The following is a 288,358-nucleotide window of genomic DNA, read 5'->3' on the forward strand; positions in this document are numbered from 1 at the left end:
GTCTAGTTATAAGGAGTCTTCGCGAATATGCTTAACGGACAAGTTTTTAAATATCGGGAAGATTAGGAGGATGGGAATTGCAAGTCCACCTCTTCACGGGGCTTTCACTTTTTTATCCTCAAAAAAAGTGCAAAAAAGAAGGAGAAATTAGGGTACATAAATATTTGACCATTATTACAGTATAAAACAAGAAAGAGATCATGTAAACATCTACTATTTAATTTTTGCTACATGCATTTATAGAGTATTGTTAAATAGAATAAGGAGAATTTTTTATTTTGTATCTTACTATGTAAATAGATTAAGAGCCAGATTGAAGTCTTATTAAGTCCCATGCATACCAAGAACTACTTATCTGTACTGGCCTCTGTTCCACAAATGAGTTAGTGTAAACTTTAATCATAGAATTATTAAATAATAGAATTGTCAATAGCGAATGTTCATATATCTCAAATTTAAATAAATTTATATTGTAGTTCTTGAAATGTAACAGGTAATATTTTTAAGAAGTGCTACTCTTTTGTTTCATTAATTGTGAGGCTTGAACTTATTGTTTAAACGTTAAATAAGATCAAGGTCTTTCTTCGATCTTTATAACCACGCCAAGCACCCATACTTAATTAACTTTATAACCTTTATTGTACTTTATTTTGCTGTATAAATATTTTCTACTTTAAAATAATAATTCGTACGGCAACCTTTTTATTACAAGTCTGGGTTTAATAAATATTTGATAATGGTGCCCTTATCCAAGTGGTAGAAGGCGATGCTTCCATTATGCAATGGCTAGGTTCGGTTCTCAAGAGCACAAAAACGGTCCTCTTTTTATGATGCAACGGAAGAACCAAACATTAAAAATGTCAACGATGATAATTAAGTTGATTCATGTGACTTAGTGTGTTCAGCCACAAAGGGACTAGCATCTAGTGTATAAACGCACCAAGGCCTAAAATCAGGATCCCACTGCATGTGGTGACTTAACGATACATAGAAGTATGTGTTATGTACAGCCTAGCTGAACCCATAGCTATTTCACTCTAAAGTGGGATCCTAGAGTTAACTAAAAAGACTAGACGAAGTAGGGCAATAAAAGGTTTATTAGTTCTTATCCTAATATTCTAAAGCACAGTGGCCGCAACTAGTGTACGTTTCGAATAAAAGCAGCCCAATAAAAATGCTAAGATATTGCTGTGGGCTAAGGAGCCGTATATGCGATTTTGATAATTAAAAAGACCTTTGATTTAATACATTATTGTCTCTCCTCGGACTATCTAATTTATGCCGTTAAGTATATCCTCTGTGAAATTGCTCTCGACGAGATTTGATGCATATATTTAAAATGTTCTCTTTGTCTAAAATCCATGTATACGGCGTAACATCCTGCACTGATGCCTTTTATGATAAATTATAGTGAGTAAGAATCTAACTAAATCTGTTTGATAAGGATAACACCCAAATACCTATGATCCCTACGCCTTACTTGCAAAGAAAAAAAATTAACAAATATTTATACTAACAAAGATCAAATTTTAAGTCTACTTAAAATTGTTTTGATCTTTTACTTATATTGATAAAAATGCAACGTTTTTGAAGCTTTGGTATAATTAAAAGGAATGCCTATTTGTAATTATATTTTTGATTCTATAAAATTAAGGACAAAGAAAATTAAATTTGTTTAAACTTCAACATATTGATTATTTACTTTTTCCCCTTAGACATACCCATTGAATAATACCCACTTAATAAAAGGATTTTGTTAAAAATTTGCCAAAAATTTAAATTACTGAAAATGAGTTTTATTATTTATTTGTTTATATGTTTTAAAGAGTCGCACTCAGACAGGAGAAGTTTAAAATATGAATGTATGATTTTTACAAAAAGAAAATACCATATGAATAGATGTAAATTTAGGGACGACTTTGTAATAAAATTCATAAAATAAATTTTAAACAAGTTTATTTTTACACACTTGATTTTTTTATATCAGATTATTGTTCTCAAATTCAATTGTTTTTCTCTTGTATCTTTCAATTAGATAATCTAGCGACTTAAAGAATATATACAAAAAATACGTAGAATCCTACGTTGTTTCTATTTAGATATATTATCCGACATCTTTGACTAAAGAGTAATATTATTTATTTGTCAAACACATCAATGAACTTTCTAAAAAATAATTTTTTTTAGCCCCTGCTTTTCGATTGGAAAAGGACAAAATAAAATAATTGCTATAAAAATTACAAACGACGACTATTAACCATAGTACTGGTTAATAAATACCAAATGTTCATAAAGACACCTAATTGACCGCTCTTTATTATGAAGGAAGCCAATTACTTACAAATGGAAATGGCATTCGAAAAAAGTAAGAAGGTTTGAAGCCATAGAAACAAGATAAATCTAAACATGTGGGAGTCCACTAAATGTTGTAATGAAGCATTATTGGTCAACCCCAAGAACATTATTTCTCTAACGTTCTTGGGAAATGCTTCTTGCAACAGGACAATTTAGAATTGACAAAAGAGATAGTAGATAAAATTAGATCCATGGACCCGAAACAAAGATGTGCCACTATTTTAGAAAGGCATATTTTTTTAGAGAGAGGTCGTAACGTAGAAGCCTACGATGATTTTTTATCGTATTTATATGCATCATCGTATTATTTATTCTTCTTGTACAGTCTAGGATAAATTTACGATCTATAAAAATTTTGAATGGGGCGGGAGTGGTTTACCCCAATCCTATCTGCCGACTTGGAACTCCCAAAAGTACTCGAAATTATGTACTGAATTTGGATCTGTTACAAAAAGGAGAGTAAATTTACAGATGCGCTTGGAGTTTTCAAATTTTTAGGACCATTAGTAAAGTTTGATTTTTATAAAGATGATGTTAACCTTCAGATTGCGCATATCTATGAGATCACAGAGAACACAGAAATGTGTTCAAAGATCTCAAATAAATTTATGATTCATAGCAAGCAAAATAATTCTTTATTCTAGATTATACAACTAGCTCAATCTTAAAGAAAAAATCCCGAAGCAATATAATTTATTTATTAAGCTATTAAGGTGGTTTTTTATCTAATTTGCCTCAACTGCCGCGTACTCTATCTGGTCGCACCACCTTCTAGCTCCTCTACTATGTACTTATTCCAGATCCTCCTTCCCGAGTCCTGCCGGTTTCAAAGGAGATGCTCTCTGTTGCCTTCTTTATAAATCTCATTTGGATGTAAGCTTCTGTACTATTTGATGGGCTGATAACGCTAATATAATTGCTATGGTATTTTGTCACAATTTCGGCTTATGTTATGACGTATGGTAAATAAACTGACGCAATAAAAAATATTTAAAATGTAATAACGACCAGTTGCCATCTAACTCTCCTTTAAGATTGTTTTGAAGAATTGGAGTGTTGCAATTGTGATCTTATAACGAAGTTTTTGATCCATATATAATTTACATTGTAGTAAGAGTTATGGCTAAAGAAGTTTTGTATGAAGAAGCGCGTAATATTTATTTGCTCTGTTTTGACACCGATCCCGCCTTGTATATATCTTACAATTTGACAGAGTGTCTGAAGAATTTTGGAATACAAACAACTATGACAAGCATAGAAACTGTTTCAACTGGAGCAAATTAAAAAGCTAATTTTGAAAGGCTCTTAATAAAAAAAATGTAGATTATATGATTTCCAAATTGATCCGTTTTTAATGGTAAAAATTCTAAAGGTGCGGTTAGGCAGTAGTATAATGTGATGCTCCAATTCAAAATTGTCTTTGTTTGAATCCCCGGGGGCACCGAAATTGATTCTCTTTTCTATGATGCAGTTGAAACAACTCAGACGCCTTTAATATTTAGGAATATCATTAAATTGATTCAATGAAACTTGTATGTGCCCAGCAAAGAGATAATTAATATATAGAGTAGAAACGCATCTCAGGGCCAGAAACATTATCACCCTCGTTGACTAAGTATTACATAAAAGTGCATGATTGATACGAGCTATTTGGACTTATGGCCAATACACTCAAGAGTAAAAATCTAGAGCTACTAAGAAATTAGACGAAATGAGGCAATCGAAGCTCTAATAGTTTCTATTCTAATGTTCTGTAACGCGATGGCCGTATCTAGTGTACGTTTTGGATCAAAGCAGCACAATTAAAATGTTGAGCTAGTGATGTAGTGGTGTAAGTAGTCGCAAGTGTGATTTGGATGAATGAAAAGACCTTTGATTTAGTACAATGATGTCTCCTCTCGGGTTCATAAACTCATGGCCTTAAGAATATCCGCTGTGAAATCACTTTCGACGTTATTTAAGGTATATTTTAAAATATTCTCTTGTTCCGTAGTCCATGAATACGGCGTGGCATCCTACACCGATAACTTTTTTGGTAAATTATAGTGAGTAAAAATCTCACTAAATCTGTTGAGATAAGGATCACACTTAAATACTTATGATCCCTACGCCTTACTTGCAAAGAAAAAAAATTAACAAAAATTTTTACGAACAAAGATCGGATTTTAATTCTACATAAAAACTTTTTTAATTATTTACTTATTTTGAATAAAATCAAACTGTATGAAGCATTGGTTAAATATAAGAAGAAGAACATCTGTTCGTAATTATATTTGTGACTCTGGATATTTAAGGACAAAAAAAATAATATTTGTTTAAACTTCAACATATTGATTATTTACCTTTTCTCCTTAGACATACCCTTTGAATATAAAACCCTCTTAATAAAAGGAATTTGTTAAAAATTTGTCAAAAATTTACATTACTGAGAATGAGTTTTATGTTTATTAGTTCATATGTTTTAAAAAGATATACTCTGACAGGAAGAGTTTAAAAAATTAATGTATGTTAGTCTCTTTATTCATGAGAGTTTTAAACCCAACATCACCTACTCGAGACGGTTAGTCCTATTACCATAATTCCTTTAAGATCATAATGTCTCTTTTTAAGAATCCCATCCTTAAATTTTACTAAATAAGAATCTTCCCCACAATTTTCAAGAATAACGCCTTTTCTGTCGAATCTAGTACTTATTTGATTGGTAACATTGCCAAGATTTTCTCTCTTCGCAATTCTTACAGCCTGGTCACTGAAAACTTTTATCTCGCCCTTTTGATAGGTTTTTGGCATAGTCCATCATCCGAGTTTTCACACTTTACCTCTAAATGTTTATTGCTTTCGTTACAGCCTCCAAGGGGGTACACTTAAGTCCGCTATGATACGTGCTATTGTACATCACCGTTGTCTTATTCACTGTAGCTTCAGTGTCATCCATACGCCGATTAAATACGCTTTCCTGTATCGTTCTTATCGCCTTTTCGATACGGCCGTTGTTTCTATGAACTTCCATGCTAAGTTTCCTATGCTCAATCTATTTTCTGAAACACCACTTCCCAAAGTCTTCTCCTACAAACTCTTTGGGGTTATCGCTTATAATCATTTCACGAGTTATCTCCCTCTTTAAACCAATCCTGTAGAGCACTAATAATCATCTTTGTACTTTTATCTTTTATAACACTAGCATACAAATATCAAGTACAATAGTCAATTCCTATCAAAACCAATTTTCGAGGGTCAACAACCTTCATGATATCAATTGCAAATTTCTCGCCTTTATAACTCGATATAACATAATCAACACCGCCCTTATTCTTCCTATTGCCTATCTGACACATCACGCATGCTCTTATTTCACAAATTGCTTGATCTTTTATTCCCGGCCGAAAACAATGTTTCTTTAGTTCATAATATGTTCCTTTTACCCCTCTATGGTATAACCCATCATGTATGTCCTTTGTAATTTTTGATCTCTCTTCTAATTTTGGGATTTCCCTTTGTAATCCTCTATCAAATTCCCAAACTCTTTATTATCTGTTGAAAGTATAACATGTCAAATGTCATACAATTATTTATCAAATGACATTCGACACAAGATATTTGACATGTGACATTTGGACTATAAATTCAGTAAATAAATAACCCCATGTTTTCTAATTACAATTTTGCGTACAACATTATCTCTGATCACTGTGTGTTTTTCAATTTTTCATTTCATTTGTGCAGTAACTTTTTTCTTTAGTAAAAATTCAGGGTCAAGGATACATTAGACACCCCCTTTTTAAGCGCTTCGAATTTTTTTTCGAACCACAAAATTGAAGTGCAAAAAAAAGGAGCAAGAAAATGACAAAAATTTCTTATTACTTTAAACATTAAAAATACAAAATATTAATTTCAACCGACTTAAAATTAAATTTATAACCCAGATATGTTTGACAAAATAATTTCTTACGATAATTTTGAAGGTTTGTAAAGATATTCTTCTTCTAAAAGTAAACATATTGAGAAATAGATTTACATCTTTTTCAGTCCGATATCTTGCAGGAATCGCTCTTTTTATACCAGCCCATGTTCCTTCAATTGTGTTAGTATGAACACTATTCTCTGGATTTATAAAACTAAGGGAATGGTTTACGGTATGGCGTTCGTATATGCCTAAGTGATTTTAATTCATATACCCTCTCCAATAATCAGTATATAAAATACTTCCGGGATGTACATATTCTTTTATGAATCTTTCGAGAGTCACGGCTTTTCTATTTCTAACTTTAAGTAAGACTAAACCTCGTTCTGTCGTCCTTTCCACCATCCCAAGAACCCATACGCCGTCAACTTTGTGGCCTTCGTTGTATTTTCTCTTTCCAAATTTAGATTCATCAATCTCTACAATTATACCTAGCCCTCGTGTTTTTTTGTTACCAGGTATATGCTTACTAAAGTTTTTGATACATCTATAATTTGTTTTTCGATTAATACTTTGATTTTTTTAATTGTTTTTCGATTAAAACTATGAATTTTTTTAATTGTTTTTATGGCCGTATTTTCAACAAAAAGAAATATGACCTGACATATTATCAGCCATGGCAATTTAGATCCATGAAAAGGTTTCTTTTTTGTTGTACATCTCATTTGATTTTGTATTTCTATACCTTTGTGTACATTCCCACTAAAAGTATACAAAACCTTGAATTTAAAGTAGATTTTAAAATTTTCTCAACGTCCTTGTAGATTTTTTCATCTTTATGAGGGAAAAAAATAAAAATTATCATAAAATAAATGAATTTAAATTTAGTTTAAATCCTTAAGTATACACTTTTTATTTTTAGATCTTGGTTTAAAATTTAATTTTAGGCCGTCTATATTATTATTTTGTATTTTTAATGTTTAAAGAGGCAAGAAATTTTGTCCCTTTCTTGTCCTCTTTTTTTTGCACTTCAATTTTGGAGTTCGAAAAAAAAATCGAAGCGCTTCAAAGGGGGGGGGGGTATAATGTACCCACCTCCAAAGATTTTTTTTTATCATCTTGATATTGTCTACTTAAAGCGCCCGCATCAGCCATTAATTCACCTTTTACATATTGCACGTTGAAGCCTTACTCCTGTATTCTTATAATCCACCGATTCACCTTGTTATAAATATTGAAGGGGTTGTTTCTGATTTCTTCCAAGGCTTTATGGTCCGTCAAAACTCAAATTTCTTTCCTCTCAACTCGTAAAAAACCTTTTCTATGCACAATAAAACCGCTAACATCTTCTTTTCAGTTATAGCATATCTTCTCCTTGTTGGTGTAATTTTTTTTTGAGGCCCATTGTATAGGCATCCACATCCATTCTTTATTTTTCTGTAAGGACTACCCCCAGGCCCGTATCCGACGCATCTGTACGTAACCTAAATTCTTTACTATAGTCTGGTATCTTTGGTGGCTGTAAATTGCTTAACTCTTGTTTTACTAAAATCATTTCTCTCATTATGTCGGTCCACTTCCATTTTCTGCTAGTTTTTAAAGCCTCAAATAGGTTTAATGTTATTGTCGCAAAATTCTTAATAAATTCTCTAAACCAGCCGGCTACCCCCCAAAATATCCGCAATTCTCTCACTCACTCCGGCCACTTATATTCTAACGCTTTATTTCTCGTCATTTCTGAAGGCTTTTTTTTACTACCATCGATTGACACTCACAATAAATTAACTTCTCCTTTCTTATATGTATATCTTTAGGATTAACCTTGAGACGTGCGTTTAACTTTTCAACACACCCAAAAATAACTCGTCGTGTCGCTCGCCATCTTTAGCGTGAATAACTATATTGTCTAAATATACCTCCACGCCCTTTCTTCTAAAATTCTCAAAAATCCCATCCATTGTTTTCTGCATTATCTATGGTGCGTTCTTAAATCCCATCACAATGCTGTTCCACTCGTACACATTCCCATCAAATTCAAACGCTGTTTTATATCTGTGTTTCTCTTCAATTGCTATGTGGTAGAACCAATCTTTAAGATCAATCACATTAAATACCGAGAATCTTTAAGGTGCTGAATAATGTCTCTTATTGTGGGTAACATATAAGGGTCTTTTTCAACCAATCAATTAACCCCATAAGATTCCTCACAATTCGTATCCCGCCACTATTAGGCTTCTCAATCGCTCGTATCGGACTTTTCCAATCAGAATAATAATTCCTTATCACTACTCTGCTTTAAAAATTTGGAAAGTTTCTTTCGTCTCTTCTTTTGCACTCCGAGAAAATATTTGGCCTCTTCTCACGACCTTAGCAACTTAGGTATCCTTCTAAAACATTTTACTTCAGTGAGACGCTATCTTTTCCTCTGATAAGTTTATTACATCTGCAAACTGATCTGCAATTTCCTCTGATTGTAAGCTATTTTGTCTCTTTTAATATTATAATCAAAAATTTTTACACTCCTAAACCACAGACATATTTGTCTTGCTTCCATAATTAAGTCCTTCCTACTATTATCAGTAGAATTGCTAATCATATCTTACCTCTCCGAGCCTCTCCTTGTATTTTCTCTTCCACCCACTGATGGTATTTATAATTTATAATCGTTTTCCTCCATAAATTATTCTTGTATGACACGTTATTATCATAAATACCAATACGGAAAATTTTATTCACATCTTCTTCTTTATGTTTTTATATACGCATCACACAGCCTCTAGCTATATGTCCTACTTTTCCACATACGAAACATATCTTCTTTTCTTTTACATTGATATTGTTTTCCTGGAGTTGCTACTCTTCTTACCAGTTTCCATTTGATCTCATTTCTTAAGTTTTCTTTAATACCTTTGACTAACTCTTCCAATTCTTTCTTCCTCAATTTTTCTTTTTCTTCTTTTTCTTCTTTCTCTTTTTTCTCTTCTTAATTTTTAACCAACTTACCGATTTCCTCAATTATTTCACTCCAACTATTTAAATTTACTAAATTTTCTTCTATGGCAAATCCTGCAGTTCGACACTTCCTTGTCCTAATGCCTGTTTTGAAGATACTTCTTATACCTCTTCCATTATTCTCGTCATTGCTCCTATTCTTTTCGCCTCTTTATACAAGTTTCTGGCCACTTGACCACGGTTCTCACTTGTTACCCCCTTTTCTCTTGTGTTCGCCATAAAAGTCTTTTTATATATAAAGGTTTTAACCCCAACAAATAATAAATAAAAACTATATAAATTATATTCATATATAATATCAAAATTGATTTAGTCTTTTTTGCTAGACACAGAGAGTTGTTAAATACAATTTTTAATCATCCTATGATTTCGTTTTATATTTTTGAAAATATGTGCGGTTAATTTAGATTCTCCAATGTTCTGCTTTTTTTGCACATCATTTTCGGGTATAAAAATAAAATGAACGATTTCTGTGGCATAGTTTGGCATCTCAACTTCGAAAGATCATTATACAATGATCAGGAAAATGCAATACTTTATAAGAATTAACAATTTTCATCCTCAAAGTAAATTTATAAAATTGAAAAGAAAATTAATTTTGAACATACAATTTTTAACTGCCAATAAGGCGCTATAAATATGTTACATTTTTAATTTATAAATTTTCCCTTTTTGGAAATGGACCATTCGACCGGCCTATTCCAAAAATAAACTATTTATTTATTCTCAACCCTTACCCTCAAAACATCACGAGTAACAGACACGAAACAATCAATACCCTTAGGACTCAAGACCAAGGTGGTCTTACGGCCAGATACCCGGCACAATATTAGAAAGGAAGATATTCACAAAATAAATATAGAAACATATGGGTATATACAGTTTTGTTCGGCCTGAGCTAGCTCCTCTGAACCGAATATTCACTTATAGACCTATTTATTTGTTGAATAAAAATTTAGCATATAAATCGTTTTTTATTTATTAATGTCTATCCAAAAAAACGAAGATGAAAAATTGAGGTATCTCACAAGTAATTCATTTTTTTTGTTCTTTGTTTGTTTGATCTGAACGAATTGTTTACAAACAAACAAAGAAAACTATAAATATAAATTTTGCCCTTACCCAGACCAAAAGAAATACAGACTAACGATGAATATGAGAAAACAAAGAAAAAACATTGTAAATATTAAAAATTAGTTTAAACGACCACGACAACATGCTGGAGCATTTTTACCAGCATGGAAACGTCAAAAATTTGAGAAGCTTTTGGGGGTCTGTTAAATATTCTACAAGAGAAACTGTTTGCGTAGAAGTGTTTATTCTACAAATATCCAAATTCCTGTAAGATAAACACTTCTACGCAAACATTTTATCTTCATAAACTATTAAACAACATCGCATCGATACTAAATTTAAGCACTTGTTCGATTGATGACTGGTTTGTAAATGAGTGAAAGTTGAGTTTACGACAAGCTACAACGAATAAATTATTCGTAATAATCACGGCAAAAGAGCTACTGAAAATATACAATGATGCATTGTATATTATATTTACAATAAGGCGGAAGATTTTTGCTGCTATACACACTTCCTGTATCCGATCTGAAATCTTCCATGAGCTTTTAACAATTATAAAAAAATCAAATCCTTAGTTTGTTCTTACTCTATAATCCTTTATATTGCATAACACAAATATACCCTTTAATTGTCAATATAAAAATTAAAAGAGCGTTTTTATATTTGTTTATATTCAATAGAAGTGTTATATAATGCAAAAACTATCTTTTTAAAAGTTTTTTAGAATAAAGGCACGCCTTCTTACAAAACGGGGACCTTTTTAGAATGTTCGTATCAGGCCATTTATATCTTAGTATTTTGTATTTACTAGATACATTATTTAATCTTAATATATAGGAAACCTTAAGATAACTTCCTTTGGAAAAAAATTCGCATAGTAATTCTTGTAAATAAACTCTTCAGACATATAAAATTTAGTATCCCCAATTCTTATAAAGTTTGAAACTAAATTCTTCAATGTTCTCATTTTTTTATCTGCATCATATTTGCACGAGGATATTCTTAAAAATTACCTTTGGTATAAGTTAGTATCCGCTAAATTTAGGCACACTCAAGTCCCATGTAGTATCTTTTTTTGTTTTTTGGCAGTCTCTGTTGACGGATCCTTAAATTATTTTTGTTGATTTTCGCATAACTCGAGAATGTATCTCCGAGTAAATGACATTGTATTTAATTATTGTATTTATATTTAAGTTATAGACATACGGACGATAAAATGAACAAGATGGCCTTAATTATGGAGCGTAGTTGTTCTTATGCTCCAAGTGAATTGTTGTTGAATAGTCTGCTCATGATATCGTCAAAGTTTAGCTTGAAAATCATTAATTTTATAATTAATGAAATATCACGCCATATGGACAATTACCAAAAAAAGAAACACTATATAGAAAAAAAAAGAAGTGGTATTTATAATACGATATCATTAAACATATGTGTTATTTTTTTCTAGCGGTTATTTCTACTTTGCAGTTTTTGTAATATAACTTAATCAAAAAAAATTGTTCAATGTTCAAATTTAAATTTTAACCCCAAATGTCGGGTTTAGATTCTCTGCAGATATTTGACAGTCTTTCAGCTAACTTAACTTTAGCACAGATATTTTAGAATTTACTATTCTTGTACCTTTGTTGTTGGACAATTCAAATCCAGTTTTCGACTTGGCTTGTATCAGTTACCTTTGTCAAACTGTTTTGTCTTTGGATTAATTAAGTCAATCACTTTCTCTTGCAGGACCTATTTGTACGCATAAAAAAATCCGTTACACATCTTTCATTGTATTTCTGGCACATATGCCGTTTTTAAATTCATTTTCGAACTGCTGTATAAAACCTTCTTCTTATATATTCTATCTAGAAAGTGAAATACATAATAACCACTTTGACACAACTTTCATGTCCTTTTATAGTTTTTTCGAATATATCTTCTTCCATTGGTATGAAGCTAAATTACGTTATCAAATGTCATAAATCTAGATGATATCTTTTTACATGCTTTATAACTGACTTATTCCCTCTGATTCTACGTTAATTAATGCCATTTCTTAATGTATGTGTGCAAAATTTACTTGAAACACACTTTTGATCTTATATCATAATGGAGGTAATAAACCTTAATTATTCTTCTTGTATATAATATCTACTAAATACAGATTACAATTTGTCTATTCTTATTTTCTGTATTCAACTTCGAAAAAAAAACTTTTGTTTCTTTAAATAACAAGCCAAGAGAAGAAGAAGATTATGTAATTACAAGATAAAACTATTCTCGCAGAGAAAATCTAAGACCCTCTCCATCAGAAAGATAAATTTAATTAAAGTATGGCTACTTGGTATGATATGAATTTATTTTCCATTATAGGGTTAAAAAATATAAAAATATAAAACATCCCCCCAAGACGGTTAGTCTCCTACGTCATCATCAACCCTAAGCAGATTTTTTATGTCATAATGCCCATTCTTTACTAATCGTCCATTCATTAATTTCAATATATAAGAATTCCCTGTTCAAACAATCCTAATCGTCCCAATATCCAAAAACCTGCCCTTTTTATACTTATTGCACCTTTTAAATTTTCACTCTTTGCAACTTGCACTCTTCGTCCTTCACGAACTTTTCTCTATATATTTTTTTATATCGCTTGCTATAATCATCTTCTGATTCATTTCTAAGCATTACATTGCCCGTATTATCTTTAACTGCCATAAATGGCGTGCATCTTAGACCTTCATGGTAACTATTATTATATATCTTGAGCGACTTATAACCCTTTATTCAGAGATATTTCTGGGATTAATTTCTCAAACCGATTCTCTCAACGTACCAATGGCTCTTCAACTCTTACATTACTTCTATGTGATTCAATACTGATCTTCCTGTGGGTTATATCCAACTTTCTGAATAACTCTTTAAATTCCTTATTTGCAAATTCTCTTCCCTTGTCAGATATGATTTCTTCTGGTCTTTTCCCATTACTACACAAATATTCTATAAATCCAGTTATCGAGGTAGCACGCTTATCTTTCAACACGCAACCCCACGCGACTTTCGTATAGTAATCAATTTACATCGGTACAAATTTATTTTAAATTTCTATAATCAATTAGATCTATTGCCATCTTTTCTAGGTATCTACTTGTTGCAATAAAATCTCACCCCCTAATTTTTTCGATTATATTTTTGGCACTCATCACATTCTTTTGTCATAATCTTTATATCTTCTTTATTTTTCGTCCAATAGTAGTTAAATTTTATAGCATAATAGACACTTCCTAGTCCTCTGTGGGCCTGTTATTAGTGGGACCTCTTCATTAACTCTACCTATAAACTAATAAAAGGATTTCCGCCCTACGACCAGAATCAAATTCCAGTACTCTTTGTCCCCGACCTTCTCAACGTGCTTTAATCATTTTCCCGCTATCTGTTTCTCTGGTCTATGTCTAATCATTTCTCTCTTCGGTTCATTTTTCTCATGGATTCTGCTCAATGCATCACAACATGCATCTGATCGAGTTGCCTGTATTCAATCTCAAAATCGAACTCTTGAATCGTCTTTATCCACCTGTTAATCTCATTATTATTAAAACATGGCTTTCTAATTACTTCTGCTAAAGCCTTATGAACAGTTTTAACCTTAAACCTTCTTCCTCTTAATTCATACTCATGCTTCATTTTGCTCCAATATACAGTATATATCTCTTTCTTGCTAATTCCGTATCTAGATTTAGTCAGGTTAAATTTCTTTGATGCCCATTGTACAGGCACTCATTTTTCTTGCATACATACAGCTCCCATACCAATATTACTCGCATCCGTTTTTTATAAAAATTCTTTCTCGTAATTAAAAATCCTCAATTTTCTCTTTTTCTTGAGCACTTTTTGCATATTCTCAAATTCAATATCCAACTCCTCAGTCCAATGTTAACTTTTGTTTTTCCCTCTTCGGCAATTTGTCATGTGAATCGATTGCTCTGCGTAGTTCTTTATAAATTCTGTGAACTAACCACTTAATCCTAAAAAATCTTCTTACGTCCGTTTCATTTTGCGGCTTCGGGAACTCTAATGCTTCATTCTTTTTTATCTTAAATGGCATCATATCCTATCCATTCAATGTTACTCCCAATAATTTAGCTTCTGATTGACAATGCTATATCTTCTTCGAGTTTAATCTCATGTTATGTTCTTCTAACAGCCTCATTGTCGCTAAGAACAATCTGTCGTGTTCTTTTCTGGTTTTGGCGTGAATCACAATATCATCCATGTAAACTTCTATACCTCTTTGCAAATATTTTCCGTAAATCTTATTCATAATCTTTTGCATGATCTGTGGCAAATTTTCAAACCCCATGACCATGCCGTTCCACTCGTTTACTTTCTTATTAACTCAAACGCGGTCTTGTGCTTATCAGCTTTTTCTATCTCAACACCCATAAAGGCTTCTTTAAGGTCAATGACGCTCATAATCTGTATGACTTGCGTAAACCTAATGATATCCCTGATGTTGCATAGCTCATATGATCCTTCTCTACTAAATCGTTCAGTGCGATAAGATTACCGAATAAACATATGCTTCCATCCAGCTTAACTAAAGCGTTTATCGAATTCCTCCATTTAGAAGTTGATCTTTTAATCACATTTCTTTATTCTAAATTCTCAATAAGTTTCAGTAATTCGGTTTTATTCGCTTTGGAAATCATCTGTCGCTTCCTAACAACTTTTTTTCCTACTTCAATTTTAATTTTACATTTCTCTATTCTACAATACTTGATTCTTCCCTTGTTTTTCATCAATAACGTTGTAAATTTCTTCTTAAAATCTTCTAAAGTTAGCCCCTTCCTGCTGTCGTCTCAGAATTTCTCTTCTTGATCTCTTTTACTTTTCTTGATCGTTCCCATAGGGATACTACTATCTTTCTGTTTCTTTTGCCTATTACCAGCCCACGTATTCCTGTAATATCTTCCATCGCAGCTGCTACTATCCTCTTGATATATCTTCTCCCATTCTTGTTTATTCCTCTCCTCTCTGTATCTATAATAACATCTATTACTTTTATGTCCTAACCTTTCACAAATAAAACATCTCACATACCGTCTCCTACGCTCTATCTTCCCTGTAGATATTTCGTTTGTCAACTTCTTTGTGACCTCTTCAATCATTCTAAATTTTTCTTCTCCTTTCTTATTTTTTTATTAGTTTATTAACCTCTTTTTGTATTTCTTCAATAATTAAGGACCAGCTATTTTCCTATTTAATTCTTTCTACAATAAAGTTCTTTACTTCTTCCAAACCCATTTCAAAAATTCTTGCCTTCATAAAGACACATATACTCCATCAAGCTCTAGCTTATAAACTTTTCTCTTACTTTCTTGTAACATTTTCCTGGCCTTTTGACCACAGCTCATACTTGTTAACTCACTATTTGGCATCACACCCATGTATTTATTTTCCACAATTGGGGGTTCAGAAATATGAGAATATATAACAATGGATACTACCACATATTCTATAATTAACCAATGAAATCTTAAACGCGGATGCTACGCTAGAAAGATCAATGATGGGCAACTATTATTGATTAGATATATCACCATTGCTTCATTGGTTAATTTATACTACAAATAAAGAAAATCCATCAACGACATCCGAACACTAATAAACGCTCTTTCTTCTGTAATTCTGATAAGATAAACTTTTGGAAAACAAAAAATAATCTTTTCCTTCAAACTATAAAAATCGGGTTTCACGGCTTTCCAAACCAAAGCATCATTGAATGCTTCCTTGCTCCTAGGTAAAGACGCCAACTAGCGATTAAGAATCTACATATCGGCGAGACTGAGAAAAAAACACAAATTTGACATACCTGCTAATCGCACTTAAGTATGCATAAATTAAAGTCATGTATTATTAAGTATTATTACATTGGATATGTTGTAATAACTTACTACTATTTAATGATTATCTAAGTTTAGAGGCCAGCGCTGAACATATATATTGACAAGTATCCCGAATCCGGCTGGCGAAAAATATACGATGACAAGGCGCCATAGTAGTGAACCCCAATCGGGCCGCAAAAGTAGAGGTCTAGATAAAAAGGTTTAAGAAACTAGATCATAGAGGTTGTTAATATATTCATAAGAAAAGACAAAGAATAATTCTGATATTAAAAACTAGTGTATGCACACCCGTTCTGAGAACGGGTTGTTTGTGTTTGCATGGGTACATGTTTTAATTTTATCACATTAAATTTATTCTTTAAAAAAATGGCATAGTTTCTGTACGCTCACGGCGCATTTTATCATCTTTTATCTTGTTTTTGTTGAAAAAAAATGGCATAGTGCTTGTACGCTCACGGCGCATTTCTTAATCTCTTGGCTCTTATGGGCCAATTAGTTCACGTAGAACTACATTTTTGACATTGCCCCTGTTTTCCCCCAACTTGACTCTCAAGTTTTCACTCTTCTTCACTCTTGACAAAGCTACGTATAATTGACCATGAGAAAATACATCCTCAGGCAAATACACTCCCACTTTGTCAAAAGACTGTCCCTGTGCTTTATGTATTGTCATCGCATATGACAATACCACAGGAAACTGTCTTCTTTTAAGTACAAACGGAAGAAGAGTGTCACTTGGCATCATGTCTATCTTTGGTATAACAGCAAGGGTGCCGCTTCCCCTTCCTGTTATTATTTCACCTAAGATGTAATTATCTTTAAGACCTTTTATCTTCAATCTGGTCCCATTTAATAATCCATTCTTAGGATCAATATTGCGTAACAACATCACTATTGCCCCTATCTTCAATACTAACTTATGTGGAGGAAGTCCTGATGGCTGTTGCATGTTCAAGAACTCAAGAGGAAATCTCAGTTGTTCTTCGATATCCTCTGATTCTATAGCATCAGAACTCACATATACCCTCGAAGATCCATTAAGTAGGTTTAACACTTTGGCATTCAATTCATTTGCATGTTCATTTTTGCTCGTTAAGATAATCTTATCAAACAAAGAATCATCACCTGCTTCAATTTTGATTGTTCCAAAAATGCTATCGACTATGTCCCCTTCTTCAAGATATTCTTTGGGTATCTCCACACATCCTTTACTATCTCTAGTACGCCCCTCACCTATATCTAACAACCACTTATTAAACTCCAATTGATTATAAGATCTCATGTTCGTTTCAAGCTTTAGTACACAGACATGTACCCAAAGTCTTGAACTAATTAATGAGTTCTCGATGATATCATTTGGAGTACCCTTCATTACAATGGTTGATGTCTGTCTAAAGTCACCACCCAACAATAGAGTTTTCCCTCCAAAGATATCATCATTGTCACAGAGTCTTTTAAGCACCTCATCTATTGCGTTCAATGCATGTTTTGACATCATTGAAACTTCATCTATTAGCAATAAAGAGGCCTTTATTATTTTCTCTGCTTCAGGAGTATTTCTTTTTAATCTAGATACGCTGGTCTCTGTCAAAGGAACAGGAAGTTTCATACAGCTATGCATTGTTCTTCCTTTCTTTAGCAGATCTGCAGCAATACCTGTGGTTGCCATTTGAATTGAAGATTTCCCATTCTTACTTAGATACTCAATCAGGACATTGTATAAATACGTCTTCCCCGATCCAGCTGGTCCATCTAAAAAGAATAAATTGCCCTTTTTATCAATATTATCTGTTATTTTATCAAAAGCATCCCTCTGCTTTGCATTTAGAGAGGAGATCATCTGATCTAGATCTTTTCCATTATCAGAGATAGTTTTTGCCTTCACGATATAGTTAATCGGCTCATCTAAACCCAGAGCATTTAGACTCCATCCATGAGCATTGACAATATCTTTTAATCTACTTAATATTTCGTCTCTACTATTCTGATCTAGATCTTCAGACATATCTTCAAGAAACTTCTAAAAGAGCTCTTTGGTATTTTTTGGCTTATTAAAAGCACAAATATATCCAAACAATGCTCTTATTATTGATGGGGACTCGGTTGCCACTGCCTCATCCAAAGCCCTTTCCCATTCTTTATCATCTTGAAGAAGTCCTCTCTCTTCCACTGCTTCTGCAAAATAACTGTAAACTACACCATTTACAGTTCTCAAATCCTCATATGATTTAGCCCCCTTTACATTGATCAATAGGACTCTGAGGCTAAATCTTTCCTTCTCTATTGGAGATACAGAATAAAGTCTAGTAATTATCTTACTATACTTATTCTTTCTCCTAATCCATTCTCCCTTTTTATATGTATAGTGATAGGGTATCTCACTATACGAAAATTGACGTGCCCCTTCATCAACTTCATTTAATTTGAAGTAGGCTAAAAGAGGAGTCTGTCTAAGATCAGACAATCTAACAGCTTCCTCTTCTCTGCCTTCTTCGAAAGTGATCAATTGTTCTTGTGGAAGATGCACAGGAAGTCTATGGATCTTATGAGATCTTCCATGCATCTTGTATTCCATTAATCTCCAGGTAGCCTCTGGTGCTGAGACATATCTGGAATTCACAAAATGATCAATTTCATTGTTGTCGGTTATTCTCATTTCTGCACAATCAAATCCCTTGTAAATATACTTGAAAATATACTTTACTGAAATGATAGAAGTACAAACTTCTACATTGATATGACAGTTGTATTTTTCAAGCAAATAAGCATTATAGGGGACCACGTTAGCATTAGTAACAATGTTTCCCCTTACATTGTACTCGGTCCCTCTTATTCTTCGGTATTCAGGATATCCGTCATTATTTATCTTTGTTTCAAAGTTATATTCTTTGGGATATTCTTTCGTGCAGACACCATTTTCCATGCATGGACTTGTCAAGTAACTTAGTCCACATGGTCCATGAATCATATGTTTTGTTACACAGTTGTGTAACATCTCATTTTCCATGGGAGATGGTATTTCTGCACTCACATACTTATCTATTCTTTCTTCATCCCGAATCTTATCCTTTAACATTATCAATATGTGAGCATGAGGAAGTCCACGTTTTTGAAACTCAATAGAATAGACATGAGCCACAACTTCCCCAAATACTCTTCCTGACAAAATCTCCTCCATCATGCTTTTTAATTTCAAGTTAAAGACCTTTGCTACCAAATCAGGCCTATCAACTGCTGTCTGTCCCTCAAATAGATTCTCCTTTATCTCCTTCCAATTTGGATTGCAAGTCATAGTAATGAAAAGATCGGGCTTTCCGAAATTTCTTACAATTGACATTGCATCATGGTATCTCTCTCTCATATTTCTTGGAGATCCTTGGAAACTTGATGGTAAGATCACGGGCTTGGCAGAACTTTCTGACCCATTATTTACATAATCTACCAAACCTTTGTAAAGATCTACCCTCAACTTCTTTTGATTTAATTTTATGAAGTTTAAATTATTTGCTTCTACTTGTAGATATGAATCTACAATCCATTGTTGAAACAACTTTCCTCCATAAAGCAAAGGGTTGAATCTATCTTTTCTTATGGATATCTGTGCTACTTTGTATTGTAACAAAGATATCTTCTGTGCCTCTCCTAGATAAGACTCCAGCCTCAAATTTGCATTCCATCCAGCTTCGCCATGTGGATAGAACAAAGTATATGTCATTGGATCTAAATGTGGACTTAAAATATCCAAGTGTAAATTATCAGAATTAAAACCCTTGCTATATACTTTAATGTCCCTCTCAAATGGGGGTTCTCCATTTGGATCAGTGAAAATCATTGCGATTTCACTTGTAGAGGGAGCATTATATCTTCTCTGATCTCTATCTAAATTCTTATTAAAGACCATAGAAATGTCTTTAACTTCTTTCCCCACTTCCTTTTGCTCCTTTATTATTTCAGACATATTTTTATACGCATTGGAATATGGATTGGCTGATCTTATAAATCCATCTAATTTGCTCATGATATATATATCACAATTTCTATTAGATGGATTCGTCATTCTTTGTGAGTTTGCCATATCACTATCCACTACATATAATTGGGCATATTTCTTTGGTGTATTAGATTCCATATTATTTACATTATAAGTGTTATGATACACTTGTCCATGTATTTTGAATACATATGGACCATTAGACACAGTTTCTATTTGAGCACCAAGAGAAGCAAAAGAAAGAGCAGCATTGTAAGATCTAATATTTTCTTTGAAGTTCTTTCCATCTTTATCTTTTCCAATGAATAAATTCTTAATCTCATTTGGGAAGTTTCTAGTTCTTTGTAATTTGACTTTCCCAAAATGACAGCAGCTTTTGTATAATCCATTACTGCTTGCTTCTCCAGCAAAATGTAATGCACCACAAAAGGCACATTCTTCTTTCAGATCTCCACAATAATGTTCGGCGTGGTTTCTGCTAGTAATTCTGCAAGCTAGATCTAGTTTTTCTGTCAAAGTTTGCATTGTTGTGTTATCTGTTAATCTAGCTGTTTTTTCTGTGCTGTTTGTTGGATTAAGAATTGTTTTGTTTTCGCCAGAGAAACTGAATATGAAATTCCTTTTTTTTGTTTCTCTGACATTTGTTTTTTTATTTTTTGTGTTATGTACAGAGGCATTGGCCCCATAGAAAATAACATTGTCATTTTCAGTATTACTACATATCTCCTGAGAGATAGTGATAGTTGCTTTTGGTTGTTCACTAAAATCGCAATTTGTTTGATTTTTCGTAAACATAATGGGGGTAAAGAAAAAAAAAAGTATTTATAGTTTTTAAAATTAAAATTCCATTTTGGGAAAGAAGAAAACAAAAATGAGAAAATGATTTTTTATAAATAGCTTTGATATTAGTCTAAATATTAATTAATTGAGTTTGTTATTCAGTTGATAAATTTCTAATGTTTGTAAATCAACTTTATTATGTTTGTTTCTTGTTTTGATTTTTGAATTTCCATTTCTGGTAGGAAGAATTAAAAAGGAGCAAATGTGATTTTTAGAAGTTAAGTATTATTATTGAATCAACATAGCAGTGGTAAAGTTAATTCAGTAACAAATTTTAATCCAATTGAGTTAATTTCACACATTAGTAACAAATTTTTTCTACATTTTGTTTCATATTGTTTTTGTTTTCTTTTTCTAAAAGGAAGAAATTATAAAGGAGAAAATCATATTTCTAATAATTTCAAAAATGATTTATATACAAAATATAAATAATGTATCTGGTCTAAAATTGTCTATAAAATACAGTGAAAGCATTTAATTTTGTTTTAAAACAAAAATTTTACCATTTTAAATTTTCTCTTTTTTTGAGTTTTAGGGGTAAAAAATTAAATAAAATTCTTTTATATATATGATTTATTTTATTCGCTTATCTTTTATAGTATTTTTCTTTGTACAACATCTCACCTATAATGCATAAAAAAGAAAACAAGTCAATTTAACATCTTAGAAGATGATTTTCAAAAAAAATTTAACAACAAGATACCGGACATTATAAATGTAAGTATGTTTTAAAAATTCTGTCAATTAAACAAAATATAAAGAACCATTGTAGTTCTAAAGAATTTTTATTCTATTTCCTAATGTCTTTAATACTAAAATTTATGGTACATGATCGTTTTGAACCCGCTTTGAAAATTTAAAGGACCCCTTTCAAAAAATGGCAAAAGCAATGTTTGTTGAGACAAATGAACTTTTTAGTAATGAAATGAATTTAAACTTGGAAATAAAATGAGTTTTTTTGGAAACATTCGATGCTGAATCATCGTGCGCCTTGGTCGTTCCTGAAACTATTAGAAATATCTATAGCCTTAGGTAATACAAGATTATGTATGGCCTGTTTCGATTATGATCACTAATCAATGGGTAATATATGAGGCAACATTAGACAAGTAAAGGTATGGAGCACAGAACTCTGAATTACTCCATCAACTATGTAAATCCTAGCGATCCTAAGAAACAATACCAAATTATTTAGTTGTTTTAGCTCAATTTTAAAAGAACAAGTCATTCTATGCATGGAATAAACCAGAACGAACACTATGAGTACCTTTACATATCCCTGGCCATTCAAATCATTCAAAATCAACGAATAAATCGGTAAGTCTTTTTTTATAATTTTTTTATTATAACCTTTTTTGAAATTTTAAAAGCGGGTTAAAACGGGCATGTACCAAATTTATTAGTGATTTTTGTAGTTTTGCTTATTTATACTGGAAATTATTGTTTGTAAAATAATTTCGGGACTGCAAACCCATGCCTTTACACACTCTTTTTTTCTGTAAAGTCTTTTTAGAATCCGGGGCTGTGTATTTCCCATACAAAAATAATCTACAGACTTTCCGCTGTTGTTAACTGAACCTGTTTGTTATTCCAAGGGGAATTGCTTATTGTAAATAGCATCACAAATGAACCTTCATGCAAAAATATTTTGCCTATAAGTAGTTTATTTGCACCGAGCTATATGTATAGATGATGTGAGATGTAGATATATGTTCTGTTGTTGCTCGTCAATACTTTTCCTTTTTTATTCTTTAATAAATTATCTTGGGTATAATGAATATTTATTAATTGTACACTTTATAACTCAACTCCAAGATATCTTAAAGAAATAGCAGATAAAAAAAATATAATGAGTAAATATTGTTAATAAAGAATATTTGTGTGAAGATAAAATGAGTAATAAGCAAAAGAATAACACATACTTTTCTCTCCAGAAACGCTGATTACTTTGAACAAGTTCTCTTGCCTAATCGACAAATGTACTCTTTAATTTTTTTGTATTTGTTTCTTAAGACATTTTCACTCCAAACCAGGGGTGTCCGGAGAATTCACCGACCATCAATTCACCGACATCAATTCACCGAAAATCAATTCACCGACAACAAATTCACCGACAACAAATTCACCGACCAACAAATTCACCGACAACAAATTCACCGACAACAAATTCACCGAAAAATTGAAATATGTATTTTTTATGAGTATATTTATGATATACATATTTAATTTAAATTTTTTTTTTGTATGGATCATAAATATTGTGCAATATAGCATTTGAATATTACTATATTTATATAACTAAATAAATTAAAAAATAGGAAAAGTATCAAAATGATCATAAACATAAAAAACTAATTAAAAATAATAGAAAACATAAAAATCTAATAATTTATTATTAAAATGTCAGATTATGGGCAATGGCACGAATATATTCTATAATATTTTCTCGATTAAAATTGGACACTATATTTAGAAGTCTCGTTCTACAATCGCGATATTTTTTTTTAGACGTAGGAGCATTAAAACCAGACAAAAATTGTTCTATTCGAACTTCATTTTGAGATTGTTCCTTTTTTAAGCAATTGATAAACTTCCAAATATTCAGGTGAGTACCACCAGCTTGCGACTCGAACCCACGATGCCAACCTTCGACCGAGTTGTTAGTCCTCGGTAGACCATCTATTGTTCTGGAGTACATATTCCATATCTCTGATGCAAATTTCGGGGCTCGACGCTGTCTTCGGTTTGGGCGGCCAATCCAAGTATCTTCAAAATAATCTAAGACGGGCAGAGCTTCGATGGGCAGTATTCTGTAAGACAATTCTTCAAAAACTTCAACAACAAAATTGGAAGGTACAAATGCTATGGCGGCCAGCGATCTTATTTGCAGTGCAAATTCTGGATCTGTATTGTACAGTAGTTTGAGTCCATGATTTTGAACGGCTCGAAAAATGCACTGTGAGAAATGAAAAAAGCATCCTTTTACACTTGCACCAGGAAACTGTACTGAAATAGCATTCATCATGGCTTTTTCAAAATCTACAGTTATGGATTGCGGATTTAATGATAGTTCCAACTCTTTTAAAGTGCAAAGAAATTTAGAATACGTTTGCTCTAATTTATTTGGCAATAAAGCGAAGACCAAGGGAATAGAAGCACTTTGTTTTAGCCCGTGAATTGTGTACAGTTGATGAAATAATAATGGTACGGTTTTAAAGGTGCCATCTGCGTACCAGTGTTGACTATCTGCCAAAAGCCGTAAATTGTGAGTCGTCGAAAAAATTAAAATTCTTTTTTTATCTGGTCCAGAATCATATAGCAAAAAGGGTTCCCCTCTTGTCGTTTCTTTGAATTCGTCTGTGAATGTAATTTCTTGCCGCGAATTTAAGGAGTGCGGGGCTAGTTTCTGCAATTTGTCGAATTTACCGAACGCTACGCTTCATATTGTCAATCGATGGCAATTTTGGAGCTGCAGCATGGCTGCATAGAGATAAACAATCTGATATAATAGATTGTGGCGCTTCTCTAGAGCTTTTTGCCAAGGCTAGAACATTAGCATATATTTTATCGGCTTCGACTTTAGCAGCATCTCCCGAATGGTTGTGTTCGCCAAACACTTTAATTTCCCCATTAGACATTGTAATCACTCTACACTTGCACTTGTACTTTTGATAGTATTCACATTTCCAATATATTTTGGATAGTTCCCAAACATCTTTTTTTTTAAAGAAAAGATGACCTTCTAAAATTAATTTTTTCTTCCCCTTTTCTGAGAGTAAATATTCGATCTGCATTATTGAAATTAGGGGTTTAGAATTAAAAAGTTAAAATATTTAAAAAGAGTTGTGCCATTTTAAGTAAAGTATAGATCTTTCTTCGCAAACCTGCGCCTTACCAATTGTGCCTAGGATACCTTCATTGCACTTTGGTATCGAATTGGATGAGACTTTATTACAATATGTCTAGATAGAACATTACACCCCAATGCAATGTAAAAACATTAATGTTACAAGTATACTAGTACATTTTATGTCATAATTTTGAGGAATTGTTGTCGCGTTGTTTCATAATCTTTCTTTTCAGATTAATTTTTAATGAACATTTTGATACTTTTTCTATTTTTTAATTTATTTAGTGATATAAATATAGTAATATTCAAATGCTATATTGCACAATATTTATGATCCATACAAAAAAAAAATTAAATTAAATATGTATATCATAAATATACCCATAAAAAATACATATTTCAATTTTTCGGTGAATTTGTTGTCGGTGAATTGCTGTCGGTGAATTTGTTGTCGGTGAATTTGTTGTCGGTGAATTGATTTTCGGTGAATTGATGTCGGTGAATTGATGTCGGTGAATTGATGGTCGGTGAATTTTCCTAGAACCCAAACCAGGTAAGTTTATTTATATATATCTATTGGGGTTATAGATTAGACATCTCCCTGCATACAAACTTTTGTCAAATAGTCTTGCTGCCCATTTTTTTTTAAGCAATATGTCCCAAAAGCGCCGCGATTGTATTTATTTTTTATTTTATATTGTTCATATTAAGGTTCAAGCAAGCTTTTACATGTTGCACACAATTTATATTTAATTAGTGGTTTGTATATTTATTTTATAATCACCTTATCATTTATTGAATACATGGCCTTATTGGCAATATGGTCCCATCCTATTCACATAGATATTATAAATTATGATTTTAGAAGTGGAATTATCTGTTTTTTGTTAAATTATCTTTATTAGTACTATTTGCATCATTTTTTCTTTTATTTAATTTTTTTTAATCTATCATTATTTTCTTTTGCATTTAATTTATACAGCAATTAGAGATGCTATGTTTATCATTTATTTTAACATAGGGAATTATAGAGAATGTAAATAGTTTTCGGTGCTTTTGATTTATATTTATTATTCTTAGATTTTTCTCAGTAGCATATTGTGTATTATGAGACTTTATACTATGTATCGAACACCATTTACTTTTTCTAAGATGCCTGCTCATATTTCTCTATTTCTTGATCATCATATTATGAAGTCCTCATAGATATGCGCTAAAGCTTTTTACATTATAATACCTTAAATTTTTATGAAAAAAAACAAGTTCTGTCGTATAGTAATATACCATCTAATCTTTTAAGTTTTATCAAAGTATAGTTTCTTGGCCATCTACTAAAACACTCGTATTATTTTTAATCCGACTCTTTCTTATTATAAACAAGCATCACATCATAGATTTTTTAATAGAATCTCTTCATAATAGTCAATAATTCATGACAAATCGACCTGCTTTATTTTTCTAATTTTAATACAAGTAATCTGAACTCTAGGTTAAAATATAAAATTCTCTTAATTTCCTTTCTCATGGTTTATAGTTGGTGCTTGTAAACGCATTTTCAAAACTTCTATCTACATTTTCAGAACGGTTAAAATTCACTTCTGTTCATCATTAACTCATTGTCAAATAACAATGCTTAAAATCGCAATCTCTATGTACATTTCTAATTTTTTTTATTTTTTCTTCAATTATTATTGATGTTCTAAATTTTTTAACCAAAACAAATATGGATATAAATAGTCTCCATTTGTTAGTCCACTAATATATCTAAATTTCTGTAGATCATATAAATGACTATTAGCGCTTAATGAGCTCATTCTATGATAGTAAGAGAAAAAAGTTTTCTACGAAATATCAACCAAAAAAATTGTTCTTATATAAGAAACAAATAGCAAGACTATTTTTTCGTTTAAGTCAATTTATTTTTCTTGTGATATCATCTGCATTTTATTATGTAACATTTTGTTGTAGACTAGATAGATTTCCACAATATGTCGATTTTCTCATTCTTTAAAAATGAATTTTCTTAAAGTGAGGAGTTCGACAAAAAGGGACAAGATCAGAGGATCGTTCGAGAAAGGAGATAAAGAAGTTTAAGATAATTTTATATTCTGTAATATGATTGACCCCAATTTATGATAAATAAAGACATGGCGAACACAAGAAACAAAAAGTCAGCTAGTGAGGACGGTGGTCAGGTGATCAGAACGATATGGAATGAGTTTAGTATTATTATGTTTGGATTGAGATTGAAGAAACAGAAAGAGATCGAATTGAAAGATATTTATAGTTTGAGTATAGAGATTTTGAGAAATTTTATGGTAGAATATGTGAGGAAGGAGGACGGAATTGAGAAAATTGAGAAAATTTTAGAAGAGATGTATAGAGTAGAGGAAGAGCAGAGAGGAGAGATTGAACAGCAGAGGCGTTGGGCTGTGAGAAGAAGAGTTATAAGATGTTATGAGTGTCGGAGAATGGGACATAAGAGTGATAGATGTTATTACAATTATAAAGTAACAGAAAATAAAAAGGAGTACAATGCAGTCTACGAAGATGATAGTAGTGTTAGTGAGCGGGGGGGGGATATAGGACGACAGCAGACGCGAAGAGGCAAAAGAAGCCTAAAAGTAGAGAACTTTCAAAAAGAAAAAATGAAGTTAGGCAGCTGGAAGCGTTTTGGACTTGAAGAACTGAAGACAAAATATAGGAAAGTGTTTAGTTCAGGAGACGAGGTTATAAATATTGTACGATTGAGAAATGTAAGATAAAAACACAAGAGGGTGCTAAAGTAGTGGAGAAAGGGCAGTGTATACCTCAAGCATTAATGGAGAATACTGAAAATTTTATTAAAAGACTGGAAAAGAGGAAGGTAATAAGAAGGTCGAATTCGGAATGGAGAAATCCAAAAAGAACATTAAGAAAGCCAGATGGCGGAATAAGGTTAGTGAGTAATTTGATGGCCTTGAATGATTTGGTTGAAAAGGATCCTTATGAGTTAGTAAATATAAGAGACATAATTAGGAATACACATGGTTAAACTTTTTTTTTCTTGCAAGTAAAAGGTAGGAGAAACCTTACATGGGGACCAGAGGGATTTGGGTGTGATTCTCATCCAACTGGTACTGTGAGATTCTTACTCACTAAAACTCCCTCCATACAACTTGCCGGTGCAGCAAGCTCTGCCGTATTCATTGGACTTTGGCTCCGGGAGAACACTTTCCATCTATACCTCAAATCGCGTCCAGAGTGACCTCACAGCGGATATACTTAACGGGCATGGTTATCTATAACCCGAGGAGAGACATCATCGTACTGACTCAAAGGACCAAACAATCATCCGTATTGCACACACGGCTCCTTACACGACCACATCACCAGCCCGGCGTTTTTATTGGGCTGCGTTGACCACCAGTCTCCCACTAGTTTCGGCACCGTGTTACAAAATCATGTAGGATAGGGACCACGAGACCTTCTATTGCCCTACTTCGTCTAGTCTCTTAGTTGGCTCCAGGATCCCACTCTAGAGTGCACCAGCCATGGGCTCCAACTAGGCCGTACCCATTAGATACTTTTATGTATCATTAAGTCACCAAAGAGTGATACTGCTTTTTGGCCTTGAGGTGCGTTTCTACACTAGATGCTAATCCCCTTGTGGCTGGACACACACAAGTTTCATTGAATCAACTTAATGATTATCGTGGACATTTTCATCATCTGAGTTGTTCCAACTGCATCATAGAAAGTAGAAACAATTTTGGTGCCCCTGGGAATCGAACCCAGCCATTGCTCAATGGAAGCATTGCATTCAACCACTGTGCTAAGGGCACCTTAATTTTAATCCACTTCTTTTTCTATAATAGTGTTTTAAGTGGGACCGTAAATTTTCAATCTGATTTGTATGTCCTCCCTCGTTGTTTACAAACCCTATGCTATGATTTACTAACTCATGCTCAGATCCAAAATTGGCCACTGCTTTGGAGTATGATGTGTATCCAACAGTAACAATAATAGTTCCAGGAAGTAAATGTTTTTTAAACGCTTCTAGTAAAGTTTCATGCTTTCTGTTAGGAATTAATGAAACAAAAAAATTAGTTCCATCACCTTCTACAACTCCTCCAAGTATCCACTGTATATTAGGAGTATCGTCGTGTAGAGATGACGGAATTTCAATCACTAAGCCATTGCATATTGCAGTTTCATCGACTTGTACCCTTGTGTTTTCTCCCCCTATCTGTTCTATATCGGAAGGAGTCTCGCTTATAATGTCAATTAGAATGTTTTAAAATTCAATGTACGTGGACTCGGCTATTTTACAAAAATTGATAGCTTGATAATTTGAGTAAGAAAAGATCCAACAATATAAACACCTCAGAATCTTTTTGAATTCGATAGTCAATTTATTAAATTTTGTGCTTTTTTCAAACTACATTTTCTTTTGCACTTTTTTATTTTACATCTGTACCCCTTCCCATCAATAAAGGAAGAAACACTAGCAATTGACATGTTATCATGACATGATTTTGAGACACATGGAATGGTAGGCTTTATTATTCCCAATTCTACCAAAAGGGCAATTGCGAGATCATTATCTTGGAATATAGGATTCCAAGGATCGAGTTCTCCTACCTTTTCCAGTATTCTTCCTAACATGAAGGATAAGAAAAATGTGAAAGAAAAGTGAAAAAAATACCATTGCTTTGAAAATCGCCCCCCCCCCCTAGAAAAAAAATATGCAAGAAAGTACAAAATCGAGAGGTTTTTTAATTTTAAAGAAATAAATTTTTTTTCTATGCGCGTTTTACTAGGGGGCGATTTTCCTAGTAGCGCCAAAACGACAATTATAGAAGTAATGTCCAAAGATAATAAGACAACATGGAAGAAATTGGGGCCAAGCACTTATAACAAAGTGGATAAGAGTGTTATCATTAAAGAAAAACTTATAAAGCCTCCATTGAAATGTACGATTTAATTAGTAAAGCTACTTGGATAATTGGTGCAGTTGAAGAAAAAACCAGAAATCTAGTTCATAAAGTTTTATCCTAAATAAAAAAAAGAAACTTTCTTTGACTTTTCTCAAAAAATATTAATCCTAAGTCTGTAGTAAAAGCTGATGGGCACAGATCTTACCCATACGCTGTTGCTGGGATTGGTGGAGTACATGAAATTCTAATCATGAGGAAGAAGTTATTATTGCTGATGGATACTACATTAATTCAATAGAGTTGAGAGTTTAATTGAAAACGGACATATAAACTAGGAAAGGAATGCCGTATCCAATGCCAGGGTATATGGAAGAATATGTTTGGAGGGGGAGAAATATTAGACGCATGATTCTAAGGCTTATAAAGAAGCTTTTTGACTCTATTAAAGCTATTATATCAAAGATAATAATCAAAAAAAAATTTAAAAGGATTCCAAACCCCCCACCCCCGGGAATAGGCCCTAAAGCCGTATAGAAAGTAAACTAGTATTAAATTATATAGTTTTTATGCATTTTCTGTTTAAAAGCATTTTAATGTGCCTCGTAGAACTTTATTCTGCAATATTTATTCTCTTTTTTATCAATACTTATTTGTTGTGGTGCACAATCTATAGTTTTCAAATCTCAAAAGCAAAAAAAAATATTTTTTAAGTTTTCAGTTAAATTGTATATACATATAAAATGTATTAAGTTATTTAGATTTAAATGTTTTCGTAGCAAATATACAAACAAAAATAATTTTTGATTATGTTGTTTATTGAATAAGACATTTAACATCGCTTGCGTCAAACCTTTACGTAATCTTCTGTTTCTGCTTAATAAATTATATTATAACTTAATTCTTCCTTTTAATTGCGTTATTTTTTATTTTGTAAGGTTATATAATACACGTAAAGATTATTAGGAGCTTTGGGCCACTGTGGTAAAAAGGGGCATTTAAGCAAATTTGTCATTTTTTCATCAATGATGAAACGTCTAGAGATAAGGCATATGAATAATTTTACAACAGCGATCGTGAAGAAGACTTTAAAGTGTTCAATATGCGATGCCGAAGCAAGAAAACCACAAAAAATAAGCTTCATTTCTATAAGTGTTTGGATAGCTTGTTTAATCAAAGTGCCATTCAAAAGATATGTGTTTGATTAAAAAAACAAGTGTTTTTTAAATTTTGTTAGTAATAAAACTATGGTCTGTAAAGTTAAACACCTCGCCATAAAAAAATCTCGTTTTGTTTATAAATAACAGACGTATGAGGGTGAATTGGGCCCTTAAATAGAAGTACTAACACAGGGGTCGGCAACCTTTTGAAATAAAGTATGAAATGTGCAATTTCAAAATCTTTAAACGAAAAACGGGCCCAAGCTCAAAAAATATTTAAGAAAATTAAAAAAAATGCTCTGGAAATCTTTTTAAAAAAAAAACAATTCGTAGCGAATAATACGATTATGATTTTTTTCAGTATTTTTTTGAAGATAGGCATCTTTAACAAGTAATAATTTTTTATATTAAAACGAAAATTATAATTGAATTTTTTTTTACAAGAGTTTTCTTAAGTGATTAAAAGAATCGAAAAAAAATAAATTTAATGGTTTTATATAGATTTAATAGTTATTGTTTTGACAAGAATGCGAAGCAAATTTCTTATTAATTACTCTGAAAAGAGGTTTAATTTGTTTTCGATTAATTCTCTAAAAAATATCAAAAAATATATCGTGTAGAGAAATACTAAGAAACAATACTTTTTAACGAGAAACTTGATTTTGCATGTCATCTGCAATTTGGTCATAATTTATGATATAAGATGAATTGGCAGCTCTTAAACAGTTTTCTTAAATTTTATCCGTAAGTTGTTGATGATTTGATTTTAAATACGTCATATTCGAAAAATGAGCTTCACAATTATTTGGTTCTAATATGAAAATATTTTGAGTGCACATTTTCTTAAAATAGGATAACTATTATCTGAAACCAACCAAAAGTCCTGTCTAAATAATGAGATTTTAGAAAAATATCATTCTTCAAATTAATAATTTCGATTTTTACGTCGTCCATGTTAAATATATGAAAAAACTTAGAAATTTTTACTGGTAAATCAAAATCAAAAACATTAAAAGGATTAACAAAAAATGGAATTATTTCCTCTAATGATCGAAAATCATAAAATCTTTTAGAAAACTCAATCAGTAATAAATCTATTGCGCCTATGTACGATGTAGGATCGAATCAAAAATACATAAATTAGTTTTTTATTATTAACTTAGTATTTTGAAAATGAGATAAGGATTTCTTCATTGAATGTATTTTAAAAAGTTCAACTTATTTGCAAAAGAATTAATTAAGCTTATCATATCTGCAATATTAGAATTCTTTTGTTGTAATTTTAAATTTAGTTTTTTAAATTTCATTGTGATATCCGCTAAAAATCCAAAATCTAATAACCCACTTTTGTTTTCTAATTCTATATAAGTTTCATTTCTCATTGCAATAAATTCCTTTATTTGAAGTAAAAGCTTAATAAAGAGTTCAAGAACTTTGCCTCGACTAAGCCTTTTCACCTTTGTATGAAGAACTAAATCTTTAAAATTCTTTTTTTCAATTTAAAGCAAAACAGCCTATGTGAGTTGCTTTGGCTCTTATCGAATTTATAATTCTAGTAACAATTAATAAAATATGATTAAATTTAACACTTTTTGGAAATAATATTTGTTGATGAATTATACAGTGATATGAAATAAACTTTGGAAACAAAGAATCTTTTCTACATAAACCAATAAATCCGTTTTCTTTTCCGACCATTGCTCGTGCACCATCGTAGTTATAAAAGAAAGTTTTTGAAGTGGTATATTTTTATCGACAATAAATTTTTTAAACAAAGAAAAAATGTCTTTTTGTTGTAAGAGCAGTTATAGGTAGAATTTTCAAGAATTTCTCTTTAGTTAAAAAGTCATCAAACACCGTTTTTTAGAAACAATTAGTTGTGCTGTGTCAAATACATCGGTAGATTTATCAAGCTGAAAAGGGAAATACATGCAATTTCTTAAGTCTTTATCTAATTATGATTCTAAATTATTAGCAATTAATTTTATTCTTCTTGATGCAGTTCTAGCTGATACTGCAACATATTAATAGCTTTTAAAATTTTTGTCTTGTTACCATAATCTTAAAAAAAGAATCCACCGCTGTTATCATGGCCTCTTTTATAATTTCTGCATCAGTAAAGGGGGTTTTTCTTAACCAACAGATGCGCAACTTTTATTGAAGCTACAGTGGCCGTCTTCGAAAGCTCTTTTGGCTTTGTAAAATATCTCTGCTGTTTTAATTGCTGATTTTAAAGTATCAACTTACTTTTTCGCAGTTCGGACTTCAGTGGGTATTCAATATTTATACTTTCATGCAAACCATTAAAGTTCGTTCTAAATTATTTTTTTTGCAAATTGCAATGCTTTTGTTGCACAAAAAACAAACACACCTATCTTGAAATTCTATAAAGAATAAATCTTCTTCCCATGGATTATTGAATTAATAATTTCTTTTTTTTTTGAAGGTTCCATAAAGGGGCAAAAAATTTTATTGAATGTTGCGTTAGCATATTTTATGGCCTAATTATTGTCAAAATGAATTTTAAAGGATTTTTTAATTGGAATAAATAATTTTATTGTTATATCATCATATGTAAGAAAATTTTTGTTGAAAGGTCTTTTTGCGAAACGGAAAGTACATCAGCTCCTTTTAATGTACACGCAATATTTAGCATTAAAAATGTAATTGACCAAATTTTTTTTAATAAAATAGAATATTAAATTTTTAAAGTTTTTTCTCAATGTGAAAAATAAATTCGGACGCACAAATTATTGAATAGGGCGCACCCGCGCCGACCCCTGGTCACGAGATTCTCGGCTTCTTCTTGTTCGAATTTCCTTTTGTCTAGACTCAAGGGTAATTTCGTTCACATACAACTTTAGGTACCGTTAGTGTATTTAGTGTTCCACTGTTGTTCTCGTTCCTTTGTGCTTAGATTCTCGTGTCTTATAATGGTCTATGAGCTTAGTAGTAAAGTTTGCTTCACTTTAGGGTTCTCATCAAAAGTTGATAGTTTAGTTCGCCTCGTGCTCAACGAAAAGTGGAGTTAATAATTTATTTTATATATCTATTGTCTGGCTTTATGATCTATTTTGACCCTGTGTATTATCATAAAGTCGCGGCATAAGAATAATGCTATCATTCAGTGTTGGTATTACAAGCAATGTTATCTTGAATCGTTACCCACTGTTATTGCTTTTCGCTTCCAATGAATCGTTTATTACAGTACTGTAAATTGCAGTTCAGAGTGTGAATCCTTTAACCTTACTTAGTTCCTCTCTGCTAACTAAGTTTTCAACAAAAAATGAGATAGATGCACCTGAATCATAAAGTTTCTGACTACGTCGCCAAAAAGATCCTTCGACCGTAGTGAAATTTGTGTATCTCAATATAGGTTCTGCTTCAACTAATGACACATTCTATCCTTCTTGTTTCTTGCAGTCCTTAAATAAGTGCTCACCTCTGAACTTGTAGCATACTAGCTTTCTTGGACTCTCATTCGTCCTTGTGGTATCTGTTCTTAAAGTCCTCATTTCATTTGGCCTACTTTGTTCAATTCACTGCTTTAAACTTTTGGATAAGTTTATGACTTCCCTCATAAATCTTTAAAAAAACGTCCCATGACGTTGCCTCTTCCATCTTTTCATTGAGTGATGGTAAAAAGGTCTATCCAGTTCCCTAATGATTCCCGACATGCTGATCATTGCTTTCTTGTTTAGCTTTACTAGGATATAAATGAAGTCATCAATCCTCAAATCTTTGGGTCCGGGGTATAGTTTCTTGTAAAGCATTCTAGTATGGTTGGTTCCTTCCTGGAACTCTTCTTTCCCATACTTTCTTCCAAATATTTGTTTTTAATTTCATGGATTCTTTAACCTCGTCTTCAATCATTCTTCATACCTTCGGAGAGCTGATTCCCCTAGGTATCCCTATGTACAATTCAGTAATTTTATATCACTTCATTCTCCATCGAGGTATTTGAATTGAATAATTCGAATCCATGCATTCTTGCTTTGGGTTGCAATAAATTTCACCATATGTTAGTCGATCTTCCTAACTTTTCTATTAGATGGCCCAATTCGTTAATTTCTAATAGTTGTGCCACTGTTACCTGAAGGAGAGCTGGTTATTTAAGAAGGCATTAAATTTAAACTTGGGCTATATTTTATTAGAATATTTATTCTAGTAAAGATCATTTAAATAGTTTTAGTTTTGGATCTGTAACAAGTATGTTTCAAATAATTATCTTTGTTTCAGAATATAGTTTGATATATTTGTATAATTTCTATCCCCCATTATGATAAATAAAGACATGGGGGCGATACCGAATCGTCAATTTACAAGTGTGGACTGTGGTCTGAAGGCCAAAAAGCTATTAAAGGAAGTTAGAAGAATCATGTATAGGTTAGAGATGGAGGAAGTAGAATCCAGTTTGTGGAAACAGAGAATATTTATGGAAGGAAGTGAAGAAATAAAAAATTTCATGGTAGAAAGAATTAGTAAAGAGGACAAATATTATAAAATAATTGAGAAATTAGAGGAGGAAATATGTAGAGAAGAAAGAACTAAAAAAAAAGAAGAAGAAAATAGGAGAGAACTTATGGAGGTCATAGCCGAGAATGTTAGAGAAACTGTGAGAAAAGAAATTCAAGAGAAAGATTTAGTTTTAAGGAGTACAGTACAAGAAATAAGAAATAATAGGAATTGTTTTAATTGTGGTAAATTTGGCCATATGGCTAGGAACTGCTATGTAGGAAGGAACAATAATCAGGAAAATAATAAAAAGTTTAATAAGTACTAAAATTTAGACGAAAACCAAAGTTGTAGTAGCAGTAATGATAATAAATGATATAAACCAAGTGGAAAGACAAAATGAGTTAAGTTAAAGGAATGTAGTAATAGTGATAGAAGACAGAAAGAATATATGTTTGCAATAAAGAGACGAAAAGAAGATTACTCAAGAGGGAATTTACGTTGGAAGATCTAAAAGCGAAATATGAAGAAGTTTTTAAACAAGGAGATGAGGTTATAAGTTATTGTACATTAGAGAAGTGTAAGAAAGATACTCCAGAGGGTAAGAAGATAGTCAGAAAGGGACAGACGATCCCACAGGCTTTTATAAAACAGAAAGAAGAATATAATCATGATTTAGAAAATAGAAAGATTATAAGAAGATCGTCATCTTAATTAACAAAACTCAATAAGAGCGATACTTAACCCCAAGGTATAGTAAGAGTAGTTAGTAACTTTATAAATTGAATGATTTAGTCGAGAAAGACCCGTATGAGCTAACGAATATGAGAGAAATAATAATAGCTACGCAAGGGTCGATAATATTTACTGTTGTTGATTGCAAAGAAGCATTTTACCATTTTGAAATCGAAGAAAAAGATAAACATAAGACGGCGTTTGAATTTAATAAAAAAGTTTACGAATGGAATAGTATGGTAATGGGATACAAAAATTCCCCACAGATACTACAGCGAACGATTAATAAGATTTTTGAGGATTTGCGAGGAAATGGTGTGGAGGTATTCATGGACGATATAGTAATACATGCTAACAATTAACGTAAACACGATATACTAGTTTTAGAGGTTTTAGAAAGAATTAGGAGATTAAATGAAATTAAATAGTGGGAAAATACAGTTTAGACAAGCAGAAGTAAAACTATTAGTGTGACGCGGAATGGAACAGACATGACGGCCGACGAAATAAAAAAAATGATGCCTTGGAGTATCCAGATCCCAAAACTTTGACGGAATTGAGGAGATTCTAGGATTGACTGGATGGTTCAGACCATTTATGAAAGATTATGCCGGGTTGACGTTGAAAATGACAGATAGTTTGATGAAAAATGGCAATTTATGGAAATTAACGGAAGAGATGAAAGCGGAATTCACTGAAATGAAAAATGTGTTACGAAATATGGGAAGATTAAGATTGCCGGACTATAATAAGGAGTTCATACTAAGAACAGACGCTAGCAATTTGAAATTGAGTGCGGTGTTACTTCAGAAGAATGAGAATGGAGAATGGGTTGCTATACAATGGGCATCTAAAAAGTTAACACCGACAGAAGTAAGATATGGTACATCAGAAAAGGAAATGCTTGCGATATATTGGGCCATTGATAAATTTAAATACGAGTTAAGAGGTAGGAAATTCAAGATATAAACGGATCACAAAGCACTGGTGGAGATAAGAAATAAACCGTTTTTTAATAATAACAGAATAAATCGCTTAATCGAGAAGATACAGGAATATGATTTTATCGTGGAATATAAAAAACCTGATGAGATGATGGTAGCAGATGCGTTGAGTCGAATAAATATGGAAGAGGATATTAAATAAATGAAAAATAAAGAGCGAACAATCAAGCAAACAGAAGGTAAATGGAAAGCAATATTGGCAATTTGACTCAGGACGTAAAGTTGAAATACCACCTGAGAATATAAGGAGACAATTAATCCAAGAATATCATGAAAAAGTAGGCCACAGATGCATGACAAGTGTTTATTATGCAATGAGAGAAGAATACTATTGGCCAGGAGTAAAAAAAGAAATAAACGAGGTTATAAAACAGTGTCAGAATTGTCAGATATATAACAGGAAAAATATGGGTGGTTGTGAATTTGTAGATACGTCGAGATACTTAGAGAAGGTTGCATTAGATTTGATAGACTTTAGAAATGAGAAGAAATATGTTTTAGTTGCTATCGATTATTTTACACGAAGAGTATGGGGAGTAGTTGTAAATAACAAGTCAAGTAATAATGTTGTTGGATTTTTAAAAAAATTATGTGAGCAAGGGAGGAAATCGGAAGAAATTATTACAGATAACGGCAAAGAGTTTATTAACGTGGAATTTAGAAAATTTTGTAGAGATCTGGATATAATACACCGACAAGTAAGTATAGAAGCGCATATAAGTAACGGAAGAGTAGGGCGTGTCATAGGAACTTTGAGAGAAAATATTTTAAAGTCGGATGCGAAAACCTTTGAATGTAAGTTGTATAAAAGTATCGAGATATATAATCAGAGCTATCATACAGGAATAAAATGTACACCAATAGAAGCGACTGAAGATAAAATTGGTGACGTAATGCTTGAAAATAGCCACATAAGGAAATATTGTAATAGGTTTAGAAAAAGGAAAAATTGAAAAATTTAGTAAAAGTCAATTGGTAAGAATAGCTAAACGAGAAAATTTGGCAGGTTTTAATAAGTATGAAAAACGAAAGATTTTTTGATACAGGGAATATTGTTGAAAAGTGTGGAAAAGATTCTTATATTGTAAAACTTAGTAATGGTAGGCTTGTGAAGAAGAGACATTATGACCCGAAGAGTATGCTTGGGGTAGATGTGAAAATTGGATGAGACTAACCGTCTTGAGGGGGGATGTGATATATTTGTATAATTTCTATCCCCCATTATGATAAATAAAGACATATAATTTAAGTTGGATTATTGGCGTAGACAACAAAGCCGGTAACAGAGTTTATGTTTTTTTCGTTATTTTTAATATATAAATCAGAAGTTATGTGACATTTACATGCGTCATAAAAAATTATTCAAAAGAGCCGAAAGATAAAAATACTTTTTTTACTATAGTCTCGTTTCAATTCACATTTATTATTATTTAGTAGCAATTAGGAGTTTGTTTTAAATATAAAGGGAATTCATGAATAAATATTAATGGTAAATAAAGTAAACAATGATCATAGAATTCTTTTATTATAGATGATACTAAAAGTATTTTGGTATTGAATGTTTCTGTTACAGGATGATAATCTAGTTACTGAGATTATCCTGTAATTACTTTATTGTAGATACTTACCCAAAGTATCTACTGTAAAATATTTACTATAAATAATAAATAAATATTTTACCCATCTAAAAATATTATGAAAAGGAAGGAGAAACTTTATTTAACAAATGGCGACAACGAAGATGATAAGGAACCAGTAGAGAAACAAAAGACAAGGAATACAGTGGAGATGTTAGAAAAACAATTAGCTGCAATGAAGATCAACATCAGGGGTACATACAACTTCAGAAAATTTGATGGTAAAAGGACGGAAGCAGAAGAGTTCTTACTACAATTTAAACCATTTAGAGAATCTTGGACTGAAGAAGAATATTTTGGTTTTGTAGAAACTAATCTCACTGGAAAAGCCCGACTCTGGTTTGAAGGCTCAAGATATAATGTGTTTGAAAGTGTAGTCGAGTTTGAACAACATTTCTTAGAATACTTCAGTCCCGAAGAAGTTTCTGGCAACAGTAAATTGTTGAATATACTATTACATAAGAAGCTGAGAGAATGTAATAACGAGATATTATGGTTAGAAATTTACTCGATACACAAAAACATTACTATACCACTAAAAGATGTTATTAATACGGTAGTTATGAATATACCAGTTGGGAATGCAAATCGATACAGGGATTGTAAGAGTTGGATGGCAGTTTTGAAATTGGCAGTTAAGATAGATTCTGAGAATGAGAGTAAAGAACAATCTAAGATGCAAATTAGCAAGAATAAATCGGAAGATGCGAGAAGTAGTTTTCAAAAGAAATTGATTAGCTGTTATAATTGCAAAGGTCAACATTATAGAAGTAATTGTCCAGAACTATTAAAGAACAAATCGAACAATAAAATACAAACCAATACGGGTAACAGAAATGATTATAAGAAGTGTTCAGATAAGAAACTGATGACATTAACATGTAGTAGTAAAGCAGCCAATGTCCCTAGATTTTTGGTGAAAATTGGCGGAGGAAAAGTACCAGCACTACTAGACTATGGAGCTGACATTAATTATATTAGTTACGACCTGGTGAAGATGTTAAATATCCCAATAGATATGGAAAATAGAATTTCGGTCAATTTAGCAACTAGAAAAGATAGCTCGGTTGGCATGTTAAAAGCGTTATTGCGTGATAAAAATAATCAGCACGCATACGAAACAGAATTTGCGGTAATGGAAGATCTTAATGAAAATATACTCATCGGTAGCATAACAAGTAGACATTTAGGCATTAAAGTTCATTGGGAAGAAAATGAAATTGAAATCTTTAATGATGGAACAAGGCTCAAATTGGAAACAGAAGAGTACAGTTTAAAATCAGTAATAAGCGAGGAAATACCCATGGAAATAGAGGCATTAGAATGCAAGTTTGGTGAACATGAAGAAGTCAATAAAAATATTAAGTACTTACTGTATAAATATATGAAAGAATCCGATAATAAGAAAGCCCTACCTTTTAGACATGATATTAAACTTAAAGATCAAAGTAAAACTATATGTTGTAAACCATATAGAAGAAATCCGCAACAGAATCTCATAATTAAAAATAAAATAGATGAGATGTTACAGAATGGATTGATACGAGAGAGCACGAGTAATTATGTTTCCCCTGTAGTGCTTGCACCTAAAAAAGACGGTGGTATGAGAATGTGTATTGACTATAGAAAGTTGAATGAAAACACAATCAGTACGCCATACCCGATCCCTCACATGGATGAAGCAATAGATGCTATCCAAGGGACAGATATGTACTCTACTTTAGATTTGGAGATGGGTTACCATCAGATCGAAATGAACCCAAGAGATATTCATAAAACTGCATTTATTGTAAAGCAAGGTGTATATGAATGGACTAAGATGCCATTTGGCTTAGTCAATGCCCCTTTTACGTTTCAGAAGATTATGAATTGGATATTTAAAGATATACTTTGGAGGAAAGTAGTTGTATACCTTGATGATATTTTAATATTCTCAAGAGGGAAAGACAAACATGTCGACGATGTGAGAGAAGTCCTGGAAATTTTGTCAAAATTTGGACTCAGACTTAACATGAAGAAATGTGCATTCGCAGTGAGTAAAATTGATTTTTTAGGACACACTGTAGAGAATGGAGAACTTAAAATTAAATCGGACCAATTGGATAAGGTTAACACCCTAGAAAATCCAAAGAACGTCAGCGACTTAAGAAAACTTTTAGGATTTATAGTATATTTTAAACGATTTATACCATCATATACCATGAAGGCTATGCCGTTATTAAAAAGGTTAAAGAAAGGTAATTTTATATTTGGAGACGAAGAAGAAAAGGCTTTAGAGCTCCTGAAACAAGAAATATTAAATGCCAAACCTTTACTTTTACCAGATATGAATAAGACATTTTATTTATATACGGATGCCTCAGACATTGGAATTGCGGGAGTACTTACACAATTTACAGATACGGGAAAAGAAATGCCTATAACCTGGATAAGTAGAACGCTAAATAGCGCCGAAATTAATTACACTACAACTGAGAAAGAGTGTTTAGCTATTGTATGGTCTATTGAAAAACTTAAAGTATATTTGTTTAACAATTTTATCATCAGGACAGATCATAGTTCCTTAATATGGTTAATGAAACAGAAAACACCTATAGGAAGATTGGCAAGATGGATAATGAAACTGCAAAACTATAAATATGAAATCGAACATATAAAAGGTTCAGATAACGTTTTGGCTGATGTACTTTCACGTGGTGTATTAGAAAATAGCCAATTAAGAAAGTGTCAAACAGTGGTTAAAAATGAAGAAAGAATAAATGTTGAAGAAGACAATGAAACAATAATAAAACTGATACAGAGAGCACACTTAGAGCTTGGCCATGGAGGTATAGATTCTACTATAATGTACATCAGAAATATTGCGAGTGTACCAAATATAAGAAACAGAGTAGTTGAATACATTCGTAACTGTGAAACTTGTAGAAGATTTAGAGACAAGACGTTGCAAAATAATATTAGACGTGTGGAAATAAAAAGTTCGTTCTATATGATTGGGTTGGATATAGTTGGTCCTTTACCCCCAACAGACGGTGGAAATAAATTTATTCTGGTAGGAACAGACTACCTAACTAAATGGGCAGAAGTGAGAGCTTTAAAAAGAAAAGATGCGGAATCTGTAGCGAAATTTATTTATGAAGAATTTTTATTGAGACATGGACCTCCGGAAGTAATCTTGACTGATCAAGGACTTGAGTTTAACAATAAAATCATAAAGAAACTGTGTTTAATGATAAATACTAGAAAGTCGTTTACAAGCGCCTACCATCCAAGATGTAATGGACAAACGGAGAGACTAAACCGTACACTTATTGCAAGGTTGGCTAAGATATGCAATGGAAGATGGTCAGAGTGGGATATGTTCCTACCAATCGCGCTATACGCATATAGGATAACACCACTAATAAAATTCAAGAGTAGTCCTTTTAGATTGTTATATGGGAGAGAGCCTAAGGATATAACTACGGAGAAAGAAGATGGTGGAGCAGCATTTATAGAAGAAAACGATACACTTAAGAAGATCGATTTGTTACGGAAAAAGTTACACGAAAAGGTTATAGAAGATAGAAATAGAGACATACAACGCGCGAATGATAGAGTTAAAGGCAAAAATATTCAAGTAGGAGATGCGGTTATGAAGAAAAAGGAATCATTTGAAAAACTGAATAAGCTTGATGATAAATGGACAGGACCTTATCTGGTAAGAAGAAAGTTTGACTCTGGTGGTTTCGAGATCGAGGACATGTATGGAAAACTATTTCGGTATAATGAAAAAGACTTACAACTAATTGAGAATTCAGATCCCACGGATTGGGAGAGTTTAAAGAAAGGGAGTATGTTACAGGATGATAATCTAGTTACTGAGATTATCCTGTAATTACTTTATTGTAGATACTTACCCAAAGTATCTACTGTAAAATATTTACTATAAATAATAAATAAATATTTTACCCATCTAAAAATATTATGAAAAGGAAGGAGAAACTTTATTTAACAGTTTCTAAAATAAGATATAAAATAATATTGATTTTAATGATAATATTTCATTTTTTAATTTTGATATTAAAAACAAAATATATAATTGAACTATATTTAATCAAGTTTGTTGATATTTTTATATTTTTATATTTTTATTACCCCAATTTTTAAGATGAGTAAGGAAGTGGAGGAGAAGAATCTCATAAATAAAATGGTGGAGAATATGAAAACAAAGCCAGTTGAAACTACCATCAAAAAGGAAAATTTGATGAGTGAATGTAGAAGGTTAGAAAATATGACCTTCTTCAGAGAAATGTGCGATGAGAGGAAAATCGAATATTTGATTGGAAGAGCTGACTACTTTATAGTAGATTGGCACCATGAGTTGATGGACACTAAAAGGAGGTGTTCGTTGGATTACGAAAAATGGAAAGAGTTGGCTAGAACCGAATTTGAAAAGAAAAGGCTTACTATAGGGGAGTTATATCGCATGGTACAACAAGATGAAGAAACTATACCAACGTTTATAGAAAGAGTTAGAGATTCAGCCAGAGAGTACAAACTTGCAAAAAAGGAAATCATTGATATAATTACAGCTGGACTTAAAACAGGAATGGGCGATGTAAAAAGATTTTTATTGGCAAATAGTGATATTACAGATGAAAATCTAGAGACAATCAAGAAATTGGAAAGTGAGTGTACAGCTGAATTACACCGAATTAATGATTTAAAATTGATGATTGAAAAAATTGATACTCTTAAATTTCAGGGCAAGAAAACAGTTAAATGTTACAACTGTAATAGCTTAGGCCATTATGCTAGAGATTGTCGAAAGCCAAAGAGAAGTGAAAATCTTAGGAGAAACATTAATGAAATTACTGAAGAACTTAGAGATTTATTAAATAAAGAAAATTCAGTTTACATTTGTGGAGAGAAGGTTCCAGTATTGTTTGATACAGGTGCAAATTATAATTTTATAAGTAGTGCTAGTGTAGCAAGATTCAACCTTTTAACACATAATAACACAAGGAAATTAAGATTTTGGACATGTTTGGAAGAATCATTTGTGATAAAAAGACATGTTATATTAAATTATACATATAAAGGACATTTATATAGATCAAAGTTTTATATATTGCCAAAAGTACGAACTGAAAAAATCCTATTTGGTAGAGAAACATTAATTAGACTTAATAATATTGAGAAACTGAGTTATACATGTGAAATCAAAACACCTGAAGGCTCAAAAGTGATCGAAAAGATATATAATTTACCAAAGAAATTGGAAGCAGGAATTGAAATTGCTATTAATAAATTATTAGAAAAGGGATATATACAAAACTCAAAATCAACGTGGGTTAGTAATTTGAGACCCGTGATAAAGCCAGATGGCACTGTAAGGGTTACAACCAATTTAATAGCACTTAATAGGTTGGTAGAACAGGATAATTATTCTTTACCAAGAATAGATGAAATCCTTTGTAATTTAAGAGACATGACAGTATTTTCTAAATTGGATTTGAAGGATGGATTTTTTCAAATTCCATTGGCACCGAAAGATAGATATAAAACGGCATTCAGATATAAACATAAATTATATGAGTGGAAAGTAATGCCACAGGGGTTTAAGAATGCTCCAGCAATATTTCAACGAAAAATGGATAAAGTTTTGAGAGATGAAATTGGTAAAAGTTGTTTCTGCTACGTAGATGATATTCTAATATTTGGAAAAACTGCAAAAGAGCATGACGAATCATATAATAGAATTCGAAAACTTTTACTAGAAAATGGTCTCAAAATCAATGAGGAAAAGTGTGTATTTAGACAATCCGAAGTTCTATTCCTGGGATACAAAATTAAACACAACATCATTATTCCGCTCATAGATAAGATGCAAGCTATTGAGGATTTAAAACCACCTAAGGACAAAAAACAGATTCAAGAATTTTTAGGTGCCATAAACTATTATAGAAAATTCATTAAAAACTGTTCAATTGTATGTGGTCCTTTGTATGAATTATTGAAAAATAAGAAAGAATTCAAATGGACGAATATAGAAGAGAACGCTTTTAAAGAAGTTAAAAGAATTTTTATTAATACGGTAGGACTATTTCAGCCAGATTGGTCAAAAGAATTTAAACTAGAGACCGACGCTTCAAATGAAGGTATAGCTGCAATACTCTCGCAAAATTTTGATGGAGATGAAAAACCAATTGCATTTGCATCGAGAAGGTTATTAGAACATGAGATTAAATATAGTATCAGCGAAAAGGAATGTCTGGCCATGTTATGGGCAATGGAACACTTTCGATATTTTTTATACGGTACACATTTTGAAATTATCACAGATCATAAAGCGTTAGAAGCATTAAATAAGGGTCAAATTAAGTCTCTGAGAATACAAAGATGGCTAGATAGAATGTCATTGTTTAATTTTAGAATTAGATATAGACGAGGTAAAGAAATTCCTCACGTGGATTGCCTAAGTCGAAATTCTGGATTGGCAACAAACGACAAGAGATTAAATTTACACGAAGGATCGATAAATCAATGTGAAGAAATGGACGAAAAGAAAATGCTTCAGATGATTCGCGAAATTCATAATGAGTTACTTCACCGTGGGATACAATCAGTAAAATATGAGATGTATAAAAGAGGTATTAATATAAAAAATTCACAAAAATTGATTAGAAAAATTATAGATTCGTGTGAAACATGCAACGAGTACAATTCTAAAAAATCTAAACAACACATATTTGTTACCTCGTATGCAAAGGGAGAAAAAATTGCTATAGATATAATAGGTCCAATAAACACACAATACATTATAACTGGGATTGATTATTTTACGAGAAAAGGATTTGCTAAAGTGATAAATAAGAGAAAAGATGAAAATGTAGTTAACTTTCTAAAAGAAATAAGTTCATCTATGCCTTTGAAGACATTGATCCTGGATCAATCGAAAGAAAATCTCAGTAGTAAGGTAAAAATGTTTTGCCAAGCAAATAAAATAGAATTACATTATACCACACCTTTCCATCACCAGTCAAATGGGCGTGTAGAAAGGTTTAATCGTACTTTACAAGATTTAATTTATAAAAATAAAAAGGAAAAATTACTTACTGAAAAGGTTAACAGAGGAATAGAGATATACAATAATAGCTATCATTCGGCTACGAGGATGACGCCAAATGAAGCTTTCTCGTTAGAAAATACGGATGAATTAAAAAATGTACAAATTAAGAATATTGTTGCATATAATACAGCCCAAATGAGGAAACCAAAAGAAATTAAATTAAATATGGGCGATATAGTAATTATCAAAGAAGAAGGAATAATAAAGAAGGGACAACCTAGATTTAAATTAAGGGGTAAAATTCATAAATGTTTAGAGGGTAATACGTACATGATAGACACCGGTAAAAGAAAGTTTAAAAGGCATATATCTCAACTCAAACTTGTCATTGATGACCCCATCCTTTAAGCGGAGGGATGTTGATATTTTTATATTTTTATATTTTTATTACCCCAATTTTTAAGATGAGTAAGGAAGTGGAGGAGAAGAATCTCATAAATAAAAAAGTTTATTGGTAAAATAACTACATAAAAATGCTTTTTGTCTGATTTGCATGTAAAAAATAAACGAAATACAATTTTTTTTTCTTTGCAAGTAAAGATAGGGAGATACCTTACATAAACACCAGTATATGTTGTTGTCTGATATTTAACTAACTGTTACTGTGAAATCTTATTCACAAAATCTCCCTCCTTATAACTTGTTAAGGTTAAACTTCGCCCGTAAATGTTGACTAAAGCCATAGAATAATTTTCCATCTATACCCCAATTTGTATCCGGATTGACCTCATAAGAAAAATATTTATGGGAATTGTTTTAATACCCCGAAAAGCGACATCATTATATAAGTTCAAAGGCCTACAATTATTTTCTATCGCATTCATAACAACTTTAACAAACGGAGCTGTCGTTTTTATTGGACTACGTTGGGCGCTATTCTGCTGGCAGTTTAGATATCGTGTTACAGAATTCTGTAAAGTAGTGTCACAGGAATTTTTTATTTTTCTACTTAGTCCAGTCTCTCAATAAGATCTGGGTTCATACGCCGAGTGTATCAGTCATAAGCTTGAACTAGACCGCTTTAAACTGTTTTTTTATTTATAATAATCATCTCAAAGAAATTTTTGCCTTTAAATACATCTTTACACTCGATAAGAATCCCAGCATGGCAGAACTATCACAAATATATTAAATTAACTATATTTAATTGGCAACATAAAAGCATCGAATTATTTTTATTCGCATCATAGAAAGTAGAAACTTTTCTACACCTCTGGGATTCTTCCTAGAAAAGGCAAAAGGGACCTCTGCCTTTGGACAAAATTCGCAAGCTCATGTATAACTAAATAAACCCAGAAGAGCTACCTTTGAAAAAAAACAAATTAATGATGTAAATTATTTTATTGTTAATTAATTGGCTACGTTAGACATGAGCGTAAATTGTTAAGTCTTCGTTAACATAATCGCCCTTTCTTGGTATTGAGTCCCAAGGGTAAGGTTTGTTGTGTCTTTTTATAGAGATCATGGTCTTCTCCGTTTTACGTTCCGAAAAAAAAATGGGCAGCAAAAGCTAATTATAAAATCAATAAAAACTTCCTTTATCTCATTCTTACTTACATTATCTAAAATTTTTTAAAAATAATTTTTTCGAGCCAAGATTCCATTTTCACAGGGGGTTTCCGTGCTGTTTAGTCATTTCTGGTTTCAACCCAGACGAAAATTTTTAATGTTATTAGTATAAAATCTTTCTTCATTAGTAAATCTTTTTGAATGATTATCAATAATGTGTTCAAGATTTAGATTCGTTGCCACATTAGGAGAACTAGGAAGGCTTTCAGAAATAAGAACCGATCAGGGTAGGACTATATCTCCTATTATCCTTGTTAAAGTATTTATTTTTCGATCTAAAACTAGTACAAATAAAAAACTTTTCTATTTACAGCTCTATCGACCCCAAAATTCATACAGTATCTTTTGCTCCATCATCAGTTCTTGATGGAACTCTAATAGTTTTCTATTCTACACAGTACAGTTTCAATAGCTTGAACTTTAACAAGCGAACCGCCAATTTTGCAATCGGTTTCCAATTTCTCCTTATATTTTCCCCTTAATTTAAGCTTCATTTTTAAAATAATGTCATTTGACACACCCGTTAAACTAATAATTAATAATAGTTGCTGTTAAAAAAATCAAGAACACAACAAAAAGATAAGTTTTAAATGATGCCATGATGCAAGGTAAAATTTTATTCTTTGCCCATCATTCTTGTATCGACAACTATAAATTTATCTTTCATTTCCTTTTTCCATAAACATCACAAGCTTTGCTACAACATGATCACAAGAACCACATCATCTAGTTAAATTGAAGATTTCAGTCTCTTTCATTTAGTCTTTACGCGGGCAAGACAGAAAAACATAGGATGTCTAAAATTATAAAAATTTCATTTTGTCTTTTTGGGTTCTTTTTAAAAAAAATAAAATCCATAAATTATTGCTTTTCATTGTTTTGTTGTCCCTTTTTTGAGACCGTCCCGTGAAACGGAGAAGCGTCGAATGAAGAGCTGTTAATATTTTCATATGAGTTGTTTATCGTCGATGTCGTGATCAGTACAGGGGCCACAAAATATAATACAATTGTCGCAAGATGATTGGCCAATTAAAATATATAATTTCATGCTGTAAAGAGGGACGGAAAATATTAATAAAAGGTTTAAAGACATGGCGACAACGACCAACAACATTAACTTTCTCGCAGGGAACCAGATGGGGGTATAAATTTCTGGAACAGAGATATTGTATCTTGGGTGAAGTGGCAGAATGGTCTAAAAAAGATTTAAAGAGTGCTTTTTTATGAAAGATGAAAGGAACGGCTTTGTCTTGGGCTTCACAAGTTTTAAGAGGAAAAATGTGGCCCTATTGGAATACAATAACTGATTTCTATATTGAAAAAAAGGGTTGGATCTAATAAAAATAATGATATATCACTTAGTAGACTTTTGGAAAATCCACGCCCGAGACCAGGGAGGACTATTCAAAGATGTTGTATGAAGCAACAATTATATTTGAAAGACACTTAATTAACTTTACAGCTTTATGCCAGATGTTAATAAACAAATCGTTTATATAAATTAAAGGATACTTTTAGGCAACTTCTAATGTGGAAACTTGGGAAGATTTCATTCAGAGAGCTGAAGAAATGGCATGGATACCATATCCAAATAAAATTCTATTTAGGGTCAAAGTAAGACAGATAAAACTATAAAAAATAACAAAAATTTTGGCAGAAGGCCATACAACTATATAAATTTTAACATAAACCCAAATAACAAGAGAAATTACGGCAGAAGGCCAAATAACCGCAAATATTGCATGTTACATGATGAAGGATCTCTTTTTACAAAAGAATGTTTTAGACTCACTAAAATGTTAGAAAATGAACGTAAAAGAATCCCGATAAAGAAAGTTAATATTAATTGGAAACAAATTGAAAAGGATAATTACGATTTGGACAATAAAGACAGTTAGAAACTTGTTTAAGAACATATACCGAAGTAACCCATTTTTCTCGAAGGTGTTCTATATAATAATTAAAGGAAAGTTCTTTTAGACAAGGAAGCAGACGTCTCGATAAGAGACCATAAAGACATACCATCACATTTAAATAAACAGCATATTAAATTACTCGGAAGCCGTTAAAGGACGGGAAATCAACCCTTAAACTTAATAAGCCAAATAAAAAACTGTATTGTCAAGATAAATGGTAGAGATATTACGTTTTCTCCTCTTATAATAAAAAATACAAAATATATAATTATAGAATCAGAGGTTATCAAAAAACACAGAATTAATTATTGAATTAATCAGAACATTTAAATTAGAACATAGAAAACAAGTCTTACCCGTTATAGAGGAGAATGAGGCTCTTATTAAGGAAGAATATAAGGATTTATTTAAAACAAGGATAAGCGAATTTAATCTTTATGCTGCAGGAAAACACACATTGCAAACAAATAATAATAAAAGAAACTGTCAGAGAAATGGCAGGATCCTTATTGCACTAAAGGAGTTAATAGAAACTGAAATAAATAATTTGTTAAAGTTGGGAATTATTTGCGATAGTAAAAGCCCATGGCGTAACAAGAAATGGTCCCGAAGCCAGATAAAACTTGGAGTATGTAGATAGATTATAGAGGATTAAATGCAATCACCATTAAGGATTCATATATGTCTCCAAGGATCGACGAGATCTTTGGCCGTGTTGCAGTGGCATCGATTTTCACTGTGTTAGACGCTACGTGTGGATACCGACAATTGCTCGTGGAAGAAGAAGATAAAATGAAGACAGCGTTCTTATTTAAAGGAAGACTTTATGAATACAATAGAATTCCCTTCGGACTATGCAATGCTCCTGCCACCTTTCAAAGAGCCATGGACAATATTTTTAGAATGGAAAACAGAAAATTTGAAATACCATACCTAGATGAAATAATTTAAACTCTAGAACGAAAGTGGAACACAACTTACACGTAAAAATAGTATTAGGAAAAATAAAAGCTTCAGATTATTATTTTACTTAAAAAAATGTAAATTCTACAGGAATGAAATCAAAATACAAGGAAATTATATTCGGAATGGATGCATTAAAGTAGACCCAGATAAAATCAGTTACATTCGAATGTACTCAATTCCACCATCTATTAAAAAGAGCTCAGAGGTTCTTGAGAACAATTAATTTGTGTAAGGACTTAGTGAAGGAGATTTAATCGCTTACTAGTCCATTATATGACATACCTAGGGGAAGAGACAAAACTCGAGTAAAAAAATCTCACTTACTGAAGATAAATTGGCTGCTTTTAATAGAACTAAACGCCAAATGGAAAAAAAAACTTGACAACTCAACAGAATTTTAAAAGGATTTTTATACTTATGACAGATGTCTCAGAATCGGGTATTGGAGCAGTGTTACTTCAAGAGAATGATTATGGAGAAGTTTAAATGATGTCACATTTTAAAAGATTGAACATTTGTCAAAAAAATAATTCAATGACGGATAAAGAATTATTTTTGTTAAGGTTATTGACCACTTTAGACATTACTTATTAGAAAAAAAGTTTATACTTAAAACAAACTAGAAAGCTCTCATATACACAATGAGCACAAAAGACCTTTCTAGTAGACTACTCAGGTGGTCCTTAAAACTCGCAGAATACAACTTGAATTGATACATATAAAAGAGGAAAACAACATTGCTGATGGATTTAATAGGGTTTATAAGAGTGAAGAAATAAATACATTAACGCCAAAGAACTGGACAACAAAGATAAAGAGGACATAATAACAGAATACCATAGGATTTCCGGACATGGGTCAGGTAACACAATGAAGTTTACGATTTCCCAAAACTTTAATTGGAAAGGAATGTATAAGAATGTAGAAATTTTTGCTCAAAATGTAGTATCTGTCTAAGAGCAGGTGGATTGGAGGTTAAAACAAAAAATAAAATAATCTGCACAGATAAGCCAAACGAATTGTAGGAAATTAAGCAAATTGGCAGAATGTATGAAATCTCGGGTTCAAAATATGTTTTTGTAGCGATAGAATATTACACGAAATGAATAGAAACAAAAATAATTAAGAATAAAACAGGGCACGAAATATACAAAGCTATCGAAGAACTAATTTAAAAAAACATATAATTTCAGATAGAATTTAGACGGACATTGGGTTCGAGTTCAACAATAAAAAAGTGCTATCACTCCAAAATAAATACAATATCAAGTGGAAATTTGGGTCCCCATACCATCACCAAACAACAGGAGCAGTGGAATGAGTAAGCAGACTCTAAAAACGTAATAAGACGGTTATCTTGCTTTGGAGAATTAGATTGGAACCATTTTTAAAGGAAGCAACACTAGCGGTTAATTTGTATTCAACCGCGCAATAGGAACATTTCCATACATAGTGAAACATGAACACAAACTAATGACAGAATTAGATAAGAGATTAAATATCAAGCTGCAAATGTATTCAAAACAATATCTCTTAGAAAAGGAAGAAAAAAATTTAATTGAATATAAAAAAAAGCATATTCAAGGGGCATAAAGACGTAAAACCAAAATTTGATATCGGGGAACGCGTGATCATTTTTAGAGATATTTCAGGCAAAGATAAATTAAGCTCCAAATGGACACATGGCCATAAGATATCTGAAATAATCAGCAAATATGCATATATGGTAAAAAGAACCGATAACAACGGAGAATTAAGGGTAAATAAATGTCATATAAAACGGGATACATCTCAAATTAGTTGAGGGGATGTCGTGGCCAGTACAGGGGCCACAAAATATGGTCAGTTGTTGCAAGATAATTAGTCAATTAAAATATATAATTTCATGCTAGAAAGAGGGGATGGAAAATATTAATAAACAATTTAACGACAGATAGGATACGGCGGAGTTTGATACCACCAAGTTACATGATGGAAGTTTTAGTGAGTAATGATCATATAGTATCAAATGAAAAGGGAACATTCCTGTCTCTGGTCCTTAGTAAGGAATCTCGCTACCTTTTACTTGCAAATAAAAAATGTATTAAAGTTGTTACAGTCATTATAGTGTATAATTTTCGTTCTTTTAGTCATACGATGGCAGGATAGAGTAAAACAGGTCTCAAACATAGAACTTTTTTTTGTAGTACAAAATGCAAACATTTTCGTCAGATTTATCTTACTTATTAAGCCGATTAGTTGATAGTAATTTCTTATGATGAATAAATACCAATTATAAATAGTTTTATTAGGGAAGAAGTGCTAAACCATTATAAATTATTACTATACTATGTAAAAAACATATGAATACACATAAGAGATATAACAGACTAAAAAGTTGTTTTATTTAGCATTGAGTTAATGAATTATAAATATTAAACAACTATTTTATAATATAATCGTCAGTGCAGTGCATAATGTCTCTATAAAACAAACTACCGTTACAAAACTACATATATAAAGTTCATAGAGATTATTAAATTTAATTACGTTTACTTATGAATTTTGAAGAAATAAAAATAGAGACGATTGATTATGATTATAAGATATGTAATGTTTAAAAACAATGCTAAACATGAAGATTTAAAACTATTTTGATGGTCTAATCGGTGTACTGAACTCAGATATCTTCTATTCTAATAGCTCATAATTTTAATCAAAAGTGTCAAAAACATCGAGGGTTGAAAAAGTTGACGTTGACATTTGTGTATATGTGTGACAATAAAGAGTTTATGCCATCTAAAGTACATCATTATTACATAATTATACAACTCTACCAAACATTATTTACTTTTTATTAGAATTGAACAGCTGTTACTTTTTTTGAAGAAATTGTTTATGTCACTGTGACGAGTTTGATGGGAACGTTGTTTGCCAAATTTACTATATATGACCCATGCCAAACAAAAAGTACAGATAAATATTAATACACAAGCTAAGAGGTAAATCGATATTTGTATATGAAGAATCAAACACAAGATTTTTTTTTTGATCTTGTTTGTATAAATATTTTTTTTTACTCCTCCCCCTAAATAATTACCATGGTTTGAAGTTATTTTAAATTTGTTATGAATTTCGTGGTCCGATACAAGTTGTACTTTCGCGAAATTCCCACCATTTTTACCTTAAAAAAGATGGGGATTTCATGTAGATGTATGAACATGGGTTTAATATCATATTTTAGTGGTGTGTAAAATTATGAAAAATGGTTTTTTTCATTGATAAACAGTACATTTGCCCATTTGTATAAATGCAGCAAATATTTGCAATCTATTTCGTTGCAGCAATTTTCTTTTCTGCTCCTAAATTGAAATTTTTCCCCCTTTGAAACCACCACTAATTGAATTGATATTTAGTTCAAGAAGCGCGCTCAAGTCTTCTACTAAATTCAATGATGGGCGTTGAACACTCTGAATGTGCCATAGAGCACATACTGCTTAGCAGATGTATAGCCTCCTTATTGTTTTTTTTTGTTTCTTTTTCTGTTAGTTTGCTCTTCTGTGGTAGTGATTCTACCCGCTTTCGCTATTTATTTAATTTATATTCACCTTCCGTACAAAAATAAAATTCGTTTTTTATACAAAATTTATTACACTCAAAAAATTCATATTTTCTTTTTTACTAATTTTAATAGTTCACGATAACTACATTATTTAATTAAACATACAATTCCAACCTTTGTAGATTAACTTCTTCCACAATATAACCTTGAGCTATAGACAGAATATGCTAAATTATAGTGTGTTTTAGATTACTATTGTTATAAAAGAATTTTACGCTATAGATATTCATTTAAGTACCTAAACAGTACTTGGAGTTTTTATCTGCATACAAAACTTGTTTTATTTGTTTGAGACGAAGCAATGATTTGCATATTTATTTTTACCATCTTTAAAAAAATATTATTAATAATTCACTTTTAATATTTATAAATTCTTTGAGAGTCTATTACATGGATTTCAGAAGTAACTCCGGAAACTGTCAGAAGAGATTGTAAGCGTATCTTGGGAAAATTCATTAGTAAGTAGATATTATATGATATCCGAATAATGTTTTTTTAATATAATAAAAAAACATCATATTTCTCTCTTAAATTTTTCAAGTAAGGAATTATTAAAACCAAAATAACTTATTGTAATGATGTTTCTTGTTTATATGTTATATATTTTGGCCAACCATACAACAAACATATGGGGGTTTCAGAACACATAGCCTAATTAATCCATTTCCTTTAACTATGATATCCGGTTGGAGGTAGCGGAATTTTACAAGAAGAATCTATGATATGAAAATTCACATTATTTATAATGATCAAATCTATGTCACGAAACACAAGAGGACTTATATCTTTGTAATTATACATGAAGGCATGGCCAGGCTGCATGCTCGGGGCTAAAATAAGCTATAAGGTACTTGAGTTATTGAAAAATACCAGCTAAATAAGAAGTGAACAAGGAATTAAGGTAAAAAATTATGCAGAGATAGCAAGAAAAGATTATACATATTATAAAAAAGTATTTGGAACTTAATATCAGAGCCATTTGATAAATATGCGATGATTAAAGTCTACAGAATGATACTAATAATATATAGTATTTTATAAAAATAGTAATCAAATAATTAAATTTCAGTAAATCATTTAAAGTATATGCATGAGCATCGAATCCTAATAGATCACATCTTTATACTTTAGTTATTGATGATGTTAAAAACGAGAATAAAATACTTTATTTGGATATAATATTAAAAACTTACTTACTAATTACTTTTCACAAGATACGCTTACATTCTCTTGGACAGTTTTCGAAGTCTCTTCTAGAATCTACACAATGGACTCTCAAATACTCCTTCCTGTTCAGTATCAAGCCCATGTATTATTGACATTGTTAGGCTTTCTAAAGTCATTTTAAGGACTCTTGTCTGTATATATGCTTCCGTTATTGGTTCTAATCGGAGCTCTTTGATATGCGAGCGGTGGAAATTAGTTACTATTTCATCCTAAGTCATCACATAAGTAAAAATTTCCGGCTTTTATTTATAGAGAAAGGCAACATGATTAGCAAGCATTATTTATGTTTCTTTTCTGCTTCTACCGCATGAAGGTTGTTAAAGCTTGTGATTTCAACTTCAACAACGAGTAATTCTTTCGTCAACTTGTCCACAGTTAGTATTTCGGACTTTTTATACTATATTTTGATACTTGAATGTATCCTACTGTCAACTCATATCTCAACATACTATTAGATACACATTACGGGACCGAATGATTTTTGATTCTTTTAGCATAAAAATATCCGCACGTCTTACATAACTGCAGGTGTATGCATCGCAATACCTCATTGTGCCGTCTTATGTGATCATGTGAAAGCATCCGATCACATTGGGCTGCCATATGATCTACTGTATTTGAAAATTTATGACAATGTGGGCATTTTATCTGTTTTTCTAAGAATATGTTTCGGCCCTGGAATGCGCATAAATTGCCTTCCTCTCTTGGACTTATATTTCCTTTTTGTAAGCCTCATAGCAGTCTGCTTTATTTCAATATGAACCGTCTCGCGGTCTAAATGGCTTTAGCTGGTTTGTTTGGGATTTATATCAATAAAAGAGTATAGGTTTACGCCTCAAAAATGTGCGAAGAATACTATTAGAATAGTATTTTCAGTTCTTCGAATAATTTCAGGACCACTTTCATCTGCCCCTTTACAATTAGTTTAGATATTTGCATCATAGACCGTCATGATACGCGTGTGTGGTCTTCCACTACATCTGATTTTTTTTTGTATTAGTTTTTGAAAACTCAAAGTTGTTTAGTATCACAAAAATCTTCACCCCTCCCCTCTTTGAAAGTCATCTTCATATTTGCGCAGTTACATCTCTAGCGATTTATTTATCTCCCTTGTAATTTTAATAATGTTTCCGTCGTCGTAGTCCTAAAAGTTGGACTCGGGTCTTCTTCGGTTAATAGGTTAGATGTATGCTAAGATCGAGATGGATTTTAAATGCCCCGATGTTTATACAGTATATTAAATAAACATACCATCTTGTGTCATTAGATAAAAACTATTATTCCCGCTATTTATGTATAAGTTCTAGTTCATTTTCAAGAAGATATGTTCTCAAGACTTTAATTATCATAGAAGCTTGAATCTGATGGACTATACCCCATATACTATTAATATTTATTTTTGATTCTTGTCATTTCAAGAACAACAGCTTTCCTAAGTCGTTTTTTTAATTGAAATACATCCTTTCTACTTTCTATAATAAATTTAGACGAAATAAAAATGAAAAATATTAACAAAAATTTTAATTATTTTTTTAAAAACGTTTTGATCTTTTCCATTACTTTACCAGGTGTAAACCCAGCTTCATCAAATACATCTGTATATTTACCACTCCATCCAAACCTATCTAGTCCAATTTGATAATCACTATATTTATTCCATCCGAAAGTAGTCAAAGCTTCAATGCTAATTTTTGGTATTTCCTCAATTAAAATGCTTTTTTTATATTCAGTAGGTTGCATTTCGAATATTTCCCAAGAAAAAAATGAAATTACTGATATATTAAAATCCTTGAACTCATTAACAATTTTTATACAGAGTTCTATTTCTGATCCAGTTCCCATTAAAATGAAATCAGGAGAATCATGTTTTATAAGATAATATGCTCCAAGTTGACATTTGTCTTTACAAGAATATTCAATAAATGGAAGTTTCTGACGACTTAAAACCACTGCTTTTGGACCATTAAGTTTTAAACAAGCAGATAAAGCACCTCTACATTCTTTAATATCACATGGGCGCATGACGATTAAATTTGGAGTAGCTCTCATAGTAGCCAATACTTCTATTGGTTGATGTGTTGGTCCATCTTCGCCCAACCCGATTGAGTCATGTGTTAAAACATAGATATTATTTAATTTATCCAGCGACGCGAGTCTTACTGAAGGATATCCATAAGTAACAAAGTTTAAAAACGTGCTGAAAACTGGTATAAAATAGCCATGTCCTGATATACCATTCATAATACCAAACATCGCATGTTCTCTTATACCAAAATTTATATAATTACCTGTTCTGTTTTCACAAGTAAAATCTGTACCATCTTCAAATTTATTCAAACACGACCCGACCAAATCAGCACTGCCACAAATAAATTTTGATTTGCATTTTAATTTGTTCAACATCATTGAAAATGTTTTACGAGTAGCCAATGTCCCATTGTCAAATATATCATCTACAAATAGAGAGTTTAAATCAAATTCATTTACATCAATTTTGATTTCCATTTGTTTCGATTTTTCAATTTTATTTTGTTTAATTTCGCGCCAATCGTTGACAAGTTCGTCTGAGATATAAAAATCTTCTAGAGGTATTTCATATTTTTGTTTTAAAAGTTTCACTCCTTCTTCGCCTATTGGACTACCGTGTACTTTCGCTTTTCCTTCAAGAATACTGTCTCTGCCTATTTTAGTATGTAAAATTATCATTTTAATTTTTTCAGTTTTTACATCTAAAGCTTTTTTTATTTCTTCAATGTTTTCTCCATCAACTTCTAATACTTCGTAATTTAGACTTTCGAATCTCATAACGACATTCTCATTCATTGATAAAGATGTTGGACCATCAATTGTTATTTGATTAAAATCGTATATAAAAGTTATATTGTTTAAATTTAGATTAGCCGCTATAGAAAATGATTCCTGAGAGATGCCTTCCATATAGCATCCATCTCCGAAGATACAATACACTTTATTATCAAGATTTAATTTTTTTAAGGATATCGCGAATCCTACAGAATTTGCGAGGCCTTGTCCTAGTGGGCCTGTGGTGGTTTCTATGCCTCGAGATTTTCGTTCTGGATGTCCTGGCGTATAACTATTTACTTGCCTAAAATTTTTTAGATCATCGATGTTATTAAATCCTAGCAGATAGTTCATCACATATTGTAAACCACACGCATGTCCATTTGACAATATAAATATATCTCGGCCGACCCAGGTATCATCTAAAGGATTAATGTTTAGGTAATCTTTAAAAAGTGTGTACACAAAAGGTGCCAATCCAAGTGGAGCACCGGGATGGCCACTATTAGCTTTTTGAACCATTTCGACTACAAGAGTTCTAACATTGTTGATTTTTTTATTCATATAAGTGGGGTATTTTTTCGTATATAAACAAAATAACGTTTTATTAATTAACTAATCATATTGCAATATCAAATGTTTTATAATTTGTTTTAGATGTTTTCTGTAAAAAAATATATAACTTGAGTGTTTTAAGTAAGTATTATGGAAATATTCCAAATTTTTAATGTTATTATAGAATTATGAGGTTGATTTAATATTAATTTTTTTTACTTGAAGTTTGAAATTTAAAATTTATGACATTCTCTTCAAAAACTTTTAATCTCCTAATTGAAGTTTGAGAATTAAAATTTATGACATTCTCATCAAAAAGTTTTGATCTCCCAATTTTGTATCAACACCATAAAATTACAAAATCTGTCGAAAAGACATATTTTTGACAGTAAAATGTCGACTTTTATACTGTAAGAGATTTTATAAATATTATGGCATGTCAAAAGTGTCATTCTATTGTTGAATATTTTTTTGACATCTTGATGACACAATGAAAATTATGAACAATGTTTGTAAAAATGAGGCAAAAAACCAAATTTTGCTATATGCTTAAAGATGGTTAGTTTATCTTTGTTTAAATTACAGTATTAGTACTAATCAAAGAACAATAAACAATCAAATACTGTTTAATGTCGAGATTGTGCCTTTACGGGCATATTAAAAGTCTAAGAAACCTCAATTTGAATCTTTTTTTGCAAAATATAATGCATTTTTTGCTGAATAATTAATAATATATAATAAAAAAAGCCGATTTTAAAGGTAAGAAAGTCGTGTAATTGTTGACGATGTAGACATAGAAGACAATAACATATATGATCATTTTTTATGAAATATTATTATTTACTTTCTTACCATAAAAGGAAACAAAGGAATATCTACGAGGAAATTAAAGTCTTTTATGATACCGCATGCGAATATCTATATGTTTATGAGTATCTATTGATTTAATTAAGTAAAATAAAATAACAAAAAGTGATTCGTGTGTTTGCGTAGCAGATTGCCACGCAAATTCAAGGCGTTTTAAAATAAAAAAAGCTAGTATATTAGTCCAGAAGCAGACAAAAAATATTTTTATATTTCTTTTTTGTTTTCCAGACAAAGAATGAAAAAGTTGACATGCCAAAAAAATATTCATTCGTCTTACTTCACCAAGTAATATTATAAAATATATGTAGAAAGTATATGCTATTTTTTTCACCAACTATTCCCCAAGATAGATGTCTGTTTTTTAATTGTTTAATGCTGTACCAAGTCATTCCTTCCTTTTTAATATTCTTTTTTTAATAATTTTTCCGTTGCTCGCCATATACATTTTTCACTTGAGCCTTTAAAATAGGATATTGTGCTCACAATACAATTGATAAGTTAAATTAGTAAATTTTAAATAATTTCTTGTTTAATATTGTAATCTATCTTATATTCCTACTTTAAACATTAATTTTCTCTCATATTAAAGAATAAATTTAATTTAATAACAATAAATTGATATTCATATGTTTTTTATATTTGTGGCTTTTCTTTAAAAAGGTTTTATTTTTTTTGGGAAAAATATAGCTTCGTTGGTTTTTTTTCATTAATTGTTTGAAATTGATTTTTGAGGGTGTTTAAAAATGAAAACGACTTTCTTTAATCGACGCATACTCCGGCCCAACATAAGTTCTTACATTCGATGGCACTTATAGCTTTTGTGGAGAATATTTCGAATCATTTTGAATTGTTGTTTTGTAAATGGCTTACATTAAAAATATTCAATAAAATTTTGTCCTGCTTATCTCCTTGGATTCAAACAAAGTTTTTTTTGTTAGGGATTTTTTCAACAACAATTATCTCAATAATATATCATAACATTCTGTAAAAGCTATCATACTTATTAACTAGAGATTATAATTTTATGTACTTTGTGCAATCAAACAAATTTCGTTGTACTAAACATTTATTAAAACATATTTTTTTTAACAACACAACTGATTAAATTTGCTCTATTGTTACAGATACTTTTACTGATGCCATTAATAATTATCTCTTTACCCCTTATGAGGCTATCTTTCAAATTTTTATTAAAATTTTTTCAAATGAAATAGATTTGAATTAAATTTTATCAATAATCAAATTATAGTTCAAGAAATGGTGGCTCTTATACGGGCGTATATTTAAAATATTGTTGCCAAAATATAAGCACAAAAAAATTGGAATATTTTTTATTGTTTTTAATAGTTTAAATTCTATAAGTTTAACGTGCCTACAAAAAGAATGTATAATAGGTCTTCAAATTTATGCCTTGAACTTTGCAATTTTTAAAATGTAAAGCACTCAAGTTTTAAATATTATTCTATTATAAATACGAAGAATCCGTCATGTAACTAACTTAGTGTATAAAATTCTTGAAATTTCAATATCAAATTGTCATGTCAAATTTTCATTATAACAAATTTATATTGTATTTATAGATAATAAAAAAGTATCTTTAGAAAATTTATAGATTTTAACATAAAAAATAAAATATCTCTTTTCCGCTTTTTGTTTATTGAATTGGAGGGAAAATTAATGATAAAAATATTTATTAATTATTATTATAATTTGGTGATATATCAACTTTTTTTTTTGCTATAAATATTTTTTCATCAATTAACCCATGGTAGATTTTTACACTGGCAGTGTTTTATCCGGTAAAAGTAAGCTATTATCTGATTTTCTAAATATTCTAAATGAAAAACAATTTTGGTTATTACAAAGAGATATTCCAAATCACAAAGGTGAATTCAAAATTCATTCAAGAGTTCCCGGAACTCAAGAATTTACACCTAATTTGATAGTGACTAAAAATACTAATTTATTTGAGAAATTTGAAGAGCTTGAAAACAAATCAGAAATCAAATTAGTGTGCTGCGATGAAATACAGTTTTTTACAGAAAACCATGTCGACCAACTAATAGAAATACAAGAAAAGTATGGAGTTGTGGTTAAATGTTTCGGGATTTCTGAGACTCACGATAATAAGACGTGGGATACGATTAAATATCTTAAGACTAAAGTTAATTACACTTGTAGAATTCAATCGGGATGTCATTATTGTGATAAACCAGCTGTCACCAATATTAGAGCAGATTTAAATTCAGAAACACAACTTATAGATTCGATAAATGATGGAGAATCAGAAAAATATTATGGATGTTGTCTAGAATGTCATAATAAGAAGTATAAAAATATTTAATAAATTTTATAAGTTTGATTTTAGACAGCTTAATTGTTTGACATTTTGTTATAATTAATTTTTTCAATGTTTAAACGTCAAAGAACAATTTAGTTAGGCTATAAATTTAATGGTAGGTAGAGATGGTCGTGTGTGTAGCTTTTTATGTATTTGTATACACTTATAGGCTGTAAAAGCGTATAAGAAAATAATTGCGCAATCAATACGAATTAAATGTCTATACATGATTTTCTATGATACACTAATGTTACAAATATTGAACAACGTCAAAGAATCAGGATTTAATTATACAAAACAATAAAAAATTTTAAAACGATTAGTAATTTATGAAATAAAAGTAAGTAAACATTCATATATTTTTTAAAAAACAAACATTGAAAATTTTTACTTAATTTTATTAAAAATTGATGTGACATAATGGGTCTAAATTAAGATCATTAATCAAAATCTGAACTTATTCCTTATTTTTTCACAATAGAAAACTTTATTAAATATAAAATGCTTATAATCATTTAATCACTAGAGTATTTCCATATGTTTTATAGATCCACATTAACAAAATAAAATAAAAAATTTTTTTTTTTTTTTGATATTTTTTACATTTTTTTAATAAGCTCAACACGTCTCTTTAAACAAGGATGCGTAAAGTACATGAAATTAAATAATAAAGACGAATCAAAATTCGCCTTATTTTCTACTGTGAATTTTATAAGAGCGCTTATAAGATGTTTTCTATCAAAGTTTTTCACACTAAATAGGTCTGCCTTACTTTCATCAATAAATGAATAAATATTATTAATCATATTTATAAATGGACTAATCGAAATGCAAAGAATTACATACAAACATATAATATTCTTAATTTCTATATCTCTATCCTCATCTATATTAGATGTATTATCTTGCTTTAATAAACTTCTATTCTTATAAATCATAAAGAATTCGATTACATACATAAATATATCTAAAGCTTTAGAAATTAACATCCTGCTCAATAAACTTTTGTTTACTACATGACCTATTTCATGATACAACACGCTTGTAAATTCGTCATCTGTAAATATTTCCCATATATTACCAAATATAAATATAGATACATTTTTCATAGCTTCGATAACTCCTACATTGTAAACATCAGATTCTATATTGAATGTAACAACTTCATAACCATTTTTTATCAAGTATCGCATTATTTCTTTCGGCAACTTATCATTTTCAATAATTTGTGATTTACTTTTTTTATGAGCTAAAAACTTGTATAAAGCAGCTGCGATAGTAGAAATAGCAGACCAAAAAAATATTTTAGTATATTTGTGTCTATTATATAATTTATATAGAATTTTATACATGAGATAAGGAGCTATTACATATAAAATGGGATTGAATGTATCAAGATTAATAGATATTAAATACAAATATACTGATAATAAAGCTCTATTAGATTTGATAAATCGTGATATTCTTTCCCATCTATCATTATATGATGACTGTACACTTTCATTAAGATTTTGCAAATCTAATATAACTGAATCTTCAGATATATTTGGATCTTTAACGTGTTCATCTTTAGATTTTAAGTTTACAATAAACATAATCAAATAAAACGACAATAGTTTTAGCATTTTACAAATGACAAATTTAATGTATTGTAGCTTATTATATGATAAATCATAAGGTATAAGATACTTAGGTATAGATGTGAAAAATATACGAACGAGTTCATATGAGACTATAGAAAAATGAATGGTCAGGCAAGAATATACGAAATATTTTAAAAGCTTATTCATTTGTTTATATTGTCTATTATTTTTTATTGGATTTGTTTGTTTATAAACAAAATTATATATGAAAAAAAATAAAATGCAGGAAATATAATTTGATTATTATTGTTGAGATGCATACTTTGCTGGATATTATGTAATGATTCTTTATTTTGTCCATATATGGTCTAAAGTTTCTACACATACCACGCGATTTGTGTTGTTTGTAAATGATTTTTTGATATTGACAGATTTGTATTGCTTTTATATTTTTTTTGCTCTATATGACTTTTAATCTCATTTTTTTTCTTGATCTCTCTTTTTTTAGTTATTATTTGTTTTTTATCAATTATTGTTAAAATTCTCTATTTATTATATATATATACTTTTCACAAAATGTAAAAAAATAAATGTTTCCATATGCTTATTTTCATACTTCGTATAGTTAAAAAAATCTAATTTTATTTTTTTACTTTGATTTTGTCTTAATATTCTTCTACTATTGTTTATATAAGGCATTTTTATGATATTAGATTTGTTTGTTGCTCATATTAAATTTTTTTAGTACTTTTTTTTAACATTGTAAGGTTTTTTTATTTTACTCCAAGAATATGTTGCAATCTCATATTTACATGTCAGAAAATTCTCAGTCCGCTTATAATTATTTTTTTTAACAATGATGTTTTTTTTTATCACGTGAATACAATAAACATTTTCTATGGGTTCTTGAATATATGGCAGTATCAAGACCATTTTTATGCAGTGCGATTTATTCATTTTAAATTTCTTATCTGTTTTTATTTAGTTTTAAGCTTCAATATATATTTTTTATATTACTTTTTATAGTTTGCAAATTTAATTCTAGTATAAATGTATTAGTCGCAATAAAAAATTTGTTTTTTATAAGATATATTGTAGTTCGACACTATATTCTTTTATAGGTCGAATTTAGTAAAGCGTTATTTTTTAAATTTTTATTGTACAAGCTAATTAAACATGTTTACTTTATTAATAATTGTAATTAAGATTCCGTAGGTATATTTTTTTATATGATCTTATATTAGTCCCAGTGTAATGATTTATTTTTCTAGTAAATATTAAACACAAAATGTATAAAATATTAATTATATTTCCTTAAGCTTTATTAAATACAGGTCTTAGTTAATATTTAAGTCTTTTTTGTATTTATAACTTTCTTATTATATGTATTTTAACTTTCTTATGTTTTATATATTTATCTCATATAAAATATACTTTCTAGTATTATGACTCTTTATCTTGAAATATCTCCATGAAGTTATATCCACTATAAAATTCCCCTGGTATTCCCAGTTCCATTTTATATTTCATCTTATCATCATATTCTTTTATACTCATATTATAGTTCCATTTCTCTACTGTATAAATATACCCTTCTTCTTTTATATATTTAATATTCCCTTTATTTATATTTATTTCTTCTGTTACTTTTATTATTAGTGGATCTTGTATTTTATATTTCTCTACTAGTGAGTTTATAATACTTTCTATATTTGTATTTATTATTATTCCTAGTATTTTATTAGAGATGAAGTCTACTGAGTGGACTTGTACATCTGAAGAGAATTGGGGGAGAAAACACATGGAGATGACGTCAGTGTCTTTTATAAGGAGAGTGAAAGAAATAGTATTTATATCTGTACATCTCTTGAATATCTTAATAAGATTACGGGGGATTTTTATATACTCATCTGGAATAATGTTATTATTATCTTCATTATTATATGTATACTTTGTTTGTTTCTCAATAGTACTTACTTCTTTATTATATTTCTTATTACATATTTCTTCTTCTGTATTATCTTTATTATTATATTTCTTATTTGTACATATTTCACTTAGATCTCTAGTACATATTTCTTCTTTAATAGTATATTTCTTTTGTAGTAGGTAGTCACTCATTATTAAATATTTCTCTTCCCATGTATTTCTTCTATATCTTATTTCTTCTCTATTATCACTAAACCCGAATATTATATCTCTTATATCTGTACTCAGTAGTGTATATTTATTTATACATTTCTCATTACAGTATTTATTAATTATGAAATCTTTACATTCTTTTTCTATTTTGATCCATTCTTGGTCTGACAAGATTGTATCAAATGAGATGTCTTGAGATATTTCAGGGGCCTGGATTAGTAAGACGAGTCTACAGAATTTAGTGAAGGAATTTACCCCGAACCAGTTTTTATATAAATTTATAATAAATGAATCAACTATATTATAATCTTGATTATTATTCTTAAATCTCTTACTATCATTATTATAATTCTTATTTTTCTTTTGTATAAGTCGCTCTAAATTGAGTCTGTTCTCATATATTTTTATATTTATCTCTTTATATTCTATCATATGACTTTCTACCCCATCATATAAATCTCTTCTTACCAGTAAATTACTCTTCTTAAGTATCTTACTCAATTCTAATACTATCTCCCCCGCTTTATATTTCTTATCTCTGTTTTTATTCCCTTCTATCTTTTTTATATACAAGTTCCCTGTCTCCGGGTCTAATATCAAGAGTGTATTCTTATTGTATAAGATCTTATCTTCTACTATGAGAGACGAGTGATACATTTCCTTAGAAGAGACTACTGTCTCTATTTCTGGAGTGTAGAGGTCTAAAGCGCTTCTTATTCTTTCTCTTAAGATATGTAGACTTGTATTATTCTTAAGAATAATATTAAGAATATCTTTAAGATATTTAATATAATCACAATAATCTAGTCTATTTGAATTATCTAATTTTTTGGAGTTATCTAGTCTATTTATATTATCTAATCTACAATCTAGTATATTTGAATTATATAAGCCTACTGTATTATAACATAAATCAAATACAATCATAATACCATCTTTATCATCTATACTTGTCAATTTCTCATAATACTTAACTTTCGCATATTTATATGTGTCATGTTTATTATAATTCCCCCATCTTAATTCGACATCTATCCACATCTTCTTTTTCTTATTAAAATTCCCTATTAGTTCATTTCCTTTACATTCACAATATTTACTCATCATTCTCATTATATCTTCCATTATACTTTGTTTGATTTTATCCCATAAATTATTCCTGAATATTTGTATAAATGATATCTTTAATGTTGGTAATTTCCCATACATATTTATCTTAGTCTTGTCTATTTGACTTTCATAACCTACATACACTTCACTAGTGTTTATAGTGGGAGACCACCATAAAATGAATCTTCTGTTTGGGATTTTTGATAGACCAGATTTTTGAGCTTTAGTCATTTTTAGATTTGGAGATTTTTCATGCCAAAATAATTTTGAGAATTCTTTTAAACCGACCGCATAAAATAGAGTATGATATTTTATATTATTTGTCGTGTATGAATTAATATTATTTGTTGAGGATGACAAGGACGTCTCTATTTTATTCGTGCATGATGAATTATTCGTCAAGGTTGAATTTGTCGAGATTGAATTCGTAGTGTATGAATTATTCAAGCATGAATTATTTAAATTTGTCGAGATTAAATTTCCCATACCCCCGTAATAAATAAGTAGATTATTATTATACTCTTCTAAATTATAAAGTTTCCCATCATGTACCAAATTTGTATAAATAAATGGGTCATATTTCGGACTTATATATTTTCTGAATTCTGCTTGTAATCTGAAGTCTCTGTCGAAATATGAAGATTTATCTTTTTGAAGTAAAGTAGACATTCTTGGGAGACCTTTTTCAGGGTGAATTTTCTGAGATTTATAGAAGTCTCTCCATACGAGATCTGATTCCTTAAATTCGTCCTTCCATGATTTTATATAAGATCTAATATCGAATTCATTTGTGTTTAATTTATTTATGTTCATGCTTGAATTTGATTCTTTTGAATTATTTATGTTCATGCTTGAATTTGTATTTGATTTATTTAATACATTTAAATTTAATACATCTTTCTTTTCATCTTTATTATGACATATAGAGTACATGTTCAGTCCCCCATATTCCTTAGGAGCATAAAAGATTATCTCTGGAAATCTCACTGGCATTTTACTATTTATTCCTTTTTTAATTTGATCTTGTATTTTATACTCATATTTCTTTATTTCTTCTATATCTTCTTCTCTTATATATTCCCTGTATCTTGTTATAAATCCCAGTAGAGTATTATTCCACTTATTTATTGTTTTTATAAATGTACTCTGAGTACTGAGTCTTATTATTTGATTTATTCTACTTTTAAATATTTCAAGAGTTCTTTCCGTGAGTGAGTATTCTATATTATATTTATGCATATTATGCATATTATACATATGTTCTTTTTTATTTTTATTATGCATTTGTTCTTGTTTATTTATGCAGACTTGTACTCCCGCATACTCAAATTTAATATTCCCAAAATTACTCTCTATATTATTACTCTCTATATTATTACTCTCTATATTATTACTCTCAAATTTAATATTCCCAATATTAATCTTCTCTATGTTTATTTGTCCTATACTCCTTGGTAATCTTCTTCTTATATTGTCTTCTTCTTCTTCTTTATTATTCTTCATTATATAAAATCTGTTCATGTTTCTTATTAATATTCCTTTTCTTCCAAATACTACTAAGTCTATTACTAAAGTATAGAATTTATAAATAAATGCACTAAATTGAAATCCCTTAAGAAATCCCAAGTGATTTATAAAGGACATGTCTTTATAGAAGATCTTTATATTATTCCTACTTATCATGTAGTCTACTAGAGAAGGATCAATGAAGATCTTCAATAGTCTAGAGAGGAGATTATTATCAATATTCATCATGAGATCTGAGTAAGATCCGACTATTAAATATTTATTATTATAAATATTCTTATTATCTTGTATGGATTTGTCTTGTATTGATTTAGGCAAATTTGATAAATTTGATTCATGCAAATCTAAATTATTCAAATTTGTTTTATGCAAATTTGTTTCATGCAAATTTGATTCATGCAAATCTAAATTAGATAAATTTGATTCATGCAAATCTAAATTAGATAAATTTGATAATGTAATTTCTTGGAGATCTCGCATCTCTAGATTATTCCCAGGCTTGATATATTCAGGCCATATCTTCTCACTCTCATAAAATAAATATGTACTCAAATATTGATCACTAAGTCTCTCTATATAATTCACTTTATAATTACAAATATACTCCCCATAATTATAAACTATTTTGCATTCTACATCTCTAAACTTCCTCTGAGTCAGAAGATTCTTCTGTATCTGGAAAATATAATAACTGGGATTTAAGAGTACTTTATTATAGAAATCTCTCTCTTCTTCATTAGCAGTCATATTTAGAATATTAATACTTATATTTAGTAAGTTTATATTTGTATCAGGAAAGGGTATCTTTTTTTTATTCTTGAAATATTTATAGGTTTCTTTGAATAACCTGCGGCTTCTAAAGAAGACAAAGATAAATTTAAAAGATAAGATTTCTGACGAAATATTTCTTCCTTAAAAAATAAGCGAGTTAATTTCCCCAAAAATTTAGAAAGAACTTTCTTACTTAATTTCTTACTTGTATTCTTACTTAAGTTAGAATAATTAATGACTTGATTAATGTACCAATGACTTTTTATATTTACATATTTCTTAATAAATATATTTAACTTACTATCAAATTCTATACTATTATAGATAATATATTCTTGATTAGATTTCCATGATCTCCAGGATTCATTAAAATGTCGTAATATCATCTTTATTTGTCCTCTACTATATTCCCCTTCTAATTCATCTATCATCTTCTCTTTTATCTCTATATCAAATTCACTCTCTTTCCTCTGCTTAGTAATCTTCTTCTCTCTGTATTCCCTGCCATTTATTATTCTATCTGTCAGATTACTAATATACTTCTTTAATAAAGAATTATACCCTCTAGTCATGAAGACATACCTTCTCCAGAGATCTGGCCAACATGAGGAGAGACCTTCTACATCTTTATTGATTTTTATTTGTTTCATTATTTTGTATTTATATCTATAAATACCAGTGTAGATACCAACTCTACTAAATAAATCCCACATATTTAAACATAATTTGACATCTACACTATTTATATTATGTAAGTTTATTTTATCTATGTTACTACCTCTTTCTACATCTTGAAGATGTAAATCACTTATAAATTTAAGAAGTTTTAATAATTCTCTTGTTAAATGGAAAGAAGTCCCCAATCGGGACTTCTTTCTTTGTTTCGTATTCATATTCCCTGTATTTTTAAGATTAAAATTCTTATCTAAAAATATAAAAGGCAATTTCTTCCTTTTTAATATCTCTGATAAAATACTGTGTCCTTGATTTAAAATAATCAAGGAAATCTCAGGCCAGGACATTTGTGTAGTCTGGAAAAAACGAGTGTTTTTTAAATGTCTCAAAATATTTGAACATCTTTTGGATTTTCTGGGACTTTTTAAATTTAATTTGGTATTTTTTAATAAGTGGAATGTAGTGGAAGTAGGTGGTAAATGAAGGGGGATGTCATAATAATTAAACTTCTTAGAATTCTTATTTTCCAAATCTTTATTCAATATATCAGAATAATACTCTTTTATAGAATCATCTTCTATAGTAGATGATTCTATAATATTAGATTTATCATCTACTATAATATTAGATTTATTAGATTTATCATCTACTATAATATTAGATTTATTATGTTTTATAGAATTAATAAATTCATTAATATCATAATTAATAAATTCATTTATATCATAATTATTAAATTCAATACTATCATTATTATTTTCTTCTCCATATACTGGATATTGATACTCAGGATTATCTTTCTTAAACTCTTCTACTTTTTTACTTATCTCATCCCATCTTCTCATATATTCATACTTGGTCATCTTAGGCTTACTAAGTACAAAACTTATACTCCCATTTATATGGTAAAGAACTTTATACTTCTTATTATATTCCCAGGGCATGGGAATAGATCTAAGTAAAGTGTGTATAGATAAAGGGAGATATTTAAAACAGCCTGGGGAAATATTAAGAGGGGATTTCATGAGGGATCTTAAGTGTTCAACAGGCATATCAAACTTCTTCATAATAAAATAATGGGGCAAAAAAAAACATGAGATAAAAATTCAAGAATAAATTCAAATATTAAATGTATTTTGGTATTCACAGTGGAAATGTCACGACTCTAAGTCCACGCGGGAAAAGAAACTTGTGTAATATTAGAAAGAGGGTAGATTATCACAATAAACTCAGTATGCGATAAATATGATCATATAGTACTCAAATTTATAAATTACACTCATTATTTATCACATATTTATAAACGCCCAGATGATGTGCTAGTTCTTTATGTATCAACATATTACAATTTGTCATATGTAACTACGGGGATCATCAGAATCACAAATATAAATTTTCCATAATAAAATCTAGATTGCTTTTATTCTACTTTTATTTCCCGACAAAATGCACAATTTAAGAATATTTTAGATTTACAATCTTCTAATAAGAAGTCTAACTTAGAGACCTTTTTGATCTTTGGGTGTGTATAACATTAAATCAACTCTAAATATTGTTAATACACTTCTGTTTATTATTAAATAATTTTGAATTTTGAGCAAGAGGTAGGGGGGAACAGTGAGATTAAGATATAAGTTCATTCTAACTGGTACTGTGAGATTCTTACACACTGAAACACCCTTATATAACTTGTCTGTCCATACAGTTCAGCTGTATCCATTGGATTTTGGCTCCTAAGAACACTTTATACCCCAGATCAAGTCCAGGGGGACTCTGACGGATATATATATAACAGGCATGGTTCATCGTATTGACTCAAAGATCCCTTCAGTACTTTTCGTACACAGACGTAATGCCTTGCCGGAAATTTCACTGGACTTTGTTGGCCACCATGTCACAGAATCTTGTAATAGGGTCCTAAGATCTTCTAAATTGGTTTCAAGATCTTCTATTAGGGTCCCATGATCTTCTAATAGGACCCCAAGATCTTCTAATAGGGTCCCAAGATCTTTCAATAGAGTCTTAAAATCTTTCAATAGAGTCTTAAAATCTTCTAATAGAGTCCCAAGATCTTCTAATAGGACCCCAAGATCTTCTATTGTCCTACTTCGTCTAGTCTCTTAGTCAGCTCTAACTAGCCGTGTCCATTAGATACTTTTATGTATCATTTAAGTCACCATGAGGTAGATATTCTTTTTTGGCCTTGAGTGCGTTTCTACACTAGTTATGACTAAATGTTTTTTATTTAATGATTATCGTGGACATTTTCATCATCTGTGTTGTTCAATCTACATCATAGAAAGTAGAAACAATTTTGGGGACTCTAAGATTCAGATCCAGGCATTGCATTCTACCACTCGGCTAGGCCCCCTTCAATGTTTATGCTCTTTTATTTTTACTTTGTTTATGCTCCATTTTTACTTTCTTTGTTTATGCTCCATTTTGTTTTATTTTATTTTATTTTGTTTTGTTTTTAAATATCCCCAATGATTTCTCTTACTACAACTGAAAAACTTCTCATTGCCACTGCTTACGATTTATACGGCGAATCAAACAATTCACAAATTTCTAAATTCCTAAAACACAATAATATTTTCTTCGAAAATATTCCAGATCTTTACCACATAATAAAAAAAGAATCTTTTCAAAATGGTTACTCATCCCCAAGAGATTATTGTCAAGATTTAAGATCTCAAAAAGCAATTTGCGAATATGAAAAATATAAAAATTTAATCTACGCCGTCTTAGAAAACAAAATAAATTTATCAAATTTCAATATCCCAGAATTTGAAATTATAAATCTCGGTCAAGAAACTTCTTTATTCAAAAAGTATATTAAAGAATCTTTAGATACAAATTTCCTTACTGATTCTTTATTAAACCAAGAAATAAAAATTAATGATGTCCCACAAATAGAACCCAAAAATATAAATAAAAATATAAAAATTAAAATAGATTCACCTAAGAATATTAAAGATAAAAAGAGATTTTATATAAGAATGGATGAAGAAGAAAAGATTATTGATGATTATTTTGATTATCTTGATGTTAAAAATTTAGAAGGTACAAAATTAGAAATTAATAAAATTAATAAGAATTTATTATTAGAAAATCATCCACTTATAAATAAAATTAGAGAAAAAAAAGATAAAATTAATAAAGTTAAGATATTTACAGATGAGAATATTAAAAGAGAGAAGATTGAAGAGATACAAAGTCCTTTTGATAATTTGATGTATAAAATTCAGAATACAAAGAAGTTAGAGAAAGATAAGACGAATTGGAAAAATGAATTAAAAATCATTTTAGATCATTTTAGTCCCATTTTTGGGAGAAATGGGAATTTTATTCCCATTTATGAGAATTTAGAGTTTTCTAATCTTCAGCAGACGATAATGGCAGTTATGTTGATAATTCAAGATACAATGATACTAGAGGAAGATGAGGAGAGACTAGAAATGTGTAGTGAATATAAAAAGAAACTTGGATCATATGCTGATTATTACAAGAAATAAAACTTAAATAAGTCATTGTACTATATATTATTTGTATTATAGATTTGGAAATTTGTATTTGTATTATATGTTTGTATTGTATTATGTATTATAAATTTGTAGATTTACTTAAACATACTTTTACATACTTTTACTTATCTACTTTTTACATACTTTAACATACTTTTTTATCTACTTTTTATCTACTTATTAGTGCTTCTTTTTCTTTACCCCCTTTTTATGTCACATAGGATAGATATAGAATGTAACTCAGAAGTGGGTGCCTACTTGTCTCTCACTAATAATTACTGTCTAGTAGGAGAACTTAGATCTAAAAACACTCTAAAATATTTACTAGAAAACTTAGACATGCCTGTAGTGGAGACAAAGATAAATGGTATCCCCATGGTGGGCTCAATGACTAGAGGTAATAAAAATGGCCTCTTAGTCCCAAGTACCACTTCAGACCAGGAATTGTACCACATTCGTAATTCTCTCCCAGAAAATGTACTAGTAAAAAGAATAAATGAGAGACTTAATGCCTTAGGGAATGTAGTCCTCTGTAATGACAATATTTGTATAATCCACGCCGATGTAGACAGAGAAACAGAAGAAGAAATCCAAGACATTTTGAAAGTACAAGTCTACAGGCAGAATATCGGGAATGAGTCACTAGTAGGGAAATATGCAGCACTGAATAATCAAGGTATGCTTGTCCACCCAGACACATTTGAAGAGAGCATGAAAGAACTTACAGAATTATTGGAGGTGAATGTCATCGCCGGCACCGTCAACTCGGGAATCTCTCGGATTGGAGGGGGACTTGTGGTGAATGACTGGACCTGCTTCGCAGGAAGAAAGACGAGTAATATAGAAATGTCAGTGATAGAAAGTGTATTCGAATTGGGAGAAGATATAGATTTAGAAGGAAAAAAGAAATTTATTATTGATGAGATAATACAATAAACTAATAAAAAGAAATATTATTTTTATAAACAAATTTATAGTGCATTTATTATAAGCTAGAATATGTAAAATATATTGTAAATGGAACCTAAACAAATATATTAAGCATAATAATTTATTGTTATAAAAAAATATATTAAGATGGATACACAATTAACTTATTAAAATAAGTCATAATACGAAAATAAGTGTAATTATCATGAAAATGTGCATTTCTTTTGGACTTATTGACAAACTGCAAATAATATTTAAAAAGGTTTATTGTGGCGGGAGTTAAGTAATAAAATAACCAACTGTAGATATTTTATAATAGTACTAGAAAAATAGATTTACTGGGATATTAAAGATCTTTAGTGCTATCAAATAAGAAAATAGTAGCAAGAGTAAACACTGAAATAAAAAGAGAAAACAAAGATGCGCAAGAATAAATTTAAAAGATAAAATATTAATTGAATTATTCGTGAGCATTTAATCAACTATGTAGAGAGCACATATTTGGAACTTAGAAGTCTCGATTTTAATATCCAACCTGATTACTTAGCTACCAAATAAATTTACAGCTTGAACTTTAAAATTCATTGTCAAATCTCGAAATGGGATACACATAGATTGAAATGTACTGTTATCTGCAAGACTTTAAATGAGTCTAAAAACAGAAAAGTAGAGCGAATATGATATGCCCAACAAATAATACTTGAAAATGGAATCATTTTATATCTAAGAGATAACTCATAAAAATCATAAAGCACAGCATAAAAAAAGACATTGGACTGTTGGAAGTCGGGGGAAATATTATAGTGTGCATGGAAGTATTATAAACCTAATTGATTCAATGATACATTTAGAAGATCCAAAGAAATTCATTGATTATTATTATAGTATACTGCTACATACATTTTGACGAAATATAATTTTTCCCCCCTACAAGCAAGCGATAAACTTAAGAGGAACTCAGAAATAATTTGCATGTGATTTTTATCAACTGATACTGTGAAATTCTTACTTACTAAAACACTCAGAATAACTTGCAGGTACTGCAAGCTCAGTCGTATCCATTGGACACTAATATGGGGAAAATTTCAGTTTAATCTCGAATCGCGCCAAAAAACACAGGTATATATATATATAGAGAGAACAGAAATAGTTTTAAATATAGAAGAGATACATTATCGTACTGACTCAAAGGTCCAACGACCATCTGCATCCCCAAGCGCATTCTCTTTGCCGAAATTTAATCGAAACATTGAACATTAGTCTCCCACAAATTTAACACGTGCTACCAAATCAGCAAGGTCAACCCCCTTGAGACCATCTATTGTTCTACTTCGTCGGCCATTAGATCGACCTTATGATGCTCCGGCCATGGTCTTTAACTAGCCCAACACAGCAAATATTTAATGTATCGACAAGATAACCCAGGGCTAATCACGTTTCGGCCTTAAAGATGTGTATAAACTAGTTTGTGAATTCCATGTTTGTTTGACACATACAAGTTTCATTGAATAAACTTATTTTTTATTGGTGTTATTGTTCATCTGAGTTGTTCAAGTATAAATAGAAACTTTTAGAGCCCTGGATTTGAACTCGGCCACGAACAACGAACAAGCTCTGTCTTCGGCCGCATAGTCTACGGGAAATGTTTTCATTTGGAATTGCATTAAAAGACTATGAACCATGTAGATATTAAGTCGAAACGAATGTGTAATGTTTGATTATATAAAAGACACAATAAAATTTTAAATGTAATTAACCTCTTATTATGCCTATTTATGATATTACGAGTCAAAAGAACATGTGAAATTGAGAATTTCAACAAATATTCAATAAATCTTAATAAGACTATAATTTTTGTGCTTGATAGAATAAAAGAAATATACAATAGTAGAAGTTAAATAAACCTAAGTTGATTTCTTACAGTCGAGAATCAAAAGATTGATCTTATTTTTACCTTGTAGATGTAACACAATTCCGGACATAATATTTCTTTGTGTGATGATATGGAGCAATATAATGACTCACATAACTGCAAGTAAATTAGAGATGACATTATTCATTTAAGCATAGCCAGTTTTTTTACCAAAGATGTCTCTAAAGTCCAATTTATAAAACAGAGGAAGAATATACGAATAGGAAGAACATAAATTTAAATGGACAATTCCACGGGGGTCAACATTATAAGTGATAATACAATTAAAATCGACAAAATAAATGACTCTGCTATAAAAAGACACAAACTAATTATTTTATCGCCAAAACATAAAGTTACAACATGTTTTTTTTAAAATGACAAGTGTTCACTACGAATTTGTGTAAAATAACATTCTCTTTTATTTATTTAAGGCTTTATTCCTTTCTTGGGCGCAAACATCATCTTTACTGCTTTTATCTTCGCCAATCCTACTAATATATACACCACTGGTATTATAAGCATAACATAAAGCCCTCTTATAATCCGCTGAGCTTCTCTAATATTATTCTCTTGTATAGTCTTAAGCCTCAAATACAAATCATAAAGTCGACTCAGTCTCCCTTCAATCTCATTAAACAGTGTCTTCAAAGCTTTGACATCTTTATCTTCATTACCAAGTACTTTATTATAAGTTGACTGTAAACTGACAAGACTGTCTTCATCTCCAAGATTGTAGATTACTAGAGTGTAAAGACCTTTATCAGTGTAAGTTTTCCTAAATTCCTTGTCTAAAATAGAGAGAGAATTTATATCATGGCCTAAAAGACGAGAGTCTTTTTTCATGTCAAATCTTATCTCATTTTTGGGATTTAGATTTGTTAAAGAGACAGTTAAATCACTGTGATCGTCTGTTAAAAGATAATCGATTTGGGTTTCTTTGTCTTTTTGGACATTTAGAAGTACTTTAGAAGAAATCGAAAATATAAAAAGAAGAAGATGCATTTTGAGGGGGAAAAATTAAAAGAAAAAAATCAACATAGAAAAGTAGCATCAGAAAAAAAACAAGTCTGGGATTAATCGGCATACAAATATGGTGTGTTTATAATTTGAAGAAACAAGACAAAGGTAAAATGATTGCTCTTCAAAACACGAGACTTAAAATGATTTTGGAAAGTAGAAATGGAAATACAAGATTTATTTACAGAAGTAGAGTTAAGTGTATGAACAAAAGGAAGCAAAGCTGCATATCAACTTATATGTATATAATACTGAATTATTTGTGCTAAATTTAAACTTTAGATATATAAAAATGAAAACATGTTTACATAGTTTAAGCTTGTAAAAATTGGACAATTAATCGAGATCTCTATTTAATATAGACAAGAATAATTAACATAATCATGATGAAATATAACAGTATAGAGACAAAATCAATTGATTGTATCATAAACATACGTAAACTTTGAGCGTTAAATACACTTCATAAATCGCAAGGCAAATCTGCCTATGTAGAAAATATTAGAAATTTGACGAACTAGCTACGTGAAAGAAAGCTTATCACTGATTATAATGCGCCCTGAAAGTGATTAACATCTTTAGAGGATGTCTACATTGTATTTTGAACCCGAAAATGAATTGCAAAAAAAGAGGAGCAAATCCTGTTGGTTATGAATATAAATACATTCTTTATAAACTGGACTAAATTATTAAGCTTTTTTTTCAATATTAGAATGTATTATGTGTACTATTGTTATATAGTGCCTTGTATTCCTTTTCTAAAAATATTTATTATTAGAAGGAGATTTATAAGCAAAAACCTTCTTCAAAATTAGACCAAACATTTCAAATAAAAAACAGGAAAAAAGAGCGAAAATATGCTTAATGTGCAAAACACTTGTGAAATTTTATTTAAAAACAGAATTTGCACATAAATTTTTTGTTTGTTCTTTTGCTATCATAAGCGCTTAGTAAGTTTCATCTCCTCTTTATAGGGTTAGAAGAAGTGAAAACCTTCCCGGTGGAGTAATTCGAACCTTTTACAACATCCTTATAAAATTTTATTTCATGATATTGTAAAAATATTTCGTCCATCAATTAAAAAACAATACTAAATTTGCATCTAAATTTACATGTATAGGAAAATGTGATCCATTACATATTTAACATGTACGTCATCATAAATTATTGAAAATAAAAGATAAATCGCAAATTTAATCTTTTTTAGGTTGCTTAAGTTTTAAATTATAATACAATTTAATTTAGATACTAATTAAATAATACATTACAATCGAAAGGTGGACATTTCGAATTTAAAAAATAATTCTTATGTGTGTATAATCCAATTATAATATGCTTCTTTTTGTTTCTTAAATTCAAGAATTCCTCGACCACTCAATTTTATTTTAAACGACGACAAAATTTTTAGTGTACAAAAATGATTTTTTTACTAATCTATATAATTTTTAATCATAAATAATTATCTTTTTGATAAATTGATTACGTGTCGTTATTTTTTTAATTATGCGTGTTGTATTTATTAGATATTTGACGAGATCTGGTAAACTATTATAGTGACATCAAATTTATAAGTCGTAGATTTTTTATTTATTTAGGAAGTAATTTATTCAATTGATTATATTTATGATGAAGAATAACATTTTAAACGATTTAAATCATATATATAAAAGAATTTTATTTAATTTTTTACCCCTCTTTTTTGTGATTTTGAAATTTCTAACGATACATTTTGAGCCTTTTACGTTAATATAATATCATATATAGATTTAATGTTTTAATTTGATAATTGTAAGTGCATATATTATATATTAATGCATTTCCATTTTAATTCTTTGTTTTGTAAAACTCAGTTCCAAAATATCGTCAGAATCGTTTTTTAGAATTTATTTAACCCTTCTAGGAAAAATTCACAAAAATATTAACCAATAATGATTTTGAAGATAAGTGTCAAATTTTGAACGTAAAAACATAATAAAGTTATCAAATTAAATTTTATAGAATAATTTGATTTGAATTCTGTATTCAAGTTTTGTATTGGAAATAATTTTAATGTTGTTGAAAATTGCATTTCCCCTTTCTTTTCAAACCAAATATGGAAACTTAAAAAAAAAATTAAAGGAGGTATTACCATAAACAAAACATTCAAATCCCGTTTTCAAAACGGGAAAGCATACGCTAGTACATAATAAAACTATATCATCAATGACATCTCCAATGAATTGCAATGGTAATTTGAACGTCTTTTACATTGAATATTCGTTGTATGTATAATATGCTAAATATTATAAGAAAGGGGTTTTATTTAAATATATCAGTCAAAAATACATATTAAAAGCGTCTTTATATTGTTTGCAAAATTTTCATATTGTAATTCTAAATCAATTTCCCGTCATTTTATTGTTGCATTCGATAGATTTCTCGTAATAAAACTATTTTACAATCTCTTTAATAGATTAGTTTTATATTAATTGTGTGGTCAATTTCCACTTTACATCCCTTCATATATAAATACCAATTTTTAAAAAAATATCCCTTTTCTGGAAAATCAAAACGTAAACAAAAAGGATGAGAGATTAAATAATTTATAAAGTAGAAAAAAATAGTTTAATAAGTTCTAATTTGACCATATTATATGTAAAACATAATAAAAAATTAAAATGATGATTATTTTGTTTAAATTAGTAATACTAGATGTCTAAATGCATATTTTACCTTGGGGAGGTATGGCAAGCTGCGGATGCCGTAACATTTACGTTGAACTAGTTAGATTCAAAACTGAAAAGTGGGTCAGACGTGTATTCTCTTAGAAATATGCTGAACGCAGGTCACAGACAGTAATTTTTGTGGTTCTAATCCTAATGGATACTTATTCTCCTACAAGCAAAGCCTTTATGGTATGATGATGCGTATCACAAGTTATTGGCTGTTAAAGTTTTTATTTGTTAGGCGGTTATTCTTTAATAACAATATTAGTTTTTTAGTTTTTTCTGTCTAAATGCATAAAAATATTTTTATTTTCTTATGTCATTATAATTATATTCTAATGCCAATAATGATATTTTCTTTATTTTTATATTTTATAAAAACAGATTTTAGGTTTGGTTTTATTATTTTTTTTACTATCTATAAAAAATTAGATATTTGGAGAAATATTTGTTTTTATAGACGATGAAGAAGTTAAATTCATATTTGTGTTCTTTAAATTATTCGTATGTATTTTATATCAACGAAAGGTGAAACTTAAAAATTTGCCCACTATATGAATAATTTCATTTTTTAATATTGATATATGTTTTTATTTATAGCATTATAATCACGCATGTTAAATCTTTTATCTATATTCAGTATAATTACAGCTCCTTATACAATAAATGTATAAAAAGCACGGATTTAATCGAGTAGATAGTAGATTTAAGAAATAATAAAACAGAATTTATTTATTTTGGTTAATGTTGTTTTATCATTTTTTTTAGATTCTTCTTCTTCTAGTTCTAATCGCTTTGAATTTTAAAAATCGGGGGATGTTAGGTTTAAAAATTTTTATTTATATATGTTTAGGTGTAAAGTCGAAATTCTCCAATTGTGTATCGTTTCTTTTGTTAACGCTTTGTCTTGTCTCTTATTATCCTCTTTTTTATACTTTTCTCTAATGGAAATTCAATTTTTATCAGTACTTTTTTAAAAATTCAATTTTTAATCAGTATTTTTTTGAAAATTAATTTTTAATCAGTACTTTTTTGAAAATTAATTTTTAATTAATACTTTTATAAAAATTCAATTTTTAATCAATATTTTTTTAAAAAATTCAAATTTTTAAGGCAATAAGCAAATTTACATGTTGTAGAAGTATTTATATAACAATTATACATAAAATTTATAATAAATTATGGCAGCTCATTTCGATTTCTACAAAAAAAAAAATAAATACATCTCTTAGAATCGTGAGATATTTGAAAATACAACTTATTATTTTATTTTTTTTACAATATTTTTTAATTAAATTTTCATTAAAATGCAAATTTTTAAACCCTAATTATGAGTTCGATACTTTATTATTTGCAAGTACTGTCATTTTTGCTTACTACAATAAAAGCGAGTGATGAAAATTTCTCGATGGATAAAGAAAACAATCATAATATACCAAAAAACATCATACAAATTTTGAAAATTAATTTCAGGAGATCCCACTAGACTGTGTTTTTGAATTTGGTAATATGTTATTAGAATATTTAAACGAACATGTAAGACCTAAAGAAATCCTAAATCAATTATATGTGGTTACATTGTCAGAAGAAGAAAGACAGCTAATGGAAAGAAACTCATATTATAAAAATTGCAAATATTTAGGAACCGAAAAAAATAGAATGGTATGTGTCGTAGCCGATCAAATGCTGACCAATCATATTCTTACAAATGGACTGATTTGATTGGCTACAAAAAGTATTTAAAAACATTTCCGAAAGAGGGGATGGAAAATCCAAATAAAACATTTGACATGGCGACAACGACAAACAATGTCGGATGCTTCACAGGAGAAGCAGGTGAGGATGTAAATGTCTGGCTGAGAGACATAATGTTGGTAGGGGAAGTTTCGAAATGGACCAATGATCAATTCAAAACGGCATTGGTGAGCAAGCTCAGGGGGAAAGCATTATCATGGGCTTCCCAGACATTAGGCGGGAAAATGGAGACAGTCAGCTTAGAGGAAATACTTCATTTAATAAAGAAAAGATTTGGATCGTATAAGAACAACGATATAACACTAAGCAGGTTCCTCTCAATAATGGTCCCGGAAACGAGAGAAGATTACTCGCAGATGCTACAGGAAGCTACTGTAATATATGAGAGATCTCTTATAAATTTGGACGCTTTGTGCCAAATGGTAATTAATAAATCACCAATGGAGATAAAAGCTCTGTATACCAGACCGCAACTATGGTCCAGACGTGGCAAGGATTTATACAAAAGGCGGAGGAGATATCGTGGATTTTATATCCCGATAAGATGTTAGCTAGGACTAAGCTACACGACAACGCGGGCAGAGGGCCCCACACTAATTTTTACAAAGAAAAAGGATTTAAAAGAAACATAACCCATGAAAAACTACCGCGGCATACTAATAAACGGTGCACACTCCACGGGGAATGTAACCATTCCACAAGAGACTGCAAAGCACTTACCATAATACTCAATAGAGAAAGAAACAACTTGAAGAGAAAAAATATAAATGCCGTTGAAGAATACGAAAGTGACGAGAAAGATCATGACAATAAAGAAATTGAATTCTATTTACATCATATACAAAATAGTTTTAACCCATTTTTTGTGGAAAGCCGTCTCTTTAATAAAAATACGAAAGTACTACTAGACACTGGGGCCGATGTTTCGGTCATAAATTACAATGATATTCCACAAGAAGAACGTAATAAGATTATTAGATATAATGGCGTAGTAAAAGGTATAGGAAATGAAATATTAAAAATAGAAGGCTATTTAAAAGACTGTATAATCGAAATCAATGGAAAAGGTGTGATCTTCTCACCCTTAATAATCAAAGACATAAAATATGTTATAATAGGAGCAAATGTAATATGCGACAATAAAAAACTGATTTTAGATATTCTAAATGCACCAAAATATAGAATCAACCAAATGTCGAATTCCGCATGTGATTTAGAAGAGAACAAAATTTTGAAAGAGTACGAGGACGTCTTCAAAACAGAAATAAGCGACTATAACCTCTGCACTGCAGGTAGTCATCGTATACAGACGAACAGTACGAAGATAATTTGCCAAAGGAACGGAAGAATACCAGTATCACAAGAAGAAGCCGTAAATGAAGAAATCAACAAACTCCTAGAATTTGGAATTTTAAGGGAAAGCAGAAGTCCCTGGTGTAGCAGAATACTGATGGTACCGAAGCCTGACAAAACATGGAGAATGTGCGTAGACTATAGAGGTCTGAATAGCATAACAGTAAAGGACGCATACATGACACCTAGAATCGACGAGATTTTTGACAGTCTATCAACTGCAACTATTTTTACAATACTGGACGCGACTAGTGGATTCCATCAAATTCCTTTACAAGAAGAAGACAAGGAAAAGACAGCATTTTCGTATAGGGGGAAATTATACGAATTTAATCGTATGCCGTTCGGACTATGTAACGCCCCAGCAACATTTCAAAGGGCAATGGACAATATATTCAGGAAAGAAAACCATAATTTTGTGATCCCATACTTAGACGATATTATAATATATTCAAGGAACAAGGAAGAACATAAGAAACATGTGAGAATAGTATTGGGAAAAATAAGAGCGGCAAATCTATCGCTTAATAAGAAAAAGTGTAAATTCTTTAGATCGGAAATAAAGATCTTGGGGAACGTCATTGGAAACGGAATCATAAAGGTAGACGAAACGCGCATTAAGGATATACAAGCGTACCCAATTCCTACCACCATAAAGGAATTAAGGAGTTTTCTAGGAATGGCCAACTATTGCAGGGATTTTGTGACAAAGATGGCAGAAATTACGGGACCCTTGTATGATGTACTTAAGGGCGAAAAACAGACATCTGGTAAAAAAAATTAAACTTACTGACAAACAGCTGGATACGTTTAAAACCGTTAAAAAAGTACTAAGCCAAAATACAATACGTACACAGCCAAATTTTAAAGCTCCATTCATTCTGGTTACTGACGCATCTGAAACGGGAATAGGAGCAGTGCTGCTGCAAAAGAACAAAACTGGAGCTGAAAAAATGATAGCCGCCTTTAGCAAAAGACTAGATAATTGTCAGAAGAATTATTCAGTTACCGATAAAGAACTTCTTGGCTTGGTTAAAGGAATAGAACATTTTAGACATTACCTTTTGGGAAGCAAATTTACGCTCAGAACAGACCACAAAGCCTTAATCTATCTATGGACAGTGAAGGATCCAACTAGTAGGATTCTCAGATGGGCACTCAAATTGGCGGAATACGACTTCGAATTGGAGTATATAAAAGGAGAGCATAACATTGCTGATGGCTTTAGTAGATTTCACCAAGAGTGTGAAACATGTAACATTGATTTACATCAGTTATCGAATAATAATATCAACGACATACTAGAGGAGTACCATAAAATATCAGGGCATGGGACATCAAATACCATGAAATTTATGATTTCACAGGCACATAAGTGGAAAACAATGCACCAAGACATTTCGAAATTCGTAAGCAATTGCAAAACATGTCTTCGTTCGGGATATCAACGCGTGAAGACAAAGAACAAAGTAATACTTTCAGAAAGACCCAATCAGCTGTGGGAATTTGATCTGCTTGGAAAACTTTCGGACAACAGCGGAAGCGGATACATATTTGTAGCGATCGATCACTACTCTAAATGGATAGAAACCAAGATCTTACGAAGCAAAAAGAGCTGTGAAATATATAAGGCGATCGAAGAATTAATCATTAGTAAGCATGGGATACCCGAAAGAATCTTGACAGACAACGGCTTAGAGTTTGACAACAGCGTGGTACAAGCATTAGGTTCAAAGTATAATATATCATGGGAATTTTGTTCGCCATACCATCACCAGACTACAGGCGCGGTTGAGAGGGTCATACAAACATTGACGAACAAAATTAGAAAATTAGCAAACTATGGCGAAATTGGCTGGAGGAAAGTTGTCAAAGAAGCTACATTGGCAGTAAATCTATCGTTTAACCGATCAATAGGAACATCGCCGTACATTCTAAAATACGGTCAGCAAATAACAACAGCCATAGATGAGAGAATAGGAGTTACCCCTAAGACCTATACGAAGCAAGAACTTTTACGGAAGAGGGACTTAAACTTTAAAAAATACAGCAAATACATCGTTAAAGGGAAAAAAGATATAAAGCAAAAGTTTAAAATAGGAGAAGATGTTTTAGTTTACAGAGATTACCCAGGAAGTGGAAAGTTAGAAGCTAAATGGTCACCTGGTTATATTATTGTCAAAATTTTAAGTGAAGACGCATTTCTGGTAAAAAGGAAAAATTCAGCAGGCGAATTGAGAGTTAACATAAGTCATATTAAGAAGGACACGTCGAAGACTGATTGAGGGGGTGTCGTAGCCGATCAAATGCTGACCAATCATATTCTTACAAATGGACAGATTTGATTGGCTACAAAAAGTATTTAAAAACATTTCCGAAAGAGGGGATGGAAAATCCAAATAAAACATTTGACAGTATGTACCGAAGAAACCTTCCAAGGAAATCATGTTGCTCTTATTTTTTGCAAGTCTACTAATGTTACTGATAGTTTAGTTTCGATGAATTACTGCTTCAAAGATATGATTTACAACAACGCGTATGTACACGAACTTTTTAAAAATTATTCGAGTGAAGATATAGCTATAAAAGACGATGCACGTCGAAAGCTCCAAAAGCATGCAAAAGATCTAGGGGAATGTCTTCTATCCCGATATAAAAGTATTGTATCTGATGACTTGAAAGTGGACGCTGTAAGCTGTTATAAAAATGCAATAGATTATGATGCAAGTGTTATGAAGAATGGGTCAGACAATGAAAAGATAGATCTCATATTTCAAAATAGAGATACTAAATCAGAAATCAATTATCCTTCATCAACTGAAAAATATACTTGGGTTTCGAACTTTTCTATTAATAATACAAAATGGATGTTTGCTGGTCTTGTTTTCTTTATATTTTTAGCTGTTTTCTTTTATTACTTTATTAAAAAAATGACGAAAAAATCCCAAGTTAAAAATTTTAGTAATAAATTTCATAATAGTAAAACGAAAAAATCAGAAAATTTAACTGAGATTTTACTGAAGAAGGAGAATAAACATTAATTTTTACTATTCATTTTTTTTTATTGTTTGATCTATAAAAACGAAAATTACAAATTTTGATACTATAATTGTATGTCGAAAAATAAAACAAAAAAAAATCAAAAAGCTTAATTATTTAAATCTGTTTTTTGCTTTAAAATTTGTTAAAGATAATTGTAAGTAAAGGGTTACATTTATCAAATATATATTCTCAACATTGCCGCGCTAAATAAAGAATTGGGCGATGAAATTATCTTTACAACTTCCTACGCCTACTACTTGGCTTACAAAAGAAAAGTGAATTTTTATAATATTTGACCATAGGTTGCGCTTCACTCTATCGCGTCTTACAATCCCTTCTATTACTGGTCTTGCGGTACTTTCTTTCCCTGTTATAATACATAAAGTCTATGGGCATATGATTATTTTTTACACATGTCTTCCCAACAATGAAATCGAATTTTTTCCGCCTATCTCATTCTTCGACTACAACACAGTTTTTTTTTGATTTTCTTCTCTTTTTAAATCTCTCTGGATTTTTAAACAGTGGTGGTTGTGCTGTCTTGCTACGATAGCTTTAATATGAATAGAGGGATTACCACTACACTCAATCTCGACAACTCTTATGCCAGATCTTATTACAGTCAATACTGTTTTCCATAGCTCTTCATAGCTACTTTATGTCTTCACCTATCCAGGTCCCTCGACTGATGCAAGCCATCACCTTCTCTTCTGTTAGACAACCAACCATCCCCATTCTAACCTAAACTGCATTTTTTTTACGTCTAATGCCTCGACGGAACTTACAACCTCTTCTTTTGTTTTTGTTTGGATTCAATAATTTTATTCTCTACCATGTTAAAGATAATTGTAAGTTAAGAGTTAAATTTATTAAATATATATTCTCAGCAAAATTCATTAATACAGGCTTTTAAAATTTATTTCAATGCAATCAATTTAATTTCTAAAAATTTTAAAAATGTTAATTCAATATTTTCGATAATTCAAAAATGTTATAATTGTTTATATATTATAGCTGTAAGAAAAAATACATAGAGACTCGAATAAATTTAAAAATAAATTTAATGTAAAAAATTATATATTAATATATGTCTGTACCATACAACCCATCTATTACGTTCGAAAAAAAACAAATCATTTAGATTGAAGACTGATCATTATTGCAATCGAAAGGAAACAATAGAGATTGTTTTAAAGCTATTTTTAATAGCTTGAAATACTATTAAGACGTCAAGTATTCAATAAAAATTATGTTATGATTATTATGGTTTAATATTAATACATTTAAATTTTTTCTAGAAATGTGTACCATATTCTAAATAAAGCACGATAAAAAATTTATCTTTTTTTTGTAATTCGTAATTTAGGCATGTATGTTTTTTAGAATTTTCTGTGTGTCCAAAAGGAATTGGTCGTTATATTTCCCCCGGTCTTAAAATTATGAATACTTTTATACCATTATATTGTCCGTGTAAATGTTTTCATTATACCTCGTACACACATTATTATACTAAAACGTATCTTTTTAAAGCTTTAATTTTTTTTATTAGATTAAAAAGTAATTATAAGTGGATCTCATAATTGTGTAATTAATACATAGTTAATTACAAAAGCCAAATTAGTTACAGACAAGCCTCATTTTTCATATTGTAAAAATACGCGGAATCGTCCCAAATGATAAAAAGTGAAAATAATATACGTCTATGTGATTCATGAAATTTGTTGCGTTTTGTCCGAGAAGATTTATATCTGATATAGTTTGTAAACTGTATTTATAAAACATGTTTTTTTTCACATTATTGTTATAATTAGTGTCCAGAAAATAACGTAAACAAAAAACGAATAATGAGAGAGGAACTTAAATGGATAGATGGAACAAAAAATAAGCCAAAAACAATTTATGCGACTGTTGGATGATAATAAAATTATAGAATACTCATTATAATTAAATTATTATACGGCCTATCGTTTTTTTTTGATATATTTTTATGTTTCTTCCAGTTTGATATTCTGTATCATCTTCTATAACAAAATCAGAAGATGAGATTAATGCATATAAAATAGAAATATGAAATCTTTAAGTAATCTAAAACTTCTTGGTGATCTTTCTCTGAAGTTTTACAAGTTAAATGCTATAGAAGGGCACATGCTTACCAGGAAGTGGTTTTCATAGGTCCCACATCTAGAAACGCACATAAGGTCAATGATATGGATTTGCTAAGATGTTCTATGGTGTACAAAAACACCAATTTAGCATGAAAGAACGAATTTGTTTCCTCTTCTTCGATGAATACTTTAGGCAAAAAAGACATACGGAGTAGAATGATGTCTGTTAACACAATACTACAAGGACATGTGTTATTTGAAAGCAACTTGCGATAAGAAGGAAGGTAAGTAGCAAATAAAATACAGGCCTAGCAAGCGAGACTGTAAAAATGTATTTAAATCACCTAATAACAGTGAGACGCTCATTGACAAAAATGTTCCCAATGAGCGCATTGTGATTGTAATTTGATATCAGTTGTGAATCTTCTTATATAGAGAGTTGAAATGTTTTTGAATTTTTTTTGCTTTGGCAAAAGTACTATATACCTGTCCAAATTTCTGCACGTGCAAGTTTAATGTAAAACATCACTGAGAAAATTTCAAACGAAAAATATGATGTAATCATACTATAAATTTTTCAGCTGCGCTCTGTGGATTCTGTTTTACTCTTACCTTCAAGAAGAAAATCAGAATTCTTAAGTATTTTGGAATAGTAAAACTTGTAAGAACCAAATCTTCATAATAAAAATTCATTATTATATACATTCTATTTCTATAATTTTTTATATGCTAGATATATATATATCATATCATCATCATTCATATATATAAAAGAATTTTATTTAATTTTTTACCCCTCTTTTTTGTGACTTTGAAATTTCTAAATGATACATTTTGCCCCTTTTACGTTAAAATAATATCAAATATAGATTAGATGTTTTAATTTGATAATTATAAGTGCGTATACTATATGTTAATACTTTTTTATTCTATTTATTATTTTTTGAAAACTCAGTTCCAAAATATCATCAGAATCGTTTTTTAGAATTTATTTAACCCTTCTACGAAAAATTGTAAAAATATTTAACCAATAATTATTATGAATGTAAGTGTCAAAATTTGAACTTAGAACTTCCCAAAATTATCTCATTGAGATTATTAAATGTTTTAAAACAACATTACTTCTTATATGTTGCTAAAAAGTATTTTTAAAAATCATGTCTAATCTGTCAAATTCAATCATCCTTAAATGGAAACTGTACAAAATTTAAGGATGAAAGACATATTATCAAACTAAATATTTAAATCCCGTTTTCAAAACGGGAAAGCATACGCTAGTATATATATATATATATATAGTTTCTATAAAATTCACCGAAAAACAATTCACAGAAAAATAAAATTTTTTTTTTGAGAGGATATTCATTATTAAAAATTCAATTGCTATATTATACAATATATATGATTCATACATATTAAAGTTTTTATTATATTTATATATTTTAAATACCTAATGAATAACACACATTTTTATTTTTCGATGAATTGAGGGATCGGAGAATTCACCGGACACCTTACAGGTTAGATGGATTACTTTATTAAGGGTTAGTGGGGCTGGAGATTGTAGAAAGCCAACGGAAATTATCGTATTAAAGCTTGTATTTATAAAAGACCGGATAATTTTAGTGAGCTACGTAGATTTTTTAAGTCGACAGGATGGTTCAATGAATTTATAGGAAATTATGCTATGTGTAAAAAAGCGCATACGGGCTGAAAAAAAAGAGATAAAATGAGTGTAAATTTAATTTATTGAGGGACGAATTGAGAGATATAAAAATGTAAAAACTCCCGATTATAAAATTTATTTTAATTGAGAACTATTGCCACAGACACAATATGGAGCAATATTAGCACAAAAAATAGGGAAATGGTTTCTTAATCAGTAAATTTTCAAAAAGTTGACTCCAGCAAAACGAAAATACTGTATTGTTAAAAAGAAATGTAAGCAGCGTTTGGAGGTATAAAAAGTTTGTATACGAATTAAGAGGTAGAAAATTTGAACTACAGACAGATCATAAAGCTGTAGAAGCAATGAGATTTAAAGATTGCTTCAATAACAATAGAATAAAACGTTGGATCGTGAAAAAAACAGAGTTCGATCTTACAGTTAAATGAAAGAGAAGAAACGAAGGCAGATGTAGAGGCTTTAAGCAGACAATTTCAAGATGACGGTAATTTATATAATTAAAAAGAGATTTTTAGAAAAAGAACTAAGGTAATAAGTAAAACATACACAAGAAGTAAATGAAAAATGTTATGGGAGTTTTCATATAGACAAACTGCGATAGCTCAGATAGCTCAGATAGATAAAAGTTAATTAATGACAAACATATGGAAATCAATCATCAAGGAATGATAGATGCTTTATTTGAGTTGAAAAAAAATGGTATTTGTTGGGTATGAAGGAAAATACAATTAAAATATAAGAGAGAATGTGAAACGTCAGACGTTTAACAGAAAGAACAGAGGCTATGTGGAATTTATCGCTACTCCACGAACAGGAGATAATTTTGGTAAAATATAATGGAAATGGGAGATCCAAAATGCAATGTTCTTGCAGACATCAATTTAATTCGAAATATGCGATAGACCAGTATTGAATAAAAGACATAATATTAATGTTAAAAGACGATGAAAAACTGGTTCAAAGAAGAATGTGTATCAGAAAGGATAATTAATGTCAACGCAAAATCATTTTTTTGCAAAGAATTTCAAAGATCATTAAAGTATATAAGACGTATCATAAAGTAAGTGTTAAAAGTCATGGTAGTAATGGAAGAATAGAATGATTAATTAGACTTGTGCGAGAAACTATACTTAACCTAATTACGATATCTTTAAAGAGAAATTAAGCGCAATCGATGTATATCCTAGAACGTACCACAGTGGAATAAAATGTAACTGAAATGAACCAAGGAGTGAAATTTCTAGCTACGGAAAATTAAGAATCTAAAATGAGAAAGATGGTGAGTATTCAAGGAAGTTTAAGTAACATTTAGGAAAATTTAAGCTGAGTTATAAGGTTTTTGTAGTGTGAGAAAAATTTAGCAAGATGAATGAAAGATAAAAAAAAAGATACGTAAATGAGGAAGTAAATATAGAAAAATGCGTAATCGTTTGTATTTAATAAGGTACTATAATGTTACGAAAAAAGAAGAGACTATGTGATATAAAGGACTGTGTAAGGCGTAAGAAAGATTTAATGTAAATGTTAAGGAGAGTATCCATCTTGAGGAGGGGATGTAGGATTTATTTTATAGCAAAAAATTGTTAGCATTATATAACTGAAAAATTTGCATATATAAAAAATCGAATTAATCATTATTTTATAGTTTATTAGAAAATTATTTTTTATAAAAATTTTGTGTACAATTAATGTATATATTTATCTGATATTTATAATTTCAACAGAGCTTAGTAAGTAAGTGCTAGAGCTGAATTTTTTTTGATTGGATTTCTAGGGTTCATAAAAAAATTCCGTACTTATGGCCAAAATATATAAATTGTATTTATTTATCATAATGAGGGTAAAAATTATCAAAATATATAACATCCCCCCTCCAAGACGGTTAGTCTCACTTTATCCTTAACCCAAGCAGACTTTTTAGATCATAGTGCCTTTTCTTTACATATCTTCCATTTACTAACTTAACTATATAAGAATCATTGCCACATCTCTCTATAACTTTCCCACTCTCTAAAAACCTACCTTTCGAATATTTATCCGCACCTTTCAAGTTTTCCTTCTTAGCTACTCTCACGTACTCACCTACTTTAAATTTTTCCCTTTTCCCCCTGTTAAACAGTTTTCCATATTTCCCTTGTGGGCTATTTTCAATCATTACATGTCCAGTTTTATCCTCTGTCGCTTCTATTGGTGTACATTTTAGTGCCGTGTGGTAACTCATATTATATTTTTCAATGCTTCCCATGACCTTCTCTGCAAATGTACCTTCTTTAGTCTTCAGAATGCTCTCTCGCAGCGTACCTATAACCCTCTCGACTCTGCCATTACTCCTGTGTGATTCGACACTTACTTTCCTATGTTTAATTTCTAGTCTGTTACACAACTCTCTAAACCCCTCATTGATAAATTCTCGCCCATTATCCGTTATAATCTCTTCGGGCTTTTTTCCTTGTTCACACAACTTACTTAAAAATTCTGTCACATTCTTTCCAGTCTTGTTCTCCATTACCGTGCCCCATACTCTTCGAGTGTAATAATCTATCGCAACCAATACGTATTTACCTGCGTCTCTAAAATCAATGAGATCCAAAGCAACCTTTTCTAAATAACGTGTAGTATCTACAAACTCACATCCACCGAGTCTTTTTCTATTATATATTTGACATTGTACACACTTTCGAATTGTCTCATTTATGTCTTTCTTTATTCCGGGCCAATAAAATCTTTCCCGCATCGCGTAATATACACTTGTCATACATCTATGTCCAACTTTTTCGTGGTATTCCTGCATCAAACTTTCCCTTGACTCTTCTGGTGGTATCTCGACTTTCCGTCCTGAATCAAATCTCCAATATTTTTTCCCTTCTGCGTCATCGACGTGCGCTTTCCATTTGCCCTCTATCTGCTTGGCGGTCCTTTCTCTGATTTTCTTTTTCCTTTCATCGTCTTCCATATGTATCCTGCTTAACGCGTCAGCCACCACCATTTCTTCTGGTTTCTTATATTCTATGGTGAAGTCAAATTCCTGGATCTTTTCAATCCATCTATTTATTCTATTGTTATTAAAACACGGTTTATTTCTAATCTCAACCAAGGCTTTATGGTCCGTCTCGATTTTAAACTTCCTACCGCGCAACTCGTATTCAAATCTTTTTATCCCCCAAAATACCGCGTACATTTCTTTCTCCGATATAGTATATCTGGTCTCTGTAGGTGTTAACTTTTTTGAACTCCATTGGATTGCTACCCATTCATCTTTATCGTTCTTCTGAAGTAACACGGCTCCTATCCCTACATTGCTCGCGTCCGTTCTCAATATAAATTCCTTCCTATAATCAGGCAATCTAAGTTTCCCCATCGCTCTCAAAACTTCTTTCAGCTCTAAAAACTCTCTATTCATTTCAACCGTCCATTCCCACTTCTTATCTTTACCTCTCAAGCTATCTGTCAGATGAATAGTTAATCCCGCGTAATTCTTTATAAAGTTCCTAAACCATCCTGTCATTCCTAGGAATCTTCGTGTTTCACTTACACTTGTCGGCTGCGGGAATTCTAACGCCTCGTTCTTCTTTATTTCATTCGCTTCAATATCTGTACCATTCAATGTGACTCCTAAGAGCTTAACTAACTGTTGGCTAAACTGTATCTTCTCAATATTCAATCTCATTTTATGTCTTTTTAATCTTTCCAATGCTTCCATAACTAGCTTGTCATGCCTTTTTTTAGTTCTAGCGTGTATAACGATGTCGTCCATATATACCTCCACTCCTTCTCCTTGTAAATCTTCAAATATTTGGTTCATTATTCGTTGTAATATCTGCGGGGAATTTTTATATCCCATTACCATACTGTTCCATTCATATACCTTTCTGTTAAATTCAAAGGCCGTTTTGTGCTTATCCTCTTCTTCAATCTCTACGTGGTAAAAGCCTTCCTTCAGATCTATAACGGTAAACCATTTAGACCCCTGTGTGGCTCTAACGATGTCCCTAATATTTGACAACTCATACGGATCTTTTTCAACTAAGTCATTTAAACTCATTAGATTACTTACAAGCCTTACTCCTCCGTTAGGTTTTACTATAGCTCTAATTGGGTTCCTCCACTCGGATGTTGACCTTCTTATAATCTTTCTTTCTTCCAAACTTTTTATATATTTTTCAGTTTTTTCCATCAACGCCTGTGGGATAGTTTGTCCTCTTTTAACTACTTTTTTCCCTGGTGGCGTCTCAATTTTACATTTCTCTATCTTACAGTGTACGATCTCTTCCTGCTGCAAGTCAAAAATTTCTCTAAACTTCGCTTTTATATCTTCAATGACAAGGCCCTCTTCTATTCTATCCTCTCTCATTCCTCTCCTTTTTGAATTTTGTTTACGTTTTGCTTCTCCGCATTTCCTATATTCTTGTGCGCTAAGTTCTGTGGTTGTAGATCCACTCTCTTCATGAACCCTTAAATACTTGTTAAAATGTTTATTTTTATTATCTTCTTCTTTCCTCTTCCTTACGAAGCAATCTCTTGCCATGTGCCCAAATCTACCACAGTAAAAACAATCTCTACTTCTTACTCTCGTAGTTTCTTCCCTTATTTTTCCTAATGCTCCTCTATTTACCAGCTCCTCTCGAACTGTTCCTCTAACCGACTCTGCAATTATTTCCATCATCTTACTTTTGTCTTCTTCTTCATTCTTTTTTAATTCGTCCTTTCTAACCTCCTTTTCCATTTCTTCAATAATTAAGGACCAACTATCTTTTTTTTAATTCTTTCTACCATAAAGTTCTTTACTTCTTCCGAACCCATTTCATAAATTCTTGCCTTCCATAGAGACTCATCTACTCCATCCAACTCTAGCTTATAAACTATTCTTTTAATTTCTTGTAACATTATTCTGGCCTCTTGACCACAGCCATCACTTGTTGACTCTCGATTTGGTATCGCCCCCATGTAATTATTTATCATAATGGGGGTAAAAATTATCAAAATATATAACATAAATATTAAATTGTATAAATTTTTTTAATAAGCTTTGACCCTAGTAATGCCATATTATGATTTAAACATATGCTTAAATATTTTAAATTTATGCCAACCTAATCTCATCATCGTTACCATAAATGAATTTAACCATTTATAAAATACAATACATATGTTATTATTTTATCTATGTATTAAATTAAAAGATAACATATCTAATATAAATACTAAAATTATAATTTATTACGCTGAACACATTATAACTAATTCCAAGAAAGTTATCAATAGACGTTTTTATATAACCGTTTATATCTTTATTTATGTGTTTAGGCTGGTCTATAATTTTTCAACTAATGTCCTTTGACAAATAATTTTATGCAAATGGCCTAAAAATATAATCTGTGACGTAAAAATCATGCCATTTTTTCTTAGTAGCCCATACTTTATATCACAATATATATTTTATTTTTGATATATTCAATGGAATAAGTTCTTGAAATTATATATTGTGATTTTTTAAATTTTAGATTTCTTAAATCGTAATAATTATGACACTTTTTCAGAATGTAATTTTTTAAAAAAATTTTAAACTGGCGTGCTGCATAGGGATGCAGCATTTCAGAAGGAATAATTTAGAAAAACATATGTTTTGCCACCTGTCTCTGGCAGGCCTTTTGCGCTTTGGAAGTAACCTGTTTATTTGGTTGCTCCTTGTATGGCATTGTGTGGTTAAAAATAAAGTATTTAAAAATAAGCAGTAGGATGAAATATTTGGAAATTGTAATGTACATCCGATAAGAAATAGAGATGATCATTTGGTCATAATATCACATTTTATATGCCTATAAAACACAGAATTTAGCATTGTGAAATTTTTATATACGTTAAATGTGGACTGTTCCACATTAAAATAAATAATATACAATATTTTTGCATGGAGCTATGGCAGTCTGGTGGCCAAAAATCCCTTAAAAGGAATTTTTAAAAAAATCACCCCAAAAATGAAAAGCCAAGAGGAAAAACTTTTTGAAATTTTTAAAATATATTGAAAAAACAAGCAAATCATGTATAAAATGTGGTCCTATAAGTAAAAAATATTATGAAAATGTTATTTTTCGATGTACTTGGTCTAAATGTAGAAGTAAATGGTCTTTATTAAAAAACACTCCATTCTACAATAACAAGCTTGGAATTAATACTATGTTATTAATTATTAAATCATGGTCTGTTAATGTAAAGTATAAAGCTATTGCGGAATTTCTTGGAATTAGCATTAAAAGTGTAAGAAAAATCATTTCTTTAACAGTAAATTCCATCGAAAATTCTGTTTACGTTGAAACAGGTATAATAGGAGGACCTGGGATTGTTGTGGAAATAGATGAAAGTAAGTTTGGTAAATTAAAATACCATAGAGGCCATGGGTAGAAGGAGTTTGGATTTTCGGAATGGTAGAAAGAACACCTCAAAGGAAAATTGTGTTTGTTCCTGTTGATAATAGAAGAGCAACTACACTAGAAGAACTTTTAAAAAAAATATGTTCACCCAGAATCTATCATACATAGTGATTGCTTCTCTTCATATTCTAGCTTGTTCAATTTTCAACAACATAAGACGGTTAATCATTCAAAAGAATTTGTTAATAAAAATAAATATGCCATACTAATACTATCGAAGGTAATTGGAGCGCTGTTAAAAGTGAAACTTCCATAAGGCATAGAACAAAAAAATTAATAAAGAGTTCTTTGTTAAGATTTATGCTTAGAAGAAATTTTGAAGGGAATTTGTTTGATAAAATTATCGAAATGATTTTTAAGTTTTTATTTTTTTCATCTTAACTTTTCATTTTTGGCCACCAGATTGCCCTTTAACCATTTTTGCATTGTAAACTAGGATAATAAATGCGTTTTATAAAAATTAATAAAGAATTTCCATATCCTGTGCTTCCTCTGCGTTTAACATGTACAAAATAATATACGAACAATTAGAGCCAAGCTCAATATTTTTATACATTTTAAACATTTAATAGTTGTCTTTTTTGATGGACCAAAAGCGACTAACCCACATATTTTGTGTGTATCATGAAATATTTTTGATCTTTGTCAAGAAGCTACAAACATACTATAAGGTAAAATATATAAGAAGACAAAAAGCTTAAATATTATACATGAAGAAAGTTTAGCAATACGATTTGAACAAATGTTTTAAATTTTAACCTCTGAGGATATAATTCTAAAAAAATTTTGTTTCTTTTTTCTGTGCATCTAACTTAGGCGCAAAAAATATGAAAGTTTCGGGTTTAGAATATTGCACCACTGTATTAAAACTAAAATGAGGATTTGAGGTTTTAAAACGGTACTTTATAGCAACTAAAATGTAGAATGCCTTAAATTTACATAAATTTTAGATTTGATAATTTGGCGAATGATTTTGAAGCTTTATGTATATGTAAAATTTTATATTACGTTTTGTAAATATTTTCTTAAAATATTATAAAAAATAATATATTCGGGCTTCGACTAATAAGTCGATTAATATTAAATTTGATTAGAGCGTAATATCTGCCTGTAAATATTAATATGTAGCGAGTTTTGTTTTTCTGTATTTTAAAGCGTTAAAAAACTTTTTTATATATTGATATATTAAATATGTTTATACAAGTGGAGCATTTATTTCTTTGCAGTTGATAGATAATTAAATTATGAGCCTAATTATCGTTTTGGCGAAACGGCCTGAGCCAAGAACTCTTTATTTTTTTATGTATTGATTATGGGCACAGACCGTAAAGTGAAAAATTGTTTTTTACGAACCAAATCCCCAAGTGTCAAAATTTTAAAGATTTTTAAATTTCATTTGAATATACATTTCTTGAGCTATGAACTTTTTTGTTTTTTTAATGTTTTTTTTCCAAAAATATTTAACCCTTATAGTAAGTCTGGAGCCGCTTGAAAGTAGGTCAAAAATCTTCCCTGACCCACACGAGGTAATATGTTGGCTAGTGGATTTTAATTTACTAAAACAACCATGGAATGTACGAATTATCCTGGTATAATGGTATTAAGTTGGGATGATTCATACATAGGCTGCCATCGGTTTCGGTGCAGGGAAGGACGGGATATGGAACATCAATGATAGTTTTTGATAAAACTTTATTTTAATGCCCCTAATACCTATACATTATTATTTGTATATTCTGTATTTATTCATTGGAAATCACTCTACACCAAACCTATACAAAAATTTCGCGTGTCAGCTCTCAGTGTCTTCAGAGCTAAAAAAAAAATATACGAAGCACTGAAAAAGTAAAACATCAAGCACCAAAAATTATAAGGGGTTGAAAAAGTGGCACAGCCCGATGAGGGTTATAGTAAAGGGGGAATTTGCCAAATTACCATCAGAAAGATATGACACAGTCAAAAATTGTACGTGGTTGGATATAGACGAGCGAACGTTAGAATTGAGAATAGAGATAGTACCTAGCGGTACTATCAAGATGATGACTCATTTTTTTAAAAAAAACATAAAAAGCGAAACGATTTGAATAACTGATGGGCATAAATATTATTCCGCAGCAGTAGAATCTATCAACGGGAATCATTGCGTTGAAGCCCATGATGACAGCTTTAATATCGATGCGTGAGAGAACACAAATTTATTAGAAAGTGCGAATTTAGATTTTTGGAGCAATAAATTGAGAAGAAGGTGCGCAATATATAAAAATATCAAGAGTTGCAGAAAATTTTTTAAGAAAATATGCTTTTATTATTATTCTCATTTTTTCGTTTCTCTCTGATGGGGTCCCTTAGAGAGACATTAGTCCGGGCTCGGACCGTTGCGTCATCTTTGCAACATTAAGTTTTAATACTTGCAATTATAATTTTTTTTTAAAAAAATACATGAAAAATTGTTCATAATGATAAGTATTATTAGACGGCGATACTCATTTTTTATCTTATGCTACTGAGTACTAGAGAAAAACTAATATGTATGATTATACAAGTATATATACGTATAAAGTCGCTACAAAAGAATTATAAATACCAAACGAGAAGCTTTTGATGCCTTTAGTAAACTATGTTTCTATTTAATATGAGAAAAAAAAAATTTGGGCCATGACTAGATCCAATATTGTTTTACCTGTAAATCTCATATATGAACAATAAATGTTTTTTAATGTATAATTTTATTATATATTAAATCTTTTATCAATAATACATGTATAATCAATTTTAAGCCTATCACATATCCTATCATGTGGTTTCACTATGTCTTTAACTTTATCTTTAGGAGGTATAACAAAGTAAAGATTACGAACTTTCGTATTTAAGAAATTAAGAGTTACGGTGATTCGATCTGGTGACACGACATTAGGATTAAAAACTTTAATCACGTCAGATTTATAATCCAAATCATCCAGATCTGGAAATAAAGAACAAATATGTCCATCGCCACCAATACCTAGGAGACATAGATCAATGGGCTCCAATAAATTAGTATAATGTGCCACAGGATCGTCAACTACAACATCAATTTTATTAATGTTATTAGTCTTCAAATGAGAGAGGAATGGTTTTGAGCCAATGTAGTTTGAATGAGTTATTTGACATCTCTCGTCAGCATAGAATATTTTCCATTTTGAGGAATCGAGAGTGGAAATTTTATTATTGTCCAGGATTGATAAGAGTGATCCTCCGGCTATCATTAAATTTAAAGGTTGTTTGTCACAATTTTGAAGAAGATTGAAAATTTCCAATTTAAAATCCTGCGTCAAACAATATTTCATTTTAGGGTAAGAAAAAACAAACTAATTTAGTTTTCAAAAAAACATAACTTGTTATGTTTTTTTATATATTTCAAGTAACAGACAAGGCATCAAATTAGGATAGTCGATATAAAAAAATTTTGTACATTAAAATATTTTTTGTTAAATATAATTAAGATTATTTTTTTTGATCCTATATTTCTTTTTTTTTTGTTTTATTTGTTGTAATTTTTGCTCGATTTTTTTACCCCCAAATGTCCAAAGATAATTCTCAAAAGAAAGAATACAGCATCGACTGCACTCACCCCGCCTCTGATAATTTACTGAGTCCTTCAGATTTACAAAGCCACTTAGAGGAAAAAATCAAAACTTACACTGGCAAGAAAGAGAAGTTATTAGAAGTATCAGTCAATGATACAACAGTAGTAGTGAAAGTTAATGAAGATATTATTAATAAACAAGGACTTAAGAATGTCATAAGAAGATTTTTACATGCCAAGAGATTATCTGCGTTTATAAAAGTTTATGGGGATAAAAAGAATGGATTTGAGTTCAGATACATGAATGTAGCAGAATAAAAATAAATTATTTATTTTAAATTATGTACACTTATTTTAAACAATTTATATGTTTATTTACAGATTAATACTTGTAATTATATTTGCAATATCCCCTTTGAAGCTATGCAGGGACTAAAAGCAGAATTTAATAATCAACAAGTTTTCTTAGAAATAAAACACAGAAAACTAGAAATAAAAAATGCAGAATTGAAAATTCCATTGACCGAAATAGTTTCTCTTAAAACAAAAAACGAAGAAGAATCATTTTTCTTAATGATTGTTACAAAGTTAACTGACAATCCAAAAATTATTCTTAAATTTGCAAATTACAATGTCAGAGATTTATGTAAGTCATTAATCCTGTCTTCTATAAACGATTCAGGAATTTATAAAGAAATTGACTACGACACTAGTAAATTCATTACTTCCTTGTCTGCGCCACTTCTTACTATCTTCAGTGATATGAACTGCACTGTTTCGCAGTTCTACAACCACTTTATGCAGAGTAATTTTTACGACGTGCGAAACAAACCAACATTCTTGGACAGACTTATAACTGAGAAACTAAGAGAAGACTTCTTAGATAATTCTAATAATCCTAGTCTTACTAGAATTAATAACTACTCATTATTAATGATTAATGAGGACACAGTGTCTAAACCACTTACTTATACGACGAAAGAAATTGCTTTTGAACCAATCTACGACGTACAACAAGACACTGTAGAAGAAGACGACACACTTGATTTGGAAATAGAAGACAGTGTCAGTGAAATAAAAATAGATAAAAAAGAACTCAAAAAAATAATAGAAATTAGTAAAAAAATATACAGAGGGGAAGAAATAGACTCAGAGTGTAAAGAATTTATAGATAAATATAGAGATAATAAATACTTAAAAAGATTAATAATAAAAATAGAAGAAATAAAAATATGTTGATAATTATAAAATATTTTAAGAAAACCAAAATAAAATTATTGTTTTATACGCACATATCAGGCTTAAATAAAAAAAATTTATTGTGTCATTTTTAATCATTAAATAAGATTTATTTAAATAAATTTAAATTTAGCATAAAAAAATATTTAAGAAAAAAAAATCCATATTCACAAAAAATAGAATACTAAAGATGCAGCATATGAATAATATGGCATTTCTTAAATTCAAAATCACATGGATTAAAAATGAACATGAACTTGTTTTGTAAATATTCTAAAATAAAAATGCTTTAATGCATCATGATACAGATTTTAAGACAAGAACTTTTTTGAACTCCTTAAGTGAAGGTTATAAAATTTCACAGCAAAATGTTTTTTGAAAAAGAAACAATCATAGAATACTTAAAGGCTTTAACTTATAAAGAAATATGTCAAATGAAACTATTTGTAATATGAACTTTGTAATTTCACTTTCAAAAGACATATGCTATTGTTTTACAATTAGAGGCATAAAGGAAGAAATATTAAAAATGATCATCTTTAGTGAGTCACAATCCACATAATAATATAACTTATAGTGATGAATTGCTGTGCACTTAAAAGGTCGACCATATAGTTATATAATGTGTGAATCTTATAAACACGGATGTATTTCTTCTTATAACTATATTTAAAAGAATATAAACATTTTTTGCTAAAAATAAAGAGAAAAGAAGAATTATTCAAAAGGTAAGATCGAAATATTGCACTTATTATCACAAGAATATGATGTGCCAAGAACAACGTGTTTGATGGGGGACATGTGTAGCAATATAAAATAACTTGTTAAGAAAATTGTGCTTAAGATAACAGCCATGCAATGGCAAGCTAATTGGGGGAATGTGTAATGAAAGAAACTACAATAAGAATAGTATTACCTTGTATCGCCCCTTAGTCCTGTTGCGACTTTGAAAATATCTATGAAGTTGAAAACATAATATTGAGGATACTAATAATTTAGGCCCGTACAATATATAGTAGAAAATCATTTATGATATTTAATTAAAAAATAAAGGAACAGCGGAAGTCTATGTTAAAATATTTGTTGTGGATCGACGATTCAAAGATAATTTTGGTAACAAAATTCCCCTTCACTTAAAATTATCTTTTACAGTATTCCATTATGAATTGTAATTTGAAATATAATATTCAAAAATATTATACTCTGCGGGGAGGTATCAAAAAAATAAAATTTTTGCTAGTTAAATGTTTTTTAGTTGCTTTACACTTGTGTGTTTGAATTAAATCCCATAACATTACTGTTTCACAAAATTTTTACCCCTAAATGCTTAACAGACTAAGAAAGAAAAAAGAATATTTACTAAAGAAAGAAAATGAATCAAGACAAAAAGAAATAGAAAATAAAAAATCAAGACTGAAATCACATCTCAATGATACAGAAAGGCTTAGTCATGATCTGAAAAAGGATGGTAAAGATTTACTTGACGAAATTATTTACGAAAACGACGAAGAAGAGACAATTCCATACCCTAAAATTTTAGTCACTACAAGTAAAAATCCAAGCAGCAAATTGCTCGAATTTACAAAACACATTTCATTGATTTTCAATGGAATCTTTCAAATGAGGGGTCAAAGTACCAAGGAAGAAATAAGTGATATGATGTTTAAATCTGGGTTTACTTCTTTAATAATGATTCATGAAAACAAAGGTACACCTTCGTCATTAATTATATCTAATTTCCCATATGGAAATACATTTAAATTTAGTATAAGTAATTACACTATATGCCGAACTATAAACTTGGGGGAATATTGTCATTTGGTGTGCGATAAACTAAATGAAAATTTAAAAGATTTATTTTCAAAAATGCTTCCGCGTTATCCAACTAGTAGAAGAATATTGGCTTTGAGTAATGTTAATGATAAAATAGGATTTAGACATTATCTTATAAACAAAGGGAAAAGAGTGGAATTGAAATTAGATTTGGGATGTGACCTTAGACTATACGAAATACGGAAAGGAACATTTGAACAAGATGGAGAATTTGAATGGATTTATAAACCATTTATTAATTCGGAGAAAAGTAATATTTATAATAAAACTGAAATAGAAACAGAAGAAAATTGAAATATTATCAAGTGATAAAAAACAAATTAATAACTAAAAATAAGAGAGATTTGGAAAAGACTAGATTATAGAAAAGAATAAAAGTCTAATGGAGCAAAAAAATTACTTAATCTTAAAAAATATAAAAGCAATACGAATCTGTCAATACCAAAAAATCAAAATATTATTTTATAAACAAAATATTATTGCGGAGTGGTAGAAACTTTTGACCATATATGGACAAAATAAAGGATCTTTACATAATATCCAGCAAAGTATGCATTTCAACAATAATAATCAAATATTGGTAAAATTACATTTTTATACAAATAAACTACATTTTATGTTTTTTTCAGATATAATTTTGTTTATAAACAAACAAATTTAATAAATAATAATAGACAATATAAACAAATGAATAAGCTTTTAAAATATTTTGTATATTCTTGCCTGACCATTCATTTTTCTATAGTCTCATATGAACTCGTTCGTATATTTTTCACATCTATACCTAAGTATCTTCTACCTTATGATTTATCATATAATAAGCTACAATACATTAAATTTGTCATTTGTAAAATGCTAAAACTATTGTCGTTTTATTTGATTATGTTTATTGTAAACTTAAAATCTAAAGATGAACACGTTAAAGATCCAAATATATCTGAAGATTCAGTTATATTAGATTTGCAAAATCTTAATGAAAGTGTACAGTCATCATATAATGATAGATGGGAAAGAACATCACGATTTATCAAATCTAATAGAGCTTTATTATCAGTATATTTGTATTTAATATCTATTGATCTTGATACATTCAATCCCATTTTATATGTAATAGCTCCTTATCTCATGTATAAAATTCTATATAAATTATATAGTAGACACAAATATACTAAAATATTTTTTTGGTCTGCTATTTCTACTATCGCAGCTGCTTTATACAAGTTTTTAGCTCATAAAAAAAGTAAATCACAAATTATTGAAAATGATAAGTTGCCGAAAGAAATAATGCGATACTTGATAAAAAATGGTTATGAAGTTGTTACATTCAATATAGAATCTGATGTTTACAATGTAGGAGTTATCGAGGCTATGAATAATGTATCTATATTTATATTTGGTAATATATGGGAAATATTTACAGATGACGAATTTACAAGCGTGTTGTATCATGAAATAGGTCATGTAGTAAACAAAAGTTTATTGAGCAGGATGTTAATTTCCAAAGCTTTAGATATATTTATGTATGTAATCGAATTCTTTATGATTTATAAGAATAGAAGTTTATTAAAGCAAGATAATACATCTAATACAGACGAGGATAGAGATATAGAAATTAAGAATATTATATGTTTGTATGTAATTCTTTGCATTTCGATTAGTCCATTTATAAATATGATTAATAATATTTATTCATTTATTGATGAAAGTGAGGCAGACCTATTTAGTGTGAAAAACTTTGATAGAAAACATCTTATAAGCGCTCTTATAAAATTTACAGTGGAAAATAAGGCGAATTTTGATTCGTCTTTATTATTTAATTTCATGTACTTTACGCATCCTTGTTTAAAAAGACGTGTTGAGCTTATTAATGAAATGTAAAAAATATCAAATTAAAAAATAAATGAACTTCATAAATAAAATTAAAATTTTGTATAGTAAATTAAGGAAGCTCTATGAAAGTCTAAGAAAACATCCATTGAATTTGTTAAAAATATTTTTTCTTATATTCAAATATTTAAAATAAAGAATGATGATTTAGTTAGAATATTGAGAAATAATCTAATTTAGACGCATCGTGTTACATTAATTTTTAATCAAATTAAGTAAAAATTTTCAATTCCGTTTTTTTAAGAAAAAATATTGAAATACTTCTTACGTTTAATTTTCTGAGGTCTCAAATTTTTTATAATTTGATATTTTATAATTTCTTAAGTTTTTTTTCATTGCTTATATATTATAATTAAAGAATAATTTTTATTGTCAATCTATAATTTGCACTATTTTAAACATAAAACTGTAGAAATTACGTAATTGTTTCGGTACACGTTTTTTTATTTCATGTATTTTTTATTTAGCTAAAAAAATTCAGATGTTTATTATACTATAGTTATTCATGTATTTGCGATTTAATTTGGCATGTATTGTCATCTATTTCGTAACACGTTAAGAATGCTTATTGTAGTAAAAAAAGAGTTTTAACAGATTTTTTATTGATATGAATAATAAATTTATTTATTATTTTTTATAGAGCGTATCATGGCATTCAAGACAACTTCCATAATACTTTTCTGATTCGCCATCATTTACCGTGTCTATTAGTTGTGTTTTTTGATTTAAATCGGCTCTAATATTGGTTTCGGCAGGTTTACTACAATAATGGCACTTCGATTGAATTCTTATTGTAGAGTGTAGCTTATCATTAAGATATTTTATTGTATCCCATGTATTGTTATCATGAGTTTCTGAAATTCCGCAAACATATATCTTCACTCCATACTCTTGGTTTATTTTAGTCAGTTGGTCAATATGTTTTCTTGTAAAAAACTGAATTTCATCACAAAATACTGCTTTTATCTTGTTTTTATGTTCGAGTTTTTTAAATTTCTCAAACAAATTCATATCTTCAGTTACTATCTCATCTGGATTTACTTCTTCAGTAAAACGAGCTCTCGATTGGATTTTAAATTCTCCATTGTGATTTGGAAAATCTCTTTGCAATATCCAACGGGCATCTGGGTCTACTAAGGATATTATCTCTAACAAAAGCATAGTTTTCCCAGATAACACACTACCAGTGATAAACTTCAACATGGGGTAATCTAATATAAAATATTTATAGTACCGAAAAAAATTGCAAATTACAAAATCATGTATAAACTCTAATTATTGACTATAATATTTCATATTAATTTCCCTCCAAAAATTGAAAAAATTTGACGTTTGTTTTTTTTGTAAAAATACTTATAATATTTCAATTTTATAAATAATCGTATATTTAAATAGTCCTATTATATTGCCTTTGTAAAAAATAAGAAAATGACATGTAAAATATAAGATTATTTTGATGAAACATCAAGACGATTATTGTTTAAGGCATTATTCGTAACAAGAAAAAATTGATGCTGAGAATGTAAATGTTATTTGAATCCATCTTTATTGTTATTAATTAGTATTGTCTGCTATTATATAATGAGAATTTGCACTGTTGACAATATTTTAGCAAAATTTGATTTATAGTCTTAAAAGATTTATAATCAGTACATATTTTTATTTACTTGCGTTGATGATTCTAGTCATTTTAAATAAACATTTGAATGCAGAATTTTTAGTAATAATTCACAAATTAAAATTAAGTAAGTAAAAATATTCACAAATAGATTACATAGCTAGAAAAGCACAAACCGACGAAAAGAGAAATTTAATATAGGCAAATATATAGCTATAAATCATCGTCATAACGAAATTTAATATTGAAAAAATTAGTTTAATTTTAAATATTTATTACCCTTTTTTTGTCGGCATAAAAAATTTTATTTCACTTGTTGCGACGAAAAAAAGAATTAATGCATATTGCTCATACTTTCTGATTATTAAATGTTTTGAGAGTTTGTGGTCTTTTTTTTGTATTTTTGTTATGTTTTTTTTAGATATGATCATCTGTCGCTGATAAAAATTTTAATTACAAAAATTTATATATTGAGTCATGTAACTCAACTTTCTCAAAATTGCTTCATTCAATTGTAAAAGAATTATTTGAGTTTATCAAAAATGGAGAACTTGAATATGGCTTGTCAATATAATGGGTATAAGCAAAACATTGTAAAATATGTTTATATAATTAGAAAATACAATATACATGCATAAAACAACATTGATTGCTAAAAAAGATCTAATATGCACGTCGTAAAAAATAATTAAATCTATGTTCAATAATTCTGCTTTACTACATATAGGCAATTTTATGCTAAAAAAATTGTTAATCATATTTAAAAATACTATTCGAAAAGAATTAGATAAATGCAATACAATATAATATTCGAATGAAAAAAAAGTAAAAGAATTTTTTATGTTTTTGTATAGAACGCTTTAATCGTAGTTGTTAAAATAAAAAGTATTTTAACACTGTTTAAATTTTTTCTTTCACTTAAGTAATCATTAATCTAAATTTTATAAGTTTTTATGAGAAAATGTATATGTGCAATATGATTTTGTCTTAGTAATTATAAGCACTGGGCAATTTTTTGCAGATTTTCGTTACTATTAAATAATGTAGTTTTAAATTTGATATCGTATTTATTAACATGCTAAAATCAAAAGCAATTTCTAAATTTGTTTAATTGTTTTAATTTACAATTAATGCATTATTTATGCACATAATTACTTTTGGAAAAAATTATTGACTATTTAAAATATGCAACATCAAAAATTTTACATGATCTTATATTAAACAATAAATCAATATTATACATTAACAAAATAATTCAGAATAAAATCAAAATAAATTCACATACAGATAACATTAAAACAAATTATAAAACATTTTTTTTTTGCAACATGATAATCTATTAATAAAATGATATTTTGTTTATATATGAAAAAAAAACATCAGGAATGTAAGAAATTTTGTAGTGGAAATGGTACAAAAAGATAAAAGCGGCAATTCTGGACATCCACATAGATTTAAACCTTTTCTATGTTACTTTATACATATTATCTGAGCAAAATCCTCTAAATACTATCTGGATCGGCCGCAATATATTTATATTATTAAATAAACATTTGAGTGGTTTGCAATATGTAATGAATTACCTGCTAGGTTATTATAATACTAAAAAAATATTAGCCAAGCAAATAGGTAAACGGTTGACATCCAAAACAGAAATCTTGCGACATAAAAACTATGACAGGTTAATTGGGACAAGGGGCCGAAAATTTGTAGGATTTTACATATCCTTAAAAAACTTCGAATGATAATGAGTATTATTTCCAGGGAGATGGCTGTTTTATTGAAGATATTTCTCAAAAATCGGGGGAGGGTTGGCTTTATATTTACTTTAAAAACATCACTTTTATTTAAAATTAATTAAATTAACATTGACGGTTAAAATCTTAATCTTTTAGCAAGAATCTCGTTTTAGAATTCGAAAGTCTAAATTACAAAATCTGGAAGTTGACGGAAAAAAACATTGAGAAATAAAAAAAGCTTTAAATGTAAAAACTGAAAAAAAATTATAATGATGATTTTATGTACGTAAATATGCAATTATAGTATTCTTGGAGGAAAGGGCGAAAGTACACGTTAGTCCAATAAGTGAAATAGGAGTGCAACCTTTAAAACAAAACTATGAAATACCTCTAGATGATTTTTATGTTTCAGATAAACTTTTAAAGAATGGCTAGACATTTACAAGTTAAAAGTAAAAAATTAAAATTAATGTAAATAATTTTAAACAAGAGAAGTTTATTGTTGATGACTTATTTGACAATAGGATATTAGCTACTCGTAAAACATTTTCAATATAATTGAAAATTTTTTTATGTATATCAAAATTTATTTGTGGTAGGGCTGATTTGGTCGTGTGTGTTATTAAAGATTTTAAGATGCCTAGATTTTTTTTGCTAAAGAAGAACAGGCGATTATATTAATTTTGGTAAGAGAACGTCGATGTTGGTATTATGAATAGTATATCAGGATGTGCATATTACATACCGATTTCAAACACATTTTTAACTTTTTATTTATAGAACTCCTTCAGTAAGGTTTGCATCATTGGACAAATTGAAAAAAATGTATATTTCTACACATGATTCAAGCGGACTTGCGAAGATGGACCGACATATCAATAATAGAAGTATTTGTTGCAAGAGCTACTCCAAGAAATATCGCCATGCTCGAATGTTATATAAAAAATAAAATTTTTTATCTTTCTGTTAAAAACTTAATAATCCGAAAGCAGTGATTTTAAGTTGTCAGAAACTTCCATTAATTGTTTATTCTTGTAAGGATAAATGCCAACATGGAGCACATTATCTTATAAAACATGATTTTCCTGGTTTCATTTTATGTGAACTGAATCAGAAATAAAATCTGCATAAAAATAGTGTATGAGTTCAAGGATTTGAATACGTCAGTAATTTTTTTTCTTTTAGTTTATATTTAAATGCGACACACAGAATATAAAAAAGCATTTTAATCGAGGAAATACGAAAGATTAGTATTGAATCTTTGATGTTATACTTATAGGGATTATCAAATTGGTCTATATAGGTTAGGATGAAGTTGGTTTCTGAGGCATTACCCGGGAGTTGGCCATTCCTCGGATAACATTCTATGATGCTTCTCCCGGCGCCAGAGTCTTGTTATAACTAACGAGGATTTATTTAAATTGTCTACTTATGCATCAGTTTCCCTCCTCTGAAGATATAGCGAATGATACTGAAGTTTGGTAGACTCCATGCATTTTCGTGTATAAAATAAAAGAAAATATTAAAGAAAAATAACCTCACGAAAATTCATTTGAATGGGAAATAAAATAATATTACAGTTCAAAATAGTTAGGTATTGAGTAGATCAACACGTTTTTATAAAAAGGATTTTGTAAATATTTTTAATTTTTTTTACTGCGCTTAACATCATTTTTATCGTCATATTTTTCAGAATTTTTAATCAAGAACTTTGACTTCACAGTGACAGATTTTTTTGGTTTACTTCTATTTTCTAAATTTTTAATTCTGTTCATTAATTTGTTCTTTGAATCGAGACCAAATGATCCTGATTGGTTATTCGGCGAGGCATCTAATTTGGCACATAATGAAATTTTAGCAGCGAGTGAACGAGCAACTTTTCCTTTGTATTCTGGTGCTACTTGACCAAGTATAGAAGATTCAAAAATTAAGCCATATTTAGGTGTGTTTGATTTATTTCTTAAAGATTGAAATAAACTCTTTTCAGCTCCTAAGAGTTGCACAGTGGAAGAAGGATATTTAGCTAAAGTATCCAAAGATCCAGCTTTACTTAACAATCTTGCGCCCATAAATTCTCCTATTAGATTAGTTAAATTTGGAGCAACTACTACCATTTTCTCTTTAATGTAATTTGATAAATTTGTACGATATTCAAAATTTTTTATTACACTTGCGCAATCATTTATAATGTTAATTAAATCTTCATCTGATAAATCTGTACCCATTGAATTTTTTGCTAATTTAAAAATTTTTTCGGCCTGTTCACCTGTTACATTTTTTAATTTTTCAAGTGTACAAGTGTTTCTGTTTTTAATTTCCGAAACTACCTTGAGATATTGATAATTATCATCTATTATTAATGATAATTCGGGAAAATGAGATCCATACCATTCCCTTAGTCTCATACAATGAAGATTTATATCTTTATCAATATCTATTAAAAGATTTATAGATTGGATTATCATTGCATCAAGCTTATCAGTATTGTAAGATATTTTATCCAATGCTAATTTGTGTGATAAGAAAAGTGTTTTAATTTTATTTTCATCGTCAACAAATTTATCAAGTTCGTTTTTAATTTGTTTAAAATCTCCTTCTTTATCAAATTGTACAGAAATTCCGCATTTCTCACTTAAAAGTGATTGTAATTTGTTGTCTCGGACACATAAAACTTCATCCAACTTTGCAAATTCAGAACTTATAAAAATTTCCAAATTTTTTGGTAATTTATTTTTATTTAGTAAAGTATATGTTTCAAGCAGTTCATCATTATTTTTAAAGTCGTATGAATTAATTTTCTTAACTTTTGAGTCCTGCTTTTTAAATAGTGTGAAACCAGTTGCATTTTCAAATAGATAAATCATTTTAACGGTAAAAAAATAAAATTTATTAAAAACGGATTTATCTTTAACGGTAAAAAAATTATTTTTTTAAACTAAAGTTAGATTTTGCGTTTTTAAAAAAGAATTTATTTGCTTACGTACAGTTGGTAATAAAAAAGTTTTTATTAAAAATTCATACACCCATTAGATTCTGCTATATCTTCAGGAGGTATATCAATTTTTTCTATAATAATTCTATTTTTTGAAAATTTAATTCCATATTTAAATGTGTCAATTTGATTTTCGCGAATTTTATTAACCAATGATATTTTTTCAAAATGAAGAATGGCTTTATAATTTGGTAAATAACCAGTAAAAATATTTGAATCTAAAGATAAAACGACATCAAAAAATTGATTAAAATTAATATTGGGATAAAAAAATGTGGGAATCGATACCATACAAATATGATTATTTTCTCTAATAAATTTTCTGATTTCATAAAGATTTTTTTCAATATTTTCGCAATCATAGGATGGCGAAAAAAGTGAATATAACGATATTCTAAAATTTTTCGTATTTTTTAATTTTGAAATTATATTTGAAAGTGTAGTATCTTTTTTTAACAGACGTTCGTGCTTGGCTTCTAGATAATTTGTCAATGAATATTCGCATTCTTCATTCTTTCGACGTAAATCCTTGTATCTCCAAGCAATGTACATTTTACTTAATTGTTCTGTGCATTCCAAATTGTCAATTCTATCATAAATTTCCGGTAAGCCATCTTTATTAACGGTTAATAGATTTTTTTCATTTTCATGTACACCTTCCGACATAAAGATGTTTAATAAGAAGTTATGCATATAAGAGTATTCATCTTCTTTTATTAAAATAAAAATGCCGTTATCGAGAGTATTTATAAAAGTGTCAAATATCGGAATTCCCGTTTTCCGTTTTTTTAAATTTTGATTTCTTATAAACGAGCTCATGAAAGGGCCAAGTAATGTGTGGAATATTAATAACAGAATGTTGTGATGAAGACACTATTCAAATGGTGTTTAATAGAGGAGGAGATATACAAAAATCTATTAAATATTCAAATTTATATTTATATTCTTCAGTGTTGGCCATAAGATCTTACGTTGAACAACCCGTAAAAACAAATGATTTCATTTTTTTGTATAACGGCGAAATTTATAACAATCTGGAAAGTGACACGATTTTTTTAAAAAATATTATCAGTGAAGTTATAAAAGATTTGGGAATAAAGAGCTATGACAACGATTTAGCTGAAATAAAGGATCCATCTGAAACATTACAAAAAATCTATTCTAAAATTAATTTTTACCAAAACGAATTGGCTCTAGCCATTGTATTCAAAAATGTTTTATTGTTTTTTAAAGATGACGTCGGAAAGAAAAGTCTTGGTCTGTGTAAAGACAAATTTCAATTGTCCTCTGTAAATTATGATATAGAACTTAATTCTGCTTTTTTATATTCATATGATATAAATTCTAAGGCATTATCAAGTTATAAGAAAAAACTAGTCTCGATCAAATATCTTCTCGAAACATGTGATTATGTGGCAAAATATTTGTTAGATCCGTCTTTTGTTTTCGAAACTATTCTTGGTTTTGATGAAATGACAAAAGAAACAGATATAAAAAAATTTGACATTAAATTTAAAAGTGCTTTTAAGACGAGATTAACTACTAATAATCTCGTAGTTTTTTTCAGTGGTGGAGTTGACAGTGTATTAGTTGCTCTTTATCTTCATTTAGTTAGCAAAAAAGATCAAGAAATTTATTTAATTAATACTGGATTTGCTAACTCACACGATAGAAAAACGGGAGTTTCTGCATTTAATGAACTAAAAAGAGTTTTTCCTAATAGGATTTGGCATTTTATAAAAGTAGACTTAAACATTGAAGATATTTTCAAAATTAAACAGTCGATTTACAAATTAATTTATCCAAAAACAAGTAAAATGGATTTAAACATAGGCATTATATTGCATTTTACGTCATTGGAGGCAAAGAAATATTCTAAAGTTTGTTATCTTGGAAGTGGAGCAGATGAATTATTCTGTGGATATAATAAATATAAAAAAGAAGGCTTTAGACATAGAATGTTATTTGATACTTTAACCTTGTCCTATCATAACTTATTAAGAGATGATAGAATTATATCTAATAATAATATTGAACTGAGACTTCCTATATTAGATACTGAAATAATAAACGAATCTTTTTTGTTGGATGAAAATTTTTTATATGATGGTAAACAAAATAAAATTATGATCAGAGAACTGTTAAAACTCCATGGATTGGAATCGGTGTGTTTTGTATCAAAGAAAGCCATGCAATACGGCACAGGACTTAATAAATATGAAGATAAATTTTCTAATTAAATAAAAAATCTGGATAAAAATTGTTAATATATTGTAACCTACGTAATTATTTGTCTAGTTTTATTATCTAATTTTTTAGAAAAGTACTGATACATTCAGCCCAACATGAATTCACTACAAGAACTTTATGTTTATAATTGTTGATTATAATAAGACATTCCTGATAAAGAAATTAAGATATTTTCATTGAAAGTACTCTTTAATAAATTTTTATTTTGCAATTGTCGTAATCTTTCCCCATGAAGACCGAGATTAAACAATGAATGCTTTATTTGTACCTCTTCTAATTTTTTTTGTTTGCACTTTATTTAAAAAAAAAAAATTTTAAGATGATAAAATACGTTTTTTATAATAAACCTTTTATAAAGACATAAATATAGTTTTGATGGGTTTAGCTCTATTAAAATCGTTGGGCGTGATCTTTCATTGTAATTAGTTTTGATAAGGTAGTGATAATAATATTAACCGTATTTTGTTTAGAAAATATAAAAGATTTATTGAGTTAATTTTCAATTATGTTTAGATATTCATAGCACAGCTTTCCCCGGTATCGCTCATGGGATTCAGCTCTTCACAGACTTTGGTTTCTGTGGAATTATTAATGTTTTCCAACTTCACTTTAGCAGCTTCATTCCCCTTTGCCGACACCATTTCTTTAACAGTCGCCATATTCGCTAGTGCGCTTACAGCTCTAGCCACTTCTTCTTCTCCTGCATCCTCCTGGTCGTATCCTCGTCGTCGTTCCAAAGAGATGGACTCTAGAGTCTTCTTCATCACAATAGACTGGATATATGCTTCCAGGTAGGGTTGGATTTCTAGCTCCCTGATGTACTTTCTGTGATATTTGGTCACCACTCCATCCCATGTCATTACATAAGGAACTATTCTTGTCCGGGATTTATGTATTAGTCCCAGTTCATTTGCAAGAAGGTCATATTTTCTTAGTTTTTCATTCTCAACTATAGTAAGTCGATCCTGGTTGGTTATACCAACTTCAACTATTAAAATTTCTTTCTTCTTCTTGTCAAACACAAGAATATCAGGCTTATTATGGGTTACCTTTATATTAGTGGATATTCTCGTATCTACTCTTATTTCTGCACGATCATTTTCCATGATCTCTTGTACTGAGTGTCCACGTATTTTCTTTGTCTTCTTAAACCCATATTTAATACATAGTAAGAGATGAATGCATCTAACTACCTCGTTGTGTCTTTTCATATAATCAAAACCCAACATTCGATCACACTTGGTAGCTAAATGATCCACGGTCTTCCTATGAGATCCACAATGGGGACATTGTCCCTCTTGTCCACAGAAGATATTTCTATCCTGTAGGAAGCAGTAAATTGCTTCGGATCTAGCCTGATTGTTTCCTTTAACCAGCCAGGTAGAAGAGTCCCTAATGCTTACTAAATCATTGTCCCTAGCTTTAAACAACTTTCCATGGTTTGTCCTTATGTTAATTTTGTTGTAAAGCGCTTCTTTTTGGGATTCTATTAGCATTGCTTAGAAAATAAAAATTGATTTATAATATTTACGAATTTGATAAGAGATTACAAAATTTTTTAGTTAAATCTTTAACATTTTTTTACTTGTATTTTTTTAAGTTAATTTATGTTATGGGGATTTTTCTGGGAAAGATCTAAATAAATTCTTAAAATCGATTTTGTCAATATTATAGAATTCTGTTTTACGAGAATATATGTGGCTCATATTTTTAAAGTGCCTAAAAATTAAATTTTAACCCTTCAATGGTAAGAATGAATGAACCCCCTTACTGCCTTAAAGAGTAACTTCGTTTTAAAGTTAGCAAAACATGAAAAACGATCTAATGTCGAAAAAGCGAATATAGTTGATTTACATCGTAAAAACTTTGCATCCATCGAAGAAAACAGCACAATCAATCTGCTAGGTCTACTCAACAATTAGGCCATTGCAAAATACTTTCAAGGCAGATCGTGTTATTAATAATAATCGAGATTGTAAAAATGGTTTGACTTTGAAGAAATTTATAACGAGTTAAATACACGAATAATGCAAATTTAACTATATCTTTAATATCAAAAAAACACAAAAAAAGACTCTATTTTATTCCAGTTAAACGTAATTCAACAGGCAAAATAGACAAAAGGAGTATATACGCCTCCAAAATTAGTAGGTAAATTTAAAAACCTGGTTTTCATTTCAAAATTGTGGATGTCCTCACACTGCACAAAGTTGTTGATACTTAGAAAAACAACTATAGCCTCTAAGAATGAGAGTAAATTGTGGCCAAAATATTTGCTTCACATATGCAACAATTATAATAAATGGATTGTTTTGTTTGTGCATAAAAGTGGACGTAAAACTCCGTGAGTTTATGAGCTTTATAACGAATAGGTTGTCTATGCTCTTCTGGAATAATCCTACATGGGGTTATCATGGACGATGTTACTTACATTGTTCACGAAAATTTTTACAAAAATTAAATTATAATAATATCAATCAATAATTTTTGCCACCTTATTCTTCACAGTTAAATCCCATCGAATAATTTTTTGATATTCAAGACAAAGGTTGATCTTTTAATTTACAGATTTCATAATTGAAACAAGTCTTAAGAATGTTAGAAGTTATATTTTAGTCATGTGTGTCCTGAGGTTTCTAGAAATATGATAGACTGCCTAGAAAAAGCAAGAGCAAAAAGCACTTTGCTTAATAAATTTTTTTATTTAAATGATATGGCCCTATAGAAATTCATAAGGAGGCTTGGCCCAGTGGTCGAAGGTAAAGCTATCAGTGAGCATGACTGAATTCAAGCACTAAGGCTATAAAAATAAATTTACCATCTATGATGCATTTAGAACAATTCAGATGATAAAAATGACTAGACAATAATTGAGTTGATTATGAAACTTGTGTATGTCTATCCGTAGTGGTATTGGCATCTAGCGTAGGACTTCATTTATAAGCACAAACAATAAAGTCCTTGTGATGACTTTTCGATGCATAAAATTTTAACATATTGATGTTACAGTGAAAAAATACTCTGTGGCATGATACTTCAGCTACTAAAAGACTAGAAGAAGTAGAGAAATAAAGGGCCACGTAGCTCCTGTCCTACAGGATTCTGTAACACGGTGACTAAAACTCGAGAAAGACCCTGTCAACGCAGTCTAATAAAATGCCGAGCATGTAAGGAGCCTTGTGTGGGACACAGATGATAATGGAATATTTAATTTCAGATGATGTCTTTCTCAAGTTATTAAAACAATGCTTATTAAGTACATCCGCTATGAGGTCACTCTGGATGTGCTTTGAGGTTAAATAGGAAAATGTCTTCCTGATGCTAAAGTCCAATGGATATGGCGATCTTGTTGCTCGGAGAAGTTATAAATAAGAAAGTTTTAGTGCCTAAGAAGCACAAGTATCAGTTGGATAAGTTTTACGATCCCGAGTCCCCTATGTTTTGTTCTTACCACCTTTTACTTGCAAAGAAAAAAATGAAAAAGAACATGGCACTCTAATGATTCAGCCCCCGTAATAAATATAATCTGCCGTAACATGATGTATACACACTTATAATTATCAAATTGTTTGACATTTTTACTGTTGGGGTCATTTTTAAAATTTCTACTTCGAGCACGTCGCCCAATTTTTTTTCCGAACAAAAAAAGCATGTCATTAGTAACAAATTCGATCTATTCTTTTTGTTTTGTCCTTTATGGTTTTTTGCTTAACGACATCTGCAAAGCAAACAATTGCTGTTATTAGTTATAAAATAAACATATAATCACCTAAGTAGTTACATTAAATTTTTAGAAGATCAAAACGACCAAATGTGTAATTTAAAGTGGGCGGCGCTGGCTGATTAGGAAAATTCACTTGCCCATATAAGTAACATGGCAGTCAACGTGTTGATGTTCACCTCTTTCGAATTTTATTTTAAAATTTAGAAAAAACTTTTAAAATGAATCTATAAATCTCATCAGCCGTTTTGGGAATTTGTTCATTCTTGATAATTATTATTCATACTTTCAAACTATTTTTTAATTTTCACCTCTAAACAGAAGAAACATGAACAAAAGACGTATTAAAAAAACCAAAAAAATATTACAAAGTAGCGAAGAATATGTTAAACTCATATTTATTTATTATACCATGAAATTAACTTAATACATATTTTTATTATTTTATAAATGGAATTTTTTTACTTAGAAAAAACAACTAAATAAGTGTAATAATTTAATTTTGTAATTATTACATAAAACATAAAGCTATTATAACTTTTATTATATAATTAACTTATAAATATAGATAAAAGTTATTATAAATTGCGGGCTTTCGAAAATCAAAAAATATAAATTAAAAGTCTAACTTAGGAATAAAAAAATTTAATTCAAAAGATGAAAGCACATTTTTATTCTGTTGGAAATGAATTAATTGCAAATTTTCTTAAAGTAAAAATTTTACTTAAAATCTTAATTTTATTTAAAAATTATAGTCTATATTTACAAGGGTTAAAAATTTTATCAACTAGTTTCTTTTTTTAGAAGAGCTTAAGTTGACAATAATTATTTAACTAATGAAATTTCCCCCATATGATTTTTTTTAAAATTTTGATAATGTTAATAAAATTGAGTTGCGCGTCAAATTCACAATTTTTAACAAAAGATGTTATTCTAAATAAAATAGATTATTCAGATTATAAAATATTTAACCATAATGATGCATATTGCAAAGTGACATTATCATATAATGGGGCGTATTGTATTTTTTCTGCAATAATAGGAGAAATAACGGGTTATTTTGAGATTCCGTTAAGTAATGAAAATGATGAGACCAAAGACGGTTACAGGAATCTAGAAACCATTGCAAGTGATATCGAGAAAAAAATGTTTGAAATTGATATCAATATTAATAATTATTGCATTCTGCTAATTTATAAACAAAATGATATAGAGAACTTTAGTATTATGAATGATATCATACACTATATAAAAAAAATTAATTCTGAAAAAAAAATAAAAACTGAAATTTATTACGATTTCATACTTGAAGATGATTGTATAATGAAAAGAACCATTATCGATAGGAATAATATTAGAAGCAAAAATAATAAAACGGGTAGATTTGAAATTTCAATGGTCAGTTACAAAATAAAAAAGGATTCACTAAATTTTACGATTGAGATTTTTCAGAATGATATAAGTTATTTTTTTGAAGTACAAAAAAAGAATTTATCATTTATTGTTCCAAAACCCTTGATAAATATTATTACGATGATGAAAAGAAAATAGAACTATTTGATTATATACCTAAATTGATGACAGTACTTGAAACTAATAAAAGTAACCACTATGCGACAATTGAAACGAAGATCGTTGGAATTAACAAGATCAAAAATGAGAAACCAGAGTTTGAAATCAATATAAAAAATAACAAAATAAACATCAGACAAGAAAAAGTTACCTATTTTTATTCATATAAAGATAATCAAAATTCTAAAAAAAACATCGCTATAAGTAGAGACTGTTTTGTTAGGTTTGGTGAAATCTTACACTTCTTATACGAAAACAAAAAGGACTGCTTCGAATGTATTAACTTATTTTATAAATTTTTAGAAATTAATAATTTTGTTAAAATTTTTATAAACAAAATTATAAAAAATGAAAATTCGGCTCTAAATATATTATTTAAGCATATTTGTGCAATCTTTAATGAAAAATTAATAAACAATACAGGAGCCATTAATAAAAATTTAATCGGGAATCGAGCAGAAAAAAATAAATTAACAAAAAAAATCGTTAAATATTTACGTGGTAATGATGCTTTTTCATTTACCGGATTGATGATAAAAACTTGTTTGTTTTTAGAAGGAGATATATACATCCGAAATAATACTAAAATAGAGAATACAATATTGAAACCTTTTAATGAAATTAGAAATATTATTTTGATAGATGTATTATCAATAAGATCACCTATAAAAAGGAAAAATACAATTAGAAAAAATATACCTTATTTATTAAAAATATGCAGAGAAGTGTATGATGGATTAAAAGATATAAATCAATATAATGATAGGTCCGCAAAGTACTACAACGCGATATTCAAATTTTTTCAGGAAATTGAGAATGGCATCAATGAAATTGAAGAGGATAGAAAAGATAGTTACAGAGAAAAAAAAATTAAAGAGTTTATGAAATTAAATTTTAACCAATGCGAGGCTATAAATGAAATTAAAGAGAAATTAGAAAAGATCACTAAACAAAATATAATTGATAAAAGATCAAATATAAGCAGGAGTTTATATGAAAAAAGATTTACAAGTAGCGAAAGAAATTCAACAGAGAATTCGTTAGATTATGACTATAATAAAACTATTTAAAACTATAGATTTTTTATTTAATAAACATTTATATATGAAAAAAAATAATTTGTCTTAGTTAAAAAAAATTTAATTTTTTATCACACTCTTTTCGGTGTTTATATTGCAACTTAACAAATTATAATTATAAAAGATTGTATTACTTGTTATGATTTAATGTCTAAATATTAAATAGATTTACATTCAAGAAAGACTTTTGGTGTTGTTTTTAAGCTAATGCATTCACAACTGCTTCTAAGGCAATTTTGTGCCATATTCGATCTATCATGATGAGGTATATATGAGGATTTACCCACATATTTTGACTTTTGTTAAAATTTCGATTAAAATTCGCTTCTGTTGTACTTATTGTTTCATCTGGAAAGCCTAATTATATCTTTACTATGTATTAAAAATGACACAATTATTTCAACATTTTTGATTTTTTACAGAAATTAATAGTATAATATTTTCTTCACGTCACAGAAAAGCATTTATTTGTTGATTATAACAATATTCACAAAAGGTATATCACTTTTTTTTTTGTAAATACATGATCATTTCGCTTATAATTATTTAGTTGATAGCATATAAACTGCCTTATTGGCTATATTTTAAGTAATTTTTAGATGTCCTGTAATAACAGGGAATTGTTTTTTGTCTTTTTTAGAGCGATATCAATATATAACGATAAATGAATACAGGTATACAAAGAATTGTCTTTTAATACTTTAAAAATCGACATATGATTATATTTGGCAGCCAAATTGTCGACATTCATTGTATATTTTTAGATACACTAAACATCTTTCGGCAATTTATTTCTACATGTTAAAATGGTGAATTTTTTTGGATTGGTAAAATTGTTTCTATATTTTGTCATTATGCTAAATTAACCTTGTGTTAATTAAATGATTATTTTTAAACAATTTAACTATGGGTTGTTCATATAATTATTATGTTCTATATCAATTTATTAATGAATAAAGAGTTTTTTTGAGGACACATCACACAATGTAACACAATAAAAATATATATCTAATTTATATGTGTTTTGCCATACTAAAATCAAAATAACTGCTTGGTAAATGTTCAAAAAAATTCTAATTTCGTCTCGTAGTGCATCTTTTAATACTATTGATGAGTTTTTTTCTATCATAGTTGAGAAACGATCATACACAGCTTTTAGAATTTTGCTCAGAAGTTAATATGAGTAAGAATGCGTTTTTTAAAAAAATTTATGAGCAAGTTTGCGTCACTTTTTCTAAAAAAACCCACATTACGAAGATATATTATAGAACAATATTTATTTTACCGATAATGTATAGCAACAATATGATGTCTAACCCTTTCGTATCGATAACTTAGAAAATATAATTGGTTATTATGTCTCAAATTCTCTTACAGGTCTTTCTTATATGTTTTTGCAAAATAAATCATAAATGGCAACGCAATCTATGTATCGATATATATTACAACCTGAATATTTGAAAGTTCTTATTTGTTTGAGACATCATATGTAAAGATTTAAACACCTTGTATTAGTAATATAATTAAAAATTTTAATATAAATTGGTAATGGTATCGGCCAAATATTACTGCATTTTTTGCGGTCTACTACTTAGAAGTCTCGAAACAGGTAAAAAACGTCAGTGATATTCGTCCGCTATTCCGATAAAAGCCTTATATCATCTAGTTTTTCAGTTAGTATTAATGTATCAAAACGCGCCAGGACATCGTACCGTAACCTTTGCATACATAACAACTCTTGTACGATTCAAAGGCCTATAATGGAAAAATCTCAGTCATACTGCTACGAGAATTGTTAGTTCTATAAATATGCAATATTGTATAGGCGAGAATGTTTTTTTAAAAAAAAAGAAGAAAAAACAATTAAAAGGGTAAATGTTACTGGTACAAAAAAATTTAATCCATAACCAATTGAACCCTTAAATAAAAATTTAATATATTAATTAATGCGTTTATAGTTCGCATACTACTACAGATCAATTTTATTAAAAAAAAATTTTCAAAAAATACAGTTCACTAGCTATAAACGATTAACTTCTTAAAATTTAAAACATAATCATGGCGTTATTACAAAAGAACTTAACGATCCCGGGCAGACATACAAAATGTTTTCTATTACTAATATCTGTTTTGCCTTCTCAGATAATGTTATGTTAACACAAAAAAGTTAAGTCGATTAATAAATTGTGTACGTCCTGCCACAGGTAGTGAATTACAACTAGTTAAACAAACACTTTTGGAAAATTGGAAAAAAAGATCTAGTGCTACAACTTTGTACGTAAAGTACTTTAAGAAAGGTATAAAGCTCTGTCGATGCATCGTAAATGAGTTCCATCTTGCTAACCTAAAAAACTATACAAAGGATATCACGTTATGGCGTAAATCATATCCCGGTGGATTCTGTAGCATACTGATTCACTTTTGGAAGATAGATAAAAACACAGTACATACCATGCAATGTTAAAGATTGAATACAAAGGGAGGATTTTATGGGATACAAATAATAGTTTGTGCTTTCGTGTTAATATGTTGACTTCCTTTCGGATTAACCAATTGAGCTCATTAATTATACTTATTGTTAATTATTTTGAGACGCATTACATATGGTAACTAATTCTTTAAAAAGGTCTACTGAAATACGGCAAAATTTGCCGCGCCTTCTATTGCCGAGATTGCCAAAATGAGTAAGAATCTCACAGAATTAACGTGAAAAAATTATAATCTTGAGTTTTTGAAATCATATGCAAGGATCTGCACACGCTTTTTTATATAGAAAAAAAATTAATAGCCGAAAGAAACACTGTCATACATACTCGCAATGCTCCTGATATATTCTAACTTTTGACATCTTTTTACACAAGGGAGCACAAAGCGTTGTCTCAAGTGATAACAATGTTGTTCCTTTGTTTAACGCTGGTTAAATTCGAATTCAAACAGAAAATTTTTTAAGTTAAAAATTTTTATTTTCGAGACTATAAATGAAAAAAAATTTGAAGTTTTATAGCAGGGTTATATGGCGTCAACCCCGGGTTGTAAATTTTCACAGTGCCGTAATAAGACATAGCAATGCTGGGTTGGCATGACAATTTGGAATTCCCATAGCATTTGTAGTTTTCATTGGAAATCATTCTAAAGAAAAACACATCTAAAAATATACACATGAAAACTATAAAAAGCTATGAATTTTTGAATTCTTACTAAGAGGGCATAAGTTGATAATGCTTACATCATATATCCGAACACTGATTCTAGTGAATCATTTAGTTGGTAAGCATAATACTATTTATCGGTTATATATGTAAAAAATCACTACTTCGAATTTTATCAAAATATGTTATAGATGACATATAATATGCTTGCGAATATGTGCAAATATATAGATACAGGGATAAAGAGATTTCTAAGGCAATAGATGTACTGGGAATATATATATATCGGATAACTGAGATTTTAAAAATTTTATAATATTATATGCATAATAAGTAAAGAAATTTTGCAATAAGATCAATTAATAAATAAGTTGTATATTATTATGCACCAAACGACTAGTCCTGTCTTTTTAGTATGAGTTGAACAAACGACTTTTAAAGCTTTCACCTAGAAAGTAAAAACATTTGTGGGATAATAATCTTAGACGCCATTGGGGTATTCGATATCTCAAAGTGGCTCAATTGATTGCATTTATAAATGAGATGAGATGTTTTATGACGTTTCAACGTTTTAGTTTTGCGAAGTATATACTTAGATACATAATTCCTGGCGTTTAATAACGAATTAAACTAAAAGAATCGCTTTTGCCAATATGTCAAACGATTTCTTAAACAAATATGAATTTCGAGCACCATTCCATTTTTAAAAAAGCCAGCGCATGTTCCTAATAAAAACAATGGTCGTTCGGCGGAATCGTCAATTTTTTATAAACACTCGATTTTGACTACTTAATAATTTTTGTTGAATTTCTATGGTTAGCGTCAAAAAGCTATATACAAATATTAGTTGTCACAGTTTAAATAATTGGGCTACTTATATTAACTAATTAAATTTTTTTTGAATTAAATGTGCGCTGTATAAAATATGTATTTTATTCCTAAAAATTTTTTATGTGTGGGATGAAATCACACAAAATATAAGACATACCTCGGAACAATTATATAATTTTTTAAGGGACTTTTTATCTTTAGTTTAAAAATGTGCTATTTCAATTTAACATATAATATAAGGCTCAGTGCGCATAAAATAAATATTGATTCTTTAAGCTTTTAATATGTTGCTAAATATCAATCGCAAAGGATCAAATTACGTTCTTTAGATCTTGTTTAATGGTCAATGTTTGTGCTCTGTAAGTTATATCTTATGACTTCAAATGATGCATATTTGCTCTATATGTTGCTGATAACTCCATTACAAAGGTCTTTAGGTATAATTTCTAAATTTTTGTCTTTATGTCAGATTTACAATTTTTTAATAGCTACAATTTTAATTATACAGAACTAGAATTATATAGAACTTCTCAATTTAATACGATTTTTTACCATACGCTTTACATGGATTTAAAGATATATTTTTCGACTTTTTACATCAGATCGACGTTTTTATGTATAAATGACCTTTTTGTTCGTAAATATTTAATTAATTTAATATATGATTTTGATTTCTTATTTACATTCCTTTTTCAGAACTCGACATAAAAATTGTAGTTTTGACCACACTAGCATATACACAAAGTTTTCTATAGATATTCGATTGAGTTTTTTTATTGTCAACGAGAAACGTTATCATGGAGTTTTGATCCAAACCCCGTCATATTCTTACTTCGAGTTTATTCTTTTGATTATATACGTATAATAATTTCATATAAAAAACATATGAAAACTATTTATACATTCAAATAATTTACCTGCTTGATATAAAAAGATGTTCTATATTTTGAGAATTTTTCAGAAGCCACCAAGAGGACACCAATAACTATATATAGTGAAAAAAACATTAACAATCAAACAAAAAATATTAAGCATATAAAATTTTTTTTTAACAAATCATGAATTTCATGACGTCGATTTGCGTATGTTTATTTGTCATAACAATTTAAAAATATCACATGTCGATTTCAGAATGTTGTCTTACTTCATTCGCTTCTCGATAATATTTTTTTATTACTAAACATTTTTACGCTACAAGTTATACTCGATCTCAAATCTGTTTATAGATCGACACTATTAATAGTTGATACATAAGTAAAAAATACTTAATAAATTTTTTAATGATATAAAAAGTATTAATTATAATATTGATGTTTCTTACAGGGAGCAAATGTTTTACAAAACCAGGTAAATAATACGTAAAATGGGGTTTGCACAAAAATTTTTATGAGACACATCCTCCATTTTATAAAAAAAATTAATAACGTGTAAATTTTTTAAAAAGAGTATATATCTAAACTAAATAGGCTTGTCATTCAGTTCTTAATCTTTAGGTTTTTTTCATGTAGTAACACATCTATAAATCCATTTCTCAATATTTTTTTTTATAATTTACGCAATTCTATACATTAAGAAATCATATTATATAAACAGTAATAAATACATTAAAACATTTTTAAATTAATATTCTTTTATTTAAATACTTCTCGTTACTAAATTTTTCTCTTTGTCATATAAAAATCCATTATCCAAAAATTCCTTACTTCCGAAGATATCTACTGGGCAACTTATCCCATATCCTTTTAGTTGTTTATCAAGTTCTTCCAGTAAAATATAATTAGAATTATATGCTCTAATTCTCTCATTAAACATTTCTTTTAAGATGAATATTATGACGTCAGCATTACTCTTCTTGAAATATTTTAAAAATTTCTTCCTCATGTTTTTAGTTACTGAATATTTCTGTGCTCCCATGAAAGAATCTAATACAACAGAGATTGCTTCGTCGATATCTTCAAATGATACATAATTTCTTAATTCCATCTTAGCAAATGCTTCACTTATTCTGATAATACACTCAATATGTCTGACAGTTATAGGCAGACCAGAAGAAATGCTTTCTCTTCTTAATTCTGAGTATAAATTAGATATTTTGTCTACATTCACATTAGAAAATACAGGAGTGATATGTGTCTTGGCATATAAAATGTATTTCTTAAGGAATTCGTGGTCCAAAGACTCGGCGTAATCAGAGACATTTCCTCTGTGTGAATTGAGAATATGATTGGCCATTATTTCATCTTCCTTAGAGTCAATATTATCCTTAACTACGCACAGGATATCAAATCTAGAAAGAATAGGATCACTGAGATTTACATTCTGAGCAAAAGTAAGGGACGAATTATAAACACCCCTGGTAGGATTAGCTGCCGCTATGACAGTGCATCTTGCATGTAAAGTGGCCACAATCCCCGCTTTAGAAATAGAAATAGACTGTTGTTCCATGGCTTCGTGGATAGAAGTACGATCATGATCATTCATTTTATCAAATTCGTCAATTAGACACACTCCATTGTCCGCTAGTACAAGAGCTCCACCTTCTAAGGTCCATTCCTTAATTACAGGATCTCGCCTTACAGAGGCAGTCAAGCCTACAGAACTCGCCCCTTGACCAGTGGCGAGTACTGCTCTATTACTAGTCTTCTCGACATATCTTAGAAATTGAGACTTGGCTGTCCCAGGGTCTCCTAGGAGTAAAACATTTATGTCTCCTCTGACCCTATGATTATTCTTCTCTTTCATTACTCCTCCAAAGAGCGCTATGGCTATAGCCCGCTTTACATTAAAATGTCCACATATAGAAGGCGCTATAGAATTAAAAATAATATTCTTCACATTTGGATTCTTAGAGAGTCTTTTAATCTCTTTTATATCTTCCTCATTTAATTTACATTGATTGACATTCTTCTCTATAAAAACACCCTCTATAACAGTAAAAAAGACAGGGAAGCCATTCTTAATATTTAATGATACATTGAAATTATTCTTGTAAATTCCTATAACTTCTATTTCTTCTCCAGGTTTGGCTGTATCAATCAAATCATAAAAAAGTAAAACTTCCTTGGATCTAGGCAGAGTACCAGGCGGGACTGTACCTGGTACTTCCTGAAGAGTCAACTTCTGGAAATCCTTGTAAACTGTCTCGGAACTATTAATTGTAAAAGGACCCCTGCTCTGACACTCGTAACAATGTGTGGGCTTTGATGAACTGGCCGAAAATGGGCCAAATACTGCTTGACACTTCATGCAAGTGTATTTTATAATAAAGAACTGGGGAAAGACACCAGTCCTTCTGGTGACTACCCCTTTAATCCTGACTAATTTATTAAGATGATTATTCCTAAGAGACCTAATATTTTCACTAATAGGGAGATCAATAATCCTACAATGTAATTTCTTCTTGATCTGATCATAATTTGGGAAATATACTTTGACCACTTGCTCTAAGCCACTCTCAAATATTTCCAGAGTCTGCTCTGGATAACAATCTAGCAATTTCAATAATGTCTCATTGAAATCTGAAATGTCCATATAACTTACTCTGAGACTTTCTAGATTTTCAGAACACATTTCCTTAATACATTTTATATATTTCTTATTTTTATGCGAATTAAGAAATTTTATAAATAAATTCTTGACTGCATGAATAAAAAATGTTTTCTCAAAAAACTTCTTGCATAAATTATTTTCAGAAATAATTTTCTCTACGTCTACGTCCTGGTAATCTTCCTCAGATGGAGGATCAATTACTTCATTATAAGACGAATTTGTAGTGAAATCCAAACTACTCTCTTGATACGCATCTGAAAATGATTCATTTACATTTTCATCTATGAAGTTTTCTTCTATTATTTCATCTTCACTGTAAGAGTCATTTTGTTCTCTAAATGGTTCCTCACTGGGCAATTCTTCCATATTTTCTTTTTCTTCATCAATTTTTCTTTTTGACATTAAAGGGGGAAAATTAATTAGGAAATTATGAATTATCATCTTCATAACAATATGTATAAAATACGTTAATTATTATCATCTCTGTTGTATATATTATATAAATTGTTTTCTTGTTTCTAGATAATTAGATTTACATAAGTCAGTCTATCTTTTTAATTCGTTTTTCATGATACTTAAAATTTAGATATAGAGGTTGTTGATGATCTGGCATTGTATTTCATAAACATCGCAGTCTAGATTACTGATGATCATCTAAAAGACCCTTTGAATATTTTATATATTTGTCAAGTTCCTGTTCATTACAAAGTTCTCTTAAAATCATTTCACTTATGAAATTTGACAAGAAAATATATTTCTTGTCATTATTCGCTCCATCTATCAATTCTTTAATTTTATTAAACATGTTTTCTAATAAATCTGCTTTAGAATATTGGTTTATTCTATTTTGTCCTATGATATTTTCAGGAATGCATATCCTCTTTAGTAAAGCGAACTCATTACAATATCTAGAGGGTATCTCTTTAATCTTTCTATTATCTAAATCTACTAATCTTCTATTTATGTTTTCTATTATGTCAACACATTTTACAAAATAAAACCATATCTGTGGCTTAATTTCTATATTTATATCTCTACTAGTATTTGTTTGTGTTATGACAATATTCTTTAATATATTATTAACTAATATCTTATATATATTTATATTCTCATGACTGTACAAATATAAAATATCAATATTAGTAAAATCCAGCATCTCCATTTCTGTAATAGTCTTATCTATCACGATAGCTATAGATTTCATATATATCGACAAAGTATTATGATAAAATGCTTTATCATAAAACATTAATGACTTAGTAGTCTCTAGTATTTCATCTATTTCTAGAAAGTTATCTATAAATGTATTATCCTTGCTTGGTCTAGTTAAGAATGTTATCAGGGATTTTTCATAATAATGGGAATATTGCATATCTTGAAAATAGAGTTTGTATGGTACAGTAGCCTGTTTGTTATACATGAAAATATAATCCCTTATGAATGTTAGTGGTGACTTGTACATTGTGTTTTTCATTTCATGTTCTTTGATTGTAAATTCCATTTAGGGCTTATCAATTTTTTCTATTTTATGCTGAATTTTTCTTTTTTATATTTTTTTAAACCACTTTGTTTGTATACAAACAAAGTGGTTAATGCATAATCTGACCGTAAAATGAATTTTTTAAAAAGATATAAAATATTTTTAAAGTGTGATATACCTATAAAAACTTTAATATTTAAATAATTTATTTTTAAAGTGTAATATACCTATAAAAACTTTTAATATTTAAATAATTTACTTTTTAAGTTTAATATGTCTATAAAAACTTTTAATATTTAAATAATTTATTTTTACAACAGTATATCTATTAATACTTAGATTGATTATTATGTGTTACGTATCAATATAAAAGTTAACTATAAAGAAAACATTTACCTTTTTTAAAAAATATCTTAGCAGTTTTTTATGTTGCTAGTTTGTATTTGGAACATTTTGCAAATTGTAACTCAACGGTATTTTGATTTTTTCTATGATTCAAATCCTTTCCTTTTTTCTTCAAATTTGTTCATGTTTGATTTTATTTGTACAAATATATAAATTTCTCTGTCAATATTACCAATAACTCTGTTTTTACATCAAAACATATCATATTCTCCTCCACTTTATACTCAATTTCTTTTTCATATTTTTCATTAGTCACTACTATTTTATTTTCACTCTGATCTACCAGATAATACATTTTATTACACATCATCTCCCTATACTTTATTATTTGTTTCAGTCCCATATTTATTGCTTTTTCTTCCGTCTCATTTATATGATAATGTAATATTTTATTAAATCTATTTCTATATACCAAAACTACACTATCTTCTTCGCCAAATATATTTATACAATTCATATCTTCAATATCTAAGTTTAATTTACATATTTCTGGAATATCATCGTGTAACAAAAACATTTCCCAGTTGTCATCAATTTTCAATTTGTAAATATTGAAAACTGTGCCTATGTAAACATACCCTTTACATTCATACAAGGAGTGTATAGGTATATTACATATTTTTACTGTCTTTTTATTGTGTCCTAATATGTAAAAGGTTATATTTCCTTGTACATCTCCAATAATCAATTTATTTCTATTTTTTTGGTTTGTTAATAAACATGTTATCTTTTTATAATTCGTGTCTTCAAAAATGATATTAGAATTGTAAATATTTACAATATAAAACTTATCTTTTATACTTAATACCACATTCCCGTCAATATATTTCATATGTGTTATAATTCCTGTATCATTAAAAAATTTTATACTCGTCATACCTGATTCATAATATTTAACAATACAAGGTTTGTTATCTTTGATCGTCGATAAGACGATCAGATTGTTCACTTCGTCTATCAAAATCAGACTGTTTTTAGTATTAAAATTCACTAAAATTTTTTTATAAAATAAAAAATTTTGCGAATTTTCTTTTTTGTTTATTTTACAATCACAAATTTGTTTAGTGTTGAGTTTTAATATTTCTAGTTCTGTTTTTAGTGCCGATATTTCTTCTAATAACTTGTTTTTTGCGTTGAATTCAGTAAGATATTGTTCTATTAATTTGTGTTCTTTTTCAGTGTTTAGAGCTACTACTTTTGATGAAAAAATCAGTCTAATTTGAGATTTGAGACATTTTGAAGAGCACACAGGACATAAGACATGTTTTCGTTTACCGAACCATTCTAGTATACAAGAATGACCAAAAAGATGGCCGCATTTCATACTTGCTATTCTGTGATCACCAGAAGAAGTGTATTCTCCGAAACATATTGGACAAGTGACACCTTCTTCTTCTTTTATTGAGTTATTTATATCTGAGACATCATTAGACATTTAGAGGGCAAGAGAAGATATTAAAAAAATAACGGAAAAAAATAATTTGATTTTTTAGCAGAATGTATGGAATTAAGTTAGTTAAGCGAGGTTTATAAAAGTTTTTTAAAAAATAATAAAATTTTTTTTATATTTTATAAACTTTAAAGAATATTTAAAAAATTATATAGAATATTACAAAAGCATACAGATTTATACTGAATAAATTAATTTTTCAAGCAATATAAAAATGCATATATCTAATTTGAGAAATTTTGAAATGCAATTGTGCCTTACTTCTATAGATTATTTAATCTTTCATAAAAAGCCAATAGAATTAAATTTAAGAAATTTATACACAATAAATAAATACATACACAATCAAGAAATATTTTTAAACATACATTTCTTTTATTATATTACTTTTATTTCTTGGGATGTTATAAATAAATACTCAAATATCTCAGTACACGAATTATAAACTTCATTCTCTTTATTGAGTCTACTAGCCGTACTCATTAATTCCTCCACCACCGTATTATTTCTAATCATTAATGATTTATTATACAAATCACAAGCCTTATCAATATTATTAGTCAAATGTTCTATATATCCTTTAGTACAATAATATTTATAATCTTTCTCACATTTCTCTAGAGCTTCTCTCGACTCTTTAATATTCCCAAGAAACAAATGACAATAACATTTTAATAATAAAACATTATTACTTTTATAATTCTCTTTACTTCTCAGTATCCCACTAATATAAGACAAGGCTTCTTTATAATCCTCAAGGAATATTAATAAGCTGACATATCCTTCTTGTATAATAATATTTCGTTCTACAGCTAAACCTTCTAAATAATAAAATCTTGATTTATCAAAATTAGTCATTTTCTGGTATTCAAAAGAAATATAATAAAAAGATTTCCATGTACAAATCATCTTCTTATTACAAATATTAAAACAACTTAGACTTTTTTCACATTCTCTGAGTTTACTGTAACATATTCCAAGATATAAATAAATTTGTCCTGTTTGTTTATCAAAGTCAAGACATTTTAGTAAAACTTTTTTAGATTCTTCAAAATCTTCTATTAATAAGAAATATAAAGATAAAGATAAATGTGTGAACACACATTTATCGTATAATTTGTAAGAAGTGTGACTTATATTAAATAAGTCAAATTTGTTTTTTTCTATAAATAAATTTTTAGAAAATAAAAATGCATAAATTGGATGAAAAAAAGATGTGGCAAAATTGAAATCAAAATTTTCATAATTTAGAAATATTTGGTATAAAATGTCTCTTTGTTCATTTAAATCAAGTAAACTAGAAACTTCTTTTTGTGTCAACATTTCATCTTTTATCAAATAATACAATGACTCAATATTCCTTGTATCAGTTTTATATGCTTTGATCAGTAGATCTTTCTTTAAGATGTCTTTTTTAGTCAAAGATTCCCAGAATATTTCCACAGATTTGAAGTTTAGAATATTTTCTAAAGATAAGATTTCGTAAGATGGAATTTTAGGAAGTTGATTTTTGGGATTTGTGTTTGTTTTTATGATTGATTTGTAGTAAATCAGTCTTATATGGTAGTCATCAAGGGAGATATCTTCTAAAATGCTTAGTATTTTAGAGTAATATCCTAATTGATAGAGATTTAGTATTAGATATTTGAAAGCAGTAGGGCATTTTGATAATTTGTAAAAGTGTTCTGCTAAGAGAAGTGAGCCATTGTATAATTCAGAGTTGTAAAGTGAAATGTACCAAGATTTCATAATAGGGTATATTTAAAACTAACTTTAAAACTTTAAAACTTTAAAAAATATAGATAGTAAGATATTATCAAAATATAAGAATAATCTTTACAGATAGATGACAAATTTAGAGTCTAATAATTTACTTTTTATTAGAAGGAAAACATGGGTTTATTTATTATAAAAGATTAAGAGGCAGAATGTCAAATATGCATAAGTGGCACAATATGAGAATATTTTAAGAGGCAACATGTCAAAACAGATAATACGCCTTACGTAGTAAAAGACTATAAGAGGGGGGTATGTCAAATATAAATAAGTGGCACAATGTAGAAATATATCTACTGGCAATATTCCTTATAAAAATCTGTCTATCCAGACACAAATTTGTTTTAAATACACATTTATGATTGTATACAAATATTTTGTGTTTTATTTTTTTACCCTCCCACTATGAAAATAAAGATAAATTCCCTTGACACTTTGATCTCCCAAATCTGCAAGAAACTCCCACCATCTTCAAAAGAAGACCTCAAAGTCCTCAACAAGTTGAAACTGTTCATTGACAAGAATACTATCCCTAATAATGATACCAGGAAGACTGAGTACACTGACATCTTGTTTAATAAGACACTAGATATTTCATATCTAAGACGAGATTTCTGTAAAGAGATTAATGAGGAATATAAGAAGTGGACTCTTATGTATAAATCAATAATAACCAGTCAACTAGTAGATAATATTAGTACAGTAGTACATAATGAAATAAATATAAGTACAAATGATTTAGAAGATATTAAGAAGATGAATGAAGAGAGTGTGAAGTTGTTAGAGAGGATGGACAAGATATTAGTAGAGAGGAAAGGGCATTACAATACGGAGAAAGGGATAATCAAATATTTTAGATCTTTATAAAATAAATATTAAATCTAATGTATTATAAAACACTATAAAATAAATAAATTTTAGATCTAATGAGACACCCCCCTCATTTTATGAAAGTTCTTCTAAAATGCAGTAAGTTGAAATATGAAGATATTAAGAAGATCGAGTATGTAGACAGTAAAGTGAAGATTTATACAGTAGACAGAATACTAGAATATTCTATAAGGCAGAAGTGTGGTACATATATTGTAATAACAGATGATAATATAGAATATTATAACATGGAAAATCTATAACATAATAAAATCATATATATAAAAGAATTTTATTTAATTTTTTACCCCTCTTTTTTGTGACTTTGAAATTTATAACGATACGTTTTGAGCCTTTTACGTTAATATAATATCAAATTTAAAATTAACGTTTCAATTTGATAATTGTGAGTGCGTATATTATATACAAATGCGTCTTTAATTCATATTATTATTTTTGTAAAACTAAGTTCCAAAATATCGTCAGAATCGTTTTTTAGAATTTATTTAGCCCTTCTAGAAAAATTCACAAAAACATGTACCAAAAAAAAGTTGAATATAAGCGTCAAAACTTGAGCTTAGAAGTTCAAAAATTATCTCATTATAATTTTTAAATGTTTTTAGCTTGACTTTGCTCCTTATATGTTACTAAAAAGTATTTTTCAAAATCATGTTTTCTCCTTTTTAAATTCATTCATTCCAAAATGAAAACTTAACAAGATTAAAAGAGGAAATACATATTAAAAAACTAAACTTTTTGATCCCGTTTTCAAAACGGGGAAGCATACGCTAGTTATTATATAACATATTATATAATAAATCTATTAGCACCTAATATTTTATATTAAATCTATAATATATCTATTATATAACATGTTATATAATAAATCTTTTACACCCATGAGTAGAACATCAAGTGGTAAAAAGAAATACGAAGGAAGATTAAGGAAATTAGAAAAAGAAGAAGAAAAGAAAAGGGAAGAACAAAGGAGACTTGAGAAGATCGAGGATGAGAAGTGGATGGTAGGGGCCAAGGACACGAAGAAAGAAGAAGAGGCTAAGAAAAAGGAGGCAGAGAAGGAGAGGCTTAAGAAAGAAAGGCAAGCCGCCTATGATCAAGAAAACCATAAATAAATTTATTCAAAATTCACCATGTGTAGAATATCCTCTGCTTTCTTATTGTGTGTTTTCTCTTTGTTGTTTTATTAGTGCAGTGTACGCCTCTTTGATCTTTTTTAGTTTGTTTATTATAGTATACAATTTCTTAATAATTTCTTCTTTTTCAAGTATCTTAGTATTTTGTTCATTTATCTTAGCATTTTGTTCATTTATCTTAGCATTTTGTTCATTTATCTTTTCTTTTTGTTCAATTATCTTAGTATTTTGTTCATTTATCAGTTGCTCGTTCTTCTTTATATTCTTCTTATAATGATATATCTCTAATAATAAATAATTATCTCCATGTTCAAGTCTATTTCTATACACTTCTTTAATTATCTCATTCGCTATATTTATCTCTTTAATATATTCCTCATATATTTTATCATTTTCTTCTATATATCCCCTCATTAGTACTATCGTGTTGTTTATCTTGTTCACCTCTTTGTCAATTTCGTCTGTATATTTACAATATCTCTTATTTATATTTATCTTCTCTTTTAATATTTCTATATAGTCCCAGTATTCTTTATAAATCTTCTCTGTGTCTAAATCCTTTATATTTCTAGTGCATTCTAAGATTCTCCCTTTTAGATCTTCTACTTCTCTGCCTATGACTGGGATGATGTCTTCTCTTTCTGTGAGAATATATTTCTGGTATTTGTGTCTTAAGTCTCTACACTCGAGACTTAGTTTATTATTTGTGTATTCTGAGATATTCAGTCTTCTGTAAGTTTCCTGGTATGATTTGTTTAATTCTTTGTATTTGTTTATTAGGTCACTTATATTTTGGGGGTCGTCTATGTTTTTTATTATGTTTTGGTCTCTTTGTCTTAAGAGGCTTGTGTAGAGGCCTAATGTTTTCTTGTATTTTGATTTTTCTATTTTGTAATTTCTATTTAGTTTTTTTATTTTCTTTAGTAATTTGCTAATTACATTTGTATTATTATCTATAATATTATTATTATCTATAATATTTTTACTAGTATTATATTTAGTACTATTTATAGTAGTATCATATCTATTACTATTATTATCTATAATATTATTATTAATAGTACTATTTATAGTGTTATTTTGAGTTGCCTCTATTATGTCTATTATTCTTATTAAATTATCAAGTCTCATTTTATAAAACTCATTCTCTATTTCTATGACACTCCTGCTCAAATTCAGGGAGTAAATACTCGTCTTATATTTCTCTATCTCTCTTGTCATCTCACTAATAGTGTACTGGTTTTGTATATTCATTTCATTGAGTGTCTTATTAGATTCTTCTATATTATTGTACTGTATTAAAATCTTCTTATAAATTAAGTAAGGGATTTGATCTATTTCTTGTTGTGTTAAAATAATAAAAGACATCTTAAGGGTAAGAAACAAGTAATATAATATGGAAGAGAGAAGGATCTTTTATATATACTATATACATATATATATTATATATACTATATATGTATCTATATCTATAATATTATACTATATTATTTTTGTTTATCATACATTACTTTTTAGATCTTTTTATTTTCTTTACCCTTAAGATGTCCGCTCTCTTTCATTTTGACTCTTTCTGTAGACTCCTCATAATCCTCGTCTGTACTGTCACTTATGTAAAAATCCACTTCCCATCTTGGATTACTAAAAGAACTAAAGGAATACCCTCAACATTCTACAAATTATCAGTCATAGGAGAGAGACTCAGTGTGTATGTATCACTTATATGCTTTATATTTGGGATGAGAAAACTACTATCATTTTTCATATAAAAAATAAACAAAAAATAAATATATACAAAAATAAGATAAACTATAATATTGACTTTATAATATTAACTTTATAATATTGACTTTATAATATTGACTTTATAATATTGAATTTATAATATTGAATTTAATTGTGTACATTTCTTCTTGAGATTTATTATCTCTTTAAGTTTATTATTTAATTCATCATAAGAATCTGTAATATTAAGAGAAGTCTTTCTCTTTAATATCTCTGTCTCTACTGATCTTATGGCCTCGTCAATGTCATCAGTCATTTCTAGTGTAGAGAAAAATAAATCATATAATTTCATAGGGGAGGGGAAAAGGCGAGAGGAAATATGCATCATAAAATCAAAATAAAAATATTTAAATTTCTCAAGCTCTGGTAGCTCAGTCGGTTAGAGCGTCGTGCTAATAACGCGAAGGCCCTGGGTTCGAATCCCAGTCGGAGCACATTTTTATACAACAAAAATTGAGAAGAAATTTTTAGAATTATAGGAAACAGTGATTAATAGTCAACAAATCATTTTATTTTTCTATGTATATTTTCATTTGTCTGAACTTATAAGGTATTAAAGAGTAGTAAAATAAACATTTTATAGATGGTCTTTTGTATGTATTTTAGATCGTATTTATAAAAGTCATGACGATATTGGAGAATGTAAAAAGCGTCATAATATTATCATGTCCACTGTTAAATAAAACAAGGCCAATGTCATTAATATTTGAATGTAATTTAGAAATTTATAAAACTCCGTCTAACTAGTTTTGGACTTGCGAAATAGGAAAAGACTTGAACTTTGAAAATAAAATGCGCCTAAAAGTTGTCTTAGGCTCAAAATTAATATTAAAAATTTTAAATGAGATTTAAAAAATCTAATTTTTATAGCTACTTTGTATCTTTTCTATATCCATAGATAATTCATCAGTACATGATTTCTAGCGCAGTAGAAAACACATGTATTGATATATTTACTTTTTTTTTATAAATACTTTTGGATGTTATAATTATAATTCATATTTTTTTGTTTATTACCCTCTTTTTTAATATGTTAAAAGTTTTGTTCTACATTTCTCTTATAGTCATTCCTTCTCTAACTCTAATCCTCAAAAACACTACCAGTTTCTTATCTATTGGTTACTTGGGCGTCGTCATGTGTCTAATCCTCGGCATCTTAGGAACTGTCAGAGGCATGTCATCTATCGCCAAATATGTATCAGGAGTCTGTATAAGCACACCAAGAGTCAGTAACAAAAGCATATTTGGTACTGTAATATGTGAAGCGGGTCTGATCTTATCAATTTTACATTGTATAATAATGTGTGTGACACTTAATAATATGAAAGATACGCTTATAAATAATTATCTAATACTTTGTTCTGGGATGATAGTAGGAACAGGGTTCTATTTCTCAAGTACTGCTGTGGGGATTATATGTGGAGTAATAAGTTTAGCAGATGCAAAAAATGCAGAGATATTTTTCAAATTGGTGGTGCTTGAGTTTATACCTGCTAGTGTTGGATTATTGGGATTTATATTGGGAATAATATTGACAACAAAAGCAAAGAATTTATAAAATAAACAAATATAAAATGAAAATATGTAAAAAGTCGTTTTTAATTTAAAAAATAAAATTTGATAGAGTTTTGACATTATTTGGTTTTATAAATTAGAATGACTAGTATATGCCTTTTAAATGTTGTGTTTTTCATTTAAAAAATAAAATATAAATTGAGTTTTAGACTATATTTGTTTTTATAAATAAGACTGGCCAGTATATGCCTTTTAAATGTTGTGTTTTTCATTTAATAAATAAATATTTATTTTTAATACCGTTTTTAATTTGTCAGGCTGACCAGTATATGTCTTTAAGTTGTTGTGTTTTTCATTCAATAAATAATTATTTATTTTTAATACCGTTTTTAATTTACAGTTTAGTTTTTAAGTTACTCTGTTCGTTCTTATTTTGTAAGATAAATCCAATAGCTTTAAAGAAAACATTCGTTTTTAATTTATTTCTCAATAAGTTATGTATATAAATAGTAAATATACTATTTAATAATTTGTATAATTAAATTTCAATATTATTTTATCCCTAGGATGATTATCAAACTAGACGACTTATCTGTTTACTTCCCATATTCTCAAATTTATCCAGAACAATTAAAATACATCAAAGAATTAAAAAGTAATCTAGACACTAATGGTCATATCTTAATAGAAATGCCTTCTGGTACTGGGAAAACTGTAGCTTTACTCAGTATAACTATTAGTTACATAATTCATATGAAAAAAAATGGAAAAAAAATAAAACTAGTTTATTGTTCAAGAACTGTCTCAGAAATAGACAAAGCTCTTAGTGAACTGGAAAATCTAGTCAATTATATCAAAAAATATATAAAATTCGATTTTTTAGGTGTAGGTTTAACAGCTAAAAAAAATTTATGTGTAAACAATGAAGCTCTACAATCTAGAAATGTAGACATGACATGTAAAAAACTACGAGATCTTGAAAATTGTGATTTTTATACAAATTTGTATAAAGATTTCTCTATTCCGCAAGGTGTTTATACACTCGAAAAATTATTAGAACTTGGTAAATCAAAAGGTATATGTCCTTATTACTTAATTAGAAATAGTCTACCAATATTCGATTGTATAATTTACACTTATAATTATCTAATAGATCCTAAAATTTATGGTATTGTTTCTAAAGATCTAAGTGAAGATTGTATTATAATTTTTGATGAAGCACATAATATTGATTCTCATTGTATAGAAGCTTTAACTTATGAAATAAAACGTAAAACATTGGATAACGCGACAAAATGTTTAAAAAAACTTGTTAAATGTGTAGATATTAAAAAAAAAGAAAATAGAAATGTATTATTAAAAGAATATCAAAAAATGAAAGGTACTTTAAATATTTGTACAGAAGACACTATTCCACATTTTTACGCTGAAGAAGAAAGAAAATACGAATTTATTCCTGGGAATTTGAGAGATTCAGCACATTTTGTTGGAATATTAAAAAGATTGGTAGAATTTTTTAAAACAAAACTTAAAACAACTCATTTGACTACTGAAACACCAGTAAATTTTTGTCAATCTATACGAGATTTGACATTTTTAGACAAGAAAACATTAAAATTCTGTTCTCAGAGACTTGGACTTTTGATTCAATCTCTTGAATTTGATGACGATGATTTGTACTCATTGCGGCGTGTCGCCGATTTCGGTACTATGGTTTCTATGTATTCTAAAGGATTTTCCGTTATTTTTGAACCTTATGACACACAAGCTCATACTGTTTTTAATCCAATTTTGAGACTAGCGTGTCTTGATTCTTCTATAGCTATTTCACAAGTTTTTTCAAAATTTAAAAATGTGATTATTACTAGTGGTACGTTAAGTCCAATAGAAATGTATCCTAAGATATTGAATTTTGTACCAAAAAAAGTTGTAGAAATAGGTGCTACTTTAGATAGAAATGCAATTTCGCCTTTAATATTGACTAAAGGCAATGATCAAATGACTATAAAATCTACTAATGAAGAAAATGGTGTCAATACTATAACTACTTCATTTTCATTGAGAAGTGAACCATCAGTAGTACGGAATTATGGTACATTACTAATAGAACTAAGTAAAAATGTTCCTGATGGTTTAATATGTTTTTTCCCGTCATATATTTACATGGAAGAAATTGTCAGTTTATGGTCAGAAACTAATATAATAACTGATATAATGAAAAATAAATTAATTTTTATTGAGTCACCAGACCACAGAGAAACAGATTTAGCACTTAATAATTACAAAAAAGCTTGTAGATGTGGCAGAGGCGCCGTATTATTTTGTGTAGCAAGGGGTAAAGTGTCAGAAGGTGTTGATTTTGAAGATGGTTATGGTAGATGTGTTGTTATGTTGGGAATACCTTTCCAATATACGGAAAGTGTTAGATTAAAAAAAAGATTAGAATTTTTAAGAAATGAGTATAATATTAAAGAATATGAATTTCTTACATTTGACGCTATGAGACACACGGCTCAGTGTTTAGGACGAGTATTGAGAAATAAAAAAGATTATGGGTTGATGATTTTAGCAGATCAAAGGTTTGACACTAAAGATAAAAAGACTAAATTGCCTAAATGGATACAAGGATTTATGGAAGAAGGGAATTATAATTTGAGTATTGATATGGTATTGAGTATAGCGAAAAGGTTTTATAAAGAAATGGCACAAGAATTACCAGAAAAAGGAATTAGTACATTGACAGCCGAAGAAATATCTTAAAAAAAAAGTGAATAAATTAATTTATCTTTTTATTTTAATTTTGTGTATTGCAAATTAACAAATAGTTAAGCAATTTTTCAAGCTTATATTGAAGATACTTGTGCAAAAAAAATAGATGTGTTTTTGTAACATCCTTAAAAACACAATTTAATTGGATGTTTATGTTTTAACTTCGTAGCTAAATTAAAATGAAACTACGACATTATAATTATGAGATAGCAATTAAAATGTAACTACGATATTATAATTGCTATAAATTTACAACCATGACACTAAATTATGAGATAAATTTACAACCATGACACTATAATTATGAGATAAATTTACAACCATGACACTAAAATTATGACATAAATTAAAAATTTAATGTAAAATTTTTATTATAATTTTAAATACTCAGTTTTCTTTAAATTATTCCTCTTAATTTTGGTTTTACTCCGCTTTTACTTGACAATCCATCAATATCATTTCCAACACAATGACGCCCGCCACATTTATTACATTGCAAATAAAACAACCTTTGTTCTTTTATTATCGCCGTATCTTCAATTCCATCACAACTTTTACATACCACAAAATTCTCTATAAATTTCCTTAAAACTTCTTGAATTTTGGCCTTTAAAAAGTTCCCTTTTATCCACAAATATCCATCGTCTTTTACTGACCCTTCTGCCATTAACTCGCTTGTTATAAATTTCGTAATATGAAAAACTTCTCTATCTAAAATATCAGCAATTTCTACTATATTTACTTTAGTTCTTATGCCTTCTCTTTTAACTTCGAGAGGAAGTCTCAATTTATTACTAGATCTGTCTTCTTTATCTTTTTTTAATATTGACATGGCATTTTTCAAAAGTGTGTAATATTGTAATTCTGTCGGGGTGTCTATTAAATCATCTTCTTGTTTTGTACTCTGAGTCGTTTTACGTGAACCAAGTCTGGTTTGTCTCTTCATACTAAATTCTTTCAAATTTATACCAAGTTCTTCAATTTCACTACTGCTTGAGTCGGACATTGAGCCCTAAAAAAAATGAAAAAAAATACCAAAAATCTGAAACTTAAAGAACAAGTCAAAAGCTTTTTAATATTTGCCCCTTACTGAGTTAACAACTGAGCCCAAAAAATACTAAAAATTGAAACTTAAAGAACAAGTCAAAAGCTTTTAAATTTGTACCTTACTGAGTTAACAACTGAGCCCAAAAAAATATAAAAACTTTGAAACTTAAAGAACAAGTTAAAGGCTTTTCAATATTTGCCCCTTATGACTGAGTTAACAACTGATAAATTGAAAGAATATTGCGAAAATTTTGATTATAAAAAACTCTCGATTTATTGCACAAGAGACATAAAGAAAATGCCGCAAATACTGCATTTTATAAAAAATATTGAATCTACTAATATTTCTGAAATATTAAATTTTGCTTTTAATTTTCATGAAGAAAACTTAAATTTTGAAATGAAACTCATTTTATTACAAACTTGTCTTTATACTTTATTGAGTAATCCTTTTAATTTTATAGAAATTATGGATAAAAAACAGAGAAATGAAATATTCAAATTTGTTACTGAAAATTGTATTAAGGAAAAATTAACCATTAAAATTATTGTAAAAATATTCGATATAAAATATATTTTAGAAAATACAAATTATAATAGTTACATCGTTCTAAAAGAATTAAGTAAAATTCAAAAATTGCATAAAAATATTATAGAGTTTGTTTGTTCGAGTTTGTTGGTTTATGAAAATTTATGCGAAAAAACTATAAATAGAATCGAAAATTTAAATCTGCATGAAAAAGATTTTCTCATAAATTATCTGACAAAAGATGAATTATCTATGTCAGATAGAATTTACAGTTTCAAGATTTTATCTCACCAATACAAACACCACAAGGATCTTATTACCCCCAGTATATTTTTCAAATATCTGAATTTTAATAATTTCAAATTTGGATATTCTCTTTCTAGATCATTTTTAAGGATTATCAAATATTTTGATGTCATTGAAATTAGTAACCATATACAATCTTTATTAACAGATATTTTTGCTAATGAAATGTTATGGATTAATTCATTTCATATTTTAGGATCATTGTTTTTTAAGAATTATAAGATTGAGATTGACTTGTCGATTATTAAAAGAAGTGTCTTTTATAGTTGCGATGATACTAATTATAGAAGTTGTTTAGTTAGAGAATATGCTTTGTTTCTAATATATTCTATTATAAGAAGAAATCCGACAGACGAGTTGATTAATATTCTGGTTTATACATGTATATTTGATATGAATTTAAAGATAAGAAGAATTTCTGCCTCGATTCTTTCTTCATATTTTAATTTAGATTTATTTATAAAAAGGTATGATGATTTATTAGATTCATATGAGAAAATTAATCGTATTTTTAATATTGAGATAGGAGAATATTTATCTATGAATAGTACAGACATCACAGTTATGCAACTGAAAAATGAGATCATAATGAAATACGATTACCAGGTACGAGTAGAAGATAATGATAATGTGACACTGTCTTATATAAACCTAGGCTACAACTTTAAATATTCCATAATGTATGAAAGGGAGTTCTTAGAATCTGAAAAGTATTTGCTTTTGGATCTTAGTTCACTGTTTAAATATCGATTTTTCGATAATTTATGCAATTTATACATAGAAATATTATCGCTTATTTGTAGTTCAGCACAGTATAAAGATTTGATCGAGACCAAGGAAGTTACAAATAATATAATTTTCATGCTTTCGAAAAATTTAAAAAACTTTGAATTAGTGAATATAATCTGGTCAATTGATTCAGAGGTCATTTTTGAATTCCTATTTAAAAATCGTAAAAAGTCAAATCATAACATAATCGTAGCCAATATTCGGAATTATAAATATTTAGAAACAATAATACTAGAATATAAAAAGGCCATCAAGCTTAATATGAATATTGACTTTATAACATCTATCTATAAATCTCTTCTATACTACAAAGAAGACATAAGACATTTTGAAGATGAAATCCTAATGGGCTTGGAGAATTATTCTATAACTAGTCGTGGAGATGTGTGTTATGAAATAAGACTCACGAGTCTATTATTAGTCAAATATGATAAAGTACTATTTAATAAATACCTAGTAAGGTATTTAGTGGATAAAAGTAAATATATCAGAGATTACTTATTTAATAATCTAGAAGATTATAAATATCTAATAGATGGATATGAAATATTAAGCAAAAGAGATATAAAATTAATAATTCGGAATATGCACTTGTTTGATGAGTTTAATGTCACAATAGGAATATTGGGATATCTTGCTACGTGTGATAAGCATGAATATGAAGAAATTATCGACATATTAATTTCTAAGCGCGATTTAATTGATAAAAATATCAAAAAAATTACAAGTTCAGGATATTCCAGAGTATACAATTATATAATCAAGTTAGATTTAGAAATGTCAAATAAGTTTAAGTGGACTGAACTTATAAAAAAAAATGACACCGAAAATACTTATAATTAAATCTTTTAATTATGAATATATATAAAGTAAGGGTGGCCTGATTGTAAATAGCATTCTATGATTCTTCTCCCTGCAATATGGATGTATTGATTAGTTTATTGTTCGGCCCGCAGGCCATAATAAATTCTTGCATTTGCAATAGGAAGGCTTCTCCCATTCGTTGCTTTCATGTACATGCCATTGTTTCGGTTTAAGTTTTCTTCGGGATGAAAAAAAATAACTTTTTAAAAAATTAGAATACTGCGATAATTAATACCACAGGGGGTTGAAATGTAGCAAGAGTTCTTATATTATAAATTTATCAAAGTTGGAGATTTTTTGCTTCGAGATGTTAAATAGTAGATCGATAGGCCAGTACCATAAGGTCTATGTGTGCTCGTCGATTCAATTATTCTAATTTTTTCGAATATATCATCGCTATATTGTCAAAACTATTTGAAAAAATCTAAATATTTAGAGATTAGGTCTGTATATAGTTCACCACAGGTAAAAACGGCACGGGACTTTATTTGTTGTAACATGTGCATCTACTGCGTGTTCACTTAAAGGCGATTTTCCAGTGTCATTTTATTTGGAATCGTAAAAAGGGTTATTTTTGTATTAATTAAGATTTCATAAAATAGTTTTTTATTGTTTAACGATAATTGGGCCTTAATGCATCACTAATAGAATAATCAACACGAATTTCTTTACCTTTGATCGACTTACCTCTTAGTGATTCCTTGGCCTTTATACAATCTTCTAGACATTGGAAGTAGACGAATCCAAATCCTCTACTTTTCTTTGTTTCGTAGTCCGTGATGATTGTAAGCTTGTAGTCTTTTATGTCTGCAAGTTCCTCATTGAGAAATTCTCTCAGATCTTCTTCAGTAGCATACAAACTCAGACCGAATACACCAAGTGTCTTAGAAGGGGGGACATTCTCAGGGATGATTTTCTTGGGCCTTGATTCATAAGACTTTTGGGCTCCTTCCGACATAGGATCATATGTAGAAGGGCCTTCCCTGTCGTATCTTCCTCTTCCTGATGATCTCTCGTATTGCTCATGGCTTCTTCCGGTTCCTTCTCTTGAGCCTTCTCTAGATCCATATGATCCTTCCCTTGAGCCATAAGATGAGGTTCTTTGACTATAGCCTCCTTCTCTTGATCCATATCTTTCTTCTCTTGAACCTTCTCTCTGTCCATAGCCCCCTTCTCTTGAGCCTTCTCTAGAACTATATCTTTCTTCTCTTGAACCTTCTCTTTGTCCATAGCCGCCTTCTTTTGGCGCATCTCTTTGTCCATAGCCACCTTCTCTTGGTCCGTCCCTTGAGCCTTCTCTTTGGCCATAGCCCCTATCTCTTGACCCATATGAATCTCTTCCTCCATGGCCTCTCTCTCTTTGGCCATATCTTTCTTCTCTCTGCCCGTATCTTTCTTCTCTAGGTCCACCATATCTTTCTTCTCTTGGTCCACCATATCTTTCCTCTCTTTGGCCATATCTTTCTTCTCTGTCTCTTGATGGATATCCTCCTCTTCTTTCATTTCCATATCTGTCATCTTCTCTTTCTGATCTAAATCTTTTATCCTGGCCGTATGATGAACTGTATCTGTCATTATCTCCTCTATCAAATCTTTTCCTGGGGTATTCTTCCCTACGATGTGATTCGCTTGGTCTTTGTTCATAAGATCTTGGTCTGTATTCTTCTTTGTCTCTTGATGAGTTATTATTGTTTTCTACACTAGGAGCAGGAGCATCCCACGTGGAAGCAGATGGAGCTCCCCAAGCGCCTTCACTTTTCTCAGATGGAGCTCCCCAAGCATCTTCGCTTTTCTCAGCTGGCGCGTCCCAACCTCCTGCAGATTTCTCAGCTGGCGCGTCCCAGCCTCCCTCACTCTTCTCTGTAGGTGCGTCCCAGGCGCCTTCACTCTTCTCTGTAGGTGCATCCCAACCTCCTTCGGATTTTTCTGTTGGTGCGTCCCAAGCGCTTTCGCTTTTTTCGGCTTCGTGCTTTTCTGCTGGTGCTTCGCTCTTCTCCAATTCAGATTTGTTTTCTACATCAGTTTTCTTTTCTTCTGTTTGTGCTTCCTTTTTCTCTTCAGTTGCCGTTTGATTTATTTTCTCTTCTGTCTTTTCATTTTCTATGGATTTATTTTTTTCCGCTTCTACCATTTAGGGGTAGGATTTTTCAAAAAAATATTAATTTTCTTTTGCTCGGTTAAGCGTATCAAGATATTACATTGTAATAAGATATTTATTATTAAGTCACAATTTAATATTTATATGTGAATTATTGTATCCACATATAAGTAATAAGAAAAACTGACGAAATATTAACATGTCACGATGCCAGTAGATCATATCCCTCCCATGATCCCCGTTTGTACACGTGGCACAGAGCTGTAATTACTTACAAATATGTAAGAAGGATGGATTAACCCACGCTAAAAAACTAGATTTTACTCAGTCCAGTAATGTAAAGTAAACGAACAAGCTGAGACGCGGATTAAGGAAAAAGCCGAATATAAAAAAAAAGAATTTATCATTTTATATATAATCACAAGTTTAAATATTCTCTATGCGGGGTAAAATCTTAATAGCGACATAAATACGACTTACTTTAGTTCACATGGTTTCTCTAAATAAAGAAACCAAAATTTATTTTTTTAATTGAGTGTTGTAATAATTTATATCGTGCAAATACCAAATTCTCAATTAGACCTCCGAACGGAAGCGTATATACAGACAAGATTCTTAAAAACCATTGGAAATCAGAACTGCAACATGAAGTTGAGGCTTGAAACAGCTAGAAAGTCTTTTTTAAAACCAAATAAGAGGCTCTTTTGTTACTAATAGTAAGGAAGTTAAGCTATATACTAAAGCATAAGAATGATGAAAGGTTTTATATTCAAATGATCAAATTAGAAATGTATGTAAATTAGGCTTATACGTGGGCACAAGAATAATATTATCTTATGTAATGTAAATAGGACTGAAACATGAAATTTTACCACGCAAAACAAAAAAAAGCACTTTTATTTCCGACAAAATGAAGCTTACACATTAGATCATTCTTACTCACTTAAAAGATATATAATAATCTCAGCAACGAGTGGGCATTATCCAAAGTGAAGATAGCTTCGTATAATTAGGGTCTGCGTATTAAAAGTCCTAATTGACATAAGTCTTTCTATAAATAACAACTCAATTATTCTAAAGTAGAGAAGACTCTTTTGTAATGACACAAGACAATGTTTCAAAGCAACAAGAATCAAACTTGGCAGAATTTGAACACATTTTTTTTGGAACTATAAATATCGTCAAAGCCTCAAGGCTCTACAAGCTTTGTGCAAAAGATGGCTATTTTATGATCCCATGAACCAATACATCAGGCGGAGTCTAATAATATTTTATAAAGGTCAAATTATTATAAAAAGTAAAACATTATACATATTTCTATATTTAATAATGTTTACAGAGTTTAAAACAATACTAGGTTAAATAAATGAGCTTTGTTAAGATGAAACTGACCTGAGTTCAATTTGACCACATAACTCAAAAACACCAGAGGACTGTAAACTGAAGCATATTGCAACTAATGCCCTATAATTACATTATAAACAATGGAAAAACACGAAAAGTACTATGGTAAATAAATAGGTATTTAAAATTTGCTGTGCCCGAGAAATTGGTGGAAAAAACAAATAAACTAATTATATTATAAATTAACGTTGACAATTAATCGATAATAAAAAATTTTTAAGTTTTATATATACACAAGGTAATATTATATGTTGACAAAGTAAATATATTAAAAAAATAGGCTGACTTTATAGACACTGTCTCTATCCATTTAGACGGACCAGCGTACTTAATCAATACTTTGTAAGTTTAATCACCTTAAAAACCAATAAACATTACGAAAAAAAATCAATATGAAGATTTTAAATAACAAAGGATTTAATTTACGCTAGAAATACAATAATAAAGATAAAATAACTACTAATAAAAATTAATTTTTTGAAAACTTTCTCTCTTTCAAATGTTTTAAACTTTGAAACATAAATATAAACATGAAACATTTTGGTTGTGTTGAGAATGGACAGAAATATTAACTAAACTTCTCTTTTAATGTATTATTAATTTCTAAAAATAAATTAAAAAAATTATTTATTTCTGATGAAACAGTTTGAAAAAACTACTCAATTAAAATATTTGATCTCTAACAATGTTTTAAAAATAAATATTTAAAAAAAAAATTTATAAAAAAACAATATGAGAAATATAAAGTTTTTAAGTGCAGCTCTTTTGTGTGCTCAGAGTGTCTACTCCAATATATGCGCTCCTTCTAATACAGGAGTTCCTAGTATACCAAATTTAAGTGGAGGACAAATAGAGAATTGTGGAGTTCCAAGTAAACCTCTAGTTGCTCAACCGCCTTCAGGAATGCCAACAGATTGTGTAGTAGGATCGCCAGGAAACAATCCACCAGTAGGACAGCCAATGAGACCATCAGGATATAGTCAACAACCACCAATTTGCGCAGTAGGCCAGCCAGAAGTGCCCGGAGGAAATTTCCCAGGACAACCAAGCGTGCCAGTGATGCCTAACGTTATACTGCCCCCCTCTCCACCTCAACCTCCTGCCGTTACACAAGTATTCCAGCCACCAGTACCCGCTGCCACTACTATCGTAAACCCTGTGCCAATGCCATATCAAACTCCTCAAACTCCCCAAACTCCTGGACAAGGCAACTACTTACCACCATCTGGATCCAATCAACCACCAAAACAAGAAACTCAGTGTAAGATAAAGAATGTAGTTGAGTGTACACCAGTAACTCCCGAGGAAGAAGTGCCTGAACCCTTACCACCCACGTCAATTACCTATAGTCCGCAACCACCTACGAATGTTCCTGGAACTCCTAATGTTCCTGGAACCCCAGTTATGCCAGCTATGCCCATTGTGCCCACTGTACCCGCTCAGTCACTATGTGTGATGCCACCAGTCAATCCAGTCCCAATGAACCCATCTAATACACCATACAACGGATCCAATGTTTGTGTAACGCCACCATCACAAGGCACAGGTGTACCTGTTCAACCTTCTCAGCCTGCTTTACCTGCTCAGCCTTCTCAAACTCCTCAGCATCCTGTGCAAGGAACTCCTCAGAACCCTGCCAATACTGTTTACGTACCAATCCAGCAAGCTCCTAGTGAATGTGCTAATCCCTCTAACATGATCAACTCATTATGTGATAATAGCACCCACTTACCGACATCAATGAAAGGATCAGTAACATCTTGTGATGTACCTAATAATGCCGAATGTTTATCTAAGATGATCAGCCAGCCGCCACAAGCTACAGTAGTTGATTATGCTGAATGTACACCACAGCCGAGAACTTTAGTCGATGTAGGGGTTTTAGCACCAGCCAGTGAAGCTTATATTCAAGCACATCAAAATCAATGCGTCTATTAAATAGTTTCTAATACTTTTTGTTTTTTTAAAAAAAAATTTCCCTTTTATTATAAAAAATATTTTTTATATGAATATATTAACAAATTCATCTTGGTGTTTTATATTATTCAATTGAAAAGGAAAATGTTTCATATTTAATATCACATGACAATTAATAAAATGTGTTCATATTATAAATATATTACAATTAAGAAATTGATTGAAAAATATGGTACATTGCTAAAATAATTTGTAATATAATTTATAGCTTATAATATCTTAAGGCGTCAAATCGTCTTTATTCGTTATATTTTTCATTATCAAAAAACTAGTATATATTCGAAATGTTTAATCTATTACTATTAATTATTTAGTAATGCTCTTTTTTAATTACCTAAAATCCCCATCAAATGTATATGTTATGGAGCTTTAAAATATATAAATTATTTGGTATAATTCTTCATAATTAAAATAATACATACTTATAATCTCAACTGCCAAGTCATCACAATTGTGTTGATGACTAAAATGTATTATATTCCAGAATAAAAAAATAAAATCGACAATTATTTATATTAACAAAGCACGTAAAGAGGCACTTTATTTTCCTCTTTGTTTTTAAATGATTATAAGCGTATTTTATAAGTCACGAGAAAACCTCTCATGACCTCTACTATTTTGTGAATGACAGGGTTGTGCTACTTTATTGAATAAAGTTACAAAAGAAACAGAAGAACTTAGGATTGCAATCATCAAACTGTACATTAAATTTTTTTAATCGCCATAATATAAGCCATTAAATTTGTTGGCTTAATAATGTGTGTTTGGCTCGAGCAAATCAGTTACTTGATCCATATCACACATTAAATTATGTCCAGCATATATGATTATGTGGCACGGGCTTAATGATCTGTGGAGGAACATCTTCTTACAATCACAAAAGGCACCGACTATCATCAGCATCGCGTAAACGATTGCTTACACAGCCGCAGCACGGCTCTCTATTTTATGGACCATCTTTTATTGGACTATTCGGTTTCACCGACGCGTTTCATGTCCTGTGTGATGGGATCACGAAACCTTCCGACAACTTCTTCTATTCTCTTGACATGGCTAGAATAATAACACATTAGAGACTCTACGCTGAGGATCATACAACATATATAGACTTTACTTACATTCTAACAGAAGTGGCCCTAAACATTACAGTTCTTTGGGCGTGTCTTCCATATGGCCGTAGATCCCTGTGGCTTAACCCACACGAGTTTTACAACTCGTCTGAACTAAAAATTACCATCTACATATAATATAGCTGCGAATATTTCAACACCACAGCGAAATAATTTTTTGAGCTCAAATGAATTTGTTTCTAATTTTTTTAATACAATGACACAAAGCGACCATCCCCAGAACCATGTTTTTCTTTGTCATTTATGACGTAAGAGCTGCTTCTCTATGGTAACTAAAATTTTGCCCATAAAATCAATCCGTGATGCTGTGCTGATTTTTAAATAAATTTATTGCAACTGAAAATTGCCAATGATTCTATATTTTCTTCTTGCAGTTTTATTTTTTTTACATTAAATGGGTTTGCCTATATTTTTTTAAATATTTTCCATTTGGTAAACATTACATGAAGAAACTTTTTTCTATATAATATTATATTTATCGAATTGATAAGTAAGCTTTATAGATTGGATGGTTTAGATTTTCTACATTTATTCTTAATCTACATATGGTTTTAAATCATGTAAATTTGATGTTACTTCCGCCGCCATTTGCTTTTTTAATGACAATTTAATTGGCCCGGAGTAGTAACCTGATAAACCTTTCATAAATGGTTTTACTTTGCTACTGACAAATAATCTTGTACTAGCATTTTCATAATAAAACTGAAATATTGTAACATAAACATGAATAATATTAAATAAAAAAATCGAAGAGTGGTATTACTAAACCTACCACGCGATCTCGCTACTATAAATTTACGATTGAAAAAATTAAACCTGCAAAGTTTAAAGAGATTGATGTACATCACTTACTAATCCCTTATAATATTTACAAAACACATACATAATTCATTATCAAATTGATTTTGTACTCATTTTTCTATTTCTGAACCCATCTTGCAATGTAGTACAAATTTATTTTATTGTATTTTATAAAAATATAAGTAATTTAGAATGTAAGATATTTTATTGTTTTGTATATCACAACTTACCCAGTTTGCATTATACTAACCGTCAGTGTATAAGCTATTATAAATTTTATTGTCGATGTTTTCTTTCAGTAAAGGTATTTTAATAAAATTTATTACTTAATATCTTTTGTTTATTTTTCGAAAGATTTTTGTCATGAATCTTCTTCTTAGGTGAACAAAACAACCAAATAATAAACAAAATTAAAAGACCCTATATACTTAATTTACAAAAAATTACAATTAAATATGTTATTTTTATTTTGTATTTTGGTAATTTTAGTGGTTGTTGTTTTTTAGCTTTCTAGTTCTTATTTTTTACTCTAAATTAATTTTTTAAAAAAAAAATTACGACTTTTAAATGCATATATTTCAAGTGATTTTTTATATACTAGTCTATTGGTCTACGATTATCCAGGCCTTGAAAACTTCTAAATTCAAATCAATTTTGTGTCTATCTTCCTTTAGTTTGTTTGAATATTATTAATATATTTATTTTTTATGCAGCTTAGGCTTCAATGTATGTATATCTTTTCACCATGTAGTATATGCCTAGTTTTTTGAATTAAGTCTTTTAGCAGCTATATTGATCAAATCAGCATTAGTGTAATAGAATTGCTGTTTTTTAAAAAAAGGCGCTAAATTTGGAGTACTTGTGATTTCTATATACGTATATGAAATAATAAGTGCAAACAGAAATGTATAAAATGGTCGATATACAGCATAAATTTTAAATAAAAATTGTTTATATAACATGCCAAACTCAAATATGTAAATATAGGCTTTCAATTTTTGATTATTCATTATTTTCAAAATTATAATAAAACATTTGCTTATGTTAAAAATTGTTAATTTGTGCATCTTGAGAGTTGGGGGAATTCTCATTTCAGAAGTGTTGAGATTTAACGTATAAAACGTAACGACATTCTAAAAAAATTCTAAAATTTCGATGAAATTTTGAATAAATTGAGACAAATAGGAGGCTCTGTTACAGTCGGAGAGATAGACCAAAGCAAATTTAAAAAAATTAAAACCATAGGAGAAGACTTGTAAAAAGATTGGGTGAAATGGTACGGGAAAATGATTGAGCAGTAAAGATAGTCTGCGTGGTGCTCAATAAATAAATAAAAATACATTGCACGCAATCTTGTTTCAGCATGTAAAAATTTTCGTCATTCTTTTAGATATGTACAGGTCCTCAATATCTTTGAAAGGCTATTATATATCATAGAAAGCACTACAGTCATATTTAAAAACGCCAAAAAGGTGCCTATAAAATCACTATTGAAGGAAATTAAAGTTTATTGAAATCTTCTATATTGAAAAAGCTTAAGGTATATTTTCTTTAGGTATATATTTGACTCTCTATGTACTAAATTACATGTGAATCAATGTACCCTTAAAGTTTTATTAAAATTAAGTTTACGATATATAAATATGGCTAATTTTCACTTTATCCCCCCCCTTACCAATATAAATTAAGAATTTTTTATTTTTAGCCCTGTTTTTTAAAAGTCGAAGCGTCCAGAGCGGAAAGGAACAGAGAAAAATTTACATAAGTAAAAAAATGGTCTTAGAAACATCTAATTTGATCATAGTTTATGAAAAATATATTATTTAAACCAATTTAATAATGTTTTCTAATAAACTATGAGTTAAATAGAAATCTAAATTTGTAAAAATATGTTTTAGCCTATTGCTTTCTTTTGTCATTACATTTAATTTTTGCTAAAGATAAACATGTTTATACTTAGTTTATGTTGTTTAAAACAGAATCTAGGTTAGGTTATTCTTAGTTTGGTAGTATATTTATTAGTCTTGTTTTTTAGGTTTTTATTGGTTTTTCTAGACAAACAAAGTAAAAATAATGTTATATTTATGCTCTTTTAAGAATTATTGAATCGTATAGAATGTCAATTTATTAATATATATAAGTGCTTAACATAATTAGGGTTTAATATTATTACTGATTATAACATCCCCCCTCCAGACGGTTAGTCTCCTTCAACATACTTTAAATCCCCTACACCCTTAAGATCATAATGCCTTTTTTTCACCAACCTTCCATTCTCTAATCTCACTATATATGAATCCCCTGGACATAGCTCAATCACTCTTCCCATGTCTAAAAATCGACCCTTACTATACTTACTACATCCCTTTAAATTCTCATTCTTGGCAACCCTAACTATCTGGTTCCTTTTGAACTTTTCTCTAAACCAACTTTTAAACTGTTGCGCATACTTTCCCTCTGGACTATTCTCCATACTAACATTTCCTGTATTATCGGTTAAAGCTTCTACTGGCGTGCACTTAATACCAGCATGAAAACTTAAATTATATTTCTCAATAGCTTCATAAACCTTGTTCTCGAATTTTTCTTTTTGGCTCTTTAAAATACTATCTCTTACAGTTCTAATAACTCTTTCTACTCTTCCATTACTTCTGTGCGACTCAACGCTGACCTTTCTATGACTAATATCTAAATTTCTACATAGCTCGGTAACTTTTTCGTTGCAAAACTCTTTACCATTATCCGTAATGATTTCCTCTGGTTTTCTACCCTGTTTACACAAATCCTTGATAAATTCGGCAATTCCAGATGCGTGCTTGCTCTTCAATACTCTGCCCCATAATCTCCTTGTAAAGTAATCAACTGCCAAAACAATAAACGCTTTCTCATCCCTAAATTCTATTAAATCTAAGCCAACCTTCTCTAAATATCTTGTTGTGTTCACTAAATCAGTACCGCCACTCGTTTTTCTATTAAAAATCTGACAAGTCTCGCAATTCTTAAGGACCTTTTCGATCTGATCCTTAATTCCTGGCCAATAATACTGTTTCCTCAACTCATAATATACCGTTGTTCTGCTTCTGTGGCTCAAATTTACATGACAATCCATTATTAATCTCTCTCTGTCTTGTTCCAAAGGCATCTCGCCTTCTCTACCACTATCAAATACCCAGTATTCTTTACCTTCTACAATTTTTACATGCTTATTTCTTTTCCCTTCTTTTTGTCTATCACGGCGTGTTTCATTTCTCTTTTTCTTTGCATCTTTTTCTTTTGTATATACCCTACTTAGCGCATCGGCTACGACCATATTTTCTGGAGTTCTATATTCTATCACGAAATCAAATTCCTGAATCTTCTCGACCCATCTATTAATTCTAGCATTCTTAAAGTCGGGCTTGTTTCTTATTTCGCCCAACGCTTTATGATCAGTTTCTATTCTAAATTTCCTACCTCTTAATTCATATTCAAACTTTTTAACGCCCCAAAAAACTGCGTACATTTCTTTTTCTGATATACCATAATTAACTTCCGTAACGGTAAACTTCTTAGACGCCCACTGTACTGGCACCCATTCTCCTTGATTATTTTTCTGTAACAGTACTGCGCCCATGCCTACATTACTAGCGTCAGTCCTCAACAAAAATTCTTTATCATAGTCTGCTATTTGCAGCTTTCCTAGGCCTTTCAATACTTCTTTTAAATTATTAAACTCGTTTTTCATATCATCCGTCCACTTCCAATTATCATTCTTCCCTTTTAAACTATCTGTCAACCTAACTGTCAATCCAGCGTAATTCTTAATAAAATCTCTGAACCAACCCGTCATTCCTAAAAATCTTCTTACATCTGACACGCATGTTGGTATCGGAAACTCTAGGGCTTCATTTTTCTTTATCTCTGACGGTATTATATCTTCTCCATTTAAAGTGACTCCCAATAATTTAACTTCCCGTTGACAAAACTGAACTTTATTTGCATTCAGCTTCAAATTGTTTTCCTTCAGTCTATTTAATACCCTTTTCACTAATTGCTCGTGTTCTCCTATCGTTCGGCTGTACAACACAATATCATCCATATACACCTCTACTCCTTTGCCTTTCATATCTCTAAAAATCCTATCCATAATTCTCTGCAATATCTGCGGGCTATTCTTATATCCCATAACCATAGAGTTCCATTCATAAACCTTGCCATTAAAATCAAACGCCGTCTTATGTTTATCCTCCTCCTCTATCTCAATACTATAGAAGGCCTCTTTTAAGTCGAAAACCGTCATATATTTTGCACCTTGTGTAGCTCTTACAACATCTCTTATGTTAGACAATCTATACTCGTCCTTTTGTACAATATCGTTCAATGCCATCAAATTACTAACCAGTCTTATCTCACCATTTGGCTTTCTGATTGACCTTATAGGATTCCTCCAACTTGAATTTGACTCTCTTATCACTTTCCTTTTTAATAAATCTTCTAGATGTAGCTCTGTATCTTTTATCAACGCCTGCGGAACCATTTGTCCCTTCTTAAATACCTTCATACCCGCTTCAGTATTAATTTTACATTTTTCCAGTTTACAATATTTTATCTCCTCTTTTCCTAACTTAAAAACCTCTCCAAAACTCTTAGCATACTTATCTAAATTTAATCTGATTCTCTTACTCTCCTCTTTAACGGCATATTCTTTTTGATTTTTCTCAAATTTGACTCTAAGTCCTCTTTTTGATCTTCTAAAATCTCGCTCCTGACTTGACTCTGATTCACTACCTACTTCCATTTTGCAACTGTTATCCTTGTTATTCTTTTTATAATAATTATCTCTATTAATCTTCAGTCTGCATTCAAACACCCTATGCCCTTGTCTATCACAATAGAAGCATCTCGGTACTCTCGATTTTTGTCTTGGTTGTTCTCTACTAATTTCTTCATTTATAGACCTAGAAATAATTTTTCTCATTTCCTCATATATCTTTTCTTTTTCCTCTACTTCCTTAATCCTTAACAATAGCTTCTTCCTTATTCCTTCAATATTTTCTTCCTTTTTGATATTTCTCACAATAAAATCTTTTAAATCCATCGAAGCCAACTTGAACAGCTCACTCTTCCATTTCACTCTATCTACATCTCTCAAATCCAATTCATACAATATACGCTCTAACTCCTGTAACATCTTTCTGACCACTTGGCCACAGTCCTCTCTTGTGAACTCTTCTTTAGGTATCGCCCCCATATAAGTGCTTAACATAATTAGGGTTTAATATTATTACTGATTATAACAATATATGTTATATTTTAGCTCCAAAAGTAAAATATTACATGTTTGGAAAATTCTTTAATTCTTGAAAAATATTCATTTATAGCAGCAAATGAACCTTATAAATATTGTTTATATAGAGATTTTCGTTGTTATACATTGCAATGTACAATAAAGATAAATCTTGATCAATAATTGGAAGAAGGAAATTTTTAAAAAATTGCAAAACCAAACGAAAAAAATAATTGTTTTATTTTTGGAAAATATGCTATTTTATTACAACTTTATTTTTTTGACTTTTGCTCCTTCACATTTTTTCCGCTTCGAATTTCGAAAAAAAGGGATATTTTTTAAAAATTCTTAATTTATATTGGTAAGGGGGGGATAAAGTGAAAATGCTCCTATAAATATACTTATTTAAATTTTATAACAATTATTTATCAACAATATTTTTTCTAAAGGTTTCTCTCCCTTTTCTTTGTTTAAAGAATGTGTTTTTATACAATGCTGATTTTAGCTGTTATTTTTTTAAATGTTTTTGCGGATTAGTGGGCGGGTTTAAACAGCTAATCGCAAAATTCAACTTATATATATGGTATAAAACAAGACAAAGAACTCTTCAAATTTACTGGAAACAACATAAACACCAATATAGTAAGCCCAATTTGACGTTTCAATACAAATTGTAGTAGAAATCAGGCATATCGTAATGCTTCAGTTGCATCGTTTATTAACATATATATAAAAATGTTTTTTTATAAGTGAAATGCTTATATGGTGATCTAATTTGTATTAATTTGAAATTCGAAAATCAATGTCACAGTTCGGAGCGGACGCCAGGGGTAAAAAATTAAAAAAAAACTCTTCAGTGAGGATCGAACCAAAAAATAAGAACAAATAAATGTTCGTCTTAAATGATAACCAAAGTTTTGTCTTAATTTTTTGAGGGGTAAATTTTTGCTATTTTTTTATAATAATGGGAGGGAATATTGAAAAAAGGAGAAAAATAAAATAAACAAAATTTTTAGTACTTTATTCATTACCAAGCAACCTTAGATCTCTATCTCTAGTACTTATTTCTTCTATTATAATATCATTATCATCTTCTTTGCATAATTTTACTTTATTAAAATGTATTATGTCTATTACAATACCAGTATGTAAAAAGACAAAAACTTCTTGTCTTTCATTGTTATTCAATTTTATTTTCATGCCATTAAAATTAAAGAAATTTTAAATACAAATTACAAATAAACACCAATTTTTTTTTTATTTTTTACCCTTCTCAAGTAAGCATTTTCCCCTGCGTCCGCTCCGAACGGGTATTTTTTTTACTTAATTTTTTACCCTTCTCAAGTAAGCATTTTCCCCTGCGTCCGCTCCGAACGGGTATTTTTTTTACTTAATTTTTTACCCTTCTCAAGTAAGCATTTTCCCCTGCGTCCGCTCCGAACGGGCGTCCGCTCCGAACGGTGACAATCAATAAGGCTGTATTTCGATGTTCTACTATAGTTGAGGCTTTAATATATTTTCTTTTTTATTTAATAATAGTTTATTAGGCCTTTTTTATCCTTAATTTCATTTTCTTGAGGATGAAATCTGATTGGTAAAAAATATGAAATATATAAAAAACTTGACATATATTTTATAGAAGAGTTGATATAAGAAAATTTTGGGGTTAAAGCAATTATTTGACAAAGACCTCATAAAACACTGCTTGAATTATCCTCCAACAAAATTTTTTGCCCAATAAAAAATTAGAAATATATAGTATCAAATTGGATAGTGATATAGGTTATAAAATTACTTCGTGTTTATTGCCATAATAAATTATGCATTTAATTTCATTAAAGCTTTATGCTACTGTGGCAATAAAGGGATAAAAACAAATTTGTCATTTTTACCCATAGTTGAAAAGTAAAGAGGTAGAGCTCATGAACGTCAGCACAACTGCAATTGAAAATAAGACTGTAAAGTGTCCATAATGCGATGTTGATTGTAAAACAACTTTGAAAATAAATTTGCAGCTAGATGTGTTAGAAGGCTTGTCGAATCGGTGTGTCATTATCAAAGAAATTCATTTTGTTCAATTAACAAGTATTTTTATATATTTCATTAATAAATTATAGTCTTGTAAAGTTAAACAAACTGCCATAAGCGAATTTCTGGGTATTAGTTATTTATGTATGAGACATTTAATTACAAGGTTAAGTTCTCGACTTACCCCCCCCCCCCCCACCCCTAAAAAAAATAAAAAAAGGGGAAAAAATAAAAAAAAATAAAAAAAAGGGGAAAAAATAAAAAAAAATAAAAAAAGGGGAAAAAATAAAAAAACGTTTAATTCTCGACTTAACCCCCCCTTACCCCCCCCCCCAAAAAAAAAAAAAAAAAAAAACTATTCCACAATTGTAAAGTCTATTTCAGGAATAATATCATAAGCTACAATACTAAAATTACCTATTTGAAAAAATTCTAACATTTTATCTAATAGATTTTCACGATATATTAATTTGAATCTGTTAATGTAAATCTTTCTTACAAGATTCATAATAGTACCATGACTAGTTCCGCCTTTTCTTAGTTCTCTTTTAATAACCGACCACATTCCCTCTATAGTCTGAGTATGCGCACCAGTTATATTATCAACAAAATTTTGGGGCTCTAGGGCCTATTCCCGGGTATTTTTTTTGTTTAAAGGGGGGACCCTTTAAACAAAAAAATTATAGAAAAAAAAAGAAATCTCACTTATTTATTTCGAATTAAAAGTTTTAAGAGAGTTAAAAAGGCGTCTTTATAGGCTTTGGAATCATGAGTTTTTAAATTTCTTCTCCTCCAAACATATTCTTCTATATACCCTGGCATTATATAACCTGGTATTCCTTTCCTCGTTTTGATGTCCGATTTGAATTGAGACCACTCACATTCTATTAAATTAGTGTGGTCTCCATCAGCATTGGTGAATCCTTCCTCATGGTTCACGATTTTATGTACTCCGCCAATCCCAGCAACAGCGTATGGGTAGGATCTGTGCCCATCTGTTTTTATTACAGACATGGGACTAATATTTTCAGAGAAAAAGTCGAAGAAAGTTTCTTTTTTTATATTTGGTAAAACTTTAAGAACTAGTTTTCTAGTTTTTTCTTCTACTGCGCCAATTATCCAAGTAGCTTTACTAATTGAATCGTACATTTTAGATGGTGACTTAATAAGTTTTCCTTTAATTATAACACTCTCATCCACTTGTATTGGGTGCTCTGGCCCCAATTTCTCCCATGTATTCTTATTATCTTCAGTTATTACTTCTATAATATTCCTTTTAATTCTTTTTATAGTATTTAAAGAAACCAAAGTATTTTTATTAATATTATATTTATAATTTTTTTCCAGCCATGAATATATTATAAATAAGTATTCGCTTGTGTCTATCTTTAAACTTGAAATTTTTAGCCCCTCAAAAACTGATTTGGATTTTCTACACAATAAGTTAGTACATCTGAATCGAAAACCGTTCGAATAAGAAAAATCATGATCCAAAACCATGCTCTCATAACATTTCGAGCATATTTTAAACTCTTCAAGTAAGCCATGCCTTTGAATAAAGGCCATGGCTGCTTCATTAGAAGAAAAAATGTCAGATCTCGAATTTCTTGGTTCTTCTTCAAAATTATTCATTTTTGGGGGGTTGTAAAAATTTCCCAGTTTAGGGCCTATTCCCGGGAAATGCCGTCTTTTTTACGTTCATTACCCGGGAATAGGCCCTAGCGCCAATTTTGGCTGTGATTCACAGTCAAATGTAGATACTCATATTCTGCACAGATTGTTTGAATATCACTATAACCACGCCAACAATCTGTCACAATTGTGGTCCCCGGAGCAATTTTTCTTGTAATTAATTCAACAAGAGTAGCTCTTGTTCTATTTTCTACGATCTCAAAGAAAAAAGAATTTGCATCCCCTCTCACAACGCCTCCAACTGCCCATACTTGATATTGAAGAACCCTTCCCGCATGGTTTTTACTTTTTACAAGTAAAGTTTCATCAATTTCAACAATACAACCGACGCCGCCAATCGTTTGATTGTTTATATATGTTGAATAAGAGACGTACACGGCGTTATTAAAACGCGTAAACCATCTTGATACCGTACATTTACCTATATCAAGTTCTAACGTGGCGGCCAAATTACTTGAACCCTTTACCCATTCGCAAAGCAATATTAAAAGATCCTCAATAGGCAATTTTGAGTTCTTAAAAACGCTTTGTTTCATTATGGTTCCTTTGTTAGAACATTTTTTACCATCACGTCTTGAATAACAACGATAGTTTTCAGTGTTGGTTCGATTTTGAGTCATTGGTATATTGCATTTATTGCACATAGGGACCCTCAAAATGTTTTTTGCAATTAAAAATTGCATTAACTCATTTTTTTTATAGATGAGTTTTCTAAATTCTTTAATTCTCATTATGGGTCAAATTTTTTATTTTTTTTATTTTTTCCCCTTTTTTTATTTTTTTTTATTTTTTCCCCTTTTTTTTATTTTTTTTTATTTTTTCCCCTTTTTTTATTTTTTTTAGGGGTGGGGGGGGGGGGGGTAAGTCGAGAACTTAACCAATTACAAAAATAAATTCTAAAGGAAAAACAAAGTAGAAAAATTTAATAGTAAATTAGTTTGACAAAAAAGAGTACAACTATATAACAAAATTTAGTAAGCAAAATATCTCAGAAGATGCCGTGTCGATAGTGTTTGGCGTTTAAAAATTGTTGAAAAAAGTCTAAAGTAAGATAATCATGATTCTTATTGACAATAGAAAAATCAACGATCTAGTAAAATTAGTTAAATATTATGGTTACACCGAATTAATAATACACAGTGGCTGCTTTAGTCTTACGCCGAATCGAAAGACTAAATTGCTGAACTCCAAACTGTAATATTTATTGGAGTTTGTTCAGAAATTCATATGATATCATATAACTAAATAGGAAACTTTGATTAGTGCAAAAAATGTGAATCGGCGTGGCACATTTCAAGAACGCCGAAAACTGGTTTACTAATAAGATTTATACCCGGAAGGAACTTTAAAGAAGATTCATTTCCGTAATCATTTTTTATTTTTTCTTACTTTTTGCCGTTTTGACTTTTCATCAAGGAGTGTTTTTAAAACCAAAAAAAATAATACGAAAAAAACACCCTGAGTTGCCCATTTAACCAAATCAAAATAAAAATTTCATGTAAAAATATATAATAATTTTTTATCTACATAGTTTGTTTAAACATTGGTCTTATAGGACTTACAAACATATTTTAGCATTTTTTCAAACTGTAATTTTTTTGAGATGTTAAAGATATTGTATCTATTTTTCATTTTCTTCATGCCCTTTCACTTGTCAAATTCTTAGACTTCTTATTGAATAGCTGCCATCTATTTTTTAATGTTCGATGCCTGTCAAACAATTAAAATATGTAAAAAAAATCATCAGAACATAACGATAAAAAATATATTGTAATTTCGATCATTTTGTTGCTTTATTTATATTATTAATTACTTAAACATTTTATTTATATGAAAATTTTTTTTATATCCCATATGAATATGGTTAAAATATTTGCTTCATTGATATTTATTATGTCTAGTCTAGAAGTATTAGACAACATACACAATAACCAGAAAGTTTATGATGAACTTGCAACTTTGATGATAAAAAAAATAGAAGAAAAGGATTACGTTCAATTTAATTGCAGCGAAGAGTTTATTAAAGTATATCTTTGTTATAATTCTGAATATAAAAAATTTTACATGCATATAGAAATGATATCGTCTTTTGAATTCAATGTAGACTCAAAGCAAATCGTGTTTCAACACGATAATAAATCTGTAAATGAAATTACTGAAGTTATTGAATATTATGTAAAACAATATTTCGAAAATGAAATAAATGAGTCTATAATTTTTGTATACGATCTAGTAAGTTTTGAAAATTGTTTTATCATGAAAAAGATTGTAGAAAATATTAGAAGAATTAACGAAAATAGACGGGTGAATAAAAAAGGATGGGAGATCTATTATGATTATATATGTGAAACAGATTGTTATTTTCTTAGTATGCTCCACAGCATCAAAGACGGCCTATATATGAATGAAAACAATATAAATATATTTGATGTACGTTTTTGCTATATTACTAAACATTTTGATACATACATTAGATTTTGTATCGTTAAAAAAGAAATTTGTTACTTATTTGAATTTAAACTAGAAGCACAAAATATTAATAGACTTATAACCTTGTATGATGCAAATATAAAACTACGTGATGAGTATGATAGGGATATTTTAAATAAAATGCTTGTATTATGTAAAGTAGCTGATATAGATGTTATTGAGAACTATAATATAACAGATAAATTTATATTTACGCCAAACATGATTGAGCTCCCAAAATCAAATATCAAAATTTTCTTGGAATCCGATAAAGTATGTTTTAAATATACTTTTGGTGAATATAAATATCATCTAAAAAACAATTTAGTTTTAGAAGATGGTAAATTATACATCGAAAGGAAAGAATTTAGCGAATTCAAATTTTTTTTTGAAAACTTATCTACAACAAACAATGTGTCAAATGATATTAAGACTGTCGAAATGATATTTAGAATATTAAGAAATCATGACAAAATAGAATTTTTGATCACTAAAATACTAAAAAATAAAGGGTTCTTCCTAAATATAATATATACCCATTTATTATTTTCTGGAGGTACTTTAACCCAAAATGCCTTTAATATATTGATGGACATAGAAGATGAGGCTATAAATGAAGCACTAATAAAGAAAGTTGTTGATATTACACACAAAAATATCCACATAACGAATAGTTTACATTTTTATTTAATAAAAAAATGTCTACGTATGGAGGCAGAAAGATTTATAAACGAAACCAATGTAGATGACGATCTGGTTTATAGAACTTTTATAGATATTTACCACTTAATTGTGATTAAAAAGGCTACAAATGAATCCGAATTGGCCATTAAAAAAAATAATATTAGTTGTATGAAAATAATACAAGAAGCAATAATTACATATAAAAACTATATTAATAACTACAAAAGTGCTCTTTTGAAACATTTGGGTGAAATAACTTTAATGTATACAGAATTGTATGATTTTTACGGAAATGTACACTGGCAACATGAACATAAAAAAAATGAAATTATTAAGTGTTTAGTGTCAAGTGACAGATCTCCAGTGGTCCTAAGATTGCCCTGGAGCTCAGAGAATACAATTCTATAAGTATTCTCTTCCTTCTCCCAACTATGTTTATGGAGGGAAAATGTATAATATTTTCCCGCCTATAAATATAAAAGAAAATCATACCCAGAAGGGTATGAAGAATAATAAAAATATTAGTCTAAAACATTCTTCTCGGACTGATGGGAAACCATCAGTCCACAATGGTGGTAACGGTGAAGAGGATTTGAACGATCACTTTAATAGTCTCATCACGCACATGAAAAAAATATGTCTGAGCAATAGGTGGACAGAATTTAACGGCGAAACTTTAAAACAAGCCGAAGATTTTTTAACTCAGTTCCGCGAAATTGAGGACGTGTATACGCAAGAGAAAACGCTAGATATTGCCAAATCTAAACTTAAAGGCAAGGCGTTAACATGGTTCAGAGCGTTCGAGGGTGATGAAATTACAGACTATGATTCATTCAAAACCCAGTTTAAAAAAAAGTATTTAAAAGAAAAACTAGCAGAAGATATAACTGATAGGTTCATACATCTATACGTGGAGGGTCCAAGAGAAGGCGACATTTTAAGTTACGCTTACGACCTCAAAAGATGTGCAAAAGGAAACCCTGAATATTTTGCCAGATCAAAGATTTCTATAGGAAAGAACTCCCCTGATAGGTTGAAGGAGTCTATTGAAGAAACGAAAGATTGGTTGGAATTGCTGGAATTAGTTGATAACAAACAAACTTTTATAAATAACTATTTAAACAAAAAGAAAACACTTAGTAGGAAACCAACATATGAAGCCACTAAACGAGAAAGGAAAAATAATAAACTTATTGGTGAAAAGGCAGAACAAGTATATTCTGCCAAGCTTTTAAAGTTGGGGAAAGGAAAAAATACTACTAAATTACAAGATATCCGCCCGAGGATAAATTTATATTCGGGAACAACACAAATATCCGCTCTTAATGATACCGGATCTCGAGAGAATCTTAAAAGTAAAACAATGATTCAGAAATTGGAATTAAAACCAATAATAGATACGCTTAAGGTAGATAGAAAAGGAGACCAGGTTGAAGCAGAAGGGAAAACACAAGTTTTTATCAAAAAGACAAAGATCAAGAAAAAATTAAAGATCGAGGCTCATGTAAAAGAGAAATTACCGGAAAACTTCATCATTGGCATACAAGATACCAAGAAACTAAATCTACTAAAAAGTCTCGATAAAATGGAATATGACAGAACAAAGAAATCTGTCTGTACAACTATGGTGAAAAAACCAGACACGTATATAACAGAAATGGGCGGAGAGAATCTAGTTCAGGAAGAAAAAGAAAAAAGTAATAAACTTGATATAAAACCTTCTATAACATTCCATATTAAAGACCAAAGCTCAAGTGTACATCGTAGCATAGATTTGAAAGTGCCAAAGGATCTTACAGCATTAAAGAACATTCAACATAGAAGACTAATGAGTCAAAATGAAGCGATAAGAGTCAAGCCCGTAGAACTGGTGAAAGAAGCCCATACTGGAGAAACTTGTTCGACGTGTACTATCCCGATTGCTTTAGACAAAGGATTTTTCAGGGACAAAGGAATATATGTGAACCCGGGAGAACTTTACATAATTAAAAAACAAGTTGGTTACCCAACTCCTTACATTGAAGAATTACATGATCCACCTGAATGTATAAGATGGGGCTTGAATTTAAGGCATCGTCAGATAAGTACCTGGGAGGAATACAGAGAACAGTCGCCATATAACGGACTAATAAAAAATGTTCACGGGCGTAGTGTACCCCCTGGGCTTAGAAATATACCATTCAATTTTAATTTTATGATAAATGGATGGCGTAAAAATTACGACGAAGGTTTAGAAGTGCCTTACTACACACATATCATTTACACGATGATTAAACCAGGAGAAGAAACAGGAATAGTTTATAAAAATGAGAAATTAGGTGTTCATAAACTACAAAACACAATACAAAGGCGAAACCCGCCGATAAACCTCAAGAAGAAAGTGATTGATAAAAGGGTAAAGTCATATATTACCCCTGTAGCCAAAATAAAGCGAGCCTATAATTCATATAACCTAAATAAGGACGCAGTCACTATTTACTGCAAGTACTTTAAGATGTGTCGTCAAATGGGAACCTAGGAGGCTTTAAAGAAGGGGGGAGTGTCAAGTGACAGATCTCCAGTGGTCCTAAGATTGCCCTGGAGCTCAGAGAATACAATTCTATAAGTATTCTCTTCCTTCTCCCAACTATGTTTATGGAGGGAAAATGTATAATATTTTCCCGCCTATAAATATAAAAGAAAATCATACCCAGAAGGGTATGAAGAATAATAAAAATATTAGTCTAAAACATTCTTCTCGGACTGATGGGAAACCATCAGTCCACATTTAGATTTGGATAAAAATGCGGTTGAAAAGAATACTAATATAATAATGCTTAAATTATCTGAAAATACAAAAATTGAAAATAAATATCAAGAAAGAAGAAAACAAAAAGAGAAAAACTTTAAAAAGTTAATAAAAATATATAATAACCATTTAGTACATGAAAAGATTGACCAAGTGATAGAAAAAGCTCAATATCTAAATAGTGAAAATTTTTTGGAAAAAGAAACAAGAACAATTTTAGAAAATAATTTAATCAATGATGGAATGCAAATAATTGAATCAGCTTTTAATAATTATATTCCGGTAAAAGGAAAAACATATATAGAAAAAATTATGTTCGAAGTAAAGAATTTTTTTTCTACGAATATAGACGAAGAATCGGCGTTTGAATTTAAAATCAAAAAAGAAGAAAGTTTTAAAAAAAACATATATTTAATAATAAAAAACAAGACAAAAGAAAGAGGAAAGGCAGAATTGCCGAAAGCCATTAAAAACTTGTTTAATAGTATTTTCGAAAAAGACGCAATTAAAAAAGAGAAAAGTAAAAAACTCTTGGAGAATATAAAAACTGTTTTGGAGAAGCAAGAATTTAAAACTTATTTGAATAAGGAATTTAGTAAAGATATTCATAACGAATTAGTAAAAGTGCTTGAAATGCACGACAAAAATAAATAATACGAGTTTAAAAATTTTTTTGTAAGAATATGCTTAACATATATTATTATGCTATATTTTGGTTTTCAAAACATATATCAAACATACCAAACAAATTAAATTATGCCTTTTAGCTTTTCATATTTTTATTAACTGTAATTCAAGTCTTTTTTATTTAATATATAATATCGAATTATAGAATAGTCTACCATTTTAATTGCGCATGCCTCAAGTCTGTAAATATGACTGTCTATTTTTAATTTTAGTAAAACCAGTTCTAAAACGTCGTTTTTTGTTTTGTAAAAACTTCTATTTTTATTTTTTTTTCTTTGCAAGTAAGAGGTGGGGTAACCCCTTACATATATAGCAGAGAGATTTGGGTGTGATCCTTATCCAACTGGCACTGTGAGATTTTTACTTACTAAAACTCCCCATATAACTTTCCGGTCCCTCCGCCGTATCCATTGGACTTTGGCTCCAGGAAACCCTTTCCATATATACACTAAATTGCGTTCAAAGTGAACTCGCATCAGACACATTTGACGAACATGGGGGTTATGACCCGGGGAAAGACATCGTCGTACTATCTCAAAGATTCCAAAGTCATCTGTATCACACAAACGGCTCCTTACACCAAAACATCGCAGAGTGGCCTTTGATTGGCTGCGTTAACCACCAGCCTTCCACTAGATTCGGCAACTTATTAACAGAATCTTAAAGAATAGGATATGCGAGCCCTTCTATTGACCTTTTTTGTCTAGTCTTTTGATTAACTCTATGACTCCGCACTTTATAATACACCAGCCATGAACTCCAACTAGGCCGTACCCAACAGATACTTCTATGTATTATTAATCCTCAGGCGTTTCTTAAATTCAAAATCACAGGTGTAAAAATAAAAAAAACCTAATCCATTTATTCCAACAAAAGTAATTTCGTAGAAGGTTCGCATAAGTATCGATATTTCGTTTTTAATATTTATTTCTGAACCGAAACTCATACATGACATCTTCTTTATAAATCTTCAATATTTCTCTTATTGCTCTAAATTCAGTTTTTAAATGACTCCACAGATTCTCTATTCTATTAGTATGATGTTCAAACTCATTAGTAAAGCCAATACTATGATTTACAACTTCATGAACAGAACCGAAATCGCGAACAACAGAACGGTAAGATGCAAAACATCATTTCTTATTATCGTTCCTTGGCCAACATGACGCTTGATAATCTCTAGCATTACAGCCGCAGTCCTATTAGAAATAATTTTTAGAAAACAGTCTTTTCCTTCAATTTCTATACCTCCAACCAACCAAGTCGTTCCAGATATATCTTTCTCCTCTGTGGTAGGATTCGTAATTATACGACCTCTACAGATTGCCACTTCGTCGACCTTAATAGTTTTCATTATTCCCCTCACTTTTACAAAAAATGTATTATTTCATATTTAATTTTTTCTTTAATAGCCCTTTGAAAGAAATATATGTGGGCTCAGAGACTTCACATATTACTGAGATCATGAGGTTATTAGAATTACCCAACAATACAACATCCTAAGTTGTATATGTCTGGACATCCGTGACTTTTGAAAAAAGTACCATTTTTGATGCTTTTTTTGTGCAGACATTTTTGCAATAATGCAAATTCCTTCCAAGTAATTTTTAGGCTTTACTTGGTTCATAAAACAGCCACAGTCACACTTTACAGTTTTTTTGTAAAAATTTAGAGACTTTAAGTACCTCTGCCCGCCTTTTCTTCAACAAAGAATATGTTGTAAAGATCTGAAACTTGCATAGGTGTAAAAAATTAAAATTTAAAAATCGCTTTCCATAAATTCAAAATCACCGAGGATTTTGACATTTATTTGTAGAATGTTACAATGCATGTTCGCATATTCAAATTTTTTTTAACCCTGTGATTTTGAATTTAAGATGCGCCAATCAAGAAATTGGTGATACTATTTTTAGGCCTTAAGGTAGACTTCGACACTAGGTGCCAATCCCGTTGGCTAGAAATGCACAAGTTTCATTGAATCAACCTAGTAGTTATTATGAACATTTTCATCATCTATGTTGTTCCAACTTCATCACAGAAAGTAGAAACAATTTCGGTGAACCTGGAATTTAAACCCAGCCATTACTCAATGGAAACATAGTCTTCAACCACTTGGCTAAAGGGACCTGCGCCTTACTGTCAATTAATAAATATGTATAAAAAGAACTTTGAAGACATATTATCACAAATTTCATTAATTTTTTTTCCTTCCTTTTTCTGTTGTTTGAATTTCCACCAAGGGTGTTTTTAAGAACACAAAAAATTATACGAAAAAAACCCCTAAGTTGCCCATTAAACCAAATTTATTTAAATTTTTATGTAAAAAATATAACAATTATCATTTGTCTACATAATATGTATCAATATTGGTTTTAGATCCCACCCATATTTTTTTTATCTTACAAACAGTAAATTTTTTAAGATTTTAAAAGATATTGTATTTGTTTTTAATTTATCTTCTTTCCCTTTACACTCAAATTCATAGCCTTCTTATTGAATAACTGCCATGCTTTTTTTAAATGTTCGATGCCTGTCAAGCGATTGACATAAGTAGAAAAATTTATCATACTAAAAAATTTGTAAATATATTGTAAGTTAGATATTTTATTGCTTTTATTTATATTATTAATTACTTAAACATTCTATTTATAAGAAAATTGTTTTTACATCTCATATGGATATCGTTACAATATTTACTTCATTTATATTTATACAATCTAATCTTGAAGTATTAGACAAAATCAACAATAACCAGAAAGTTTATGATGAACTTAAGAATATGATCATGAAAAAAATAGAAGAAAAGGATTATGTTCATTTTAATTGCAGGGAAAAGTTTATTAAAGTATATCTTCGTTATAATAATGAATATAAAAAATTTTACATAAATATAGAAATAATATCGTCGTCTGAATTCAATATAGGCTTAGAGCAAATCGAATTCCAACACGACAATAAATCTGTTAATGAAATTACCGAACTTATCGAATATTATGTAAAACAACATTTAGAAAAAATAATAAATGATTCTATAGTTTTGGTATACGATCCAGTAAGTTTAAAAACTTGTCTTATTATGAAAAATATTGTAGAAGATATTAGAAGAATTAATGAAAATAGACGGATAAATAAAAAAGGGTGGGAAATCTATTATGATTATATATGCGAGACAGATTGTTACTTACTTAGAATGTTGGCCGGTATAAAAGTCGGTACAATTATGAATGAATATAATATAAGTATATATGATATGTATTGTTGCTTATTCTCAAAATCTTCTGACACATGCATTAGATTTTACATCAAGAACGGAGACATTTTCTATTTATTCGAATATAATGTAGAGGAACAAAATATTTATAGAATCATTACTTTGAATGACACAAATATTAAGCTAAATGATGAGTATGATGAGGATATTCTAAATAAGTTGCTTGTTTTGTGTAAATTATTTGATATGAATTATACGGTGAAAAATGCGACAGCAGAAGAATTGAAATTTACCTCTAATGTGATTGATATCCCAAAATTAGATTTTAGACTTAAATTGGGATTTGATAAAATATTCTTTAAACATACTTTTGGTGAATATGAATATCATTTCAATAACGATCTAACTAAAAAAGATGGCAAATTATATATTAAAGAAAAAACTTTTAGCGAGTTCAAAATCTTTTTTGAAAACATACCTACAACTGTCAATGTTATAAATGATATTTATGCTGTCGAAATATTATATAGAATCTTAAAATATCATAACTGTTTATTTTAAGATATCTTAAGGGTAATAAAAATACAAATTTATAAATATTCAACATCCCTCCTCTTTTATAAGCTAATATACAAGTACTTTGAGTTGAGACGCATGTCTTTTAAGCCTTCTTCCTTTCGATAATACTATATACGAATTATTTTCTAATCGTTCTATAATCTGTCCTCTATCTTTAAACTTGGGTTGTCCTTTAGCTACAGCAAATTCGTTCTTTATTATCACCTGATCGTTTTCATTAAACACTTCTTCGACTTCTTTATTCTCGTTTGCTTTGTTAAAGATAATAATTTCTTCGTATTGTTTTTCTTTTATTTTTGTCTCGTTTTCTTTTTTACAAGCTTCGTTTGGTGACATTCCTAGTTTCGAGTGGCAGATATTATTGTAAGCCTCTAACATTTTTAATAGTTTTGATTTTAGATTTAGATTTCCCTCTTGTTTGTAAATCCCTTCCTGCACAGTTCTATTAAATCTTTCTACACGCCCATTTGATTGATGGTGAAAGGGCGTTGAGTAATGTACTTTTACTTTATTCTCTATAGCCCAGTTCTTTACTTTGCTACTTTGGTTTTCTTTTGATGAATCCATTATCAACTCTTTAATTAATATTTGTTTGTTAATTTCGTTTATAAAATCTACAATTTTCTGACTATCTCTAGTGGTAATAACTTTTCCAAAACCCTTTCTACTAAAGTAATCAATTCCTGTTATTATATATTGTTTATTTATTGGTCCTATAATGTCTATAGCTACCTTTTCTCCTGTATAAAACGATTTAACGAACAAAAAGGCTTTTCCTCTTTTTGGATTATACATTTTACATCTTATACACTTTTTCAACTCTTCTTCAACTAATTTCTCCATATTATCCCAAGTATATTCTCTTTTAAGCTCTTTGGCTACTATTTTTGCTCCACGATGAACTAATTTTTCGTGTTTATCTTTAATAAGTTTCCTTTTTGTGTCATCATTTAAATCTTGAATTTCATTAACAACTTGGGCATCCTTTTGGTATAAGCGAGATATATAGTCTACATGTGCCATTTCTGCTCCCCTTCTGTATTTTACTGTGAAATTATACTGACTAAGTCTATCTAGCCATCTCTGTATTCTTTGAGAGCCTATTTCTCCTTTATTCAGAACTTCTAAGGCTTTATGGTCTGTTATTACTTCAAATTCATTCCCGTACAAGAAATATTTAAAATTCTCCATTCCCCATAATACTGCTAAGCATTCCTTTTCACTGATACTATAGTTTATCTCAGCAGGTAAAAGTCTTCTTGAAGCATATGAAATTGGATAAATCGTTTCACCTTGTCTCTATGAGAGAATTGCGCCAACACCCGAATTACACGCATCTGTTTCTAGTATAAATGGTTTTGTATAGTCTGGTTGATATAATGCTATATTTGATTTTATAATAGTTTTAAGCTCATTAAAAGCTTTATCTTCCAGTTCTCCCCAACAAAAATTTTTATCTTTTTTGAGTAAATCATACAAGCATCCTGCAACACTTGAGCACATGGGAATAAATTTTCTATAAAAATTTATAAAGCCAAGAAATTCTTGTAAAGATTTTATATTTTGGGGCGGTTTAATTTCATCAATACCTTGGCTAGCTTCTAATTTTGGTTTTATTTTGTTATATTCTATTATGTGTCCTAAAAATTCTACTGATGTCTTTTTGTAGATAGTTTTATCTTCATTTAATCGCAAATCATTATTTTTTAATCGTTCTGTTATAATCCGAAAATTTTTATCATGAATTTCTTCAGTTGTTCCAAAGACCAAAATATCGTCAACATAAATGAAACATCTTTTACCAATATCCTCTTGTAAAACATCATCCATAAACCGTTGAAATATGGCCGGCGAATTTTTAAAGCCCATTGGCATTACATTCCATTCGTACAAATGATGTTTATGTCTAAAAGCTGTCTTGTGCCTGTCTTCTTCTGCTAATTTTATTTGAATTACCCATCTTTTAAATCTAACTTTGAAAAATATTTTTGATCTTTTAAATTATGTAAAATTCTTTCTATACTTGGAAGCGAATATTTATCCAAATCTACTAACTTATTAAGTGCAATCAAATTTGTTGTTACTCGAACCGATCCATCTGGTTTCATAACTGGTCTAAGATTGTTTAACCACGTAGATCTTGATTTTTGAATATATTTTTTCATTAACAACTTTTCTATCTCGGCGTCTATGGCTACTTCTAATTTCTGTGGCAATCCATACACTCTTTCTACGACTTTTTCTCCAGGTTTTGTTTTAATTTGACACACTCTGTTTTTTGGCTTTGCAAAAATTTTGATTAACTCCTGTTTTCCTAATAAAATTTTAAATTTATCAACCTTTGGTAAAATAAAGAGTTCGGTTTTATATATTTTGTCCATATAATTAAATTCAAGCTCTACTATATCTCGTACTTTAAATTCTTCATCTAAACACGTAAAAAAGCTCAATTGCTTTATCCTCCTCGACACCTGTAATTTCAATTCTCTAACTGCACAATAAGAAATAAAATTGAAACTAGAACCAGAATCAAAAACCACAGGTACTTTCTTAAAATTAACGTAGACGTAATTGTTTTTATTTTCATAAAATGAAGTGCTTTCTTCTAATCTCTCTTCATTATCAGATACTATCTCATGTACTTGCTTACTTGAACCTGTATCTCTATTTCTATTCCGAAAATAGCAACTTGTAGAAATGTGTCCTGGCTTTTACAAATGAAGCAGGTTTTAGTTTTTCTCGGAGTTTCTTTTATGCTTAAATTTTTGAAGGAGAATGATAAATCGGCCTCCTTCTCCATTTCTTCAATGGTTTCATAAAATTCATCGTCAGTGTCATATTTACTGGATAAAAATATTTTTATAAGTTTATATCTGGGTTTAATGCCGTTTTTTAGAATTTTCCTTCTATCCTTTTCTTCAATTTTTAAAACTTCGCATAATTTTATCGTTTCCTTTATAAATACAGAAACTGATTCATTATCCCTTTGTTTCTTAGAGCAAAGGTCTACAATAGAAATTTTTGTACTAAATTTCTCTAATGCTTTGTTTTTCCAATCTTCATAATTATAACTTGCTTTTCTTTTATTAGCAAATTCTTCTAAATGCCAGTTTAAGATATTTTCATCAAATCTACTTATAAATTCATCCATTTTATCTTCGTCCTTTTTTATATTCCATTTACTAAGAGCCTCTGCTCTTTTTATTTCATGTATTATGTTGTTTTTAGTTATTTTTTCGTTCATATTCTCCACCATGTTTATTTTAAGATATCTTAAGGGTAATAAAAATACAAATTTATAAATATTCAACAATAACAAAATAAAATCTTTGATGACTGAAATATTAAAAAATAAAGAATCAGGCTTAAATATAATATGTGCGCATTTGTTGTTGTCTAAAGGTATATTGACCCAATATGGATATGATATATTGATGGGTATAGAAGATATTTCCTTAAATGAAGCCGTAATAAGTCATATTGTTGATATTGCACATGAAAATGACCAATTAACTAATGGTTTACATTTTTATTTAATCAAAAAATGTTTACTCATAGAGGCAGAAAGATTTATAAATGAAAATAATGTAGATGATGATGTGGTTTATAAAACTATAAAAGATATTTCCAAAATCGCTGAATTAAAAAATGCTGCAAATACATTTGGCTTAGATACTAGAAAAGGTGTCATTAATTTTTCGAAAATAATACAGGACGCAATACTTACGCATCTTGATAGAATTCGAAACTACAAGAACACTATTCTGAACCATAAAATCAAAATAAGTACCATGTTTACAGGAATTTTTGATATTAATGGGGATGGGCATGAGCAACATGAACATAAAAAAAATGAAATTATTCAGTGTTTAGGATTGGAAAAAAACGAAGTTGCAAAAAATACTAAAGTAATAATTCTTAAATTATCTGAAAATACAATAATAGATGATGTATATCGTGAGAGAAGAAAACAAAAAGAGAAAAATTTCCAAAAGTTAATAAAAATATTTTATAACTCTTTGGTATATGAAAAGATGGATCAAGTGATAGAAAAAGCTCATAATATAGGTAACATAGATCTTTTAGAGAAAGAAAAAAGAACAGATATAGAAGATCAATTAATAAATGAAGGAATGCAAATAATTGAATCATCTTTTGATAATCAATTTTTGATAAAAGGAAACCCGCGTTTAGAAAAAAATCTTATCGAATCAAAGATTTTTTTTGTAATGAATATAGATGAAGAATCGGTATTCGAATTTAAAATCAAAAAAGAAGAAAGTTTTAAAAAAAACATATCTTTAATAATAAAAAACAAGACAATAGAAAGAGGAAAGTCAAAACTACCAAAAGCATATAAAAATCTCTTCAATAGTATTTTTGAAGAAGACACAATGAAAAAAGAGAATAATGAAAAACACTTGGAGAATATAAAAGCGGTTTTGGAGAAGCAAGAATTAAAAAACCATTTAAATAAGGAATTCGGCGAAGAACTTCATAATGATTTGGTAAAGGTACTTGAAATGTACGAAAAAAAATAATAATACTTCTTTCTAAAATTTATTGTTTAAATGTGCTATACATATACTATAATTTTATATTTTGTTTTTAAAATTAAACATGTCAAACAAATTTAATCTGCATGGCCTTTTACGCTTTTCTTATTTTTATTTTCTGTTGACTGTAATTTGAATTTTATTGTTTTATTTTGGTATATAATATCAATATAATAAAACATCATAACAATCTTGATTGCGTATAGTGTTTTTTAGTAAAGCTGTCTTCTTGTTTCTAATTTTACTAAATACATAGTTCTAACATGTCGTTTTTGTTTTGTAAAAAATTTTGACCATATCCTAAAACCCTGTGAAAACATTAAATCAATCAAAAATGAAAAGTATAAAACCAAATCGTTTAAAATATGATCATAAAAAGGTTTTTAAGCGATTTCATTGATATAATCATATTTTAAATTTTTACTGTATTGTTACTTTAAAAATGTTTTTTAAAACCCATATTGCTTTTTTGAGTTTTATATTTCAAAAAAACAATAAAAATTGGTGCATGGCCGTTTTGAAACCGTATTGAAAATTTAAAAGGGGCCCTAATTAAAAAGTGGCAAGATTGTCAAAAACAAGATTTGTTGAAACAGATGAAATATTTAGTGATGAAAAGTTTTTAAATATAGAAACAAATGTAAATTGTATTTTGGAAACATTTAATGATGCAGAATCGGCGTGTGTCTTTTTCGCTTTTTATGGCCAATAGAAATACAGCTATTCTCATTGAGGTAATATAAGATAATGTATTACAACTGGTTCTATTCAAACACTGATCAATTAAGAGCATATGATGCCGCATTTAGACAAATCACAGGGATGTAGCACAGAACTGTGGGTTACTCTGTCAATTTTGTAAATTTTAACGACCCCGAGACACATACCCACAAATAATGGGATTTTGGTCTCTTTCCAAGAAAGATATTTGATATAAACATGGAATCAACCAAGACGAACCCTATGAGTACCTTTTATAGAGTCTTCGGGACTATCAAATACCGAAAAATCAACATATAAATTATCTTCTTTTAAAATTTAAATTGAATTGTTAAATATCTTATTTTAAAATTTTTTCTATTTTTACATTCCGCTATGTTTTTTTTTCCAATGAGGGTTCCAAACAGTCATATAACAAAAAAAAATCTTACAGAGGTATATTTCGTAAAATCCAATGTATAAACTCAATTATTAGAATAGTAAATTTTTGGATAAGCTAAAAATAGGAAAAATCAGTACTCGCCAGAGAAAGAACATCCGTGAAAATAAAGCACGCGCCCTCAATAAAAGTTTGAAAAAAGATGTTAAATAGTACTAGCCGATAAATACCACACGTATTTTTTATCAAATTGGTTAGACGAAATTTTTTAATTGGAAAAGGTTTATGATTTTAATTCTAATGTGACGGCTTAAAATATAATTGTGATTAATTTCTACTGGCCAAAGTTAAAAGCATCATTTAAACTTTTGAACAGAAGCATAAATAAAGACAAGCATTCATAAAAAGGCCTCGGAAACATATTTTTTTTTTTTTCTTTGCAAGTAAGAGGTAGGGAGAAACCTTACATAGGGACCAGAGGATTTGGGTGTGATCCTTTTCCAACTGGTACTGTGAGATTCTTACTCACTAAAACTCCCTCCGTATAACTTGCCGGTGCAGCAAGCTCCGCCGTATCCATTGGACTTTGGCTCCAGGAGAACTTTTTCCATTTATACCTCAAATCGCGTCCAGAGTGACCTCACAGCGGATATACTTAACGGGCATGGTTATCTATAACCCGAGGAGAGACATCATCGTACTGACTCAAAGGTTCCTACAATCATCTGTATTGCACACGCGGCTCCTTACACAACCACATCATCAGCCCGGCGTTTTTATTGGGCTGCGTTGACCACCAGTCTCCCACTAGTTTCGGCCACCGTGTTATAAAATCTTGTAGGATAGGGTCCACGAGACCTTCTGTTGCCCTACTTCGTCTAGCCTCTTAGTTAGCTCTAGGATCCCACTCTAGAGTGCACCAGCCATGGGCTCCAACTAGGTCGTACCCATTAGATACTTTTATGTATCATTAAGTCACCAAAGGGTGATACTGTTTTTCAGGCCTTGAGGTGCGTTTCTACACTAGATGCTAATCCCCTTGTGGCTGGACACACACAAGTTTCATTGAATCAACTTAATGATTATCGTGGACATTTTCATCATCTGAGTTGTTCCAACTGCATCATAGAAAGTAGAAACAATTTGGTGCCCCTGGGACTCGAACCCAGCCCATTGGTCAATGAGAACATCCCTTCGACCACTCGGCCAAGGGCACCCTCGGAAACATACTGGTGCCAAGAAGATAGGGATTGATACAGATCAATTTGGATATTTGCGAAAAACAAGAGAAAGTCTGAGAAAATTTCAGTGTAGATTCGGGTTGGAAGCAAGTGAATCCTGCAAATAGTAATGAATAATGAAAGGTTTTATATACGAAAACCGAATTTAGAAAAAAAAATCATCTAGTTTATATGTGCTGCGCAACGGTCGTGCTCAGACTATCCTATTTTTTTACGTACTGAATTCAGGTATAGATAGTAAGGTGGAAATATTTTTTACGAACAATATTTCCTTGGGTCGAAATTTTACAGATTTGTTAAATAACATCCGGATTGAATTTCTTAAGTTATGAACTTTTTGTTTTTTAGATGATTTTTTATGTTTATATTTTACCCTTATGATGTGCCTGGGGCCGCTGGACAGTAGATCAAAAATCTTCTAAGACACACATGAGGCATTATCTGCCTAGTTAATGAAAATATACTTAAAACAACACAAAATGTACGATTGTTTTGGTATAATGGTACTAACTCCGACGATGCGTACATGACGGTCACTGAATCAAGCGTGATGAAAGACGGGATGTGAAACATTAATTTAAAATTGTAATAAATCTTCATTTTCTAATCTTCGAAACCCATACATTACTATTTATGTTCTGTATTCATTCACTGAAAAGCAGTCTAAACTTAAATAAAAATTCCCGCGTGTAAGCTTCCAGTGTCTTTGGGGCAAAAAAAATATAAAATGCACTAAAAAAGGAAAATATCAAACTTCAGAAAAACATGAAGAGTATAAAAAGTGATACTTACTCACGAAACGGTATTAGTAAAAGGAAATTTGTAAAATCGCCATCGGAAAAACATGACACAGTCAAAAACTGTACATTGTTGCTAGAGACAATAGACGAGCGAACATTAAAATTGAGAATTGAAATACAACAAACCTATAGTATAAAGACGTTATGTCTGTTTATTAAAAATACATAAAAACGAAACGATTTGCAGTTCGATGGCCATAAATCATATCTCGCAGCAGTAAAATCTATCAATGGCGATAATTGTGTTGTTATCCATGATACAGGCTTTAAAAACGAAGCAGTGAATTCTACAAATTTAAATTGAGGAAGTCTGGTCATATCTTATATATGATATAATAGCTGGGAAAAAAGGCTAAAGAAAGTGTTTTTAGAGTTTTTTTTAAAAGAATTTAATTGGAGAAGAAGGTGCGTAATATATAAAAATATCAAGAGTTGAGAGAGTTTTTGATTAAAATTATAAAAAGTTTTCTTTAGAATAAATGCTTTTTGTCGTAGCCGATCAAATGGAGACAATCATATTCTTGCAAATGGACTGATTTGATTGGCTACAAAAAGTATTTAAAAACATTTCCGAAAGAGGGGATGGAAAATTCTAATAAAACGTTTAACACTTTTAATATTTTATTTGTTTTAGTTTCACTAAAAGGGGAACCTTCAGAGATAAAAAATTCCGGCACTGGCCGTTGCGCCATATATGTTGAAGCTAGGTTCTATACCGAAATATATAATATTATTTTTTTTTTCAAAAACTAAACAATTTTAAAATGCTTAAAGATTTTGTTGATTTATATTTTATTTCTTTTAGTTGAACCTGTCAAACGTTTATCTTATTTTAAATCGCCTGTCAACTGTCGTTTTGATATTTGACGTCCGTCAAAATGAGAAAGACAGATCGAAAATGTCTTTTAATTTTCATGCTTACGATATAAATTAATGTTTGAATTGTGTCATTTTGCTTAGGCTTTTTATTGTTCACGTGGTATGCTTTGTATATAAATTTTTTTTATTTCCTACCCAATATGAAAATCATACAACTATTTGCTTCAATCCTATTTATACATTCAAATGTTGAAGTATTAGATAAAATCAAAAACAATCAGCAAGTTTATGATAAAATCAATGAAAACATAATGGAAAAAATAGAAAAAAAGGAATATGTTAAATTTAATAGCAGTGAGGAGTTTATTAAGATAAATCTTTTCCCTAATGAAGAAAATAAAATTTTTTACATAAATATAGAACGAATTGCATTTGAAAGCAATTTAAACCAAGTAAGTTATGAATTTGACTATTTTGATAAAACCATTAATGAAATTTCTATACTGATCGAACATTATGTAGAAACATATTTAGAAAAAGACACTACCGATTCTTTAATTTTGATGTACGATCCAGTAAATTTTATTGCATGTCCTACACTGAAAGATATAGTTGAAAATATTCAAAATATAAATGAAAATAGACGGATAAATAAAAAAGGATGGGAAATATATTATGATTATATATGTAAAGCAGACTGCTATTTACTAAAAATGCTGGACGGAATAAAAGTCGGTATAATTATGAATGAATATAATATAAGTGTTTTTGATATTCAACTTTGCTATATTCCAAAATCTTTTGACACATGCATCAGATTTTACTTCAAGGACGGAGATATTTTTTATCTATTTGAATTAAATGCAGATGAACTTAATATTGATAAACTCATAACCTTGAATGACACAAATTTTAAGCCAAATTGTGAGTATGATGGGGATATTCTGAATAAGTTGCTTGTATTGTGTAAACTCTTTGATGTTTTACATACTGAGCAAAATGTGACAAAAGAAGAATTTAGCTTATCTTCAAATATGATTGATATACCAGAGTTAAACCTTAAACTTGAGAATGATTCACCAAAAGTATGTTTTAAACATACTTTTGGCGAATATGAATATTATCTTAAAAACGAACTAACTAAAGAAGATGGAAAATTATACATTGAAGAAAAATGTTTTAGCGAGTTTAACTTATTTTTTCAAAACATACCTATAACAAACAATGTTTTAAATGATATTAAGGCAGTCGACATGCTATTTGGAATATTAAGGAACTTTAACCAAATCGAATTTTTGATGACTAAAATATTAAGAAATGAAGGATCGGCTTATAAAGTAATATGTGCGCATTTGTTGTTGTCTAAAGGTATATTAACCCGAGATGGCTTTAATATATTGATGGGAAGAGAAGATGAAGCAGAAAAAGAAGAGATAATTAGTAAGATTGTTATAATTGCTCACCAAAATTACCCATTAACCAATGGTTTACATTTTTATTTAATAAAAAAATGTTTACTTATGGTGGCAGAAGGGGGTTTAAGTGAAAATAATGGTGATCTCGATGTGATCTATAAAACTTTTAATGAAATTTATAAACTTATTGAATTTAAAAAGGTTACTAACGAAACTGATCGCAGTTTAAAAAAAGATGCTAATCATAATTTGAAAATAATACAAGAAGCAGTACTTGCTCAAAAAGATAATATTAAAAATTTTAAATGTGCTGTTATGAAACATTTGGCAAAAATAATTTTCATGTTCACGGAATTTTATGATTTTAATGGACAAAAATGCGATCAACATGAACATAAAAAAGATGAAATTGCCACAAGTTTAGAATTAGATAAAAATGAGGTTGAAAAGAATACCAAAATAATAATGCAAAAATTGTCCGAAAATACAATAGTAGATAATGTATATCAAGAGAGAAGAAAACAAAAAGAGCAAAACTTTAAAAAGTTAATAAAAACATTTGCTAACTACTCATTAGATAAAAATTTACAAAAAATTATAGAAAAAACCAAAAATTTAGAAGTTGAAATTATTTTAGATGAAGAAACAAGGACAAATATGGAGAATAATTTTCTCAATGAAGGAATGCAAATGATTGAGTCCGCATTTAGAAAATATAATATTATTAAATGGAAAACTTATATAGGAAACTTTTTTAACAAATTATTTGATGGTTCTAGAATGAATATGGACGAAGAAATAGCATTTGAATATAAAAGTTTAATTGAGGAAAATTTTAAAAAAAATTTATATACAGAAATAAAAACGAAGATAAGAAAAGACGCATCACTAAAACTGCCTAAGACCATAAAAGCCATTTTTAAAGGTATTTTTAAAAAAGATACAAATGAAAAAGGAAAGAATGGAAGGTACTTGGAGACTTTAAAATCAGTTTTGGAGACGCAGCAATTAGAATACCTTTTAAATGACGTTTTTAACTTTAATTTTCATGATAATTTGGTAGAGATACTTAAAATGCACGACAAAAATAAATAATACAAAATTATTTTAAATTTATTGTTTAAATATCTTCAACACTTTTCATAAAGTTGTATTTCGGGGTAAACAATATTTTACATTAAAAAAATTGGCACACTTCTAAAATACGATACTTTGTAAAAGTTAAGAAATCCTTCATTTGTAGTTAGGAAAAAATTTAAATTGTACCCAGGAAAGTATGACATGTTGCTTTTTTTATTAAGTCAGACGAGATTTATATAAGTGAAAACTTTTCAAGAATTTATTTTATTGTTTATTAATTGAAAGATCTTCAATGGAACCAAGATTGCCCTAGAGACTATAGAAAACTATTCTATAAGTTTATTCCTCATATTCACTGTTAAAGATAATTGTAAGTTAAAAGGTAAATTCATTTAATATATATTCTCAACATTCCCGCGCTAAATTTAATACGGGGAGATGTAATTATCTTTACTACTTCCTACGCCTACTACTTAGCTCTCAAAATAAAAGTGCATTTTTATGTTAACTGACCATGGACTGCGCTTTACTCTACCGCGTCTTACCATCCCCTAGTACAAGTCTTCGCGGTACTTTCTTTCTCTCTCATAATACATAAAGTCTATGGGCATGTGGGGGTTCTTTAGACATGTCTCCCCAACAATGAAATCTAATTTTAACCGCCCATGTGATTTTTCACGACAACATAGTTTCTTTTTGATTTCTTTTCTTTTTAAATCTCTCCGGATTTTTGAACACTAATGGTTCAGCAATCCTGCCACGATAGCTTTAGGTGGGAATAGTAGGATTACCACTGCACTCAATCTGCACATCTCTTATGCTAGATCTTATTACAGTCAATACTGTTTCTTAATAGCTCTTCATTGCACCTCCACGTCTTCACCTATCCGGTCCCTCGACTGATGCAAGCCATCGCCTTCTCTTCTGTGAACAAACAACATTCCCATTCTTACTTATAGTGCAATTTTTTACGTCTCATTTCTCGACGGAACTTACAACCTCTTTTTTTGTTCGGGTTCAGTAATTTTATTCTTCAGTATGCTAAAGATAATTTGTAAGTTAAGGATTATATTTATTAATTATATATTCTCATTAACAATTATGGTTTTTGAGGGAAACTACGATATTTTCATGCTGACAAACACTAAAAAAATCAATCCAAAGAGGATATGAAGAATTGACAAAAATATAGCTAACATTGTTCTCAGTCTGTTTGCAACCAACATGCCATAGTTTTGAATTAGAATAAAGTTGTGACTAAATTTTAACTATGCACTAGGACAGAGGTGGGCAAATACTTTATAGCTGTAAGCCAAAATGAATTTTTTTAAATGTCTCCCGGGCCGGAGGACTATTTCGGCTTTGCTTTACACAAGCGGAAATTTTGGATGAAGTTTTTTCCCTGCCCATTTTTTAACAAAAATATTAAGTATCATTTCAATTAGAATAAAATATGTCAAGTACATTCTAAGGAAATATTTTTATAAATAAATGGCTATTAGATAAACCACACAATAAAAGGTTTTATTTTGTTACTTATTTATGTCTTAACGATATTAATTATTTTATATTGACACATGGTTATTACAATTTAACATTTATATTGCATCTCTAAATATAATAGTAAAAAAATTCAAAAAAGAAAAAAAACATCAAACGTTAAAATAAATATTTAATGTTAATGCGAAACGTGAAATGTCGAATGTTCATCCGACATTATTTCTTCAAAATTAGGTTCTAAATCACTTGTAGCAATCCTTAATACCGAGTGTAGATTTTCGTCAGTAATTTGTGATCGATATTTATTTTTCGTGGAAACCATTAAAGAAAAAATTCTTTCAAAATATAAGTCGAACCAAATAAAACAAGATATTTCTGAGCATAGTTCAAAAAATGTTTGAAATGTTCATTATTTAACGCGGCATATAAAGCACTCAATTCGTATGAGTGAAAAATTTCTTTTAGTAAATTATTTGATTGTAAGTCAATTAGTTCTAGTTGAATTTCAACAGGAGCTTCTTGCACGTCGAAATTGAAAGGATGGCCAATTAATGATAAAGGTTTTATCAATATCTTTGAAATCTTGAAATCTTCTTTGGAATTCAGAATGCAGGTCTTGTGTTATTGCATTATATTTAAAAAAATCTGTATTTTTTAATGATTCTCGCCGTGCTTGCAATGGGGGGAAATGATTTAATAATTTATTATTAAAGTTTTCAGCAAATAAATTGAGTTTTGTCATAAATGCTTTGACGTTTGAGTGCATATTGAAGGCGAATTGGTTTTACCTTGTATATTTATATTTAGTTCATTCAAATATTTTACTATATCTACTAAAAACGAGAAATCGGTTAGCCAAGCCTCATTTTGCAATTCAGGAATATCTTGTAGTTTTTCTTTTATCGACAAGAATGATATTATTTCATCAAGCAAATATTGGAATCTATGTAAAACTTTACCAATGCTAAGCCATCTCACTTCAGTGTAATAGGGAATTTCGTAGTAGTCACTTTCAATTTCTTTCAAAAATTCAAGAAACTGTCGATGATTTAAGGCACGTCCTCGGATAAAATTTACAACTTTGGTCACAACAGTAACGACGTGATTCTATTTCAAACTTTTCTGCATAGCATTTCTTGGTGAATAATGCAGTGCAAAAATAATATATAGTGTTTTGGTTGTAACTTTTTTACTTTGTCGCGAATTCGTTTAAGTAAGCCTATATTTTTCCCTGTTAAACTAGGACAGCCATCCGCAGTGACGCTTACTATTTTATTCCAAGTTAAACTAACTTTAACTAAACACTCTGCAACAGCGAGAAAAAAGTTTTTACCAGTAGTTGTATTTTTCATTGGATGCACACTAAGAAGTTCCTCGCTAATTTCACATTTCCTATTAATGCCGCGAATAAATATTAATAATTGACTTGTATCAGTAATATCGCAGGACTCATCTAAAGCCAGAGAACAATAGGTAAAATCAGCAATTTTTCTGCTTAGCTGGTCAAGTAAGTTTCCTGAAATATTTTCAATCCGGCGTACTATCGTTCTTCAAGAAAGGCTTAGATTTTCAAAAATATGTTTCTTTTCAGGACAACATATCTCCGACACTTGTACCATGCATTGTTTAACAAATTCTGCTTCTAAAAACGGCTTACAGAACTTAGCAATTTTTTGTGCGACAGCATAACTTGCTTTTGTAGTAGATTTTACAATATTAATTCGTTTGGTAACAATTTTTTGTTGCTGATTCAAGTTTTTTGTAGAGTTTTCAGCTATGTTTTGAAGTTCTTGTAAAGAATGTGATCATATTTTGGATGTTTTGTTGTAAAATGCCTGCTTAAATTGTATTCTTTGAAAACAGCAATTGTTTCCTGACAAACTAAACAAATTGCTTTCTTATTAATGTTTGTAATAATATATTTTACCGTCCAAGCTTCATTGAAGTTTCTGCATTCCAAATCAACTTTTCTTTTTTTAGTTTCTCTCATTTTAAAAGGGCTACAAAAAAATAAGTTAAATAAAAACAATAAAAAAACACCAAAGTTTTAAAAATTTACTTACAAAAAGTCCACTTTTTCAATTTTATGTATGCAAACCAATGGTAGATTCGAACTAAAAAAGAGTATGCGATCAGAATAAAATAATAATTAACAATACCTGGGCTGCGATCTGTCGTCCCCCAAACATTGAGAGGCTAAGAGGAGTGCAGCATATGTCGTCCACACATGCATTAAAAACCTAGCGCGATCTACTTTGTGTTCGATGAACCCCCCCCCCCCCGCCATGAGAGCGATTGTCGCGAGCGACCTGCATCGCTCACACTAGTGTAATAAGCCAAACGCTTATTTTATTTCGCCTATTATATATACAGTTCGCATACTAATAATGTTTATGCCAACAAAATCTCATAAAGAGTTTTAAAAAAATTGCGTTAGAATTTTCAGCGGGCCGGATAAAATTAGCAAAAGGGCCAAATCCGGCCCGCAGGCCGGCCTTTGCCCACCTCTGTTGTAAAGCATAACTGAGCCAAGCAGACATCCGCATTATACTGATTATGAGGGATATTTGAGAATAATGAGAAGAAGTTTGAATAAATGCCAAAGACGACATTAAAAGATGTAAGCGAATGCTGTAAAAATTAAAAGCGGAATGAAAGCCATAATGCTTCTAAAAACTAAACTATTTCATAAGTGTCGATCATATGCGTTTTTCTGATAAAAAATTTGCAATCAAAAACATATTTTTATAATGTCTTTGACTTTATGTCTATAAATTATATAGGAAATCCGGGGTTCGGGCGTCACTAATATATTGTGACCTACGCTACATCCACATAAATATAAGTTTCTTTCTTTTAATTATATTTGTGGGCAGTCATAACTAAGTCATTAAAAGATAAACAACTTGCCTACAAAGATATTAAATATGAAATTCATCGAGGATGTGCACGATCTTAAAATGGCAAAACAGTAAGTTCGGCTGTTTCATCGAAACCAAGCCAATAAAAGATTTCGTTGTCAATTTTCAAAAATAGGAGTCCTTATTGACTTCAATACCCTAAAGGATAGACTCAGAAGTCGATTCCTATATGAATCGTGTAGCAAAGATATTTAAACGCGATAATAGTACAATTTTTTTTTCTTGCAAGTAAGAGGTAGGGAGAACCCTTACATAGGGACCAGAGGGGTTTGGGTGTGATCCTCATCCAACTGGTACTGTGAGATTATTATTCACTAGAACTCCCTCCATGCTACTTGCCGGTGCAGCAAGCTCTGCCGTATCCATTGGACTTTGGAACTAGGAGAACACTTTCCATTTATCTCTCTTTTGCGTCCAGAGTGACCTCACGGCGGATATACTTAACGGGCATGGTTATCTATAACCCGAGGAGAGACATCATCGGACAGACTCAAAGGTTCCTACAATCATCTGTATTGCACACACGGCTCCTTACACAACCACATCACCAGCCCGGCGTTTTTATTGGGTTGCGTTGACCACCAGTCTCCCACTAGTTTCGGCCACCGTGTTACAAAATCTTGTAAGATAGGGTCCACGAGACCTTCTATTGCCATACTTCGTCTAGTCTCTTAGTTAGCTCCAGAATCTCACTTTAGAGTGCACCAGCCATGGGCTCCAACTAGGCCGTACCCATTAGATACTTTTATGTATCATTAAGTCACCAAAGGGTAATACTGCTATTTAACTTTGAGGTGCGTTTCTACACTAGATGCTACCCCCCCCCCCGTGGCTGGACACACACAAGTTTCATTGAATCAACTTAATGATTATCGTGGACATTTCATCATCTGAGTTGTTCCAACTGCATCATAGAAAGTAGAAACAATTTTGGTGCCCCTGGGAATCGAACTCAGCCATTGCTTAATGGAAGCATTGCATTCTACCACTGTGCTAAGGGCACCCCCTGTAATGTATCCTCAATAAACTAATATTGTGGAATTATAATCATTAAATTCCCCCTATTTAAATTGATACTCCAACAAGCTCCGACGCGCCCATTGAGTTTTGACTTAGGAGGATCTACCACCTTTTACTTCAAAATCGCCTCCAGAATATTTGCAGTAGGTATGATTATAGACATGTTTAAATCCCCCCCCCCCAAAAAAAAAAAAAAACATGATTGTACTTACACGGAAGGCTGATGCTAGCATATGCATCGAGTAAAGATAACTCCTCAAGTTATCATTTTATTGATCATTTGTCTCTACAAGTTTGTCAACGTGTTACAGTATTTATTAGATAAGACTTCTAAACCTCCTGCTTTACTTCATCTAGTTCTTTAATTCGCACGAAAGATCCACCCAGTGTGAACCGAAGGGCCTTTACAACTCTAACAGCACCATTCGTATATTAAATTATCCTTAAACCTACATTTTTTTAGGTGTTATGGCGTGTTTCTTATTAAGACCTAAATTTATTTGAGATTGAATGCATACAATTTTTACGAATCAACATAATTCACATCCTAAATATAAAGCTTCAGACTTATTTGTATACGATCTTAGTTCTTTATGTAATAATACAATTTTGTCGAACGCGCTGGTCGGTAATGACTAATGACCTTTATTCCTATATAAACAATTTTTTTATATATATGTGTTATGTCTTTCTATAACATAATTTTATTTTATTTATTTTATTTTCCCTACAAGTTTTTTAAAAATTATAAATAAAATTTTAAGAAAGGAGGGCATGATAAATTTAAAAGATAACTATAATCAAAAGAATAAATATAATGACAATAAAAACATTAAAAATATAAAATATAACAAAAGCCTCATAGAGGCATATTTAAAAAATGGCCATGTCCCCATGGGACATCTCAATATGGCTAATCCTTGGTGTATTTAATTTATAAAGTAATTATGACACTTTAAAATTAGATCCAATTTATATTCTTTGGTTTTTTATATATTATATTGTCTGTCATAGCCGATCAAATACGAATCAATCATATTCTAATTAAACGGAAAGAGTTGATTGGCTACAAAAAATATTTATAAACATTTCTATGGGGTGGGGAAAAAATAAACTTATTGGCATGCATATTTACTTATTTTTTTATAAATTATTTTCCTTAGTTTCTAAAAAATTTTTTCCAGATTTGCTTTTTTGTTTATTTATTATTGTAAATGAAAAGCTTCCATCTCAAATGCTAGGAATTGAAACTTATATGCTAAAATGTGCATAAAATTGCTATAGTCCAAGTCTATGGAAACGATCTTGGCAAAAGCAATTTTTAAATCAATACGAGGAACCCAAAAATAAAAAAATTTAATTTTTCTCACATATATCTTTTAATTCTGTTATGTTCATACTTATTGAACTAACGTTCACATAAAATCTGTTGCAAAATTGAAATCAAAAACATGTAGTATAAAAAAATTTGGAGTTGTGGTATTATTAGCCAGCTCGTAGAACCTGCCGCTTAGATGAAATAACTCTTTCGTAATTATAAATAAGAATAAACAAAAAACGGGCAAAATTACAACCTCGTTTAATATTTAAAATACAAAATAATTATATATAATTATCACATTATGAAGTTTCCCATCATAAGATTTTCATCTGAATTTTTTTTCTAATATTTAGCTATAACTATTAATTTAAACTTTAATGATTAATACTAAAGAACGTAAGAAAAAAAATTTTTTTAAACATCCATCGTGCCTTTGCCTATTCACTTCACAACAAAAAAACATTATTCTTAAAATAAACAATTTACATTGTTTAAAGGGAGCATCATAATGAATTATTTGTGTTCTAACTCACTTCTTTCATAAATGCTATAATATTTGAATACTAAATTTAATTATAACTCATACAAATGCCCTAGCCTCTTTCCTAAGAACTAAATCATATTGATTTTTGTTTATAAACAATTTGGAAATTGATATTTGTTTTTTATTCTGTATTTAGTTATATTTCCCTTTTCTGTCCTATACAAAGCATTATAGTATCTATTTTAAATTTTACGATATTTACAATTCTGTAATCTATTATTTTATATGTTTTGTTTACTTTAGAAGAATATTATAAAAATCTTCTTAGATTACAAACAAAATATATTGACTTCTAATTATTAATATTTTAAATAGTAGTTATAATAAGATTTAAAATTAAATTTGGTATTCAGATATTTATTATTTTGTATTTTTAATCATAAAGTGGCTAGTCTTTTTTTTGTCTTCTCTTTTCACATTAAAAAACTCACTTGCGTATATTGTAAGTATCTCTGCTGCAATAATCTATATTAAATACAGCTGTTTTTAACTATTATATTTCATCTCACAGCAGAATATATAGTGTTTGTAGAACTCATCAAATTGGAGGATTTTTAAAAGTGAAACATAAATTTTAATGGTAGATTTGTAAATCGCCATACTATTGGTTAATGAAATCAAATATCTTATTAGTTCGGAAGAAAATGAGGCCGTATTAAATATTCGGAATATAACATCCTATTATTCAAAAGAATTAGAAAAATAAATTTTTTTGTTTACGCCGTCGATTCGTTAAAATCTAATATGCTTTTTTAGAAAATATACATGTAGACAAAAATTGTTTATTGAAAATTTGTTTATCTTTTGTGTGTATCCGTCCACAATTTACCCATATAATGCAATCGGTTCTAATTTTTCTTTATAAAACTTAAACAGACCAATAAGAATACTGTTTAGAAAATAAAAAAATGAAGATTTTTTTTCTTTTTATTATTAAATTTCCTAAAATAAATTATATTGTTTTTAAGGTTACCCCTGCAAACAAAAAGGGTAAATTAACAATTATGCCAATATTGTGTTTAATTTTTATTAATATTCAAAAATATCATTAAATTTATAAGAAATAAAAAACCTTTTCTTTAATTTTTAATAACAATATTATATTAAATACAATAATAAAACTATTAATGTGCGATAAAATTGAATCAAAAAATGACACACTAACATTTTTGTCAAAAATTACCAAATCAATCTATAATACTTTGAACATATAAAATAAGACGAATAAATGAGCCATTCTCAAAAATTCATACATTTTTCGTTTTCTCTCTCTGTAATGATCAAAACAATCCTGAAACAAAAAATAATTCTTTTTTTACACACATAATATAACCCATTTGAAAAAAATTTATATATTTTTTTTTCAAATTTCTTAATATGTCGTTTCGAATTTGTTAAAACTTTGTTTCAAAACTAATAAATTAAAAAGAATTATTTGATAATTGTAAAACAAGGTTTCATTAAAAAATATTTATATAAAAAATTATCTTCTACAATTAAGATGAGAAAAATTTCACATGTACCAACAGCATGTTTACTTGTAGTTCTGAATATTTTTACTATTAGAGCTAATAATGCTGCTAATAGAGGGCAGCCCATAGTGCTTTACACTAATGCTAATGGGCAAGGAGCTCCAGTAGTCGATAAACCAGTTCTCGTTCCCTATAATCCAGTATGTGAGACCAAGTTTGTTAATGGTAAGAGAGTTATTGCTAATACAACCAATCCTCAGGAGTGTGCTAAGAAAGCACAAGACAAAGCACAATTAAAGAGACAAGAAGCTCTTAATGCAGCAGTACAGGCCATAAAAGTAGTTGAATCAGCGCCTAGTAAACCAGAAGAATGTATAAGAACAGTTAGTAATGCATCACAAGAATGTCTTAAGAGCAAGATTACCAAGAATAGCCACGTGCTTCCCAAGTATGTGGTAGCCAGTAATTCCAATAAAGTTGATATATTTGACAAAGGCAAGAAGGTATTCACTGGTGTCAGGATTCAGTCTCACTACACTAAGAAACCTATCAAGCCCAAGCCATCTAAGTTTGTTAAGGAGTATAACAATGTGGTTGTATTCAACGAGTTGGGTGACGTCATCGCCACCAAGACGCCAAAAGAGAAGAAAAAAGGAGGATGCATTTGTCCCATGCCTGGTTCCAATATTGTACCACCTACAAGTGAGAAGCTTATTAGTGAATGTATCAAACAAGATTGTTCTCCAAATGGTATTATTACTAGTATTCTTAATAATGCGACAGTTGAGCCAGCAGGCAATGAAAATGACCCGAACAAGCCAACCCGCGATTCAAAAGACAAAGCAGCAGATGATAAAAAATAAATTATATTTTAATTATTAAAATTGGAAATCTTTATTATACTTGTTATTACTGAATTTACATTGTTCTTACTCTATGTTTAAATTATCATTTTGTTTTCTTAGTGTTCATTTTTTGTTATTGTTTATGATATTTTTCTTGTTTTTTTTATACCATATTAATTATGAAGAACTTATATAGCGACATACACTCAGAAAACAAGAAAGATGGGATGAAATACATCACTAATGAAGTTTATAATATCATCAAAAGCAATGATGGTGTCACATATACACACATATGTGAAAACATCCAACTTCCTAATAAAAAGACGCTACATAGGCGAATTTACGACGTCTTAAATGTCATGAAAGCTGTTCAAATCGTCGACAAGAAAAATAAGAAATTTTATTTGACAAACAATCAAGATTCAATAAACAAGAAAAAAGAAGATCTCAGTAAATTACAAGATATGAAAAATATATTTGAATATTTAGTAAATAAAAATAGAAAAGATGATGGGAGTGATAAGTTATATCTCCCATTTATGATAATAAAGACTAAACAAGATAGCAACGTACACTGCGACACTAACGAAGAAAGATCTTTTTTTACATTTAAATCTTCACATGAGATAGAATTAGTGGAAGATTTGGAAATATTAAAGGAATTATATTTTATTGACAATAGTAAATCGATAGGAAATAATAGTAAGGAATTTTTAGACAACATATTTTTCTAATAAAGAAACTTATCAAGAGCGAATACAATAAAGTAAAATTAAATTTAAATTTTTTACTATAAAATAAACAAATTTAGAATTTGTTTGTAACTTATAAATAAATTTTAAGGGTAAAATAAATATTTTTACATTTTAAAGGTAAAAATTTTAAGGTTGAGTTTATTTTTAATAAAACTTAAGTTGTGGATTAAAAGGCTCACTTTCGCCATCTTCCTCGACTGTGACTTCTTTGCCTGAAATATCTTCAATATAAAATTTAAACTCTTTGATAATTTCGTACTCATTGAATTTTTTGATATATTTTTCAGGGTACACAATATAATCCATCAAAAATATATTTCCTTTCTTAATATTTATATTATACCTCTCTAAAATAGTCTTTATATCTCTTAGTATCTCATTTATCAATTCCTTATCTTTTTTGATGCTTTCATCCCTGGGACATCCTGATTCGTCAATATATCTCATAATCTCTAATTTCCACTCGGGGTACTTGTCGCCTACTAAAATCTTGACTTTAGACTTATTCTTTGCTATTTTACTTAGATTTATCTTTTTAGTGAGATCTTTTAGGTATTCAATTGAACTGATCATTTTATCAGTGCTCAATTTTATAGTAGGCAAATTAAAATCAGAATCAAAATATTTATCAAGTAAATATCTACAAAAATCAGGCATAATTGGGTACAGTAACTGAGTCATAGATTTATGTACTTGTCTAATAAGTGAAGAATTAGTGCCTCTTAGTACTTTATATAGACTTATTAAATGTGACATCTCGAAAAATCCATATTTTACCACGTCACTATATTTCATAATATCATAAGCACGAATACATTCCTTAATATTAAAAGACAAGGTCTCTAATAAAAAGATATCGACATTCTTACTAGAATTATCTGAATTATTGAATTCATCTTCAATACTTTTAATAAAATTAAAAATTTTTAAGACATAAGAATTCGCATTAGATTCTATAAAATTGGCATCTTCATTTGTATCTCCGCAAACTGCCAAACACATTCGTGTCGCACTTTTCCCATATCTCGCCAGTGCATCGTCGACTGTCAAAAAATTGCCTGTGCTTTTAGACATCTTCTCAGAATTTAACATTAAATGTCCATTAGTGAAAATACGCCTAGGCCAATATTTCTCATCAAAAATCGCAACATGATTAAACATAAAAAACAATAAATGGTTTTTTATCAAATCTTTACCACTAACTCGTAAATCTACTGGGTAAAAATATTCAAAACTTTTTTTACATTTACTAAGTAACTCGGAATATTCTGATAATTCAGGTATAAGATCTTTACCCATGAAAATATAATCCCATACATCGTTAGACAAAAGTTTACTTGGAAAAATTTCTTCTACTCCTTCTAAATCTTCAAATAAAAAATTTTTCACTGTATAAAAAGCCATATAAATTGTACTATCGCTTAAACTATCAATAAGATATTGATCATCCCAAGGAATTCTAGTTCCTAGACCAAAACTTCTACTAAATGCCCATTTGTTTATCCAATCTACGCCTTCTTCTAATTTAGATCTTGTGTCTGATTCGCATTCCATATTTTTTAAACATTTTTTTACTTTATTTTTCCAATTTTCGTTTGAATAATCAATGTACCACTGGTCGAGCAACGAAACAACACAAATACCACCCGATCTACTAATTACTTCTCCTTCTGGGATATAAACACTTACAAATTTATCAGTCTGGATTAATTTATCCTCAATCGACAAATTTTTTATATCATTTTCAATATTCGAAGATTGGTTTTCGGCATCTTTTAAAAATTTTAAATCTTCGGCAAACCTAAAGTTTTCTGATAATTCTGTTTTTACAACGAAAAGATCTTTTTCTACGAACTCGACATTGATAGACAAATCATTAAAAAATATTGCAAAATCTTTGTTTTTTTTTAAATTCAATTCTTCTAAATATTCAATATTAGACACCTGATATTTTAAATTATCAAAAATTATTTTTTCAGAAATAAAAATTTTCTCTTTATATTTAAAACTTATAAATCTTAGGTTTTCTCCTATAACTAATTTTATTGGTTTCCCTTCGTTTTTATACCTACACAATAAAATTTTTTCATTTATATTAAATTTATATAAAATTTGTTGTATTGGTTTAAGATTTTCTCCTTTTCTTCTATCATGATCTAAACAAGCCTGGTTATCTATAGGACAAAAGATAGAATATCTTTTACCAAATGAAAGGTATCCTAAATTTTTTAATTTATAAAATTGCCATCTTATAAATGAATCATAATATTTATTAATATCAGTTGTAATAAAAGATCTTCTCCAGTCAATATTGGCACCAAAATTTTTTAAAGAATTGATACACAATTTCGGGAATGTTTTAATCCAATGTATTGGATCTGTAAATGGTTCTACATTATCAAATCCTAGACTTTGTATTATATCTTTTGTAGAAATGTCAGTTTTTTGACCATTAAGCTCGTCTTTCAATTTTTTGGCAAGTGCTGCTATAGGCATTCCTGTACAATGAAATCCTAGTGGGAATAAAACGTTGTATCCTTGTAGTTCTTTATAATAAGACTCGAAATCAGATTTTGAGATAGAAAAAAGATGACCAAGATGTAATTTGCCATTCATGTATGGATATGGAAAAGTGACAAAAAATTTTTGTTTTTCTGAAATTTCAGATTTTACAATTCGATTTTTTTCTAATTTATTTAGGTAGTTTAGTTTGTCGTTCTCTCTGTTTAATTCAATATTTTCTTTGTTCAAGTCGCAAGTCTTTTTACTCATAATGGGGTATAAAAAAAATATGAAAAAAAAAATTTATTAAAAAACGCTTCTTTAATTATTTTGTTTTCTAATTATTATTTAGTAATTTTTCAAGTTCTTCTATTTCTTCGTCTAAGCCTTCTATGTCAATGTTTAAGTCCATGTTCAAAATTTTATCTTCGGGCAAATTTTTTTCCGTTTTTAATTTCTTGACTGCCTCGTCATTTTCAAGTGTTCTTTTTAAATTTTCTTGTTTCTCAGGATTGTTTATATTTTTCTCAAGATGTGTTTTATTGGGCCTATCAATTTCCTCATTGTTCAAAGTCGAGATATCTTTGTCTGTTTCCTCTTCTGCTTCAACAAATGGAGAAGTTTCTATTGGTTTGTTTTTTGTTTGGTTAAATTCATTGATTTCTTCTTGTGTGCTTTCTAAATTTGATACACTCTTGTTTACAATTATTTGTGCATCTGAAAGAGTGACGCAATTATTATTATCATTAATTATATTATTAGCTGTTATAGTATTAGTTGTATTATTAGCTGTTATAGTATTAGTTGTATTATTGTCTTTATTACTATTATCAATAATACCGCTGTCTTTATTATTATCATCAATAATAGCACTGTCATTTATATTATTGTCTTTATTATTATCATCAATAATAGCACTGTCATTTATATTATTGTCTTTGCTAATATTATTGTTACTAATCTTGTGCCTTGTTTTATTTTCTATAATTTCTGTAAGTAATTTAACTTTGGGATCTTTCCATAAGTCTTTATTGGGGTCTATATGCTTAAACTCACATCTATATTTGGTACACCCGCCCTTGTCTTCCCAGTAACACATCGTGTCGGATCTCTGTTTCACAACATGATACAAAGAATGTCTCAATGGACAATCCATTCTACATTTTTTATTTTTAGACCAGTTTTTACAAAGTATTAAATTGTCTTTAGAAAGTTGATTATGTCTAAATCTACATCTTTCTTTTAACTTACATTCTGAATATAAAAAAAAATAACAGTCTTCTAGTTCAACCATAAAAGGGTAGTAAATTAAAAAAAACAAATGTATTTGAAAATATTTAGACAACAGCAAAAGGCAAAAATTTTAAAAAATATTTTAAAATTGTTAGATACACATTTAAAATATCATAATATTGATAGATTCTTTTATTTAAATATTAATATTTGATGTTTTTAATAGGGGAATATTGATTTTTTTGTTTTTTAAAAAACAAATAAAATCATTTTATAATGGCAAATTGTATTGTCTTACCCTTCTTTGGGTTATGAAAAAATTTGACATCTTTTTAAATAAAAATATAGAAATTCCGCCAAGCCAAGACTTAACCAAAGATATTTCACTCGCTCTAGAATCGTCTTCCGTACTGAGATCTTCAAAATACGCTAATAATAAAACAAAAATAAAATTCAATTTTTTGAAATTTACACAATTATACGTCTTAAAATTGTTCTTTATTACTGTATTGTCAAGTACTAAAGATGGTTATATTGGTTTTGATTCTTCTTGTAGGTGTTTAATAAAAACAAAAGAAAAATTAATAATTAATAAAAGGTATGAAATGTACGGGAAGATAGTGAAAGAGAAATATTTAACATTAATATGTGAGAAGATAATAGAAATTGATTATAAAAAACTTGTATATCAACTTTTATGAAACATAAAATCTTGTATACAACAATGTTCAAAAGTAATAAAGATTTCCATTTTATTATCTTAAACTATTAAATCTATATTAAACATATTTGTAAAATGCTGTATTGTACATGAAAATTGAGTTTAAAATGACAGTATTTGTAGACAATTAAAAATTGTCATTTTTAAAAATTAAAAGTATAATTGGGTTGGTAAATGATATGTTTCTATAATGTGATTATAACAGTAAATACATCTTATAAAATAAAATAATTCGTATTGATAAAAGCGAATTGAAACAATTTTTGATTTAAAACATAAAATAAATAAAAAAATTAATCAAAAAAATAATATGAATTTTTCGGAATGTTTTACACAAGAAGATGAAAAATTGAATAAAAAGATCTTAACAAGCGTAAAATTATTAGTAAATAGAATTTCTAATTTTCCTAAAAATCAAAATATAGACTGTCTTTTATGTTCAGAAAAATTAAATTTACATAACATTCACGATTTAACTAGAATTTATAGCTGCGCATATTTCTGTATGAAATTTCATTGTAAAAGCCTCCTGAAAATTGACATTGAGGATCTTTTCATTTTCGAAATTTTTTTATTAAATTTTATAAAAACGGAAGATATTTCAGATATCGAGTATCTAATAAAATATAGCAACAATACTAACGAAAAAATGTATAAATTAGCATTCAAAGACCAATTAATAGCGATTTATAAGACTCATAGTAATGAAAAAGGATTCAATATCAAGTGCGAACAAGAAATTGATAGTTTGACTTATTTATATTATAAAAAATTTAAAAGAAATGTATCAGAATGTGTATTTGATAATTATTTATTGGTCGTATTGTTTTTAAGAAAAGAATATCAAAGATTTAGTCAAATTTTTAATTTGACCAAAAAAAATTCATTTAATATAAAAATGGCTATACTATTCGATATAATAGAAGAAAACAAAGAAGAACTAATCGATAAATGTAAATTATTAGAATCTATTGAATCAGATTGTCTTGTTCATATGGATATTTTAAAAACCTTTTTAATATCTTTAAATGGTAAACATAATTTTGATTTCAATGAAATTATTAATTTATTTGATACACATGGCGATATTAATTCCTGGGTAAGTGAACTAATAGATCGGATTTATTGGCAAAACTGTGTAAAATTATGGTGTAAAAATCGAAATGATAATTCGTCAAGTGTAGACAATTCAATGATAGACATTTGTATTAAAAATAATAAATATGAAGATGGCTGGTTAATTTTCAATAATATCGTTTGTATTGAAACTTCAAGATTTCTAAGAGGATTAAATCTGTGCTGTACAGCTTTAAAATTTTCTAGAAATTGTGAATGGAAAAAAAGATTAGTATCAATACTTAATATGATTTTTGAAAACAGAAACATTTTAAATTTGGAAAATTTAGTCGAGAATTTACTAACAAATATCCAAACATTCTCCGTATTTCATATAATTCGTATTTTAAATGAGTTACAAACACATCTTATAAAAATTTCTCTAAACGATTCATTTTTTGAATGTATATTGGGATTTTATAATGTGTATTGTTATGAACATCAGAATGTCGAATTAAATCGAGTGTGTTGTACAAATGCAATATATTTCTATAATAAGTGGAATAAAGGAAGACATGGAAAATGTAATTTATTTAGAAGAAAGAAATCTGAATGGGATACAAAGATTTATTCACATATGTTAAGTATTTGTGATATAGCGCGGAATTGTGAATTTTTTACTAAAGTGTGTAAAGATTTAGTTAATAATGATACGCATATAACTAGGGATTTGTGTAGACAAATAGAGAATTTTCATAGTAAAAATTGCGAAAACTGTGAATATAGAAGAAAACAGATAGTGACGACTAAAGAGAGCAGTGGATTATTTTGTTATTTTTTCAAATAAATTATTACAACTTAGTCAAGAATTTATTTGTGTCAAAACAATAAATTACAAATTATACAAAGATTTGTTTGAACCATTAAATTGATATTAATAACAGAAACAATACACAAATTAAAATATATATAATTATTTTAAAGATTTTTAAATTTTTTCCTTTTTTTTAATATGTTATCTCGTATACACAACTTATTAAATGTTTTATGGCAGTTTGTATTTTAAAAATATCTTTCAAATATTCTTTAAACAACGGATCATTTATAATTTTCTCTTCTGTTTCACATTTCTCTTGATAATTTTCATAATCCCATATCAATTCTATCAAATTTTTATGTTTCTTCAATTTTTTTTTAATTCGTTTTTCAATTTTCATTATCAATTCTTCCAAATCTTTTTCTATTGAAATATCTTCTATCAATTTCTTATACTTTCCATTTCTAATATCATACATAGCAAAATATATTTCATGAAAAGCGAATGAACAAAAAAGTTTCAATAAAGATAAATCTTTACGACTTAATTCGTTATATTCATAATACATTATTTTATCACACATTTCTGGTATACTTATCGGCATTTCATAACAATCTTTATAATTCGATGTTGACAAAAAGAATATAAAATACGTTTTAAATTTTTCTGTATTTAATAATTGTTTCAAAAAATTAAAGAAAAATTTTTCTTTACCAAAATTTAGGTTAAAAATGTTAAATAAATTGATTTGGTTTTTTTTGATAAATATTTCTGAAGGATTTAGTGATTGAACTAATGATTTTGATCTCAATCTTTTGTAAATTATATTGTTTATATTGCCAATTATTTGATCTTTAGAACATTTACAAACTTTTGTAGGTATAAGTTTTATGATATAAGAATCTTCAGTATTTTTTATTATACAATCTCCGTGGTAAACTTTAATCTTTTTAAAAATTTTTTCCAATTCTTCTTTTAGTATTGATTTTTGTTCTTTTAGATTATTATTGTATATATTACAATAGTTTAAATATTTTTTTGTTTGTGGATTATAATATGACATTAGTTTTATTAAGTCTTTATAGAATGTTTTTGTATTGATTTTTGATAAATAAGAAATTTTTGTTTTTGAAATTTGACGACAAATTAGGTTTTCTAAGTTGTCAGAGATTATTAGAATTATTATGTTATCATTAAAAAAATTTGGATCGTGACAGGTACATTCGAAATCTAGTAGTTTTAGTTTCATGTATTCGATTATTTCGTTTTTACAACCTCGATCATTTTCAGCGAATCCTATTGGCCATGGAGCGATGAGTGATTGTAAGGATATTTTCAAGTATAGAATTATTAAAATATCTATAAAACCTTTTGACATGAGGGGGAGAATATTAAATATTAATTTTTTTAAACAATAAAAAAAAAATTAATATTTGATCAAAATATAGGATTAATAATATTACAGTTTATTGAACTAAAATATAATATAATTTAACTTTGTTTTATATGAATTTTTATTGTTATAACAGTTTATTAATTTAATTAATAAGTACAATATACAATTTAACTTTGTTTATATAAATTATTATTGTTATAACAGTATATAAATTTAATTAATAAGTACGTTATACAATTAAATTACGTTTTTGTTATTTTATTATACATATAAAATATTTATAATATAACAGTTTATTAATTAAAATTAAAAATTTTAAATTTTTTTATTAATTTCAAATTTATCTTTTAATATATAAACTCCCCATTAAAATAAGTCACTGTATCTTTGAAAGTACATTGCTTCTTTTTTATATTTATACTTGTTATTTTCTTAATATCTTCTCTATTTTCTAGTATCTCACATATCCTCGTTTTATTTTTATAAACCATTTCGTTACAATGTTCTATACACATTTTCATATATTTACCATATTCCCTGTTACTTAATATAGACACTTCCAAATATTTAAACAGTAAATTATAAATATATATTTTATTATTATTAGTCAATAATTTCTTTAATACTTTGAAACATAACTCATTACTGAAATTATCTTCAAGACATACTTCTAATACTTTAGAAGTGAGAATATATATATTTCTGGATAATATGTGAGACGACAGATCAAGTATTTTCCGGAGACCAGTGTTCTGTTTAGTGCGGAGTAAGATGCCTATGGAGTCTATTATAAATTTATTGGTGTGTGTTTGTGGGACTTTAATGTCTTTGATTTTTGGTAAATCTTTTAGAAATTTTGTCTCTTTTTTCTTCTGTATTTTGAACTTCTTAAAAGCCATAAGAGGGGACAAATGCTAAAAAATTCATATTTGATTATTATATACTTAATTATTATATGTTCTATTTATACATATTTAATTATTATATGTTCAATTTATAATAAGTAAACATGTACATTTACCTCTATAACAGCTTTAATAATCTTTTGCGTCTAGAGAAAGATAATCCTTTTTGTAATTTATATCCAATTGAAAAATGCGAAAAGATAAACCATAATATATCAAACCTTGTAATATTTAATTAAACTCATAAAATATTTTGTAATATTTAATTAAACTCATAAAATATTTTGTAATATTTAATTAAACTCATAAAATATTTTGTAATATTTAATTAAACTCATAAATAATACAAAATATTTTATAAAAAATTGATCACAGAATTTTGTTTTATTTCGAATGTAATACAAAAATAAACAGATTCAATTTTATATTATTTCTTCCCACTTTGTTTGTCTATTGACATTTTTGACAGGTAAAAGTATAAATAAAGAAGAAAAAAATTTCTTGCATAAATAAAAAATATCACCAATGCATTTTCAAATTACAAAGAATGACTCAATCGTACAAATATAGATACAACAAAGAATGAATAAATATACATAGACTAAAATGTTCAAGAGATTATTATTTATTAATTAATAGATAATTTATCGTATGCTTCTCCATCAAGTATCTCATTCTTCTTAAATAGTTCGATTATTCCTTTATAATTCTTAGGGGCCAGTGGTGAGTCTATTCGTATTTCATTCAGATTATTTTTATGTTTTTCCAAAATATCAAAGACTTCTCCCTTTGACAATGAGAAATCCGGGAAATATTTTATAAAGAAATCTGTCAGTTTTTTAGTTTTCTTGTTACTGACGATACATTCCAAGAGATAAATTGTAAAGAAGTTATTTTTCCCATAATTCTGGGATCCCAGGGCGAATGAGTCAAGGATTAAGATTTCATCTTCTTCGTCATTTATTTCATTTAGATCTTCGTAGATTATTCCTATATTCCTTACGATATCTTCCTCTGGAATATGATCATCATTTTCAATATCCTTACTAGCAACATAATCAATGTTCTTACTAGCAACATAATCAATGTTCTTTCTGCCACTTTCATATTCTTGCCTGTTCTCATTATTCATGTCTTCTTCTACTTCTAGAAGTGCGAAAGTGTTCCCTGTTTTATTGACTGGTTTCTTCCATTTACTTTTTCTATCTAAAACATCCATGATATAGAACTTGACTCTATTCACATATTTATCTTTATTCTTATCTAAATATGTACATATCATATTAGCATAATCACTCTTCTCATTTAGTGTCATTTTCTCCCCTATTTTATCTATGAATTTCCCTAATACTTCTATAACTTCCTCATTATCAATTTTCAATAATTCATCTAGTCTTGTTTTTATATGTTTCAGAGTTATAATATCCAAGTTATACAAATTACATAAGAAATCTACTACACCCATAGTCTTCTTCTTTTTAGTGTATCTTTTTGTTTCTTGTTCTTCGAAAGCTCTTTCATATTCAAATGAGTTTTTATATGATTTTCTGTCTAAGATGATTTTATCTGACCACTCGATTTTTTCCTCTAAGATTTTCATGCTTGAAGTTAAGACTGTCCCGAAAAAAGCAGTCTGAGATTTAAAGAGGTGTTTTTCTTCTTTAGATTTGAAGTCTTTTTTTAGTGCTCCTACTACCATAGCGTATTGTGTACAATACTGGGGCTCATTTATAGCCTTAAATACTATGAGATTTCCTATAAATTTAGATTGTTCTATAGTCTGGAGATCTAGACTTCTTAGATTATTTATTATCTTTTTTATATTAGTATTTGTCAATTTATTCAGCTCGAAATTGGCTTTTTCTAAGATTGTCTCTTTGTTCAGTTTGAAGTCCTTGTAATTTACAGGGACTTTTACTGTATTTTTTACTAGTAATTTTAAGGAGAAGGGGGTGATTTCTTTACATGACATGATGTCAGAGACACTGTATTTTATCTGGGGGATTGAGGAAGGGACGAAGACATAAGGGGCGGGTTTCTTGTAGCTTTCTAGTAGATCATTGAGGAGTTTTTCTCTCTTGACATTTATGCCTTCACAAGTGTGGCATTTTATTTTATTCATTTTATCTTCATTTTGTTTTTCATCAAGTTTTACTTGTTCTTGATTTTCATTTTGTTTTTCATCAAGTTTTTGTTTGTCTTGTTCTTCATTTTGTTTAACATCAAGTTTTTGTTTGTCTTGATTTTCATCTTGCTTAGTTTCATCTTGCTTAATTTCATCTTTCTTAATTTCATCTTTCTTAATTTCATCTTGCTTAATTTCATCTTTCTTATTTTCATCTTGACTTTTTTCTGTATCTAATTCTTCTGAACTGTCATCTGATACATCACTTAGATCTTCTAGTGATATTGGTGTCCCATCTGGTTTACACAGTACATATTTCTTTGTATCTTTTTTCTCTTCTATAATATTCAAGGGCGGCGCGCTTTTAGTGCGTAACTCGTACAAATCTTCTTCCTTGACAAATGTTAGAAGTGGTTTGGTGAATTTATAAATGATCTTTTTTACTATTGAGGATGTATCTTCACTCATTAAAAGGGGTAATAATAAATAAAATAAAAACGAGAATATGAAACAAGAAACAAACAAAGATGAAACACTTTATTATTATTGGATAGAAATGAGGAAGGTTGTATGATCACAAAAAGTGACATGTATCTAATAACAAAGTTTATAAAATACATTTAAGACTAGATTACGAAGATTTAGAAACTTATAAGTTTATTAATTTTGAGAAGGGTTAAATAAATTCTAAAAAACAGATCTAAAGATAGTCTACAGAGATGTATTCTTATGTAGTATACGCACTTATAATAGACAAATTAAAGATCAACTCCAAATATGATAACATAATAATTAGATATAGAGAACAATGTATGTATAAAAAAGTCCCCCTTTGAATATATTAGAAATTCAATCTTTAAATATATTAGAAATTCAATTTTTCAAGTATATTAGAAATTCAATCTTTAAATATATTAATACTATAAGTTGAATAGATCTTCCTCCTCATACACTATCTTCACTATAAGTGAGCAACTAGGGCATCTTGCTACATCTTCATGATTGAGTAGATCTTCTTTGTAAATTTCAAAGAGATCCCCACATGGACAAGGATAAGTCAGTCTCTGTGTCTTGGGGTCATAAGAGAAATCTTTTATATCGACTTCGTCATAGAAATCAAGATTCTGGAAGTCCTGTAGTTTATCAAAGTAGTCTTTGTAAGTGGGAAAGAATTGGGTCATCAAGAAATGGGGTAGAAAATTAGATTATTGATATTATATTTAAAGATCTTGTATTAGATATGTACAGATGTATAATATTTAAAGATCATGTATTTAGATATAATATTTAAAGATCATGTATTTAGATATGTTTAATAAGATACTCGATGTTTAGCCGGTGATATCTTATTTAAAACACTATGTGTTATTTTGATGCACAGTTTTGTGCGTAAAGCTGTTATTAGAAAACATGGGTTTATTTATTTACTAGATGGTCATCTTATACATAATCAGATGACATTTTGACATGTTTTATATAAAACATTACGTGATATTTGATCTGCTACACACTGAGTTTCATGAATTTATATAAAACATGTCTCTCTCCTCCTTCATGATCCTCTTCTTCCAGTTCGCTTTCTCTGACAGTGTCTTCCGTTTTAGTTCATTTTATGACCCGAATATCAAATTAGTCCACAATAAGAAGAATGAGTTCTCTTCTTCATTCGTCCATGCCCACGATGACCCAAGATTCTACTTCAAGATGCAGGAAGGGGACCCTGGGCTTATGAGGATATTACCCCTTAAAGAGGAGTATAAAGTCAAGATGACGCCAGAAGGAGGATTCAGGATTTATAAAAAGGGAGAGTGTCTTACACTAGTGGACAATACGAAGATGGTCATGGAGAAATGTGACCAAGGAGGGAGTCAAGTGTTTATGATTATGAGTAGTGATAATAAGACGATAATCAAACCAATAAGCAACATAACCTACACATATGAGGAGACATTTTAAAAGGCACATATATACAATATAAAAACATTATTATTATATACTAGATATTGTATAAATTATATTGTCTTTTATATCATATGTTTTATATTTTATAGATAGATAAACAAATATAAATCATATGTATTGTATAAATCATATGTATTATAAAAATCATATGTATTGTATATATAATAACCTTAATACATTATTAACATAGAATATAACTAATATAAGTTTACTCATCTTCTAGTAAATAATAAAAGATCCCATTCTTGTAAATTTCATATAAAAAATCAAACATTTCAAATTCGCTCTCGTCACTATCAAAAAACTGGAATATTAAACTTCTTTCTTCTCCTTTCCACTCCACTTTACTTCTTTCTACTTCATTTTCATACACTCCTAATTCTTTCTCTAATATCTCATTCTTAACATATTCATTGGGGAATAACTCCATCCTGACTACAGACTTATAATTATCTCTAAACTCCACTTTAAAAGACTTGAGCCAGGAGAGATCTAATTTCTTATCCTTCCGGGGAAGGATCTTCAAGGAGACGTCAAATTTATCAAAGGCCCGAGACCAGAAAGAAGAGAAAGAATTAGTTGAGAGTAAGAGATCATCTCTACGGGATAAAAGGGATTTAATATTATTGTAACCTTCTAGAGCGAGATCAAACTCCTTCTTCTGATGTAGTCTATCTTTAATTTCTAATTCATGTTGAATATCTTCCAGAATATTCTTACTTTCATTATTATTATCATTATTCATATTATTATTATTAAGATCAACCATGAAGGGTATCAAGAAAGGAATATGTATGGAAAAACATAATGTTAAATTATTATGTATGGAGAAGTATGCATAAAGAAAAACATAATTATAAATTATTATGCATAAAGAAATATCATATTTGATAAAATGCTAGACCAATAAAAAATAAATTTTTTAATATATCAAATACATATAAAAAAAATAAAACATTATAATATATTTAATAATATATTTAATAATATATTTAATATTAAATTTAATAGTAAATAAATATTTTTTCTCCTTTTCTTTCTTTGTTTTGGAAAATGAAAAAATTTCAAATATCATTGGTTTCGGGACTTTGTTTGTTTCATTTTATGCAAAAAAACTATAAATAAGATTTATTTTTTACCCATAAAAATCATGTCTGATTCTGGAGAGAGCACTTCATCTGAAGAGCATTTATTTCTCAGTGGAATATTGAAAGAAATAGGAGAAGTAATAAAATGCAATATTTGTACTCCTAAAAATGAAGAAGAATTACTTACCAGTAGTAAACTAGATCTTACTTCTACTACATCTACTAATAGTAGTAGATGTAAGTCATTTCTTGGTAAAGACAAAAATGGCTTCTACTCTAGTCTTGATCAAGACACTGTCTACACTAGTAGCCTCAAAGAAGATAATCCCATTTCTCAGCATATCATAGGATACTCAAAGTTACTACATTGTGTATCTACTCATAAACCAAATATAGATCATACAAGTACTATTCTGATAGACTTATTCTATAAATTATTCCTAGTAGAGAAATATATCTTAGATTTCTTACTAGACCCAGAACTACTGTCAGTGATTGACGCACTAAGAGGGAAATATAATAACCAGAAGATAAAGAAAGATATAATATTATTAAGTCAAGAATATTATAAGAATAATATTAGTGCACTGAATTGTGAACAAGATATTGAGTCATTAACATTTAAAATTTATAAGAGCATAATAAAAAGCATAGAAGAAATCAAAGATAATAATAATAGTACACAAGATTATAATGTAATACAAGATTCTAATGGTATACAATATTCTAATGATATTAATGGTAATATTAATATGGATGATATGGATGATATCGTTCATGAATATGTTTTGATCGTTTTATTCATGAGAAAAGAATCAAATAGATTTCATAATATTTATAAGAAAGTAAAGCATACTTCTTTCTCAAATAGGCTGGCCATATTATTCACTTACAATCAAGACTGCGAATTCACTGCAGAATATGAAAATATAAAAAAGAAGAGTTTTATAAATATTGATCTACTAAATAAACATATCCCAAATATCTCAAGACTAGTCTTCTTGGAAAATGAAGACTATGAAACTTGGCAGAGAGGAATTGTCTACCACTACGACTGGAATGATAAAGTAAAATTATGGATGAGAAATAGATGCGAGACATCATGTCTACTAGATAAATCAATGATAGAGGAATGTATAAAACATAAAAGATTTAGAGACGGGTGGATAATTTATAAATATGGAAATAAAAGCATAGTAAATGAATTCCATAAGGTCATTTCTCTATGCATTTCAGCCTTGCGTCATACAAATGAAGAAATCTGGACTGACAGAATTATAGAAATTATAAAAGCAGCCATAAAAAAAAACGACTTTTATATTTGTATGGATTTAGTAGAAGACATTTTCTACACCCTGGGGGGTGTCTCAGAAAGTCAAAGATCAAGAATTATAAAACATTTTATAAAAGAAATCAGAGTAATGGAAAATAATGAAGAAATAGTAACAAATATTATAAAAGGAATAAATGAACTATGTAAGAAATGTATTAATACTGAGACATGTGATATTTGTGTAGAACACGCTAATATGATCTATCAGGAATGGAAAAGAAATAATACAGGAGGATTCTTCTTTAAATCTCATAGTAAATATGAGTCAGAAATCTATGAAAATATGCTGGACATGTGCGACACAGTCGAAGACTGTGATGGATTTAAAAACCTCTGTAAAGATTTAGTGAATAATGAAGCGAAAATCAATAAGGGAATTTATAAAAAATTACAGACAGTCCATACAAAAACTTGTAAGGACTGTAAACATGGAACTTGTCAGACACTAAAAGTCAAGGATAATCAACAGTTACTATATCATTTATTTAATGGGTTTAATTTATAAAACTATTAAAAATTTGAAGACAAAGTTTTACTTTAAAAAGGTCTTATTCTTTTTTTAGTAATTTTTAAATCTTATGATTTATTTTTAATAGTACTTTGATTTATAAAATATTTCCATTTGGACAAAATTAATATTTTTTTCTAAGTTAGTAGACAAAATATTGTGTCTATTAGTGTAAAACGCACTATAAGGTCGATTATAATATAATTTTAATAGTACGCTTTTGTGAGTTTTTAATAATTCTTTTTGCATGTAAAATGCTATTTGACAAATTTTTTATAATGCTCACAATACATGTTTGCGAATTTTATAATTGCACCTTGAAAAAAATCAAAATAATCAAAAAAATGATATTGCCGCGTACAAGACGCAGATGATAATATTATTATGTGTTTGTACGATGATGTATCTCCTCGGGTTAAATATATTTCTGTTGCGATACAAACAATATAGTAAAACAATTCTCATGGAGCCAAAGTCCACTTTACATGGACTTGGTGTCCATGTAAAGTGGTAGTTATAGAAAGCAAGAATATCACAGTACTAAATCTTTTGGATTACTATGTGATGTTATTTACTTGCAAGAAAATAACAGAATACTTAAATATTTAATGACTTACAATTTTTTAGTATAAATTTTGTAGTATAAATAAAATAACTTTACAATATTTTATAAAAAATAGACATTGAAGATACACAATTATGATAATTCTATATCAACATAAGACATTGTAAGGCAGTGTCTTGTGTTGATATATAATTTTACTATATGTAGTGGGATATCTAAAAATGGGGCATTAATGATCTGATAAATCATCTTACGTTATATAATGAAACCACTATATATATTGCATCTCAACTACCAGTGCAGTCATACTTCATGGTAGAATACTACCAGTCGAGGCATCCTAAAGATCAAAACGCGATAATTCGCATTTTGATTAAAATGAAAAATTTCCAAAATTTTTTATAAGTGTTTTATTAGATATTTATAGACAATAAATCGGAGCTTTACGCATTTTTTAAAGAACAATATTTGTTTGGATATAGAGCTCCGCTTGAAACTAAACAAAACTAATCTTTCTTGAACTACTAAAGTTATACTTGAAGTTCATTTGAGCATTCTTTTTTATATTCGATTGTATTTAAGTTATAGCTTTTTTTCCGCTATTCCATAAGTAATTCAAGGCATTTTATTTGTATATACAATTGTAATGATTTACAAGCAGTGAGCATATAGTGCAATCCAAGTCAATTAACAGGCATCAAACATAGACTTAAACAATTCCGTATAAATATAAATCTAGAGGATTCAAACAAAAATTTATGATATGAAAATAATATTGATAAATTGTTTTACTCAAAGATGGCAGATAGCAGGACTAAACATCGAATCTTTTTGATATGACGAATCAAGCGAATTGATGCATTATTACATATTTTTTATACGATAGTACTATTTTTTTTAATTTACGTTTTTTGATCGAAAAATAATGAGACTTGTGTTGTTTTCGGAGTAATTTAATTATTCTAGTCTATTAAAATCCGAGAGTGCAAAAGTAATTTAGCTTTAGTTTTTCTTTTATGTACGGAGAGTATCAAGTAAGTAGGAAATCACTTATTTGGTACAAATTTATTTAACTTTTAGCAGTTAATTTGAAATGAGATGGATACGTTCTTGGGACGTATACCAAAAAAAATTAAGTCAAGCTGATCAACTCTTGTGTAAACAAGTGGTTGACACACTTATATAATTAAAGATATATATGTGTGTCAAAGTAAGCAAAAAAAATGTTTTTTAAAAAATACTTGGTATTTTGAGAGTACGAAGATGTATTTATTAGCCAATTTATTCTTATAGTCGATCAGTAATTTTTTTTGAGAACCACTTTGATGTGATATGAAATTTACTAAAAGTTTTTTAAAAACAGATGTTTAATAGATTAAACTTCATATTGGCAAGATCACATTGGGGTTAAATTTATAATTCTTTTTTAAATCAACTTTGATCTTATTTTTAAGTTCTGCCGAAACCATGTCCCGTCTTCCTTATACTAATCATTTATTGTGGAGCGCGAGCGTTGACTTCCTAGGATTTCACTCCCGTAAAAGCGATGCTTAAAGGATTTTCCACATCGACAGGCGTTGATCCATAGGAATTTCATCCCGTGCAAGCGTTGACCCTTGAATTTTCCTTAAGAAAAGCCCTGTCTAAATCATATTTCAATTAGATAAATAAATGCAGCAAATTGGCTCAACCCCACTACCAAACGAGGAAACACCTAAGCATGCCTCTAAACTATGGCATACTAAAAAAAAAAGTATAAATCATTTTGATAAATTAGACTTGCACTATTCAATTTGATAAATAAAATGATTTTTTTTGTACCTTAAATAATGATTCTTCCTTCAAGAAATGCTGTTGATTATGATAATTTAACATAAATCTTACAAGGCAGGAATAATGAAGTCATTTTGGGGAAGCAACAGAAAAACTGTTGAAACAAAAAGGTTCAATTACATTCTTATAGATGGGGCACTAAATTTAAGGGATAAGGCCAATGTAAACCATCTAAATGTTTTCCATAATGAACATATTGAAGCCATGGAAGTCGAATTTAGAGCTCTACACCAGCTTCGTCGCAGATGCGTTAACAAATTCGAAACATCATGGCAAAAAGGTTTTTTTAAGATCCTCAAGGAAAAAGACAAAAAAGTCGTCTCGAATACATCGTATGTGACAATCGCAACCGTTAAAAATAAAGAACGCCAAGTAATATTGTGACCTTTAAACCAATGGAACAAACCATGATCGATTTAATCAATACGACGCGCTATAAAAAGTTTAACGATGGGCATTGTTGGATTTTATCAATAATCGATGTGTGTTCTAAGTTTGCCTGGGCCTTTTCATTAAAACGTACAACGGGAGAAGAGGTTACAGAAAATCAAAAATATTATTTTACAATATGACTAGTCCTCCTGATATCATTCAAATCGATAATAAAAAGGAATTCTGCAATTCCCAAATAAATAAACTTTGTGCAAACTTTGTTATTGTTCAAAAACATAGTTGGTCGCGTCCCCCACAATCAAACGGGCAAATAAAAGGTTTAACCAGACTTTAACTCGCACTATACAAACACATGTTTTTGAAGAAGGTTTGCTTGCCGTTAGTAATTCTAGAACCGAATATAAAAAGAAATGGTTTAAACATCTTGATAAAGTCGTAAAAACTATAATTTAGCCAAATAAGGTGCGACAAAGCAGGTTCCATTTAACCTATTCTTAAAAATTCAGGATTAGATTCTGTTTTTTTTTGCAAGATGTGAACGAATCTTTATATGATAGCATGAAAGAAATGATTGATGCGGGAGACAGAAAATAAAAGAGATGTGTCGATTATTGTTCTTAAAGAATAAAAACAAAAATTGTTCAGTTGATACAAATTACCTTGCAAACTGGATCGTCATTCATTGGTCCATATCTCAAAATATACTTTGAAATTTGAACAATGGAATTGTAGCTAAAGACTTTGATAATAATATCAAAAAAAAAACTAAAATCAACTTTCTTTTTCTCAAGAAGTTACCATTACAGAAATTTTGCCAAACAACAGAAAGCAATGTGAAACTGTAGAAGACACACAAATTTTCCCTACGTCTAGGCTAAAAAACTTTAAAATCAAACAATCGATTATATAAATTATTTGTTTTCTTTTTATTTCTATTTTTTTTTACTTTCTGAAGGGAGGGGTCAATGCTTGCACGGGGTCAACGCTCGAGCGACACAATAATTAACATAAATTTATTTTTGTATGTCTTGGTCTTAATGGTTAGTGTTTGTATAGCAGATTAATACTTTGCTTTTCTATTTTGTTCGTATCTACTTCGTTTCTGGATATTTAAAATACTTTTCATACTTTCCCTTTACACAAGAAAACATATTTTTCTTCGATTAAAATGATTTATATGATATTTATTGTATATGAGTTCTTTTTTGTGTAAATTCTATGTATTTAGGATTATAGAGGTGGCGTAATATCATCATCTACATAGAACAGCAAAAATATTTCAAATTGTCTTTCAACTTTTTTATAAACTGATAAATATGCGAAATGGCGTTAATATATTTGCGCCGTCAATTTTGAATAACCTCTGCGATGAGTCCGACAATATTAGGGATATTACTATTGATTTGTAATTTTTTGATTAAGAATCAAGATATATGTTAAGTAAATTAAAAACCCAACATATTATAGTTTTTAAGAAGACTAGCTGAAAAGTTTACAAATAAAAATCTATTACACTGATAACAGTATTTTTTCGCAATCATTTGTCTATCTTACGTATATAAATAGCGGGCGTGTTTATTTTTGTACATAAAATCTGTATTTATTTTTTGCGGGATAATATTTTCATACTATGTTTTATGAGCAGATTAATGTACTGGCCATTATGGTAAATTTGCGTTATAGATTCCAAACCTAAATCATTAAAAAAATTTCTGCATATTTTAAACATTATATGACCTCAACAAATGGACCAATGTAAAAATCGCTGACCATGACCATGCCAAGCTCTAGGTTTTAAATTCGTATATATATATAAAATAACCATTTTGAACTTATATTGGTACTTATTAGATGAATCATGAAAAAGAAACATAATGAACTACTAAAATATATTTTAACCTTGACAGTGCCAAGACAAAGAATTTACAATAAGACAATATACATTTATATTAAACTTGCAAATCATTTTTTGAAGCTACATTAAAGTTTATAAATAAAATAATTTTTCAGATTTTCAAAGTTAGCTTTTAAGTCCTGTTTTCATACCAAGATGGGTTGATGAAAAAATTGCAGTAATGCCCCTCACAAATTTATGTCAAAGTTAAAAGTATGAAGTTATTATGTTCTAAGAATGGCGATAATTTATTAAATCTTAATATAAAATATTATATTAAAGAGTTTTACAGGAATGGCATAAAAAAACAGTAAATACTCTAATAATATTTTTAAAAAAATCTTTCTGGGAAAGGTGTCAAATAAAAAGCTTGAAAGAGCATTTTTGTACACAGAAATATCCCCTATATGCAAAATTTTAACGTGTTAGTAGATAAATGCGATCCTAATATTTTTTAAGTAAATTTTTTATTACTTCGTAAATGTTTTACCATTATATTTTTCGAATAACTTAGAAGACACTAATTCATTGATTTTTTCCACTTTCTTAACATCAAGATTATTTTTTTTAATGATATCATCTTTAAATAACTCCCCATGTTCTTCTGTATCCGATTTAGCTATAAAGTTTGATCTTGTTCCTGAAAATAATGAAATTATTTCAATAATATTATATATACTTAGACAATTAAAATTTTCACTAAGTATATCTACGATTTCTTTCATTATTTTCATTAAATTAATATATCTCTTTTCTTTATCAAGACTGAATTCTTTTGTACTTTTTTGGGAACTAATAAGATATCCAATATCCTTCAAAGTTATAAATAATATATCTTTACTTGCGTCATTTTCATTAATATATCTTTCAGCCTCAATAAGCAAACATATTTTAATTAAATACGAAACATCCCAACTATTGTCTGATAATCTCTCACAAATATAATTTATAATTTCACTTCTTTTCTTTTCGTTACCTTCTTCATTTTCAAATAAGATAGATAAATTATTTTTGTTGAGTATATCTGAAATAATTAACAGATGTGTAAATAACCTTTTAACTTTAGAAGTTGGCCTATTTAGAATTCTCTTAATGAGAAAATTTATTTTTTCATATTTATGGATTAAAAAATAAAACGCTTCAATCTCTTTGTACTGTTTAGTATCACTTATCTCCATGATTTTGTTATTTACTTCCTTAAATTCATTCAAACATTTCTTATCAATACAAGATTTAATTTCATCTTGATGCAAACAATTATCTAATAATATCGGATTTTTAATAACTGATTTTTCAATTTGGTTATCGTCATTTTCTTGATATAATTTAAACCCTTCTTTTTCGATATTTATATTGCTTAAAAAAATCGTAATATTTTTTTCACGCACAAGAAAATTATCTTCGGAAATTTCAAATAACTCGCAAATTTTTTTGCATAAATCATTTACTAAAATTTTCTTCTTATTTATTATGGATTTTAGCATATTTGTTAAATCTTCCTTGGAAAATTCAAAAAAACAAAAAGTATTTTCTATATTTATTCGAAATGTAATCCTGTTGATTTCTTCTGCTGAATTGAGATCTAAAAAAACGTAAGAATCGTTTTTATATTCCGCAATTTGATCATCCTGATGTTTTATTTGCAAATATTCAAATTCTATATCCATGTAAGAATACTTTGAATATATATTTTCAAAATAAAATTGTCCTTTGTCTTTTTTTTCATTATTTCTTTCTATGATTTTATCAATGATATTTCCCATTGTAATAGATTTATCAGAATTAACATGCTTATTTAGATTATCTTCTTCGTATCTTAGAAAAACAGAATCATTACTGTCAAAATCAAGCTTCGACGCAACTTTTTCATCAAAATCAATACAAATTTCGTTAACGGATTTATTTTCACATTTTATCCAACAAGTTATCAATTTTTGTTCCGGAATAACATTTCTAGGATCATCTATTAAAACTTCAATACTTCCTTCCCATAGACTTTTTATTTTTAAGCAAGAATATTTTTTATCACTTGTTAATGAAAAATAATCTCCTGTTGTAATTTTATTCATAACCATATTTTGGACATGTTGCAATGTGTTTAGGTCTCCTTGTACAAAAACAAGTGTAAAAAATATTTCCAAGATATTCATAATAGGGGTAAAAAAAATTTTATTTATATACATAAAAAAATTACAATAAAAATAAATTTTCTTTGAAAATCACAATTAAGATAAAGTTTGAAGAAACCACTCAAAAATGATATTTTTTATTATTTGTGATACTATAAATACCACAAAATTGTGATTCTCATTAAACAAATTTCTCTTTTTGGAAATAGACATATATAAATTACAATTAAAAGAAATTAATGTAAAATATTGTAAAAAATGAAATTGTTTTTTTTTGAGAACATAAATACTACAAAAAAAAAGAATTTTTGGTTTAACAATTATTCCTTTTAAAATAGACAATTAGACCAAGTTGTTTAAGAATTAATCATTTATTTTTCTAAGCAACGACTTCAACGATATCATAATAGAACAAAATGCAAACTTTCTCTGAACTTACAATCAAGAAGGGCTACCAAGCCAGTGAATTGCTTTCCAACAGAAATGCAAACATGTCTAAAACCAATTAAAACTTAATATTTTGCCGATTTTACAATCCAAAGGATGATCTTTGATTTACTTTATTTTCAGAGCTTAAATTATTACAGTTTTTTAATTTTTTTTTATTTAGTATTTTTTGTTATAAACAAATGCTTGTTTATATTTTTTATATAATAAATTGCACATGTGTGTAATTACTTAAAATAAAAATAGTTACGTCTATATTTTAAGTAAATTGTAAAAACAATTATCAACACCTTAAGATGTATTTCTCATTATTTTCTTATGTATTGTCAAATGAAATAATTTTTTATATAATATGGTTCAAAAATTTTTTTTTATTTTGACTCGTCTATATAATTAAAATATTTTAGTACATTTTCGTGCCAGTGTGAAATTCATATTTTTGCAAATGACTGTGACTTTTTATTTAGACTAAGTAGTATACTACAGATTTTCTTCAATTAATTATATCTATGTTGTATATAAAAATTATGATTTAAGTGAACAATAACACGACGTCATATCTCAAATTAGCGGTCACCGCCACGCGTTAATTGACAGTTTTGACATCAATAATAAAACAAATTAAATAAATATATAAAATTAAAGCAACAAAAGTAGAAAACTTAATATTTGAAAAAGTATTTGAACAATTTTAATAAAAATTATAAAAGAATTAAAAACTCAGAAAATAAGGTGAAAACTTGTTACATATAATAAAATCTAATGAGATCTGGATAGAATATAGTATACAACATTGTTTGATCAATGTAGCAAGTTTATAAAGTCTTCAGTTTACAAAACAATATTAACTATTAACAAATAATAACTTAATGGTTATAATTAATACAAAATTAAATTTTTTACTTTAATTCAGAATTTTCCAGCAGTTATGTGTTTACATTTGTTTAAAGGTTCGTGTTTTTCGCTATGGGTTATTACTCTTTGAAGGTGCCCTTAGCACAGTGGTAGAAGGCAATGCTTCCATTGAGCAATGGCTGGGTTCGATTCCCAGGGGCGCCAAAATTGTTTCTACTTTCTATGATGCAGTTGGAACAACTCAGATGATGAAAATGTCCACGATAATCATTAAGTTGATTCAATGAAACTTGTGTGTGTCCAGCCACAAGGGGATTAGCATCTAGTGTAGAAACGCACCTCAAGGCCAAAAGCAGTATCGCCCTTTGGTGACTTAATGATTCATAAAAGTATCGAATGGGTACGGCCTAGTTGGAGCCAATGGCTAGTTCACTCTAGAGTGGGATCCTAGAGCCAACTAAGAGACTAGACGAAGTAGGGCAATAGAAGGTCTCGTGGACCCTATCCTACAAGATTCTGTAACACAGTTGCCATAACTAGTAGGAGACTGGTAATCAAAGCAGCTCAATAAAAATGCGGGCTGGTGATGTGGTTGTGTAAGAAGCCGTGTGTGCAATACAGATGATTTTAGGGACCTTTATGTTAGTACGATGATTTCTATTTTCAGGTTATAGATAACGATGCCCGCTGAGTATATTCGCTGTGAGGTCACTCTGGACGCGATTTGAGGTATAAATGGGGAGTGTTCTCCTAGAGGTAAAGTCCAATGGATACGGCGGAGCTTGCTTCATCGTCAAGTTGTATGGAGGGAGTTTTAGTAAGTAAGAATTCCACAGTACCAGTTGGATGAGGATCACACCCGAATCCCTTTGGTACCCATGTAAGGTTTCTCTCTACCTCTTACTTGCATCAAAAAAAAAAAATTTAACTGATAGCATAATAGAAATTGAAATAATAATTGAGTTAGGAAATATAAAAGATGTGTCACAATTTTCTTGAAGAAAAAAACTGAAACTAATCTGTCGATATAAATTACCTCGCAACGACGGATCGTCATTCATTGGTCCATATCTTAAAGAAAAACTTTGAATTTTGTGACAGAATCATTGTAGTTAAGGACTTTAAAAATAATATCAAAACTTAAAAACTAAATAATTTTCCGTTTTTCACATGAAGAACGAATATTAAAAGTTTTTCAAACAAGAAATTGAAAAATAAATTGAAAGAGGTATATAAATATCTTTTATAACTAGTATATAAAAACTTTAAAATTTGCATCTAATTAAAAAAAATCATTTGTGTACTTTTTATTGGTTATATTTTTTGGTTGTAAAATGGGATTAACGCTTGCAAGAGTTAACGCTCGCGACCACAATTATTACTATTTTATACACTATTGTAAATTTTGGTACATGACCTTTTGGAACCCGCTTTGAAAAATCTAAAAAGGGGAAAATAAAAAAAAATTATAAAAACCGACTCAACGATTTATTGTTGATTTTAAGGGATTTTAAAACCCAGAGGAACTGTAAAAGGTGCTCATAGTGTTCGTTCTGATAATTCCATGTATAGATCAAATATTTCTTTTTGAAATAGCCAAAACCAACTAAATTATTTGGTATTTTTTCTTGAATCTCTAGGAATTACAGTATTGATGCATTGATTCAAAGTAATGTGCTCCATCCCTTTGCTTGTCTAATGTGGCCTCACATGCTACCATTGGTTAGAGATCATAATAGAAACAGGTTATACATTATCTTGTATTACCTCAAGGAAATAGAAGTATTTCTACTAGTTGCAGAAATGAGCAAGGTGCACGCCGATTCACCATCGAATGTCTTCAAAATAAGATTTTTTTGTTTCTCATGTATAAATACATCCATCACTAAAAAGCTCATCTGCCTCAACAAACATTGTTTTTGTCAATTTTGCCATTTTTTGAAAGAGGGGTCCTTATAAATTTCATAAGGGTTCATTTTCCCAAAGCGGGTTCCAAACGGTCATGTTCTTAAATTATTATTCTGATATTCAAATTACATGTAAGTAAGCAATTAATCATGTGTCGTTACTAAAAAATGTTTATTATATTTTTTATTATTCAAATTGCATATATTTTACATTCTCTTTATGAACTGGTGATTGTACTTTTGACTTTTTTTTTTTCTATAACGTATTGAACCTACTAATAAAATAATCTCTCGAGCTTATTTATATGGCAAAATACTAAGAACAAAGCAAAGTTTGACAAAGGTTTGAATTGATGACTGAAATTACCAATATGAACAATTCTTTGTTAAAAAATATTATAAAAATATCTTTAAGAATGCCGAATGGAGGAGTAGAGAATATAAAAAACAAGGCAGAGAAGGGTAGGTAAATGATTTTGACTACAATTTTTGTATAATGTGGGCTTCAATTACAAACAGAAATATATTTTATGGAAATTCTTTATTCTCAAAATTAAAATTTTTTATTGTACACTTAAGTGTTGTAACATTTTTTATTTTTTTGTTGTAATTAAGTCTATATTGTTTAAAAAGTTATCAACATAGGCCATTAGAGCATGTGTGCAACAATAAGTACATACATACATTTTCAAGATTATGACTGCACACAAAAATAGATTATTATTGTAAAATTAGTAATACTTCTTTGCGTAATACTAAACGAAAGAAGTATTAAGGAAGTTTTTTTTAAAAGATATATATTATGTTTGAATGTTTGGATTTTACAAAAAATATATTTTTCTTCAGATTATTGTAATTTGCATTAATTCATTATCTCAAATCTTATAATGCTGTTTTTTTTACTTATAATCGATGTTTATAACATATTTAGAAAATGTTGTTATATTTCCTTCATAAATAAACATACGCCTCAAATTTTTGCTTTTATGTACTTAACTCCTTTTCTTTCATACTTATTTTTTGTAGATTAGTATTATATAATAGTATCAATGTTTCTACGAATTAACTAGGCTTAATATATGGTTTTAAAACAGAATTAAATCCTACGTAATCACTTGTGACGGTATAGTGACTAAGTTTCAAAAATATTATACCACAAGACTCTAAATCTCAAAAAAGTTAGAAGCGTAAATCCAATGATCTCGCTAATAAATACGCCCAGTGCATTTATTGGGACTGACAACGGACATGGGCCGAAGCCGATGTGGAAGGACTATGGAGCCCGAAGCTACCTACAAGTAGGAGACGCTAAGCGGAGCCTATCTTTGTTAAATTAGAAGTATAAATACACTAAGTATACCTCAATAAAAGTTACTTAATGTTTCTGCAGCACAATTTTTGAAAATATTAGTTCAAGTGGATTAGTGAAAATACAAAATGGTTTGTGGCGAAAATTTCAAACAAATTAATAGGTCATCGTTGACATCAAAAAATCATTAAAATGTAATATAAGTCTTTACTTAAAACATAAAAACATATAATTGGCAGCGTCGAGTTTAAATATTATACAAATTATTTTATCTAAAAATATTATATGAAAATCATCTTATGGATAAAAGAAAAATTTTTAATTAAAGAATTTTAAGTGAAAATATTTATTTAAAAAACTTAGTATTAATCAACGTCCTAATGAATGTATCTGGAGTTGCCAATTTCGTTTTCAAAATATTGGATATTGATCAATACATCATCCTACGTTTATCAATGAAAACAAATTGTTTTTTCTATTCTCTTTGATTTTTTTCTCCAATATTAATCTATTTACAAATTATAAATAAATCTTAAACATAAATATATAATTTTATTGTTAAAGGGAGTGATCGGTGGTTTGATCAATATCATCTTAGACCTAGAGTATAGATATATGTAAAATATTTTTTTAAGCCAAATACTAATCATTTATAGCTTTTTTTTACAAGATGACAGATTTATAAAATAACAAAATGATTTAAATTAAAAGTTATATAAAAAATATTATACTTCCCCAATATGAATATCTTGAAAATATTTATTATGATTAAGCTTGTTAAAACAAATCAAACTTTATTAAATAGAATTTTAGATATGCTTATGATAAAGATAGAAAATAGAGATTACATATATGTTGATATATCTGAAAAAAATATAAACGTAAGTATATTTGCAAGCTACAATGTATACGATGAAAACATCAAATTTAGAATACTTAATACAGGAGTTGATCGTAGATTAACATTAAATTATGGATGCTTTAAAATTAAAGCAGAGAAAAAACTTCTAATGGCATTATCATAGAAATGGAAAAGAACATAGAAACCATATTGAATGTTTTTAAAATTTTTTCCATTATATTTTTATATAGTGTATATGATTATAACAATTATCTCATTATGAAAAAGCCAGTAGATGAACTAAAAATATTAAACACTGCAAGATAAATAGAGGATAATTTTTTTAATAAAAATAAGAAAATATTTGTGATACAGATGATGAATTGCAAAAAATTATTTACGAAATAAAAAATCCCCAAAATAATTGTAGTTTGAAAACGTCTCAGTCATCTGTTCACTAATAAAATAGTTTTAACTAATAAGTGTTATTTTTGTTTACGGATTAACCTAGGTAATATGCGTTATTTCCTTGGATTTTGTGTTGATGAGTTTTATTATTTAGTTAATACAGAAATTAAAATCCAGAATGAAACTCAGATTGAAACATTTAAGAAACTTCTTGATGTTTATAAGTTATCTTATGATAATATTGATCTAGGTCAAATTCCCTACTTTATATTAACAATATGATCTACAAATAATGCAGTTACAATATTATCATAAACAATACATTAAAATAGAAATAGAAAGGAGGTAGTTACCATAAAAATCAACTATATATATATCATTTTTTTGTAGAGAAAATTGTTTAGACAATGATAAAAATAATAGAAATATTTGCAAGGATTGCTTAATGGAATTTTAAACAATCTTATCAAGACTCGAAAATACAAAAAAAAACAGTAGGCATTAATATGTTTTTCATTTGATAGTATTAAATAACAAAATAGAATTCATTGTTTAAAGAATTTTAAACAAACTAAGATCAGCTCTAAATATAATATTTGGATACTTATTGTTAGACATAACAATAATAGACCAAAATACTACAAGTACGATAATTGGAAATAGGACAGACAATGGACTGAATAAGAAAAAATTAATTAATAGGGGATTAACAAACTTGAAAAATATTACACAACAAACTCAAATTTTATAGCTTTTTGATTATTATTAGAAACGAAAAACTATATAAATTATGAAAATTTATGTTATGACATTTTATTCAAAATATTAAGTAATATCGGTATACTAAACAAAAAAAGGGACTTGGTGACAATAGCTTAAAAAAATATTAATTTAATAAAAACTTGTGAGGATTTAGCAATAATCCATAATAATAACTATGATGATTAAAAAAATAAGTAGAACGAAATATTTGCAGTATTACTGCTACAATCACAGGATACTAAGATATATTTTATATGAATCGTTCAACATCGGTAAATTATAACATCGAAACAGATCAAGTGTTAACAAATCTAGGACTTGATCCAATTAATACAAGAACATAAAGTGGAATTTTAAGAAAAATACTTTGGGAAAATACAGTTAAAAGCAAAATAAAATAGGAAAACATTAAAGCTATAAAATAATTACATCGTAAATTAATAAGAACATGTTTTAAACAGTATTTATAATAAAATCATAATTAGTGATTAACAAAACATATTTAATGAAGTTAAAACAAAGAAATTTTAACATGAAAGAATAGAAAATGCCAAGGGACAGATCTCTAGCGGTCCTAAGACTACCCCCGGAGACTAGAGAATACCATTTTGTAGGTATTCTTCTTCTCCTCCCCAATTATGTTTTGGAAGGAAAAAACTTTATTTTCCCTCCCACGAACATAAAAGAAAATCATACCGATAAGGGTATAAAGAAGTTAAATAAAACTAACTCTTCTCGGACTGCTGGGCAGCCAGCAGTCCACAGCCTTTTTCATATGTTTAAAAATGACATTTATATAAATTATGCTTTGGATAAAATATATTGCTATTTCTGACATTTTCCTAGATATGTAAGAGGAGATTTATTTGAAGGAAGATCACACCTTTTATACCAATCAAGCAACATTTTGACATAATATAATTAAAACAAAATATCCGAAGTGTCCTTAATATTTACTTTATCCCTCATATATCTTTAATTGACTGTTGATAGTATTTCTTCATTGTTGTAGTGTATAATATCAGTAAGATTGCATAAAATCACGATTCCCAAATTGAAAATGCAGCAATATGTCTAAAACAAAATTATTACTTTTTTCTAATACTTTTTTTTTAAAGATAAAATTTTTAACAGTTCTTCAATTTATAATTAATAAAGCCTATATAACATGAAATAAAAATTATAAAAATTTCATGAACAAAGCATAATGGTTATTTGTAATCTAAAGCTCTATTTTTAATGTATTTGCGTTCTTTATAAAAAATTAACGGATCAAAAAACAGCTTTTGTATAAATCAGACAATTTTGTAAGTTCATTTATTTTATAGTATGCAATGAAAGCACAATTTTGTTGGTTACATTTATAATGTATAATACTAAATTCATATTATTTAAGACATTTTTTTTATTTGTTTATATTACAATATTATTAACAAAACTCATAAAAAACAATTAGAGTATATTGTTTATTTATAATAAAACAAATATAAAGGCATAATATAGCTATATCATATACTTTAATACATTTTAATATGTAAATTTTCTTATGTAAAAAATTAAGACGGATAATAAATTGATTTATGACACAAACAAAATGATAGTCTAAAATGTCAACGTTTTGGAAAAATAAAAAAATAGAGATAAAATTAAAAAATTAAGTACAATAGCTTTAAAATGTGTTTGTTTAGTGGTTAGATGCAATAACATGATTTTTGAATATTATATTAATTTTTGAATTTTCAGTGTAATTTCAAAGAGATATAAAAATGTACAAAAAATTCTACCTGCCTAATTTTATGTACTGAGTTCTTTATTTGATATATTCTGTAGTATATTGCAATCTAAAAAATTCATAAAATTATATAATTTAATAAAAAATTTGACGTATATTCATAATTATAAATATGAATAAATTTAAATGATTAAAATATCTTATAAATGCCATTTAAACAGAACTACGAAAATATAGAAGTTTAATGTTCTATGTGATGCAATATATTAATTTTACACATAAGCTATGATGTTTTTTGCCACATGTATGAGTTTATTAGAAGTTTGGTATTCGAGTTTATATTCAACTTGACGTGTAATTTTCCTTTATATTATAATATAAATAGTAGAGTTCGTTCTCTTATTTTATCTGAAAACAATATTTACGGGCAAATACACAAATTATCATATTATTTATAACAAAAACATGCCCTTAGAATGTTATTGACATTAGGTATTATTTATTGTACACAATTAAACCATAATCTTTCTGGAAAAAATGATAATAGTGAGATTAATGAAACTTTATCATATGATAAACTTAAAAAAACTGTTTTTGACTCAGAATGTTCTTCTTTTGTTAATTTTACACAACTTTTGAAGCAGTCAGATTATTTGGGACGAGAATATGGAATATATTTTTATGATGATAATCTATGTGATAATAATTTTAACCAAACTAATCTAGACCAAATTAGCAACAAAATCTACTCAAAATTGCAAAATAATAACTACCAATCAGGTATTGTAAACGAAGAAACTGAATATAGCCAAGGATTTTTTTCAGTTGAAATATCCAATAAATTTGAAAAATCTTATAAAATATTGTCAGAATGTAGGAACAATATTGACCAATATATACTACTGATGAAAAATACTATAATAGAAAAAAAGTATACCAACAATCAAATATTAAAAGACAGTGAAGATTATAGAAAGTTCCAAATTAATAGCATAAAAATTCATCGTTTTTCTCAATTTTTAAAGAGAATTAAAAACATTCAACTACCAAGAACTAGTGGAAAACTTAAAACATTAAATTTGCCACTAGAGACCCACAATATAATTTCCGCATTCATAGATCTGTTCAAGCATTTCACGAAAATTTTTTTTACAAGAGAAAGACATATAACTTCAAAAAGTTATTCGGCTGTGACTAAACAAGCGATGTTTAATTATAATAAAGAAATATTATCTGCATTTGATCATATACCTATAGTAAAAACTCTAGAAATAATTGACGAAGAATTAAATAAGTTTAAATATGAATCTTATTCGCAAAAGATAAAAGTACGAAGAATTATTGAGTTGTTAAATAATAAATTAAATGTTACATTTGTAAAAACAAAAAAATGTATCGAGATATATAATCAGGTAAGTCAGATATACAACAAATAAAGTAATTATCTGAAGTTATATCTTATAGTTAATTTATTATTTTTTTGCGTAAAAACCATTTAGTTGTTATTACATAACAAAAAAAAAACCTTGGTCGCAAAATAATTTTCTATGATATATTTTGATTAGACTAACACTTATATAGCAAATTTTCCTAAGTGCTTATGTAGAATTCACATTTTTGAAAATTAGTAATTTTTTTTGTAAATTTTATATTTAGATTAAAACATTACATTTTGTCATATTCTATCTTATTAATATTATTTCTCGGGGGTCTATATAGGCTAACAATTGCTTCGTCATTAATTTTCATCAAGTTTTCATAATGTAATCAATCAGATCTTTCCATTTGCAAGAATATAGTTGGTCTGTATTTGATTGACTTTTCATAGACCATATAGAAATAAAAGTATAATTGTCAATTTCTCAAATCAAGATTATGTCCATAATTCATATCCTTTAAAGATTTTTTTTATATACTATAAATTATTATGTCACTTGTTAAACGTTACAGAAAACATGGCGGAAAGAAATTTGAAATAATACATTGTTGTAGATAGTAAAGAGATTTCCAGTTGACAATACCAGATTCGTAGAAATAGAGAGCAAAAAAAAATGATTTTTAACATCGAAATGTAATCGACGTTGGAGATAAATCTAACTTTACCTACGAAATAATATATGACGGAGTGTCAGTGCTATTTACTATCTTATGGAATTGCAGATATGGAATATTTATTGTTCATATGACGAATTACCTTCTAATAGGAGTTTTTTTTTTCATATATCATTTTTTACGATAATTTAGTCAGCAAGATGCAACGAAGAACATCAAAAAAACATATCCCTATAGAAAATGAAAAGATAAGCCTCAAAACGATACAACGTGTTTAAATATTAGATTAATATTATATTGAGCTGTTAGGTGTCAATTTATAATAGCATGTAATTTTATAAAAGAGGAATCATATAGGCAACATTGATGACGTTAATTTTACTGGTTCGATGTTAAGATAATAATCTGCATATATTTTAATAAAACATGACAAACAATTACATAAATATTGTAAAATTTTCAATTTTTATATTGTACTTCCAAAGCAAAGTTTTTAACTATTATATTTAGTTCTAAAATTTTTTATTGGGTGTGTTGTTATTCCTAAAGTCAAAAAAACATGTAGTTGATTTTTACTTTCTATTTTTTTTTAATCACAGTCAGTATAGTTATATATATATTGAAGTTGAAAATATAAATTATGTTTTTTTAAAAAAATTATTTTTTACTTTATATGAACAAACAGGCATTTGACAAATCCTTCCAAGGATTTTTAACAGCATTGATAATGATGTATTTATACTAAAATATTTCCTCAAAGGTTTTCAGCAGATCAAATCTCGAGTTTTGATTATTAACACATTTTTTTGTGGTTAAAATTGTCGATTTATCTTTTTTTATTTTTAATAATACATATATTTCATTGTTAGTTTTAAATATGATTCTTTCTAATTCCATAATCAAGCACATTTTTATCATATAGGAAGATTTATAATTCGAATTAATTTAATTTTTAAAGTCTTACATATTTTAAATTATGTTCTTTGTTCCTTTAATTATATACATATGTTTTTCGCTGATTGTACACTTCTTATTCAACCCTTAAAAATTTAAATTTATTCATTGAGTGGAAGCTCTGATATTTCTTTTATTAATAAATACACAGCTGTTTTTTGTGGTAGTAGTACTCTCAATAATTTTCAATATTATATCATTTTTTTCAAATAGCTTAAAGATTACAGTAATTTCGTTTTTGTTGCCTTAATTGATTTCCATTAATGTTGCAATTCTTATAAGTTACTTGAATGTTGATTTATTTACAATTAAATCTTTATTATTTTCTACGATCTTACATTATATTTTTGGCGATATGAAAAATTCAAGTATGGTTTAAATTATTGCATACTATAGAATCAATTTGGTCAATTGTTTGGAAAAAAATCATTCATCCCTTTCGTTTTTATTTTCCGTATTATATATTGTGTATTCGTTCTTAATTTTTGATGCGCCATAAATTCGGTTAATTCAACAAAATTAAATAATTCAAGTGTTTCAATTATTTTTTTTTTGATATTTTTTCCTCGCTATTAATTTGTTTATTGTTATTCTCCATAAAAATTAGGGGTTACATATAAAATATTTAAAATTATCAACATCCCCCTCTACAAAATTGGCTCATCAACTAAAAGCTTTAACTGAGAAGCGTGTCTTTTTATTTTCTTTTTTCCTATCTTGATTATAAACGCATTATTTTTTAAAGCTTTATAAACACATCCTCGAACCTTAAACTTAGGGCTACCTTTTCCTCTATTTCCTTCTTGTCTGATTAGCACAACCTCATCTGGTCTAAAAAAATGTTCTTGCTCACCTTTTCCATTCTTTTTATTGTATTTTATTATATTTTCCATTTGAATCTGTCTTAGTTTGTCTTGTACATTTAACAAGGTTGCTTCTTGGGGTGTCATTAAGATTCCAGTATGAAACGTGTTGTTGTAAATCTCTATAGCTCTTTTTAACTTCGTTTTTAAAAAACTGTCTTCCTTATTCTTAAAAATTAGATCTTATAGTGTCCTATTAAATCTCTCTACTCTACCATTATATTGGTGATGGTAGGGAGACGTATAATGTAACTTAATATTATGATGCTTACAAAAATTGACGACCTTTGAACAAAATTTATTTTTGACTGATTTAATATAAATGTTTTTACCTTAACCTTTTCGTTGACTTATCCTATAAATCTTACTACCTTTTCATCGTTTCTTGAACTAAGAACTTTTGCAAAACCTTCTCTAGTAAAATAATCAATTGCTGATATGATATATTGCTTTCCTATTGGGCCTATTATATCCACCGCAACCTTTTCTCCTCTTTCAAATGCCGTAACAAAAATAAACTTTTTTTTTCTTTTTTAAATTGTATTGACAACATATTTCACATTCATTTACTACTTCTTTAACTAGCTTTTCTACATTTTTAATTTTGAGTCCTCTTTTTCTAATTTCATACTCTAATGATTGTTTTCCTCTATGTAATAGTTCTAAATGAATAGCTCGCACAATTTCTTTTTCTTCGACCCTAATCTTCTTAAATTCAATTTCTTATTCTTCGTTATTTTTATTTTCAATATTCTTCCTGTCTTCTTTGTCTTCCTCTATTTGTTTATTATCATCCTTTATTTCCTCATTTTCAACGAAATCAAAATTCTGCTTAAACAATCTACGTGAGGTATGTCTTTGCCCTGCCTGTACGTAACTTTAAAGCAATATCTAGACATTCCATCTAACCATCTTTGAATTCTCGAGTTAATTTCACCTTTATTAAGCACTTCTAATGCTTTATGATCTGTTATTACCTCAAAGTTCGCTCCATATAAAAAGTAATTAAAATTTTCCATGCCCCATAACATGGCCAAACACTCTTTCTCACTAATACCGTAATTAATTTCATGATCTTTTTGTTTTCTAGAAGCAAACGCAATAGGTATCTCCTCTCCATCAATAATTTGACTAAGTACTGCTGCGATTCCATACTTAGAAGCGTCCGTTGTCAAAATAAAATCTTTACTATAATCTGGCTGAAATAATCCTATGTTCGTTTTGAGAATCTCTTTGATCTCCTAAAAAATTTTCTCTTCTTTCTCTGTCCAAATGAAAAGTTTCTTGTCTTTTAATAATTCATACAGTGGGCTACATATACCGGAGCAGTCTTTAATAAATTTTCTATAATAGTTAATAGCTCCTAAAAATTCCTGTAACTGTTGCTTATCCCTTGGTGATTTTAAATCTTCTCTTCCTTGTAATTTTCTACCTAACGGGAGTATCTTATTTTCTTCTATATGGTGTCCTCAAAAGTCGATTTCACGCTGTCTAAAACTAGATTTGTCTTCATTTATTTTAAGCTTGTTTCTATCCAAAGCTTCTCAAATTCTTTTGTATGCCTCATCATGTTCTTTTTCATCTCTGCCAAAAATTAAAATATCATCCACATAACAGAAACAGCTCTTTCCTATTTCTTCTTTGAGTGCAAAATCCATGAAGAAGACTTTACATTCATGATATATCGTTTAATGCTTTCATCTTTGTCCTGCTTCATTCGGTACAGTTTTGCTAAAGACAATGTTTTATTTCCGAATGCTTCTAAAGCCAACTGTCTCCATTTCACAAAGGTCATTTTTTTATGACCCACAATAGTCTCGTAGTGCCAGTCGATTAAATCGTAACTGGCTCTACTCATAATCCACTCAATCTTTCTCTCGTCCTCCATATCTTAAAAAAGGACATTAACTCAAACCTTCGTATCTCATTTATAATGTTATCTCTACTAATCTCTGTATTCATGGGTTCTATCTCATTCTCCACCATGTTAATTTGTTTATTGTTATTCTCCATAAAAATTAGGGGTTACATATAAAATATTTAAAATTATCAACACTCGCAATATATATTTCCACAGGTTTCTCAAAAATATTATCCAGGTCAAGTTGGCTTATATCGATATTATAAAAATGAAAAACCTCATCGATTGCATAGAAAAAATTGTAAAGAAATTAACCATCAATTTTATAAAATTTATCTCTTCACTATTATCATTGGAGATAATACAGTTATACAAAGCAATGTTTTTTCCAAATCATTTTATATACATTTTACTGCTTTTTTACAATATTTTTTTTTGTTATCGATAATGTTTTTTACGATAAAATGAATGGTCTTGGTTTTTTTTCATAAACTAGTCTTTTTGAATGGCCTAATTATTCATTATAGACTATTATTATTTTAAATCTTAGAGGCTTTCGTACTTTCTACGTTTTCTTATGTAATTTCTTGCTTTTTAATTAAAATAATAATCTTATTATTATTAAATTTGATATAATCTATGTTGCATTCTTTTTTATTACTATGTACAGCATTGTTCGAACGTATGCTTTGTTTTTATAAGGAGGATACTTTCTCCTATATTTGTCTTTTTTTTATCAATAAAATTATTAAAAATTACCATATGATTCTAACTAATAATACTAAAGCATATTAATATAAGATTTATGTTGTATATATATGTTTAAATATAAATACTTGTTACAAAGTTTTTTCAGAATCCTTGTAGTTCTTTTTATCATATATTTACGCAGGAATCAATTTTTAATAATTTTTAAATAGAGGAGACCGAAAACCGAATAATTATTTTTTTCCAGTTCCCTTAATCTTCTCAGCACTTGGAAGTTTGTGCTTGATAATTTATATTGTTTATCGTTACTTTCAATAAAAATGCAGAATACTGTATTTATATTTTAAAAATGACTTTGAAGTTCTTGAAAAAATCGAGAAAATTTATATTTTAGGTTAAGTAATTTTTTACATATTTTTATTTTTCAACTTATAAAATAATTTATTCTTATTTTTTTATATCTTGTCTTCACAAAAAATATAAAAATAAAACACAAATACGATATCAATTTATTGTTTATTACAAAGTTAAATTTTTTTCTGAAATTAGATCTTTTTTGTATAGAATATAACAACATTTTATTGAATGTTTCATATCTTCATAAATGCCATGAATTTAATCTGCATTTTTTCTGTACCTAAAATAACTCAGCAAAGTAAAATATTACACCTTGGTCTGTCTTGCAAAAATCGATAAAAACAATAACCTTTTACGTTTTAGAGTCTTTTCTAAGTATCTTCAATTTTTGAGCAAGTTTTAAAAATTTACATATACAATTTTAACAACATTACCTGTATAAAACTACTTTTACTGCACTAATTACACCTCTGTAAAATTTTTTGCTTGTCGTTCTAACTTTCAATCCTCTCTATAATTTTTCTATAAAACCTTCTTAAACATTTAAATAACTTTTTCTGGACTATTTTAAATTAGGAATTTGCGTGTTTTATCATTCACAGCATTCCAGAAAACCTTTTATGCTATTATGGAAATTAAATTATAATTATCAATACATACCCTAATGCTTAGTCTAATTTTTTAATTACTCTAACAGTTATTTTTACACTTTCGTTTCTGCTTTACTTAAATCAAATTCTACTTCCCTTTTCTAAGACACACACTATATACTGCGTAGTATGTCTTGCGTTCAAGAAAACACTTCTTTGCGCTGTACGCAATTTACATCCTTTCATTTCCTAAGGTGATCTAAATAATTTAAGGACACACCCATTTTTAGTACTTGTTAAATTCCAATGTTTTTTTTTCCATAAACATAGAGTTAAGCATCAATAAGAATTTATTTTAAACATATAAGTTCAACTATAGAATACAACCCAATTTCTAAATATATCCCGTTTCATTAGTACATTCTGTTTTACCGCTCAACATTCTATTAATTTCATGAATGCCATACATTTCTATAAGTTCGTCATCTGATCTCTAATTTTCAATTAATATAACTGAAATTTTTGATAATAATTTGTAATGCATATTTATGCTTTAATATATTTAACAGTGCAGTATAAAATTCTGTAGAGTTGTGGGGCGTACCAAAACTCATACGCCATCATAATTTTAACCTTTTACTAGCGACAATTGTGTATAAATTCTAATATAACAATTCTGCACAGTCTTTCTAGGTTCGTTTCATTTTTTGAATTATAATTGAAGAACCAGCAACATCAGCTTCTTTTTTTAAGGTTTATTTATAATCAATTTCTAAGTTTTTTCCACCCGACAGATTAATCGAACAACATTAACACTTTTCTGCGTTTTTTTCTATTATAAAAGTTATATGCCTGCAAAGTTTTTAATTTTTTTCCTCTTAAAATCTTTTAACCGTTTAACTTCCGCAATATTACATGTATCTCTTTATCGGGTATGTAGAATTCTGCTTGGCGCAATATCTTTTATGTAACTCAATATATTAATATACACTTTTCTTAATTCTTGGTAATCCACAGAGGACCCGTTTATTTTCTATACATAAGTTTTAACATAATTTTTACATCAAAATCCCATTTTGATAAATTTTAAACATTTCTTTCCTTATTATATACAAGGAATCCAGATTCAAAATCTAACTAATCCATTTAGTTTCTAAAATATAAAGCCAAAAGTCTTATTTAAGTTAAACTGCAATAATTCTTAATAGTCTTTAGACATAACATTTGACAATTTCTTTTTTTTATTCTCAAACTTTATTTTATAATTTTTATATTATTCATAATGATTATTATAAATCTTTAAAAATCTGCAATGTTTTTCCAAAAACTTGCGATAAATGAAATTGCTGTTATAGTATATCATAACACCGTCAATTTACAAATTTCTGTTGACAATAAATGATTCAAAGATGTATCTGTGGTTAATTTAAATCACGCCGCTAATGAGCTCCTTTAGTGAAACTCCAAATAAACACCAACGCTATAAAACTAAACATTTTTTTATATTGTTATATAAAATGCCTCTTTAAATCTACTACTTCCATAGAGTATTGCACCTGAGCCATCCTTGCCAATAAACTACAAATTTTTTATTTTTAGCCCCATTTTTTAATCTTAAAGCGTAAAATGCGGAGGAGTAAAAACAAAAAAGAAAGATGCAATAAATTACATGCTAACCAAAAAGGAATAATAATCTATTGTTTTTAAACTATTAAATATTTATTCCTCAAACTTTTTTTTCGCTCGACTAAATTTTATTACGTATAGAAACGTATAATAGTAAATGGTTTGACAGACTGCATATAATCAATATTAGCATACGTAAATTCCATTGCTAGAATGATAATATGTAAGAAATAAGCATTTGAATAAATATCTGATATTTTACTAATGGGAAAAAATATGAAATTTACTGTAAACATATGTTCTATAAAAATTTAGAATCCAAAAAAAAGCAATAAGATTTTATGTTTTTTCGATCGTCAATAAAAATATTGTCTTACTCAAAGGCAAATTAATTAATGTATAGTAACTATACTAATATGTATACTAAGCCTAGAATCTGTTTGATACATAAAAAAATAAACGAAAACATGTTTAACAAAAACAAAAACTACCTATAGGGATAAATGAATAATAAGAGTAAACCCTGTTTTATATTTTTACACACTAATTATACAAAATTCCATAAAACACAGTATATATATATATATATACTGTGTTTTAAGACCAAATTATATCTTAACAAGACCATCTTTCATACTAGTAAATTTTTGTTTGTCTTAATCGTACTGGCCGCTTCAAATTTTTTAAAACAAGGCTTAAAATAGAAAATAGAGTATTTATACTGATAATTAGACTAGAGTGGAATTTGATATAGTATACGTTCAAATAAATGACAATCGTTATACTCTACCACTTTTGTATTTTATTTGTGGCTTCTTGATGTTTTAAATAAATATTAAGACAATACAAAATTAACTGTCTGATTAAATTATAACAAAATATTAATTAAATCACTAAAATTATTTGAATCTCGTTAACAATTTATATGAAGTATTTCGAACTACATCTTCATATATTGTGCCTGTGAGTAAATAGAAGTTTTATTTGGATATAATTCACTTTTTGTATTATAAAATAAATACATTAACTATTATTAAAATTTATTTCTAAATTAAAAAAAGTAAATCTACCCATAAAATAATGTTGTCTATATGTTTAGTTTATTGCTCAGAATTTCTTACTATAATAGACGAAGATGTTATCAATATTGGAAATCGTAATATTTCTTTACATGGTAACGATCAAAATGAAAAACTAGATTTTATGAAGTCTGAACAAGGAGTAATGTTTCAATCAATTGAAAGTATAAATGAGGGCCCTACGATATTATTGCAAAACAAAAAAAATTTGTTAAGTTTTGATGAAAAAACCAAAAAAACATATCATTTATTGCAAAATGTAAAAGAATATATCAAGCCTTCTTATTTTATTACAACATTTGCATCTAACGATCCTCCCATAGTGACAGATCAAAATTTTGAACTAGAAAATGATAAAAGAACAAATTACCTGCAAATGAGGAACATAAACATTGAATGCTCTACGTCTGAAACGCAGATATCTTCGTGTTCTAAAAAATCAGGAACGGAATCATTAAGCGTCGAAAAAGATCTTTCTAAACTCTACAAGCCAGAGGATCCTAATGATTTTGTAACTCCTAAAAAAGCATTATCTTCTTCTGACAAAACAGTTTCGGTAAAAAAAGAAAAAACTCTCAAAGTAAAACTACTAATTAAATTGTCAAGAAAATGTCAAAGTGAATTACAGCTTAATAAAAAAAAATTAGACATGATTTATAATTTAAATATTGACACTAATGATAATCTACCAAAATTTAACGACAAAATTAGAAATGAATATGAAAAAAACAGATTATTTACAAAAACAATGTTTACTCATTTATATCACAATAAAAACCATTTCTTGGAAATATTTGAGGCAATTGAAAGAGATGAAGTTCCAAAAATTTTTAAAACTAATTTTCTAATGATAAAAGATTTTTTCACATATATCATTGCGGGGTTGGAATTAAGAGAAAAGTCAAATTTAGTTTATAATAAACATACTTGTATCATAATTGAAAAAAATAAATTTTGGATTGAGATACTTGCATTGTTTAAGAAAACCTCAATAATTTCTATACTAACCTTATATAATAGCGATGTTCTGTCTCTAAATAATAATGAAGATATTGTCTATCATTTTGAACAAATAACAAAAAAATTTATTGTCATTCATAGAACAAGGAAGAAATATTTAAAATGTTTTAATGCTATGAATAAGTATTTACGCGATTTATTAAAATTTAATAGCTAAACTTTATATTCTTTTTGATTTTACACTATGTAATATGTTTTTGCCAAATTATTATAATATGCACTCTCGATTAGTAGCATAATGTTTTCTAGCGAGGAAAACATTATTGTCCTTTGAAGACGTTTTTTTCATAGTCTTTCCTATACTGTAACCCAATATAGAAAATTAATTAACGTGTTTTTTGCATATATGAATATAAACATTAATTCAAATCGTTAAGTCTAAGCTCTCCTATATGAAAAATGATTTAAGAGCTGTAGAATTCTTTTATATCATATAAAATATCTATAAAACAAGTAATAAATGAGCTAATATTGTATCTAAGTACACAAGGCCAAGAAATTACTTGTAAGAAGGGCGAGATTTATTATTATAAACAAAATAAATTTGTGGTTAAAATATTCTTTACTAGAGATTTATGTAGAATTAACAGTAATATATAATTTGGTTAGGCAAAATAATCAAAGAAGGAGAAAAACAACTTAAGAAAAAATATTATTGAAAAAAATGTGAGAAAAATGATTAAATTTGAAAACAGATTTCCTTTAAATATTATGAAAGCTCAGAATCAATGCAAGTTGTCTATTGCGAAATTATACTTTTGTAATAATTAGATTAAAAGGGAACAAAACTATCAACCCTTTCCCCGCGTACTACTTTCAAATTTGCCTCATTTATTTAGGGGGTCTGATTTTTACTAGCTATATCTGAATTCTATTTGAAAATAATGAAAATGAAAGAATTAGATTAGTCATAAAACTAGTGTAACTTAGAAATATAGAAAAAAATAGTTTGACAGATATATGCGATGGCTGTAAGACCAAAAGCAAAGGGGTTAACAACAGTAAGGTGTAAAAACGGTCATAGTGTGATATAAAAGATTATGAAATAAAACGACATTTTGTTTGAGTTTTCTTTATGAGAAATTAAATACAAAAGGCATACAAACTTCTCATGACATCCCATTAATGATTCAGTAGACTAGATTAGCTCAAAAGTTTAGATAAGTGTTGTATTGATAAATAGTCTTTCGTTGCAGTATATATGAGAGTGAGTGACAAAGATAGTTAACTCAACACTATGAATCCATCATGTTTATAGATGAAAAATGCGAATACTATATACATCATAAGACAAATATTCTGTGCATAATTATATTAAAGATCAGATTATATCCTCTAATTTTGTAACACTCAAAGTTATATTATCATATTGAAAATAAAATATTTCCGTTTTTAAAATTATTACGAATAATATGCCTCTTTTGTTGTAAAACGTTTAAAATATAACATTTAATTTAACATCTAATGATAAACATACATTCAATCTCTATTGAAATAGTGCCACGAATTCTGGTACAGACGGGCTTTAGAGTTTTCGACACGACATGCAAACATAAGATTAGAGTATTTTGGATCTAATACAAGACTTAAGACTATATTGCTGATTCTCGTTGCAAAACAACGAGATCATAGAAAACCAAAGACACAAGTAGAATTGGAAAGAAAAGTCTACTTACAAGGATCTAAAAGCCGAAAGGCATAATATATTAGGAAAATAACGAACGGAAAAGGATTTGTTAATGTAAACATATTTAGCAATACGTAAATGAAGAAAAACTTTACCAAAAGAAAAAAATGAAAAGCATATATCAAATCATCGACCTCTGAAAAAAATATATGATATAAATAGTAATTTATAGTTTGTATGTGAAATGTTTGTAAATTTTATAAAATAAAACGGTCTTAAAAGATTAATTATTTGGTGGTTCTTAACAAAACCTATAATATGATTAAACTTATCTATAAATTACAATGAATACATGAAAATAGCTTTAAAGAAAAAGTTACATTAATATAAAACAGTTTATGAATAATACAACCTTTGAAAATGCTAAGAATCTTAATTGTGATATCAATAAAACTCAATTAATGATTAAAAATACATACAGCTTATACTAATAACATGATATTTAAATCATGCAGTATGAAGTGTAGAGAAAGTCAAACAAGGTTTATTATATTTATTTACATTTTTTCTGTTGAAAGCAAACATGCTCAAATATCAAAAAAACAAGTACCGAGAAAATTATACAACTCTTACAAAGATATTCCTAGTCATCACCTATTCATTGAAGTTAACACGTTTTGAGCTCCAACGTTACATCTATCTTTGTAACAAGATTTTTATACATATAAATGTATCATAAAAGTTTACAAGAAAATAATATAAACTAGATGTTAATTATTAAAGAGAACTCATAGTATTACACAAAAAAACACCGTACTAGTATTTACATATCGCATTTCGTTTTACACCAAACACAATAAACAACATCATATGAGCTACATATAAATTTGACTTACATGGGTTTGCCGGTGTATACAAAATCCGAAAAATGTCAAATACGAAGAACCGCTCGAACCATTTCGATTAGTCTTTTAAGATAATTCAGTAAGAAGCTCTATTTACAATGTGGTAAGGCTACAATTTATATCTTATATACTACTTTCGTACATTCTGGAACTATAAACTCACATAATTTCTGGATTAAATATGAGCGTTCGAAAAACAAAAACCCCACAACCTGGATACATACAATTTACATGATTAAATCACTATAAACGTTAACACAACCTATAATAAGATAAGATCTTATACATATTAATAATAGAAAACTTTGTGGTGTTCGTCTGAATTTGACACCTGGTGCGTTATGTATCAAGAAATGTTTTTAACAACAAACTATGAGGACATTTTTTACTTTCATATATAACGACGCAGCATATTTACGTTATACATATTACACATTATGTTTTGTAGTATATTATAGCGATGTTCATCTTAATGCTTTTTGATTGGAACAAAAATCTTATTTAGATATTATAGTTGCAGTATTTAGAAAAATGTTTTATATTCATAACGTTTGTATTTTTTATGATGTTTTTAGTCAAATCTACTCTAGAAGGGCAAAGATGATCTTTTGTTTTTAGTTTAAAAAGTAGAATACAATTCATGTATATTATTTTATTTATGATGATAATAAAATTTATTATATGTTTTTTTTTAGTTTTGCAAATTCAGACACCACGCACAAATATTAATAATGAGACCATATATATACTACTTGTAACATACTATTTATAATTATTATAAACAAAACACTGTAGTTGTCGTAGTTGTACTTTTGAATAGTTTTTTATGTCAGTTTTTAATCCAAACACAACGCTATTTCCCTGTTCCCAGAATATCCAAAAAAATTTTTTCTTTGCAGACAAGAAATTTGGCGAAACCTTGCATATTGACTGCCGAAAGTTGAGTAAGATCCTTTTAAACTAAACGTGAAGATTTTACTCCTAAAACTTTTACAATTAACTTTTTTTTGCAACAGAATCAACGCATCCATTGGATTTTTCTCCGAGCAAATGTTTTTATCTATACTTCAAATAGCGTATAGAATGGCCGCTAGCGAATATATATAACAAGCATGGCTTTGTTACCCGAGGAGAAGCATATTTGTCTAGCTTAAAACTTCTTACAATCATCTTTTTTCTCATACACAGCTTCTTACTCTTCCACATCACAAACATAGCATTTGATTGGGCTTCGTCGACCACCTGTCTTTAAGGTAATTTGCCTGTCCGTGTTACAGAATCCTTTCGGCCAGGGTCTACGAGACCTTATGTCGTATTTTGTCTAGTCTTTTGGTTAGCTCTATGATCTACATTAGAGTGCTCCAGACATGAGCTCCAAAAGGACGGATCAACAAATGTTTTTATAGATTGATGAGTCATCACAATGATTATATTGGTTTTCAAGCATAAGGGTCGCTTCTATACTAGATCTTAATCCTTTTGGGCCAGGCACATAAGTTTAATTAAATCAAATAATAATTATCGTGGACATTTTTATCATTTGAATTGTTCCAACTGCATCAATAAAGTAGAAACAATTTAGCGTCTAACTAAACAAAGCTACTACCAATAACAAATTTTTATCGTTATCTTATAAACTTAATCAAAGAATTATAATCCATACAGAAAAATCTACCTTTAATAAAATAAGATAACAAGGCTTAAAAAAAGAAGTTTATATCTTATAAACATCTTAAAAATAATAACTAATGTCTTTGATATTGATTTATAGATGTGATATACATGACTACATTAAATTTCAGGTGTCATAAATATCATCTATCGCACACCACTCAAAACACGCCACCGTCTTGTACAGCCTATCACGCCAAGTCAAACAAACTACAGAAGTTGCATAGTTAATACTACATTTTGAAGTACACAAACGCTTTTATTTATTTTTGAATAAATTATTGAATTATAAATGTAATTTAAAAGAAAGTTTGTTAAGAAGTAAGCAGTTATGCAGCAAAAAAAATGAAGTCTAAGGGGGAAAATAATAGATATTATCATCATAACAACAAAATCAAAAAAATAAAAATTATATTTAAAAGTTATAAAAAATATTTTTCTATAAATATCCAAATCCCAGAAATACACAACAGTAAAAATTTAAATTTCACATTTTTGAACCGTATGAAGTTATAAACTTTACAAAAAAAATTTTCGATATTCGGCCAAATTAGAAATCTTTTAGACAGTATAATGCTACAAAAAAAAACTATCCGTGATTGTTTATGAGTTAAGTTCGATTTTAACTGCATTAAAAGCAACTTTTAGTTTTTTTTGTTAGCTAGATAAACACAAAAATAAACAATATTACTTTTTTATCAAGTTCAGACTACTTGCTTTCCACAAGCCAAATTGTATTGCTTGTTAAAAAGAATCAACGATAACGGTTATAACATTATAAAAAGAAAAACGTACTTAATCTCCATCAACCCCATAAACATCAAGAATTAATAAAATAATCACATCATATGATAAATAATCTGTGGTATGTGTCCAAAACTTTGTTACATCAACCAATTATACGATGAACCCGGAAGTTTAAAATCACGACAATTTACTGAAAATAAGACTTTGTTGCATCTGAAGGAAAGGAACATGTCAAATTTTTTTGCTTGTTCTTCAAATTAAAAATCCTTTTCTTTGACATTATTCCTTCTAATAACATAGAATGTTCTAAATCAACAACCCCTGGTATTCAAATATATAATACGAAATAATATATAGAAAAGAGAGATATCTCATTCAGGCCAAAAATACTTCTATAGAATGATTTTTTTTCACAATTTTTTTGTACAAATTCACTTTAACTTTAAGTTTTTACATATCAAAATTAAGAGACAAGAGAATTGGTCAAATAATTAAAAGAAGATGCAACTAAGAGATTTGTTTTTTGTTTTTATTGCTTTATGTGGGAGCTATGGCAGTCTGGTGGCCAAAAATCTCTTAAAAGGAATTTTTAAAAAAATCATCCCCAAAAATGAAAAGTCAAGAGAAAAACCTTTTGAAATTTTTTTAAAAAATATTGAAAAAACAAGCAAATCATGTATAAAATGAGGTTCTATAAGTAAAAATATAATGAAAATTTTATTTTTCGATGTACTTGGTCTAAATGTAGATGTAAATGTTCTTTTTAAAAACAAACCATTCTACAATAACAAGCTTGGAATTAATACTATGTTATTAATTATTAAATTATGGTCTGTTAATGTAAAGTATAAAGTTATTGCGGAATTTTTTTGAATTTGCATAAAAAGTGTAAGAAAAATCATTTCTTTAACACTAAATTCCATCGAAAATTTTGTTTACGTTGAAACAGGTATAATAGGAGGACCTGGGATTGTTGTGGAAATAGATGAAAGTAAGTTTGGTAAAGTAAAATACCATAGAGGCCATAGGGCAGAAGGGGTTTGGATTTTCTGAATGGTAGAAAGAACACCTCAAAGGAAAATTGTGTTTGTTCCTGTTGATAATAGAAGAGCAACTGCACTAAAAGAACTTTTAATTAAATATGTTCACCCAGAATCTATCATACATAGTGATTTCTTCTCTTCATATTCTAGGTTGTGTTCAATTTTTCAACAACATAAGACGGTTAATCATTCAAAAGAATTTGTTAAAAAAAATAATTCATGCCATACTAATACTATCGAAGGTAATTGGAGCGCTGTTAAACGTGAAACTTCCATAAGGCATAGAACAAAAAAATTAATAAAGAGTTCTCTGTTAAGATTTATGCTTAGAAGAAATTTTGAAGGGGATTTGTTTGATAAAATTATTAAAATGTTTTTTAAGTTTTTATTTTTTTTCCTCTTGACTTTTCATTTTTGGGGGGTGATTTTTTTAAAAATTCCTTTTAAGGGATTTTTGGCCACCAGACTGCCCTTTAACCCTTTATGTGTAGCTATAATATACCATCAAATATTTTTTATATTTTTGTGAGTTCTAATTTTATTTTATATGAACAAAATGTCCATCTTATCTAATAATTAATATACAAAATAAGTCCTTCAACAGTCTTGTGTTCATAAGAACAACGTGTTTGAGGTATAGATAAATTGATAAAAAACGATTACAAGTTGATAAATCGTCATCTCTTGTAATGTCAAAGCTAGCAAGTTAATATGTTATAAAGTAACTGTAATGATAAATAATATATTGGCATAAGTTTTTTTTTCTATTCGCGATTTTATTCATTCCCAAAGTACCAATTTTATTTTTGGCTCGTAAAGATTAAAACAACGGACTAAGATATGAAAATCATATAGTCATTTGCAGAGATCTTTATAGAGATCAAATGAAAAAAAAAATTTACCAGACAAAACTTAATACTTTCATTTAGAAAAAAGTAGATTAAAAAATAAAGAATATCTTCACCCATGCAAAAACTTAAAAAATTCATATTAAAGGTAAAATGTTTTTGTTCGGTGAATTTTAAATTTATAAAACAATAAAAACATACTAGAACTTTTTTGTTTATCAAATTAATTACATTACATATATCAAAATAATTTTTATCATCATAAGGATAATCGATCTGTCAATTGCCTTCTAAAATTTGTATACTTAATTTTTTTAACAGCTGAATTTTGCAATCTATCAAAAATGACGCTTATAAATTGGTGTCGGCTCATTTAATACATTACCACAAAACCAATTTTCGAAAAGGTATTATATTTTTTACACAATTTTTTTGAGTATAAAAAAAATCCATAACTTGTTGAAAGTATAACATGTCAAATGACATTCGACTCAAGATATTTGACATGGGACATTTGGACTAAAAATTCCGTAAATTAATAAATTCATGTTTTCTAATAACAGTTTTGCGTACAACATATCTATTAGTAGCTTTTATTAAGATCTAAAATTATACCTTTTGCTTTATTTGGGTGAAAGATACCACAGTACCCCACATTTGAGGGTGTTTACTTTATTTTTTCGAACCCCAAAAACGAAGTGCAAAATAAAGGAGGAGCAGGAAGGGGACAAAAATTACTAAGCACTTATGATATTAAAAATAACAAATAAATATATATTTATGTACAGAATCATATTTTAATACAAGTTTTTACACTTATATAAATTAACAAGCATTTTTTACCCTTCTGATTTATTAGAATTGGGGACCAACACGCCCCCCTCCAAGGGTGTTCACTTTATTTTTTCGAACCCCAAAAACAAAGTGCAAAATAAAGGAGAAGCAATCATTAGCACTCAAATTACTTGCATCTTTAAACAGTAAAAATACCAAATAATTATATATTTGTATACGAAATTTAATTTAAAAAAAGAATATAACCATAAAACTATATAATTCTAAATAACTTAACATATTTTAAATTAAATTTTTTGATTTAACAATCTGTATAGATCGTTGAACATTTATTTAAATTTTCTTATATAAATAATATTTATAATTTTAATTGTTGGTTTATTATAAAAGTAGATTTTTGAAGAAAATCTACTTTTATAATAAACCAACAATTAAAAAAAAATGGAAAAAATAAGAAGGGCAAAAAAGATACAACACAAATTTTGACTATTATAACTAAATTTAAAATTAAATTTTGAATAAAAGCATGTATTTATTTGTTATTTTTAATATCATAAGTGCTTAGTAATTTTTGTCCCCTTCCTGCTCCTCCTTTATTTTGCACTTCGTTTTTGGGGTTCGAAAAAATAAAGTAAACACCCTCAAATGTGGGGTACTGTGGTACCTCGCCTCCGCTTTATTTAAATGTATCTCGCTAATAAAAATTATTTATTCCTCATATATGTCAAAGATTTCACATGAAATTCAAAAAATCATTGTACATGTCAAAAATTATGATTAATAAAAAAATATTCTGTAAAAAATTTTTGTCCTACAAAATCTTACAAAATAATTCTAATGCGTTCTAAAATCAGAATTGTTTTTTATATTATCGATAAAATAAACAATTTCTATATGAAAAATTGATCATAACAATGTTCAATTTGTATATGTATTAAAGAACAAAGTATATATATAATAAAAAGAAATAAATTTTTTAAGTATCCATATTCATTATATTTAATTTGGCTGTATTTATTTTTAAACAAGCTGTCAAATACTTTGACGTTTGTAGATGTTTTTGAAGTTCCAAAATGTTACCATTTTCTATGAATCTATATAACATATTCAACATAAATAATTTTATGCTTTTTTGTAATTTTTAATTTAATTCATATAATTTCGATTTTTAACCCTCTATGAATATTGTTAATTTTCTTTCTATACTTCTTTTTTTAGATGCGTTCGAGATTGTATCCAATAGAATCAATTCAACACTAACAAATAAAATAGAAAACGGAGATTACACCAAAATTGATTACGATAAACGATATATGAGAATATTTCTAAATTATAATATTGCGCGCAATATCATTAATATCGAAATCTTGCTGGATCTCAAAGGGGTAACAATTTATGAAGATAAAAAAAAATTAGAAATTAATTGCACTAACAAATCTATTTATACTATTTTTAAGGAGTTAGATCGTCTTATATTATTTGAACATAAAAAATGTCTAGCTGATTTTAACGTTTTAATTTATAATCCTAATTGTTTTGAAATATGTCCTATTTTTAAGAATCTAGTCGATTATCTAGTAATTGAGAATATTAAAAGAAAAAGCCAAAAAACACGTGATTTTATACATTATGAATACATCATAAAACATGATTCTCTTTGGTATAAAATGTTTACCAATTTAAAAACCAAGTGTAACTATACAGGCGACACTTTAAGTTTTCCAGAATCCCCAATCACCTATATTAAAAGATGCGACGCACGTTACTTGTGTATTTGTATTAGAATAGATAGAATTCATGTTTTTTTTGAGTTAAATATTAAATATCTTGTCGCTGATGACATAATAAATATTTCTTATGAAACTACAGAACATGACAACGAAGTTGATAACATGATATGTAAAAATTTGAAGCAATTATATGATTCAATATACGTTGATGGAATTTATACTCGCGATTTCGCCTATTTCTCAGATTGTACTGAAAACCAAATTGATTTTAAATTTGTATTATTTAATATAAAAATTAATGGAGACATGGTGATTTTTACACAAATGTCAGGTGAATATGTTTACAGTTTACAAAAGGATAATCGGATAACTAAGGAAATTTTTTTAGAGTTTCAAGAATTTTTTAGAAAGACGTCTCTCATTAAAAATTTAGAAGAATGTCACAATGAAGTTGAGTTACTTTTTAGATTTATAGAAACGAAAGATAGATTAGAATTTCTAATTATGAGATTATTGAATAAAGAAGGCGCATTGAACATAATATTTCAGCATCTTTTATTAGAACAAGAATTAATAAAAACCTCAGAACTAAATACAATTTCGAATAGTCAAGAAATTGAAAAAATCAAAACGCTTATAAAAAATTTAAAGAATAAGTTATCAAATCACATTTTTTTAGCAAGTAGTTTTTTAATGAAAATTTGCTTATTACTAGAATTTGAACGTTTTATAAATGAAAATGATATCAGTGATAAACCACTTATTATAAGGTTGAAAGAAATTGGAAACTTTATAAACACAAAAAACAAAGACCAAACAAGAAATAATAAATCTACTAACACAGAAGATATAGATTTGATTAAAATATATCACGAAGTTGTAAAATTTCATTTGAAAGATATTCAACAATATAATTATAAAAAGTTGAAGATAATTTTTGCGATAGCATCATTGTATACAGGAATTGAACAGTTTAGGTGTGAAATAGAAAATTTTTACACTATTATGTCGAAAGACCAAATTCTCGGAGAATTAAGTCTCGATAAACATGCGATAGACAAAAATATTGTAATATTAAAGAAAAAATTGTCTGAAAATATGAAAAAACATGCAGTAAATGAGACTTCATATCGGTATAAAGACAGTGTAAGACAATTTATAAGTTTTTTTATGAAGAAAAATTAACTCATGCATTATACCAAATTAAAACCAATGCTGTAACTAGCAAAATATTAGATTCATGTGACGACGAGGAATGGAAAAAGTTTGAAAATCATTTATGCCAACAGGGAATTAGAAAGATTGAAAATATATTAAGTTATCATAATTTAATGGAATTATCAGCAAACAAGTTAGCAATTATTAGCGAAAATTTAATAAATGAGTGTAAAAAAGAAGAAGTAGAATTATTTTTACAAAAAATACGAAATAATATATATGAAAACAAAAGAAATACTATTAAATCGAGTTTTGTAACGTCGCTCAAAGAATTATTAGGAAGCAAATTTTTGAATGAAAATTATAAAAAACCATTGAGAAAAAACATCACAGAATTAAAAAAATGTTGGTTCAAAATGAACTATTTGAAATTATTAATAATACTCGAGCAGAAAAATTACATGATGATATAATTAAAATTTTAGAAGATCAAGATAGAATATAATTTACAATAAATAACTTTAAATTTCAATATTATGAACTCGATATGTTTTATAAATAAGTCATTATTATTTTTACGTATAATTAGTGATAAATGTTTCAGAAGATATTAAATTAACTTTTTATCTGATATTGCATATTTGAATTATTTTTTACCTAATATTAAAGCAAAAATTTCATTTCTGAGTTTTTACGAAAATAATATTTTAGTAAAATGATTAGATCCTACAATAAAAATACAAATGAAAACTCTTTAAAATATATTTGATAAAATAATAGTTATAAAATATGATTGACACATTAAAAGTATAAAAATAAGCCTTAAAATTGATAAATACAAAAAAACAACTGATTAGTTTAAGCATAAACAACAAACTATTATTCTTTAGTTTTTGTGATATATTTGTATAATTTCTATCCCCATTATGATAAATAAAGACATGGGGGCGATACCGAATCGTCAGTTTACAAGTGTGGACTGTGGTCTAGAGGCCAAAAAGTTATTAAAGGAAGTCAGAAGAATAATGTATAGGTTGGAGATGGAGGAAGTAGAAATCAGTTTGTGGAAGCAGAGAATATTTATGGAAGGAAGTGAAGAAATAAAAAATTTCATGGTAGAAAGAATTAGTAAAGAGGACGAATATTATAAAATAATTGAGAAATTAGAGGAGGAAATATGTAGAGAAGAAAGAACTAAAAAAGAAGAAGAAAATAGGAGAGAACTTATGGAGGTCATAGCTGAGAATGTTAGAGAAACTGTGAGAAAAGAAATTCAAGAGAAAGATTTAGTTTTAAGGAATACAGTACAAGAAATAAGAAATAATAGGAATTGTTTTAATTGTGGGAAATTCGGCCATATGGCCAGGAACTGTTATGTAGGAAGGAAAAATAGTCAGGAAAAAAATATAAATTTTAATAAGTACTTAAATTTTGACGAAAACCAAAGTTGTAGTAGCAGTAATGATAATAAAGGATATAATCCAGGTGGAAAGACAAAAGAGTTAAGTTAAAGGAATGTAGTAATAGTGATAGAAGACAGAAAGAAAGAATAAATGTTTGCAATAAAGAGACGAAAAGAAGATTACTGAAGAGAGAATTTACGTTGGAAGATCTCAAAGCGAATTATGAAGAAGTTTTTAAACAAAGAGATGAGGTTATAAGTTATTGTACATTAGAGAAGTGTAAGATAGATACTCCAGAGGGTAAGAAGATAGTCAGAAAGGGACAGACGATCCCACAGGCTTTGATCAAACAGACTGAGGAATATATTAATGATTTAGAAAATAGAAAAATTATAAGAAGATCGTCTTCGGAATGGCGAAACCCAATAAGAGCGATACTTAAACCAAGTGTTGAAGTAAGAGTAGTTAGTAATTTTATAGGGTTGAATGATTTAGTCGAGAAAGACCCGTATGAGCTAACGAATATGAGAGAAATAATAAGAGCTACGCAAGGGTCGATAATATTTACTGTTGTTGATTGCAAAGAAGCATTTTACCATTTTGAAATCGAAGAAAAAGATAAACATAAGACGGCGTTTGAATTTAATTATAAAGTTTACGAATGGAATAGTATGGTGATGGGATACAAAATTCCCCACAGATACTACAGAGAACGATGAATACGATTTTTGAGGATTTGCGAGGAAATGGTGTGGAGGTATACATGGACGATATAGTAATACATGCCAACAATAAACGTAAACACGATGAATTAGTAATAGAGGTTTTAGAAAGAATTAAGAGAAATAAAATGAAATTGAATATTGGGAAAATACAGTTTAGACAAGCGGAAGTAAAATTTTTAGGTGTGAAGCTGAATGGAATAGACATGACGGCCGACGAAATAAAGAAAAATGAAGCCTTGGAGTATCCGGATCCAAAAATCTTGACGGAATTGAGGAGGTTTCTAAGATTGACTTGATGGTTCAGACCATTTATAAAAGATTATGCCGGGCTGACGTTGAAAATGACAGATAGTTTGAAGAAAAATGGCAATTCGTGGAAATTTACGGAAGAGATGAAAGAGGAATTTACTAAAATGAAAAATGTGTTAAGAAATATGGAAGACTAAGATTACCGGACTATAATAAAGAGTTCATACTAAGAACAGACGCTAGCAATTTGAGATTGGGTGCGGTGTTACTTCAGAAGAATGAGAATGGAGAATGGAGAATGGGTTGCTATGTAATGGGCATCTAAAAAGCTAACACCGACAGAAGTAAGATATGGTATATCAGAAACGGAAATGCTTGCGATATATTGGGGCATTGATAAATTTAAATACGAGTTAAGAGGTAGGAAATTCAAGATAGAAACGGATCACAAAGCACTGGTGGAGATAAGAAACAAACCGTTTTTCAATAATAACAGAATAAATCGCTTAATCGAGAAGATACAGGAATATGATTTTATCGTTGAATATAAAAAACCTGATGAGATGGTGGGAGCAGATGCGTTGAGTCGAATAAATATGGAAGAGGATATTAAAGAAATGAAAAATAAAGAGTGAACAATCAAGCAAACAGAAGGTAAATGGAAAGCACATGTTTCTTATGAGAATGGAAATCAATATTGACAATTTGACTCAGGACGTAAAGTTGAAATACCACCTGAGAATATAAGGAGACAATTAATCCAAGAATATCATGAAAAAGTAGGCCACAGATGCATGACAAGTGTTTATTATGCGATGAGAGAAGAATACTATTGGCCAGGAGTAAAGAAAGAAATAAACGAGGTTATAAAAAAGTGGCAGAAATGTCAGATATATAACAGGAAAAATGTGGGTGGTTGTGAATTTGTAGATACGTCGAGATACTTAGAGAAGGTTGCATTAAATTTGATAGACTTTAGAAATGAGAAGAAATATGTTTTAGTTGCTATCGATTATTTTACACGTAGAGTATGGGGAGTAGTTATAAATAACAAGTCAAGTAATAATGTTGTTGGATTTTTGAAAAGATTATGTGAGCAAAAGAAGAAACCAGAAGAAATTATTTTAGATAACGGGAAAGAGTTATTAACGCAGAATTTTGAAAATTTTGTAGAGATCTCGATATAATACACCGACAAGTAAGTATAGAAGCGCATAGAAGTAATGGAAGAGTAGAGCGTGTTATAGGAACTTTGAGAGAAAGTATTTTAAAGTCGGATGCGAAAACTTTTGAAGGTAAAGTGTATAAAAGTATCGATATTATAATCAGAGCTATCATACGGGAATAAAATGTACACCATTAGAAGCGACTGAAGATAAAACTGGAGACGTAATGCTTGAAAATAGCCCTATAGGGAAATATTGTAATATGTTTGGAAGGGAAAGATCGAAAAATTAGTAAAGGTCAATTGGTAAGAATAGCTAAACAAGAAAATTTGGCAGGTGTTAATAAGTATGAAAAAGGAAGATTTTTGGATACAGGAAAAATTGTTGAAAAGTGTGGAAAGGATTCTTATATTGTAAAACTTAGTAATGGTAGGCTTGTGAAGAAAAGACATTATGATCTGAAGGGTATGCTTGGGGTAGATGTGAAAATTAGATGAGACTAACCGTCTTGAGGAGGGGATGTGATATATTTGTATAATTTCTATCCCCCATTATGATAAATAAAGACATTTAATTCAATAAAAGATTTTGCAAATGTCATTACTAGCAAAAACAAGAAAAATGAAAATGAAACTTGTAATATAGAAGAAGACATTAATTTAGTAAATGTTTTTGAAGAGATAATAGATATACATATTAAATATCATCATTTATATGAAAATGAAGTTGTAAAAAATATTTGTAATATGGGGGCTCTGTCTACAGGATCGAATTTTATTAGAATTCATAATTATTTATCATCTAATAACTTTACTATTACTAAAGACGACATCATCAGTAATTACAATTTCAATGCAAGTAATATAGAGAAATCTAATTCAGTCATTATTGAAAAATTAAAAGAAATTATACTTGAAGATGAAAAAGGTGAAGAAAAAATAAATGAAATTTTACAAAGATTGAAAGAATATAAATTGTATGAAAAGTTAAACAATATTTTGTTTAAAGGCTTAGTTAGTTATTTACAGGATAAATATAATAAGAAAGTTAGAATGAAGTTAAGAAAAAGAGGAATAAATTATATAAAAAAAACATATAATTTTAGTGACCCTAAACTACTTGCCATTATAGATATAGATGTAATACAAAAGTTTCAGACAAAACTAATTATAAAATTTATATCGGATTTAAAAGAACTTACTGCAAAAAATATAAAGAATATTTGTGTAAAATATTTAAATAAAGTTATAATTGAAAATTTTAAATGTGAATTTAGTGATGATTTTAATGAAAAGCAAAAATGGAAAAATATTGCAAAAATTTTAATGCAGAGGTTGGACGAAAAAACAATTTTTAACCACGTAAATAATAATTTACAATTATATAATGGCTTATTGGAAGTTTTAAAAAAAATTGAAAGAAATAAATAATTTTTAAAATATAGTTTTTTCTCTCATTAATTATTTATCCAAAAGGAGTTCTACATATACCTATGCAAAAACAATAAACTTTATCCCTAATATAGAGTGATAATGTTATTAAATAATTTTACAACTGAATAGTTAGTTTTATAATCTACTCTAACAAAAAAAATATGTTTTTCGTATTTTTTCTAAATAATTTTAAAGAAAAAAAAATTATGTTTCAAGTATTTTTTTTTATCATCCAAAACTATGAATAATATTTGTATATTGGCGTGTTTACCATGAATTTTGCCTGTAGCAAGGAAGCATTCAATGATGCTAAGGTTTGGAGTGCCGTGAAAACCGGAGTTTAGATAGTTGGAAGAAAAATATTGGCTTATCTGAATTATAGAAGGAAGAGAGTTTGTAAGTGTTCAAGTGATGTATCATGTAGATTATATATTTTCTTTATTTATAGTTAGAGTAACCAATAGAAGCAAATGTGATATAACTAATCAATATAAGCTGCCCATCATTGATTGTTCCAGTGAAGAGCCTACGTTTTAGTTTTTATTAGTAAATTATAGAACATGTAGTATAATCCATTATACCACATATATCATAAATAGATATAAATTTAAGATTTTAAAATTCAATAAATAAGTATTAAAATTGTTTCAAACTTTTTTGCTATTTTTTGCAATTTTGATCAAAAGAAAATAAAATAAAAGGATACATGATCGTTTGGAACCCATATCGAAAATTTTAAATCACGGCCTATAAGAAAATGAAAACATCGGTAAGAACAAAATTTGTTATATCTGATAAGTTTTTTTTAATATGAAAATAAATCGAAATTTAATGCAGAACCAGCGTGTGCTTACCCGTCCCGTAGCCAATATAAATGCGGCTATTCTCCTTGAGATAATACAAGATTATATATTGACTAGTTTTTTTTTGTGATCATTGATCAATGAAGAGCATATGATGCCGCATTAGACAAATTACAGGAATGGCGCACAGGATTAGAAATTACGCCGTCAATTTCGCAAACTTTAACGATCTCGAGACACAATACCAAACAAATTAGGAGGGTTAAAGGTTTCTCAAGGGAGATGTTTGGTCCAAACGTGAAATAAACCAGGGCGAACTCTATAAATACCTTTACAGTTTCTCTAGTCTTATCAAATAACAGAACAAAGTATAACTAATCCTTTTTATTATTCAAAACAAATTGCTAAGTCTCTTTTATAGAAATTTTTTTATTTTTCCCGATTTTAAAACTTCAATGAGGGTTCATTTTCTCAAGATGGGTTCAAGACGGTCATCTACTGACATCTAACGACTCAGAGCTATTATTGGTATCCCCCCTAAGATACCACCTTTGTCACAGTTAATTTTCATACAAATCTTAGCTGCCCATCTGCTGACTTGACACACTTTATGTTTCAAAACATCAAGAGCAGGGGTCGGCAACGAAGACCCGCGGGTGCAGTTCCTCCCGTTTTATAAATTTGGTGCGCCCGTTTTCATTTTTCACATTAAGAAGGAATTTTAAAAATTTAATATTTCATTTTTTTAAATAAATTTGGTCAATTACATTTTTAATGCTAAATATTGGGATTACATTATAAGGAGTTGATGTACTTTTAGTTAAGCAAAAAGAGCTTTCAACAAAATTTTTTTGACATATGATGATTATAACAATAAAATTATTTGGTACATGATCGTTTTGAACCCGCATTGGGAAAATGAACAAGTATTGGGAAAATAAACCCGCTTTGAAATTTTAAAGGACCGCCTTTAAAAAAATGGCAAAATTGACAAAACAATGTTTGTTGAGGCAGATGAGGTTTTTAGTGATGAAATGTATTTATACATGGAATACAAAGAAAAGTTTATTTTGAAAACATTTGATGCTGAATCGGCGTGCGCTTTGCTCGTTTCTGTAACTAGTAGAAATATTGCTTTTTCCTTGAGGTTATACAAGAAAATGTATAACCTGTTTCTATTATGATCTCTAATCAATGGGTACGTATGATGCCACATTAGCTAAGCAAAGAAATGGAGCACAGAACTAAGAATCACACCATAAATGTTGTAACCTCTAGCGACTCTGAGTCATAATTCCATATAATTTAGTTGGTTTTGGGCTCATTTTTATAAGTGATATTCGTTTTTAACATACACAAAGAAGAACATTATGATTACCTTTTACAGTTCCACTGGGCTTTCCAAATTCCTAAAAATCTCCGGATAAATTGTCTTCTGTCCTTATTTAAAATAAATTATCAAATCCCCTTTTTTATAATTTTTTTAATTTTCCCTTTTTTGAATTTTTCAAAGCAGGTTCCAAACGGTCATGTACCAATTATTTATTTCAATTATAAAAATCTTAAAAATTTATTTTGACAATAATTACGCCATAAAACATGCTAATGTAACATTCAAAAAATTTTAAAAATTTATAACAAAATTTTTTTGCCCCTTTATGGAACCTTCAAAAAAAAAGAAATTATCAATTTAATAGTTCATGGGAAGAAGATTTTTTCTTTATAGAATTTTAAGGTAGGTGTATTTATTTTTTGTGCAACAAAAGCTTTGCAATATTCAAAATGTTAACTTAGAACGACACTTTAATGGTTTGCATGAAAATATAAATATTGAATACCCACTGAAGTCCGAACTGCGAAAAAGTAAGTTGATATCTTTAAAATCAGCAATTGTAAAACAGCAGAGATGTTTTACAAAGCCAAAAGAGCTTTCAAAGGCGGCCACTGTGGCTTCTCTAAAAGTTGGACATCTGTTGGCTAAAAAAAAACCCTTTTTTGATGCAGAAATTATAAAAGAGGCAATGATAACAGCGGCGGATTCTCTTTTTGAAGATTTTGAAAAAAGACAGAAATTTTAAAAGCTATTTATATGTTGCAGTTATCAGCTAGAACTGCATCAAGAAGAATAGAATTAATTGCTAATAATTTAGAATCAAAATTAGATAAAGACTTAAGAAATTGTATGTATTTCTCTTTTCAGCTTGATGAATCTACCGATGTGGTTGACACAGCACAACTAATTTTTTCTTTAAAAATGGTATTTAATGACTTTTTAACTAAAAAGCAATTGTTGAAAATTCTACCTTTAACTGCTCGTACAACAAGAAAAGAAATTTTTTCTTTATTTAAAAAATTTATTGTCGATAAAAATATACCACTTCAAAAACTTTCTTCTATTACTACTGATGGTGCACGAGCAATGGTTGGAAAAGAAAACGGATTTATTGGTTTATGTAGAAAAGATTCTTTGTTTCCAAAGTTTATTTCATATCACTGTATAATTCATCAAAAAGTTTTATTTTCAAAAAATGTTAATTTTAATCATATTTTTTTTTTGTTACTAAAATTACAAATTCGATAAGAGCCAAAGCAACTCAACATAGACTGTTTAAGCTGCTTATGGAGGAGAAAAACGCAGATTTCAAAGATTTAGTTCTTCATACAGAAGTGAGATGGCTTAGCCGAGGCAAAGTTCTTGAACGCTCTATTGAGCTGTTATCTCAATTAAAGAAATTTTTTGCAAAAAGAAATGCAACTTATATAGAATTAGAAAACAAATTTGGTTATTAAATCTTGGATTTTTAGCGGATATCACAATGAAATTTCACGAACTAAATTTAAAATTACAACCAAATAATTCTGATATTGTAGATATGATAAGCTTAATTAATTCCTTTGCAAAAAAGCTAGAATTTTTTAAAATACATTTAATAAAGAAATCCTTGTCTTATTTTCGCAATACTAAGTAAATAATTGAAAAAATAAATTTAAGTATTTATGAATTCGATCCTACATCGTAAATAGGCGCAATAGAATTATCACAGATTGAGTTTTCTAAAAGATTTCATGATTTTCGATCATTAAAGGAAGTAATATCATTTTTTGTTAATCCTTTATATGTTTTTGATTCTGATTTACCAGTAAAAATTTCTAATTTTTTTCATATAGTTAACATGGACGACTTAGAAATTGAAATTATTAATTTGAAAAATGATATTTTTTTAAAATCTCATTATTTAGACAAGGACTTTTTAAAATTGGTCCCAGATAATAGTTTACCCATTTTAAGAAAATGTGCACGCAAAATATTTTCATATTGTGGAACCACATATAATTGTGAAGCTCTTTCTTCGAATATGACGTATTTAAAATCAAAATATCGAACACAACTTACTGACAAACATTTAGATAACTGTTTAAGAGCTGCCAATTGATCTTATATCTATAATTATGACCAAATTGCAGGTGACATGCAGAATCAAGTTTCTCATTATACTGTATATTTTCTTAGTATTTCTCTACACATAGTTAATTTTTTTTATTTCTTCGAGATTTAATCGAAAACAAAATTTAAACCTCTTTTCAAAGTAATTATGAAGAAATTAGCTTCGCATTCTTGTCAAAACAATGTCTATTAAATCTATATAAAACAATAAAATTTATTTTTTTTCGATTCTTTTAATCACTTAAGAAAACTCTTGTAAAAAAATTAAATAATAATTTTCGTTTTAATATAAAAAATTTATACTTGTTAAGGCATCTTTAAAAAAAATACTGAAAAAAATCATAATCGCATTATTCGCTACGAAATGTTTTTTTTAAAAGGATTTCCAGAGCATTTATTTTAATTTTCTTAAATATTTTTTTAAGCTTAAGCCCGTTTTTTTGTTTTAGGATTTTGAAATTGCCCTTTTCGAACTTTATTTAAAAAAAGGTTGCCGACCCCTGAAGTAGATAGTAAAATAAAGAAATAAAAAATAAAAAAAAATGAAAATATAATTTGTAAATTTTGCGTTATTATGTTGTTTAATTATAACATTTTTTTTTTTTGAGATTTTCTCCTTCTCGTTCTGTTCGCTTCGAATTTCGAAAATCAGAAATATTTTTAAAAAATTGGTATTTATATATGTAAGGGGAGACTAAAGTAGAAAAGCTCCAGTTTTTTTATATTTTAAAACATTTTTTTTAATTCAAAAATAAAGTGTTACTGACAAAAGTTTTTATATGTTAAACAACTTTAATTAGCTTTGAGACCCCTCTTTTGGTTTTTTTAATGAAAATTTCATTTTTCTGGTAATTAGTCCGGTTCTGGTAAACATAAGGGCTCGCGATATTAAATAAATGAATCTGAGGCATTACACGGAGTTTGCGTTCTTCAATATCATCCCATGATGATTCTCCGTGATCAAGAGTTTTAAGTTTGTTTCTATGGTCTACGCAAGCGTTAGTTATCCTCCCTTGGATACAGTTCTTCAGTGTGCTGCTTAGTATAATTTCTATGCCTTCTCGTTATTAGAGGGGGTAATATTACAAGAAAACATATAAAGGAAAATAAATTTTAAAAATTCTATAGGTGTAAAATTATTTAAAAATAATGTCAGTTTATGTGGTATTAACTCCACATTATTTTTATTTTATTTTTCCCTCTTAATGAATTTTCTAGAATTTATTTATCTTTTATTTTACCCCACTAAAATATGAACAAAAGGAACGAGAATAGGAATGAAAAACGTGACGAACACGTGTATCCTCAGAGGAGGACTAGTAACGCCCACGGAGGCAACTATAATAAAAACATTACTAATAAACCTATTATTTCAACATCCAGGAGAAGCATCATAGAGTGCTACTTAAAGAATGGCCAACTTCCGGGTAATGCCTAAGTTTATACCACAGAAACAAAATAAATTTTACATTAGATATCTGATATACATTAAAACAAATTTCATTAAGTAAAACTAAATAAATTTAATTTAATTTAACATTTGCAAATTTCTTTTACGTCTTTTTTCTTCTCTACATAAATTTTCATGCATTAATATTTCTTCAAATGTTTTATTATGATTTGTTCGGACATAACTAAAAAGTTCATCACTGTCATCTTGTTCTCCATAGTCATTTTGTTCTTCATTAAAATAAAATTCTGTATTGAGAGGATTTAATTGATTGGGAAAAGGTCCATTATCATGAATAAGTTCTCCATTTTCATTTTGTTTTCCATGGTCATTTTGTTCTTCATTAATTAAAAATTCTGTATCGGGAGGAAAAAATTGATCAAGAAAATGTAAATTTATATTAAGAAGTTCATCACTGTCATCTTGTTCTCCATATTCATTTTGTTCTTCATTAATTATTAATTCTGTATCGGGAGGATTTAATTGATCGGATAAAAGTCCATTATTATAAATAAGTTTCATACTGTCATCTTGTTCTTCACTGTCATCTTGTTCTACAAAGTTATTTTGTTCTTCATTAATTATTAATTCTGTATCGGGAGAATTTAATTGATCGGATAAAAGTCCATTATTATAAATAGGTTCTTCACTGTCATCTTGTTCTTCACTGTCATCTTGTTCTACAAAGTCATTTTGTTCTTCATTAATAAATAATTCTGTATCGAGAGGAATTACTTGATTGGAAAAAAGTCCATTATCATAAATAAATTCTCCATTTTCATTTTGTCCTTCAATAAAAAATACTGCTGTATCATAATCATAAGTAATTTCTTGGTCAAAAAACTGTTCTTCGTCATTAATTATTTCTATATCGACATAAAATCCAGTATTGTTATCTTGTCCTTCAATATAAAATACTGCTGTATCATTATTATAATCTAATACTTGGTCAAAAAACAGTTCTTCGTCATATAGATGTTCAATATCAGAAGGAGAATCTTCATCAGTATTATGTTCCTCATCAAAAAAAACAGTACCCCGTGTAGAATCAATTGGAGTTTCTGTATCTTTAAATTTGATAATTTTTGTATATAACTTTGCTACATTATCTATGTCCCAATTTTTTTTTCTTCCCCTCGAAACAATATCTTTAAAATAAACTTTTAATAATTCTTTTAGTGTCATTCGAAGGCTAAAAACACTTTTATTATTTAGATCTGGTTCAATTTTATTAGTCACAGATTTCTTTTCTATGTTTCTTATATGACATTCTATATTTTTCAATTCACTGAATATTGTATCAAAAACTTCATTTTCTCTTATGTATTTTTCTGCTTCAAAGAATAAAAAAAATTTAATGAAATAATTAGTTGATGGGTATACATCGTCTGATAAATTATCTAATAATGCGCCTATAATTTCTTTTTTTCGAATTCTATTTATGTAATTGTTTTTTACAATTTTATCAAATTCTCTTTCTCCTATTATTTCATGATACAATAAAACATGAGCAAAAATTATATTCGATGCTTTTCCTGATTTATAAAAAAGAATTTTGACAAAATTTTTAATTCCTGTATTACAATTTATTAGTCTAAAAAATAATTCTACTATTTTGCAACTTTCTTCATCTTGTTTAAATTCTAAAATATTTTTAAAAAAATCTTGAAATTCTTTAAAACAATTATCTGTAATGATGCTATCATTGTATTGAGAATATACGTATTTCAAAGACTTTTGTGTAAATTCTATTTTATCATTTTTTATCTCGATTACAAATTTCTTATCGTCTAACTGGATATTGTTTGGTCTACAGTTTGGCATAAAAACTTCACCTATAGTTTGTATATCCTCAATATAGATAGACATGTATAATTCATTGAACTTGTCACAAATCATGAAGTCCCCTATTGGATTATCAAAAAAATCTAACACTAAATTATCTTCTATACCAGAATCAATTCCCAGATCTCGAATATTAACTTCAAAGAAAAAACAAATATTCTTGTTAAAGATATAAATATCCATATACCTTTTGCTTTTTCTTTTTACAAAATTCCGTATTCGATTAGTATTAAAGCTATTACTTAGAATATTTTTATCTGAATTTATCCTTCTAAACACTTGATAAAACGAAGATGTACTACTGATAATAAATTCATACAAGATATCTAGACAAGAATTATCCTTTTTTCTTATTTCATTTAATTCCTCAAACTCATAGATTATTTTTTTAAAAATTGGATTATTAACCCAACAACTTGGATTATAGCTTAGTCCTATGTATTCTAACCCATTCATCTTAAATTCTTGAATTAAATTGGCTTCAAAATCTTTAACAATATCTCCTATTTTCTTATCATCACAGTTAAATTTTACAATCATAATGTGTTCTTTATAGATGTTGTCCGAATTCTTATTAAAAATAGTAGAAACAAGCTCATTACTCTCCATATCAAATGTTAATAGAATATCAAGATAAACTTTTTCTAGATTAATTGTTCGATAATTTCCTGTTTCTGCATCTCGAAGCAAATATCTTTCCAGATTTGATAAAATTTCATCTTTTCCTTGTACAAAGACAGCCGTTAAAATTATTTTTATGATTTTCATATTTGGGGTATAAAAATTTTTATTTATATACAAAAAATACAATATTTATCAAGATTTTGCAATTATTTTACTGAAAATGTGCCGAGTTATATAATGCAATTTTCATGGACAATTTTTTTGATTTTTTATATATAGTTTACTCAATTAAAATTAATTTTTGCCACAATTTGTGTAAATATAAATTTCAATATGCAATTACCAGTGCCATATTTTCCTTATATACCACGCAATTTAACTTGATGTTTTTGTTATTATGTTAAAATAATTTTTTACATTTACTTTTTTAAAAAGAGCAAAAATGGTAAATATGATTTTAAAAAAAAATTAATTAGTTAACATATTGAGTAGAATCGTTTAAAAACAGATAAAAACTGATATAGTTTAATTAAAACAACTTATTGTGTATGTTTATCGCATTCAGAAATCAAATTTTATTAATTGATTTTTTTTGGATTAAAATGGTAAGAATAAAATAAATTGTAAAAAACAATTTACGGCATTGGAACTTAGTTTGATAACAAAATAAAAAAAAAAATAACGATTAATAACATATATTTATTGCTTTTTTGATCTAAACGGGATGTTAAGTATATATGTGATATTTTATTCAAGCAATAAAGACAAAATATATAGTCTGGATATTTTTGGTGCATTACCACCTAGGAGACGCTATAATCGAAAGAATCACTCTATTTTGCTATACACTGCAACATGTAGCGTACGTTAATGAAAAAATATTCTTTTTTTGTAGATGTTTGTTCTTACAGCATTCTAGTCCTTGAGTGTGTTGGTTGCAAAATGAAAAAAATATTCGTAGTAAATATCTTGTAAAATATGTAAAAAAGTTAATGTGGTAAATAACATATAAATTAGCAAATAAATTGTCCATAATGTTTAATCACGAATCTCTTAAATATACATGAAATTCATAATAATGAGAAGATTATTTAAGTAAGTAAAATAATGAAATATTTGTGAAATTAGTATTGTTGTGGATCGAATATCCAAAGATATATTTTATAAATAAACTAGCTTATGCTTTCCCGTTTTGAAAAACGACATTGTTATGTTTTGTTTATTTAATATTTTTTTTGACAGAATAAAAGAACAAAAAACATTGTTCACCAAATTTGGTAACACTCTATACAATGACTTAGTTAGTTTAATGCATTAAGTTATAATCTTATAAAAGAAAATAGTTGGTAAGTTTATTAAATGTTAACTCATTCTTTGGTGATAGAAATTAATTCGATTAGATACTATTCAAAATTTTAATATCAAATTTAAATTTTAAAGCAAATTCAAAAAATTATTAACTAAAATAGTTTATAAAATCAAATAATCAGTTAAAAGTTATTGCAAAATGAATTTTCGAGTGTATATTCTACTATCTTGCAATAATCAAACAAAGCCAATTTTATACCATCGATTTAAAGTCAAAATATCACAATTTTAGATATTATTAAAATATGTCAACAACAAAATTATAAAAAACTAATAAATTACCAAAAGAATACAAGAACCCAACGTAGGATCAATAAAAATGTAGAAAAATTTTTGTTTTTAAATCTTAATGGTAAAATATCAAATTAACATCATATTTACATATACTACAATAATAAATTAATCAATAGAACAAAAAAAATTACACTGATATCGAAAGCAAAAATGAAATAATATGTAACATATCTGATTATAGATTTTAATCGTATGATGTAATAGATAAAAATGAAATTAAACGAATTCTATTTCATAATAGACTACTATCACAAGTAGTTAACTAATTAAAACAAAAAAAAGTCATATAATTTAAATAAAATATTCTATAATTAACTTAAATCAATTGTATCAGATTATGAGAAAAAAACTAAGAATATTATAAGCCCATTTAGGCATACAATATTTCTAAATAAATTCCCTAAATAGAAAAAGACATTGCAAAGATAAATCTATACTTTTTTAAATAAACAAGAACCATGACTAAGAAAAACTTAATAAATTTTAGCATATTTGAAAGAAGAAGTGGTTTCGCTCAATGATTAAAACAACATATGATCGAATTACCAGCTCATACAAAAAAAATTTTACTCAAAAGTATAAAAAATCAAGTGGGGGCTTTTTGACTCAATTAGATTCTTGTGTGTAAATTATAACATTTAGACGTAGAAAATATGATAAATATAATTATATAACAAAAATATAATTAATAGATTGGGTCTTCTATAAATTTAAATTGCGAACTTAAAGATGTTGAAATTTGTCAACTCTACTTACATTTTTAAAGTTTCGATTGCTTATCCACAGTATTAATTTAATTTGTCTATAAAATTTCATAAAAATCTCTATACAAAGAAATTGATTTTTAGCTGAAAACTAGGTAAATATTATTAAAATACATTAATAAAAAAAAATTTTAGAATCAAGGGGAATTATCCGTATATAATATTTAAGATGAAAACATTTTTAAAGAAAAATATAATAATGTTAATAAACAAAAAGAAATTTTAAATTCGTGACATTTAAGTATATTTATATCTAAAAAATGTGAAGTTCATGTTAAAGTGATAATAACGCTAATTAGTTTTTGAGTTCCAGACACAAAAAAAGAAAATTATGTAAAATCATTACATAAGTTCTTTAAATTCAATTATATAAACTATACTCATTTCTTTAACTGTTTACAAATATTTTTTCTAAGGAAGCCCAATAAAGAATGAAAAGAAACTAATAGTAAGTAAAATTATAAAGTAAAATATACTATAAGCATTTCTATAAATATAAATTTTTCTATCTACTCATTTACGCAATTTTTTTAAAATGGAAAGTTATTTGATTACCTTAAGAAAAAAGAAAAATTACTAAACTATTTTACTTAACAAATGGCAAGAAAAAGATTTGTTATGTTCTTCTAAATATAGAAATATATATCCACTACAAAAAGACAAATGATTTTATAAAAAGTATTTAGAAAATCAAAAAAAAATAAACGTAGAAAATTTATGAAAATTATGTATAACTTTAGTATTCAAACCTTTATGTTATACAAATTATTCTTCAAAGTCTTAAAATAATTAAAGTACAATAAAAATAATAGTAAATAATATTATAAAATTTCACTATAATAAAAAAAAAAGGTTAGTTAATTTATGGTTAAGTACTTTATAAGAGAAATTTGGTTTTCCACATAGGGAGTGATTTAAATATTATGATAAATATTTGTATAAAACAACACTTTGAGTCAAGCTAAACTATTTAAAACTAAAAATTTTTATAATAATATAGTGGAATATCAATAAATATGTATTATGTAATTGAATAAATAAAAAAATAACGAACCTATTTATATAAAAGTTCTGTAACACAAATTAAATTTTCCTTATTTTACAAATGTCCCATCACACTATCATAAATAAACTAAAATATTAATAAAATAAATAAAATATTTGCTCAATAATTAGATGGTTTTACTGAAAAGATAATTGAAACGATTTACAAATATTATATAAGTTTTTAATAAACGATTAACTTTTTTTTAAAACAAGACACAGAATAGTTCTAATTAAAATTAAAAAAAAAAAAAATTTTATTAAGTAATATTAATAAAGAAATATTTTAAAATCGAAATTTTGTTATGTATAAAACGTTAGAACTAAAAGATAAAATAAATATTTAATGATGAGATATTTTATATCAATAACTAAAATAGAATTAATTCAACAAATAAAGCTGCTTTTGTACAATGTATTAAATTGATTTTCTACACTAAATGAAAGGTTTCGTATAAAATTCTTAGATTTTATAAAATTCCATGCTTAATAGATATGAATATTAAGATACATCGACAATAATGCGAACTAATTGTAAATTTATAACTCACATGCTTCAATACCATAATTTTTATAGTTTAGTTCATTGACAGATCGATAAATTCAATTATATTTCAGTTATACACTAAACAAGATAAATAAATTTTTTTTATTAGAATGAGATGTCTCGCAGATTCATATTTGCAATTCTTGCTTTAAATTCATTCGTTTATCGAATCGGACGAGAATAATAAATAGAAGACTAAATATATTCTAATCATAACCCTTAAATAGTGTATTTATGATTACAAATAATTTACAGAAATATCACATAAACACACAACTTTTCGGTATTATTACTAATTGTCTATAAATTATAGCCTTCTTATGCATTATATTGCTCTAAAAAATATATTTCAAACTTAAATTAAAATCACAAAAATGTTATTATAGATTATATTTGTTAAAGAAAATTGTAAGTTAAGGGTTAAATTTATTAAATCTATTATCTCAACATCCCCGCGCTAAATTCAGAATTGGGCGATGAAATTATCTTTACTACTTCCTACGCCTACTACTGGGCTCTCAAAATAAAAGTGCATTTTTATGTTAACTGACCATGGGCTGCGCTTTACTCTACCGCGTCTTACTATCCCTGTTAGCCTGGTCTTCGCGATACTTTCTTTCCCTGTTATAACACATAAAGTCTATGGGCATGTGATTTTTCTTTACACATGTCTTCCAAACAATGAAATCGAATTTTTTCCGTCTATCTCATTCTTCGACTATAACACAGTTTCTTTTTGATTTTCTTCTCTTTTTAAATCTCTCTGGATTTTTGAACACTATTAGTTCAACTATCTTGCCACGATAGCTTTAATGTGAATAGTGGGATTACCACTACACTCAATCTCGACAACTCTTATGCCAGATCTTATTACAGTCAATACTATTTCGCCATAGCTCTTTATAGCTACTTTACGTCTTCACCTATCCGGGTCCCTCGACTGATGCAAGCCATCACCTTCTCTTCTGTAAGACAACCAAACATCCCCTTTCTAACCTAGACTGCATTTTTTTACGTCTCATGCTTCGACGGAACTTACGTTCTCTTCTTTTGTTTTTGTTTGGGTTCAATAATTTTATTATCCACCATGTTAAAGACAATTGTAAGTTAAGGGTTAAATTTATTAAATCTATATTCTCAACAATATTAAATTTATTTGAATTTTGTTGTATTATTTAAAAATTTATATTTTCACCCCTTAATTTTATCATAATAAAGATCTTAAAAATAAAAAATTTAATTAGCGAAATTATAAAAAATCAAAATATAAATCAAATTATATTTGTTATATTTGTATAATTTCTATCCCCCATTATGATAAATAAAGACATTAATTATAAATTAATCTTACTAAACCAGAGGAGCTACCTCTTTATAAATAGAGTTCTATAAAATTAATAGCTTTATTATTATATTTTCTATTGTAGCGCTGGCCATCTCATGTAGGAGCCTGATCCCTGGCTTTATCGCCCTTCCTTGGTCGTTGGTTCCAAGGGCATTGATCGTTCTTTTGTTTCATGATCCGGTGAAGATCAGGACAAAAAGAAATAAATATTTGATTTTTGGGATAAACCGGTCGAATGGTCTTTTTCCAAAAAATTGAAATTAATAAAATTATAAATAATTAATTTGTGGTATTTGTAATACCAAAAAACTCAATAAATTAATTTTTTTTGATCGATTATATCCATAGAAAGAACACAAAAAAGAATCTTCTATAAATAATATTATATACTAAAACTTGAGTAAAATTTGACAGTAAATAACATTAAATAGTTCAAAACATTTAAATTTGATCTTTACTTACTTTTTTCGAAAAGAAATGAAAAATATCGCCTTTTCATCTATTTTTTCAAAAAAGTAATTTATGATTTTTTAAAAACACTTTATTCACCCCGAATTTAAACAAAAAAGGTTTTAATATCTTCTTAATTGTTAAATTTAAACTTTTTCAAAATTTTTATTAGCAGACTAAAGTTCTTGGAGCAAAATAATGATATTTTGTGTTACTTCTAAAAATTCATGTCTTTTTTTGAATACGTATGTCAGATTTATTGACATATCATATAATAATTGATTTATAATACAATGATTAGACGAAAAAATGATGTATCGCTTAATAATCAATTCATACAAATTGATAAATCTTTTACACAAATTGAAATAATCAAATGGATAAGGAAACCTTTCTAAAGATAGCCTATGATATAAAATCATTGTATCAGTATTATAATTATATTTTAAATATGTAGGCTTGAGTTTTGCAAAGTAAGAAATCGTACGAGAAATTATATCTATATTTTCTATTATCAGGGATTTGGAAATTGTATCTATAGAAGAACTTTCCACTTCGTTTTTAATAGTGGGCAAAAACACATCATTTAATCTTTTAAAATTATGACTGAACTTATTAATTATTATACAACACTTTTTATATTTTTTCCAAATATCTTTTGGAAATACTTTAACCTCATTTTTTGAAACCTGATGATGTTCATTTATCCATATTCGAAATAAATTATCAAAAGTTACAGATCTGAGATAACAAGTCAATAATTTTTCTTTTTTTTAATAGTTTTTGTATTGAGATAATTTGTTTCCATAAGATTGACAAAACCAAGAAGTTCTTGTAAATAATTTGGTTCGTGCTTTTAATTTTAGCCTCTGGCTGAGTCGGTTTCTCTCTTTGTGAAGGTAATGCTTGTTCTTTTAAACTTTTCGCTGTGATTGATATATCATCTATATTTACACAACTGATTTTTACATTTGAATTACAATTGGGCTTTTGTTCGTATAATGGCTCAAAATTTTTATCTTGGTCGTGTTTTGAGCAAAATATTAATAAAATATATTGAAACATATATGGGTCGAAAAAAAAAAATTTTATATAAGAAAAAAAAACACAAAGTTTTATGAAATAGTATAAAGAGATAAAATGCTATCTCGTTGTCAAAAGTTCATAAATCTTTTTTAACAAAACCTTAATTTTAATAACGAGATGAAAACAACATACAATCAAAATCATTCTAGACAAATACACAACGTCATTTAATAACAAAACCTATCTTTCCTATTACAATTATTTGTAATCTCAGCTTACAGCTTTCTACTTTATACCTACTATTATTTACACATAAAATTTATCATAGCTTTTAGAAAATCCAAAATTCAGAACTGATTAAAAAAATCCTTCTCAAATATCAAAGTTTTAATACAACATCTATTTTTTCATATTAATATTTTATATATAAATTTATTTTTCTTTATTTCATTAATACACTTATTTGATCAAATCTTTTTTATTATAAATTTTATGTATAAATAAGAGAAAACCTTTTATATGTACACAAAAAATTATTTTATTACTAAGCTAACATGTTGTATTAACAATACGTAAGAACTATATTTTTTTAATGCATAAATTGAAAAAAAAACTGAAACGGATTATTTTTTTTTTAGTGTTCACAAAATTGTCGCCGTTTAAATGGTATATATGTTATAACAATACAAAAAAGAGATTTTACTTCTTCATAATCTATGAAAAACAATACTTTAAAAAAATGTTGCAGTTTAGAAATTCAATTTTTTTCACAAATTATGGGCGATACAAAAGGTTAAATTTCTTAGTGATGAATATGGCCAATTTGGCAAAAAGCATTAGAAGGAATGTTAAATTCAATTTTTGCATTGAATTTAGATATGACTAAAAAAACTGCAAGAAAGAATTTACTGTGAGATTTAGCAGGGCTTGGAAAAAATTTAAGGCCTAGGACATAAAAAAGAAAAAATAGTTGAAGCATAAAAAACTCATATTTTAAAAGTCAAAGAGACGAAAAAATGTAAAAAAGCTAAGAACCTATAAGGTTGTCTAAAAACAAATACTAAAGTCAAGGGGGGGGGGGGCAAATTCTAGATAATTTAAAAAAAGAGTGTCAATAAAGAGGTGTTTCCACAAAGATATGAACTCGTGGCTAAAACTTGTTATTTTTGAAGGGCTAAGATAGTATAAAATGAAAGCGAATCCAATAATTCTTTTTATAAAATTAAGGAAGCAATATAAACCATCATTGCAAGAGGATAAAGGAATACAGGCAATGTTTATTTAAAATTAGCTGCGACAAAACAACCATGAAAATATAAGGGGCGGTAAAAGCATGAATCGTTACTTAGATTCTTATATTGAAATTTTAGAGAGCATTTTGTTGTAGATAATAAAAAAATAATCTGTTTTAAGCAAGAGAAATGTAAAAATTGCACTATGATGAACCTAAGAAGGAACTTTGGAGGAACTATGGTATTATTAAAAGCAGATTAAATTACGAATTTAATTAAGGATTATGTGATACATATAGAAAATCTAAGGAAAAGATATTTATGAAAGAACCATCATAAGGAGACGATGGTTGTGTCACCTAGAACGCCTAAGGAAGTATGAAATTGTAAGTAAAATATTTGCCCATATTAAATAACAAAATCAAACATACGAGATCTAGTTCGAGCAACCGGGGCGAACGCATTATATCGACATTAAACATAATTTTTTTTTACTGTTGGTATTATTTAAGTGCAATATAAGTATAAGCCCGAGTTTGAGTTAAATTGACAAGAGTACGATGGAATTTGGGGGACGTAAGTTGTAAAAACTCGCCAAATATATTGCAGAAAATAATGGAGTTATATTTAAAGAGAATAAAAAACATTGAAAATTTAGCCTGAAGGCTTTTTTTGTATAGAAGTAATATTAACCGCCACATTGTTATTTTAGAAAAGTTCTACAAAATTTATTAAGATCAATATAAAAATTTTCCTCAAATAAATACAGTTTCGAAGAAAACGGTACAATAAATATATTTAATTTTTAAAAGAATTAATTTTACGCTTATTATGATTTATAATTGGGGCTTTATAATATTTACACCGGGATTGTTTCTAATGAATGAAGTTTTTAAGACCAACTTAATATTCCAAAGACATAGACTTAATAAAAGAGTACGCAGCGGAGTGTATGACTGATATTCCATTGAAGACGAAAAGATTTTACATGGAAAAAAGAAATGAACATAGATTTTCTAATTATGACGAAATATAAGTGATTTCGGATAATTTCGATTGTGTAGTATGATAAAGAATTATTACCAAGAGCCGATGTTTGCAACATAAAAAGACATGGTTATTACAAAAGAATGAAAAAGGTTAAGAAAATACAGTAATGCTCTAAAAACTTTGCACCAAAAGATGCGAAAAGGTATTTTATTACAGAATAACGCAGTATTTGTCATTAAGATATTTAAATATATGAACCTAGAAAAGATTTAGTACAGCAATAATTCAAAATCCACAGTAGAGATTAGCAATAAGATGGATTTTTACTATGCGCGAGAAAATAGACATGAGGATAAAATCCATAATTTGAATTTATGTTCAAACGTAGGCAACAGGAGCAGATTTTTTACGTGTAATTGTCTATGTGCAATTTATACGGCGGAGGTAGCAGTATAAAAGATGATGATAACGCTGAAAAGAGAAACAAATCAGAAAATAATGGTTGGGCATTTTGCAATGTGGAAAATTCGAGATGTCATTAGCTAAAATTACAAGAAATTTTGATTGAGTTGTATGAATTTATGTCCTAGATGTAGAACATGGTTTGTTACGAGGATATTGAAAGATACTAATAGCCGAAAATTACGGACCAAAAATTTGAGACATTTTCAAAATGTGAGATTTGCTAAAAGTACATAATAAAGACGAGTATATAAGTGCATTTATGAGTACCACAAGATATTTAGAAAAGATTCGTAGAAATAGAATTTAGTGTAGAGAGAAAGAAAGTAATAAATATTGTCGTGTATTATTTTTAAGAGTGTTGAAGGTGCATTAGATCAAAAGCAAGCTGTCAAGATTGTTAGATTTCTATAAGAATTGCGTATGCAGGAAACAAACCAGTGGGGATTGTAACTGATAATGAATTAAATTTCTATAATGTTGATGTGATGGAACAACTCGGGCAACTAAAAATTGATAAAAAATAGTTGTAGAGCCTCGGTAGAGAATCAAAGGATTGAAAGAATCATAAAAACGATAAAAGATGATATTTTGAAAGTTCGAAGAAATGTTAGTGGGCAGGGTTTATGAAGCCATTGGGAAATGTGGCTATAATCACCATGTAGAAATATAATGTACTCCAAAAAGCATTGTGTGCGATAAAATGAGCATTAAAATGGTCGAGAATACCTTAGAAGAAAGTTATGCAAGGTGTTTGATAAAAAAATTAATAGAATTTTGTTAATAATTGATACAAGACTGCGGACGAAAAAATCATGAAGGATTTGTAAATATGATCGAGCGAAGGTTAAGACGCAGGAGTTATAGTAAAGTGTGTCAAAAAGATATTTATATAATTGAGTTAGATAATGAAAGATACGTGAATAAAAGACACTTTGATCTGAGGAGGTTGAGTATAGAAGTGTAGTTGAGAATTTAATAACAATACTTTAAAACTATGATGTTAAATTTTATTTTTTGTCAACCCCAATTATGTAAACCAAAATATTTAAATTTAATAATTTGATCTCCTAAATTATATATTTTGAATTTTATGACTTAATCTTTATACAACATTTTTATTAATTAAATCAAGTTTAAATTTTTAATATAAATCCAATTGAATATATACGGCAGGTATTTTTTAACGGTTTATTATAAAAAAAGATCTTTTTTCATAAATCCCTTCATAAAAAACATACGGCTTAAAAATTAACCCGCAGAAAATGCATAATAATTTAAATGTAATAGCAACATAAATAATGAATTTCGCTAGATAAATATACATATAAGTAATTTAACCTTTGTAAGTTTGAGTGAGTTGCCTCCCTGGGCGCGCGGCTCGTATAGATAATTTATATTCTTATGATTTTTTTTGCTCTTGTATTTTTCAGCCCTCGGCGAAAAGCTAGAGTTCATCCTTTTTAGTTTTATTTTTAATAAATGTCAAACCTTTAATTCATTAAAAAGAACCCCAGTTGACTGTACAGCTTTCCACATTATGACATTATTCACTAGAATAGACATTTTATTGTTTGCCATTTGTTTGTTTACGTCGATTGCCGGACGTAATTAAGACGTGACGCCCAAGGGGTAAACTCTTAGAGTCCTACTGGATCGAACTATGTAGAGAAGAATGTCGTGTGACAATAAATACTTAGTAATTTTTGTCTCCTGCTTTTTGCACTTTATTTTGGGTAAAAAATAAAGCGAAAATTAACTGAAGGGGGATGGGTTGTTTCCGATTTTCTCCAAAAAATTTACCGTTAAGGTATTCTATTTTACATTCGGTTAATGACATGTATCCGTGGAAGTGGACATTTTTGTACCGCTCTTCTAAATGCTTATTTATATTAATATTTTTATTGATGGTCTCTCTTTTTCTCTTAAACCAAACCCCTTCAAAGACAAACTTTGTTTATATTATATTTTTATTTATTATTTGTTGTCAACACTAAACTACAAACATTGACATATTTACAAAAAAAAAATACAATTATACAACTTCCATATGTTTAGTTGGGTGGCCTTTTTGATAGGCGCTGAGATGCTTAACATGTCTCTGGGCATTTGTGGCAGATGATGTTTATGTTATCTGCACATGTGATGTAGTAATGTAAATCACAGTTGGTTTTTTAGTTACCATATAGTTGTTTTTTATTTTTTTTTCTGCTCATATTACGTTTTAAATAAAGAAAAATAAATTTTAGCAATTATATGGCTTTAGAAATTATAAAGTGAATTTAATACTTAAACAAATAATAAACTATTCTAACTTTAGGCTAATAGTATTTTTCGTATAATATTCATTTTATTAAATTCGTGCAAAAAAAATAAATTTTAAAATATTGTTTATAATTAAAAATTAAATTTTTTTGCTTTTTAACATTGAAGATATTGACATAAATTTTGTCAAATTTTTGATATTTTCAATAAAATTTTAATAATAATGATTATATGAAACATTATTTTTCAATATAATGTGATCTTTAGAGAAATAGAGTCATAATGTAAGCATAGAACAATTCTGAATTTACAGCTAATGTTAGATGAGACCTTTAAAATAAAGATACCGTCGCACCCCGACAAGTATTAAGTTTTTTTAACAATTAACAGTTTTGGTTCAGACAATAAAGAAACTTTAATTATGAAGCAAATAAAAAAAATTGGAGGCATAGTCTTGTATAAAAAAGTAAAAAAAATCAAGGTAAATAGGAGTTGAAGTTGTTTTATCATGTAAAATGTACGAAGAGCCAGAACGTTTATAATGTGCAATAAATATTTGTTTATTACAACTGAAAACTTAAATAGTGCCTACTTGCGAACTGTATATAAATATATCAAGTTAAAATTGCTCTACGTTATAACCAAAATTAGAATTCAAAAACAATATCTCGACTTATAACGATCTTATTATAAGATGAAACTATTATTATCAAAACGTTATGTTTAACATAACATATTTAATATTGAAGAAGCAGTATTTTTGTCGTGGTTTGAATTGTTATCAGCATTTTTTGGTAGCTAAATTTATAGTGTATTGAAGCTTTAATTTTAAGAAATGAAATAAAGTGAAAGCTCAAAACGGCGAAATCAAGAAACTAAGCTTTTATAAAATAAAGGCATAATTATATGGTGCAAATTCAAATTCGCACGCCCAAGGAATGATTCATTATGGCACAATGTAGATATTTTTTTTCAAAATGTTTGTAAATTTAATTTTCTTTAATTCGCTTACGCAACTTTTGATTTTTAGTTTTAGTAAAAATCAATGATTGAATTACGAACAAATAAAAATTTTTATGGCAGAAATTTAACCGTATATTGTTTCTATTAATCCCTACTTTGTGTAATATTATTCTTTGGATAATATTAATACATCTACAATGATCTATTTTTCAAAAATTTGATTTACGAATAAAGGCGGCGCTACAGTCCGATATGGACTTTCCAATTTATTAACGAGTTATACAAGTGCAGATTTCTACATGAAGAAATGTTTTTTTGCAAACCACACATCATAAAGTTGAAGTTTTACCGCTTTGTTTTAGTTTAATTCGGAATAAAGATTCTTGTGCAATAAACATTTTTGCTTTTTACATGATTCTTTTAAATAAAATTTTACTCTTATATAGATCCTGGGGACTCTTGACAAAAGGTCAAGAAGATTTCAAGAGACACATTGGCTGTTATGTTAAAACATTAGATGAAATATACTAAAAAAAAAAAGTTATTACGAATTATTTGTGATAGTGGCATTTACACCGGACTTTTCGCACATTGACTGCTACGGGTTTAAATGTACTAGAAACAAAGAAGATTCTAATTCAACAGGAATTTAGGTGAACTTGTTTTCTACTCCTATATACTTATAAAAATCTTTTGTTAATTTTATAAACATTTCCTGAAATACAGTCTACTAAAAAAACAATAATATCCATTTGTCAGCTTCCATTGTCATAAGGGACTAAAAATAAATTAAACCCCATTTAGCAATGAAAATTTCAATTATCAAAAAAAGGAGGGATAGAAGAAGTGACATAGACCGATGAAACGGCAATGTATAGTGGGAATTTTAAATTATTATTAAAAGTATATGAAACAATTGTTAATTGTACTTGGTTAGTTAAAAAAAAATGTTCGAATATTGGAACTAAGGATCGAAATAGGACCAACTAGACATAACTTACGATGATACATTACTTAAATATAAAACATAAATATCGCAACAATTTTCATATTGATAATAATAAATCTTATCTAAAGTTGTAGAATTAATGAACGTTAACATTATGTTGTTATTTGTGATAAGGGCTCTAGAAAAAAAGAAGTAGAGGTTAGCAATCTAGTAGAATAAGTCTAAAAACATCTTAGTTGGTTGTAATATTTTAAATGGATAATAAAAAGTGTGCAAACATGGAATTTTTTAGAAGAATATAAATGACGAAGAAGATGTGCAATTTCCAGAAATATTATTTTTATCAGAAAAATCTACGCCTAAACAATTTAATAATTGTAAACCAAACCGATTTTTTGTTTTTTTATTTCTCTCTTATAGGGGACCCCTGAAGAAAAAAAGTCCGACCTTGAACTTTTTCCTACCCTTAATTTCCAGCAACCAATCAGACCATATCCTACTAGCAATTATGATTTATTATTTATATTAATTTATCCACAGCAATAAAATACTAATGTATTATGAAGACAATAACTACAAGAGGAAATTTATGATTTAAATAAATGATTAAAGTTCTATCCTTTTTTTGCAATACAAGTGGCTTTTTAAACAATGATTACATATAAATAATACATTTTTATAAGAATATTTCTATATATTATGTATAATATAAACTTAAGGAAAACGTAACAGCTAAAATATTAATAGAGGCTCAAACCGAATCTCTTTATAGCGATATAAAAATTAAAACAAATCATTCAAAGCTATTTAGACCAAGAGACGATCCACTTATTTATAAACAGACTGCCACGTGGCTCACAAAACAAAATATAAGCCCGAGAGAGGAAGGCAATTTATGTGCACTACAAGACCGAAATATTTTCTTAGAGAAACAGACAAAATGCCCACACTGCCATGAATATTCAAAGACAGTAGATCATGTGGCCACCAAATGTGATCGTATGCTTTCACATGATTACATGAGACGGCACAATGAGGCACTGCGATGCATCCACCTGCAGTTGTATAAGACGTATGGTCTATCCCATGCCAAAAGAATTAGAAATCATTCAGTCCAGGAATGTGCAGCTAATGAGTATGTTGAGATACGAGTCGACAGTAGGATTTATTCAAGTATTAAAATAAAGTATAACAAGCCTATTATACTAATTGCAGACAAGTTGAGGAAAGAAGTGATCGTTGTAGAAGTTTGAATCACAAGTTAACAACCTCCATGCAGTAGAAACAGAAAAGAAACATAAATACGACTTGCTCGCAAATCATGTGGCTTCTCTCTACAAATACAAGCCGAAAATTATGCCTTATGTGATGACATGGGATGGAATAGTAACTAATTTTCATCGTACGCATATCAAAGTGCTCAGATTAGAACCCAGAACGGAAGCATATATACAGTCAAGAGTCCTTAAAATGACTTTAGAAAGCCTAACTATGTCAGCCAGACACGGGCTTGATACAGATCAGGAAGGGGTCTTAGAGGGGCCAATGAGTGAATCTCAGAAGGAAGTCCTGGAACTGCCAGATGAGACTGTAAGCGTATCTTGTGAAAATTAATTAATAAGCCGAATATTATACCCAAAAAATTATATATAATCTATAAGTTAAAAAAATGTCTTTTGTAAGTACAAATATGTAAAAATAAAATTTATTTACAAATTTAATCAGCAACGGCTTATATTATTCTATTAAACATCATATATATAAAAAAAAACTAAAAAACTTTAATTTTTATTAAAGAAAAGCCACCCAGCAAATAAAAACTTCAACAGCCTTAAAAAAAAAAAAACTAAAAAAATTTTATTGTTATTAAAGAAAAGCCACCCAGCAAATAAAAACTTCAACAGCCAATAACTTGTGATACACACCAGCATACCATAAAGGCCTTGCTTGTAGGAGAAAAAATATCCCTTAGGATTAGAACCACAAACATTCCTGTCTGTGACCTGCGTTCAGCAGGGTTCTAAGAGAATAACACGTCTGACCTACTCGTCAGTTAAAAACCTAACTAGTTCAACGTAAATGCTACGGCACCAGCAGCTTGCCATACCTCCCCCAGGTAAAAGTGTGTTTTTTTTTCTTCTAGATTTCTCTAGATCTGTTCTGGCTTACAAGCCTTTCCTTTTCTCGTATAACGATATATCGTTGTACAATCATCTTGTCTAATAACTCTACTCTTACAAGTAGAGACTTCCTTTTATCAAAAGAAGCTTTGATGCCATTGATGTTACCAATAATCATCTTAACTAGCTCCTCTTTTGTTTGAGTTGAAGATCTCAACTCAGATATTTTATTCTCATATAGAGATCTTGTGTTAGAGAGCGTCGGACAGTCTAACAAGAAGTGTTCAAGGTCTTCTCGTTCTCCCTCACATAACAAACAATGAGTCCTATAAAAAGGAGGGATTCTGTGGCATTAGCCAAAGCAGAAAACCATCTGACTAAATTACACCAAAGCCTGGTGTAATTCCTGATCTGCCTGTTGTTTACTTTTGATAGTATGTGCTTAATCTGCGAGTCACAGATTCCATACTTATCTGCTACTAGAGCACCTAAAGTGGTGTTGTAGGAACCCCTTGCCTTAAGTACCTCTAAAATCTTGTTCTTGTCTGTAATGTAGGCAATGCTTTCATAATCGTTCCCGATATATCTCTTACACCAACGCCTAGTCCTCGAACTCCACGTTGTTTTCCTTTCCCTCGGAGGTTGGTTAATGAAATCCGAGATAATGGTTTTATTGTGTTTCCACTTCTTTAATGCCCTAAATCTACTTAGGGCCGCCTGTATGTGAACTCTATTCATACAGAGTTCGTCCATTATCCTATCTAATGGCACTATTTTTGTTCGAAATATCATTCGTATCGCTTTTCTTAGGATTCTATTGATCAAAACAGACCTTATACTAGACATCCCCCATAATTCACTTCCGTACATTAGTGAGGAAAATAGCATATTTTTTATTAATATACCTTTAAAAGCTATATTAATTCTTTATTTAGAAGCTTTGGTTTCAAGACTTTAAAGCTTTTCTGCCTCTATAGGCTCCATCTCTTACTAAGTGTTCTTCTAATGAAGATCTTTTTATAAGAACACCCAAATACCTGTATTAGGCGACTTCAACGATTTTTCCAAAGTCAGTCCTGATAGCGACATCTACAGACTCGGATCTATTATTGGCATCCCATACTAAGATACCACTTTTGTCACAGTTGATCTTCATACGATTCTCAACTGCCCATCTGCTGACTTGACATACTTTGTGTTTCAAATCAGCAAGAGTATTGCCTAGAACACGATGTCATCTGAAAACATCAGTCCGGGCAGGCTTATATTTGAGCGGGGAACGCTTAATCCTGTCATGCCGTCAAAAATATCATTTATGAATAGTTTGATAAGCGTAGGAGAACAGGGGCACCCCGTCTCACACCTTTTTTGTAGAGATATCCACTACTTGTGTCTCCTTTATACGGATTCTCATCTCAGTATTTCCATAGATATCTTTCAATGTGTTTATAAGATATCTTGGAATACTATACCTTTCTAGCTTATTAAATAGTAGCTCATGGCTAACATTGTCGTAAGCTTTTTCAAAGTCAATAAAACATAGAAATGTTTGTTGACTTTGAAACCCTCTTCTTTTAACCACCTCAACAAGGTTGCAATCTGATTCATACATTCTTCTATTGCTCTAAATCCGGCTTGGAAAGGAGAAAGAATGTTCTTTTCTTCAACAAACTGTGTAAGTCTGTCGTTTACTATTTTTAAGTAAATTTTGCTTATTGTGTTAATTAGCGCAATTCCTCTATAGTTGTTGAGATCTGACACATCTCCTTTTTTATGGAGGCAAATCATGTCAGCAACACTCCAGCTAACAGGAGGGCTGTCTCCTGTTAGTATTCTGTTGAACTCGTTCACAAGGAACAGAGGTAGCTTTTTATCTACTAAACTATGTTTAAGTAAAACCTTGTATAGCTCGGTTGGAATCTCATCCGGTCCAGCTGCCTTGTTGTTGCCACAGTTATTAGTGGCTTTTAATAATTCCTCCATAGTGATGTTCTCTGGATTATCCCTTTCGATATTTTTTTGATATACATTTTCAACGTCTGAAATTGAGTTAGCTAGATTAGCGTAAAAGTCATTGGTTATCTCTAACTTCTTTTTATGCTCGTTATGAGCCATGCCTGATACATCTTTCAAGCAAACATTGTCTAATCTAACAGTGACGTTAGAAGAACTTTAAAACCATTTCCAGAAGTCTCTGGATCTGTTACTTTTATAGAGCTCAATGCCCTCGAAGGCCCAAAGATTGGCTCGATCTTTCCGAACTTTTATCTTTGTTGCCTTAATCTTATCCTTCAGTAACATGTACCTATGCACAGACGTTACGGACCTATTCGTTAGCATACACTTAGTAGCATATCTAAAACTTTTAAAGACATTTACGTGTCTCCATCTGATGGGCAGCCCTTTGAATGTCCCCACTTTACTGTATATCTTTGAGGATATACAAACGTCTTTTAAAAGTCTAGAGAGTTCATCGAGTGTGAATGTTTTTTCATTCAACTTTCTTGAAAGCTTAGCTCCCATTCCTGGATGCTCAAGTTTCTTCCTATTGTAGGCAAATGGCCGTTCTCTCACTGGAGAAGGAAGAAATATCATTCTCTTCAGCAATATATGATCACTTACCGCCCTCTTCGAGAAATTATTATTTTCTCGCTTTCCTGAATTAAGACCCTAAAAATCGTAACAATACGTCTTTAAGAGACTTGTCCATCACTCAGGATTCTTGTTCCTGATAATCTGTTATAGTTTATTGCAGGGCTTAACCCTGCGATAGCAAGCTTCTTTTTTGGGAAGAATCACTAGTATTCATATCCCCCATCACTACAATCTCCTTATAGTTTCTTTTATCCCTCTCAATACTAAGAAGGTCAATTACATTACTTAGAGTTTCGGCCTTTAACTTTCTCTCTTGTGGAACGTAAACATTGATTATTAAGACCTTTGTCCATCCCGTACTAGTTTTGAATTCAACGACAGTTTGTAGAATATTGTCGTCATCCCCCTTTTTAGAACATCTTACTGCCCCGTCTTTTCTGACTAGAGTCATTAGACCTGGCCGATTCTTTCCTATGGCTGGTGTCTCCACCAGCATATACTTTTCTAGTCTCGTAGAACCTAAGGATTTCTTCCAAGTTTCTTGAAGACACAAGACTGTTGGCTTTTCTACTTTAAGGAGGATTTCCAAGTCCTCCTTCTTTCCGTAGAAATGGTTGATGTTAAGACTATAGAGCCTGGCCTTCTCTATGGACTTGCATCTTTTTTATTCTCCACCCTATCACGAGTTGGAATTTCTTTTAATATTTCTAGGCCAAGTATATCCATGGCTTCAGAAATTTCTTTTTTTCTTGACCTTCTGACTACGCAGAAGGTGAAGTTAGCATCTTTTCTGCGATGCCTCTGGTATAGATAAGAGAGTCCGATAATTTCGTTACACTCTGTCTAACTGTTGTCGGAGTTCTTCTCCTTTGATATGGTTAGCCATTGTTTTAATTAGACACAACCCCTTTTGAATGCTTGTTCTCAGCATTCTAGCTTTTACCATGATATAGACATGAGATTTAAATCTCAGTTTACATCCATATCTTTTATTAGTAAAGTTACTAATTTTTGGTGAATTATTGGGTAGACAATAATTTTTGATACAGCTAAGAAGCCGTATAACTTGTTTTTTATTAAAATATAAATTATTTAATAAAAATCTTTTAATAATAGCATTTTTATCACTGTTCATTGTGATGTTTACTATCAACTTTCCTGTCTTTCCCGAGATGTTCAAAGTTTAACTCGGATAGAAAGAACTCTTCATGGCTTACTGTAGGCTTGTAAGATAGACCGTTTTTTATAACTTTTATTGCCTTTTCGACAGGAACATACTTCCTCCAATTTTGACGAAGATCGGAGAATATTTTCGTCAAAGCTGATCTGTTCCTAGAGATATAATTGCCCACTTCGTTTTCGGCAACTAATACTCTTACATTTTCTGAAGCGTTCTCAAGAGCTTCTGCAGCTTGAAAGCAGATTTCATCTCTAATGAGGAAGATTCTGCCCTCGACTTCAATATCTTTTACTAGTGGAATGTTCTTTTTCTCTATGCCCATTAATTTGGCCCAGGTCTCCCTGATAATGTGTTCCCCTCGGGGGAAACCATGAGCGACCACAATTTTGTATTTGCAGTCTTTGGGCCTCTTTCCGTTTATTGCTAGGTCTATCAACTCTTCTCTGGATAGTTTATCTATCCAATTCGTTTGTTTCTTCCTCGTAATGTGAGAAGAAGGTGCCTTAGGTGAAGATGTTTTCTTCATCTTGGATTTGCGCTCAGTCATAGATTTCGACTTCGCACAACCTTTTATAGATGACAGTAACAAATCATCTTTCAGTATTTTTTTACAAGTTTTAGAACTTAAAGCGGGTACTTTCAACTGTTTCGTATCACAGTTGAAGTTCTTTTTTATACCTTCTAGGAATGGGGCAAACCTATTGGCATCTTCTGTTTTTGAGGCATCAGCTTTTTTTTTACCTTTGGTTTCATATCACAATTTTTAAGAATGATTGTCCAGTCATTCTCCGTCTTTTCTGTTAGAAGAATATTTTTCTTCAACAATTTCCTGTTTCCTTTTACGGCAGCGGTTACCTTCCGTAAAAACACATTAATGGTATTGGATGATGGGATCCTTTTACCCGTAACCTTTATTTGCTCTTTATCTTGAGCTTTATAGAACACCAAACTTCTCCTTTTCCTTTTTTTTTTATCAGTACGATCAGCTTTTTTTGTGATTGGTTCTTTACACTCTCCTTTTTTTGCAGTGAGAATCATGTCAATTCTCTGTTCTAATCTTTCATTTGAAGCTTTTAGGGCATCAATTTGTGTGTTGAGTTGGTTTCTCATTACGAAATCTCAATCTCATGCTGCTTCTTCAAGTTTTTAAGCTTGAATCTCTGTTCATTGAGCTCTTCACAGATGGCATCTAAGTACTCCCGATGAATACTTGTCACTCCATGTGAGCTTTTACAATAGGAAGCAAGGATAGCCATCAGCCCAGGTCTCCCACAGTACCTTTGGTTGGCATTTCTGCCTTCTTCTATCTTTATTTTGTTGAATAAAGTCTCTGTTCGTGACCAGAATTTTATCAATTCTTGGTCTGTGTGAATAGCAGCCTTGCGGAAGCTGCTAACTTCACATTCTGGTTTGTAGCCTTCCAATACTAGTGAATTAACACTTTCTTGTACTCCAGAGGTCGATAAGCCGGCCTCAATCTCGCAAGTTTCTTCCTCCTTTTTTTGCGTTTGGCGAACCCCATTTTTTTATTGTGTTTCAGAATCGCTAAATATACAGCATTGATCGTGTGATTCACAGTCCCGTGCTCCATCTCTTTGCTTGTCTAATGCGGCCACATATGTTACCCATTGATTAGTGATCATGATAGAAACGGTTTATACATTATCCTGTATTACCTCAAGGAAATAGCAGTATTTCTACTAGTTACAGAAACAAGCAAGGCGCAAGCTGATTCAACATCAAATGCTTTTAAAATAATATTTTCTTTGTTTTCTATGTAAATTTCGTTTCATCACTAAAAAGCTCATCTGTTTCAACAAACATTGTTTTTGCCAATTTTTCCATTTTTGAAAGGGGGTTTTCAAAATTTCAAAGCGGGGTTTAAACGGCCTTATACCGATTTTTCTTTTTTTTATACCCCACATAAAATATTAATGTGAAGAACAACAACGCTTATAACTACGGGAGGTCACAAAGAGACTTAACCTATCTTAAGAGGATTGAGTATTACCCACCGGGGGGAAATTTTTTATAATGAAACTAATTTAATTGCAGGAGAAGTATTTTATGATCTATGCTAATAAATTTTTATCGCGGGTTTACATATGTTTTAATTTGTCTTAAGTTTATTTTTGTCATTCTTTTGATTGTAAAGATATGCAATTCAACTATTAATGATGTTTAAGACATGCAGGACCAGTAAAAATTCTATGTTATTTTGTTAATCATAAAGAAAAAATGAAATATTTTGATGTAAATTGCTAGAGAATAAAAATATAATCAAATTAAACGGAAAGTTTTAGCTAGAAAATATTTTTATTTTCTTTCTTCTTTGGCAATTTCTGCTAGTTCTCCTTCAATCAACCTGATATTTCCTTCTACTTCCTTTGGATCAAGATCACAAAATTTTATGAAGTCATTTTTATCTTTTGCTTGTTGTCCATTTTTATAAAATCTGGCCATATAAAAACTGGCTTCTTGGGAACCTGATTCTGCTACCAATTCAATAAAACATAACATATTATGCAATGTGAAAACTTCAAAGTTTTCACTTTGTTTTACAATTACTTGATTCATTATATCAACTAAATTCAAATATTGAGAACTTTGCTCATTTTGATCTTCGTTTCTTATATTATCTTTCATAATATTTCCAATTTCTTTCAAAGTTTTAAAAGATCCTTCAGCGGCGTCATCGTCATCGTTGTTAATGTAATTTTCTGCTTCAACGAATAAAAATACCTTAATATATCTAGATTGGTCCCCTTCACTGTTAAATATCTTTGATATGATTGCTTTCCTGTTAAGATTCCCTTTATTTTCAATTAGGCAATCTAAATCCTCTGTGCCTATTAATTCATCGAAAACTAATATATGTCCGAAAAATATATTCAACTGATCTTTTGTTTTATCCAAAATTCTTTTGACGAGAAACCCAATTTCCTTTTCTTTCAATAGAATATTAAACGCATCGATGACTGCGTATTCTGTATTTCCCATTAAATCTTGCATTCTTTCTGCATATTCCCTGCTTTCCAAATTATTTTCTTGCACTGGATTAATTGTAGTGTTATTATCTTCAGAACACTCCAATAAACCTAGCTCATCTCTTAATAATTTTATTATTTTGCAATTTTCATTCTGACGTAGAGTATTCGGAATTTTCAGCCTTCTTTCTGTGAAAAAACTCACACTTTTATTATTAAAATCTAAAGAAAAAAAAGCATCTTTGTATAAATCGAAACACTTAGGAGAAATTTCGTCCTTTTCTTTTAGACATAGTTTTACTATGTCCAGCATTTCGACTTTGGAAAATTCGAAGTAAAAGTAAGCCTTTTCTATATAAACTAGAACACTGATACATATGATGTCGTCATTCGCATCATACCTAGGTGAAACATATGAATTAGCTCTAAATCTGTAGTATTCTGTTTTTAGGGGAGCTTCTTCGATCATATGAAGCATAGATTTTTCCTCATTAATATAAGCTTGAATAGTTTTTTGATGCAAAAATTTGTTTTCGTTATTTGTATTATTTCTTTTATCATGTATTTTTCTGATTCCTTCTATAATGTCCTTAATAATGATATTTTCATTTGACTTTATGCATACGTCTGTATCAGCAACCATATATTTTAAAAAGACCTTATATAATTTATATTTGTTCATAATTTCTATTAATTGTCTTTCATATTCATTAAGAATAATATCTAAAGATTTTCCCTCACAATTAATATTAAATGATTCTGGTATTTCTGAATTTTCATCCTTCTCAAAGTCTATTATTTTAAAAGAAAAACTTATTTCCTTATTTTCATAATGCCATAAGTCTGCATAACCATAATTTTTAGTAGTGTCTACCATTCGATAATCTCCTTTTACGATTTTTTGATTGAACCCTTCTGGGATTTCATTACATAGAGATCTATAAATTGCTTGTGTAGAAACAAACATATAGAAGACATGTAAGATGAACATAATGGGGGGTAAAGAAAAAATTTATTAATATACAAAAAAATAAATTAAAAATCTTCGATATTTTATAAAACTTCTACAAAAAAATTAAAAGATGTTTATGATTTATGTATAAGCTTTTAATACATTTTTTATTTTTTTAATTTACCATTTTTGATTTTGAATTTTTAAATTATTTTTTTGAAAAAAAAAGAAAAATTAAAATTTTAATTAATGTTTTGAAAATTCGAAAAACCAATAAAAAGTTACGGAATTTGCAATTTTAATGTCACACAATTGTGGTATTAATTACCACATTATTTGTATTTGTTTATTTTTCCCTCCAAATTAATTTTCTAGAAAATATTTTGCTATAAATATTTTCTTTGGAGGTGGGGTACTTTAGAACCCCCCTTTTGAAGCGCTTCGATTTTTTTTTCGAACCCCAAAATTGAAGTGCAAAAAAAAAGAGGAGCAGGAAGGGGACAAAAATTACTAAGCACTTATGACATTAAAAACAATAAATAAATATATATTTATGTACACAATTATATTTTAATACAAGTTTTTACAATTATATAAACCAATAAGCATTTTTTGCCCTTCTGATTTTTTAGAATTGGGAACCCAAATGCTCCTCTCTGAGGGTGTTCACTTTATAATTTTGAACCCCAAAAACGAAGTGCAAAATAAAGGAGAAGCAATCATTAGTACATAAATTACTTGCATCTTCAAACAGTAAAAATACCAAATAAAAGTATATTTGTATACGAAATTTAATTTAAAAAAAAGAATATAACCATAAAACTATATAATTCTAAATAAAATAACATATTTAAATTAAAATTTTTGATTTAACAATCTGTATAGATCGTTGAACATTTATTTTTATTTTCTTATATAAATAATATTTATAATTTTAATTGTTGGTTTGTTTTTAAAGTAGATTTTCTTCAAAAATCTACTTTCATAATAAACCAACAAAAAAAAAAAATTGAAAAAATAAGAAGGGCGAAAAAAGACACAATACTTCAAATGATTATTATAACTAAATCTAAAATTAAATTTTGTATAAAAGCATATATTTATTTGTTATTTTTAATGTCATAAGTGATAAGAAATTTTTGTCCTTTTCTTGTTCCTCTTTTTTTTTGCACTTCAATTTTGGGGTTCGAAAAAAAAATTGAAGCGCTTCAAAGGGGGGGGGGTCTAAAGTATCCTTCACCCATTTTCTTTTTACTTTACCCCAATTTTAGGAAGATGAGAAGCACTGAAAACTCATACAGATACAGAGACATCGGGAAGGCCCTTCATGCCTTACCCCCTCACATGAGGAACGGAACTAGCCCACAGTTGAAAGATAATAAATACAATTTTAATAAAAATATTCTTAATAATGTTGCAAGGAGGAGTATCATCGAAAGGTACTTACAAACCGGCCTCCTCCCTGGTGGTAACACCACAACAATATTTTATTTTCACTCTTATTAACCAGTACAAGTTCTATTTTTGAACTTTTTGGACATCAGATTTTTTATCTGAAATGAATATTGATTTAATTAAACACGTGATATCCAAAACAAAACTTCAAATCAAAAAGCGCCTGGAAGATATAACACAGCATAGATGGGAGGAGTTACATGTGAAAAAAAACTTTAATTAAACATTGTGATAAAAAACTAATAATGAAAGTTTATCGTACAAAAATTTATATAAAAAATATTAGTTCTTTTTTATAGCATATTTTTGTTCTTTAACTCATGCTCTCTTGTTTTCTTATAACTAAATTGAATTGTGTTATTTTTGAAAAAAAGAAGATGTTTTTTAATTATTTTTTGAACTGATTAAAAAAATCATCTAAAAATTAACAGTATGTATATAAACACGGAAGCATATATACAGTCAAGAGTCCTTAAAATGACTTTAGAAAGCCTAACTATGTCAGTCAGACATGGGCTTGATACAGATCAGGAAGGGGGTTTCGAGAGCCCAATGAGTGAATCTCAGAAGGAAGTCCTGGAACTACCAGATGAGACTGTAAGCGTATCTTGTGAAAAGTAATTAATAAGCCGAATATTATACCTAAATAAATTATATATTAATATTTCAACGATATCTTATGGTAGTATAACATAGAATTTTGCGACCGAATATAGGATATTATAAAATTAGTTATAACATCTTGATCTTAAGATATCTCATGATTTTACGAGATCAAAATTACTTTTAATAAAGGATAGTTTTAGAAAAACTTACTTTTAATATATGATAATATTGGCAAACCTGTTCAGGAGATGATTAGACCACCTTCAATTAAAACGAAATATATATATCTGATTGTTATGTTAGTATCTTTCTATTAGAGAAAATATTTTATATCTGATCGTATAATATATACTCGTTTAATCAGTAGTAGATAAAAAAAAGCAAAAAACTCAACATTTTAAACTAATAATTTTTGTATATCTTTTACATAGAAACATAATTAAAAACAATTTCTAATATATATATAAAATACTTTTTTGTTTAATATTTTGTTTTCGATATTTCTAAAATTTTATCCTTATACATCTGTTTAAAATTAAAAGCAAATTGAGAATAAGGGATATTTATGCATACTTCTTAATTCAAAATATTCATTGTTAATCGTATAGTGTTATAACATTAAATATGATAACGTTTTGAATTTTACCATTTATTTATATCAGTATATGGAAGTAACACATAAAATCTTAAGCATTCTAAAAGTTTTAATAAATTATCTATTTAAATTCTCATAATCATAAAAAAAAACTAGAATAATCATCAAAATATTCTTGTTTATACATATCACACAATTCATCAGACATATGTTCTATGAATAATATTAGTAAGTAAATTTATTTAAATAGTCGAAATGTCTAAAATTGCACCTTTATTCTACGTAAAACTGTTTCCAAATAATCTAATATTCATAATTTGATCTTAATCTAATATCTCTTTTAATAATTGAAACATTTATTTAGATAATGTAAAACTTATATCTATAAAAGTTTTCGCATACATTCATCACAATGATTATGTAATAATCATACTTATGTTTGATTGGCAATAATTAGGTATAAATGCGATCATTAAAATCATTATTTTCGACGGACTAGAAATATATGACCGGAGAAACCTTATGTTTATCAATCAAAAGATTATATGACTAAATTTGGGTAAAGCACATGTAGCGGAAGTGCTTCTTTTATAATTATAGTAAAAGCTGCATTACAATTCTTGTGGCGGCCCGTGTTTTTTCACTGTTAATGTAATTTTTTTATGTTATGCTCATGATCTTATTTATCAGCTAATGAATATTATACAATTTAATACTTCGGAAATTTGAGTATACATCTGTATTCCAACTTTTCAACTTCTCGCGACACGTGGGATGCGCAAGCGCTATAAGGTCTTGTCCATTGAAGTTGGTATAACTAACGGTACTCAAATTTCTGAAGTATATAATTCGTATAATAACCATTTGCTGATAAAAAAGAATATAAACATAAAATATAAAGATTATAACACTAGCAGGAAAAAAATTGACTGTCTTAATTAGAAATTGTATAATCCTATATTTTTAAAAATACTATATGTTCTGCAAATTTTCATTGTCATTCCAAACTTTCTTATCTCTTTTATGCACCAATCCAATCTTTGATTTATCATTGCCCCTCAACAAAAAAATTTTATTTAATATTTTAGGAGGGAAATTTAAAATAAACAAAAATTTAAAAGAGCGTAGATTTTGAATTTAAAGGATTAAATAGCAAAAATAAAACAAATTTTTGTCATAAATTAATTAAAAAATATACAATCAAAAACTAAACAAAAATGTTAATTACTCTTTATTCAATGATCTTTATTTGAAATTTATTATTAATTTTTCTTTGTCTACAGAGTAACAACTCAATTAAAAAGATGACCAGATAATATTTTTTAAAATTTAATACGGCCTTTAAATTTTTTAAATTCTCTTGACATTTTGAAAAAATTCAAAATTTAATTAAATTTTTAATAAAAATCAATCGTAATGTCAAACTAAAATATTTTTTCAAAAATAATAGTTACAGTTGTAAAATTTTAAAAATTTAGGCATTCATCATTTCTAAACTATATAATTATTGTGTACATATATATAATAATATTTTAAAATCTTATTTGCATTCTGCAGAAATCTAAACATTTCTGGAAGCATACATTCAGTCTAATGTGATGAAGAAAACTATAGAGTATATCTCTTTGGACCGACGAACAAGATACGATAAAGATTATGCAGAAGAAGAAGAAGTGTTAGAGCTGTAAGCGCACTGGCGAATATGGCGACTGTTAAACAAGCGATGTCGGTATAAGAGAATGAGCTAAAAATTTGGAGTTGAAAAACATAAATAATTACACAGAAACTTAAGTCTATGTAGAGACGAATCTAGTGAGCGATACCGAGGAAAACTGTACTAATCTTACTTTAATGATAAATTAAGCTAATAAATCTTTTATATGTTGTCAACACATGATACAAACATTGAGGTACTTGTGAATGTAGTAACGACCATGCAACTTTCGTTTGATTGTGTGACCCAACTTGACATGCCATCCGAAGTGGTTGACATATTTTTGACATCTGTCCATGTGTTGTAGTAATGTACATCACAGTATCTAAGAAAAACAAAATCTCAATAAAGAATATTAGTTAAATCACATAAATATGTTATTATTATTTTGTAGTCTGAATTATTAAAAGAATGTAGTTCATATATAGTTGTAGCAGATCAAATACAAATTAAACATATTCTTACAAATGACAGTTTTAACTTGTTGAAAAAATTATTTAAAAAAATTTACTTTAGAGGGTATGGAAAATAAGAATAACAAAATTGCCAGATAAAATAGAGAAATTGAAATACGATGCCAGTAAATCTTAAAATGTGCGGTCACATATGAAACTATTTTGTATATAATATATGATATATACTCGTTTTTGTCTTGTAAAATGTATTTTATTTTTTAGTTACTAAGTATATATATATTAGAAAGGTATATTCGGATCAAAGAAAATCTTATATAATTTTATTTTATGTAAGAAAGCATAAAACTAACATTGTAAATTGTTCTATTATTTGATTCATTCAGATTAATGATCTTTTAATCTGACTAATATGAAATGTTTTTTTTATGCATAGAAAGAAAACAAAAATAAAAGAAAGTTGTCTATAATTGTTTTCTCAAAGTATAATAAAAAATTAAAATAAGTGTGCTTGGCAGAATGGTTGCACCTTGATTTGGGATATCGAAGGTCCAAAGTTCGATCCCCGGCGTGAATAAAATTAAAATTTATATTCTAAATATAAAGATATCTACTCGCGGACATATCGACGTCACTAAATATAATATTTTAAAATTGATAGGCTAAACAAATATTATGAAAAGTATCCCTTGCAATGAATTGATTATTAATTTCTTAATATATTCACAATTCGAATTTTAATACATATAATTTGTCCTTCTGTGTTTCAAAATACCATAGCTGTACATTATATAGGGATCTAAAAGCCAATTATGGCACTCTTGATGTAGAAATTTAAAAGAATGTTTGTTTTTATACAAACAAGATAAAGTATAAGATGGAGATCTGTTCATTTTTTTTCATTAATGACAAAGAAGTTTAATAAGTTTGCTTTTAGTGTTCTGTGTGAGAGAAAGACACATCTTAGATCTAGATGATTTATTTATATAATATCCGACACTAAATTAAAACGATAAATTTATACTGCGTTTTTAAAATCCCCATTTTAATATATTTATCGATTTAATGACGCGATTAGAGGCTTCTATATAAAAATATTCTTACCAAATCAAATCCCAATGGCTACGTCGGAGATAGTGCAGCGCAAGTATTTGGTAGATGTTAAGTGAGTAGAAATACCTATGATATCCTAAATATCATACGATATGTTTACTAACATTTCCCTCCAAATTTGACATCTTTCCCTCCAAGTCCAATACTTTTCCCTCCGATAAATATTTAAACGTTTTATCCATCCAGGGGTACGAGATGAATAAAGAACAGGAAACAAGAAGAATAACCAATACGGTAAACAAACAAATAAATATTAATATTCTTGACATGTTCTTAAGTGGTGGATACCACAATACCCCATATCAATTGGATTGTTAACTCAATTTCTTTTGAGTTCATGTATAATATTTCATCTTTCCTTCTACTCGCCAAGAATATGAAATTTTAAATTAAATATAGGCTATAAGTCAAAATTTTGTTTTTTGGATTTCCAAATTTTTAATTTTTCAAGGATGACAAGTATATATATTCAAACACCAAGAATAAGAATAAAATCATGAAAAAAAATTATCTAAAACGACATAATTTTGATTTTCTTTCTTTATTGATGAAAAGAACATATACACATTTATAAAAAATAAGAAGTTGTTAAAAATCATGAAAAAATATTGTCTAAATTGCAATAATTTCTATTTAAGAGTTTTGAAATTTTCATTTTTAAAATGAGGAAAATTCTATATACATACATATATATATATATATACATAAGACAGAAAAAAAAATTATGAAAAAAAAATTAGTCTAAAATGCAATAATTTCTAATTTTAGAGTTTTAAATTTTAGATTTTTCAAAGATGACAAGTATATATACAAATGTAAAAAGAAAGAGAAGAAAATCATGATAATTAACTGAGGAAAATAATCACCCCCAAATAATATATTCCAAACAAACTTAGCTATATCATGAAGGCTTAAAAGTAATTATTTTTGACATTTTAAACACCCAATTAATTATTATAAAGAGACGTATTTGTATTTGTATATATATTAAGAAGAGATAATAATATCAACAAGACGAAAATAATCTATTTTTAAAATTCAGAATAAACAGTATTGTAAGTACCAAACTTAAAAGTAGATTTAATATTTTTTGCGATTGAAAAATTATAATTATATCTATCGCTTGCAAACAAAGTAAAGTTAGTATGTATAATAGAGAAACAATAAAAATTAGTTAATCGTTTATTCAACAAACACTGTTAAATACATTGTTATATAAATATTTATCTATATAATCGAACTTAGATGATCTAAGAAATTTGTATTTCGAACAGATTTCACATCAATACTTTTAAATTGAATAATCTATGTGTGACGAGTCATTTGCATACTTAGACGTGCCCTTCCCTGAGTATTAGCCATTATTGACTGGCACATAGATAGACTAAAGAAATCATTGACTTTAGATGGCA

General features: G+C 28.7%; 62 protein-coding genes and 1 non-coding gene across 69 annotated transcripts; 35 read left to right on the forward strand and 28 right to left on the reverse strand.

Moving 5' to 3' along the window:
* Positions 1-56,741: 56,741 nt before the first annotated feature.
* On the reverse strand, positions 56,742-58,583 carry VNE69_04161 (transketolase (TKT); the record flags this gene model as incomplete). Its single annotated transcript, XM_065473409.1, has 1 exon — positions 56,742-58,583. One exon carries the CDS (start codon positions 58,581-58,583, stop codon positions 56,742-56,744), a length of 1,842 nt encoding a protein of 613 aa, XP_065329481.1.
* Positions 58,584-61,206: 2,623 nt separating this feature from the next.
* Positions 61,207-61,785, forward strand: VNE69_04162 (thymidine kinase; the record flags this gene model as incomplete). The annotated part of the gene is made up of 1 exon (XM_065473410.1): positions 61,207-61,785. The coding sequence occupies one exon, from the start codon at positions 61,207-61,209 to the stop codon at positions 61,783-61,785; it is 579 nt and encodes a 192-aa protein (XP_065329482.1).
* Positions 61,786-62,381: 596 nt separating this feature from the next.
* Positions 62,382-64,322, reverse strand: VNE69_04163 (CAAX prenyl protease 1-like protein; the record flags this gene model as incomplete). Its single annotated transcript, XM_065473411.1, has 2 exons — positions 62,382-63,563; positions 64,242-64,322. The coding sequence occupies 2 exons, from the start codon at positions 64,320-64,322 to the stop codon at positions 62,382-62,384; spliced, it is 1,263 nt and encodes a 420-aa protein (XP_065329483.1).
* A 486-nt stretch (positions 64,323-64,808) lies between these two features.
* Positions 64,809-70,615, reverse strand: VNE69_04164 (pre-mRNA-splicing factor 8 PRPF8 (PRP8); the record flags this gene model as incomplete). Of its 3 annotated transcripts, none has more annotated exons than XM_065473414.1 (2): positions 64,809-68,875; positions 68,992-70,615. In XM_065473414.1, the coding sequence occupies 2 exons, from the start codon at positions 70,613-70,615 to the stop codon at positions 64,809-64,811; spliced, it is 5,691 nt and encodes a 1,896-aa protein (XP_065329484.1). The 3 variants fall into 3 exon arrangements, with proteins under 3 accessions (XP_065329484.1, XP_065329485.1, XP_065329486.1); XM_065473413.1 differs by lacking the exon at positions 64,809-68,875 and having other exon boundaries at positions 69,226-69,269; positions 69,319-70,615; XM_065473412.1 differs by lacking the exon at positions 68,992-70,615 and having other exon boundaries at positions 64,809-67,103.
* Positions 70,616-72,076: 1,461 nt separating this feature from the next.
* Positions 72,077-73,105, forward strand: VNE69_04165 (uncharacterized protein; the record flags this gene model as incomplete). Its single annotated transcript, XM_065473415.1, has 1 exon — positions 72,077-73,105. One exon carries the CDS (start codon positions 72,077-72,079, stop codon positions 73,103-73,105), a length of 1,029 nt encoding a protein of 342 aa, XP_065329487.1.
* A 219-nt stretch (positions 73,106-73,324) lies between these two features.
* Positions 73,325-74,050, forward strand: VNE69_04166 (eukaryotic translation initiation factor 6 (EIF6); the record flags this gene model as incomplete). The annotated part of the gene is made up of 1 exon (XM_065473416.1): positions 73,325-74,050. One exon carries the CDS (start codon positions 73,325-73,327, stop codon positions 74,048-74,050), a length of 726 nt encoding a protein of 241 aa, XP_065329488.1.
* A 2,335-nt stretch (positions 74,051-76,385) lies between these two features.
* Positions 76,386-76,961, reverse strand: VNE69_04167 (transmembrane EMP24 domain-containing protein; the record flags this gene model as incomplete). The annotated part of the gene is made up of 1 exon (XM_065473417.1): positions 76,386-76,961. One exon carries the CDS (start codon positions 76,959-76,961, stop codon positions 76,386-76,388), a length of 576 nt encoding a protein of 191 aa, XP_065329489.1.
* Positions 76,962-85,308: 8,347 nt separating this feature from the next.
* VNE69_04168 (uncharacterized protein) lies at positions 85,309-85,830 on the forward strand (the record flags this gene model as incomplete). The annotated part of the gene is made up of 1 exon (XM_065473418.1): positions 85,309-85,830. One exon carries the CDS (start codon positions 85,309-85,311, stop codon positions 85,828-85,830), a length of 522 nt encoding a protein of 173 aa, XP_065329490.1.
* A 9,709-nt stretch (positions 85,831-95,539) lies between these two features.
* On the forward strand, positions 95,540-96,432 carry VNE69_04169 (DDE-TNP-IS1595 domain-containing protein; the record flags this gene model as incomplete). 2 transcript variants are annotated; one of them, XM_065473420.1, is made up of 4 exons in its annotated part: positions 95,540-95,550; positions 95,614-95,981; positions 96,023-96,133; positions 96,272-96,432. In XM_065473420.1, the coding sequence occupies 4 exons, from the start codon at positions 95,540-95,542 to the stop codon at positions 96,430-96,432; spliced, it is 651 nt and encodes a 216-aa protein (XP_065329491.1). The 2 variants fall into 2 exon arrangements, with proteins under 2 accessions (XP_065329491.1, XP_065329492.1); XM_065473419.1 differs by lacking the exon at positions 96,272-96,432 and having other exon boundaries at positions 96,023-96,159.
* A 2,348-nt stretch (positions 96,433-98,780) lies between these two features.
* Positions 98,781-99,377, reverse strand: VNE69_04170 (6-phosphogluconolactonase (6PGL); the record flags this gene model as incomplete). Its single annotated transcript, XM_065473421.1, has 1 exon — positions 98,781-99,377. The coding sequence occupies one exon, from the start codon at positions 99,375-99,377 to the stop codon at positions 98,781-98,783; it is 597 nt and encodes a 198-aa protein (XP_065329493.1).
* Positions 99,378-99,610: 233 nt separating this feature from the next.
* On the forward strand, positions 99,611-99,934 carry VNE69_04171 (ribosomal protein eL22; the record flags this gene model as incomplete). Its single annotated transcript, XM_065473422.1, has 1 exon — positions 99,611-99,934. The coding sequence occupies one exon, from the start codon at positions 99,611-99,613 to the stop codon at positions 99,932-99,934; it is 324 nt and encodes a 107-aa protein (XP_065329494.1).
* Positions 99,935-100,039: 105 nt separating this feature from the next.
* On the forward strand, positions 100,040-100,855 carry VNE69_04172 (uncharacterized protein; the record flags this gene model as incomplete). Its single annotated transcript, XM_065473423.1, has 1 exon — positions 100,040-100,855. The coding sequence occupies one exon, from the start codon at positions 100,040-100,042 to the stop codon at positions 100,853-100,855; it is 816 nt and encodes a 271-aa protein (XP_065329495.1).
* Positions 100,856-102,178: 1,323 nt separating this feature from the next.
* Positions 102,179-102,982, forward strand: VNE69_04173 (U3 small nucleolar ribonucleoprotein IMP4; the record flags this gene model as incomplete). The annotated part of the gene is made up of 1 exon (XM_065473424.1): positions 102,179-102,982. One exon carries the CDS (start codon positions 102,179-102,181, stop codon positions 102,980-102,982), a length of 804 nt encoding a protein of 267 aa, XP_065329496.1.
* Positions 102,983-103,375: 393 nt separating this feature from the next.
* VNE69_04174 (CAAX prenyl protease domain-containing protein) lies at positions 103,376-104,566 on the forward strand (the record flags this gene model as incomplete). The annotated part of the gene is made up of 1 exon (XM_065473425.1): positions 103,376-104,566. One exon carries the CDS (start codon positions 103,376-103,378, stop codon positions 104,564-104,566), a length of 1,191 nt encoding a protein of 396 aa, XP_065329497.1.
* A 636-nt stretch (positions 104,567-105,202) lies between these two features.
* On the reverse strand, positions 105,203-105,778 carry VNE69_04175 (thymidine kinase; the record flags this gene model as incomplete). The annotated part of the gene is made up of 1 exon (XM_065473426.1): positions 105,203-105,778. The coding sequence occupies one exon, from the start codon at positions 105,776-105,778 to the stop codon at positions 105,203-105,205; it is 576 nt and encodes a 191-aa protein (XP_065329498.1).
* Positions 105,779-109,575: 3,797 nt separating this feature from the next.
* VNE69_04176 (nucleolar protein 58 (NOP58)) lies at positions 109,576-110,796 on the reverse strand (the record flags this gene model as incomplete). The annotated part of the gene is made up of 1 exon (XM_065473427.1): positions 109,576-110,796. The coding sequence occupies one exon, from the start codon at positions 110,794-110,796 to the stop codon at positions 109,576-109,578; it is 1,221 nt and encodes a 406-aa protein (XP_065329499.1).
* Positions 110,797-110,939: 143 nt separating this feature from the next.
* Positions 110,940-111,743, reverse strand: VNE69_04177 (elongator complex protein 4; the record flags this gene model as incomplete). The annotated part of the gene is made up of 1 exon (XM_065473428.1): positions 110,940-111,743. One exon carries the CDS (start codon positions 111,741-111,743, stop codon positions 110,940-110,942), a length of 804 nt encoding a protein of 267 aa, XP_065329500.1.
* A 62-nt stretch (positions 111,744-111,805) lies between these two features.
* Positions 111,806-113,164, forward strand: VNE69_04178 (asparagine synthase; the record flags this gene model as incomplete). Its single annotated transcript, XM_065473429.1, has 1 exon — positions 111,806-113,164. The coding sequence occupies one exon, from the start codon at positions 111,806-111,808 to the stop codon at positions 113,162-113,164; it is 1,359 nt and encodes a 452-aa protein (XP_065329501.1).
* Positions 113,165-117,747: 4,583 nt separating this feature from the next.
* On the forward strand, positions 117,748-119,537 carry VNE69_04179 (uncharacterized protein; the record flags this gene model as incomplete). The annotated part of the gene is made up of 2 exons (XM_065473430.1): positions 117,748-118,357; positions 118,447-119,537. 2 exons carry the CDS (start codon positions 117,748-117,750, stop codon positions 119,535-119,537), a joined length of 1,701 nt encoding a protein of 566 aa, XP_065329502.1.
* A 5,624-nt stretch (positions 119,538-125,161) lies between these two features.
* On the reverse strand, positions 125,162-127,477 carry VNE69_04180 (DNA replication licensing factor MCM2; the record flags this gene model as incomplete). Its single annotated transcript, XM_065473431.1, has 1 exon — positions 125,162-127,477. The coding sequence occupies one exon, from the start codon at positions 127,475-127,477 to the stop codon at positions 125,162-125,164; it is 2,316 nt and encodes a 771-aa protein (XP_065329503.1).
* A 238-nt stretch (positions 127,478-127,715) lies between these two features.
* Positions 127,716-128,576, reverse strand: VNE69_04181 (uncharacterized protein; the record flags this gene model as incomplete). Its single annotated transcript, XM_065473432.1, has 1 exon — positions 127,716-128,576. One exon carries the CDS (start codon positions 128,574-128,576, stop codon positions 127,716-127,718), a length of 861 nt encoding a protein of 286 aa, XP_065329504.1.
* Positions 128,577-129,093: 517 nt separating this feature from the next.
* Positions 129,094-130,395, reverse strand: VNE69_04182 (E3 ubiquitin-protein ligase RFWD3; the record flags this gene model as incomplete). The annotated part of the gene is made up of 1 exon (XM_065473433.1): positions 129,094-130,395. One exon carries the CDS (start codon positions 130,393-130,395, stop codon positions 129,094-129,096), a length of 1,302 nt encoding a protein of 433 aa, XP_065329505.1.
* A 393-nt stretch (positions 130,396-130,788) lies between these two features.
* On the reverse strand, positions 130,789-132,159 carry VNE69_04183 (enolase; the record flags this gene model as incomplete). The annotated part of the gene is made up of 1 exon (XM_065473434.1): positions 130,789-132,159. The coding sequence occupies one exon, from the start codon at positions 132,157-132,159 to the stop codon at positions 130,789-130,791; it is 1,371 nt and encodes a 456-aa protein (XP_065329506.1).
* A 432-nt stretch (positions 132,160-132,591) lies between these two features.
* On the forward strand, positions 132,592-133,053 carry VNE69_04184 (uncharacterized protein; the record flags this gene model as incomplete). Its single annotated transcript, XM_065473435.1, has 1 exon — positions 132,592-133,053. The coding sequence occupies one exon, from the start codon at positions 132,592-132,594 to the stop codon at positions 133,051-133,053; it is 462 nt and encodes a 153-aa protein (XP_065329507.1).
* A 59-nt stretch (positions 133,054-133,112) lies between these two features.
* Positions 133,113-133,319, forward strand: VNE69_04185 (uncharacterized protein; the record flags this gene model as incomplete). The annotated part of the gene is made up of 1 exon (XM_065473436.1): positions 133,113-133,319. One exon carries the CDS (start codon positions 133,113-133,115, stop codon positions 133,317-133,319), a length of 207 nt encoding a protein of 68 aa, XP_065329508.1.
* A 636-nt stretch (positions 133,320-133,955) lies between these two features.
* On the forward strand, positions 133,956-134,189 carry VNE69_04186 (uncharacterized protein; the record flags this gene model as incomplete). The annotated part of the gene is made up of 1 exon (XM_065473437.1): positions 133,956-134,189. One exon carries the CDS (start codon positions 133,956-133,958, stop codon positions 134,187-134,189), a length of 234 nt encoding a protein of 77 aa, XP_065329509.1.
* A 42-nt stretch (positions 134,190-134,231) lies between these two features.
* VNE69_04187 (uncharacterized protein) lies at positions 134,232-135,578 on the reverse strand (the record flags this gene model as incomplete). The annotated part of the gene is made up of 1 exon (XM_065473438.1): positions 134,232-135,578. One exon carries the CDS (start codon positions 135,576-135,578, stop codon positions 134,232-134,234), a length of 1,347 nt encoding a protein of 448 aa, XP_065329510.1.
* Positions 135,579-135,724: 146 nt separating this feature from the next.
* VNE69_04188 (uncharacterized protein) lies at positions 135,725-136,287 on the reverse strand (the record flags this gene model as incomplete). Its single annotated transcript, XM_065473439.1, has 2 exons — positions 135,725-135,873; positions 136,116-136,287. 2 exons carry the CDS (start codon positions 136,285-136,287, stop codon positions 135,725-135,727), a joined length of 321 nt encoding a protein of 106 aa, XP_065329511.1.
* Positions 135,755-135,979, forward strand: VNE69_04189 (protein kish; the record flags this gene model as incomplete). Its single annotated transcript, XM_065473440.1, has 1 exon — positions 135,755-135,979. The coding sequence occupies one exon, from the start codon at positions 135,755-135,757 to the stop codon at positions 135,977-135,979; it is 225 nt and encodes a 74-aa protein (XP_065329512.1).
* Positions 136,288-136,355: 68 nt separating the features above from the next.
* Positions 136,356-136,429, forward strand: VNE69_04908. The gene has a single exon. It is a non-coding gene; the product is annotated as a tRNA-Ile (tRNA).
* A 596-nt stretch (positions 136,430-137,025) lies between these two features.
* VNE69_04190 (V-type proton ATPase 21 kDa proteolipid subunit) lies at positions 137,026-137,553 on the forward strand (the record flags this gene model as incomplete). The annotated part of the gene is made up of 1 exon (XM_065473441.1): positions 137,026-137,553. One exon carries the CDS (start codon positions 137,026-137,028, stop codon positions 137,551-137,553), a length of 528 nt encoding a protein of 175 aa, XP_065329513.1.
* A 524-nt stretch (positions 137,554-138,077) lies between these two features.
* On the forward strand, positions 138,078-140,270 carry VNE69_04191 (general transcription and DNA repair factor IIH helicase subunit XPD (RAD3); the record flags this gene model as incomplete). The annotated part of the gene is made up of 1 exon (XM_065473442.1): positions 138,078-140,270. The coding sequence occupies one exon, from the start codon at positions 138,078-138,080 to the stop codon at positions 140,268-140,270; it is 2,193 nt and encodes a 730-aa protein (XP_065329514.1).
* A 406-nt stretch (positions 140,271-140,676) lies between these two features.
* On the reverse strand, positions 140,677-141,285 carry VNE69_04192 (eukaryotic translation initiation factor 2 subunit beta; the record flags this gene model as incomplete). Its single annotated transcript, XM_065473443.1, has 1 exon — positions 140,677-141,285. One exon carries the CDS (start codon positions 141,283-141,285, stop codon positions 140,677-140,679), a length of 609 nt encoding a protein of 202 aa, XP_065329515.1.
* A 246-nt stretch (positions 141,286-141,531) lies between these two features.
* On the forward strand, positions 141,532-143,793 carry VNE69_04193 (armadillo repeat-containing protein; the record flags this gene model as incomplete). Its single annotated transcript, XM_065473444.1, has 1 exon — positions 141,532-143,793. One exon carries the CDS (start codon positions 141,532-141,534, stop codon positions 143,791-143,793), a length of 2,262 nt encoding a protein of 753 aa, XP_065329516.1.
* A 634-nt stretch (positions 143,794-144,427) lies between these two features.
* On the reverse strand, positions 144,428-145,945 carry VNE69_04194 (RNA-binding protein; the record flags this gene model as incomplete). Its single annotated transcript, XM_065473445.1, has 1 exon — positions 144,428-145,945. One exon carries the CDS (start codon positions 145,943-145,945, stop codon positions 144,428-144,430), a length of 1,518 nt encoding a protein of 505 aa, XP_065329517.1.
* Positions 145,946-148,048: 2,103 nt separating this feature from the next.
* On the forward strand, positions 148,049-149,254 carry VNE69_04195 (polar tube protein 1 (PTP1); the record flags this gene model as incomplete). The annotated part of the gene is made up of 1 exon (XM_065473446.1): positions 148,049-149,254. One exon carries the CDS (start codon positions 148,049-148,051, stop codon positions 149,252-149,254), a length of 1,206 nt encoding a protein of 401 aa, XP_065329518.1.
* A 12,810-nt stretch (positions 149,255-162,064) lies between these two features.
* VNE69_04196 (uncharacterized protein) lies at positions 162,065-166,805 on the forward strand (the record flags this gene model as incomplete). The annotated part of the gene is made up of 2 exons (XM_065473447.1): positions 162,065-163,698; positions 166,124-166,805. The coding sequence occupies 2 exons, from the start codon at positions 162,065-162,067 to the stop codon at positions 166,803-166,805; spliced, it is 2,316 nt and encodes a 771-aa protein (XP_065329519.1).
* A 2,707-nt stretch (positions 166,806-169,512) lies between these two features.
* VNE69_04197 (uncharacterized protein) lies at positions 169,513-170,610 on the forward strand (the record flags this gene model as incomplete). The annotated part of the gene is made up of 1 exon (XM_065473448.1): positions 169,513-170,610. One exon carries the CDS (start codon positions 169,513-169,515, stop codon positions 170,608-170,610), a length of 1,098 nt encoding a protein of 365 aa, XP_065329520.1.
* A 3,350-nt stretch (positions 170,611-173,960) lies between these two features.
* On the forward strand, positions 173,961-175,169 carry VNE69_04198 (uncharacterized protein; the record flags this gene model as incomplete). The annotated part of the gene is made up of 1 exon (XM_065473449.1): positions 173,961-175,169. One exon carries the CDS (start codon positions 173,961-173,963, stop codon positions 175,167-175,169), a length of 1,209 nt encoding a protein of 402 aa, XP_065329521.1.
* A 4,174-nt stretch (positions 175,170-179,343) lies between these two features.
* On the forward strand, positions 179,344-181,653 carry VNE69_04199 (uncharacterized protein; the record flags this gene model as incomplete). Its single annotated transcript, XM_065473450.1, has 1 exon — positions 179,344-181,653. One exon carries the CDS (start codon positions 179,344-179,346, stop codon positions 181,651-181,653), a length of 2,310 nt encoding a protein of 769 aa, XP_065329522.1.
* An 8,792-nt stretch (positions 181,654-190,445) lies between these two features.
* Positions 190,446-191,279, forward strand: VNE69_04200 (polar tube protein 2 (PTP2); the record flags this gene model as incomplete). The annotated part of the gene is made up of 1 exon (XM_065473451.1): positions 190,446-191,279. One exon carries the CDS (start codon positions 190,446-190,448, stop codon positions 191,277-191,279), a length of 834 nt encoding a protein of 277 aa, XP_065329523.1.
* Positions 191,280-191,440: 161 nt separating this feature from the next.
* On the forward strand, positions 191,441-191,998 carry VNE69_04201 (transcription factor DP1 (TFDP1); the record flags this gene model as incomplete). Its single annotated transcript, XM_065473452.1, has 1 exon — positions 191,441-191,998. The coding sequence occupies one exon, from the start codon at positions 191,441-191,443 to the stop codon at positions 191,996-191,998; it is 558 nt and encodes a 185-aa protein (XP_065329524.1).
* A 165-nt stretch (positions 191,999-192,163) lies between these two features.
* Positions 192,164-194,791, reverse strand: VNE69_04202 (leucine-tRNA ligase (LARS1); the record flags this gene model as incomplete). Its single annotated transcript, XM_065473453.1, has 1 exon — positions 192,164-194,791. One exon carries the CDS (start codon positions 194,789-194,791, stop codon positions 192,164-192,166), a length of 2,628 nt encoding a protein of 875 aa, XP_065329525.1.
* Positions 194,792-194,858: 67 nt separating this feature from the next.
* VNE69_04203 (zinc finger C3H domain-containing protein) lies at positions 194,859-195,815 on the reverse strand (the record flags this gene model as incomplete). Its single annotated transcript, XM_065473454.1, has 1 exon — positions 194,859-195,815. The coding sequence occupies one exon, from the start codon at positions 195,813-195,815 to the stop codon at positions 194,859-194,861; it is 957 nt and encodes a 318-aa protein (XP_065329526.1).
* A 250-nt stretch (positions 195,816-196,065) lies between these two features.
* On the forward strand, positions 196,066-196,455 carry VNE69_04204 (uncharacterized protein; the record flags this gene model as incomplete). Its single annotated transcript, XM_065473455.1, has 1 exon — positions 196,066-196,455. The coding sequence occupies one exon, from the start codon at positions 196,066-196,068 to the stop codon at positions 196,453-196,455; it is 390 nt and encodes a 129-aa protein (XP_065329527.1).
* Positions 196,456-196,785: 330 nt separating this feature from the next.
* Positions 196,786-198,378, forward strand: VNE69_04205 (uncharacterized protein; the record flags this gene model as incomplete). Its single annotated transcript, XM_065473456.1, has 1 exon — positions 196,786-198,378. The coding sequence occupies one exon, from the start codon at positions 196,786-196,788 to the stop codon at positions 198,376-198,378; it is 1,593 nt and encodes a 530-aa protein (XP_065329528.1).
* Positions 198,379-198,538: 160 nt separating this feature from the next.
* Positions 198,539-199,726, reverse strand: VNE69_04206 (uncharacterized protein; the record flags this gene model as incomplete). Its single annotated transcript, XM_065473457.1, has 1 exon — positions 198,539-199,726. The coding sequence occupies one exon, from the start codon at positions 199,724-199,726 to the stop codon at positions 198,539-198,541; it is 1,188 nt and encodes a 395-aa protein (XP_065329529.1).
* Positions 199,727-200,091: 365 nt separating this feature from the next.
* VNE69_04207 (uncharacterized protein) lies at positions 200,092-200,643 on the reverse strand (the record flags this gene model as incomplete). The annotated part of the gene is made up of 1 exon (XM_065473458.1): positions 200,092-200,643. One exon carries the CDS (start codon positions 200,641-200,643, stop codon positions 200,092-200,094), a length of 552 nt encoding a protein of 183 aa, XP_065329530.1.
* Positions 200,644-201,277: 634 nt separating this feature from the next.
* Positions 201,278-203,242, reverse strand: VNE69_04208 (eukaryotic translation initiation factor 4G (Eif4g); the record flags this gene model as incomplete). Of its 2 annotated transcripts, XM_065473460.1 has the most annotated exons (2): positions 202,128-202,152; positions 202,224-203,242. In XM_065473460.1, 2 exons carry the CDS (start codon positions 203,240-203,242, stop codon positions 202,128-202,130), a joined length of 1,044 nt encoding a protein of 347 aa, XP_065329532.1. The 2 variants fall into 2 exon arrangements, with proteins under 2 accessions (XP_065329531.1, XP_065329532.1); XM_065473459.1 differs by having other exon boundaries at positions 201,278-203,242.
* Positions 203,243-203,694: 452 nt separating this feature from the next.
* On the reverse strand, positions 203,695-203,955 carry VNE69_04209 (DPH3-like protein; the record flags this gene model as incomplete). Its single annotated transcript, XM_065473461.1, has 1 exon — positions 203,695-203,955. One exon carries the CDS (start codon positions 203,953-203,955, stop codon positions 203,695-203,697), a length of 261 nt encoding a protein of 86 aa, XP_065329533.1.
* A 373-nt stretch (positions 203,956-204,328) lies between these two features.
* Positions 204,329-204,730, forward strand: VNE69_04210 (putative SP-containing protein; the record flags this gene model as incomplete). Its single annotated transcript, XM_065473462.1, has 1 exon — positions 204,329-204,730. One exon carries the CDS (start codon positions 204,329-204,331, stop codon positions 204,728-204,730), a length of 402 nt encoding a protein of 133 aa, XP_065329534.1.
* Positions 204,731-204,944: 214 nt separating this feature from the next.
* Positions 204,945-205,505, reverse strand: VNE69_04211 (NAP family protein; the record flags this gene model as incomplete). Its single annotated transcript, XM_065473463.1, has 1 exon — positions 204,945-205,505. The coding sequence occupies one exon, from the start codon at positions 205,503-205,505 to the stop codon at positions 204,945-204,947; it is 561 nt and encodes a 186-aa protein (XP_065329535.1).
* Positions 205,506-205,886: 381 nt separating this feature from the next.
* VNE69_04212 (uncharacterized protein) lies at positions 205,887-207,662 on the forward strand (the record flags this gene model as incomplete). The annotated part of the gene is made up of 1 exon (XM_065473464.1): positions 205,887-207,662. One exon carries the CDS (start codon positions 205,887-205,889, stop codon positions 207,660-207,662), a length of 1,776 nt encoding a protein of 591 aa, XP_065329536.1.
* Positions 207,663-212,820: 5,158 nt separating this feature from the next.
* VNE69_04213 (uncharacterized protein) lies at positions 212,821-214,500 on the reverse strand (the record flags this gene model as incomplete). The annotated part of the gene is made up of 1 exon (XM_065473465.1): positions 212,821-214,500. The coding sequence occupies one exon, from the start codon at positions 214,498-214,500 to the stop codon at positions 212,821-212,823; it is 1,680 nt and encodes a 559-aa protein (XP_065329537.1).
* A 5,237-nt stretch (positions 214,501-219,737) lies between these two features.
* Positions 219,738-220,022, forward strand: VNE69_04214 (uncharacterized protein; the record flags this gene model as incomplete). Its single annotated transcript, XM_065473466.1, has 1 exon — positions 219,738-220,022. One exon carries the CDS (start codon positions 219,738-219,740, stop codon positions 220,020-220,022), a length of 285 nt encoding a protein of 94 aa, XP_065329538.1.
* A 3,194-nt stretch (positions 220,023-223,216) lies between these two features.
* VNE69_04215 (putative SP-containing protein) lies at positions 223,217-224,176 on the forward strand (the record flags this gene model as incomplete). Its single annotated transcript, XM_065473467.1, has 1 exon — positions 223,217-224,176. The coding sequence occupies one exon, from the start codon at positions 223,217-223,219 to the stop codon at positions 224,174-224,176; it is 960 nt and encodes a 319-aa protein (XP_065329539.1).
* An 8,655-nt stretch (positions 224,177-232,831) lies between these two features.
* On the forward strand, positions 232,832-234,007 carry VNE69_04216 (uncharacterized protein; the record flags this gene model as incomplete). The annotated part of the gene is made up of 1 exon (XM_065473468.1): positions 232,832-234,007. The coding sequence occupies one exon, from the start codon at positions 232,832-232,834 to the stop codon at positions 234,005-234,007; it is 1,176 nt and encodes a 391-aa protein (XP_065329540.1).
* Positions 234,008-242,664: 8,657 nt separating this feature from the next.
* VNE69_04217 (uncharacterized protein) lies at positions 242,665-244,847 on the forward strand (the record flags this gene model as incomplete). The annotated part of the gene is made up of 2 exons (XM_065473469.1): positions 242,665-244,329; positions 244,380-244,847. 2 exons carry the CDS (start codon positions 242,665-242,667, stop codon positions 244,845-244,847), a joined length of 2,133 nt encoding a protein of 710 aa, XP_065329541.1.
* Positions 244,848-248,663: 3,816 nt separating this feature from the next.
* VNE69_04218 (uncharacterized protein) lies at positions 248,664-249,347 on the forward strand (the record flags this gene model as incomplete). The annotated part of the gene is made up of 1 exon (XM_065473470.1): positions 248,664-249,347. One exon carries the CDS (start codon positions 248,664-248,666, stop codon positions 249,345-249,347), a length of 684 nt encoding a protein of 227 aa, XP_065329542.1.
* Positions 249,348-255,126: 5,779 nt separating this feature from the next.
* Positions 255,127-257,661, reverse strand: VNE69_04219 (uncharacterized protein; the record flags this gene model as incomplete). Its single annotated transcript, XM_065473471.1, has 1 exon — positions 255,127-257,661. The coding sequence occupies one exon, from the start codon at positions 257,659-257,661 to the stop codon at positions 255,127-255,129; it is 2,535 nt and encodes an 844-aa protein (XP_065329543.1).
* Positions 257,662-263,505: 5,844 nt separating this feature from the next.
* On the reverse strand, positions 263,506-264,394 carry VNE69_04220 (uncharacterized protein; the record flags this gene model as incomplete). The annotated part of the gene is made up of 2 exons (XM_065473472.1): positions 263,506-264,018; positions 264,152-264,394. 2 exons carry the CDS (start codon positions 264,392-264,394, stop codon positions 263,506-263,508), a joined length of 756 nt encoding a protein of 251 aa, XP_065329544.1.
* Positions 264,395-276,576: 12,182 nt separating this feature from the next.
* VNE69_04221 (uncharacterized protein) lies at positions 276,577-278,221 on the reverse strand (the record flags this gene model as incomplete). 2 transcript variants are annotated; one of them, XM_065473474.1, is made up of 3 exons in its annotated part: positions 276,577-276,721; positions 277,060-277,852; positions 278,122-278,221. In XM_065473474.1, the coding sequence occupies 3 exons, from the start codon at positions 278,219-278,221 to the stop codon at positions 276,577-276,579; spliced, it is 1,038 nt and encodes a 345-aa protein (XP_065329545.1). The 2 variants fall into 2 exon arrangements, with proteins under 2 accessions (XP_065329545.1, XP_065329546.1); XM_065473473.1 differs by having other exon boundaries at positions 277,060-277,840; positions 277,870-278,221.
* A 1,206-nt stretch (positions 278,222-279,427) lies between these two features.
* VNE69_04222 (uncharacterized protein) lies at positions 279,428-281,089 on the reverse strand (the record flags this gene model as incomplete). Of its 2 annotated transcripts, none has more annotated exons than XM_065473475.1 (1): positions 279,428-281,089. In XM_065473475.1, the coding sequence occupies one exon, from the start codon at positions 281,087-281,089 to the stop codon at positions 279,428-279,430; it is 1,662 nt and encodes a 553-aa protein (XP_065329547.1). The 2 variants fall into 2 exon arrangements, with proteins under 2 accessions (XP_065329547.1, XP_065329548.1); XM_065473476.1 differs by having other exon boundaries at positions 279,428-280,975.
* Positions 281,090-288,358: the final 7,269 nt, after the last annotated feature.

This window comes from Vairimorpha necatrix, chromosome 4, assembly GCF_036630325.1.
Source record: "Vairimorpha necatrix chromosome 4, complete sequence".
NCBI classification, from domain to species: domain Eukaryota; kingdom Fungi; phylum Microsporidia; family Nosematidae; genus Vairimorpha; species Vairimorpha necatrix.